Source organism: Corvus cornix, chromosome 8 (assembly GCF_000738735.6).
Source record: "Corvus cornix cornix isolate S_Up_H32 chromosome 8, ASM73873v5, whole genome shotgun sequence".
In the NCBI taxonomy this organism is placed as follows: domain Eukaryota; kingdom Metazoa; phylum Chordata; class Aves; order Passeriformes; family Corvidae; genus Corvus; species Corvus cornix.
In genome coordinates this window covers 5,289,794-5,552,103 of record NC_046338.1, presented here as the reverse complement: position 1 = coordinate 5,552,103, position 262,310 = coordinate 5,289,794, and the positions used below count along the sequence as shown (strand labels likewise).

At 42.3% G+C, this 262,310-nt stretch overlaps 5 protein-coding genes across 12 annotated transcripts; 1 reads left to right on the top strand and 4 right to left on the bottom strand.

Moving 5' to 3' along the window:
- Positions 1-3,437: 3,437 nt before the first annotated feature.
- Positions 3,438-55,070, bottom strand: SLC1A7 (solute carrier family 1 member 7). 3 transcript variants are annotated; one of them, XM_019291845.2, is made up of 11 exons: positions 54,369-55,070; positions 53,229-53,308; positions 37,923-38,138; positions 26,656-26,698; positions 25,670-25,889; positions 22,452-22,551; positions 20,932-21,165; positions 14,132-14,326; positions 10,869-11,003; positions 6,848-6,947; positions 3,438-4,480 (listed from the first exon to the last, which is right to left on the bottom strand). In XM_019291845.2, exons 1-11 carry the CDS (start codon positions 54,507-54,509, stop codon positions 4,322-4,324), a joined length of 1,623 nt encoding a protein of 540 aa, XP_019147390.1. In that variant the 5' UTR covers positions 54,510-55,070; the 3' UTR covers positions 3,438-4,321. The 3 variants fall into 3 exon arrangements, with proteins under 3 accessions (XP_019147390.1, XP_019147389.2, XP_010407119.2); XM_019291844.3 differs by having other exon boundaries at positions 4,390-4,735; positions 54,369-55,069; XM_010408817.4 differs by having other exon boundaries at positions 4,390-4,777; positions 54,369-55,068.
- An 847-nt stretch (positions 55,071-55,917) lies between these two features.
- CPT2 (carnitine palmitoyltransferase 2) lies at positions 55,918-62,603 on the top strand. Its single transcript, XM_039555962.1, has 5 exons — positions 55,918-56,058; positions 56,855-56,935; positions 57,044-57,150; positions 58,741-60,045; positions 60,923-62,603. The coding sequence occupies exons 1-5, from the start codon at positions 55,937-55,939 to the stop codon at positions 61,252-61,254; spliced, it is 1,947 nt and encodes a 648-aa protein (XP_039411896.1). The 5' UTR covers positions 55,918-55,936; the 3' UTR covers positions 61,255-62,603.
- Positions 62,604-63,141: 538 nt separating this feature from the next.
- Positions 63,142-69,340, bottom strand: CZIB (CXXC motif containing zinc binding protein). 4 transcript variants are annotated; one of them, XM_039555964.1, is made up of 8 exons: positions 69,230-69,340; positions 69,060-69,143; positions 68,919-68,975; positions 68,083-68,164; positions 67,598-67,629; positions 67,089-67,166; positions 64,261-64,326; positions 63,142-63,510 (listed from the first exon to the last, which is right to left on the bottom strand). In XM_039555964.1, exons 1-8 carry the CDS (start codon positions 69,233-69,235, stop codon positions 63,433-63,435), a joined length of 483 nt encoding a protein of 160 aa, XP_039411898.1. In that variant the 5' UTR covers positions 69,236-69,340; the 3' UTR covers positions 63,142-63,432. The 4 variants fall into 4 exon arrangements, with proteins under 4 accessions (XP_039411898.1, XP_039411900.1, XP_039411899.1 ...); XM_039555966.1 differs by lacking the exon at positions 64,261-64,326; XM_039555965.1 differs by lacking the exon at positions 68,919-68,975.
- A 674-nt stretch (positions 69,341-70,014) lies between these two features.
- MAGOH (mago homolog, exon junction complex subunit) lies at positions 70,015-71,932 on the bottom strand. The gene is made up of 5 exons (XM_010408815.2): positions 71,797-71,932; positions 71,632-71,690; positions 71,301-71,411; positions 70,912-70,994; positions 70,015-70,301 (listed from the first exon to the last, which is right to left on the bottom strand). Exons 1-5 carry the CDS (start codon positions 71,882-71,884, stop codon positions 70,202-70,204), a joined length of 441 nt encoding a protein of 146 aa, XP_010407117.1. The 5' UTR covers positions 71,885-71,932; the 3' UTR covers positions 70,015-70,201.
- A 13,925-nt stretch (positions 71,933-85,857) lies between these two features.
- On the bottom strand, positions 85,858-260,075 carry LRP8 (LDL receptor related protein 8). 3 transcript variants are annotated; one of them, XM_039556171.1, is made up of 19 exons: positions 259,919-260,074; positions 258,938-259,057; positions 154,025-154,147; positions 124,931-125,059; positions 109,868-110,230; positions 103,486-103,608; positions 103,014-103,136; positions 100,060-100,179; positions 99,805-99,930; positions 98,919-99,090; positions 96,304-96,531; positions 95,626-95,744; positions 94,047-94,186; positions 92,727-92,868; positions 92,151-92,303; positions 91,394-91,594; positions 89,472-89,540; positions 89,061-89,233; positions 85,858-88,174 (listed from the first exon to the last, which is right to left on the bottom strand). In XM_039556171.1, exons 1-19 carry the CDS (start codon positions 259,986-259,988, stop codon positions 88,136-88,138), a joined length of 2,733 nt encoding a protein of 910 aa, XP_039412105.1. In that variant the 5' UTR covers positions 259,989-260,074; the 3' UTR covers positions 85,858-88,135. The 3 variants fall into 3 exon arrangements, with proteins under 3 accessions (XP_039412105.1, XP_039412106.1, XP_010407116.2); XM_039556172.1 differs by lacking the exon at positions 103,014-103,136 and having other exon boundaries at positions 259,919-260,075; XM_010408814.4 differs by lacking the exons at positions 258,938-259,057; positions 259,919-260,074 and adding an exon at positions 250,911-250,967.
- Between the last annotated feature and the right edge of the window lie 2,235 nt (positions 260,076-262,310).

The following is a 262,310-nucleotide window of genomic DNA, read 5'->3' as shown; positions in this document are numbered from 1 at the left end:
GTTCATTGCCTCTGTGTCTGTAGTGACAGAGCTGCTCTTGCTGTAAAAACACACCTGGGTGCTCAGCAGAGACACGGACACGGGAGTGCTTAGCGTTGGGCAAGATCAAAGGCAGCCTGAGCTTTCCGCATTCAGTTCATTTCCCAGGTTACACATTTTGCTTGCACACATCAACCACCTTCTGCTAATAGTTACCTCATTTTTATGGAAAGCACAGAAAGGAGTGAGGTAATTTCCAAGATTATCCATCTGGCTTGAAGATGAAGCTTTCTCTCTGCTTTGAAAATGTTACAAATCAGTTTGCTGTTGTTAAAAATGGACTAAAATTAATGTTTATTGTTGAATTGAAAGCAAGACCTCATCAAATGGGGGTGTTAGAGAGTTCCTGTATTTTCTAAGAGCTTTAGAATTGCTGGTATAGCAGGGTGGGCATCTCCAATTTAATGTTTTGACTATTTAGATCATCTTATTTGTATGTTAGGATTCATATTCAGCTGGCACAAATAAATTTGGCTGCAATTAAATCATTTAAGTGGAATCAGTTAAGACTAGCAGAGCACATGAGTAATTGTATTAGTTCTATAAACTTCTGTATTTGGGTTGGCAGCCTAAAAGCTCTTGGGAGTTGGTGGGATGTGTAAGTGCTCTGGTTGTGTCTCTTTCTCTCAGTTGTAATGGTTGCACAAGGATTTATTATAGCAATTCAACGCTGCTAAACTTCCTTGGCATTGGCAAAATCCTCAAGAACCTGTTTTAATATGTCTTTAATAATGTTTTATGCCACAACAATCTGCAGTGGCTTCTTCCCTCTCAGTAGAATCTTCAGAGCAAAGGAGTTGCAAATTAATGAGCATAAAACAACTGCCTCTGATAAGTATGTGCTAATTTGTTTTGCTTCCCAAATTATTTCTTCTATAGTTATACAATGTTATTTCTTCTATAGTTATACAATGCACCACCCTTCTTAATTATCTTCTTTCCTTCCTCAAGACTCTTCCCCAGTGTGCCTTGAGTATACTTCAATTGGCTACATTCCCTTTCTGATTAGCAGGGGGAGAAATAGGATTGAATGTTGCCAGTTAAGAAATATGTTCTTTCCACATATGCTTGAAATTATACCATGCAAACTGTTGTAATAAGTGATTGACTGGTCGATTGATTGATTTTTTTAATACAAATTCTTTGAGACTATAAAGGTCACATGTTTGTTTTTATGCTCTGAAAGTAGGAGAAACATATTTACCAACACAAAGCTTGCACTTTAACTTGATAATCAACAGCTTTGTTATTTTTGTTGGAAGGAAGTGTGATTATAACTGGAAAATATGAACAGATCCATGCATACAAATATGGAACCTACTGCTAGTCTAATTGCACTGTGCATCAAGATGCTTGACAACACACACCATGAGACACAGAAGATAGTTAAATGGAGGAAAACTTACCATAGAAACTATCATAACTTCAGTGTTCACCTCTCCCCAGCTAACAGTGGTAATTTGTGTTCAGTACCGAATGACTGCTGTAGCAGTCAGGTGCTCCAAACAAGGTCACAATACACTAAGCAAAACATATTTACCAGAACCAAGACACAAAGTGCCTTAGGCCTCTAGTTACCAGGCTTTCATACCACAAATGAAAAAGGCCAGGTGAGAAACAGGACCATTGCCTTCCTCCCAGCTGAATGGGAGGCACATAATGGTGTAAACCCCAAGTTTTAAAGATCCAAACACTACAGTGTAAAAAACATAATGGATTTCTAATTTGCAAAGCAGAACTGGACACTCTCTGAATAGGATTTGAATGCAAAAAGCAGATTTTAAACCAGCCTGTTGATTCCATAAAAATATGGCTCTGCGCATGAGACTCCTGCCTTACCTACTTGCTGGAGCATAATGGGCAAAATTGTGATTTTCATTGTTGTGTAGGACTTGAGCAGCACAACTGACCATGGGTCTTTGGTGCTTTATCTCATTTGAAGTTCTCCTTACAGAAGCTGCTTAAGCACCAGAGTTGACTTAGAGCTCTTGAGCCATGACTCCACTGAAGAGTGTCACACCAAGTAAACTGTCTCAGGCAAGGGGCAAAAGGATTTGCACTTTGTAGTTAGCCAGAGATTGTATGTGGCTGGGGAAGAAGGTGGTGGTAAGGCTAGGAGCACTTTCTGCTTGGCACAGTGGCATGGTGTGTGGGCAGACTCTCCAAAACCACTTAGTCTGGAACTACTTGTTCCAAATCTTGGATCTTCTTGGCCTCTTTCTTCATTATTTTTATCTATGCAAAGTGATTGTAAACTGATAGATGACTGGCAGGATTATACTATCACTTCAGGTAGCTGTAATTGACTGGGTGAAGCTGAAACTTTTCGTAGTGTTTTCTTTCTAGGCAAAGTTGGCATGCAGAGATCCTGCCCTGTCCATGTGCCCTTACCCTTTTTCATCCCTGGCTGCTTGATCTTGTCCCTGTATCACCCCTTCACTTGTGTTGACACAACTGTCTGTTAGGACTATGCTAAAAACATATGTGAACTGGTTTGAATTAAAATTACTTCTCATCTGGTTCTTTGTCTGGCCTCATAAATAACTGGGTCTGTACAGCTGGGAAAGGAGGGGAGGCAGTGCAGGCAGGAATGGGCAGCTGGGGAAGAATGAGGGGGGCCTCCTGGAACTGCCAGTGCTGCTCAGATGAAAAGTATCAGATGTTATGTTTGTCAGTCAGTGTTTCTGCCTGTTCAGAGGCACAGATCAGCTTCAGCTCTCCCCAGTCACTCATTCTAATGACACTCTGCAGAGCAGGTCCTTTACAGGAATTGTTCTGGAGCAAATTGCTCTGAATCATTTCAGTTTTTCCCTATTCTTTGTGTTTTGAGTTTATTGTTTTCACTCTAGAGTCAAATCAGGAAAATAGTTACCAACTGTACATAGTTTCAAATTAATACATAATTTCTGAGGAACTACAGACAAAGAAGACTTATGTGTGTTCTTTCTGGCTTTACTACTTGATAATTAAACTACGTATACAGCAGTGCTCTGAGGCAACTAATTAGTGCATGACATAAGAAATAGTCTGAACAGGAGCCCTCAAAGAAGAGGTGAACATGTACATCTCAGGAAAGCTACTAATAATGAATGAATGATACACTGAATCTGCAATGAACTAATGCATGAAGCACTTCTGCTTCTGGTTAATGCAGAAATTGTCCTTTTTGACTGGGTTATTTTTTCCCTACAGATGAGAAGAGCATATTAAAATACCAGGCACATGGTATCTCAAGCTGCTGTGTCACAAGTAGCTAAATATAATATGTCAAGTGTATTGGTATGAGCTGGTATGTAATCTCTGGATCAAATCCCAGTTTTTCAAAAGGTCTCCTCACTTCCACTCTCTATTTTAGCAGAGACATAAGAAGACACTAAGAGTAGAAGAGCACAGACAGCCTGTTTTTAAATGGCAGGTTTATTAAAAATGTTCTCTATCACAAACACTGGAAACATATGCAGCAGATTTTACTGTAAGTGAAAGATTCAGTGGATAGTGGAAAGGGAGTATCTGTCAACCGAATGATGAGAAATAACGGGGCAGTTACCACAGCAAACTCCTCACAAAATCCCATTATAACTCAGCATCCTCGGGTTCCAGTTCGTGTTCAGTCTGCCCTTAGAACGCAGCACATGGTTCATGAGCTTGAGCTTTGAGTTTATACATATTTACAGTAGAACAACCTATAGGTTACAGGAGAGGACACATTAGCACCAGTGCTTATGGATTAGGGCTCACATTGCCTCTGCCACTGCATGTGCACGGAACTGACTTTACTGAAGGGTTAGGTTAAAAAAAGGTTAATAAATCTGGCACTTGGAAGGCAAACTGTGCTCTGACATGACCTCGGAGTTCTTTGTGTTAGGTATCACACTTGACTGCCTGTCTCTGAAGGCTGCCCATCACAATTACCTTAATGCCCTTTCTTGCACAAATGCACACTTCACTTCCCCTCTGCTTGGATTGTTATTTAGGAATAGATGTAACCCCTTGAGATCAAGAAATCAGTGTGATTTTCTTACTGCTGGTCTAAAACTAAGCACAAACTATATTTAGCGAATATTAGACAAAATTAGTATCTTTAGCAATTTTGGTGAAACATTATCACATAGCAAAAATTCTACAGTGTTTGTAATTACTGAGATTCACAAAAAAAAAGGCTTTGGTTAGAAAATCAAAAAGGGTGAAATAAAAAAAAGCTTTTAAAAAAAAGAAGCCAAAGGAGTGTCAAATACTATATTGAAGTCAGTGAGTGCAGAATAAAACAGTAGTAGTCCATTAGTTAATTTTTCAATAGTAAAATCTTCCACCTAAAGAAGCCCATGTCTCTTGCAAGCTGTGTGTCTTTCTTGACGTTCACAGCTGGTCTCCAGGTTCCAGTACAAGCAGAGTGGGGATAATTCCACATTTTCCTGTTCAAGGCAAAGAGTCCTTCTTCCAGCTGTGAGGTAGAGATTGGGTATCAGGTCACTGGGGTGTGAGATATCTCTGAGTGTAGCAGTCACACATTTGTTTCTAGTTCATTTATTTCAATAGTGCAGTGATCTTTACTGTTGGATTTCTTAGTGTGATTCTCCACTGGACTTTCTTCTTGCTCCACTTGTACGGGTATATGGTGCTGCAACCCTTTCACTGTTTCTGGTCCACGAGATTCATTCATGGTCTTCACACAACCATTTCTCTGGTAAGCCACAATCTGATGGATGTTAATAGGCTTAGTTTCACAGATCAATGGCACCTATGTGAAAAGCATTAAGATCTGGAATACTGCCACTGATTGCTGTATACAACAGGAAGGGAATTTTTACTTGGAAAGCCTCTGGGCTGCTTTACATTCACCAGGATTATCTAGAGCCTCCATAGACTTCCAGAAGCTGTTTCTCATATACTCTAAGGCATCTTTGCACACCATGTGCACGAAGTGAAGGAGTCTGTGTGAAAACGCAAATTCTGTCACAACTCTAATTTGACTTACACTTATGGTAACAGCTGCTTTCCATTGGTAAAGTGTTATAAGTAGGGTAAATAGAGACCAGAATTCCAGGGCTCACTTCAAAAGGTAGACTCTCAATGGCCACTGTGCTGAGCTCTGGGCAGTGCTTGCTCTTGGGTGTAATTAAATAAACCATTTGTTGTTGCCTTATGCCTTTCTTCTAACACAGTAAACCAACACCTGTCTCTTCAGTTTGCACTGCTTTGAAAGAAATAAAGGGGATTTTATTAACTGATTCAAAAGTTAAATATTGAAATGTTCTTTAAATCAAACCAGATTCTGATGGGGAAAGTAAGACGTAAATACTGGCAGAGAAAAGAGGTGGGCTTGCAGCTGAGAAAATACGGCTTTTGGGTATACATTACTAACTGCACAAATTATGCAGCCAAAATGTATGGCAGACTAGCAGTATATTTTAATACCATTACAGAGCATGATTCAAAGAAAAATCTCATCACAGATGACTAAATAATCCCTCAGGAAGGATTTTATATTACTGAGACATCTCTTCTTAAGTTCTGACTGAGTTGTAAATACAGCAGTGAAATGTCAGGAGGCCTGTGTTATGCAGGAACTCAGCCTACACTTCTGGCTTCGTAATGGATGATGTACCTTACCCATAGGTTGTATTTTAGGGGTTTTGTAGGTAGCTGCATGTGTAGCCCATGTAGTCAGGCCTAATCCTGTCATCAGTAATTACTGCAGGTGCTAAGTACCTCAGAGGACACTGCTTGTCTTTCTACATACAACTTGAAAGAGCAGGAATTTTAAGTGAATGTTGCAGGAAGGCATGTGAATGGGATTGACCAGAAAGATTGCAGAATGAGAGAAATAATGATGGAAACAAAACTTTGCTATCTGTGTGGAATACTATAGATGATGCACAGAAATGAAACATGCCTTGTGAAAATTAGTCCTGATGAAGAAATGTTCCTGCCTGAACTATTCTGTTTTTGTGGAAGAAAGATAATGAGAGTCTGCCATGAGCTGAAATGGTTGGAGATTAGCACCTCCAAATCTGATGGGCTCATGGAATTAGGAACCTCCTTTGTCAAGGATTGAAGGAAGGACTGAGGACTTCCTGTTATAAGGAAAGACTTAGTGATGCATGCCAAAGATGAAGGAGAAAATGCATAGGAGTGGAAGGAGGCAGGGGCAGAATACAGAGGTATGTGTGCTGTATGAAATAAGATACAGAGGAGGTAAAACAGAGATGTAAGGAGGGACTTGTATTAAATGTAGAAGGCATGAAGATGTCTGAGAATGAAATCTAGAATGGAGTCATGTGCTTGTGCTAGTCTGGAAAGAAAATTATTGCAAGGGTGGCTTCAGATTATGCTGACTCTGGGGCTTGCAACACCCAGGGTAGTTGCTTTTGTGGTGAGCACATGGATTATGCATGTACACACTCATAGATACCTTTACCTCCCCCTACACACAGGGAGTCAAGGACATTTGTCACTCTGCTCTGTTGCTGGTCACACTTCGAGGACAAATTACTGGCCAGTCAGGACCTGGGTGCTGAGTGTGGCACTCACAGTCCCAGCATCTTGTGCATTGCAGGACAGCGCAGCTGCTTCTGCTCCCATCCCCAGTGTGCCAGACACAGCTGGCTGGCAAGCCCTGAACTCCAGTGGCTTTTCACATGACCTCATGGAAAAACATCCCTCCACCCCATGTGCTAAGAAGCACATTGCCCAATTCTGTCCTCTCTGAAACACCTTTTATACACTGGAGGAACCAAATGTGGGAGCTCACAGGTTCTTTGCCATAATCCAGCACACCCTGGCACACCCTGGCTCACAGTGTGGTTACCTCGTCACCATCCTTGATAAACTCCTTCCGGCAGATGTGGGCCATGATCCCAGCAGCCAGCGCGTCCCCCAGGACATTGATCATTGTTCTAAACCTGTCTCTGGAAAATGAAACAGTCATTGTAAGTTATTGGCTCCTTGGGTACATTCCTGTGCCTCCATCAGCTGTTAATTATGGCTGAAGGACAGTTTTGCTGTTTTTATGAGCTAAAATGTTTAGAAATTTAAAGAAGCTTGGTATCAGGCATCCATTAGTAATTGAGCAGCTCAGTGGGGTTTTCCAGTCTTTTCTGAGCTTGGTGTGCTGTGCTGCCACACACTTTATTGTGTAACAGCTAAGTGGAGCAGCTGTGTCCTCCTAGAGAGGTGAGCTGATTCAGCACTGAAAAGGTGGAACAGCACATCACAGCTGCATCTCTGTCCCAGTTTATCTGTTAAGGTCTGGCAGTATGGCCTGATTTGGAGACTGGTGCTCCAACTGTCTGAATTCAATGAAAGCAGAGGTCAGCCAGCACAACCAGTACCTTGTATTAGTGATCATGGTACCAATCTCAGCAACCAAAGTGCTACTTAAGATCATTGTATTGGTAGAATGGGCAGGATACAACCAAAATAATTCAGAAGATTGCTATGTAACTACACTCACAAACCAAGCAACCACTGACCATATTTAAATAATATTAATTCCTGTAAAACCTGTGGTGACTTTGCCTCTTATGCTGGCTGTGCAGTAGCTCTTAAAGATTCTTCATTTTCAGTTACCTTTTCCAATTTAAATTTGTATGCTTGACAGTAGTTTGTATTTAATATAGTTTATTATAGTTTAACTATTTTTCATTTATTCACTTATGCGATTTCTTCCCTGTTTACACCTTCTGCACACTGTCTAGAAAATAAATCTGTTAAAATACAGACTGTAAATAGAGAAAAGTAACTGGCTGTCAAAGACAAGTGTTACACTTGAATCATCCTGGAACCTATTAGTTAAAATTGATGAGATTTCAAATAGATGATATAGCATCTAAGTCTGAAATAAATTACATATTTTCCAAGAAAAACATATACATCTGAAGACTCTGTCATATTAGTAACTTAATTTATAAAGGTAGGTTATAAAATAGAGGTTCAGGAATCTCCAGATGTTTGGCTTATTAAAGCCAGTGACGGTCCAATATCAACACTGCCCAGATTTCTGATCCTGTGTCTTAATATAGAAAAGAATTGAAACTCTGTGCTGAGGTGTTTTTTTTTCAGATATTTTAGGCAGGTACTCAGTGCATATAAATGTTTATGCAGTTGCCTGCTTAAATATCATGAAAGTTCCTGCATGAAAGCTTGTGTGTGGAGTTACCCAAATTGTACGTGCAACTGCAAGTAACTTCAGCAATAATATTCCACAGCCTACACCTAGACATGGTTGTTGATTCCAGGACCCAGTCCTACACTTGTTTGCTCAATCAATTTTTTAAATTCCTGCTGTTGTGATTTTGGGTTTTGCCTTGAAGAAAATTTCCTTGAAGAACATGTTAAACAGGGGAAAAGAGCAGTTACAGCACATACTGATAAAAGTTCCTGTTACACACTGACTTTTTTCCTTGCTTGATTATCAAATAGTAATTCTTGGAAAGATATTCAGTGTTGTGAATTTTGGATTGTGCAACAACTCAGCTATGGTAGAGAAGAAGCTGTTTGAGCAATGCTGAAGAGCTTGCATTCCCTTTTGAACTCTGATTAGTATAATTTCTAAAGATGGGACTTTTCAGTGCTCCACACTGAAACTCTTAAGAAAAGGGACTGCCTGGCATATTGTTGGACCAGTTGTGTTCCATGTTCTGAGTGTATGGAGCAGTCTGCACTATGCATGGGTCGAACCACAGCACGCACCACTGACATTTCACCACTGAGAGGCCACCCTGCTGCTGGTGGCGTTTGTCTCCATGCAAACTTGTCAGGTATCAGGTGTTGCAGTGGTATTTGAGCTGTAGATGATATTATTAAAGATGCAAAACTTTTACCTCATGTTTAATGAGCTGGGAAACGTTTTGATTTTCTTCTTTATGTCTCTAAGCACTAGCTAAAGGTGTGAAGGTCACATACATGTTATGGCTACCTAAGAGAGTTTTAATACCTGCAGTGCATTGTAATGAGCATTTCAGTCTCGTGAGATCATCTAACCAGCCTTCTTTAAGCGTTCTTCATACTCCAATACTTCCAAAACTAATACTGAAAATATTCATCGTGTCAACCATGTTGACACTTTGCATCTGCAGGCTCTCGAAACCACCAAGTGCCAAAATACAGAAATACACTTTTTGTTTGAAAGGTCATCTGCAAAAGACAGAAAATTGCGTCTATTCCTTACTCACTTTTTAATACCATCTGGAGCTATAGCCTGAAAAGTTTTTTCTCTGTTGTTTTGAAAAGTTGTGTAAGACAAAAAGAAGCATAATTCCTATATACGCTGGAAGGCTTACTGGAAAAACAATGAAATGTTGATGTTGCAAGAGCTGGGCAAAAACTGAGCAATAGAGGGGAAAGGCTTTTGTAATACAGTCTTAAAATATTCATACAACACAAGATTTATGGCTCCTATTAATGCTAATAATAATAATAATATTCTATTACACTGAACAGGAAATACTTTTTCTCACAATTCTTTGTACAAGAAAATAGGTAGCTAAAAGTTGAATAAAATAGGGATATATAACAGAATGGACTAGTAACACATTTTTACCCAGAACCTTGATGTAATGAAACTCCCTGTATTAAAGGAGATATATTTTATATAGCTCAAATAAAAATAATTTGGACATTTCCTTGTGTATGCATATGCTATTAAGCAGTTAATTGACATGCTAATGGGCTAGGGGCCAGTATTTCATGATTCATCTTCCTAGACTATTCAAAATTGATTGATTCATCAGCATTTACATAAAAGTTGAGAGTTCAAATAAACCACTCCTTACAAATTTTTAAAGTGGCTCTTCTCATGGGTGGTACAAATCCCTTTCATCCCAAGTGTGTTAAGTTTCAGCCCCTGCCTATGCTGTTAAATCCCCTGTGATTAGGGATACAGCAAAGTGCCCTCTCTACAGAACGGCTGCACTTGCAAAACTGGGGGCTGCAAGCAGCTGCTCCCTATTTATCACTGAAATCAGAGAGAGCACAGAATTGCATCAGGATCCATGGTGAAAGGAAGGCATTATTAGTGCCAACACTCAGGCTGACTGTATTGGGGTTGCAGTAGCAGTAGCTGTACACAGCACACACCATCACTGGGCTGTCATGGCTCGTGTGGGTGGAGGGATGGCAGTGATACTTGCTGGCTTCAGCAGTGGCTCAGGCCTCCAGCAGAGTGCTTCACTATGCTGAGATGGTGGCTTTGAAATGTCAGTGAACTGATAAGCAGAGTGCAGGCAAACCATGTTTCCTAGGGATGTTGGCCCCTTATCCTTGTCCAAGGCAAGGTGCCAGAGTTGCACCTTAAGCACATTTGTCTGGCCCAACCTTCAAACTTGTCTTGAAGATCATCATCCAACCTAGCTAGGTGCAGCCACTTCCATTGCCTGACTATCCTTCTGGAAAAAAAATGTTTCTTAAGTTTTTTTGGGATCTGACTTGAGGTAGGTACTTTGTTCTACTTCTTCATCCTCCCTCCCTGTGAATGTGAAGATTGATCAATGTCCTCTTCTGGACAATCTTATCTTTGTAAAAAGCTGCTGTGGTGACCTTTTCAGCCTGCTCTGGTTTTAGACTAAAAGGACTCCACTTCTTCAGCCTTTCCATGCCAGATGTATTTGCCAAACTTATCTAGACTCTCTCATTTGTCTGTCTTTTTCAATATAATGTCCACATCAGCAGAATTTTTAATTTGAGGCCACAATAACACCATTTCAAATTACATAATCACTTCCTATGCCTTTTATAGATTTGTATTATATGTACTACTGTACCCCTGGAGACCATTTATCTTTTTAGCAAAGTTGCCACCATGGAAAGCTCAAGAGCTTTGTGTTACTTACAGTGCCCAGTCGACGGCAATAATCAACGTGATGTCGTCTGTCGGGAGCCCCACCGAGGTGAGAACAATGACCATTGTCACCAGACCAGCTTGTGGGATGCCTGCAGCACCTATGCTGGCAGCTGTTGCTGTGATACTTTAACAAAGAAAGAAAGAAAGGAATAAGCTTTACTTTCTGCAAGAAACCATACCATGTTTCTAAACCATTCTCTTTCTTACACAAGCCACTGCACGGAAGTGCCAGTGTTTTGTGGACAGAATGCAGGTGAGATAGCAAGAACAGGCTAAACTGCCCAGGGCTGAATTGTCATCCTGAGCCTTTGCAGCCTTGGCACTGGTGGGGCAGTTTCAGTTCTCTCGCAGTATCAAAGTTGCAGAGCAGAGGGGCCAGCCAGGCTGTGGGCTTCTCTGAGTTAGGCCAGCTTCTCAAGGATCACAGCACCACCCAGCGCTGTGTGCCAGGAGTCTGCCAGCCCCACTCATTGCTGCTTCTCCTTGGCAGCCGAGCTCCCAGCAGCCACCTTTGAGTCACCTCAGGCAGCTCCTGTGCCTGGCAAATACGCAGCTGGCCCTGCCTGGGGCCTTTCCTGTCAATCCATCTCAAGGGCTAGGCCAAGGTTAAAGAGGCTGGGCCAGGGGTGAAGCCCTTGCACAGCACATGGCTTTGCATACTTGGATCTGAATATGAAGCAAGCGTGAATATGACTGTACAGCTTCAGTTTCTGGAAAGTATTTTTACTTGACCTTCATATCATTTTTTTAGCCAGGCAAGCAGAAATGAATGGGAGACAAGGGCAAGAGTAGACCTGGCAGGCTTAACATTTTTTTCATAATGTTATTTTTAAGGGAGGGATGCAATTCCTTTTTCCAGGAGTAAAAGTGACTGGATATATTCATTTCCACCCAACTAGCAACTTGCAAGGGCTAGCCATCTAGCAGAAAGACAAAAAACCAAACGTTGACAGTTTTAAAAGGATGACAGAAAGCATTTACATTGATAATCTTCTGCATTCATCAGTCAAGAATGTCAGAGCTTTTGGCAAGCAGTTAAGTCTCATTAACCTCCTGTGGAAAATGAGGATAACGGTATTCACCCCTATGGAAACTGAAACACAGGGATATCCAGTCCCTTGCTTACAGCTGTACTGTGTACCAGTACAGCAGCAGCAGTATTTCTAACTAGAGCCCTTTTCTGCAATAAAAAAATACATTAGCATGTGGGTGTGTTGGGGAAGGAGAAAGACTTAAAACTACATTTTGCAAAAGTTAACTTGTGTAGCATCCTAATAACATTGTAATAGAGCACAGGTAGGAAAGGACAGAAGCTCAGTAGCTGAGTAACAGATAGGTATAATGAACATTAAAAGGCTCTCCAGTTAGTGCTGGACTGCTTCTGCCTCTTAAATCAGGCCACAAAGTCTCAGGACTTAATTGGGATCAAAACCAGGACTGTTTAACTAAGATTTTACAAGCAAACTCATGTGCTATTCCATTCCATCTTCACCTTAATGTAGATGTTTCTTTCTGTAAGATGCTCAGTTGATGGAAATATGATCTTTACTCTCTTTCTCTGCTACATCAATGTTTGCATTGATAGAAACTGCCAACCTGGATTTTACAAACAGTGAGCAAAGTAGACTGAGTATTTGTCTAACAATTTTTTCCTTCTGGCAAAAATATCCTGGCATTCAGAATTATTTGAATTTTAAATCTCCAGGTCCTAAAGTATCAAGATCTGGGGTAGGTTTGGCCTATAGAATGCAGTTAGAACTTGGATTAAGTCATTGAAGGTACTGAATCCACCATGATTTCCTGTTTAGCTTCCTCATTTGTAAGTGTTTTTACTTTTTTTTCTTTTCTTGGATTTTTTCCAATCTTTACTTGCATTTTTATTCTGCTGTTTTATTTCTGTCTGGTCGTTACGTACTAGCACTTAATATGGGGAGTAAAAATAAAGAGATAAGAGAGGATTCTGCTAAGGAAAAGGTAGAGCTTACATTCTTTCCATTTACTATCACCCTTCTTCTCCTTAATTTTAAAAATTACTATTCTTTACTTCAAAGTGTGTGTAATGTCTGCTCATGCTCTGGGCCATATTTTAGCATCACATGCTAAAAAAATCTCAAAATTCCAAATCACAAAAGACTAAATTTTAGCACAGACTCATTCCAACAGTTTTCAAAGAGAGTGCAAGCCTGAAGCAAGAGCTCATATGGGCACAATTTATTTCTTCTTTTTGTAGTCCAACCAGGTCTTGCCAGAAGCCCATTAGCAAACCTCAGCTGTCATCTGGGGTTTCAGGACTCTCCTCTTCTTGTCATGAAGGTTCTTGGGTCCAGCAGAAGATGGGCAAGGCCCAGCAATGTAAATGGGGCAGTGGTGAGGTCAGTGGGTGGGTAGTTAAGCAGATCTCAAATATATTGCACAAAGCTCTGACTATGAGGAATGTTTTTATAATCATTTGTTCCCTGCTGGAAACCTGCAGGTTTCAGTCCCTGAGGCATTCTTTGGCAGTCACTGGAGTTATTCTGGCAGTAATTGTTCAGCTGGATCTTCTAGTCTTTTGGATCCATTACAGGCCTTTCAAGGATGGAGTACACAGCTATAATAATCTCTACCCACTGAGAGCATGGTTGTTTATGAAGTTTTCTTCTTTATCAAGCAGAAGAGAAGACAATTAAAAAACATCTGAGTGATCTGACATCTTCATGAAAACCTACCCTGATAGTAGCATCTGTCCTCCTTCCCTCTTCCCCTTAATCCTGCAAGAGCTTCCTGGCACACACAATTCCCCGTTACTTGATCTAAGACTTCCAGTTTTGCAACTTTTTAACCTTTTCCTTTCACTTAAAGATGCAAATCAGACTTGAAAACAATTGTGAAGTTTGAAATAGTGTTTTAAACACCAATAATAATAAAATGTTCCAATTCTAGAAGTGATCAATGGGTTGCCTAAATGCAAAAATTACAGTTATCCTCAAACAGAAGCACATTTCCTGGTGTCCACATACATCTATTGAACAGGACCAGGACAATTTCTCTTTGCGCAATCCTGATCTCTGCATTGCTTGGAAACACCCCTTCCATGAGGGATGCATTTTTTGATAACAGCAAACATGAGTTTTGTTCTTAACATTGCTACATACAAGAGTTGTGCCTCAGACTCAACAAGGTGATGATCCTGTTGGGTCCCTTCCAACTCAGCAGATTTTATGATTCTATGCAGACAAGCAAATCCCAGCACATGGAATTTGTGCTTTGTACCTTATGGTAATAATCTGCCCAAAGTCCAGCTCGTAATTGTTCACTTGGGCGATGAAGATGGCGGCCACCGCCTCGTACAGCGCCGTCCCGTCCATGTTGATGGTGGCTCCCACGGGCAGCACGAACCGCGCAATCCTCCTGTCCACGTGGTTGTTCTCCAGCAAGCACTTGAAAGTGATAGGCAAAGTGGCTGAGCTGCAGAACAGCACAGAAGCACACATTGGGTTATTTTTGTTTCTGGGGAATTAATAAATTGTACCAAACCTTGTCTAGGCAGGGGAAATTCTACACAACCATCTGAGCACTGCTTCTCATTCCTTGCTCTGCATGTGACTCACTTACCGGGACCGCGCTCCTCCTGAGGGAGGCTATGGACAGTTACATGTATAAATGTTGGAGTTAGTGCTAATTTTGCTCCCAAAAATTAAAAATATTTTTCTCTCTTTCCCTGTTTCAGAAGAAAAGGGACAGAAATCCCACAGAGGCAGTGTTGTACACTCAAATGCAAGAAAAGGGAACAACACCCTGTGCAGCTTACTACTAAAACCTCTGAAAACTTTTGTACACTCATGGTTTCTAAAAATGTTTCCTTCCAGGCCTACCTCATATGTAAACAATTTTTTATTTCTGCAAGGGGTTAGACAAAGATCTTTTCAACAGCTGCCTGAAAATAAAAATTGCAGACAAAACGTCTGTAGTTAGGAATATAAAATCCCTTTTTCTCCCTGGGACAGATCTACCCACGTCCCTTGTGTGATCATATACCAACCACATAATTGCAGGTCATATAGTAATGTGTACATATGTAAATGAGACATATGTGTGTGGAATATAATGGAATGGTATAAGACCATTTGACAGGTACTTATTTTAAATTGATCCCTTCAAAACTCTAACTCACAATTTCATACCCTAAAAAATATTTCCAAGTTTTGTTTTCCTTGACCAAGACAATTAACGAAATACTATATGGTCAGAAATGTTCTCATTTTCAATAAAAGGCACACATTTTTAAATAGTAACACATTGAAATGTGTTTATTTGTATATTTTATCAGCTTTTTGGTACACATTCTGCATTTTATCAAGTGGTCACATTCACTGATATGTCATGAGTAATGAAACTGCATTCAGGTGAATGAGGGGGATTTTTAATGGCACATCAGTTTGTATGGAAAATAAGTAACACTACTGAAGAAAAAAAACAAATGGCAAAATATTTTCCTTGTTATTATACCAATTTTAATACACTGCTCGGTATCTGAGACTATTTAAATGTAATATAGTAAACTCCTTCAAAATTATTCCAGAGTTACCTCTAAAAAAGATAGTTATAGGGGAAATATTGGTATGGTGACACTGTGGTCTTCAGTGTCCTGTTCTCATGTGATTTACATGCCCTTAGACAGGAAATCCAGGCGTCTTTCCCCTGGTTTGGCAGTCAGATTGCTCTGTCACTGTGTGTTGTGACCCACACATCACAATGTGGCTCCAGTACCTAAACCTTGTAATGATCATTATCTGTTCTTAATTGAAGATAACACATTGGATCTGCAATTTCTTTCTCAGTTGCTGCAAATGTCCTATAAAAGCACAGAGGGATTCAAAAAACTCTAAAATCACAACCCCAAGCTTGCAGGAATACATAAGCAAAATGTTTCCATGAGTAGGAGTTGTCATTTTGTATTTGCAAGCTGTTGTTCGAGGAAAGTGTTTGGAAAGGAAAAGTAGCTTCCTGCCCTGGAAACACAAAACAAAAAAGACAAGGCTATGTTTTCATTATGATATCTCTCTTTTCTATAATTTCATGAAGTCTGACTGCTGAATGATTTACTACAAACTGCCAGTCACTGCCTGAAAATCCAGACAGAAATCTTTCTCTAAGTATCTAAATATGCTGGAAAGGCAAGAGAGCAATGGGAATCTGATTACCTCCCGTAACTGGGGTATATTAAACTTTTAATTCAGGCAGTCCTAGTATTTAATCAATACTTACTTTGAAAAACAAACACAGCAAAGCATAACCCCATAATCCCCAAGCTGCACATGAGATGTCATTTTTCTCTTGGGCATGTCTGTCATTTTTCACACAGTTATTTGTGAATGACTGAAATTCTCTGTGTCGTGTTTACCATAAAATGTTCATAAAAGAAGAGGATAAGGCTGTGGCTCACAAACAATGTAGAACTGAAAGCCCTGGAATAGCTGCAACTAGAAGCAGACTCAGTAGCATTTCTAGATGTTCTGACTAGCAGCTTGGCCAAGAAACAATTATTTAACTTATTATTCATTGTCTCCCTTTTCTGCAGCTACTCAGTTTTGGAGAGTTACTTGTTTTTAAAGACTGTCTTCCCTCAGACATTTGGCTTTTCTGTAACAAATCCCTGCCTAATTTCTCTGGGGGGAAAAGAGGACAAAAAAGGTGATCTTACAAGTCCTTTCCACGTTGCCCACACTCTGACATACCGGAATATTAAACCTAAGTGTCTGCCTGTTCTGAAGGCAGAGAGCTGAGCTGTCAAATATGCAAATTTTAACTGGTTGACATATTCCAATTTGGTTGAGATGTGAAAAAGATAATGCAAAACAATCTCTTAATAACAATGGCACAACCAGCAAAATCCCCATCTATTTCCTTTGTTGTAAATAGATTTTGTGATACTGTTTTTGCAAGAATTCAAGTTTTAAACTTGTGCACTATCTCACAGAGTCAGGTGTGTCTTTCATTTGAATTTTATGCTGACTGAAGTAAAATTTCTAAGGCACATAACAGATTGGATTGGTTGTTTGTTAAATATGTTGTTTGTTAAATATAAAATAAAAAAGAAAACAGGCAGAATGTAAGTGCAATGATGATGAAAAACATGCAAGATATAAAAAGGAAGCAAATTTCCAGGTCTTGGATTCCTCTACTTTCTTAGCACAGGCTACTTTACATCCCTGATTACCCTTTCAGCACCTTTTTCATATAAATGAACTTTTCCTGAATACAGGTGACAGAAGTTATGTGGAGTATCCTAGGAGAGGTTGTCTTGTTTAATGATGGTTCATTTTTACTCATAATTTATCATCTGGCACATACCAGAAAAATATGTCATATTCAAGGCTTTGGCTGTTGGTGACTCTCAGGAGGCAAAGGAAAAAAGCTCCTACTGTAATTTTGGAGTAATATTAATATATAATTTCAATATTATAAAAAACACTATCAAATAAATAATTTGTCTCATTTGTCTTTCAGGTTGAATTAGGTGAAGTTTTTTCTTGAAAGGTACTTTTATCTAGTATTAGACAGTGGAGCAGTAACATTAAAGCCTGACATTTAATATTTATTAGGAGGAAAAAATACTCTAAAGCACTGATTTTAATCTGTTAAGTCTTGTAAAACCTGACCCAAGGCTTTCAGCTGAGAAGTATCTTCTCCCAGCATTAACTCTGACAATTAAAAATACATTTTCAGAGTCTAATCTCAATTTTGGAATAAAATGCTGTAGCTGCAGAGACTGAGCATAAGCTAATGCTGGCCCAGGCCAAGCTTTTACTAGTGAGAGCCACAAAGACAGCCAGTCACTGTGGAAGAACAGCTGTTCAGCCTGCTCTGTTTATCTTATCATTCAAATGCATTTTGATATTTGCTCCAAAAAAATCAGCAAACTGATCTCATCTCCCCTGTCTAAATCTGCCTTTAATTTACACTGTGCAATAGCCAAGATCTTAGTGTTTCATAAGCAGCAAAAACCTTGAAAACCTCATGGTTTATAATTCATCTTCAGAGAAGATGAAAATTGCTTCTTTTGATGGGATGTCCCACTGAAAAGATGCTGCTTTAATTCATTAATGATATGGAAAGATGACCTAGAAAACCAAAATTCCCTCTTGCCATTAGAATGAGGAAAGCTAAAATCATGAAGAATTTTGCCTGCAGGCCAAATTCTGCTTTTTCAGTGTGGTAAGAGGTGACAAGATCAGGGGCAGTGTGGGGGGAAGAAAGCAGAGTCAGGAATCCCCCCAGCTGTGCAGCCTGGACACCCCAGAGCAGGGTGGGCAAAGGCAGCACGTGCCCACCCTCAGTGATGCAGGAAGGAGGACCTGTGCACGTTCATTGTGTCCTAAATGATGCACCAAAGGAAAAAGATCTGCTTATCTGCCCCTGCCTCTCCACTGATGGCTGTGCAAACCAAAATACTGCTTTGATTGGGATTTCTGGAGAAATATAAGGGGACTGGGAATGGGGTGCAGAACCTTTCACAAGAGGGAAACAAGCAGAAATAATGTTGAGATTCAGTAAAATCATTTCCATCAATGGCTGCTTAGTGGCTTTCAGGTTTCCCTGTGTTACATTCTTGGGTTTTGTAAATGGTATTGTTTTTGCCTCTTGTAGTTTGATCTCCAGCTTTACAAACAAGCTTTCCACAGGTGCAGACTATCTGCAATGAGTATCAGCACACTGGCCTGTGATTTTCTTTCTATCTTTAGATGTAGACCTGAACCAACACAGAAAACTCTCCAAGAAACACATCAGTATTCTTAAAATCAACTCTTTATTCTTCTCTAGGATGATCTGAAAATCCAATACCCACATGACAAGTGTTATATAATGCCCCTGTGGCAAATCTTATTTAACCAAATACAGATGTGTTGACTGTCAGGAGAGGCAGCTCTGCTGTCCAGCCCCAATTATTTGTGCATGTTCTTTTGGCAACAGCTCAGTTATGTGCAGTATCCATTCCTTTCAGTGTAACAAAGGTGAAAAGTTCAGCTATTTCTAGACAAGACACTGCTATTTGAGCAGAAAAACATTGGAAACCATGTTGGGCCTGTGTTGGATTTGCAAAATATACATACTCTTAAGGAGGGACAAACAACTAAATCCAAAAATGTCCAAGGCCCAAATCTGTATGTTCAGAGCCTTTCCTCCAGACTCACCTTAAATTTGGTGGTACTTTAGCGTCTCTCAATAAAGATACTAAATCTGGTAGCAAGTCCTGCTGGTGGTTTTGGTGACAGACTGAGCTGCCAGCTGGTGCCAGAGCTCTGTTCCCAAACTACACCCTCTCTGGGCCTATAAATAATTATTCCTTGCACAGCTGAAGGGAGAAAGTTCTGTCTCAAAGCATTTGATATCCCCAGAGGCAGGCTCTTAACTGGGAGTCAGAGCCCAGGAGAGTCAAAGTCAGCACAGGCTTAAGAGAAAGCTGAATTCCGTGTGTATTCCCCACTGTTGGCAGGCACTCCCACATCAGCTTGGGGTAAGGAAATGGGGCTGAAGAAAACCTCAAGTAAGGATTGGTTTCCCTTGAAGAGGCTCAGCAGAGACAGACACCTCTCTCTCATCAGTTTCCAGATCAGTAAAGGACTCTTAAATTGATGATAAACTCAAAATGCAATGCTGAAGAAAATATGAAAAATTAGGAAAAGTAGTATGTTTTGAAATGGTGAAATATGTGCTGGTCTTTTAAGTCTTTATGAAACCTTCCCTGATGAAAGTTCTATAGATGCTAAAGATAAAACAAGGACCAAAATATTTTTCTTTTCCTAAAAAGAGAAATATTCAGATTGGATTTTTAGTAAAAGTTATCTCTTTCTAGAAAAAAAGAGGGAATGAACGGAACGGCACAGATTAAAAAATTGTGTCAGCAATAAAATTCTTCAGAAAGAGAATTCCTAGAGAAGCAGGGCAGATAGTCAAGTGTGTCAAATGTGAGCCTGATGAGCCTTTCCAACACTGACATCTTTGAATGCAAAATTCTCATCTGACTTGAATGTGGGGATGTGCTGACATCTCAAGCTACAAACTTTTTATGTTCTAATGAAAAAGCTTCCCTTAATTATTGAAGCATAATTAGAGTTTAAACACCACCCACCATGTAATTTTTCTTGACTTTGTATTTCTCAGTATGCTGCTCTTTATAGGTCATTTTGGAGCAAACTATTATACATGAAAACACCTTGTAAAATGTAACAGTGGAAATGCAATACCTTCTGTACTGAAATAATAATTCCCTCCTCCCCTTTCTTTTACTCCTCTACATTCCTTCAGCCACAGATGCCATGAAGCTGTGTTGTCATATTGGCTACACAGAAATGTGATTTTAATTGTCATTCTTGTCTTTGCTCCACACAAGGCAATTCCAGCCCTTTCAAGCACAACTCATGCACCATTTTATCCATGTTGGGAGTCATTTTCCTAGCCAGTTCACAAGCTGGTTCCCATTTTCACCGTACCTTTGTTCAGCTATGGTTAAAACTCATTGTACATCTTCCCTAAAAAGGGTGCAAAAAATATTATTCCTTGAGCAGAAGAGTTAAATACTTTCCCAATGCTGGACAATAGCTTGCAACCACAGTCTTTTCTTAATGTACCAAGAGACAAAGACTAAGATGAGTAGAAAGGATAAAATGTTTCCACATGACTGAAATAAGAGGTTCCCCACTAACACCAAAAATGAAGTCTGGACAAACTGCATGTCCCTCATATACATTAACTTTGTAGAAACACAATATTTTTTATATGGAAAAAGAACTTATTCCCTTTCTAGTCCTCTACAAAAAAAAATGGTTTGTCCAATATTTTTTAAACCAAGGGAAAACAATGTGACAAAATCATTGTCCAATGGCTCCCACATAACTTCCAAATGTTGAGACACACATTTTTTAAATTTATACCAGTGAATTGGACAGAGACCATTGTTCAGATACAGAAATATCTGTTCCACTACAGCAATAGTGTGATCTTCCCAAGAGGTAGCTGTAGTAAGGATCTAGCAAATATTTTATTGGATCTGTCTAGAAACTCTGTAATACCTGGAGGATGTGGCCAGAGCAATGAGCAAGGCTTGAAGGATCCCTCTGATGAAGACAATGGGATTCTTCTTGGTGATGAAGAAGTACATCATTGGCAGAATAAACAGCCCGTGCACCACCAGGCCGCACACCACCGTAATGGCGTAGAAACCCAGCTTCTTCCCAATGGCCGAGGGGTCATCCATTTCTAGGATTTTGCCAGCTATTAGGAACACAATTCCAAATGGAAAATACCTGAGAAAAAAGAAAGACAGTCATTATTAGGAGACAGCTCGCTCCCCTCACACAGTAAGAACTGGCAGATCCTTCCAGAGGCAGTGCAGTAACAGCACTGTCTGCGTTTGGCTGTTCTGTTTCCACACGAGAGGAGGGTGCCCAGAGCACTGGGCTGAACAGTTTTTTCTGCAGGGTCCCCCTCAGCATGGCTGAGGTTATGGTGCTGGCAAAGAATGACTTTAAAATGTTTTGGTTCTGAAGGCAGCTCTGACGTTTTAGCTTCAGGCAGGTAAATTACTGGGAAAAAGGGGAATAAATCTTAAACTCCTCTCATGTGTTTGTGCTCATGTAACTGTTCATGGATTTTCATTGGAAGCTCTTAAGTAAACGTTTATATTGCCTTTGGAAGACAGAGGAGAAACACCAACATACATTAGACGTGCTCTTGGACTGCCTGGGGGTTTGATTTGGGGCAGATAAATAGGCAGAAGAATTGTTAGTTTCTGAATCCACTCTGGACAGGTGCTTTATCAAAACAGTTGTGCTTCTGTGCACAGCTACATACAAAGCCATGGATGCCAAAAAGCTTTAGATTTAAAAAAAGTTAGAAAATCTGGGGGTATCCAACCATCTTCCACTTGCAGCTGTGCCATCTCCAGAGACTTTACACAACTTCCTCATTTTTCCAGAAATAAACGACCTCCTTTGGTATCCAACCAAGCAATCATTCCCTGACCCAGCTCAGTCAGATTGGACCACGTAGCTGGAAAGAGAGGCTGGTAGTGGTTCCCTGCCCCACGTCAGGCTGAGCCACAGTGAGGGACATTCTGAAGTGGAGAGAAGGTGCAGAGCTGATGGTTCTTGTTGGCAGCCACCTGCTGTTCCTCTGGGCAGACGTGTTGGCAGGTCTGGCTGGGTCTGCAGCAGTGCTAGAAGTGATGGAAGTACCAGCTAGAGCATCCCATCATGCTTCTCCCTTGTGTGGTATGGGTGGCTCTAATCCCTCTTGGCATGCCCAGGGATTAGTAGTGCCCTTAAGGCATTCAGCACACCCCACCCAGCTATACCATGTTCTGTTATTTGGGAGTAACAACACAGAGGTTGACCCTGTCAACAGGGTAGTACAGACCAGGGACAGATGTGTGTGCATCTTCAAATGCTGAGGCCCTGCAAAACTAAGAGTTGTTCACCCTCGTTTATTTCCCTGGAAATAAATTTGTGAGATTTCTGTGCATTTTCTTCTGTTGAAATGTTCTTACTCTTTTTAAAAAAATATTGATTTTCTTATTGAAACAGTTACTTACCAAACAGCAACTGCCACTATCTTCATGACAGATTCGTTCAAACACTGGCAAAAGCTGACCAAAGGGATGCCACTGTTCCCCATTCTTCCCAACATTATGCCTGCAATCAAAGCATTCAGGTTCAGTTTCTCAGGTCTTCACACACAGCCCCAGTGCTTTCCCTCCCTGCTGTAACTCAAAGTCCCCTGGCAGCAAGCCTGTGTCCTTAACCATCTGTCATAGAGCCCTGGGAGGGATTTACCTGCTCTGAGTGATCCATGGAAGACAAACTGAGAATAATTTTCTAGTGAAGGAAACTGTTTCTGCCTACAACCAGGCAACACCCAGGAGAACTTGGAAGGCAAAGCCAGGTTTTGAGGTTTGTTCTGGTAATGGGGAGTTAGTAATGAAGTCTCTGTCATATTTTTGGTAGCTTCCTGTCTACATGATAATAATTAACCTTTATAATCAGTCAAGCTTTGCAGTTTTGGGGAAGGTAAGGAAATGCAGTTTCATGGGGAGAAAGGCCAAATTGCTATAAAGACTAACCAGTAAAGAAGAAAGCAAATAAAACCCATTTATGTGCCCCCATTGCTCAGAAAGGAAATGAATACAGCTCTGGGATGTGTCACCTAACCAGACAGTGTTAGTTTCCATTAATGCATATGAATAGATGACATTTTCCTATAGCTAATTATCCTCCCTGAAAGGATTGTAAGTGAGTGAGTCAATTGCTCAAGGAAGCACTTCAAAAACCGGCTGTACCCAGGGAGTTTGACTTTGAGGGGAGCTGTCTGGGGAAGCAGGGGCTGGCAGTGGGATATATGCTGCCACTAGCTCTGGATGTGCAGTGTCCTTGCTTTTAGCAGGAGCCTGGGCTCTGTCCCTTGGAGCCCACAGCTCAGAGCCACGTCTCAGGCAGCACCACTTCCAGGGCCAATCCCCTGCTGAGGCAGGGAGGGAGGCTTTTAGCTGCCTTATCCAGGGATTTCACAATAGCAGTGCACTCAAGATGTCAGTTTGTGAGCCTGTTAATACTCATCTAAGCCATAACTTCTAGGTCAGAAGACAGCACTTTCATTAAGCATGTTGCTCATCTTTGGTAATAGGACATTAACTATAGTTCAGCTCTTCTAGCCTGGTCAGTGGCTGTTTCACAAGAGTCTTGTCTTCTAAATCTGCATAATTCCAAAAAGATGAAATGTCTTCTTTTTAATTTTGCAGGAACAACTGCAACTTTCTCCTTAAAACACTGTCCTACCTAGGCATGTGTGTGTTGGTGGGGACAGGCAGGGGAGTGGGCAGGACTGGGGCCTCCGGTCTGCAGCCCTGATGTACCAAGGTCCGTTTTGATGCAAACATTTTCCTTGTAATGAATAAATAATTTGTGCTCCTCTAAGAAAAAAAGGTCCAATGTCTCAAGTTCTTTGCCACTGTTACCATCTCTAGCAGAAACTCCTGCACACTGTGAGGAGAGGCAGTGTAGCTACTCCCAGCTGAGCCAGCACGAAGGCTTTACACTCTGCCTGTCCAATATTGCCCATTCTAATGCATGCCTGGCAAAGAAGTCCAGTCGTTGACACCCAGGATGTATTCCTGGACTGAGCATACTAAGCAACTAGCCTCCTGCTTCATGGAAAGACAATTAGCTCAAATCTAAATTTAATTATTGTTCCTTTATGCCATTATGGTGTTGATGGGCCTTAAGGAACCTGTAATAACTCATACCCACCCTACTGCTGTTTTTCTCTGATGTAGAAAGACCTTTGAGCAAATAAAGCTCAGCAAAACTGTTGCAAAGCACCAACGTCTCTACAATTTTAATAAATAAAAACTTTGGAAGGCTGCTCTTCTTTCATAGGGTTTGAGACCATATGTCTTCTGTTTCAGTGCTTCCATTTTGGGGGCGGCAGGGTGGTACAGAAGGCTGAAGACAGTGATAAATGCTTGGCTGCATCCTTTGTTCAAAACAAAAGCCTGAAATAGTCCCTGGTGATCACAGTTATTTAGGGTTTGGTGTCTCAGGTTTTTTTGTGGCTGATACAGCCATAGGTGACCCAGCAGCCACGCTGTGGGTGACAGTCCTGGTACTGTTTTCTGTACATCAGCCAGGAAGAAATCAGCTCTCAGTTTCCACCTCCTGAGCCCCAGGCCAGCAATTCTGAGGGGCTTGGTAAAAGTCATTCATTCAGTTCTGGGAAGACAATGAATAATCTTCTGTTCTCAGAAGCAGAAAATTGCCCTTGGTCCTAATAAGTACATGTAATTAATTCATTCATATCCAGTACGTTTTGACTGGAATAGTGTTTGCAGTCACATTTTACTTTGGAAATGGACTGTAAAATACTACAAACTGGGAGAGAGCCAGTTTCCAGCAAGGTTGTACATGGAATGCCACTCACTGGAGAAACTAATAAAACAGAGACAAATCCATTAATTCCAGGTTTGAATCTTGACCCCTTGTGCTGGTATGAACCATAATATAATAAATACAGTCAAAGATGTTTTATGGAACTACTTTTGCTGACCAGATTAACTTCCAAGAATAAATTAACATAAGGAAAATTTGATCAGCATTTTCTTATAAAAATCATCAGAACTTTATGATTAACTAGGAAATGTTTGTTTAAATTTCTTCTTTCAAATCCACAAATCCACAAACATAGTATAACACACATGGCACCAATGAGTTCCTCCAGCAAGTTAAACTAAATAAATAAGCCAGACAGAAGCTCTTACTGGGACAAGCTACTAGGTGGTATATAACTATCTTCATTGCAGGATAGAAAAATAAAATTGAGACGTTTCAATCAAAAAAGGAAGATCCACAGATCTAAAGCTCATAAACCAATATGGGTTGGAATACTTGTAGAGGGGCCATGGATCTGATCTGGTGGTGATTCCTCCCTCCTCTGAGCACACTGTGTTAGTGTGTCTAACAGGCAGCAAAAAATGGTTCCTAAATAAAGCTCAAAATAATTGACAAAAAAAATATGAAAAAGATTGCAAGTGAATGCACAGAAAACACAACTCCATGGAAAAAAAGTCATCAAGGATTTTCAAAATTTATCTTCAAAAGGGTGGGAGAACAGCTCTGTAACAGTCTTGCCTTTTCCCCCACAAAGTTTAGATAGAAGCAGTTAAAAAAGCTGAATCAAGAAACCAAGCAACCCAACCCCAATCCTTTTCTCTTAAATGGACACTTGGATTATTACAAACCAAACATGTCTCAAACCTACCCATCGTAGCAGAGAATATCACAATCCCAAGTACATTCATGCCATCACTAGTGCCTGGCTCTGATTTGTAAATCACTTCAGGAGGGGGAGTGATATCCAAGGCAAAATTCTGGACATTAGATCCATTCTCATCCTGGACTCCATATATTATAATGCGACGAGTAGTGCTTTCAGATGATGCTTTGTTAGATTTAATGATGGGAATACTCCTGGTGCGATACTGAAAGAAAACGAAGTAGTTTTTATTACAATCTCCCAGCAGGAATTAATAGTTTAATGAGACCTCCTAAGTGCTCTGTTTCAACAATGCTGCGTGTTGAAGGGAGAGGCATGAAAAAGAGAATGAACACTCCTGTCCCTGTCTGCTAAAATCTGTAAAAACAGTTGAATTTTTTGAAAAGCATAACAAAACCAGAGTTTGGTGCAGCAAACACTTTGCCTCCTCACAGAGCTACTTTCCTGTAAGACATAATTAGGAATGACTCCCTAGAGGTTCTGAGTGCCCTTCTCTTTGTGAGGTTCCCATGAAATATTCCCCCGGGTGAAATAAATACAGCCATGCCTCTTGCTCACTCAGAACTTTTAGGTGAGCTTTTCTTGCCAAATTCCAAAATGAGTAATTAGATTCTTCCCCAATACATTATTTTGTTGCTTTAACTGAAAATAGTATTCTGTTCTTCCTTTGTGTGGTGTTGCAGGGTGCTCTTAAACATATTCCAACTCTCCTCAGGTGGATGTGGAGCTGACACAGGAGTGCATATCTATTCTCTAGTCACACTAGAGAGCACTTTATCTCTGTTTTGTCTTCAGATACCATGGCTGCTGAGGCTAATGGAATGGGACTCATTAATTCCTAAATGCTGAAGGTACTAACAGTGTCTGAAGTCATATGCCATGTCTGTATCTGGGTTGTGTTTTACAAAGAAACATGTTTCACATAATGCTGGCTTATGTCTTTCATCAGTAAAAGGAACATAGCCACTTACCTGCTTGAATGTGGCCTCAACAAGATTGGCTGGAAACATGTTCCTAAAAATGAACAAATAGAAGAATAATTTCTATGGAACTGAAACCAACTTCTTTTTGCTGTGTGTTGGGTCTCCCATGATAAATCGGTTCTATGCCCTCCTGGAGAGCAGGGGGTGGGCAGGTGCAGAGGATGCCACTCTCTCCCACTCTGCCATACAGCTGTGCCTGGCTGAGCACGGCTCAACAGAGAGACAGCTCCTTGGAACTAAAGTTTTGGGACTTGCTTCCAAACACCTGAGGTGAGACCCAGGAGCTCTGGCTGCAGATTTTGGCTCTGCCACAGTCTCCACGTTGTAACTGGGGCGACATAATTGCTGGGATTCCCTTCCCCATCTGTTGACTGAGGGGATGAATGTTCTTTTATTCCATATTTTGTCTTCCCTACTTAGATAATGAGCTGTTCAAGACAGTCAGGGATGTATTCCTGAGACCCCTGGGTGCTGTAATCTACTGTGGGACTTCTAAGTACCCTGTGCTAATTCATAAACTGTAGTACCCCCGATATATTTTCATCACTAAAATTGCAAGTGATGTAGACTTTGCAGTGGTTTGGTCAAGAACAATATGCTTTCCAAAAAGAGGATCTCATTCCTGATTAAAAGAGTTGAGGTTAGAGCTGTACGGTCTGTGCTAAATTTTATTTTGATACAGTTCTGAGGCTTCAGAACAAGAACCTGAATGAAGCCAATGGCTTCATCTTTGCTCACAGCTGAGCTACAGAGGAAGACAATGACCAAACATGGAGATTGCAGGGAAACCAATAGATTTTTAATTCCAAAAGGGACTCTTTTTGTCACCTTTTATGACTTGCTGTGTATCTCAGTCTGTAACATTTCACACAATTATACCTGGAGCTAATTTATAGCTTCAGTTTGAGCTAGATACTGCTTTGCAGAAAGACATTCAATCCTAATTTGAAATGGAGAGCACACCCTCTACAGGCTTCAAAGAGGAATCATAGTATTACTGGGAAAAAATAGCTAAAAAGTCATACATTTCTATGCAGCATTTGGGAATCAAGATTTGTGTGGTGATTCTAATAGGATCATGTTCAGGAGTGATTTATTTTCAACCCTAAGCTTCTGAACCTTGGGGCAGAAGACAGTGAGAGTCTATGACCCAATTATCTCCTTTCATATACATATATCTATGCAAAGAGAAACTCCTGAATTCTCCAACAAAATGACTTTTAATTCAAAGTCCTGCTTAAACCCCAAGACAGGTTAACACTTAAATACATGTGAAAAGCCTATTCTCATTTGAAAGAGAATTTCTGTGTGCATGGACAGTTAAATGCATGCTGAACAGAGACATTGTTCAGAGCTGCTTTCCTCTCTGCAGCAGCATATACTTGCTGCTGAGGGAGTCACTGTGCAGCACTGGCTAAGAAAACACGATTTTTTTTCTATTTTAAGTGATCATAATATGACATGATGGTCACACTTAAAAGTATGAGGTAGATTCTGCATCAGTAGCATCAAGCACAGAGAGCAATTGCTACAAAGAGGTAATTAATTACAGTTTTTAGAGAGAACTGTGTGAGAAAAATTTTAATTAAATGATAGTAGTACTGTGTAATGATTGAAATGGAAGACTGAACATGAGAGGGGTTTGTTGGCCTGCTGCTTGAGAGCAGGCAAGTCTCATAAAGGCATCAGGTTGTCTCTGCAAACTGTCCACAAAGCTGCTGATTCTCTGGTTCAAATATCAAATGTGTAGCCAAAGCAAGACACAGACAAGAGACAGCTGTGCATCCTTCCCCTATCAGGTGCAGGCACAACTTTCTGCCTGAGCCCTGGGGCTTGGCTGACATGGGGAACTAACTGAGGAACAGCTGGATGGAGCTGGGCCTGGGAAGATGGAGAGGATGTTTATAGGAGGGGGAAGCACTGGAGAGTAAAGATGGTTACTGCTTTATTACGCCTCATAAGGTAATTCTGCTTCCAGGTTGTTCAAGGCTTCATTAATATTAAATTGTCTTTGTTTTGTGATTTGAGATGCTGGGCTGAAAGGTGCTACAGGAGTGCTCAGTTGTGCTCTGACCTGCTGTGTGAATGGGAAATATTCTGAAAGCACAGATCCACATGGAGATTCCAGCACAGCTCTGAATATGCACCTCATGTATGAGCTGTGGCTTTACACAGCTTTTTAAATTGCTGATGATTTCCACTTTCTCCCTCATAGTCCTAATTAGTAGAATTAAGAACAATTAAGACTGCTCGAGAAAGGAAATATCATATGGTTAGTAGCTAGATTAAATATTAGACAAATTTGTAGAGGATTAAAGCATTTTGTTTCTTTATCATTCTTTATCCTGCAGGAATTACAACTACCCACTTAATACTAGATGCTGGAATTCTCCCAATATTTTTTAATATATTATGCACTGTGATCCAGTCTTTGAGACTAGCCTTACCAAAGTTACACAATTTATCCGGTGAAAGGCTGACCTGAATGTGTTTGCCAGAGCCTCGGCTTATTTTTTATTTTAAGCTGGTTTACTTGGATTGAGAAAATCCAGTATTAGCCAAAATTAACTTTTGTTAATTAAAAACATTTAAGAGAGCAATTGGTGGATGAGAACTTTAATGGACTAAAAACAAATAATGAGAAGAAAGAATCAAACTGCTAGAGATGGGAGGTGACTGGGAGGGTTTCTGGGTTCTGTCAGGCCTCTTTCAGAAGCACTTCTTGCTTGAGGGGGATGTTCTGCTACACATTGATATTTCCAGCCATGAGCTGGATGTTTATAAAGCAAGGATCTCCTGGGAGTGGTTCAGAACAAGAGACTGAAGTGAGAGGATTTGACTTTTTAGTATGGAACTGGGATGGGGAGGGCTGGCTGGATCCTCACAGGTGCCTTGGGGCAGGCCCCCTTTGGACCTCCTGCCCACCAAGCCTGAGCCCTGGGGAATGCTATGGAGAGGGAGCTTCAGTCTGGCTCAAAATCCAGACATGTGCGTTTGCCCAAATATACAACAAAATTAATGGCAGGGTGTTGTAGCCTGTCCATCTCTGCCCACCTCTGTTCCAAGCACCCAGATTGCCCCCTGTGGATCTCTACGAGCTTTACTGCAGCTGTGGATGAGATCCAGATGTACCCACATGGATCTGGTGCCAGGATCATAAAGCGAGGCTGTGTCTCTACTCAGAACAGGCCCTGTGTTTATCACTGATGTACACTGAATTAAAGACACTGCCAGCACTTACGAAGCAGTGATTCAAACTGAGCTCATCATTGCTGTCAGCACCTATAAATACTGTTGTGTTTGTTCAGTTAAGAGAGCCAAGCAGATAAAATACTTCTCAAGTTCCAGCATTGCTTTCAGATTGCTTGCAAGACACAGGTCACAAAATAATAGTGCAGGAAACTTAACGTGATCTGAGATTCATTTCTCTAGCACAAGCAATATTGTCTCTAACCTCAGTGGTGCAGTTCAGCATTCCTAGCAGAAATAATTTCACAGAAGAGTAGGGAAATAAATCTACTGCATAACAGTGACTGAGTCTGGTTTAAAACATACATAAATTTATGTCTGAGACAAGGATATAGTTGTAAAACAGAAATTGAGACGTAGGCTTTCTTTGTTACATAAAAAATTAACGCTAAATACTGCCTGCCCTGAGGAATAACATTTCCCAGAGCATCGTCTGCCTCAGGAACTCTGCCAGATAGAGCAGGAGTATTCCGCTGAGGCTAAAATGGTGAATGTACACGAAACTTCAATATCAGCTCGATGAACTTTCTAACAGACCTGAGCTACTGAGCCCCAGCTGGCACAGCGGGCCTGGCCTGCATTTGCTGTGACAGCAGCACCTACACACAGGTGACCTACTAATCACCATCTTTGACTATGGCCTGCTGTGATGCACAGGCTGCTGCATTCTACAAGCAAATTTTGGAGCCCTTCCCTAATTCTGCATGGGATAAGAGGATTCAGATGTATGAGTTAGGAACATGTATGTATATGTAATACAAGACAACTACGGCAACATGTGTTCTGTAATTTGGTAGTCATGGATTTTGAGAAAATCCTAAAGATTTGTATCAAGTGCAGGCAGCACCTGGTGTGAGCAGCAGGTGTGAGGGTGCAGCTTCCCCTTAGACACAGGACAAATTAGCATCTTGCCAAAAGTGGAAGGTCCTCTTCCCTTCCCTATTGTCTCCCAGCAACTGACCTATGAATTAACACAGTTGATTGTTTTTTCTCCCCTAATTTCAGCTGCTATAGGAAGCTGAATTGTGTTAGGAAGCCATTCTGCCCCCAGGATGTGGGAGCCCTCTTGTCTCTTCGGAAGGTGGTTGGCTCTGAGAACCACGGTAGTGACACAAAGAGCAGTGCTGTTAAACTGTGTCGCTGTGATGCTGTTAACTGAACTGTCCAGAGAACATGAGCCTGCAGCTACTGGGACAGCTTGTTTGACATCTCCTGGATAACTTCTGTTAGAAATAACAGGCCAGATTCTGGTTTCAGTAAGGCTACTGAATATCTGAAATACTCATCCTGAGTCCTGACTACAGCATCATTAACTCAAACCATTCAGCTTTTGCAGATCCTCTCAGTCAGAAATGAGGCCAGCGGCTCTAGTGCAGGACAGCCACAGGTACAGCAGATGTTGTTTCCTTGACTCAGAACACCCCTTCTCTCTGGCACACTCTGTGCTCTGCAGCCCCAATCTGGTTTTGCTCTCAGACTTTGATGTTATCAGCACCTAATCCCTGCCACACCAGACAGTCTGGCTGCAGTCTCCCACGCTGTGGAATTAAAGCCACCAGACTGGGGGTTTTGCTACATATGTGTCCTCATAATATTTATTGGCCTATATTTGCACTAGGCATAAAGCAGCTTTGGACACTCTGCTCTCAAATTTGAGCTAGCGTAGCTGAGCTTGCAAGAACATTGTTTTAAGGCTGGGAATTTGACAGGATTCTAATATTTAAGTGTTTGAGACCTTACCCTGTCACTCTATATGGCAAGGGTACAGACAGCAAAAACAGAGCCTGAAAAGCTTGACACGAGAACTGTAAAGTTTCCAAGTTTTTCCAAGAATGAACAGCACCATAGCTCCTATTTACTATAGGCTGAGGTAATTCTCAGTGACATTACCTTAATCTCAAGAATCTGTTCACTTTTTATGTCCTCTGCATGAATTCATCATCAGCTGTGTAGGCTCCTCACTACTGTTACATATGAGCAACAAATCCTGTCCTTAGCCATACATTTGAAATATCTTCCTGCTGGTGTCAGGGGGCTCCAGCAGGGTTTGCACAGCTGAAAGCAAAGGCAAAACTTAACCCAGGAAGACCAAATAAACAACCTATAGCAGGGGCCACGTGAGAAACCATCTTGCACATCAGTAGTCACCTCCAGTGCCTCATCTCATTACTCAGTACCAATCATACTACCTCCTGCTAAAACTACCCAAGAAGGCTTTTGCAGAATTAATGAGGCCCTAAAATCCTCATTATTGTGATAAAAAGTACTTAGGGAATGCAAAAATCACTAATCGGGTCTAAGTTATTTTGTCTTGCTTAACATTTTTCAAAGATCAGAGCAGAACCCATACTGTGGAATCATTTTGTCAAATGTGGACTTTTTATCTGTCCTGAGGGCTGCATGGTGTTTCAGTTCCAGTAAGGGATCTGAACTTTCTTACCCTGCTTCCTCTGAGAGAAAAGGTCCTGACACAGCCCTAACAGGGCTATGGCTTTCTGAGAGTGGAAGCACAAGTAAGTACATCACAGCTTTAAGCATCTTGAAAAGGCTGAATTATATCAAAGGTAACATGACAGGCCCAATGTATTTCCACTGTGGTTCCAGCAAGGCAAGTTATTCCATAAAAAGTATATATTTGTAGAAGATGTCCAGACCAATTGTCAGGAGGATGGACAACATATTCCCCTGCAAGTTCGAAGCTTTCCTAGTGCAGTTTTAATTCCTGCCCCTGTGCACCTCCCCCTCTGTGACTGCCTCCTGACCAGAGAGCAAATTTTGCTATGTAGTCCATCTCCTCGGGGTGGTTTTCATCACAGAATTATCTTTTTTCCATGTTGGATTCCTTTTGTGCCAAATAGGGACCACACATTTAGAGGCTTCAGAGTCCTTTGTAAATACTTAAGGTTAGGGCTCCTGTGAAGATTGAACTCTTAAAAAATAACCAGAAGCGAAGACCTGGTCCCAGTGCAGAACAGTTCTGGTACCAAGTTGGTTTTGTGAGATAAAAGAACACTGGCAATCTGAAATGAGTAAAAATGGTACTTTGCCATAGGGGACAGATAAATATTTCCATCATAGTATGCAGTGGCTTTTGGCAAAAGACACATTAATGTACAGCATAGTTATTTTTAAAAGTTCTTTCATAGTTTAGTGCATCATAATGGATCATTTAGTGCACCCTTAAATATCTTACTGTGTCTACATACAATTCAGGCTTCAGTTGTAAACTTTTAAAGATGTGATTTCTGATTCTGCACAGCCTGGACTTTTTCCAAACTACAATAGCTACTGTTTTTTTCCTGCCCTATTTTCAAGAAACACAATTTCAATAATATAGAATGTAGACCTTAGCTTGAAAAAAGGGAAAGGAAGTGATTTTAAAGAGTGCTCAGGATTCCCATGAAAACATAAATCCTCTACAGTGTTTATATCCTCTTCTAACTCTTAATGGTATAAAAATAAAGCCTCTCTTGGTTAAGCCAAATTGGTTTTCAGGGTACCTGCTATTAAATTGGATGCAATCCTGAATAGTCAGTGGTAAAATGCTCTGATTTCTCCTTCCAGTAAACTTCAGAAATGTACAAATTTATTTGTCATGGGTCAAGGTGTAATTTGATCCTGTCTGCATTCACTGAATAGGTTTATTTGGGGCTTTGAGCTGAGTAAGTTTATGATGCCACGCTGTCTTGCTAGGCCTGAGAAAAACTAACAATGTATATGGACCCTGCACCTGCTGGTGCCCAGATCTGCAGTCAGGCTGATATAAAACAGGAGGGGAAACCCAGTTTGGCTGGGACTTGTTTCCTCATGTGAATGTTTATGGTGTTTGCTTGTTTGTTTTATCTCATAAGCCAAATTTCATTTCCCTTGGTGACAAATGCAGGTGGCATGATTTCAGTCGCAGCAGAATTTCCCCTTCTAAATCAAAGGTAACAGATGTAGTGGAAATATTAACTGCTAATGTCAAAAGTGTGGTCCTGGCTCACAAAACTAGTTTTGCAAATGTTTGTCCCCAAATTATAGGCATTTGCTATTCTCCTAGTCAGGTGCTTAGGCTACAAAATTAAACAAACCTAGTATTTTAAACTGAACACTACTCCTGTAAATATGTCCCTTCTGTCCTTTTGAATAAAGCACTCAAAATTTGAATTACTTAAAAAAAATGGTATCTTGCCTTTCTTAATTTCTTAACTCATAATAGGCTACTAAAATGTCAGTCTTATTTTTGGGGACAAAGTATTAAGTTAATTTCAGTAATTCCCACAGGAAGAAGGCGGCGAAGGTGTTCATTGATTCACTGCTCTTGCTGTTAAGGTATTCCAAAGCCACTTTCCTAGAACAAGAACCCTACCAGGTCTTGTATGAGCTGGGAATATGTTTCTGGCCCCACAGAATTTTCTGAACAACCCCCAATGAGGTAATTTCTTTTCCATGTGTTTTGGTTCTCTAGCTGTAAGAAAGAAAAATGATCCTTGCCTACCTCACAGAAGTATTGCACATCATGAGAATGAATCCATAAAAACTCATAAAGCACCAGGTGCTTAAAGACAACATTATCCTTAGCCTGAGGATTATATAGAGCTTTAAATGGAAGAAAATATACTTTCATAGGCCTTGCAGTGCTTGCAGCAGAAACCTTGAGTAAAATGAGGGCATCTTTGTACATTTCTCTCAATGCAGCAATAAAGTGGTGGCTAAAGAGAGAAGCATCTTCAGAACAGCATCTCCTGCACAGCTTCAGACTCACAGCTGCCTCCTGAACTTGTCCTTAGTTCAGATCCAATAGAGAGGGGTAGGTTATGCAAAGGGAGGTTCCTGCACAGGAACCACCTGGTTAAATGGGCATCTTCCACAGGCAGCAGAACATTCTTGTCCCCAATCTCCTGGGGTTCTCTTTAGAAAGGAATTAATTCTTTCAAGTACTGCTGTTTAGAGTGGCAAAAAAAAAAAAAAAAAGGTTTGAACTGTGGATGCAATTTTTGAGGCATGAAATTCAGAATGTTGATGAGATTATGGATTTCCTGGCTGATGTGAGGTTTAGAGCCATTTCAGAATTATGCCGCACAGTGTCACTATTATCTTCTCATCAAGTCATTCCTGTTTGGGGTTTTTTGGTTGGTTGGTTGGTTTTTTCTACATAACAGACAAATATACAGGGGAAACACCATCTAAGAAATAATGCAAAATAATAATAATGGAGTTATTGATTAGCATTGCAAGTGTTTAGAATAACGACAAGGGTCTGCAACAGTTTTTGGTTTCATTTCTTGCTGATCCAGTATGTTCTTTAATTTCTAATTAACACCACTTCTAAAAGCAAAAACCTCACACAAAAATTCAAGACATTCAATTTCTAGCAACATCCTTCCTGTCAAAGATTCTAGACTTGACAATGTCATATATAACATCACAAGAAATAATAATGTTTTTCATCATTTCAAAGTGGCTTCAAATCTGGAATCAATGAGGCTGAATACATGTATCACCATGCCAAAATTTATGCTTTCAAAATAAACCTGACAATAATGTCACATATATCATCTCTCCACTTGTACATTTAGCATTCTTCATTTGCAGAATACCAGATGTTTCCTGTGTAAACTTCTGGGCACATATGCAATTGATAAATGGAGAGGAAATTAATGAATTGAGAAGATAAGCCAATCTGGGCCGTAAAAGATGGTCTCCAGCTGTGAATGGAAGTGATTTATCATTGAGCTAAAGGATCAGCTTTGCTAGCTCAAACCAGCGGGTACATCATTACATTTAATCCAGACTTCCACACAGATATTTAAGAGTCTTGCAACTGACTGCAGCAGAGCCAGAATTTCACCCATAGTGTTTGCCTAGGCTGAAAGCCCATTCCCCACAGTTTTGTTGTTATTATTTATTTATTTATTTAGTAAGTGCAGTTATTTCTGTAGCAGAGGAATAAAAACCATCAATTTGTGCTCTTGGGGTAGAAAGATTGCAGCTGTGCATGCTGCTTAGCACAGCAAAAGAAGACTGAGCTTTATTCTCTCTTTTTAACCTTTGGCAATGACAGGGGCTTGTTGATCTTGTCATTGTTGACACCTGCCCAAACCAGTGAAGAATGTAAGGTTTTGCAGACTAGAAGCACATGGCTGTTTGGAAACTTGAATACCTGAAATGTGCACACAAGCTATTATGACTTGCTCTGGTAAATATTTGTGGAAAGTGAAATTATAGAAGATACTTGCAGATGTTTAGTTCAGGACATGTTTTTTTACCTGCAGTGAGGCTTAGTGGAATAAAGTGTTCCCAAACCTTACCATGACACCCCTGGTGTACAGGGAGTAGCCAGACAGAGGTGAAGAGATGAGATTGTAACTCAGATCTTGGCTTCCAGTCACACATTCTGTCATTTTATGCAAACACAATAGTACAGAACTGAATTTCGATTTTAAACCCCAATTTACTTTCCATCTGACTCATCTCCATGACAAGCTTACTCTGAGCCTCTAAAGGCACCTAGGCTTCTGTAAGAAAAGGGATGGGAACCTGTAGCGAGGGAGACCCTTCCCAGACAGAGCTGTAAGGTCAGTTTGGGTGTAACACTGCATCCCATGTCCCACTGTGCCTTTACTTGTCTAAGACTGAGGCCTTAGAAGCAGCTCAGCATGCTAGAAATGAAACCCTGCCACTATGAAGACAATCATTAAGGTCATATTTTTCTTAGATTCTCTTTTACTTCTTATTCTCTTTACTTCTTACTCTGTCATACTGAGGGATTCAAAGCTCCTGTAATTCACTCTTGGTGTAGGAATTACAGTCCTTTGTGCAGCAGGAACAGAATAATGTGACTTGACCTGATGTCACAAATGGATATGGGAATTCCACTGCACATCCATACATCATGGCAAAGTCACTGGGGAGATACAGATGAGTATCTTCCCAATGCACATGAAGACAGTGGTTTTGTGAAAAGCTACAAAAGAGAGTGTTCTCTGCTGCTGCTCCATGACTAAAATAATTTGGCCCATTCTCACAAACACATTGATGAAATACAAGTGACCTGGCTAAACACAACGTGGAGGAGAAAAAAAAGATTTTTTGTAAGCTTCTCCTCCCAGTTCCTTCTGATTTCAAGTCCAAATAAGTCTAATTGAAGTACTTTGTGTGCTGACATGCTGTCAGGGTCAGGAATTTGGGTTTTTGAAAGACAAACTGTGCAATGTTTTTGATTTCAGTAAGTTGAACTCCAAAGAGAATTCTTTGTGGTACAGATACACATTTGGCCTGAAAGCCCTTGCCTGGTGTAGTATGAGATCAGCAACTTGAGGAACTACCAAACAAAGGCAAAACTTGGTCTTTCTGCTTGAGCAAAATAAATCCGAGGCACAGAATAAGTTCAGTCAAGAAACTAATCCCACTAGCACCTGAAATGCTGGGACAGAGAGGGATTTCAGGCAAGGCTATCAAATTCCAGCAGTGCCCTAATGCTGCTCTAAAAGAACAGCTGTGTCTTTTGCCAAACAAAGTAAAACAAATACGGAAAAGCCATAAAGCAGAATAAAAAATACACAATATTGGTCTTTCTAACCATGTCCTTTATCTGCAAATTGGTATGAACAGTACTAACAGCACTTTTAAGAATTATTTTCTGAAGAATGTGTATTTCATCCCTTTATTAAAGGTTTTGCCTATTGCAACCATATACCCTTATTTAAATTAACATCACATTTTAATACTCCTTTGACCTTAATAATGGATTTGATGGTGAGGTCCACAGGCTACATGGAATTCTGTGGGATATAAAAGACCTGCTCCATTGTTGTTAGTTGGTGGCCATTCATTTAAATTTTACTAGAAACTGTCAGTATAAACATCCGATAACTTGAAAATCATCTTCTGAAATCTACTTTTTTCTCAATTTAAACACAACATATATCCTTAGATTCAGAACTTAGGCTCAGGCCACAGTTCCTCACACAGTTCTGTACAAAATGCTGCATTCAGAAAGCAGAAAGAGTGAATGTCATTACCGGATTAAGTCCAGCAGTGCATCTGCAGAGCTCATGATGGGCTTTCCACCCTCCTCAGTGCTCTCCTTCTGTGCTGCTCCACCAGGGTGGATAATGGAGACCATAATTATTCCCACAATCACAGCTACAAACGTTGTCCACAGGTAGTAAGTGACAGTTATGATTCCCAAGCGACTGGAAGTCTTGGCATCCAGGGCTGCAAGCCCAGACATCAAGCTGGGGGAAGAAAACACAACACAAATTTTATCTTTTGCATTATGTTAAGGCAGCTGTAGGCCTAATTTCTGAATTACTCCAGTCTGCCTGCTTCTCTTACAGCTCGTTCTACATGTCAGTGTTTTTATAAGCTTGCCAGTAACACTAAAGCTATAGTCTCTGTGTCTGAAGAGGTGTTTTCCAATTGCCAGGTCAAATCCTGGTTACTGGAAGGAACTTGCAAGCTCAGGCTGCACATGTGGGGACTGAATCCTACTGAGTCTTCCCTGAAATTCCAGTGACAGTTTAACACAAGTTACACATGTGATGGCTCAGTTCACAGGAGCAGTGGCAATAGTTATTAAAACTCTGTGTATGAAACTCTACACATAATTTACAGAATAGTAGAATAATTCAGGTTTGAATGGGCCTCTGAAGAAAATCTAATCAACCCCCTCACCCCTTCTCATGTGAAATAGGGACACAATTTTGAAATTAAAAACATTAAGGGGCAATTTTGTCATATATTCCTTTCTTTACCTAAAAGAGTAACTTTTTTTCTTTTCTAAATCAATTTAAAGCACAATTTATTTTTGCTTTACCAGGGGGCACATTGGGAGCAGACTGTAATTCAGTGTGCTTCCAGTCTCAGTGAAAACAGTGGATGGGATGCAGAGGAAACACCTCCATGGGAAGTGTGGCTGCCCAGCTGGGAGCAAAGAACATGCTGTGATCACTTCAGCCTTTTCATAGAATCAGAGAATAATGGAGTAATACAATCATAGAATATGCTGAGTTGGAAGGGACCCATCAGGATCTTTCCTCTTCAGCTCCCTGTCCAGCACTGCCAGAGCATGAGCAGTGTCCATCCTCTTGCTTGTACAGTTTCCCAGTGCCAAGCCATACAACTCTCTACCATGAGATCTAGCTCCCACTGACCCTCTTTTACAGCCAAATAAGACAGGGCACTCTTTGGCTCCTGAAGTTGCTTCAGGCTGCTCTGACATAGACCCTGATGCAGTTTCCAAGCAACCCGAGTCTGATATTTGGCTTTCCCCTGACAGCAGTGTTGTTCAGGACTTTAAACTGAGATTTAACTTTGGATAATTCTCTGTGAACTCTCCAAAGCATGCATCTCAGGAAAAGTACCTGTTAAAATACCACATTTACTATTTGGTGTGTCCAGCTTTCTCATCAAAACAGACCTGTTTATCAGGCCTGTTCTCATAAACATTTTCGAAGCTGCACCTCCTTGAAAGAGATATCCTTAACCTCACTCTGCTGAGAGAGGTTGTCTAGAGCCAATGCTAAAGTGCAGCTTAACCTTTATAGTAGATTTAATGAAATCAAATGGGTGGATTTAGTGTTCAGGTTCCTGCTATCCACTAGATTAATTAAGAAAATGTATTGCTTTTCTGCATTGCCAATCTCTCATCTAGCAGGGTTTTGTTAACACTATAGGAGCAAGGCTGTACTGGAGTTTGGATAATTTAGAAAATGAGCATCTGAGTAACTCACTCATATAACCATTGTTCTTTGCTGTTATTTATCATTGGATTTGATAAAAATCCCACCTTTCTGTGTGTCTGCAAAGCACTGTGTACAAACACAGCACTGCATATTGAAAATACAGTAGCAGGAATGCTACTTTGTTTCTTGACATTTCCCTTGGATGAGTCCATGCAGAAGAGTAGATATTCTAAAACATATTTTTTATAAAACAGTTAAGATAAATACTTTTATCTCAAATTAATGTGACAGTTTTCTGTTAAAAAACCCCTATGTTGCTATTAGATTTCTAGGAGTGAACTCTTCTCTCGGGCTGAGGTTCCACAGGGCACTGAGCCAGTTTGACAGCTCATTGCTGCAGAGAGTGGATACCTGTATTGTACTAGACTACAGCACTGTTCCACCCCCACATTCCCAAGGGGGAAGAAAAAAAAGAAAGAAAAATTAAAATCAGGTTGATTTTTAACTAGCTGGACGTTTTTCATGGTAACAATTTTCAGGGTTTTTTATATATGCACGGCAATGATACCAGTGGTGTGAAGGCCTGACTGTTGAGCAGCAGAGCTGTAACCTGTAGGCAGAGCAATTCCTTGGAGAGGGCACTGCAAAGGAGATGGATAAGGCACTACCAAGGAGACAGAGAGTTCACTTCCCTTCCCTCCCTGGTATTGCCCTGGAGCCACTGTCAGCGTGGTGAAGCCACACTGTTCCTGTTGTCCTTGATGCCTCTGTGCCGTGTTTGTTCTACAGAACAACAGAGGGATGAGGACTTGTCTTGACCACTCACCTGAGAAGTATTTCCCGAAGTACTTAGGGAGAAAAATCCTAATTAAATATGTCCAGTGGTTCAAGTGACTTTAGGGTTGTTACCTCAGCCTCAAGATGCAGGGCCTTAGGATTTGGGAGGATGTTGTTCACCTGGAATCTAATCTCACCTTGGCTCATAGGTGACAAATCCTGAGGGGGCTAATAATGAGATTTCTATGTCTTGGGGATATTCATTAACTAAAGATCATCATCTGTAATGAGATTATCCTGTCACCAGATAAAGTCATGCTCAGTTCATGCTGTGATAAGAAAGTCCTCAAAAGTAATTAATTATGAAGGTGCAGTGGGGTAACTGTGATGTGACAGAAGCATGAACAGAGGTCTGGGCTCAGATAAAGCCCTATATTCTCCATGGCCTGCAGTGCTCAGTTTTAGGAAGGGACCACTGGAACCAGTTCTCCAAAGACTGGGGAGTTTCGTTGGTCATGTCATTTTAGGCAATAGCTCAGAATCATTTCAGAAAGAAATGCCTGCAACTAGAACGAGACAGTAATCACTCATTCACTATTTTTTGTTTCACTGCATATGTTTGATGTCAGAAGGAACAGGACAAAAGACACAAAGATTAATAGACATATTGGTTATCACAGTTATTGTGCAAAGCAAGTAATACACAATATATCACAGGAGCTTTTTACTGTTGATCTCTAGAGTTCTAACATTCACACAATGTAGCCAAAGGATGACAAGAAAAAGTACTCTTCTTACTTCCTAGGGAGCAGGAAGGCCAGGAGGAATAAGCTTCCAGCTAATTTAAACTAAGATCACTGTGTTATGCTCAGGGCTTCCCTTTAAGTCTAATTTTCATCAGACATTCTTGGCTACATAAAAACTTCCTTAAGAGTTTCCCAAGATTCTTCTAAGCCAGAACAAAGCTATTCCCATGGCTTCCACTACTAGACTCTCATGAAACACACTGGAATGGAAAACAGTGTACCTTTAATTCTTGTCAAACCTCAGAATCTGGTTGGCCTTGAAATAAGAGGGTAGATATTTGATTCATAGATTAAAATCATTTGAGATACTGTGCAGCTAAGTAGCTCCCACACATATGATTCATGTGTAGTTTCCATAACATGTTTTAATGATTGCCAAATGGATAAAACAGGATTAAGACAATAAAATACAATCTGCAGCTTTTCTAAATAACTACTGTGCATCTCACTCCTTTAATCAGTCTGGGAAAAAAAATCCCTCAAATTGTAATTTAATGTTCAGAGACCATTTCTTAGCTTGTATAGAAAAAGACCTGTCAAGCCTAAAGGGAAGGGGAAGACATCTTCAATTTTAGGAATTATATGTGACTAATTAAAAAGGTAAAGTCAGTTTCTACATTGTTTAAAGTATTTGTAATTGTACAAACCAAAGAATCGAGTACTAAGTTTCATGTCTGCTTTGAAGGAAATCTGTGTAAAACCCCCAAAACTAATACAGAATTTTTGATGTAAAGAAGGGAATTCTTTCCAATATCTTGGAAATCTAATTATGCCCATGCAAACAAATAGCTAAACCCTTTTGAGTACCTCTAGGCTTGTTCTGGCTGTCTCAGATAAACATCAGGTATTTTAGTTACAAATAAAAATAGAACTTTCTATCTTCTCTGCAGTTGTCTAGGTTTTTCTGTTGCTTTCTGGTAAAAGCACACTTTTTTGTCCTGTCTCAAGATCAAGCCCTATATCCCCAGAAAGGGAAAATACAAGAAGCTGCTGCTAAGACCCCATTCTGCATGTTTATTTTGTCTTCCTCTCCACCAGAAGCCATCTGGATGTTGCTTTGAAATAGATGGATATGGATAAAGTTATCAGAAGGGATTAGTGTGATTAGAAAGACATTAATCCTGTCAAGAAGTAATGGTCAAGTATTAACCACAAACAGTTGTTCCTAGAATGATGTTTGTTTTCATTCATCCTGTTCTCTCCCTCCCATTCTCATTTCGTAATTGCATGCCATGGAAAAGACCTTCCTAAGCAAGTTCTCCCAGTGAGGCTGGGAAGTGCCTCTAACAGCTACATTAGAGATGATTATATTACAGCTGAGCATCATGAAAGGGAAGTGCTGGCTTCACTAATGATGTTTGATCATGCAGGCAGGCTGTCGTTCACCTTTTTGTCAAGGTCAGTGCCTTCAAGTCTCAACATGATAATAATGTACATTTCCATAGCACAGGCCATTTAATCATCTCAAAATGCTTTACCAGTGGAACCTCCTCCCATGCAGGAAGGCAGTATCTCCATTTTATAGACAAGGAAACAGAGAAATTAAGGCACTTTTAAATAAAGGCAAACCACTTACAGTGAAAAAAAAAAATATCTGCCTAAGAGATCTCTGTACTGCAGTGAACCATCACACTTCTCATCTGTGCCCAGCTATCTGTGCTTTCAGAAGAGTCTGCTTCTCTTCCATGGAGGCACCATTTTCAGAGTAACGTTTGCAACAGAGAAAATAAAACTCTCTACAGTAATGAAAGAAAGAAAGTAATGAAACTTTCTCTGGCTCTTTTTATAGTTTAATGCTCGATTTGTTCTTAGTCTCTAGTGTAGTTCAAATTATTTCCGCACTGAGAAAGTGGGATGAGAATGACTTTTTCTTTTCAGGATATCCTTTTGCTTTCTTCTAATATGAAAAACACCTACAGAGCAAGACACTGCCATGGCTGCAGCAGAGAAAGGACAGTGGTAGTGCTGGGAAGATCACAGCCCAGCCCTGTCTCTGCTTCACCATAGCACATGGTCTGCCCTTCCTGACAGAGATTGTTACAGTAGTTTTGCAGACTGCTGGTGTACTTCAGGCTTTTGCTGATCTGAACACAACTAAGGGGCCGTCTTGGTCACTGTGGTCAGTGGAATGATCCCCAATGTCATGTATTATTAAAAATTTCATAGTATCCCAGCCTGATTTTCAAATGAGTTGAGACATCTAGAATCTTCGTGAAGGTCCAGGGGGCTACTAAGGTTCATCTCCTGTGCAAATCAAGTAATAGAAAACAGCTTTTTTAAAGTTTAGATATCTTAATAAAAATGAAATCGTGCCTAAGCTCAAAAAAGCCCAAATGCAGAAAGTGGTAGCTGTACTACAAAGAGGACTGCTGCAGCAGTTTCTGTATGGTTGGATTACCAGCTGTAAATAGCACTTGAAATGTGAATTCACTTTTCAGAGCCTCAGTATGTAGCTATTTTACTAAACACAGTGGAAGCCCAAAGGTGTCAGGCATGATGGAAAATCTGGCTCTTGATCTTCAAGCAACAAAAACATGTTAGAAGATCTTGCTGTGTGCAATGCACTGTTTGCAGTGATTGTGTTTAATTCCACAGCTAAGGTGCTAGGAAAGAAACCAATCTACATTTCTAATACATCATAACATGCATAATTTTGAGATTTTGTTTCTTAAATTGCTTTATAAAATAGTAAGATTTTTATTTTTTACCCAAAATGTTGATACCTCCTTTATCATCCAACACTTGTGACTCTTAATGACAAATTAACATACACAGCAAAAATCCTGCCAGGAATTCACACAATGCATTTAATTTTCTCTTTCTTGTGCAGTAGGAAATCTGCTTTTATGGACTAATGTAAACAAGGCAGGACTTTGTACAGCACACTGTGAAGGCTGATGTCCAGTGGCTGCTCTGTCACCTGCGTATGTGAGGTTACTGTGATAACATGAGTGCTGGAAGGGAAGAACAGCAACCTTTGGTCACTGACTGATAAAGGAGATTGCAGTGTAGCTCATGCAGAATTCAGGCTGGCTTGTTGACTTCAGCTGTTGTGATATAAAAAAAGAGTTTCCTAAATTCAAAGGTCAGAATGCAAACAAACCCAAATTATCTATTAAATATGGATGTGCAGCTTCACGTAGTGGAAGGAGCCAAGAACCCTATTAATACTTGGTTTTTTCTTTTCTGTCAGTTCTTTCAAGCATTTTTAGATTAAGGAAAAAGCAAAAGGATTTGAAACACAAATTTGGATTATAAACAAATGTCAGATTTATTCAACTGGTTTTTGTCTAAGGAAACAGAGGGAATCCAGCCAGCCCCTCAAGCTCCACGTCATTCCCATTCCTTTGTGAGACACTAAGTATTTTAGAGCTCTCAGAGGACTACAGAAAAATTCTATCAGGTTGCAAACCGTTCATACCCCATTTGTAATCTCTTCAGTGCTTTCTACACCCATTCACTCTGTGGCCACAGATTCCTCTTGCACATCACTAGATCCCTACTGACACTCACTAAATTATTGGTACTGAGTTGGTCCAGTTTTGTCATTATGATGTGTAATTGCAACATGTCATTTTTCACTGAAACAGTCTGGACCTCTGGGTTGCACAAACAAAACAAAACACTAGAAAACAGTATTGGATCTGACCATTAGACTTACTGTTCCTAAACACAGCTAAGAACTTTGATAATGTTCCAGATGATAATGTGGAGAAACTTCTGAATATGTCTGAGACATGGAGGAGGGATAAAAATTTTCCTCTACAAGCTGAAGCATCTCAAATGAGGACTTTTTGGGGTAATCCGACACCAGTTCTGCAATATAATAGCAATAAGGAGAACTGAAAATAGTATAATGGTGTCAAGTGAGATTGCTTTCTGACTGGTTCTTCTTACCCTTGGGTAATCCTTCTCTTTCAGTTTCATCCAAGTAGTTTTGCTTTTCACTCTGAAAATAAATATATTTATTCCCTCTAGTCATCTCCTTAAAACTCACTTCTCTACACTTTCTCCACAATACAGACTTGAGATGATATATCCTAGGAAAGGGCTAACAGCTTGTTCTCACTGGGGTGAAATGTACTTTTATTATTATTTACATTACAGTGATACACATTACAGGTAGTGCAGAAATGGGGCTCTATACACACTTTATGTTATCATTCAGGTACCCCACAGATTTCCCCATACTAACCCAGCAGAAGGTTTACCCTCCTCTGTTGGGGAAGACCTGTTCCTCAGGCCGATATTTTTCCATCACAGGTGAAACAGAGGGGAAAGGCCAGAGTCCAATAATGTGAAGAAAAAAAGCCCTGTGTTTCCAAAGCAATTTCATTCTATGGGAAGATACATCTGCCTTGGTACTTTATGAAACATTTTTCTGAGCACGCTCTTCAGAGACCCAGAGGCAGCATTTTGCAGCTGCTCAGCACATCACTAGATAATACAGTACATAAATTTGATTGCAGTGGATTACAGAACCATAGAATTGTTTCGGTTGAAAAAGACCTCTAAGGTCATCAAGCCCAACTGTTCCTTATTGCGGCTGGGTTGGGGACTGTGGCTCAGACCCAGGAAGCCGGGACCGACCCCGAGAGGGTGTCCCGCAAGGGAGTCTTCCAGAGGTCTACGGCGTTCCCTCAGCTGCCGGGGTGCCTTCGCAGAAAGGTGCCTGTCTCAGCAGGCTGTCAGCTCTCTAGGCATTTCAGCGAGAGTGATTTTCAGCTCTTGTTCTGTGAGGCAAACCCCAGGCTGGACCGGGAGGAGAGAGACGAGAGGCTCGTTTAGCAGCTCCGCGTGAGGCAGCTTTATTAGTCCGTACCCCGCGAAGGGGAGGCTAGGGATGAGCTCTCCAAACTCAAAGGGGGAGAAGGGTAGATCTTATAGGGATACAAGGGTGGGTGTGAGAGAGTGGAAGCCAATGGGTTGCAAAGAATCTACACAGAGTCTCCCAGAGGATCATGGTTCTTGTTTTCTCTCACCCTCACCAGGAAGTGCTGCCTTTTCCAAGGGGATCTTGCTGGGGGGTTATGCAATCTCCTTATCTCAGCAGGCCTCTCTCCAGGGCAGGGGCTGGGCATGCCCCACAGTTCCTTGCCCCGGCACTGCCAAGTCCCACTAAACCATGTCCCCAAGTGCCACATCTACTTGTCTTTCAAATACAAACCAGTCTGGCAGCAGCACAAGGGTAAGAACAGAGTGGATGGTATTTAGGTGAATGGTTTAATTCATACATAGCAGAAAAGGCCAAGCCAAAACTGACCAGAACCTTATGTTATCCACCCTTTCCCATTTAGTCTTCAGGTAAATTATGTGTCAAGACAACATGGAAAATACCTCTTGGTACCAGGGATGTATTAGAAGAAACAGTACTGCACAAATTCTCATTCACATAAAACCAGCATTATTGAGCTAATTAATTTTGGCTGCCCTCTTTATTTAAATATAATCATAAATAGAAAAAAAAATTTCATAGCCTTTTAGACATCTGTTTTCCTTCCGAATGGATATTATACTGATCAGACAGTGGTTTATAATCATGATAAAAGGTTTAGATTGCCAATTGCAGTACAGGTCTTGGAGATTTTGGGTCAAACTTTTCATCTCTAACAAGTGGTGAGCTTAAGTAGTAAAACACTCAAACAATCTCCAGTGTGTGGTTTATTGCCAGCTTCATCTACAGCTGAGAGCAAACAAAGAGTGCCCAACACAACCTACCCAGGCCAATGGTCTGTCCCACAGCCTTGTTTTAACTCCCAGAGAATAAATATGCTGTTGCTGCGAGGTACTCTGGGGATGTGTGCACAGCCACTGAAGCCATGCATGGCTGTGCCCTTGCTCTGAGCTGCCAGGGCAGGGATGGGAGCCCTGCAGCCACATACGTCCTTCGCAGGAACTTGGGTGCAAAGCTGCGCTAATGCGGTTGTGCTGCTTCCAGCACCAGCCAGCCCGATCTGACACCAGCCAGAACCAGCCAGCACCATCTGACACCAGCCAGCACCATCTGACACCAGCCAGCACCAGCCAGCACCATCTGACACCAGCCAGCCCGATCTGACACCAGCCAGCACCAACCAGCACCATCTGACACCAGCCAGCACCATCCGACACCAACCGGCACCATCCAGCGCCATCCGACAGCAGCCGGCACCATCCAACACCAGCCAGCCCGATCCGACACCATCCAGCACCATCCGACACCATCCAGCACCATCCAACACCAGCCAGCCCGATCCGACACCATCCAGCACCATCCGACACCATCCAGCACCATCCAACACCAGCCAGCCCGATCCGACACCATCCAGCCTCATCCGGCCCAAGGCTGCCCAGCTGGGATGGCAGCATAAGGGACTGCCCAGCTGCCTGCACCCACAGCATCTCCTCTTGCACACCTTACACCACTGCGAACTCTTCAGGGGTAATTAAGGAGTTCTGAAAGGCAACATTTGCTATGGCTCAGTACAGCTGAACAATGACAGAATTCCACTAGGACACAATGAGCAATATTTGTCATTGGTGGGATGTTGAAATGCCAGCATGTTCCCCAAATCAGAGAAAAAAAAATATGGGGAAAAGGGTACTAAAAAGAGTAGTTTCTAATTAAGTACTAGGCTTTAAGAGCACAAGTAAGAATCACCAACTTGGGAATGTGAGCAGAAGGATGAAGGATTACCAGAACTGATGGCATTATGGACAGGAATCCCCTTAAAGAAAGACAATACTATATTTAGAATATTGTATCTAATTCATCAACAAAACCACAATAGTAACTAATATTTATTACTACCCCCCAAATGGGCCTTCAAATAAATAAAAAAAATTTATTAGCATACACTTGTTTGTACCAGGCACAACACACTCTCTGGAACAAGCTTTGTAATTTAAAAAATACAGGTCAAATCAGTTCTTTAGTTTTGCCTATAAAGAGAATAATATTTCTTTAACAAGATCTGCTCATGGAAAAGAATCAAATCTCTGCTACTCAGTATTTCTTAAGCACCTAGAAAATGGTTGGTGGCAAATACAAAATATAATAATCTTCCTAAGCTTAAAAAACGAAACTGTTTTTTCCAAAGGGAATATTCGCTGGGGTAACCAGCCTGTTACAACAGCTGAACCATTCAAGTCTGCCCCCACAATTCTTTCCCAGAAGCACTCTCACTGCTTATTGCTAATCACAGTCTTAGAAAACTCAGCCCTATAGCTCTTTGCTGATAAAAGCTTAATCATATAAACAAGGAGGGTGCTGGAATAAAGGATGCAACTTTATCTTACATATCTAGGTAGACATACAGGACAAAGAGAACTGGGGAGGTTCAGCTGGTACAAACCTGTGTAGCTCTGGCTTTAGCCTGCTTTTCTGAACAACCAAAGCTCATGCAGTCAAACACTGCGTGTGTGAGAGCCCGTACTAATAACACGTTAATTCAGAGAGAGTTATGTTCCTGTAAGGTCTGTAAAACTTTACATATACAGGAGAGAAAGAATGTGTGGGCTTCTAGAATTAACTTGAAAAAGAACCAGGGGCTGCGAGACCTGCCTCTTCTCCAGCCTTCCTCACAGGCCTGCAGCACACACACTTTTGCAGCTCATCTTAGGTGCATGTGGTGGCCCTGCCTGCCCACAGCAAAGCAGTGCTGGGAGCCAGACCTCCTCCTCCCCTGTGGGCTCACCAGCACCTCTGCATTTTGAACAGAAAGGGAGAGTTGCATTTCTGTTCTGTGGAAAATGCCAGTGTGAGTCCTTGGCCTACTGGAAGGAATCCATGCCAAACAGCAGCATTAGAAATGCCTCAGCAGTGGGAAATTTTTCCATATTATTACAGTCCAGTATTATTCTTCAAAACTATGAAATGATGACAGATCAGGTTTCGGTACCAGCCTCCACAAGAAGCTTAACTCAATGCATTCATGCTTACTGAAAATCAAGTTTGGCCCACTGAGAACTGATCAGTACAAAGCTGGTAACATGAGCTGAAGATGTTGGGGCAGGGAATGGGCACAAGGACAAGGATGCTCTGAAGGAAGGTGACAGTGCATGAGTTGTGGCACAGTACCCACCAGCATGGCCTGCGCTGGAGCTGGCACAGACAGGAGCAGGTCAGAGGGTTTATATTGTCTTTAGCAAATGTGAGAAGATATTAAGAGGAAAGTTGTGTTTTTGTTCCTTTCCCAGTCTTTTGTGTCGTGCAGAGCACAAAGACATTGACATCACATTTGATTACTTCAAGCATTTAAGAAGTTGAGAAACTCGAGTGATGCACAGGTATCTCTGCCAATCAATTTGTCATGGAAGCAGGTGAAGGAATCCCGTATGTGTGTGTGTCTGTGGAAGTTTATAATTAACCACAGTGAAAGAAAATGGAAAGTTTATTACTTTCTGGGTAGGTAGTGGCACCGGCAATCCCCGGGATGCAGGAACCCGGGCAGTGGCACCGGCAATCCCCGGGATGCAGGAACCCGGGCAGTGGCACCGGCAATCCCCGGGATGAAGGAACCCGGGCAATGGTACCGGCAATCGCCGGGATGCAGGGTTTCCCGGGCAGTGGTACCGGCAATCGCCGGGATGCGGGGTCCCGGGCAGTGGCACCGGCAATCGCCGGGATGCGGGGTTTCCAGGCAGTGGCACCGGCAGTCGCCGGGATGCGGGGTTTCCAGGCAGTGGCACCAGCAATCGCCGGGATGCGGGTTTCCCGGGCAGTGGCACCGGCAGTCGCCGGGATGCGGGTTTCCCGGGCAGTGGCACCGGCAATCGCCGGGATGCGGGGGAGGATCGGGCGCGGGGAGCGAGGCGCCGTTCCTCGGGATCCCAGCAGAGCCGCCTGGTGGCCGCAGGGTGCATTACAGTTATCACAACCTGAACCTCCGGCCGCGCCGGGAATGCCGGAGGGGCAAGGAAAGGGGGTTTAACAAACCTGAGCAGCGGGATCTGCCTGAAGGGTTTGATAAACAGCACTCTCAGGGCAGGACGCATGGCAAACTGTGTGCGTGCCTGCTGGAAAACCTGAGATGTGCTGAAGGTTGAAACATTTTGCGCATAAGGAAGAAAATACACTATTTGCATTGCCCCTGTCAAATGAGCATCGAAGCCTCTGTCCCAAAGAGAAATCAGGGAACTTCAGATCTTCTGCAGCTGATCTTTCAGGCTTGGTGAGAACATCTCCTTGTCCAGCTGCAGTAAGAGCTTGGCCAGTGTCTAAATGTGTAACTACGAATTCAGATTTGGCTCCTATTCTCTCTGAGCTCTGTTAATATTTTAGTTCCCAGGTTTAACAGCAGTATCCTGTGTTTATACATAAAGTAAGAAGTGAACATCTAGTAACTACAGGGTCTAAAATTTGATCTTCTAAGACTCCAGTATTGAGTATCCCTTAGGCAGACATGAACTGTCAGACTATTTGTCTCAGGTTTTTTTCTTTATCTTGCTAACAGAAGTGTTGTGTGGGTACCTGTTCTCACAGCTGAGAAAAACAAACTCTACACACAGGGGTTACTAATAGGTATGAGCAGGGCTAAGCCTCAGGCAGAGGATGGGTGCAATAAATATATACTTTTTAAAAAGTTGTTTTATGATCCTATGAAGCTTTATGTTTATGTAACCAGATAACTGAAGTAATATCAACCCCCACCCTTAATGAAGGTCCATGCCATAACAAAAACAAAAGCTCATGCAGGGCTCAAACTGACAGACTCGTGGGTGGTGTTTGCCTTTCCAAGATTTTCCTGTCTGTGGGAAAAGAAAAAGTAAGACCACAGGTGACAGGAGACATGGGAAACAGGTACAGGAGCTCTGGGATAGAGCAATTCCAGGAGCAGGACAAAGTACAGGAAAACAAGAAACTGTACATCAAAGAAACAGTCTCCTGTTGTTTGACAGATTTCCTCTGCGTCCAAGGAACTTTTAAAATAAACACCATTCAGGGATACCTGACTATCATAATTTCCTCATTCCCAGTGGATACAATCTACAAAGCTCCTGTTTTAACTCTCTAAAAATAAGGTCAAGAGGGGGAGTAAAAATTTTCAGCCATTTCTGTTTAATGCTGGATTTGTGCTAGTGGTCTGTAAGTGCAAGATTTTCTAGTCCATTGTCAATCTTCTGACCCATGCAGTTGCCACTTTTTCACTTCTGCCACAACCCTTCAAAATAAGCTCTGGACTTGGAAACAGAGTAGTTTGCACTAAGTCCCTCTTTTAATCTTCCTTTCTCACCTTTCGTTTTCTTTACAAGTAATTTCTTTACTTCTGTGTTCAAAGAAAAACTTGTATTAATTTCAACTAGGAGAGCAATATTTAGAATTCTTTTTATGGTGCTGTGCTCCTGGCTTTTGTAAAGAATAATAGAGAGTAATTGAAAAGATAATTTAAATGCCATTGCTCTGGCAGGACAGGCTGAGGATATTCCAAATGCACAAAGAAATGTAGTTTAAATGTGCATGCAGATTGGTAAAAATACAGAGTACTGGTTTACTGATTTTATGAAATGCATGTGTGGAAAATACTGTGCTTGTTATAAAAAACCCCTAAAAGACAACCAGCCAAAAAAGCCCAAACTGTACAAGAATGTCATTATATCTGGAGTGTTTTTTTCTTGCAAACCCTGCCATTTTAGTTTGTAATAGCAGGCACTGCTAGTTTGTTATACAGGGAGATGGACTCACACTGTCTTGCAAGGAGAATTTAACCTCTTTGAAAGTTTGTAAAGTTTCTTCTCTTTCCTCCTCAGAGGACACAGTGCAGCTGCTGTGACAGTGAGGCTCAGAGGTGTCACTTCTCCAGGCAACTTAGAGCCATCACAGCTTGTGCCAGAGCAGTTCTTTCCTACTGTGCTGCTGTGCTTCCTAACATCTCTAAATATACAAGAGGATCTAAAGAACTACACATTTTAGGGAAGGACATGTAAATCTGCTCCAACCCTTTTCTGTCCTCCTTACTATGCCACTTCCTCATGTAAGACTCTTGTTTCCTTTGGAAGACTCTCACCTCTCAAAAAATGTTTTGGCTTGGTGTTTTCTAGATGCATGGGCCAGGACCAAGTGTGAGTCCATGGTCATAAAACCAGTTTCGGTCCCAAAGCACCATGACTCAGCTTTGTTCTGTGAAAAACCATGAGAAGGCAGATATAAGGGTAGGTGATTTAAAAATACAGTTAGTGCTGTTAATCATGTTCATTTTTGGCAACTCTTAGTGATCTGAAGACTAGAAACTTGCTTTTTTCTCAAAGTGGAAGATGAAGTCTTGGTGTATATATTAGGTTCCAGAAGTGGAACGAGATATTGCAGTAATTTTTTCTCAGCTCTGGTAAAGTTAGCTTTGTTACTTTCCATCTCTTTAATAACCTCTCAGCCTTGGGCACATGAGGGAGTTTTTGGCCATCCAACTGGTGTGTTTTTGTGACTGCAGTCAGTGGGAAGACAGTCAAACTTAGAGGAAAGCCTGCCCTAAGTTACATCCTCCCACAGCAAAGGCAGCTACCATGCACCAGTCAGTGCCAGCATAGAGATCATGAATTCTGCTACCAATGAAATGCCACCACCAAATGTCCTACCTTTAATATACTAAGAAATAATTTTCACTTCCAGCTATATATTATTAGCTCACTGGAGACACAGGCTTTTTTCAATATTCATCATACTACAGCACACTCAAAATGCAGGACACTGAATTAACTGTGCTTTTTCATCTTATTTGTATAGTGTATTATTTCAATTGTTTAGATTTAAGGCAGGCTTTTTGATAAGGTGGGTTATTTATTCCATATATTTAACTTCTAAGTAGCTTGAAGGAAAAAGTGCTCCCATTACAAGGGAAAAAGAAAAATAATTCAAAAAACCCAACACATTAATTTTAAAGCAAGTAATACCTGTATGAGGTATGGCAGAAATGATCCTATCAATTAAAAAACATGTTCATGGCTCCACTAAAATTATGAATGTACAGCAGGCAGTGATGCCTCTGGTACTGCCACTTATTTCAGTCACAACTAAACCAGTGTGATGACAAATCTCATTTAAGAAACTTCAAAAGTTATTGGAGAAATCATTGTCTTCACTTACCTTGAGACAACCAGAGGGAGAATCAGCATTTTCAGCATCCTCATCAATAACTCACCAGGAAACTGGAAGTAACTAATTTCCTGGAAATACATGGAGAGATGCTTATTATTTTGAGCTAAAGACAGACTCTCTTCACGAGTGCTGCTAGAGCTGTGGATCAGATAACATTGCTAAAATCTGCACCTTTGGTGCAAAGATAAGGCGGCAAAGATTGCAGGCTTTAAAAGATAATTTTAAAATTAATTAGATTACATAATGCATTCTTATTCAATAAACACACTGCATTGTTCATTCCTTTACAAAGGCAGACAAAACTGAAATGTGCCATCTCTTGGAACTACTGTTAACCAGTTGCCCTGAATAATCTCTCCATTCTGCATTTTGTGTGTTTTCCTGACATGTTTGAAGCTACGGTTTGGTCACAAACAATGTTCAGACAGACAGTGGTTTGCAGTAGCAGAACACAAAATGGGTTTAATTTAGTTGCATTTACTGAATGCCATATTTTTAAACTGAGATTTCTATTTTGTGCTCAACAGTGCATTTATTAATGCATGTTGCTGTCTGATTGATACAGCAGAAATGAGCACCAGCAAAGACCTTAGTTGATGTATGCTGGGAGAGAATTCCCCAAGTGACTTCAGTAACATGTTCTGCTAATTATGGGAAATCTAAAATGTATTAATATGAAACACCATTGGTGTAACATAAACACCTGCACCCCTGTGCATCTGATGCTGAAAAATATTCCTGGTGCTTTCTTTAACTATATGTGTTCCAAAATAGTATAAAATCCTATTTCATTACCAGTTTCTGCAGGCCTATATTAAATGCTACATTTCATGTAGCTTAAATGTCCATTATTATCATCCATACCTCCAACATTCTAATGTGCTCCTGCTACGCTTGCCAGGTGTCTGAGAGACCAGAACCCTTTGCTAATCTATTGTTTGAGAATATGTGAAAAGACCCAAAGAACAATGTAGATTGACAAACAGAGTAAATCAAACAATCTTAGCAAACACATACACACGACTTTTACCTTCAAAAGCGCACCCTGAAGTTCCCCAAGTTACATATGTCTTTTGTTATGTAAGTCTGGCATTTCCTCTGCAGGGACACACTGCGAGCCACTCTTACCTGCTGGGAGAGTCGCCTCGTCCGCAGGAAGAATCCCAGGAGGCAGCCGATGGTGACGGACAACACTGAGAGGATGAGCAAACCATTCCTTTTACAAACATCCTTGATCCGAGCGAGGATTGCATCCAGGGCCACCGCCATGCTGTCCTCCCTGCTCTTTGGAGAAGAATCAGCATCCCATGGGGAGAGAATTCACTCGCTTCTCTTGTTCGGGTGCACAGATCTGGCTCTGTATAGATCAGATCAAAGCACTTCCAGTTCTGCTTAGCTGACCTGCAAGGTCACCCCTCTGCCAATAGCCACCAAGCAAGCAGCTGGCATTATTGTTCCAAATTAATACCAACAATCCTATTATCAACTACATCATTAAGAGCCTGGAAGAAGATTAGGGGGCTCTGGAAAATTAGAACAGAATGCAGTAGTATTTCTAAAACAAGACTAGTTCAAAACAAAGTGACACTCCTGGGGGAAAGGTGATGCATTCTTCAGCCTCCCCAGTTTGGGGTCTGGATACCCAAACCTATAAAGGGAACCCTGCAAGTCAGCATTCAAACAGGGAACAGAGCAATTTTCCCAAAGGGCAGAGCAGGTAACATTTTGAACAGGACTATCACAGCAGGGCAAGCTAGGTGAAACTGGACTTCATTAATTAAAGCAGGCTTGGGTTTTTTGTTTTCATTGCCAAAAAAAAAAAAAAGGCTGAATGAGCAGCATGAGAGACATGCATCAAACAGGAAATAGCCACAGAGTGCAACACGCAGGGACACCTTCTGTCATTTGGCATTTATTATCTTGCAAGTGAAATGATTTCACTTTTCTTCCAACCACTATGTTGATTAGAGTAGGGCCAATTTACTTTCAGAGGATTATCAGACTAAGCCACAGGGATTGCTTTCCTTTCCTTTGCTGTGTTCGCATTCAATCCCAACGCTGATTTTTATGCTAGTGAGTGTCTGATAAAAATACACCACCATAATCATTTGCATGCCATGCATTCTTACAAAAGCATTTCTGTAGTTTCTGGGATATTCTAAAACTATTCAATGTTTTTATGGAAAATATTCCATACAGTACAACAAGGTTGTGTTTTTACACTGTTACATTTTATGCCGTGATAAAGTTACTTGTTGTTACATGCTCACGCATGAGTGGAAAAAAAAACCTCGGGAGAGATTAAACTGTTCTTTTTGGGGGCAGGATCTCAATCCTGTGTAGTCGGTAGAACATACGGATACACCAAAAAAAAAAAAAGAAAGGAAAAAGTAAAAGAAAAAATACGTGGAGTCTGTATGTTGAACATAAAAAGAAGAGGATTGCAGAGAATTTTATTAATGAATCAGAAAGTTTTACTAGTGTGTATGTAAGAAGATTTACATACACACATGATGTTGAACCGTCCCAACACCCTGGTAGCTTTGCTACCTTAGCAGCACGTATCCAATTGATTTTTGGAACGGAATAATAGAAAACGCTGGGCTTTTCCCGTTCGTTCCCGGGGCAGCGCCGGCAGCGGGCGGGCCCCGCGGGCGGCGGGCGGGGCCGGGCTCGGCGCGGGCCTGACGCGCATCATGGCGGCGCGGCAGCTGCTGCGGGCGGCCCCGGGACGGCGCGGCTACAGCGGCGCGGGCGCCGCCGAGTTCCTGCACCGCAGCATCGTGCCCACCATGCACTACCAGAAGAGCCTGCCCAGGTACGGCGGAGCCCGCCGCTCCGGGGGGCGCGGGAAGGGGGCGGCGGCGGCGGCCCGGGGTGTCCGCTGTGAGGAGAGGGCAGTGGGAATGTCCGCCCTGGGCGCCGCGGTGCGCGGCTCTCTCTGTGCGCGCTTCCCGCTGTCTGCAGAGGAACGGGCTCGGCTTTCACAGTGTAGATATGGTTACAAGCCTGCAACTGAAACATCCCCCCGGCGGGCAAAATAACCTCCTGGATGTAACAGGATTGTGCTATAGAAAGCAAAACTTAGGCTCAGAGGAAGTTGACAAAGATACCGAATAGGAAATTTGTGAGAAAGAGATGTCCAGCACGCAGCTGTGAGGGGGAGGCCGAACGGGGCCGGCAACCGAACTATTCCTTCTATAGAACTGCCCCTCCTAGCAGCGGTTTATGGCACTCTGTTCCCTGTAAGGGATTAGCTCCCATCACTGCCATACTTTTGTAACAAGACTGTCAAGTTGGTTTTCTGCCTTTCTTCCCAAGAACATTATGGTGTGCTGACTGATGCCCATCTAGTCCTTCGCTTCTCTTATTCCACAAGAAACTTCTGAGGCATTTGGATAATACGTATACAGAAGCATTATCCAAATACATATATATAGTGTAATAGTATATATAGTATGGTATAGTGTGTGTATATATATCTATATGTATAGTATATATAATAGTATAAGGAAGGATGTGAAAGAAAGGAGGCAAAGAGAGATGACTGTGTAAGAAACACAGGCTTCAGTCATGCCCTTGCTCATCAAGTGAACATCTCTGTGTTCCTTCAGACTGCCAGTTCCCAAGCTAGAAGATACAATTACAAGATACCTGAATGCCCAGAAACCTCTTTTAAATGATGACCAGTTCAGGTATGGACAAACACATATTGCAGTGTCATGTTCTGCTTCAAAGCCAAATGTTACACATAACAAGGGTGACTTGTGACAGCGTTTTGACTCTTTTCTTGATTGCTGTAGGAAAACTGAGGAACTCGCTCATGCCTTTGAAAAGGGAATTGGAAGAGAGCTGCATGAACAACTGGTCGCTCAAGACAATCAGAACAAACATACAAGTTACATCACAGGTATGGTGGCCTGCTGGGTGTAGGATGAGTCTGTAAATCATCATGCTTCATAACAGCTCATAATGCCATAAATATACTAGGCTGAAGCTTTAAGAAATCCAGAAACTTGAAATAACCTGCTGTGAGCACTCTCTTTGGGTATATTTGAGCAATTTCAGAGGCTGGTGGAAAGAAGAATGCTCATTATCTAACTTCATCTATTCTACCAGAATTCTGGGTAGATAGATACTGGAACAATAGCATTTTTTCATGAGTTTATAGGGTTTAGGTTAAAGAGGAGCTTATCTAGCATTTCACTTAAGGAAACTAAAGCAATAATTTCCAAATAATTCCATGTTATTTAGCAAGAAAACTAAACTCTGAGGGAGGGGAGGGGTCACAGAGTATAAGTAAGTTTGGGAGGCAGAAGTGGTCATTACTTGGGACCTAAAAGCCCTTAAAAGTACAAAACTATATTCTTTTAGAGAGCCAAAGAAAAGGAGTGACAGAAATAGGAAAATGAGAATAAATAGAAACAAATCAGGAGAGGGAGACCATGCACGTAGCCTTTTGATTATTCTGCTTTATTATTGCTTCCATGTACAAGTGTCTGCTCATGAAAGTATTAGACAGCAGCAGAGGTGGAAATAGTCAAATACCTATGGAAGTAGAAGATTCCCTGTTGCCTAGTGAATGCACTTCTATGCTTGCTGTCTGTTGAGACTGCCTGTTAGAGTGTTAGCTACCACTCATTCTGTAGAGAATACCACATTATTTCACAAAAACTGCTGTTTGGTTTGTTATATTTTACTTTCCATTTGCTTTGAACAACATCTTGGGTTTTTAGTGGTGGCTTTATGTTGTTCATCAATGCTAATCAGTATGCTGCTTTTTGTCCATGAATGGTGGGGTGTCTGTATTGCTTTTTGTTTAGTTATTTTTCTTCTTTAGGCCTCACAAAAGACCTGTTCCACTTGAAATTGGTTTCTGAAAGTATGTAGAGTTGCCTCCACCCTGGACTTTCAGGTCTGGGGTTAAAAGGCTACGTGATGATGACTGATGTGGTTTTGAAGCTGTAGATGAGTGTTACTTACTCACCTGTGAGAATCCGTAATTAAAATTGTAACTTAGTTCCTGGACCTACACGTTGCCCTTCTTACTGTCCAGGTAGAAGGTTTAACCTCAGTGAGATGCACTCAGTGACAGAGAATTGCAGAAATTAATCGTTCAAGAGTAGGTAAAGGCATCAACCACTCCAAACGTGAGGTGTGCACCAAAATACAAAGCTGGGGAGCTGCACTGTATGTCCTGGGAGTTAAGGTTTATCATTGAACCATATAGAAAACAGGGAGGTGGGCCCTTGTTGCTAATGACATGGACACCCATGATATGGAATATTCCAAACCCAGTATTTTTATGATTAGCCAGCAGTATCCTTCTTCATAATGGGGGTTGGGAGAAGCCTTGGGTGAATTACTGCATATGTTTGTCTTATTAAAAGGCACTTCGGTGTGTGTTCATTCATGATCACTGTTGGATTACACGACCCTCTGGTCTGACTCAGGAAGCTGCTTTTATATTCTGACTTCTTTCTCAACTCTCAATTTTCAGGTCCCTGGTTTGACATGTATCTAAAAGCACGTGAGCCTGTTGTTTTGAATTTTAATGCATTTATGTCTTTTAATCCTGATCCGAAACCGGAATACAACGATCAGCTCATACGAGCTACGAACATGACTGTTTCTGCCATACGTTTTATGAAGACCTTCAGGGCTGGTTACCTTGAACCAGAGGTTTTTCACCTCAATCCAGAAAAAAGTGACACTGAGATCTTTAAAAAAATTATCCGGTTTGTGCCTTCTTCAATTTCTTGGTTTGGTGCCTACATGGTCAATGCTTACCCTCTAGATATGTCCCAGTACTTCAGGCTTTTCAATTCTACACGGCTTCCTAAGCTCAACAAAGATGAGCTTTATACAGATGAAAAGGCAAAACATTTGCTAGTGTTGAGAAATGGAAATTTTTACGTGTTTGATGTTATTGATAGAGATGGAAACATGCTGAAACCTTCAGAAATACAAGCACACTTGAAATACATCCTTAGTGACAACAGTCCAGCCCCGGCCTTCCCTCTTGGCTACCTCTCCAGTGAAAACCGAGATACATGGGCATTGCTGAGGAAGAATCTACTGGAAAACGGCAATGAAGAAGCTCTTCAAAAAGTAGACTCTGCCATGTTTTGTTTAAGTTTAGATGATTTTCCTGTTAAAGACTTTGTGCACGTGTCCCACACTATGTTGCATGGAGATGCTGCAAACCGCTGGTATGACAAATCCTTTAATCTTATCATAACTAAGGATGGCACTGCAGGAATTAATTTTGAACATTCCTGGGGAGATGGTGTGGCTGTGCTCAGGTTCCAGAATGAGGTTTTTAAAGATAGCACCACCACACCAGCCATCAGCCCCCAGTCCCAGCCTGCTTCAGTTGACTCTTCTAGAGCAGTGCAGAAACTTGACTTTAAGCTGAATGATGCCTTAAAAGCAGGGATTACCAAAGCCAAACAGAAGTTTGATGCCACTGTAGAATCACTTTCTCTTAACCTAATTCAGTTCCAAGAAGGGGGCAAGGAGCTTCTAAAGCAGAAGAAGGTGAGCCCAGATGCTGTGGCTCAGCTGGCCTTCCAGATGGCTTTCCTTCGCCAGTACGACCAGACTGTTGCTACGTACGAGTCTTGCAGCACTGCAGCTTTCAAACACGGCCGTACAGAAACCATACGTCCTGCCACTGTCCATACAAAGAAATGCTCAGAAGCCTTTGTCAAGGAACTCTCCAAACACAGCACAGAAGAGCTGCAGAAGTTGATAGTGGAGTGCTCCAAGTACCATGGCCGTTTGACAAAAGAGGCTGCTATGGGTAAATAGCGATTCATCAAACACCCCTGCCTTTGCACTAAAATGTCTGTTAAGGTTGCTGTAAATATTTGCAACTAAATAATTTAATGTTGATGGAGGTCTAATGTAAACTTGACAAAAATAATAGCAGAAGGCTGCAGTTTAAAGTGCATTCTCTAACACTCATTCCTTGATGGAGAGGAATGCCTCTATGCTTCCCACAGCACCTTTCATGTGTTGAGAATTTTTTATACTTTAGTTTTTGTCCTTAGAGCAGTTGCACTGTTTGAGGATTTCATATACTTAGTGCATCTTGAACTCCTCAGGCCAACCAAGAACTTTGGCTTTAAGTCTGAGGAGGTACTGTCTTATCTCTGCAGGGAATAAAGGCTTTAACAAGTTCCAAATCAAACTCATTTTTTGGCTGTTCTACTCCTGGCATTTTTCTAAATGCTTTCTTTTGAACTGTCCTTCCCAGAAGCATTAAAATGGACAGCAGTAAAATTGACTGTTGAATATTATCCCATAGAGTCTAAAATTTGCCTCCTTTTGTTGGTGCAAGATGCTCTTCCTCTTTAGATTCATAAATTTTAGGAAAACCTTTTTCTGCATTAAATAACTTGGCTATGTTCAGATAAATAGTTAATCAAAGAATATAATGTATTATTAAAATTGTCTGTTAACACTGCACCTTTGTGTACTCTCCTGATCCTGGGTGAGGCTTGCAGTAAAACAAGCAGGCCCTGTTTCCCTAGGATATGGGCATGAAAAGTCTGAAAAATATTTCCTACCAGTACAAAAATAAACCCCAGTTCTACAGACCTCTTTTGTGACCGAGGTGAGTTTACTTCCCACAGAAGTCAGCCATCTCTCTCATACCTGTTGTTTTATTTCTCCAGGCCAGGGGTTTGACCGGCATCTCTTCAGCCTGCGCTATTTAGCCTTATCCAAGGGGCTGCCACTGCCGGATTTCTATCAAGACCAAGCCTACGCTCGCCTTAATCACAACATCATTTCTACCAGCACCTTGGTGAGCCCAGCTGTGCAGTTAGGAGGGTTTGGCCCCGTGGTGGCTGATGGCTTTGGAGTAGGGTATCAGGTACATGACGACTGGATAGGTTGTAATGTTTCCTCTTACCCAGCTAGGAATGGTAAAGAATTCCTTCAGTGTATACACAAGTCACTAGAAGATATCTTTAATGTTTTAAAGGGGAAGAAAATTGGTAGTTAGACATAAAGACATTGGAACACTTCACAGTTGCAGAATAAAATGCAGATTATGTCTAATTGACATACTAATCAGTGTTCAGCATGGCTGAAACTGCCCAGCTTAATTGACTTCATGTATCTTCATTGAACTTGAATACTGTTAGATTCACTAGGAAATTTCTATCTATTTTAAAGAAATCAGTTACAGACCTTGAATGTATTTCAGGAAATACAAACATTCACTATGTCAAATTAAGTAACAGATCCATGTGTTCTTGAAACACATAATCTAAAATAAAAAGCATTTTTACTGAGTTAATGAACTTGGAACACCTGTGTTCCATGAGCGTTCAGGCGGACTACAGTACTGTGATGCCACTCTTGAACTGTTTGATTTAAAAAAAAATACATGCAATAATTTTAAACATGGAAGAGTGGTTCCATTTGCACTCTTGCAGTAAGCTTTCTTACTAAGTCGTCACACTTATCTCTTTAAACTTGAATTTTTATCAGAACTGATTGTGCCTCAACTGCTTGTAGCCTTTCCACTATAACAGCTTTTAGAGACACAAAAAATAAAGTGGGAGGCTTTAAGTAACCTGCAATCACCAACTGGGTTGTTAAATTGACTGGAAAAGACTGTATTTTAATAAAGCTGTCTACTAATAACCATAAAGTTCTTTTATTGCCATATCTAAATCATACAGCATGGGTAGACCCTCTATCAATAGATCATGTTTCTTACCAAGGTTGGAAAGAAAACTGTTGCAAGTATTCTGTGCTCTGTCTGGTACGTAGAACTTGAATTCCTGCCTTTTAAAGCCTCTTGATTTCCACTCTTTTTCTTCTGGGAGGACGAGTCTTTCTGTGGAGCTGAATTGCACAGCGGTGTTTGCTTCTGTGATCTGTGTACAAGTAATGCAGCTGATGTCCCACTGGCTTGGACAACCAAATACATCAGCACAACAGAAAAGTCTGAGCATATTGGTTGGATGGGACAGATCAGGTTCAGAGGCTCAGAAACCTACTTCCCTTTGCTCTTCCTTTGGGTATCTCAGCTTCCAGGTTCTCCCAGGGTCTTTTTAATTTAGCACAGTAAGTGTAAGCAATACCCTATCCTGGAAGTATGAAATAAGCTAGCAGGGGAGAGGCATGCTTTTCATATGTAAGCCTGAAGGCTTTGCTCCTGTAATGTGTTGTTCTAGTTTTCAGCTGAAAAGCTGTATTTTAAAACTTACTTTAAAACTTAGCATAATTGTTCTTGCTCATTTAAACAAAGAAAGGAAGGTGATAATTTGGGAAGATGCAGGAAATAATACAACAGGAAACAATAATCACACCAAAAGTCAATAAAATTCACTAAAGATTATATGATTGGGTTTTTTTCCTTTTTGTTTTTTTTTGGTGGGGTTTTTTGTTGTGTTTTTTCTTGTTTTTAAACATGAGAACAGCTGGCAAGATTGTGAGTGCACTCATCAAGGAGTACAAAGTCTGTCTTTAACTAAAAATGAGGTTTACTTAATGACATTCTTTGAAAGATAACTTGCTTTTCAGAGGATTGTAACTGTGTAAATGTCAACAGCAGTCAAGCTTAGTAAGAGTTCTCAGTAAGCTCATCTCAGTCTTTACCTGAAGTGACAGAAAGCTGCTAAAGGTGTACCTGTTCCCTTGAACAGTTAACACAGTGCCTTTACTAATGCTTGTAGCCATTTCCTCATGATAGGAGTGGTGAGTGGGAAGACTTTATTTGCTGTGTTTGAGAATCAAATGGGGCTACTTCCTGGTAACAGACTATTAAAACCTTTAAGGCTGTAAGTTGTCTAAGTAGTTACTGTATCCATTAGCTAAGTTACAGTCCACCACAACCATATATATTCCAAAACCCCACAGCATTAAGGAAATGGCACAGTTCAGTCATTATGTTCTATTTTCAGTTTGTACTGTGGCCATCTGCAAGTGCTCCAAGGAAAATATTTTATTAGGGCATGCAGGGGACAGAAAGTACAACTCAGTGATGTCGGTCAAAGGTTGAACTTGATCTTGGAGATCTTTTCCAACTCTAATAATTCTGTGATTCTGAGAACTTAAGTTGCTATTTCTGAAGTGCAGCCATGTAAAAAAGTAACTCCAAAGAAACTGTGTATCTGATGCTTTACAGCTCCATCAGTAAGCATGTCATAATTTATTACGGGTATGAACTTCAGCATTTTACAAATTTATGGGTAACTTCATAGATTCCAACAGATTCCTTTGTTTTTTCATCATAGTCGTTCCAATCCTGTAGGAAATAAGATTTCACAGTGTTAGTCACAGAGCACACAGACTAGAATTCAAACTGGAACTAAATGTTACTCAAAATTTGGGTCTTAGATATCTGTAGAAAGTTAAATTTTAACAGGTGAGAGTAGCAAGAGCACTAACCTGAAATTAAATGAGCTTCAGTCTCAGTGTTTATATATGTATATTTTGGGGTTTATTTTCTTATGTAGTCCCCAGCCTGTAGTGGACAGCAGCCACGGCAGGTGAAAGGATTATCTATCATTTACAATACCCTAGTCAGGTGGGTAAGCAGACAAGCAGATCTCTGCCAAGTAGGATACCAGGGAACAGATTTGACCTTGAGATTCCTGCTCACAGCCAAGGAAGATTTGCAATGCTGGTGCCATTATCCTGAGCTTTAAAGGACAGTGTCTATATTACTTTTTAATCTCTGTGCACAGGACAATGGGCAGGGATCTTCCTAGAAAAATCAACTCACCACTTTAATAACCCCAGCCATTTAGTATTCCAGGTTCTTGCTCTCTGGAATTCTTGAGTGACTTAAACCTTTGTCAGCTCCTAAGTTAACAGATACATATTTCTAAAATGACACTGTTAGTAATGCTGCTTGTTCATAGCTGATTCAGTTTCTCTCTCCAGCTGTGGCTACAGGAAGAGCAAAACCAGTCTAGGGTGTGTATTTTGGACCAGTGACGTGGGGAAAGCAAGCTAGCTAATTAGTTTTACTAGTGAAACTAAGACAACATACCTTTTCTAACAAGTTTATGTCATTGAAAGGTGTACCAGATTCTGCACCTTCAGCAGCAAACCCTGCCTGCAAACACATTTGCAGAAAGTTTTTAAAATTATGTTGCACTGAGAAAATAATAAATATGATCATTGAAACATATGCAAAGAAAGTAGCTCAGCACAAAAATGTATTGTATTTCTTTTAAATTAGGTAGAAAGAATGGGCAAGCTCTTTCCTGGTTAGGGTCAGTAGAAGGTTGTGACCCTGCTTTTGAATTGGGAAAATTCAATCCAAGCAAGCAGAGTAAAATGAGGGAACACTGCTCCTCTATTTTTCTTAGCAAAAAAAGTATTTCCAACTATTCTAAGTAATGTTAAACCTTAGTTTCTAAGTTTATGTAGCAACATCCAATTACTACTAACAGCTTTGTGTTCAGGACCCATACAGGCATAACAGTTTCATAATACACTGCAAGGAAAGTAATAAGAGAATGTGGAGGAAAGTGTAAGTAGTTTTGGCTTGAATATTGTCAGAATCCAAGACACTCTAGAGAAGGAGCAGCTTGTATTGGATTTAGGTACACAAGTGACGAGCAAGCTTTATGTGTAAGGAGGATGAGCTGGCTGAGTGAGCTTAGTATCCCCAAACAAGCCTTTCACAGGGGAGAGTTCTTCACTGCCATCACTGTTGCTATTTCTAAAGAGTGCAGAAAGGACAGCCCTAGGAAGGTGTTCTGGTTTATCTTCTATAGGAACAGCTCTCTCAGTTCAGGGTTCACAGTTACCAAGCTGTACAGTAAGATTTACTAGTTTTAAAAGCACATTTAAAAATCCCAGCCTAGCATGGGATTCCTTCCCTAGCATGCAGGAAGGGAGCAGCATTACATTACTCTTTCTAACTACAGAATTTTATTAACCAATGGCTAAAAATCAAAGGTAGCTTCTTCCTAGTTTTCTGCAAGGGATCTACACTTCCATTTTTGATAAAGAAATCCCTACTAGTGCTAGTCAGACATTTAGCTGTAAGAATGTGCAAAGTAACATGACTTTAAAATATTTTGGGATTTGAATGGAAGTTAAATACTTGGGAGTTATACCACAGAGTGTGGCAGATCTAATAAATCTAACAACAGTTGAGGGATCTGCAGGACACAGTGGCCTTTCTGTAACTGTCAGAAGCCCACGTCAAGGGAACTGCTGGGCTGGAGAGGAAGATGAGCATCGTGGGTCAAAACTGCAGAGCTGAGTATAGAACAAACACCAGAAAAATGGAAGAAGCCCTGCTTTTGCCACCTGCAGCTATTCACCAGCCATGTGACTGCAATTACAAACTTCTGCACTAGGTCTAAAAAGAGGGTTTATATCAGAGAAACAAAGGATACTTTCTCCTCTTACGCACTCAATTGTTTGGTGGTAGTTGGGGTTTTTTTGATAACTACTATAATTTAAATAAGACATGCAAACATGAAGCCACTTTGAATTGACTCTGGGTGTGGTCGTATTATGTCCACCAAAAATTACAGAGAAAATACAGTGATTCCATGGCCACATGTCATGTTTAGTGCTATCAAAAGTGAGATCTAAGGTCGTGCAAAAGCCAGGCTGGCTTGGATCGTGCCAACTACAAAGCAGTTGACAAAATTTTGTGGACCTGCGGAAGTCACTTAAACATCAGAAAATTTTCATTTACTGATTTAGGCATCCAAAAATTCACTGAAATACCTCTTCAGGGATTCAAGTACTCTCCAGTCAAGTACACCAAACTCAGAACATTAAATTAAAACTTGCTACAGCTGTGAAGTCTTTGTTCTGTAGATAAAATTGACACTAGGATGCAGAGCTATAAACATCTCCTACATTTTGTAATCTTCCCATAGATTTTTCTTGAAGTGCAAGTTCCTAGGGCTGGTTGCAAAGCTTTCAAGCAGGAATAAACTAATAACCATTTTGGAATAATGGAATAACCATTCATCAAAAAGATGGACTTCACTTAAATAAATAAAGAACTCCCCCAGCACACTGCAGTGGGGATTCTATTTGTATCAAATTCGTTGTGGGGTTGACTTTTTTGGGCTGTTTTTTAGCACAGCATCACAGTCTGAGAGAAGGATAAGATAGGTTTATATTTGTCAGTCTATTTACACCTAATCCGACTGGAATAATAGGCTAAATATAGCAGGGAGTTAAGTGGCATAGAGCATGACCATGCACAAGAGATGAGTCACTGCAGACTGGCCCTGAAGAATCCTTAAACTCTGAACCTTGAGGTGTGCTTTGCACCAGCCTGTAACTGCCAGTGATCTTCAGGCTTTGTCTGGTTAAGATGCAAATGGAAAAATGCCAATGTTCATTTCTTGTGGCTCTGGTAATGTCAATCCCAAAGAAAATTAGATTGTTTTTTAGAGGACACACACTGAAGTGTGTTCATAACCTGAGCCTTTGATGTACTCTGTAATGTACCAAGGAGCAAAGTGGTACCATCTAATGCTGCTCTCCCACAATTCCCCTTTGGGAAAGACTCTTTTGCAATAATCTGAGCAGTGAAGACCTCTGAGATGAATTCAGATGAGCAGTGCTGAGTCACCTGTGAGGCAGTTTGAGTACAACTCCAAGGTGTGCTTAGTTTGGATTTTACTGGCACAGAGAATACCAGTTGTTCGTGTTAGCTGACTGCAGCCTTTTGGTTTGGTTTGTTTTTTGATCAAATGAAGTAAATAAAGGAGCTGTGGAAGGATGGGAATCTGGGAAGGTCTATGATGTTCCAGAACCATTTCAAATAGTGTGTATTTTGTTACTCTAGAGGAAGTACTTCTAAAAAACAGAAACTAATCACAAATAAGAACTCACCTGTGGTTGAAAGTCAACTGGTTCCAGACCTCGGCATTCAAACTCCACAATTGTTTTGAACTTCTCGCTGTCTTCAGCCTGTAATTGAGTCAGAAAACCATTAGTTTCCATCTAATAGAGGCAGTGACAAGCATTAGTCTAGGAATGGATTGCTTGAAAGGCAGCACTGTCATCTCTGACGCCCCAAGTGATAGCAAAATCCTATGGCTCATTTCATGAGTGGTCAGTAACTACAATTTCTTAATCTGCCATGAGGAAGCCTTCAAAAGGAAACCAAGAGGGGCATTATATAATCACCTCTAATTTGAATGATACAGTTCTGTGTTGTCTTATGAAATGTATCACATTATTCTACACTTGAGACTGTGCAGGAGTCTACAAGACAATTTCTGTCCGGGGACAGGACCAGCTTTTTGTGTTCTTGAAGGAGGATGATAGAGCAAAAACTCAAAATAGTGTTAATGGTTATTTATCTTTCACTTGTTACATAGAAGAGGAAACAAACTTACATTGTAAGGCTTGATTGTCTGACTTAAAATATCTAAAACAAAAAAAAAGTATACAAGTGAGTGGCACTGTGTTCAGTTGTATTCAGCACAAACCAAGCACCAGGATCTTTCAAAGAAATTTCCTTATACAAAGCAAAAGAAACAAAGTCAGCAAGCATTTCCTGCAGCTGGACTTCAAAAGGTAGAATTCAATTTTTCTCCCTTCTCCTGAGAAGTTTACACTGCACCATTTTTCCCTACCACTGCCAAAAAGATTTGCACACTTTTGTAAAATAACAATACAGATGGGTTTTGCTCATGCAGAAGCCTGGACTCACCAGGAGGCTTTGCTGTCTCCATGAACGTGATGTCCAGAATGTGCGTGTTGGGAACTCAAGCACCAGCGTACAAGGGAAGAAATCCCTGGTGAAAGCTCTTTACAAATGGTGTCAAGCAAAAATGGGGACTAAAGGATAAACTGTAAAATGGAATGTCCAAGCACGTACCGATGGAGTTCTCCCTGGAGCACAGCTTGCACTTCTGCACCATAGTGGCGCTTCCTCGGCCGCCTTTCAGGGGAGCACTGTCCTAAAATCCATGACAAGAGAGACATTTTTAACCACTTCAGCTGAGCCACTGGAAACCTCTGCAAAGGTAAGGTGGTTTTTACAATGACCTTTAACTTTTTAAAAATACTGCAACTGCAACAAGGCAGGTTTTTTTATAACTACAGAGATTAGTAATTCAACAAGCTGTGATTATCAAAGAATTATTCTGTTCTAACCTTTAAATAGGGAATAATGGATATTTATGTCTTATCCATATAGGCATGCTCTACTAATTCCTCAAAATACATTCTTAACCATTCTGCTGTATGCAACAAAAAGGGATGATTATTGCTAAGACCAGACAAGTATCCCTGACAAATTTTATCCCACTTTTTCAGCTTCCAAATGCTGATTTAGCAAGCTTAACTCATCTTGATTTACCTAACCTTCTCCAAAAGGATTCCATCAGCATCAGAGAATATGTTACAGCCACAACCTTATTCTGATACCACTTCAAAATTTCATTTTAAATTAAATTTTTACAGCAAGGTGGTTTTTAAAAGTAGATGTAAATACTTTGTTACCAACGGTCACCATTCAAATGGCATATTTCAATTAACAGTCTCCAAATATTTCCAAATATGGAACATGACAATTTTCTAAATGCATGTAGCTATTGAAAAACGATCTCATCAAGAGGGCAAGTTGTCACATCCCTGATGCGGATACGTGTGTAAGAGGCAAGTTTGTGTTCTCATTTTTGCTCAGAGGCAGGTTACAAGGGGCACACGCACCATCAGCCGCAGGTACTGCCACTTCTCCGAGACTTCACCGCAGTTCCCACATTTCAGCTGGAGAACACAAATCGGAAGGTTGAAAGCTGTCAATAATCAGGGATATGCGCCGCTCCCGGCCCCGGCCCCGCGGCCCCGCACCTTGAGGTACCATCGGAAGTCCTGGCCCTCGGCCCGCAGCCGGGTGATGTTCTCCAGCGTGGCGCGGAGCTGCAGCCCGATCCTCTGCAAGGCAAGCGGCGTCAGCCCCGGCCGGCCCGGCTCCCCCCACCCCCATGGCCCGCGGGGATCCGGCCAAGACTCCCACCTACCCCCATGGCCGTGTGGATCCCGTGGAATTCCCTCTTCTCCGGGCCGTGCCCTCAGCCAAGATGGCGGCCCCGCGCTCCCTGCCCGGCTGAGCCGGCGCGAAGCCGCGTCTGCCCTCAGCCAAGATGGCGGCCGCCAGCGCCCCGCAGCGCGGGAAAGGCAGAAGGTGCCTGTGGGGACGGGAGGGAAAGCGGGAGGCACTGGAGTTTTCAGTATTAAACGTCAATTAACCACTTTTTTTTTTTTTTTTTTTTTTTAAATCGCAGCGGCTTCTTAGACAACACAGACGGGTTAAGAGAAAGCAAAGGCGCGGTTTGGTAGCACTGGGACCACCCTCAGGGCCTGTGGGAGACCCCTTCTAGTCTTTTAACTAATGCTGCACAACAGATCAGCTAGACTAGAACTAAACTAAATACATTTAGGTTGCTTTTCAGCTTCTCTGAAGCTGGGTGGGACGACCAGTGAAGATCCTGGATGGCTCCTGAGTGGCCTGTTGTTTGTCTCTGCTCTGGAGGCAAGCGGGTAAGCCCGGGCTGGGATGAAGGTGATGTGTGTCTGCTATAACCAGTTATCCTGTGCAGTCAGATGTTGTGCTTGTCTGGCCAACAGAACACCCAACTCAGGATAGTAACAGAAGTTTGTCTTGGCAGCTGGCAGAAGTTTCATTTCACAGAGCCAGGCTTCATTCCTTTTTCTGCTTGCATAGACAAGTACAGCGTGTGTCTGATACAAGAGAAGTGCCACACTCTGAAGGCACCATTATAAGTGTTAGAAATCTCACCACAGCTTAGAAATTAAAAAACGCAAATCTCACCCTTTTATTGAGTCATTAACAGTCCGTAACAACAAAAACAACAATTAAAAAAAATAATCTAAAATACACAAAAATTTCAGAAACAGTAAGGAACTGGAACAGGATCCTCCCTTCCCACCCCCACTGCTGACACTGCAATACAAACTTCAGTTTGTCTGATTTATATTGGCTTAATCTTGAAGTGGAGTCCAATAAGACTGAAGACAAGACACTTAAGGTCCTGGACCAGGTAGTAAAACACTCTCAAGCCTTCTGGATCTCTGCAGTGCACAACAGAATGAAGAAAGGGAGGGGAAAAAAGTTTAAGACTGATGCTCTTAAGAGAACAGGTTACAGAACTAATGTATTAAAAAAACCAAAAAAACCTATATGGGGACTCTTTAGATGTCATCTTAGATATTACAGATTTGTTTCATTCTACACTGATAGATTAAATATTCTGTACTCCAACTGTGAACATTTAAAGTCTTTACAAAATATGCATTTTTATCATGAAAGCAAGTATCAACAGCACTTAGGATTAAAAAACCACCAACAAAAACCATGGTAGTCAGTGTTTTCAGCTTAGGTGAAATACAAGTATCTTGATTCTCCCAAAGAAATTGATACAAACAGGCCAATGGCAGCTTGGACTCTGTATGTGTGTAACAGGGTTCCTACAGCAAGGTCTCCTCTCAGTGAGTGAAAACACAGCCTGTAACGCCACAGTTACAGGCATTTGGCACATTGTGCTGCAACACAGAGCACTGGTGCCCCCAGGAGCTGATTCATGCTTTGAAACAATATAAAATACATGTACCCAATAATCAGGAAATCCTAATACAGACTGGTAAATAGAAACAAGGGCAGCATAAAAAGCAGAGTACATACTTGGACTGATTTACATCAATGAGGGAACCGATTTTTGACGTGGTAAAGGAGATGTGCTCATCACCAATTACTATCTCGAGCTCCTGAAAAATAAAAGGTTATAGGAACTCACTGCTTCATGGTACCAGTTACAGAAATACTTCAGTGCTGTGATGGTTTTTATTTTCTATTACAAATTTCTGTAACAAAGATATTGAATGCAGCAGGTCTGTGGATCGTATTAGCTTCCACAACTACACTGCCACTGAGGGACTACTCAGGTTTTAAAGCAGTATTTGTTTCCCTTTTGGCTGGAAACAATACCGGCTTTAATGAAAAGTTTGGTTATGCTTCCAAGGAGCCAACACATGAAAATTAAAGAACAATTAGAAGAGACATTGTGCACCCACCTGTCGGCCCACTCTGTCAGGAGGAGGCCACAGAGCATCATCTTCTTTTGTGATTTCACTGTCGTCGATTATTCTCTTCAGCTCCTCCATCACACTCTTGTGCACGTAAGCCTGGACACTCAGAAAAAGAAATAAATCCAAGCCTGCCCACAACATCCCAGCAACGACATGCAACCCCGAGCCCTGCCCAGCGGTCCCTTTCGCTCGCGGCCCCGCGCAGCGCTTTCCTTTCGCTCGCGGCCTTGCCCAGCGGTCCCTTCTGCTGGCACAAACGCCCTCAGCCGCGCTGTGCGCTCTTTTCCTGACTCGCAGCCCGCGGCGCTGCCCTCACCTCCTTTCGGATCATCACATCGTTCTTGTAGTTGCTGTTGTTGGCATAGCGCAGCTTCCCTGTGGGGAAAGGCCCGGCATTAAACCACGCTGGGGCTATCCGGGGCCCGGCACCCCCCACTCCGGGAGGGCGGCCCACCTCCCCGGCCCCCTGCCCCGCTCTCACCGTCGGGCCGGAACTCGAACTCGAGGAACTCGTGTCCGAACTTCCCCTTGTGCCCCACGTAGTACCGCAGGTAAAAGTCACTCGCCATGGCCACGCCACACCCCGGCACACAAACGTCACCGCGCGGGCCTGGCGCGCGCCTTCCGGGCGCGTACGGAGCGGCGGCGCGCGCGGCCGCCCTCTGGCGGGCGGCGGTGGGAAAGGCCTGTCTGAGGGGGGAGCTCGGTCCCGCTCCCTCAGTGGGACCCCACCGGCACAGAGCCAACATCCAACCGGGAAAGAGCCGCAGTCCAGCCGGGACAGAGCCGAAATCCATCCGTGACACGGTCTAAAGCCAACCGGGCCGATCCCATAGCGACACGAGACGGTGTCAGGTGAGGGATCGCCACACCTCCGCTGCCCCAGGGCAGAATCTCGAGCCCTCGGCGGACCAGTTATTCACTTGTTACTAATAATAGCCTTCTTGTGATATTTAGACATACTGATGAAAGAGGAATGAAGAGTTGGTGGCCATTTGTTTTGCGTCCTGATGGTTGCATTCAGTGTTACTGCAAGTGGCCCACACAAGGATTGAACCCACGACCTTATTATTATCAGCCTTATACTCTACCAGCTAAACTAATCCCAGAAGCATTTTTGTTTCCCCACTGTGCAGTTATGCTTTTAAGCAGAATGAGAAGAACTGCAAGTTTCTGTCTTCTGAAGCAGTTTGGTGCCTCACTGGGACTGGTGTGTTGAGATCCCTCATCCCTGGTGGCCTGAGGTTTGAGAGTAAATGGACTGGGGGGTAAATCCTGCCCTTTTCTGCTTTGGGAACTGCTGGAAGGAGATAACCAGAGACACGTCCTTTTGTAAAACATTCCCTTCTGCAAGAAAAATTCAGAAACAGGGTATCTCTTGTGCTCATCGCTAGACAGGACACTTTTAATTGAGGACACAGAATGGGGGAGGGTGGTTTGTACTGTGGTGGTGTTGGAAATGGGTTTACACTGATGAACGTGATTTCATTTAGATGGTAGTGCCTCACATCCCAGTGCTGGGCTAATGGAACTCACTCTGCTTTCCTTAGAGTTACAGCTAGGCTAAGTCACGCAATATTTGCTGTTATTCGTTGTTTTTCACATCTTCGCGCTTGAATATTCCCAGTTGCATTCTGTATTCTTTAGGAGTTTCCATTCTATAAAATGTCTAAAAGTTGTCCCTTCAGTAGAAGAGTCCTACTGATACAGAAATGGCCAATCAGTTGCTTTATAACATCTGCAGGTACTGCAAAGAAATTAAAACATAACCTTAAAAAATGTAACGTTTGTATTTATACCAGATTGAAGGATTTTTTTGTCAGAATTATTACCCTGCTTATTTTGTGAACTTCGTTGTCCAATCTAAAGGTAATACCGAGTACTGTCTGGTTTGTCTCTGCGTTTGGAGGTTTGGTTTTGTTTGGTTTCAGGTTTTTTTGTGAGAGAATAACTCCACTGTAATTATTTAAATTGTTTATAAGCCCTTTCAGGAATATCAGTACTTAATGTGTATTTATTTAAATTACTGTGTTGGAAGGAAGAGCAAACTGGCTTAGGAGTTATCCTGAGAACCTGCATTTTCATTCCTTCTGGAGGTATCAACTGTCTTTGAGCTCTCTATATTCATTCTAACATATTTTATGATAAATGCATATTATAGCTGAGATAAAAATGTGTTTTTTCTGTGTGTATATTAGTTTTTTTGTCTAAGTAAAATAAATGTCATATTTGATGGCGATACAATGGGTAGAGAATTGCTGCCAATGGTGTTTGGGTTATCTTGACACATTTACAATCCCAAACATGCTATGCTTGAATGCATTGGCTTAAGTATGTGTTTGTGAAAGGCACAAATGTGTGCATTGCAGTTCTTTTCATTCTGCTTAAAAGCATATATAAACAGTGATTGTTCTGTCTCTGAAGAAAATATCTCTATAAACACACATTTTAAGCATTATTTTACACATGCTAGAGGGGCTGTAATGTAACAGTGTGCATATGGAATCTTGATCCTGGTACTGGTTTATAATGGCTTTGGGTTTGGGGTTTTTTTGTTTGTTTTTTAAAAAGAGCAAAATTTACATGATTTTCTCCTCTGACCTAGGGACTTGGAAAAATGGGAGAAATGAGATTACTATTTATTTGGGGTTTTTTCTCATGTCAATAAAAGAGCAGATAGCTTGGATGAATCAACCTACTCTGGATCCATAATTTAACTTAGTTTTAAGATTGCAAGACTTGTGACTGTTTTTTGAAATAGTTGTATTTCTGCTATTTTTTTCTCTTCACTAGAAATGTTGAACACTTTGGAGAACTGGGTGGCAGAATTTTTTCACAGATTGCAAATAAATCAGGTTGTTTTCTGATACTTTCCCATGTCTGTAACTTGTTAAACCATGCTCCAAACACAGAGAATTTTATGCAACTCTTTTTCCTTGTATCTGCAGAGGCTTTAATTCTTACTGATTCCCCTATCAGTAAGATACTGATTTTTCAGTAAGAAAAGACTACTTTTGCTGAGAAAAGTAAGACAATATAATCTCTGAAAGTTAAAAAAATCCCTAAAATGTTTCTTTAACACATGCTCCATAGCATTTTAATGTGCTCCATGGTGAGGATCTTGACTTTGCACGTAGATCCTTGTTACACTTGTGTTACTTCTTCAGTTGCTGGGAAGAGAATTTTGTTCTGGGTTTGAAGAATGTTAATTCCTTTGCCTCTGCATTGTGTGAGAGATAATGAGAATCAAAATACAGCTGAGTCAGCAGTGTGTTGTGGCTGTTAAGAGACGGGCCGGGGGGTGCTGTGTTAACCCTAAGCTGTGCATTTTATTGTGCTATTTAGGAGAGACATCCCCGTTTGTATTTTGAAATTGCAATATGGGTAAGTTTCATCTACTTGGTTAAAAATACAGCTCTGTAAGAAGGAACATTTATTGTTTTGGTGCCAAGTAAAACAACCTTATTACCCTGAGGTGAGGTTTTCCCCACAGGGCTGTGCTGCTGTGGCTGGTTATTGACTGAAAGACTCTGTTTGCTCACAAGGCAGTTCTCACGGGTGATGACTTAGTAAACAAAAATGGGGTGTATTGACTTCTGTGTTAGAAGAACCAAATCCTAAGCCTAGCATACACTCCTGTGTGTAAATGAGTGCCTGAAAAGGAGACAGATTAGTGGAAATTTACAGGACTGGAAGGGTCTGTTCTTGTTGCCGGGTTCACCCCCCTGCCCTCAGACAAGATCAGTTCTCCCATGTGAATATTTGTGTGAGTTTTAATGAAGCTTTTTGGTTTTGATTGATTTTGATTCCCTGCTTTTTCTACAGATCGTTTTTGTGTCAAATGCCAGTTTATAATGTAATTGACTTATTTGATAAGTCAGCCCCCATCTGAATCTGTTTGGTTTGGCAAGGCTGGAAGTTGGGGTGCAGTGGTGTATGAGAACTGAGAAGAGTATCTGGGGTCCAGTACTGATGAATCCACCTCTTTAGAGTTTATTTCCACAAATAATTTAAGAAAACAAATATTACTTAAATGGTTTATTTATTTTCCATGGTAGAACTGTGTCTTGAACTTACACAAAATAGGATTTGCTCTTATTTAAAAAGAGATGTGTGTTAATTCTCACTTCAAAATTTTACAGAGATAGTTATGAGGGCTGACATGGGGGAGCTTGTCTCCAGTAGTTGCTTCTGAGGAAGAATCTGCCCATTTAGACTGAAATTAGAGGACTGAATTGTCCTCTAAGTAGTTCCCCAAAATGTTGGTATGACATAAGAAAGAGGTATTTTATGTCACTGCATGTTTTAGGCTCTTCATTTCAAGATTAGCCAAGTGCTGTATTCTAGTCAGGTGTTTCTGTGTAATCTGATTTTATTTAAACAAATCTGCCAAACTCTTTAAGGGTTTCCCTGGTGGCAGGGAGTGAGCACAGGTATTTATTTAGCCTTCAGCCCATGACCTTCCTATAGAGGTGGGTAATGTCTCTATAAATGTGGAAATAAGCAAAGGAGTGTTGGACATTTTACCTCCTTGATTGGAAGGATATCCTGGTTGTGCTGAGTGCTCAAGGTGATATTTCAGACAAGGGCTACAACGAAACTTTTCTTTGCTTCCATCTGGCCTTGCTTTGTCTTCAATAAGCACTGTTCTATTTTTTTTTTCTTTTATTTGAAATGCTTTGCCAAGTTTGTTTGTTTGTTTGTTTTTTAAATCCAAGGTTCTGACAGAACCTTCTGACACACAAGAATTTCACAAGCTTTACAGAGATGAGAGACCTGGGGCAGTGCATATATAATAGAAACTTCTAGATTTTATCTGTAGGCATGCTGTGCTGCTCTAAGTGGGCCTCATGTTCTCTGTTATACTTTGACAAAAAGTTAAATTGAATGTTATTTATTTCTAACATTTTTACCTGTATACTTTTTAATTGGTTTTGCATTTAATTTTTTTCTCATGCTTGTCATAATGTCTAAACCACCCATTCTTCCAATGTATTTGATTTCAATATTTGAGTCTTTTCTTTTCCCTTATGCTATAAAGAAAGAAACTGGTGTAGTAGGTCAGGAAATCCAAATCTAAGGCTTCATTAGCAAGAAGGGAAACACCTCAGGCATATCTGCCTTCTCACAGAAAACTTCCAGCCTTGCTTGTCCCCCGCATGCATCAGACTCTCCAATCTTCACAGCCATTTGAAAATTTTTGTCAAGAAAAATACATTGCTTTCCTTTTACATAGATAATTATGCCTTCAAGCAGGCTTTGATCTGGTGGATGCAGAAGTCTCATCCATTTCCTGTGCAATCCTTGCTTTTTAAAACCTTGTACAATTTTCAGGGATCCCAAACAAGAAGCTAACCCCCAGCTTTCAAGAGATCCCTTGCAGATAGACTTCATGTGCAGGTGATGTGCTGAATTCATTCAGGGTTACCATGGCAACCCCCTTTATTTAATCCAGAAAAAGATTGCTTTATCAGTAAATGTACTATTCCACAGTACCCCATGGCTTTTGTTCAGGGGTCTCTAGTTCTGAGGAGCAATAGATGGGCAGGCCCTGAAATTAGCAGTGTCATAGATCCTTGTTGCTCACTAATGCTCTTTATTCTTCAGCTCTAAGTATACCAGCATTTAGTCTCTCCACCTCTTCTCTGGGCTTTTTGGCAGAAAACTGTCCCTTCCATATGCATGAAGGCATATAATCTGAGATTCTGGGTTTTCAGCATTATTATTTTACAGCCAGGACATATAATTCTCAGTCTTGGTGTTCTCCTGTCCTTTTCCTCTGATCTCAGAGAGTTCTTGGTCATCTTTTTCAAGATTCTGTTTTGCTGTGCATAACTGCTCTCCTGCCCCTAGGAGCCATCAGATTGGTTCTGTTCCATGTTCATGTCACTGGCAGGTTTTCAGTGATATAAAAGTAAAAAAACTGGAGAATAGAAACAACTAAGATGAAAAGGATGATACTGGCTGTAATACAGTAATCCCCTTCCAGAAGCCAGGGAGTTATTTCTCATAATAAAGTGATCTGTCTCTCTCAAAAAATTATTCTTGATTTCCCGTCAGTCAGGATTACTGTGACTATGAGTCCATATTGTCAAACCATGGGGATGGTGCACCAGCAGTTCCTTATTGACAGCAGTTTAACAGAGGGGTGGATGGCAGCTTCAGGAATTAATGTATATATTTTTATATATTTCCACACAGGCAAATGCACTTGCATATGCTTTCTTCTATGTCAAATAAAAGGCCTTGCCCACAGATGGCTCTTGGCATTAAAAGGATTGGAAATAATAACACATTTCTCTTTTCAATGAATAAACCTATTTTGCTGTTATCCCAGGCAGCAACATCCATCTGTTGAACATTACTTGGGCATTGCCTCCACAAGAGAAATATTACAGGTAAAATTATGTTTAGACTATCATTATATTAATTATGTAATTATCATTCATTTACATTATATTTTTACTTCATGCTGTTTATAAAACAGTTTGTGTCAAGAATCCAGTAAATTATCAGGAACTCATCACAGGGAAGGTTAATTTCAGGTAACGTAGTTTGTGCTTCTGATTCTTTGAGAATAGCGTACAAAATTATGTCAGTGTTCTGTATATAATATCTGGTTGATATACGAGATAAAACATTCCATTAACATATATCACTTTTAATGGTCTTCACTGTGCAGGTCATGAGCTGATGCTTGTGTGTTGCAGGATCCTGTGGAGACACAGGGCTGGTTTGGATGGGCAGTCATATTCCAGCCTAAGTATCCATTCCTATTCCAGTACCTGCCTGTGTGGTCTTTGCCCCTTGTCTTAGGGCCATGTCACAGATCTCTGATGGTACCTACAGAACCTGCCCCTGTATTGGGGTTGGGGAAGATGTGTACAGTTTCCTCTCTGTGGTGGCAGAAACCTCTGATTTAGGAAGAACAAAAGAGCTTAAATGCTTGCCCAGTCACTTTGCATCCTGCAGTGGAATAAGAAAGGTCAGGCAATAACTTTTGTTCAAAAAGAAGACTTCAGTGGAATGGATTTGGTTTATTTAATAGTAAAGAAAAGGTCATGTCTTTTGTTCTTTTATTATCACATAAATTGATTTTGTAAAGTTGAAGTTGGTTTATCAGCATTTGTGTTCTGTGGCTTTGTTATTTCAGTACGGGAGAAAAGGTCATCCTCTTGCTGGGTATCTGATATTCCATGGTCCATTAAAACTGCATTATTTCTGCTGAAGCTGCATTTAGGTTTTGGTAGTTTTTTCTCTCTCTCTTTTTTTTTACCCCCCAAACATCACTTGTCCCAAGTCAACCCAGCTCCAGCTGGGTAGTTTTTCCTGCAGTCTGGTATATCAAAGGTGCCTGCATAGGATTGTATCTGTTTTATTTGGGTTACAGAAACAAGAATGTCCTGGCTGTTCTAGCCTCATAAGCCATTTACGTTCACATAGATTTTTTTCAGGTTTTGTTCACTATTCAAGAGCTTGAAGAGATTCCCACTCTACTGTCTTTTCTTAGGAGAGTGAATTGCATTCTGTCTCAAAATCAAGTGTCAGTAGAAGACAGTGACTGAGTTTTTTGCATAAAGTAAGAAAGAAAAATGAAAATATTTAAAAATATGGAGGTCTGATGGGAAATTTATAATGTGACTCTTCTGCTAAGGAAGTAATATTTTTTTTACAGCCAGCTCATCACTGACTTGTTTGCCTTACTTCAGTCCAGCAGTCTTTGAAATGGTCAAAGAAGAACTAAAAAAGATTTACTTCAATGTGCTCATCAAATCAGAGGTGTTAAGCCAAATGAGTGTCAGTGGGGAAAGGCTTAATTTTAGGGTAGTGGTAGAAAAGAAAGTAATCACCTTTTTCTTCCTGTGTTGTCACAAGAGTGTAAAGAAGGGGCTGGAGGAGTTGCCTTTTTATCAGAAATTACCATGCAGTTCTTTGCATCGTCTTGTTGAATGTAGTGAATGCCAGCATAGTAATTATATGTGAACACAATTTTCAAACTGCCAAATATTTTTGCTTTATACTAAGTACTGGTACTAATGATCAGGTGCCAAAGGCTGACAAGAATTCACATCTAAAAAGTTATCCTCTATTTTTTCTTTATAGTTGTTCTGTTTCTTGTCAGCAGCACCTGTGTGTATGCACTTGGAGGTTAAAATTCCTTGTTAAAGGATTATCAAATCTTCTGAATAAGTCTCAGCTGGTGCCATCACCCCCCCACCCCCCACAGTTCCAGCCCAGCTGCCCTTTGTTTCTTTCTAATTGCCATTGCTTTCAGATCATTCCCATTTCATGTTTCTTCCCTATCAGTTCATCTCACCCTCTCTGGAAGCAAACTTTATACTTTGATCAGCATTTACTTTTTAAAAATGTTGGTGGAGAAGAGGAGATACTGGAGGCCTGCTGCTGCAGAGGTGGGGGTAAGTAGGCAAAACTGATATTGCAGAAGATTAGTGTCAGCCAGCAAAGTTACTGCTTGATTTGGAAAAGATGGATTCCCTGTAGCCCAAAAAACCAAGAGGTACTCTCAAAAGTGCAGTGGTTAATACTTTATGAATATAATTTCACATCTTGTTGGAGATTCATTGGGTCTGATGACATAAATATTCTGATAGCTCTGTGTTGATTTTTCTCAAATGAGGGAATGGTAATCAAAATAATGTATGGCTGTAGACTCCTGATCAGATGCTCCTGATCTGCAGGAGCACCTGAAGGTTATTCCTCTTTGGCCTTGTTCTTGTTGTGCACGTAGAGTGTGCTCTAAAAGGGACACATTAAATCAAAGCTCACCGTGTTCTGAAGCCCTCATAGCACTAATAGCTATTGACACTACAAATTATGTTCGCTTCATTAGGATTTTTGCCTTGAAGTGACTCACTGAAATTAAAAGGTTTCTGTATACCTGCTCGTTAGTTGGTGCTGCTCCACTATTTAGGATTAAATTGAACCCTTTGTAGCCTGCCTGTGTAGGTCACACAGATGGCACACAGGTCCCTGAGGGAAGAGGGAGATAATTCTGCATTACATTAATCTATAAGTACAAATGCTGATGTGTGTTTGTGTTTTGGCCAAGATGTGAGCAGGTGTTTGATGTTGTGCTGTTTGTGCTCCCCCCAGAAAGCTCCAGTTCACTTCCCTGGCCCATCCCTGCCCTGTCCAGTTCTGGGGGGTGGTTTTGCCAAGTGCCCACCTGCTCTGTAAGGTGAGAACTCTCAAAGAGAAGCCATCTCTGCCAAGACACTGTATTATCAGGTCAGGTAGTGGAGGTCTGCTCACAGTCATTTGTGTTACCTGCAGTGCTTTGCTGGGCAGTCACATTTAAAGCATGATCAGTCCAGAGCTGGTCCGTGTGGTCACTGGGCAGGGACAGTGACCGAATGACAGGGACTTCGTAAGCCCAGTTCTGTGCACAGGACTCACTAAATTAATGACAACAGGGCAATCTAGGCACAAGTTTAGTGGGTTTAGTCCATCCTTCTTTGGGTTGACCAGGCTTGTCTGAAGCAGTGTGGGAGTGGTAAAACACCAGCTGCAATGAAAAGGGGTACATTTTGACTAAATTCAAGAAGTATTTCAGATCATATGGAGGAGCTTTGTTTCACTTTCTTGCAAATCAAGGGAATGCCTGGCTTGGCTCACCATGGGAGGTACAGCTCCCATTCAGCTGGGTTTTCCTGAGCAATTTGTCCTGTATATCCTGTTGCTATGGGAAACCATAACTGTAGCTAGTTCCTGGCATAGTGTAGCTGAAAGTCCACAGTAATGTGCTACAAACAACACATCATCATCATCATATGCTCCTGTCACAGCTTCTCAATTAATTTATCTAGGTCTGCAGATGGCCCACGTCTTTGGCTGTGTATAAATAGGGCTTGGGGTGCATCCCTGTGTGTGTTTATTTGTATTGCTTAGAGTCTATTCTAGGCCAGTGATCATATTCTGAATATCATACATTCTCTAGTTTAATCATTTTGGGGCCTTACATATTCATGGAATCATAGAATGGTTTGGGTTGGAAAGGATCTTTAAGATCATCCAGTTCCAACCTCTTGCCATGGCCAAGGATACCTTCCACTTGACTGGGATATTCCAGCTTGGCCTTGATCACTTCCAGGGATGGGGCAGCCACAGCCTCTCTGGGCAGCAAATATTGAAGCTCTATGAGCTTCTGTAAACTGATAACATGACTGAAGAAAATACCAAAATGTTCTTTATTTGGTGGTTGTGCATATAAGTTGTAATGATTAAAGCATCACTGCCTGTTTATGTCCTGGGCAGAGCCATAGCTAAGGCAAAGGAGCAACTGTAACTGTCATTGGGGTCATTGGGGATTGTGAGCCCAAGCCCTTTTTTTTGTCTCTTAGTCTGCAGGAGACAAAGTAGGTTTTTATGACTGGAGTCTGTATGGATAAATCTTAAATCACCTTTTAAAAAAAACTGGAAGAAACAAGGGGAGATGTAGTTTGGAGAGTTCATGCCTCACCACACTGGGATGGAGCTTGTGTCAAATGAACTCCAAAAGGGCAAAAAGGTTTTAATTTGGCCTTTCCTGCAAAAAGACCTCTATAGCAAGAGATTCTGTTAACCTCACCCACTCCTCTACAGGCTGCCAGCCACTGATGTGATTGAATAAGTTTTTATTATTAACTTCTTCATGACTTTTATTGCCACTGATGCCTTTAGTATCAAAGTAATATGAAGTCAGTTCATGAGGTCAGGCTTTTAAATGTGACACTCATTTCAGATATTGCTAACAATAATGTAAATTTCCAATAATTTTGAGTCAGCTTTTCATTATAGGAAGTCTAGAAGTCAACTTTAGCCTTTGTAAGAAAATTCCTGTCAATGAAACTTGGACCTAAATATTACCTTCCAAGTATTGTTTATCTTCTAAGCATCATTTCAAGGTGTTCTCTTTGCTTAGAACTTATTTAGGTCTGTGCCTTATTAGTAAAATATGTAGATTCAGGGATTTTTCTTGAATGTTTTCCATCATCTTTTATGTGTAATGGCTTGAATTAAGTGCTTTTAGCTGAGCCCCAGTGGGGGAATATATGCATGAAAATAAATTACTGCGGTTGGAACTAATTAATTCCTTGATTGGAAGACTCAGCAGATAAAGTCCTGAATAGGGTAATGTGGAATGTCTTTGTTATTTGGCCTCAGTTGTACCTGGCCAAGAACTGCAGGTAAAACCTCTCCTCTTCCACCTGACTTTGTAGCCTTGAGGCAAGGGCTGAAGAGCTGAACTGATGTGAAGACAAAATTATCAGTCCAGCCTTCTGTAACCCTGTGTACACCATCCTTGGAACCAGGCAGGGGCCTATCAAACTATCAGGGAGATTTTCTTGTTTCACTGACATAACTTCAGCTCCCTGCTAAGGCACTGCCTTATCACCACTGACAAGATTACAGTGGTTTCCTTGATAGAGTGGGGAACTTAGCAGGCAGCTGTGGCTAATCCCGTAAGGAAATGTTCTCCCACTGAGGTACATGGAGAGATTTGAATGCTGCAAATAATTTGAAAAAAGAGTATCATTTTTTAAAGCATGTTAATTCTCATTCTGCTTGCTGATGCTTAGGTGCAGATACACATTAGCATTACTGCCCTCCTGTAAGAGCTAAGAACTCAGCTGGAACTGGCGCTCCTTGGCTTCTTCCGGAAGTTGCTATCACTGTTGGGTTGAGAAATCCCTGAGGCATATAGCCCACCTTCTGGGGACACTCTGGGAGGTGATCTACTGTGAAGCTGATCATTTGTGTCACTGTCTCTGCTGCTGTGATAGCAAAAGCCACAAGTTCATCTTTATCTGTGTAAAATTGGACTCTTGATATTTGTGTCTTGGCTGGAGAATTGGTGCTTGAAGCCATAAAAGTAAAACAAGGTGGCTCAGTTCATTCCCTGCTGACCATGCATTCATTCAATTCCCTCAGGTGTAAGGAGCCTGGCAAACTATTGGCCAGGCACATTTCATCTATCTGAGAAGAGCCAGTTTGGTCTCTGTAGAAAGTGAACCCCCCATTTTTCTGTTATGGGTTTGGTGGGTTTACCCTGCCTGGATGCCATTTGCCCACCAAAGCCCTTCTGTCACTCCCATTCTCAGGAGGGGAGAGGAGAGGAAACCCATTGAAAGGCTCATGGGTGGGGATAAGGACAGGGAGAGATCCCTCACCAGTTACTGTCACAGGCAAAACTGACTTGACTTGGGGAAAGATTAATTTCTCTTATTACCAATTAAATAAGAGTAGGATAATGAGAAACAAACCAAAATCTTAAAACACCTCCTCCCCCTGGGTTTAACTTTGCTCCTGATTTTCTCTATCTCCTCCTCCCCCAGCAGATTATTTACTGATGTGCGTGGCTCTGTGTACGTTTTACTCCTGTAACTAGGGATGACCAATGTCCCTTTCCTTCAGCCCACTGGGGCAGGAGAGGGTTCAGGTTCATCCTTTGTATTAAAGAGTTTGGCCAGCCCTGTGCCTGGGACAGACTGGGGGCTCTGGTTCACCCCAGACGTTACACATTTCACCTCATAAATGACACTTGTGGCCAGGCCGTGCTCGCTGCCATTCCCCGGGAATGGTCTCGTGCAGGTTGCTGCAGAACATGCAGCTGCAAAGCTGCAGCTCCAAGTTTTGGCATCGGGACAAGCCATAACAACCCTCAAACTATGACTGGAACAACTCTGTTAAGTCCCCAGCTGGGACTGTAGCAGTGCCTTCATCACCCCGTGTGCCATTTCTGGGCTACCCTTGAGGGGGACAGAGAGCCCCAGGACCTGCAAGGGAAGCAGGAGGGAGTGTGTGGGTGTGGGGGTTTTGTTAATCAGTGTTTGGAGCTGGCCACTGAGCACCCAGCACGGTGATGTGCAAATGGACTGTAGCTTGAATTTAATGGGTGGCTGCTGTATCCCACATCTAAGTTCACCATCTCTGTTGCTTTTTTCTCCTTGAATCCTTCCAGTGTTGACACTGGGCATTTAGGAGACAACTGGAACTAGCACCACTCCATAAACGCTGGCACTGGGGTAGTGCAAGAGCTCACAACAGCCCATGGCTGTAGTCCCCTGCTTCAAGGCAAGGATGTAAATTAGGAAGACAGATTTAAAAGTGTTTCCCAAAGTTGAAGGGCTGATTTGATGGAGAACAAACAGTGTAAGGAAAAGAGCACACATATTCCTGCAGAAGGCAGGTGACTGAATTGCATGTGTTACATAAACACTGAGGGACTTACATTAGTCCCTGTGGTCCATAGAGCATCTTAATGGGAGTAGGCAGAACAGTGTTGGTGTGGATTAGCTCAGACTGTACAGTTACTATGTGTAAAAAGTGAAACAAAAAATAGAATTTTATTGCTAATACAGCATAAATAATTTTAAAAAGGAGTTGTTTTGGGAGGCGTACCTTGATGCCCAGGTATGTTTGTGACTCTCTTATGAGGCTCTTTCAATTTTCTTTTGTGCTGTCCTTGCTTTTTAGATCTGGAAAGAATTTTTTTTGTTGTTTCACTTCTTCTATTTGTTACCATGTTACTTTGCTAAAATACTTAACTGAAAGGGAAAAATGTTTTGAAGTAAGAAAAGCTTATTTTCAGTTAGAAAACTGAACCACTGATATTCACCAGTACATCAGTCTGTATTAGTTTGGTAATAACCCTTTGTGCCTGGAAAGTTTTACCTGCTTGGCTGCTTTCTTTGGGGCCAAGAAGTGACTGAAAGAGAACTTCTATGAATGCACTGCTCCCAAGGGCTTTGTACAACATGTGATGGGGAAAGATATTGTATTGTATTGTATTATCCAGGGTTTCATTTTCTGAAGAGACAGGGAAGAGAGAGTAAGTTAACTGTGTGTTTAGTTCTGAGTCACTTCTGAGCCAAAGCTATTGTTGTACTTCCAGTACAGTGAACCTTTTTCCAGCTTTATTTCCATGGAAGGGACTGTTTGTATGTTTAAAAGAAAAAAAGTTGAGTCTGCCTGTTGATATTCCAAGAACAGCAGTATTTCTGTCTTTTTTTTCAGGGTGGCATAAGTGTGGCTGTAAGGCGTTTTGCAGCTTCTGTAGGTGTTTTACCAAAAGCTCTAAGAAGAAATGCAGTAGTTTGCAATTAGTTGTTGAATAGTCCAACATCTAATAGTTCAGGTTAAAAGCTCCACCAGTTCTGTTCTGGGCACTGTTCACTTTTGGGACATTTTCTCACACTGGGTAAGGATTGGTGTACTTTTACCATGGGAGGTTTTACTAAGTTACATCACTGATGGAATGTTCAGCTCAAAGAAATAATGAACCTGGTGCTGTTTTCCCTGTGATTTGCAAATGACCAAAACCAAAGTGGCAGAAAGAGACAATTCAGAACAAAATGCTCTGTTGAGTCACATGTGGAATATGAACTGTCCCCAATGCTGCTACTGTGATGCTGAAGCTGAATTACCCTGCACTGCTCCCAAATCCCACTCTGGCATTGGGCAGTTAAGAGTTAGAGAAAACTCAGACCAAAATATGATACACCCCCCCCTTTCAGACACCATGAAGTAATTAGTTCAGTAGTCCCAAATAAAAAAATTTAATCTTTCTATAGAAACAGTGCACTGTTTTACAAACGTGTTCATTTGGTTTCCAGTACAGCAAGTGTTACACAGAGTCCCCCCCCCTCGCCCCTCCCTGGGCCTTTTGTCCGGAAGGTAAGAACTGAAACACAAAAGGCACCAAGCAAGAACTTACTCTAACAGAACTTCAGTATGACAAGACAGAGCAGAAATGATTACAATGTTAAATATCACCCTACCAATCTGAACCATTATTTAAAATAATTAATTTCTTTAAAAACAAATTTGGTGTTCTCAGTAGTTATAAATCTGTAAAGGTTGAAATCAGCACTGCACACTGAATTCATGTACAATGGTTTGAAAAAACCTGCAGCCTTTTACACGTGGTTTGTACAGGTTTGTGTGTTCTTAAAAAAGTATCAAAACTGTAGAACTTTCATATATATTTACATTCGTCTGTTAGTTACAGTGTTATCACATACAGCCTTTCTCAGCTTTTTTTCTTCATGCACACAGTGCATGGATTTGTAGAAAGAGAGCTTCATACCTTACAACAATAATGGGATATCTCACTCATTTTGTCACTGCCTTAAAATCTAAAATTTGGAATAGAAGGATGCTTGATTACTTCTGTATTGTTTATGCAGGCCATGAGGCATTTGAGAGTATGAATTATATTTGTAATGCATACCAGGGCTTTGGACACTTCCTTCCTTCTCTTAGTCAAGAATCAGCTTCCCGCTCACATTACACTGTAAATTTATTCTAAAAGAAAGGAAAACAAAAGGAAAAAAACCCCCAAACCTACTCAGGCTGAGTTTCTTCTACTCACTCAAACACAAAAGCTTGGACTGACATAAAAACAGGGGAAGATTTCTCTAGGATTTGGTACAGTTCAGGGAGGTACTAGTCCGTTATGCAGTGGGAGGTAAGTGTATTCTCTTCCCACAGAATTCCCAGGAAATCCCATAGAATGAGATAAGAAAAACCAGGTGTTTCTTCTGCCAGGTGCAGGGTGACCCAGCCAAAGACACTGGTAAGGCTGGGAGTTTTTAACCTGCTCTGGGAGACCTGCCATGGGGCATCTTGTTCCACGGGCCAGACTTTGGAAGGGAATTGCTGCCCTTCAAAGAGTTCTTTGTGTGCCCACAGCAGCTCCTAAAATGGGGTTTTTTAATCAGTATGAGCAGGGAACAAGGGCAAGGAGGGAAGGAAGTGACTTTTATGTTATTCTCCTGATGAACCACAGAGAGCGCTCACTTGGGAGTGTGGAAACACATGGCTAAATCTTTGTTTCTGTTAATTCTGAACTGATTTGAGAGGTGCAAGATTGCCAGTGTGGAAAAGCATTTAGATTTACATTTAGAAACAAACAAGCAAAAACCAAATCAGATTTGTACCAAGCTGTAAAAAAGCAACAATACAACACAAAAACCCTAGGTGCTGTAGGAGTTTCTCCTGACTGAAATGCTGTAGGCAATAGCTCTCCAGTTAAATGCACTGCATGGATTCTTCATGGATAGACTGGAAAATGTAAAAGCAGCCCTTAAGAGCCAGAATGGAAATCAGGAGCTGTTTTTTATGGAGTGCTTCACTGGTCAGCTATCTTACACTACAGCTCTTTCTTACATAGTGTCTTTAGATTTCACAGCAAACTTCTCAAACATCCTGTAAAAATTCAATTATCCCTAATTTTCATAAATGTAGGCTAGTAGTTTTAAAATATATGTATATATTTTTATATATATGTATATATTTATATGTCTATATATCTATCTTGTCCAGATAGATATATACACAGATAATCTATGCACAGCAAGCCAAACATACAAAAAATAAATACTCTCACCCCTCTACTATATTTACAGAACAGATCTTATAATCCAGATTTTGTTAATAAATATTTCTAAACTGCCTGTACAGAATTTATTTTACTTATGTTGATGGATAGCCACAAAGCATATTCAACATATTTACAAAATATCTATAAATATAGTCTTAAAATAAAGCAATAGCTACTGAACCTTCAGCCTGGCTGGTTATGTACATTGAGTTAGTAGCTCAGCTGTTGCTTATTCACTATCACAAATGGGTAGTGCAACAAGTTAAAATGTGTATAAAAGATTATACATACAAAACTCTCACATCCTTTGGATGTTTGCAGTTCATTATAACTTTGTGGTTACCCTTCTGCAACATAAATAACGATCAAAAAGAAGAAGCAGGTTCTGTGATCCAAAGCAGATTTGTTCTGTGTTCAGTTGATTGGAGCAGCATCCTCATGGCAACCCATCATCTTCTAAGCTTAATGCTACACGCTGGGGAGGGAAAAAACACACTTTTGTGAACTCTGATACTGGTGCTAATTTGTATTTCTTGTTAAAACTCTCATGGCTGTCCCTACTGAATTGGTGACAAGTCTATTCTAGATAGCGATTTTTTTCTCCCCAAACGAGGTCACTTGCTCAGGTGTTACTAAAGAGGTGCTGGAAAATTTCCTGCCCTTGTATACTGGGTAAGGCTCCTTGTAAGGGATGGCACTTTCTCCAGTGGGGTCTTGTGTGGGACCTTTAGATGATATAGGACATTATCTGCCCACCTGCCTGCCCAGAGGAGCTGTATTGCCTTCACTCATTACTCTGGATCTTCCTGCTCTCTTCTGAAAATACAATGCAGTTATACCTGCCAATGCTCCTCTCCCCAGGGATGCTGCTCTGAGGGAGGATCCTTTTCCTTAACTTCTTACAGAACCTCACTCACTTCTCCTTGTGAGGAATGTGACTTTTCTTTAGACTGTTACTATGGAGAAAATATTCTCCCCGATTTGTAGAGAAACTCAATTTATCCTTACGATAGTTTAGACACTTGGTAGCAGCCTAAGCAGAGATATAGTGGAATCCAGTAGAGGATGAGTAATCACCTGTCCCATACTGAGGTTGCTCTTGAGGGAGCTTTACATTTGTCAGATTGGTACCTTGATTAGGACAATTACTCTTCCTTTGAACAGAGTATCTGATACAGAGCATTGTATTCTAAGATAACTGCATGGGCTGCATGGATGTTTATGCTTCTGCCTAATCAATGATACTAAAGAAGTTCTGGTTTTTGTCATTATGTGGCAAATAAGCAACACTAATCCAAATTCTGTATTGGAACTCTCAACAGAATTAATCTTCTCCATCAGCCATCTCCTCAGGTACTTACTGCTGGGTACACGTGTCCAATTTGGGCAGTTCGTCCAATATGGATTTCATCTTCATCTTCCTCTTCTGTTGTCTTCCTATAAACTGGATTATCAAAATTCATGCTTTTAGTATTCTTCCGTTTCCAGTTTCTCCAGATGAGGTATCCCCCCATGCACAGCAAGCCAATGACCACTGAGGAGAGGGGAAAGAAAGGGCTGTTAGGAAGGCATGGATCTGCTGGGATGTTCCCATGTTGGCAGCCATCCTCATAACATTTTCTCAAAGCTGGGCTACTTTTCCCCAATCCAACAGTTCCTCTTTCCCACTACACCTCTGAAAACTAGAAAAGTGTATTTACTGTGGTAAATGCACTCTTTTGGTATTGCACTTTGGTGTGATCTCCTTCAAAGGTTAAATCCAATCCGCTTACCCACAGGAATGACAATTCCAATCACAGCTGCTGTCACAGTTGAACCGAAGCCTTCATCATCATTTGCATCTGTAATTACAGAAGTGTTCTGATCATTTAACTCACTTTCTGGTTTTAAAGAATGTTTTCTGTTACTACCCGTGTTGTTCTGCCCATAAGAAAGCTTTTGCAATTAAAGAATTTACAAAAATGTTTCATAATAAAATTATTCAGGAGATGCTGAGCAGTGCACACAGATCTGGGCTGAGCTGAGCTCCTTCTCCTGAGGAATGAGGTCCCTGCAGTGCCGCTGCCTCGCAGGGGGACAGGGGCACCCCAGAGCTCGTGCCCAGTGAAGGGACACACGGGGTACAGGGCTGTCAGAGAAGCTCTGACCAGAAATGGGTGACTGTTGCAAGCACAAAAAAAGGAGGCCAGTTTTAAAAACATGACATTTAATGGAAATGCCATGCACGGATCAGGGCATGGTGAATAGCGCTCTTAAAAATCCACAGCAGAACACTTTCTAGTACTAACACAATTAATGATTTATTGAGCTGTCAGAAAAAGAATGTAGTTCAAAGCCATCTGCACAAATTCTCTGTTTAATTTTTTCCTTTTTTATTATTTACAGCTAAGGAATTAGTGAACACATCTATCCCTCATTGCTGCAGCCTGCCTCAGCATACAAGAATGGTTCCAAAATTCAATAGTGTACTTAGAAAAGAAGCAATTACAGGAAAATATAATTTAAAAAAATTCAATATACCTTTCAAGTTCTATACTTTAAAATGTTTGCTCTGAGATCTTATATAGGGGATCAGTATAGAAAATTTACTCTTGCTAAAATATCAGGAGTTGAGATAGGAGGAACTAACTACTTTTTCTTTTGATACACCAATTCATGCAACTTTTAAATACCTCCTTGTAGCAGGCTGTTGCATTACATAGTTGTTTACTTAATAACAAGCCAGACTGTTTCCAAAGTGGACAATAAAAGCACCTTACTTTCATGGCTTATTAAAAAGGTAATTATTGCATTTGAAAGAAACTTGCAGAAAGAGAACTGAATGCATTTTAGCCATGGGACTGTGCTTTCCCCACACAGCGCAGAGTGCACTGCAACACTGTTCTGCAGACAGAGGTGGTGTATTGCTGCTTTCCAGATGTAATGGAAACAGTGAAACATTTGGGGAAAAGAAACATTTTACTGTTTTTAAACATACATGTCTGTTTGAGGTCCTGCAGAGCAAAATCTTCTCTCTGGACTAGAATTTTTTTTTTGAACAGCAGTTCAGCCTTTCTGCTTTGCCTTGGCAGCAGGACCTGGAGGGATTGCCTGTTAGCTCTGAGATGCAGGCTGGTGTTCCATTGAGGAGAGCCTATTAGTGCTCTCCACTGGGATGCTTTTCTGATAAATAATGCAAAACTTCAAACCTGTGTCATGATGAGGCCACATTAACATGCCAAGCACGGCCACACAAAACAGAGGCAGCTTGTCTTGGGCTGTAGTGATTCCACGTGTCCAGCAGCACTAAAGCTGCACAGGGGGAATTTTTCACCCAGAACTTGTGCTGGATCACATAAATAATTAAACAACTAAAATAGGTGAAGCACCTGCAGAATCATCCATTCTACTGCCTGCAGCACTGAAGCTGGGATGAGCCAGTACTGGGCACAAGGCAAGGGCTGATGTGAACTCTCAGGGCCATTCATGTGCCTTGGATAAAAGTTCATATAAGTTCCTTAACATGCCAAGTGACTGGAATGACAGCGGCCATCATAATCCAGGTGCCTGCAGAGAGACGGGCTGATGTCTCCTGCTGTGCACCAGGATGTGCCTGCACCTGACCCCTCTGGAACTCAGACATTAGGTCAGGTGTCCCACCAGTGCATGAGGAGTTGTGACATAGAAGGAGGAAAGAGGAATCTCATTCTCTTACAGTGCTGTGATAAATTGCTGTTTCCAGTGGTCATCTCAGAATCTATCAGGATGGATGTGGTGGAAGGTAAATGAAGACTTGGGGTGGTGATTGTAGCTTCTGGTACAGCTTTGGGAACAACTTCAGTGGTGTCATTGGCACTGCCAGGTACAGCAGTGATGGTCGTGGTGCCGGCAGTGGTTGTGGAAACCACTACAGGAGCTGCAGTAGTTGAAAGATGTGAAAACCAAGAGCAACAAGGAAATTTGGTTAAAGCAAGTACACAAAGCAAATCACAAACGGTGACATATATCTGGGAAGGACTGTTTAATGAAGAGAAGCAGAAACCAAATTCCAATTCTATTTCCCAGGTAGTCAAACTATTGATAGTTCTCTGCCTAAAGCTACAGAAATGACTTCCTGAAGTCAAGCTTGATTTATTAATACTAACAAAAAAAAGCACTCTGTATTGAAGGTAGCTAAGAAGTTCACAAACTTGTGGTTTTTTTCAGAACTTCAGAAGATTGTGAATTTGTACCAAGAATTAGTGCTGGGCCCTAGTCCTTTTTCCCCCCCCCCCTTCCTGCTGTATCTTTTCCTGATTAAGTGTTCCAAAATAAGCAAGCTTTCAGCAAAGGACACCACAGTGCTGCTTTGCTCAGAGGGCAGCAAGGAGTGGAATACAGAAGCCGGTGTTTGTGTTTTCACCATCAGGAAATACGTTCACTGTAAATATGGTTTTGCTGGAATAGTGAAATGGAGATGTGACTGTATTTACCTTTGTAGCATTTTTTCATGTCAGGACCCAGCCACATATTGTCAGGACAGGCACAGGTGTACTTGGGGGAATGGGGAGAGATCTGAGGTGCAGGAAGACACAAGTAGTCACAGCCTCCATTTGGCTGGGAGCTGAGCTCACAGGAGTCTGGAGCTGTTCAAAGATGGAAGAAAAGACAAGTTTTTTTCCTAATTATTTATTTCTTGCCCTTGGCAAAGAAATATCAGGTCCTCTGAAAATTATCAGGCTGCCTATGCGTCTTTACAGTTTGTATGGTGGAGTGGAACATTACACAGTACTATAAAAACTTCCCAAATACATAATGAATGGGAAGCAACACAGTGACAAGAGTAACTCACTGGTATCAAAGATGCTAATTAAACAGCTATTAGCAAATTGCAGGTTCTTCAATAAATGCTGCTGCTGAATTAATTATGCAGGAACTTCAAACATTAGGCATTGATTTCCCATTATTACCTGTGCTTTCTCTCTCATCAAGAACCATCAGGGAGCATTTCATTTGCCAGCTCAAATAAACCTGATTCAGGGCCATGACATCCTGAGGACACCTCTTACCTTTGGGCTGCTTTAATTCATGAAACACCACGATGTCATGAGGGTTATTGAGATTCTCTGCCAGAATGGAGATGTCCAAGCCATTGAGCCTGTTTGCACTGAAGATCGCTTCATTCTCCAGGTCAGTCCAGAACACTCTGTCCTGCAGGGAATGCACAGATTCCTGACCTGGCCTGCTCAAATCCTGCTCGAGTTGGAGTAAACTCCAGCAGTCACAAAGTTAGTGCCCTGTGTTCCTACGTTGGGGCACCTTCGGTTCATGCTACTGCTGTCTGCAGCTTTTTTCTTTCTATTTTGGACAATGTTCAAAAGCCCAGCTCTCCTACAAGTTTACAAAGTGCTGTGTAATTTTGAGTAGCTCTGAGACTGAGGTGAGGGAGGAGAAATTTGGTAAGGTACAGACAAACTGCATCCATGTTGTTTCTGAACTGCTTTTTCTTTGTAAGCTGGGATAGATCATGAGCAAAGGGCCATACTCCATAGAAGAAACATTTGTTACCTTGCTGATTTTTTCCTCCTTTCCCAAGATAAGACCTGCATTAAACAGGTATCTATGAAGAGGCCAGTGCCTAGAGCACACCTGGAAGCTGAGCACCTTTTTTTTTTTTTTTTTTATTACTATCTTTTGCATGGCATACTATGGTTGAAGATACAAAATTACTGGTGAAAGAGGTACCCTGGAATTGCAATTACCAAACAGTATTTAATTGCTTGGTCATCTGTGTGTGCTGCTGCCTGCTAAACCCATGTGTATTTCCATAAGGAAAGCCACACTGCTGGACAACCAAGGGCAGCTTAGCAAAAGCAAAAAGGTTGTCTGTTATTCTACCCAGCTATTCAGACCAGAGAGGGGAAATAATCTAAGAGATCCTTCCAAATGCTGCTGCTGGGGATAGCACTAAAGAGCAACAATGACTTGGAGAAACCCATGCCCAAAGTTAGATGCCCAGATATTACCCACTTCACATAGGAGGAATAAGGGATTTAAGGATAAGGATTTTCCCGAGCCAAAAGCCAGCTGGACCTTTCTCTGCTTTACCTGACCTACAGAGAGTGCCAAAGTTGAAGCCTTTGTTCCCCGGATCATTTAATACACTGATGCTGCAGTTAGGTAAAAGCATGACATAACACATTGCTCTTGATTAAGGGCTTTAAAAACCAGTTTCCCTGCTGAAGCCACACCAGGTTTATCGGTTTCTATAGCAGCGACCGCCCTCACTGAGCTCTCTGGGCTGTGCAAAAGGCAGAGCTTTTAATCAAGAACAACTCTGGGACCTCTTACAGGCTCCAGTCTGTTCTGCATCCATTTTCCACTCTTACCTCAAACACTGCCAAGCCAAAAGGATGGCTCAGATCATCCACAGAGGAGATCAGAACTTTTCTGTTGCTGCCATTGAAATCAATGCAGGACAGTGAATGCAATTTGGAGTCTACCCAGTAGAGACGCTGATTCAGCAAATCTGGAAAGTAAAACACAATGAAGCAAAATGACACACAGCTCCTGCAACTCTTTTGCTCTTGCCCAGCATGTTTTTCCTGCTGGCAGCATGACTAATCTCTTTATTATTGGGCTTCTCTTTTTTTTTTTTAACACTAGTTCTGATTTTGAATCAGTGCCCAGATATGCTGGGATAAGACCCTATAAATAAGATTAAAAAGGAGGAACATTCTGCTGTGTGTGTGTGGGGGGAATGCCTGACTGACAGCCTTGTACAGTGAGGTTCTTTTGTTACCAGGAGCAGCAGGGCAGCAGTAGTTTGGGCTTCCCAGATTCCCTCCATCAGTGCCTGGGTGAGAAGCTTCATCCCTCCCAAAGTTGTTCAGGCCTTGGCCTCTTGCTGGAAAACAACTACTGAGATTCCAATGAAACAGCTCTCTAAAGGAGCTGTGAGATTCACATGTTTTCAGTGAAAAAGAATCCTGGGCCCAGAAACCCTTCTTGTGCTGCAGGCTGGGGGAATCTGCTGGTGGAGACAGTCCTACCACAGCCAGCCAGGTTTGGGGAGGGTGCAGATAAGGGTGGGAGGAAAGGATCCAATGTTATTTGGAATGCTAAGCACTGCATTTCTCTTTCTGGAGCAAATTCACTCATTTTGGATGGGATTCACTGAACAGAATGCAAGTGGATGAGAGCCAAGAAACAAGTTATATAATTAAACAAGTCATTAATTAATTTCTTAATTACTAAATGAGAACATTATTTATTCACAGCAGTAGCACTTCAGCAGTATGTAATGGCAGCAGCATTTCCTCCTACATCCTTGGCACAGCCAGAATTTTCAAAGCCAAGCAGAGAACCTCACATCTGCATGGTGTTAAACACACACAGCTCCAGAGCAGGATGTTCCCTGCTGCTCCATGAAACCTCCTTTCCACTCTGCTGCTTGGTGTGGCTGTGAGAACCACCACAGCCCTCTGGTGGGTTCCATTTGCCCTGAGCAGCTGGGTAGGCAGGGAATGGTGACAGAGAATGGGTTCTGAAGGCCCTGTCCCTTTCTCTGATATACTGTGCATCATTCATCTGTCCAGTGCAGGATCCTGACACTGCTCCTGAGACAGCCCGAAGTACAGAGACACTTAACACCAAGGATTCTGATGCTTTCTGGACTTCCAAAGGGTTGTCACAGCTCTGCATCCTCCCCCAAAATTTCCCTTTCCCTTAAGGCACAATGACAAACAACTCAAGGCTCCTGCAGTATGAGGTTCTGACTGCAGCAAGACTTCCTGTTTGTGCTACTGAAATAAAAGAACTCATGTTTGCGAGCAGTAGTGACAGACCAGTTTAGGATTTGTGTGTGCAGGTGCCTTTGCATATTTACCATTTTGTTTTCCTATTTAACCATAAAACCAGCTTTCCTTCAGCCCCCGTGGGTGCTGTAGCTCTGACCTGGGCACTTACCAAGTGTGATGCCGTTTGGCCACTCGATGTTGTCTGTGACCAGCACCTGCCGCCCCACGCCGTTCAGACCGGCCTTCTCGATCTTGGCTTTGTCTCCCCAGTCAGACCAATACATGAACCTGAGAGAGGCAGAGGTAAGAAAACACTAACCTGGACTTGGTTAAGAAACCTGCACTGCTGATTGCAGTAGGAGGTGCACTAAGGTTCTCTCCTTATTACAGCAAAGCTCTCAGCCACTTCAGTTAATTCTGCTGGTGGAGCTGCATGCAGTTCTCCCACTGGGTAATCTGCCACAAAACTGGCACCAGAATGCAGAATCTCACCCCAGTTAACTAACCCCTGCAAACTCTCCTGCTGTGTCTGTTAGGTACCTAGCATTCACTCATCCAAATAGCCCAAACACAAGTCAGACAGACTTCATTTCCCAGGACAGCCTCTGTGTGGGGGGCAGCTCAGGCCCATTGAACACATGACCTGGCTATGAATTTCAGAACTGTTTTTAACAACAGGGACCTTGCCAAGGGTTAGTTGAAGCATCTCCACAGTTCCACTGCAGGGTATATCTTAAAGGGCATCTGAAGTCTTGGTGAGATGAAAACTACCCCAAGTTTGTCAGAGGGGCAAAAAGTCAACCGGAATGTCTGTTGGCAAAGGGGTGTTCGTGGTGTTCACACCTACCTCTGTGTGGGATCCACAGCGATGGCTCTGGGCTCACTGAGGTCACTGTTGAAAAGTGTCCTCCTCCTGCTTCCATCTGCAGTGGCCACTGAGATGGTCTTGTTTCCAGAGTCTGTCCAGTAGATGTTCTTATGGACCCAGTCAATGGCCAGTCCCTCAGGGGAGTTGAGCTGGCTGTCGATCAGGATCACCTGCTCGGCTGTGTCGCTCGCTTTGTCGATGTAGGCGCTGCAGGGACAGGGGGTCACAGGGCTCACACACAGCTCCCAGAGGCTGGGCCCCGTGGGCAGCGTGGCTGACACAGGAACCCTTATGGTGCTCCTGCAACCTTCTGCTTTCTCCTGCTGCTGTATGGCAGCAGCAGCATTTCCACAGTAGGGAACTGTCCTTTCATTGTTCTGTTTCCTGCTATAACTGCACAATTCAGGAAAACATTTGACTTCAGGCATGTTAACTTCAACAGCATTGATTTGTGGGATTTATGGACATTAAAAATATAATCTTCAGGGCTCTGCTGAACAGAGTTGAGCTTAGCATGCAATAAATGTACTTAAATGTACTGCAGAATTAGGAGCTGTGTAGCTAATTATGATTCATCAAAGGAATTCATGAAGCTGCATTAATTTGGCAAGTGATTTCACTAGATATAAAGAATATGTTCACTAAATATTAGTGGCAGCCTCAAAATCTTTCAAAACAATAATGAAAGGCAGCAGACTCCACATGGACGTTTCATAAATAACTGAAATGTTGCTCCTACAACCACACAGGCTGATTCTGCTCTCAATATCAATTCTGCTGAGTGAGCTGAAATCCAGTTATTCTGAGTTTGCATGAGTGTTTGTAGAAGCTTAGTCTGGCTCTTAGAATAACTCAGTACATCTTAAAACAGTTATAAAACAGCAGGAAGTTTCTGCCCCCTGCCCCAAACATTTGAAATCATAAGATGCTTTGCATCCTCTGTTCATTGCCCATCCTGCCTTTGCTCATGGAATGAGCTCATGGAATTGTATGGGAGCTGAGCTCTCCAGTATCAGATTAGAACCTTGGAACTGAAGTGTCTAAACCCAGGAGTTCCTGACAGTTTTACAGTCTGCAGTCAGGGCTGGAATGGCCATGCAGAGTCAGCGAGGATGACCAGCATGCTGCTGCATCTTCCCTACAAGAATGGTTTTGGTTTGTCTCTGACCCAGCACTGAAGGAATGGTACATCAGGGCTCTCTGGGAGTCCAGCAGTGCTCCCAAGATTACAGTATTCCAGCTCTAAATGCACAGCTCCAGGCCAGTTAATCCCTTGCCAGTGGGACAATTGTGTTCCATAACATGTGTTCCATAGGTACATAAATTCCCATCTGTGCCTGCACAGGACGGAAAGCCAAGAGGCTCCGGCAGCTTCCACAATGGAAGGGCTCAAGTACAGGTGACATTTCAATTCTCCCAGTAACTAAATATTGTAAAAGATCTTCTGACACCCCAAAGGGGACATCACCTCAACAGGACAGGATCTAGAAAGGCAAGTGAGGTGAGCATTATGAAAGATGGCATCTCTTGCCAGCAATTACCTCCTGTACTACTGTGTTCACCTTGCTATAGCCTGTTGACCACAGACTGCTTGTTCCCAGGGACTCCCAGCATCCCAGGACATTTGCTGTTGGAGAGCTGCAGGAGCGCTGCAGGAGCAGTGTCTTGGATAATTCTCTGTGTACGAACTCAGCCCTTGCCCAGTGAGAGACCCGGTGAGAGCTGACAGCTTTCTTCTGAACCATCCCCCCACTTTCAGAGCCCCACAGGCCCCTCAGGGTACCTGCCCAGCTACTGGTGGTCAATACCCAGCACAGTCTGGGCAGATATCCCTGCCAGTGGTGCAGGAGCTACCAGAGCCTGCAGAAACCCTGGCCTGGCTCCCATGTGCTGATACCAATCAGCCCATGCCTGATCATTAGCTAAAATCCAGAGCAAACCACTGCAGAAGCTGCAATAGCTGTGCAAATCAGAATATACACGGGGGATTTTCAGCACATAAATTAAATGCTTCTTTGGCTAAGCACACTCACAAGCCCCAGCACATAATAACTGTGATGGATGCCATAAAAACAGCTGAAGGAGGAGTGAGAATGAGTTACAGAACATGCACTGTGGTCAGCTGCTCTGAATTTAAATCCAGTCTACCAGAGACTACAGTGGGCAGCAGATTGTGTCTGTATTGCTGCCTCCTTGCTCCCACCATTTGCCTCCTTTGTGCATCCAGATGCCAGGTCCTTTGTGGCTTCCCATATAACACTCACAGTGCAGAAGCAGCCTCGGCCCTGCTTTGCAGTATCCATGGTTCAGTAAACAAGAGCCTACATTTAACTGCAGGAGTGCAGCAGGATCTGGCATTGATGAAAAGTCACCCTGTATTATCAAGGAGATAACTGCATGAGCCCCTGATGTCTTTATCAATTCCTAAAAATGATTACCAAGTCTGGGCCACAACAGGTAATCCCTGTCAGGGCAGAAAAGCCCTCAGGTGCCCTGTACCCTGCACTGTTCTCTGGAATGCTTTAGGGGGTACAGATGGAATGCAGCTTTGGGAAGGGACCAACACACACGTCCTTCTCTTGCCCCTTCCTTACCTGTAGATTTTTCGGTAGAACAAATCACACCAATATATTCTGTTTGTTGACACCTCCACATCCAACGCCACCACGTTCTTCAGCATGGGAATGATGCGGGAGTAGTCCCTTTTCACCAGGTCTATCTTACGGACCTCATGGCGATTGGTGAAGATCAGGTATGGGCTCTTGCCTACCACAGAAAATCAGCACATTTGTCACTTCAGCAGCTGTCCCAAGGGCTGGATTCAACTTCCATTTCTTGAACAACAGTGGAACTATCAGTCACTGATAGCTGTGCTTGTACAGAAGCTTTACACCACACTGGAAGCAAGTGGAAACTTGCTCCAGAGGCAGGGCTGTCACATGCAGGCACCTCTGTGGTCCCTGGACACATGCTGCTTCTTGGACTGCCTGTTCTGCTAAGGCACAAGCAAAACTCCCGGGAATGTACTCATCTTCAATTTCCCATTTCAGTGCAAAATCCTGGGTCAGATTTTGGTGACTTACAGCTGGGAGGGTGGAGGGGTGTCAAAGCTACCCTGTTTTAATCGGGATGTTTTCTTTCTTTCAATACTACTACCACTAAATGTTTTTGCTGCACTGTTTTCAATAACACCTGTCAAGAGACTTTCTTTTCTAGTTTCAGCTTCAAACAGCCAAGCAGTGACTGCAATCTTGCTCTGTACACTGTTAAAATATTCTGATCTGCATGATCAGTAGTTCTTGCCTAGAGACGCATCTGCTATCGCTGCAGCAGCTCTGTGCTGCTCGCAGTGAAATGTCTTTGCTTGCTTTGCGTGTTTCCTTTCGTTTCCGTTCCCCTGCCTCAGCCCTGTGAGTGTGTTTTCTTATCGGAGTGTGCTGTAGAGCAAGCAGAGTTTTAGTGCCTGTGGCGTTGTCTTACCTACAGCTTTGCAGTTCTTGGACAGGGTGTCCATCTCGTATCCTTCGTAGCACTCACATTTGTAGTCTCCCTTGTAATTAATGCAGATCTGGCTACAAGCGTCTGGATTCTCACATTCATCTATGTCTGAAAGGAGTGTTTGAAACCCATCAATAACTTGAAATCAAACCATCTGTGATGGAGCAATGCTCAAGTGAATATAATCACGTCTCTCTATGGTGAAACACAAGGGACTGCTGTTTGCATGTCAATTACCTCCACACGTTTTTTTATCCAGAAGCTTGTATCCAGGCGGGCATTCGCACTCGTAACCGATCTTCAAGTCTTTGCATATGTGTGAGCAGCCACCGTTGTTCATCGAGCATTCATTAACACCTGCAGGGGATACACAGATCACCTATGACAAACAGGGGCTTCTAGCTGTGAGATTGAATAAAATGAAGAGATTTCCTCAGAAATTTTCCTATTTCTATCAGTTTTGGTACTGGCCCTATAGAGCACAAGTGCCTTAACAGATAAGAAGCCTCCACTGCATCACTTTCTTGCTCTTTATTATTCCAAACCAACTCTGTGGGATCATTTGGACTCAAAGCTAGTGGCTGAATGAATGGGGAGCCCTGGGGATACAGCGTATGTGAGTCTCTGCATCTCATCCCATCAGAGAGCTGCTGCTTTGAGCTGTTCTGCCACATGTGAGAAACTTCCAAGGGACTGGAGGGCTCTCTCCAGGATACTCCTTCTTCCCCATGCGCTGGTTCATGTTGACTTTTCTGAACAGTCTCTCTGCACTTTAATAATTCATGCTGGGGGACTCTCATCTCCCAGGGGCCAGCTGTTTTGAAATACTGTACTATTTTCCCATCTAGCTTCAAGGAATGATCTATGTGAAAAATTCCAGAAAACACCGAAGTGCAGTCTGTCAGAGATACTCCATTAGCACTGAGATACAGTCCTCCCACAAACACGTCCCCCACAACAGTCTTTGCTGGCAGCCCCCAGTGAGCAATTTATGAAGCAACAGCCCCCATCCTCTCCTGGGGCCTTTTCTAATCCAAGGCCACCTCTCTGATCCTGCTCTCAAGTGCAGAAAGGAAGAACAGAATAAATGGATCCTTGTAAGTAGAACTGAATGAGAGGTTGGGGAAAGCTGGTTTCCTGTCAGAAAAAAACATTTCTTCTTGTTGTAATTGACTTACAAAAGGTAAAGAGAAAGTTCTCTCCTTAAGGAAGACTGCTGAACAGGAGCTGCGGGATTTCAGGGATAGTGGACTCACCAGAACAAGGAAAACAGATTTGCTCCAATCTATAATGCAATTTAAAGGCAAATTTTTCATTTATCTTTTACTTCTTGCTTCCTTGCACACTGCAGGTGAGCAGCACAGCAGAGCCATTAAACCGTTGCTCTTGGAAGAAAATGGAAACAACCACAACCCAATTAAGTCAGTAAGACTGGGAAAATACCATGCCAGAAGGAATCCATCTCAGCTCTGGGATGCTTTCACCTTCCTAGCAGGTACATATAGAGATAGCAATACGTAATTAATAGAGCAAGTTCACCAGGCTCCGAGAAGGTGTCCACAGCCCCACTGTGTATTGTCAGGGTTCAGTGACATTTATGGACAGAAATCTCCTATTCCTACACTTGCATGGGTCTGTAGCAAATGACTTCTAAACATGCACAACTGCTCTCTGCAAAATACTACAAAGGCTGTTTTGATTAACAAGCAAACTCTCACTAAGATGATTCCCATGGTTTCACGGGTGCTTTGTGGAATGGATTTAGGGGCTATAAATCAAGTGCTGGTTCACTTGCTGCACTTCTCAAGAAGAGCTGAGGAGGAGCCAGGCAGGAGGAGCCTGGGCAGCTGCTGCTCTTCACCCAAACTTCAGCAGTATATTCCCTGCCTGACTAAAATAGCCAAGTGTTATCCTGCCTTCTGCAGTGCTTTTTTTGGGGACTCTCAGAGGGCACTGCAGAGTTTAGCCAGGCTAGACAGACACACTGAGCTGGTGAGTGTGTCCTGCATCTCTGCCTCCTGTGGAGATAACCTGTGTGAAGGCATTACAGTCACAGCAACCCCCAGCACTGCGCCCTTCAAGAAACACCTTCCCCTAGGGGCTCTTCTCTGCTTCCCAACTCAGACAACACCTCATTGCCAGCCCAGGGCTGCACCAGTCATGGCACCACAACCACTGGGTTGAGCACCAGCCCCGATGTGCTGTGCCACTGCCCAGTCTCCTATGAGAAACCAGGCTGCCAGCTTTGTTGGGAGACCTCCATGGACAGACAACTGCAACACCCACTCAGAGAAACAGGGAGATGTAGATTAGTGGAAAAAAGCAAGGGCACACTGGAAGCATGAGGTAAGAGCATCCTCACTAGGCATGCAAAACACTTTCTTGTCTAAAACAGGGAGAGACTGATGGTTCTTCCTGAACAGGAGTTATTTAAGGGGCAGCCACTGAGCTCCATGATGTCATGGGAAGAGATGCCTGTTGGAGACATCTCTGCACTGGGGATTGTGTAATTGAGTAATGCTGCAGATCGGGGCTGGTGCCTACAATGTCTGGTGGGAAAGGCAAGAAAGGGCTGCCCTATGGAGAGGGGCACAGTTCTGTGGCCTGGGCTCTGTTCCCCTGGCTCTGTCAGCCCTGACTCTCCTGGCATTCCCACAGCCCAGAGCTGGTAGGACGCTGCAGAGAGCAGCCTGCTGTCGATGCTGGGGGAAGCAGCAACAACATGTACAACCCAGAAACCGCTGAAGTCATCTCTCAGGGGTTGCTGCCACTCTACATGTTTTCACCTTCAAAGCCTGTTCCCAATGCTATATTTTTATGGTGTTATCATCACCTTAGAATTCAAAGATAACTTAGGCAATGAGGCTAAATAAACTGGTCTGTGCTGTGGAGGACACTAGTATTTGGGGAGAGGGGGAATTCCTCATTCCTAGTCCTGTGCTCAGTTCATACATCCCTCCAAGAATAAAAACTGAGTGGAGAAGGGCACAGTTCAAACTTACAGATGATCAGATTAAGCTACTAATTATATTCATATGAAGGGTGATGAGAGAATAAAGGCAAGGAAAGAGGAGCAGAGTGAGAAATAGCATTAGCAGCTACATGTGGTTACACTCAAAGCTGTGAGCACCAGATGGAGGAGAGGGGAAGCAGTTACAACAGGAGCAACACGTAGAAGGCAAGTACTGTACCACATTCTTTCAGAGGCTCGTCAGACCAGTCCCTGCAGTCTCTATGTGAATCGCACACTTTGCCTCCGTCAATGCACTCTCCACTCTTACACTGAAACTTGCTGGGACTTTCACAAGCTGACTCTGTCATGTTGGGCAAGAGAGGAAAGCAACTAAGTTAGATGAGGCTCATGACAACAAACAGGCTGACATAAGGCTCAGGAGGGCATCATTAGCAGAAATGGAATAGGATTAAGCAAATGAACATTGAGCCTGAACATCATGCAAAGAACTTTTCAAGTCATGCAGTCTGCCTGGTCGGCACAATCATCTCTCCCAAGCAATCCCACTGCCAGAATGGCTTAAAACTGTAAAAGAAGCAGCTTGGCATGGCCCAGAGGAGCAGCACAGGCCTCTTCCCTTTCCAGAGGCCACGCAGCCCTGGCAGATTTACCCCACAGAGCATGAGGAGCAAAGAGCCATCTGTACCTACCTTGGACACAGCCAGCCTCGTCACTGTTGTCAGGACAGTCGTGCACCTTGTCACACTGCTTTGCTCCATGGATACAGGTCCCATCACCACACTGGAATTCATCTGGCTGGCAGGTCACCAGAGCTTTAAGACAACACATTCAAGCATCAGCCACACAGAACTCAGTCATTTGTGTGGTACCTTTTAGCCATGTCCCTCTGACACTGCCGGGGTTGCACCCTCTGTCAGCAAATGTCAGAGTATTGGCTGCTTCCACCAAAGCAACAGAGGCAGCAGCTGCCTCAGCCACTGTTCTCCTGTGCCCCTCTGCTATCCTACATCACCCTCTACATCCTTGGGAAAACAGCATCAAAGCCCATATGAGCACACCCTGTCAAAACAGACTCAGTTCCAGCAGTGAAGCTTCTCTGGTGAGACAGAACAAAGCAAGCAGGCAGCAAAACTCCCAGCAGTGGAGCAGCTCTGGGGGCTGCAGTCTGTGTGAGGCCAGACTGCTTTCCAGCTGGGAGTGTACAGTGACGCTGGGTAGGCAAAGGCAACTGCTCCTCAGTTCTCCTTCCTTCACAAAAAATTACATTTAAGATACATTTCAAAACATGTTCAGGCTAAGGCCTGGGCAAGAGACCTGTAGTGACTGCCAAAGCCAGTGTGGTCACAGTAGGGATGAAGGCAGCAACAAGACACGATCATCAGGTTACCGAATGCCCATGAGCCAACAGCCCACTGGAAGGCAGAAGAGCTCCACTGCATGGTGTTGTGTTGTTTCTTGGGGTTTCCAGCCCTAAACACCTCCACAATATCTGCCCAGGTTTCAAGCCTGAACTTCGTTTGTCCAGGTCAGATTATAATGGACTCAAACCAGATCTGATGAAACAGCAAAGCTGGGGAAAAATATAAACCAGACACCTGCACTGACGATACTAAAAGCAGTCGTATTTCCCTCCCCAAGTTACAATAAATGAGAGACCTCCCTAGCTGGGACCAGCCCTGTGCCGACACAGGGTACAAGGCAGCCTGTAGTTCACTGGCAAACAGGCTCCTCGTTCCTGGGACATGTTTTGCAGCTTCCTTCTGAGGGGCCCATTGGATGTATTCTTAAAATCCTATTAAGGCAGTGCACCCTGGAGAGCTTCTGATTCCAGCCTTTCCATCATGTGATTGTGTCCTGGTGAGGTCTGACAGAAAATCACTGCTTCCGAGTAGTGAGGGGAGGCCAGCACTGGTGTTACTACATGGGAGGTGAGAGCTGTCTGCAGACTTCCCTGGACAATTTGACAAACTGGTTCTAATACAAAAATGACTACTTTCAGATAACCCAGGAAGAGCTGCAGACATGAAGTGAGCTAGCATCAATACCATGAAGTATCAGTTACACAAAGACTCCACATTATTGGTGATTGCATCCCGATGGATGCAGGATCCAAGTTCATGACTGTTTCACTGGACTTAGTTCTAGTGCATCTTCAGCCAGCAAAAGGCACCAGAGACAGGAAAAGCCACAACTGCAGGGCTGGTGGGGGAAGGGAGAAATCCTGTCATTAGAAATACACAGTATTCACATGAGGAAAGTTTGGAAATAGCACTGCTCCTTGGAGAGGAAAGCCATATGCACTATATTCATAAAAAGCTGCAAAGTAACAAAAAAACCTTAAGCAATAAGCACAGTTATGGGACCAGCTGTGCTGCCACGTTTCAGCTAATAAACCCAGGCACAGGAATGGGAAACCTCAGTGGGACATCTGGGACAGCAGCTCCAAACTAAGCATGTGGGATCTGCTGCTCTACCAAATGGAGAAAAATGAAGGAGGTAAAGAAACAAAGCTGTGGTCTGGGAGAGTCACAGACCACAGGTCTGGAAGTGGCACCGAGAACTCCTACAGGGAGGCAGAGTCACTTCTGCTTAGACTGTTCCTGGCATGTACAACCACCTGCCTGTGGAAGCCCTGATCATGGAGACACCACCTTCCTCCCCAGGAAACCCTGACTTCTGCCAAGCTAAACCTTGGCCACTGCAAGGCTTTTCCTGTTGTCTCACTGAAAAGTCCTTTGCCACAATTATTTCTTGTCTTCACCCCTAACTTGAAAACCAGTTTGCTTCACCATTTCTGTAGCAACTTCTATGTGTGGAGGTAGGATAGGATGGTCCTCCATTTCTGACTATAAATATTAACCCCTCACAAAAGTGTAATGTAATTAAAGCCAATGGGGGTTTTGTCTTTTCTAGAGCAGAAACAGGTCTCCAGTTCACCAAGTAAATCTGCATGACAACAGCTACAGATTTGGAAGTCAGCTGTTATAAAACATACAATTGTCCTCAATTGTAATCTTCAAAGCTCTTCTAAAAAGCATAGCTAAATGCTAAGAACAGAAAGATTTCTAGTCCTAAAATGAATTAAAATTAAGGAGAATTTTGTAGGAATTGCAAAGACAATGTTGCACAAGTACCACAAGGCTGAGAGAAAAATGACAGCACAATTCTTAGCTCAGTTGCTACAGAGACTGCAAAACACAGATGTGGGGCTGTACAGCTCCACTGCACAAGGCTTTGCTTCAAGAAGAGAAAGAAGTTTGGAGACCAGGCTGGGTTTCCTGGCTCATTTCTCACTCCACCAGAGCTGTGGAAGTTCAGACCTTTGAGCAACAGCCTCTGAAGCTCTTAACAGACATCTAGAAAAGGCAGATACAATAATGGCTCTTACAGATCACAAAAGCATTAAAATGCATGTATGACATTTCTATTTTTTGCTGCATTTTTCAGGAGAATTCCATGTTATCTTTAAGTTGAGACACTAACCCATCTCAGCCCCACTGGCAGAGTTGACAGCAGCTTCCCATTAAGGCCATTCCCAAGGCAAAGCCATAACCCAAGAAGAGGGAAGAGCTGTGCTGTTTATTTGCACAAGATGTTCAGAAAATTGCTGTGGTAATTTGGAAGGTTTGAATCCGTGAAATCTCAGTAGTTTTACAGCCATCTCCTCTGCAAATCAAATACAAAACAAATTACCAAAGCCCTGCTAAATTAACAGGTGCCCTCAAAGAGACACACTTCCCATTTACAAATCCTGGGCACAAAGCTGCATCACTCAAACTCAGCAGATATATTCCAGATTCCAGATCTGAGCCTTAGTTTCTGCTGGTTTCTGGTTTTTTTTCCCTTCCTCCCCAAAAAAGAAAATCCCAACATTTGGAAAAAGCATCAATCCATTTTATAGATGGGGAGACAGAGGCAGGAAAGTGTGAGGTCAGGTCTCAAGAGGTCTGTTTCTTGCTGTCAGTTGTTAGCATTATTTATTCTCCCTCCTGGATGCCCTAATGCAACTTGCAAAGGACATTTTAAAATATAACCATTCCAGATTTGGAGACTAATAAATCTAACCTAATGTTAATTTATAAATATACATATATACATATTTGAATATATATGCTATGGAAAAAACCCCAGCCACCCAATGTTCTCACACAGCTTTCCTGAAATGACTCATTCCCTCCTATTTATTTGCTGTCTTGCTGCCAAAACCTGTTCACCAATTGTCACCCTTCATTTCTGCTCTACTCATTTAGCAATCCAAAATGTTTATAACAAATGACAGGTGATGGCCTCATAACTTTTTTTTAAAAGCATTAGCTCCCATCCCTCTGTTTATACTGCACAAACCCCATATGATCCCCATTGCAAGAGAAGATGTAGCGGGATCTGCAGCTTTAATGAAGTCCAGCTGAGGGGCCCATGTGCCATCCCTGTTGCTAAGGGGACAGAGCAGCGTCACACACCTGTGACTCCCTGCATGCCACATGATACTGATCTCAAACAGAGAATTTCTGGAGAGGAAAAGAATCATAAAGGTTCCTAAATTCTTCAGTCCAGCAGATGGGCAGTGACACTGAGCTTCCAGAGCTCCCAAATGTCCCTTTCTTACTGCAGGTAGGGGCACCCCAGCAACAGCTGCATTTAGGATGGGGAAGCAACGTTAATTTTGGCTCTGACCCAGTGAACGCATCAGCTACACGAGCACTCAGTGCTGCAAGGCCTCTCGCGGTTGCTACCTCAACCATGCACTGCGAATGGCTGTGGGCTCACACACCACTGTGGCACTGGGGTGCAAGCAGAACCAGGCACTCTGTGCAGAGCAGCACTGGGGTAGCTAAAACGTTGGGCTTTGAATCTCCCTGTTCCCCAGTCCATAGGACTGAAGGCAGCAGAACCAGCTCACATGCTTGTTTCTCCCGGGTAGATAACCCACATTGTGCTGGACTGAGACTTTATGGGAAGAGACCCTCGTGTGCTAAATCTCCACTACTCAGAATTGTCTCGTCGCTTCTGCCACATTTCCCCCTTTCTCCACTGGTTGTCAGCACCGTGCTGTGCTGCAGCGGTATCCAGCTGCGTCCTCTGCCCTGGGAGCTGCCTCTGGTGCCTGTGGAAGTGCTGCTGGCTGAGGCTGCTCTGCAGCTCAGGGAGGCTGGTGGAGCCGTGCTCCTTTCGGGCCTCATGGCTCGGCACTTTGAGCTCAGCTGGACACGGCTGGTGCCCATCAGACCAAGGAAAGAAGCTGGGGAACAGTGGGCCCCCTGCAGGAAGGTACATGGGCACAGTCCCACTCCTCTAACCCAGCAGAATGTCAAAATAAATGGGATCTGTGAAAGACTTAAAACATTTCAAGTTGAACAACAGGGATTGAAATTTAAGAGGCATTTCATCGGAAAACACCATCAGTGAGCTGCTCCCCTCTTTCTCCACTTGGCAATAGAAGGGAGCTCACCTTCCCCTCTCCTGAGCTGTCCAAACTCAGCCATCCTGTGAAGTTGCTGTTACTGCAGGGAATGCATCCCGTGGGACAGCGATCAGTTCTGCTGGAGTCCGCTGTACCAGACAACAGTTCTTCAGCTGTGTTTGTAACATGGCCCTTGCCACTGTCTCCTGATTCAGAGGGGACACAGGTACAGGACTGCCCACAGGAGGTCTCAGAATGAAAACAGGCACCAACCACCAAGGCTGCCCCAGCCAGAAGTGCCCATCTCCACCAGATGTGCTTCTGCATGGCTTTCTTGAAACAGCCAGGAACCAACTTTATCTCCTGACTCCACAGTCCCTGTGACCCTTCAGACCCTGGCAGGGGTACCTGCAGCCCAAGAACTCTGTCAGCAACTTCATCACCTTCTTGGAGATGAAGGAAAAGACAGCCTACCTAATCCACCCCTCCTTGGGTTGACAGCCTTATATCCAGCAGCCAAAGCTGCTCTCTTCCTGACAAAACATTTTGGCTCCCCCTATTCAGCTCTTGCCTCTCTTTAAAGAGTCCTTGGCTATTTGAAAGGCACGGCAGCTCCAAGGTAACCTGTGGCTTGTCCCCCTGCTCTCCTGCAGTGCAAACAGTGGTGTCCAGGATGCACTACATCCTCCTCTTATTAAAGAAGACAATAAATTTACACCTGCTTCTCTCTCTCTGGAAGAGAGTCTGACCCCCAGCTCTTTGAAGAGCTCTCCCATACAGCTGTTCTGAGCTCACCAGCCTGGACTTGGTGTTGTCATGGGTATGAAAAGATGGTGCTGGCAAAAGTGGTAAATTTTCTTAGATACCTTGCAATAATACCTGGGTTTGCAGCTGGTTGATGCCTTCGTCCCCAGAGGGGGCCCAATGTCAGAGATGCTAAATATAAACAGCTATGTAAATATTTAATTTCAATCTTGTCATTATGAATATTCTAGCAAAACATTTTGCTCTTGTTTTCTTCTCTCTCCCTCCTCAGGTAAGTGACCAGCTTGAACAGTTTAGTGGCTAAAAATGGATGAAACATTCAAAATACCACACATACCAACAACAGCATGTTAAATGCATAAAGCCAGCTGAAAAGAAATCCATTATTTATTAGCTCTGTGCCTTTATCAAGCCAAGCTCAAAGTGCACTTCAAACTGGATTCTTCAGAGGTACTTCTCTTGACTGCCTTGTTCAGTATACTCCAATTTCAGAGGCAGAAAATGAATTTTTTTTTTTTCTGCTGATCATATATTCCCTTTAGCATAGCAGCTCCTAACCTCCAGGCTGTGACCCCACCATGCAGCCTGAGGGCTTTGAACGTTTTTCCCATTTTTCACTCCCTGTCTTTCTAGTGAAACAGATCTCTTCTGAGGCACGGTACCATCCAACAGCTCTTACACCTCCTCTCCGGATTCTCAAGGAAAAAGCACAAAAGGAGTATGGAATACACCTGACCCTGCTGGGCTGGGCACCCAGCCACGCCGTGTGGGACACAAGCGCTCCTTGTCTGGCACAGCTGCTGCTCAGACATCAAAGCCTTGCTTCAAACACGGCCCACAGCAGCCTCCTGGCCCTTCCAACCCCAGCCCAGAGAGCCCTGGGCCCTGCCCCTGCAGACACTCACGGCAGTCCTGCTCATCAGACTTGTCCTTGCAGTCCTCATCCCCGTCACACTTCCAGTTGAGGTGGATGCATTCGCCATTCCCGCACTGGAACTCATGGGCTGCGCATGTGTTGAGGGCCTTGGCGTCGTATCCACACTTCTCCATGGACTCGTCCGACTGATCCTCGCAGTCGGGCTGGTTGTCGCACACCCACAGCTCCGGGATGCACACACTGTTGTTGCACTGGAACTCGTTGGGGTTGCAGGTCAGAGGGGAGCACTTCCTTTCATCGCTGCCATCCCCGCAGTCATTGTCACCGTCACACACGAAGATGATGGAGATGCACGACTTGTTACTGCACTGGAACTCATTGGGAGAACAGGCTTGGGAATAAAAACAAACAGGTGAGCTGGGAGGTCTCCAACCCAGCCCTCACCACTGCACCAGCTTTAGCACATTAGGGATGTCTGAGGAGAAAGGCACAAAGGCATTACTTTGGCTGTCCTACCCCAAAACATTTCTCCCAGTGATAACCATGTGGTAAGGAGCAGTGCTCCCCTCCCCAGATGGGCCTCAGGATGCATCCTCTAGGGACCATGGGCAACCCTGGAGAAGCAGGGGCAGCAGGGCTGTGGGAACTGCGGGTGGGAGAAGCGGGGGCAGTGCTGCCCTGGCATTGAGGAGCAGCCAGGTGAGCCCCGGGGCAGGAGCAGCAGCACGGAATGGGAATGGGCAGGAGGTTGCAGGGAGAGGCTGGGGCTGTGCTGGCAGCGCCGGGGCTCTGCTTGGCACCAAGCTGACATTACCAGCTTCCTGACTTTCATAAGCACAGAATCAGGTTTCAGGATTTCACAGTATGCCTGGTTTTGGACATATTAAGTGGGATGTGTAGGGTAAATATTTAGTGAGTCGAGCATCAATTTAGCTGCAATCTGCCAGTAAGGCCCTTTACAACACGCTGAATGCCTTCCCTGGAAATCACAACTCAACATTAACATACAAATGAGGTGCTTGTCAGATAAAAGCTGAGTAGAGCACTCTCCTCTGCAAGCCTAATGGACAGCTGAAGCAGAGATGCTTGCTCAAATTAAACTCTCAGGTACTCCAACAAAGTGCACTTCGAAGTCACTTTATTCTGTCAAGGTGTGGGGGAACCAAAACCCTGGAAGAAATTCTCCCTAAGTACTTTGAGGTAGTTACTTAAAAAAGAATTCTGCTTCCACAGTTTCAGTCCTCTACAGGGAAGTTATGGCTTTGATAAATTAAAAGTACAATAAATATATGCATATAAATTTACAATAAGACTTTTTTTTTTTTTTTTTACATTGCACTTGGGAATCTTTTTGTCTTCAGGAGCAGAAGTATTTACTGCCGTATCTGCAGAGCCCCTACACTAAACCACACAGTTTAGATGGTACCCATCACTGCAATGGCAATTGCACCTGGAAAGCAGCAGAAACCCTATAAAGGATCAGTCATATCCCAGCTTTCAGCCAGTGACAGGAACCCAGTAGGATTCTATTGCAATATTATGTCTGGTTTATACCTAGGAATAAAGCTGTATTTATCTAGCAGTTAAGAACATATCCACTTGCACAGATGTTTATTTACATTCTGGCTGGAAAACTTGCTGGGCTCTGTCTGATAAACTAAGCAGCCTCTCATTTTACATCAGAGCATGAATATATATATATATATATACACACACATATATGTATATGCACCTCTCCCCTCCTGCCCTGTGCTCTGTCCCATTTAGTCCCAGGCTTTCCAGATATTACAGCATAGCAATCCACCTAAGCAGAAGAGAAAGAGGATTGCTTTCCCTGCTGCACAGCTACCATGCACTGGCCAGGACCCAGGCTCCCTCCAGCAGGGAGGAGCGTTAAAGAGAATCTCAGCTGCCCCACTTGACACCAATCATGAAATGCAACAGAGCGAGGTCAAAGGAGCTGCTCAGGCTCCTTCTGCACTTGGTAAAATATTTTAGATACTGAGATGCCCTCACCAGGCATCTGTCCCTTGGAGCAGCCACAATTTTTCCTCTCCAAACAGAAGGAACTGAGATCAGAGAACTAATATTAGGAGGTGAATTCTTCTCATAAGGACCTGAAATACAAACACAGTCTGGTGGAGAAGCATCTAAAAACCTTCTTCTTTTGCATGGCAGAATTAAGACCATTAAAATGCTCTGATTTTCACCCAAATTCTGATTTTTTCCTCCATTCAGCAGATTTTTCTACCCTTACCCCATAACTAGAAATAATCTATTGACCCTACTGATCAGTACACAGCTATATAACTTAACACTGTCTTCAGCAGGGCCATAATATGGAACTGCATATAGAACATTCCTCCATAAAGTGGCAATTTAAGGTAAGAGTTATAATCTTACCAATCTATTTTAAAATGGTAGGGGGAAAACAGCAATTTTTCTAAGGCTACGTACAGCTTCTGTAACAGATAAAAGGCTGAGAAGAAACTGGTTTTCTGGCATTATTTTGATGAATCTCAGATCAGAGAGAAAAATCTTGCATAGCCTTTTGATCCCTAATGTTTGGGCAAGATTGTAATGATTTGCACACTCCAAATGTGCATAAATTTCCTTTCCACCAACTGTAATGAGCCCCTCTTTCCCCCCTTGTTGTTTTCCTGGTCCCACCTCCACCCCTCCTCCTGTTTGTACGTATTTCCCTTCAGAAATCTGCTGTATTGGCAAATTAGAGACTGATAAACATAGGAGTGGGATACAGACAATGGAAGTTTGCACAAAGCTCCTCCTCTGCACCTACAAATCCCAGTACAGATATAAAGTTACTGATAATCACAGCCAGAAAGTAGAAGCAGTTCAACTTTTGTTACCTCTCATGAGGACTTTCTCAGTGAAGCCTGAGAATTGCTAGCTAGAAAAATTGTATGGTCATGATTATTTTATTTCTTTTTAAACATTAAGTTCAGTGTGATGTCAGCACTAGAGACTACAAGCTCTCTCTCCATGAAACAAGCACAGCAGTTTGGCTGTTGGTAACTCCCCTCTCCACCCCCACAGTCCTTAGGGGGGGATCAAGCAGTTCCTTCTGGGTCACACCTGCCTGCAGCAGAGAGCTCCATCCCTCCCTCCCGTGTGCCCTGCTGCCGCCGTGGGAAGGCAGATAACGTGCCAACACCTCTCACCCTTCCCTCATCCTGCCTGACAGCTGAAATCCTCAGGGCACGCCAGGGTAAGGCAGAGGCTGCAGCTCGCAGCGCTGGGGGGATGCTCTGGCACACACAGGCACGGGGAGCAGAGCTGTCCCCGGCTGCCTGGGCAGGAGCCGCTGCCGGGACCCTGCGGCACCGCCTGGCGCCGGAGCCAAGAACACAAGAAATAAAGCACTGCAATGATCTTACACAGCACCTGGAGAGATGGACATGGGGCAGCAAAGTCCCAGGGACCGTTTACTTCACATCCCCTTTCATAAATCTGTCAGGGTACCTCGCAGCCCCATCACTACAGTATTTCACTGCCCCCAGACCATTTCAGTAGAAAACGTGCCAATAGCAGTTAAATGATCACTGGGGTATTTTTTGACTTGAGCAATTTGTTTGCATTCTCCAAATTTGCTACCTGTCCTCTTGTAGGCTGATTCACTCAAGACCAAGGAATCAAATATTAATTTGCTTTCTTTAGCACAGAAGAAATTAATAAATGTTGTACTCTAAGGTGCAAAACCTACTTCAAACATGAGTGATCCCAATAGAAATCTTGGAAATGTTTGTCAAGAACTTTTCAATCAACAGTCTTCAATGCATAACTATAACAACAGTTTAGTGTAGAGCGCTGTAATGTGTAAAGGTTCTTCACAATTTTAGGGAGTAAAATACCACACATAAATGATAGTGTAGATGTGATTTTGCCTATAGACAAAATATACCAGAGTTATTCTGCATTAATTTCTACCCTTTGCTATGTGCCAATCTGTAAAGCACAACTGTCACAGTTTTTGCCTCACATCCTGCAGCTGCAGTCTTGTCACATCTCTTGAGGAGAGTGGAGCAGAAGCAGCCTTGGGATAGAGGAAGTTAAAAATAATAAAATAACAGAAGATCAGAGAGATCGCAGTTGTGGAGTTAGTGTTTCACTACTGGCTGGTTCTCTTTTGCCCAGAGCCAGGATTTAACCAGAGGCTTTAGTTAAAGTCTGGCACAGCAGGAACAATCTTAGCTCAGGCATGGCACCAAAAATTCAGATAATTCTGCCACATGCTTTTTAAGGGCTTTTAGAAAAAAGCAGAATGCTCTCAAGATGCAGAATTCTCTAACAATACCGGGCACTCATTAAAAACTGTCATTTCAAAAAATATATGTTTGTACATAACATTTCTACAATAGACAACTCTACCAAGCATGGATCCTCAAATCTGGGTAAAATTGAAAAAATTTAATAAATGGTATATCCATTATTCACAGGAGCTGGGAATTATGTACAAGGGACTGTAACTGCTGTCATTGCTAATCTCTAATTAAAGATTTTATAGCTTTTCAGTAAGAGTCAGGTATTTAATTCATCTCCTCCAAAAGAGCAATTTCCACTTGAAATTACATGAATGGCTTAAAGAAAGATAATTATTTGGTAAAATTTGTGGCAAAGTGGACAGCAGCAATTATCTACTGATGGTGAAGACAAGAAGATGAATTATTACACCGTATTTTTCTGATACTGTCCCCAAAGCAACTTAAAAAAAAACAAAGTGTCTCAAAATTTATGTTTGTTTAAATCTGATAATGGATATTCTAAAGCAGGCAAAGGATGATTTGTGCATACCAACATTTGCATCACGGAGGGAGAGATCTGCTGTTGATTCATGGCTGCTTCAACGCTGGCAGGAGAGGCTGGTGGACTTGAGGAACTCTCCCAAGCTCTCAGGTTTAGGATTTGAGCTCTGCAGGGCTGAGGGGTGGAAGTCCTGAGCTCCACCTGTGCAGGTTTTCTGCCCCAAGTGCAAGCCCAGCTCCCCCAGCCCACAGGAACCAATCTCTGAGCTGGGCCATGGATAAGGAGGTCACAGAGTGCAGACAGGGTAGATTATGTTGGAACTCCCAGCTACCAGCATTGTCAGCATGTTAGGTTTGCTTAATTAGTATTTATTTTCAGGCTTAATTCTGTCTAAATTATTTATTTTGCCTGCCATCAACTGCTTACCAAATACCTGAATATTTCATACAGATCTTCCATCAAATGCCAGTCTTTAAAGTGTGGATTTGTGCCTGGAAGGACAAGTTTCCCATGGAAAGCTGCCCTCCAGGAAGGACAGCAAAAGAGATGGAGGTAAATGAAGATGACCTTGAAGCTCATTGCTCTGAAAAAATGACAGGCCTCCCATGGAGGGAATAATGCAGTGGAATTGCAGCCTCACTCCCAACAGTGGTTGTTGCTATGGTGATTGATACCGAAAAGCCCATCTAGATGGAGCCTGCAGAAGGAATAGTAATTCCTGATATTGTTCAAATCACTAATGGAGCTAAGGAGCCATCTCACGCACTCCTGCAAATTAATATTTGCATGTGCCCGCTGCCTTTGTCACACACTGCCCTCAAACACAAATCAGTCATTTTCCCATTCTCTGCAGCAGTATTTGCATAGTATTAGTTAATTATAACCCAGCAACCAGATGCCAAAGTCCCTGCTGACAAATAATAGTTGATTCAAAAATGTATGTGCTGATTTACAATGTATTTCCTGAGATTCATATATTCATTCCAAGTGGTTTAATTATCTGAAAACAGAATTAATTATGACCCCCAATTTACAGAGAGAAGCAGTCCATGTACAAAGGTATGTACACTCTGCACTGTCTTTAATTTTACGTATGTGCAATAAGGTTGCAACTCATACCTGCGGTCTCCTCAATTTTCCTTCAAGCCAGGAAAGGGTTAGGAAGTTTATCAGAGGTTCTTCTGGCTAAATGACTGTAAATGACCTCAAAATAAGAACAAGTGAATTCAGTGTAGAGGGTTAAAGGGTAAAATAAAGCATCTTGAAAGACAAAAATGGATGGTCAAAATACCAGAGGTAAATACTGTCCTGCTTTTGTGACAATCCAAGACACCCCATGGGGATCTCATGAGGATGAAGACATTATTATTACTCTTTTATATTCTAACTGGAATAGAATCAGCTGAATCAGATTGGAGATGTTTGGTACTAGCCAAAATTTAACTGGAAGAAAAAATAATGCTGTGATGTGTCTAGTGAGTATTTTTCCTGACTTTGAAAATTGGAGCCTGTACAGGACAAGCTCACTCCCATTCCCTTAGACATGACTTGCTTATTAAAATGGCAATTTTACAAATTATACCAGTTTAGCAAATCCCTCAGAAACATCTGATAATAGCCATTAAACTAACAGCTGCTCTCATCACACAAAATTCTGTATTTCTGAGGAATATATGAACGTTCAGCAAGCAGAACAGGGCATTACTGAGCTGGACTTCATCCTGGGACAGTGCACACAAATCCCACATTACTGCACACACTGAAACCTCTTGGATTCAGCAGGACTCTCTGTGGTTATCCATTTTCTGCACAGGATTCCTGTGCACAGCATTTTCTGCATGACCAGGATTTAATTTTGCCATTTCAGAGTTAAAATAAATCACAGACACTTTGCCAGGAAAAGCCAATCCATGGATGCCACCTTCCACCCATTGGGCAGATTCCCACTCTGTGCTCATCTGCTGTCACAGAGACACGACCTGCCTGTTTTCCCCCTTGTTTTCTGGTTCCTTATGTCCCACTCAGGAGAGAGGCTTCATCAGAATCCTAAAAGCTACACTCCAATCACACTGGCAAATGACAGCACAATTGGGTTTATTTTTAGAAAACGTGGGAAAGGCAAGGAATCCCAGCCCATGGCTCTACAGCCATGTCACTGGCCTGCCACTTTCTCTTTACCCTTACCTGTTCCTAAGCACAGGTATGGTACCAGTTTAACCAGTTGGAAAGCTAAGCCATTTCCCCATAATCAATCAAGTCATTTATAAGTTACTGCCATAACTAAGCAGGGCATCCTGGAGGTTGCTAACTCACAGGTTTGAACTCACCTGAGCAGTGAGGGACAAAGCAGAGCTCACACTGCAAGCAGTGAGCTCAGTACCCCATAAAACTTCCACTTCCACTAATTTACTTCGCTTGATGGGAACTGTCTGTAAGAGGAGCTATTGCTTCTAATTGCAGTTTGCTTCACTATTAAACATTCACTGCATTTGGAACATGCACTGTTAACTCTTCTGGAGCACAGGCAAAACAAGGCAAGGCTGAGAGCTTTGCGTTCTCAACCCCCCAGTTTACCCAACCATGTCTCACATTTCTCTAGGAACAGTGATCCAAAGTGAGCTTGAATGTAGGCTCAGTAACAATTAAAAAGGTGCTTTTGAAATAAAATGGTTTGCAAGACAACTGATCTGAAGGGAGAAGTACCTCAAAAAAGAAGCATTGGGGATGCAATGAGGCAATTGGCAGAATTTGGTGTAGCCCCATTCAAGGTTATGAACATAAGCACATCCTATAATGACCAAGTCCATAAACACAAGACCCCTGTGGTGATTTTGGGAGGGGAAGAAACTGACAGACTGCTCAGGAAACAACCAGACCCTGACTGTTTTCAGTTATGTGATAATTAGGGGGCACAGCTATTACATGATATAGACAACGTACCTATGTACCCACAATTCCAGAAAAGAATGGCAAGTGTTTCTGAAAAAACAGTATTAGATTTTCTACTCAAATGGAAAATTTAATCACTGAGTGGCACTCACTGCACTTAAACCTGTAAGGGTCGTGTGCTGACTGTGCTCACATTAACAGCAATGAGATTTCCATGGCATTAGGATTTGCCTTGCAGTTTCTGTGACTTGGGAATAGAAAGAAACACTTCCCTGGATTTGGCCTGAGATGAAGATTCACATGTTCAACATGAGCAATTATTTTAAAGTTATTGGAACAAGAAGAGTAATGAAGTGGTGTTTATTGTGAGCTAAACCTTTCTCAATACATTTATCAAACAAATTTCTTTGCAAAGTAAAAGCGAAGTTAATCCAACCATTATATCATCCTCTGTAGGAAAAGAGTGTATTTCAGCCACTAAGATGACTTTCAGATGTTGTTTTATCTGTTAATATGACTCATAAACCAACTCTTTTTTTTTTTTCTCTTGCATCAAACATGACATGGTCCTCTCCTGCGTAGGACTGTGCTGAGTTCAGGCTACTGATTTTGATTTAGCCTTCAGATCATATGCTCAGGAAGCAGAACTGTTAATTAGTGTAACACATATGTACTGGTGGCCACTGCAGGATGCAACTCCTACCCACATATCTGCCATCATAGCATCATCACCGGCACTGTCAGATACAGAAGATTTCCCTGAATAAAACTAAACAGATTCTTGCTTTTTGGATGAATAGGCTCAAAATTATAGCTGCGTTCTTATGAAGAAAGCACTTCAGGGACATGAAATACAATTGTATTTGGCAATAAGAGATGTAATTCCTTGACTATTCCAACTCTAGGAGCTCTAACTGTTGAAAGACAGACTACCCAAAAGATAAACATAATTACACGCCAATTTTTGCTCCTCTGTCAGTATGATGTGAGATTGGAAAGAAGAATCAGAGCCAGTGTCTCCAGCTGAAGTGCAGAAAGCGTGGCAGGACAAAGCTCGTGTGGGTGTGACAGGTTTCCTGCAGTCCAGCACTATTAAGCTTTAGTTTGAATTATCCACAAATCTTTGTATAAAAGCAGCTCTTTCACAGCCCTTTTCCAGAACCCTGTGAACAACGCCCCTTTGGGGTGTGAAGGATGTGTCTGTGTGAGGGGTGTGAGTGTGCTCGTGCTGTTCTTTGCATCTCCCCTTTTTCCCTCGCGCTCCTTCAGAGCTGCAGAAGTACCACTGCTGCATTGTCTTGTTTTCAGATTGTGTTTTCATCTACTCTGCTTTAGAGAATAAATTATTCATGAAACACTGATAAGAGAAGTGAGAAGAATCAGCACAGGGCCACCCCCAAAGCCCCACTCCATGCTGGAAGCTCCATCTGCAGATGTGCCAAATCTTCCTTCATAAAGCTAAGCTCAAGAGACAGCAGCAGGGAAAGCGAGGCCATTTTGCCCTCACCTTCTGCAGGTAGAGCCCTGGCACAGCTTGGGCCATGGCTTTAGGGTTTAATTCTGGATTGACACAATGACTGTCTTACCTCTAACTTAAGTTCACACGCTGTTTAATTATGTTTAATTACAACGAGCATCCAATATTAAACAAGCAAGTACCTTCACTTTTACTGTCAGCATACAGTTAAAAGTAACTCCCAATCTCTCTTTTTTCTTGCCATTTTGTTCTGAAGGAACTCAGGACAAATATGATTATGGGCTGAGATTTTTCCTAAATAACAATGGGGATTTTTCTGCAAATTACTACTGCTTTTGAAGGAGCTCTAATACTTTAAGCAGTGATAAAGTGGCAGCTGTACATGTTCAATTTCTGAGAGCCAGGGCATAATGCACAAGCATTAATCCCTCCAGCTGTCCAGTAATTAAACATCATGTAAAGCCCAGAGGATATCATTGCTGTGCTACCTTATCTTATTTATGAAGGACTTGCATTTGTTAAATCTAGCAATTCTTTTTCCCTTCTTGGAAATAATTGTAAATTCTTCCAGCATGGCAAGTGCAGTGAAGCTACAGCTACCCTCAGTAAAATGCCAGGAATTTCAGACCAGCCATGTTTCTTTTCATCACATACTAAAATAATAATGAATAATGATAGTGGATAAATATTTCCTTTACAGGCATGACCGTGATACTATGGGCTTTAACCCTGTTAAAATTGGTGGGTTTCTCAGGGAGAACACATGACAAAATCTGATCCTTTGGGTTTGATGTCCCTCTGAGCTGACTGAGGGACAGCACATCACTGTGCACTTGGCCTTTAATGAAGGCAGTGAACAGAACTAACTTTGACAAAAGCACACATTCATCAAACTGCAATGAAAGATAAAATCAGTGCTGCATTATCACCAAGTTAAAAGGTCTCAGTAGGATCAGTGGAGATCTGGAATGGACTGGATCAGTATGGTCAAATCCCAATAGGGAGCACTGGAAGTGTGACTCAGATGCAAAACACAGGTACCTTTTACTGCACAAAGAAGAAAACAGTGCTGAGACAACTGATGCTCTTTGTAGTTATAGGACAATGATAAAAGATGATAAAACACTTTTAACTGTCGACAGAAAGGTCACTTCATGTGTGTGTAGGTGCAGGAGCAGAGTGGGGGAAGGTGGCTTTAAATCAGGTTTGCAATTTCCCCCCTTCAGCTGGTTCAGCACCAGGTGGATCTGCTGGAGGGATGAACAGCTTTAGCCTGCTTTAAATTCTGCCTTCAGCCAGTGGTTCTCAGGTGACCTGAGGGCTGTTGAGCAGGCACTGGAAGGAGTTAACTCAAAGTTTTCTGCACTTGGACCTTCCAAGAAAAGGACCCATCATTTGGAGGGACTGCTGCTTTTTTATGGAGAATAACACATGAGCCTGGAGCTTTGCCAGGAGAAGTGGGAAGTTGCCACCTGAAGATCTTGTAAATGATCTATGTACACCATGGAAACGTGAAGGCTGTGAGCTGCCATGGCAGGGACACATGGTTACAGCTGAGCACACCTGTGCTTACTGTGGTTTCCCTTATGAATTTAAAAATCCTTTATCCAGTTTGTTCACTTTTAATCTGGCATATCATCATATAATAAGGCTCAAAATCTAGAACTAATTGGGAGATATGTGGTCAGCAATGAAAAGCCTGAAGACCAGGGTCCAAAAGAAGATACTCTGGGTAACAAGGCTATCACTGTCATGAGACTCCTGCAGGAATTCCTGGCTCTCTCCTCAGCCAACTGCACAAGGTCATGGTATGTCCATTGCCTGCAAAAGTTCCCATGGATCACTGTCTCTGTGCTGTAGTTTTGCAGAATAAACCATGGTATGGGTAAATAGCTTATTCTGCTATCAATATATTAATGAATACATCATTTCACTGCATCTGACTGTTGGGAAAGGGAAAAATTGTGCACTTCCACCTCCTCATCTGAAAGACACAATTTCCATGTTGAGTGTAAGCAGTGGTTCAGGTGAGAACCAGTGGCACAGACAGAAGAGATGGGGCCAGAGCCTTGAGCATCTCTTTTGAGTATCCCAGTGCCCTGTCAGAGGGAACATTAAAGGGGTTCAGTGCCATTTCAGCTGGTACAGGATCACAGCTCTTCTGTTCTAAAGCCATTCTCAAGTGCTCTCTGCATTCCTGAGCAGCTGACAAAACACTGTTACTGTCTCTCTGAGCAGAGATTTAACGACTTCTGCAGTAGTTAGCCAAGTCCAGACTGACCCCAAGTTGTGTTGCTTTAATTACAGCCTCTCATATTTAGTTTCTCTTTTAGTCTCAGTAAACACATTCCTAAGCTTGTCCAATCCATTGTGACAAAGTTTGGGTGCAATGGGAGCAGAAAACCTTCACCAGGGAAATAAGGAGGCTGCCAGCACCTCCAAGCCAGCAAATTCAAGACTGCTAACCCTGACCTATGACTACAACACACCTGGTATTGCAAAGAATCAAATTACTTCTGCTCCAAAAACTGAAAAATAAGATTTTTCTTTTTATATAGTTTTATTTTTTAAAGGCAGATATTTGCATTTTCAAAAATTGTTTGTGCACTGGAAGTCAGTAGTGTTCCTAAAGCCTGTCTGCTGGAAGTCAATTATTCAGGCAGATGGGCACTTAACTACCCACGTGCAAGGATTACTACCTGCAATTAATCCCTGGTACAACTACAGCCTGTGCAGACACAAATCTGCATCCCTAATCACTGGTGCTTTATCCACTGCAGGTGGAAGAATTTTCAATTTCCGTGGCTTCCTTGACAAGTTCTTCCACAGGGTGAAAATCACACCATTTTGTTTCCTTGTTCAGATTCTCTACTTTTGTCCCTGAGTCTCTGAACAGCTGCTTTCTCCCCCCAGCTGGCTGTGCCAATGTCTGCACTGGATACATTTCACATGGATTCAAAAAGCAATGATATCATTCTGAGAGGAAAAATCCAGCAATATATGGTCCTATATATAAGGTCCAGAGCAGTAGCTGGAAAGCAAACTGCTGGAGGAGGAAGCACCATAATACATGTACACTATTCCTACAGATTTGGATGATTCTATACCATAACCATTACTGTCCTCTCCTGCAGGAGATCCTCCCTTAACTTGGGCTGTGACCATTCTGACACAGGGACAGGTCCTTGCACAGCCTCAGCACAACCAAACTTTGCTCCTGGATACCAGCACAATCTTGTTACTGGTACAAATTACCAATGCAGAAATGCAGGCATAAATAAGGTTCATAAACTCTGTATTAAATCCTCTTGAAGAATTATAAATCTAAGAGCCAGTTATTCCTATCAAAAAATAAGAATATACACAGCTAAAATATTTTTGAAGTGTCACATGAGGTTGCAGTAATAGCTTTGTTAACATGGATTTAGAAAGAGCTTAGGGGTTTTTCTTCTGGATGCCCTCACTCACACCATCTTCAAGTCATCATCCATTTGTTTATTGCACATGCAGGCTCCCACCACAGAAATTATTCTGAGCACAAATAAATCCCCTTCCAAACATCTATCCAGCAAGATGTGTTATTTATAGACAAGTTGGTCAGCTCTGTGAGAAGTGATGCTCTGCTCCAAGGGGCTGTGGCTGACAGGCAGTGCTGAAGCTTCGCAATGAGAATAAAAACATGAGTGCAGAGATAAAATTAACAAAACAAAGAGAAGAAGGGGTCTGAAGTGGTCAGGATACTGTGTGCTGCTGAGATAAGAGGAAACAGAGAAAGGAGGATCCTAAACAGAGAAGAAATGGGAATGTTAACAGAGTATCAGTGGATAGGTTTAGTGAGGTTTATCAGATTTGGATAAGAGAGAGGATAGCTATCAATCCCCCACAAGCTCCCAGCTGAAACAGCTCACACAATTGTTCTCATCCATGAGGAAAAGACCTTCATTTGACAGGCAACCTCCCTGAAAGTGCTCCCACTACAGCCATTCAGCAGTGCCTCCTGTTTCCCTCTCAAAGTGAGTTTTGACCTCTGAAAGATGCTGAGTTGAGATCTTAGGACTGAAAGCTTTTGATGTTTGCACCCACCCAGGATGCTCCGAGTTTGCCTGTCAGTGCCTTTTCCCGTGGTCCTTGTGCCAGGGAATGGCCCATCCCACATCCAGACTCAGCAGAGATTTCCAGTGTGGGGGGAAAGCAGTCATTAGGAACTGGTTGAAAGCTACTAATTCATTTCTCACAAGTTACCCAACAACCATCAGAATGGTAATTTGTCCTTGGATTAAATCTCCATTTTTAAGAACCTGCACATGCACTAAAACTGGAAGATCAGTAAGAGTAGAGATGCTGAAACCTCCAGAAGAGAAACACTCAGCTATTTCCAAACTCATTAATAGCATCATTATGCTGAAATTATGTGGCATTCAGAACATATTTACACTCATTTTGGGGGTTAGTAAAAAAAAGTTCAGAGCAATTTCAAGTAGATTTTTATTGTAACTAAAAGACTCTGTGAGACCACTCCCACTGGTGTGAGCAGCAGCAGCAGCATTAAATCAAGGGAGGCAGCCACCAGTGTAAAAATTGTTCTAATTTCACTCACTCATATCAGGAAAACAGCAATTACAATTATCTCCTGAATTTGTCTCTGATTCAAGCCTCTCATTCCAAAAAAAAAAAAAAAGCTGAAGAGAAAAGACTTAAGAGTTTCACACAGAAAATAAATAAAAGGAAAAAGAAAAAAAGGACTAAGAAAAAATACTTTTAAAAAGAGAGCTAAATAGTGGAACAAGTTGCTCACAAAGTAAAAGCTTTGATAATGTTTTGTTTGATAAAGCTGACTGCAAAGAAATAAACTTATCCAAAGCATTCTACTCAGAACCACAAAATGTTCATGTAAAACGTATTTTGCCATACAACTTCAAAGAAAATATACAATGTGGATTATGAACTGGGTAGGTATTAGAGCCCAAAATCCAATTTTCAAATGAAAAAACTTCAATTTGTACTTGAATGTAATCATTCAACCCTTTCACCAGTAATTTGGAAGTAAAAATAACATTGCTGATATCACATCCAACACTAGAAATATTCAGGGTTGAGTGAATACATAGAACTCAGAGAGCTTCTTAACAGCCTGGGATCATTTGTACACAAAGAACTTAATAAGAACAGTATTAGATATTAGAAAGGTGGTTTTACTTCTGCACAGACTGGCAAGACTGACATTCCCTAAATTCTGGTGGTCTGTATAAAAACAAAGTTGGAAAACCAACTGGAATACTAAAGGGAGTCACAAGAATGAGTCAAGCATTCATTCAAAAGAAAATATTTGACAACAAGAAGCATAAAGAGCTAAGATGTTTGGTCTATCAAAAAGGCAGCCTGAGAAATGGCTTGATCACACAGTGTAGGAGTTTTCACAGACTGAAAACACTGTTAAAGAGCTCTTTCATTCAGCACAGAAAGGCCTAATAAAAGGCAATGGCCATTTAGGGACTGAATTTAGAACAGTTATGGGTACAGAGTATATAATTCTCTCTGTGTCCAGTGAAACCAACAAGCTATCAATGTCCAGACCTATCTACTCTACCTCAGCAGAAGCCAGCCTGAGTGTGTCCACACTCTGCAGGGACAAGGACACAGCAGGGACCTGCTGAGCTACCACAGAGGAAGGTTTGAACCTTATTTAAGTCCTTTTCACATCACCTGGGTGTTAACCCTAATAATAATACTTAATTCTCCATATAAAGAATACTTAATTCTTCATAGAGTTCACTCATTCTCCAGCCAGACCCAACTGGAGAATCCTTCTTTCCTCTCTGTTTTCAAAGTCACCACTCAGCACTGCAAATTGAGTGAATAAGTTTGTTGGCAGGAAAAGTCATCCCTTTCCATGCAATTTGTAACAGTCACTCTAGGACTTTTATAATCCTAAATGGAGATGTTGCATACGTATTAACTCACCAGGAGTGCAACCAGCCTCATCAATACCACTTTCACAATCCTTCTGCCCATCACATCTCCAGGATGACGGGATGCATTTGTTGCTTAAGTCTCCACAGCTAATTTTTTCAGATGGACACACTTGTTTGGCTGGAAGAAAAAAACCAAAGAAATAAACAGAAGTTAAACATATTTCTAAACACTTCTAACATTGTTTACACTATTAAAGTTACTTTTACTTTGAATGGCTCAATCCTCAGACATATTGGAATGAAATTCCAAATCAATCTGCTGCCTCTTAAATCAGGTCTCCCTGCACAGGCTGCCCTGCGAACAAGGCCCTTCCTGTCCCTGCAGCCTGTGCCTGCCCAGCTAACCCCTTTCAGGAACATGCAAATAAATCAAATACCACCCCTCACTCTTAGTTTCAAGCCTAACTCAACTGATGTGAACTGAGAAAGTTGTTTCAACAGACCACCAGGGATTCCAGCTAAGAACTTGGGGCTGGTTGTTACGGGAAGGGATGGCACTACTCGGAGTGAGGGATGCTCAGTGCGGCACCAGCACTGCCTGCTCTGCCTCCCTGCCCAACACACTGACCTGGAGCTGTTCAATCACTGCCCCCCTGCACACAGCACAGCAGCTCTGCACAAACCACCTCCAACTAAGCCAGCAAAAACTATTTCCCTGATTTTAGTACAAGGGTGTACTTCTATGTTTGGTAATGCAAGGCAATTTCTAAATGTAATGATCTAGGCAGATTGTGGTCAGCAAAGCTGAGGAAAAAGCAGCAAGGACAAGCAGGAACTTGCACATATTTAACAAATTGAGCTGTAACAGCGCAAATTGAAGGCAACTGTGATGTCAGACACGGAGACACAGGAGGACCTGCAGAAGCAAAAACCCCAGTACAGGCAAGAACACAGCTATGAAAAAGAATGTGCCAGATTTATCTGGAACCAAGTAAGCTGTGAAGCTCATTCTCTCATAACTAGTTTGCATTGCTAAAATTCCTAATTTTTTTTTCCTTCATACTAGCGTAAAGAGCAACAGATCTACATTTATTGTGACAAGGCTGCTGAAATGCAAAATGTTCCACAGTTTAAACAATTGTTTAGCATTCTGGAATCATCATCCAGTTTGGCAGGATTTGCTTATTAAACAGACCAATCACTCTCTTCAAAAAATTATGTGTTTTCAAATAGTTCTTCCATTGGTATTAATGAGAATAATGCTGTGTATGGCTGCAGGGCTACTGAACAGGAAGGAACCCAGATTCTGAATTAAAACTTTCACATTACCCTGCGCTGCTAAAGGTATTTACACAAAGTCCATCAGCTTCCCAAGTGCTGAGTGAGAGAGGATGAAAATTATACCTCCCTTTCCAGCTACACAAGGAGGCTGCAAAAGGGCATCTTACAGCCCCAAAGCATCAATCAGCCACTTGGAGAGCAGTGCCATTTAATCCCTGGATTTCTCTGTCTTAGCGCCTTGAAGTGTTATACGAAGCAGTTTCGAGAAGCTGTGGGCAACCAATACATCAAGAAAAATTAGGTCCTGCCACAGACAGACAGTTAATAACAGATGTAATGAAGTTTTATAACCCTGAGGCATGACAGCATTTCTGTTGAAATTTGCTCGCTGCATACCTAAATAACATTTATGAATGTTGCCTGATTAAAGGGGGGAGGAAGAAAGGGATCCTTACTTAGGCTTCTGGATTATTTTTCCAGCAAATCAGTAATAAAAAACATGGGAAAGGCTCCCCAACAAGACTCCACCAGGATCAGTGTATCTGCCAACTCAGGCCAGGTCCTGGGTCCCAGTCCCTCTAAGCTGCAGGTTTTGTACTGCACAACTGCAGAACAAATATACAAAACTGCAGTACAAATGGCTTACTGGGAAAACTGGGTTACCAAAAATGTCATGGAGACATTTGTTAACCAGGTTATTGGTCCACATCCCCCAAAAATTGCTCTAGTTCTTGCTCTGGTTATGGTGATGGGAAGGAGAATTTGTTTCAATGCCAAGTAGGACCAGGTCTTCCATCCCCATTGTAAATCTCCATTGAAAACCAAGTGGGTCAAGACAGGTGGGAACATGTTCCATACACCTGATTTTGAAGAAGGTGAAATGTAATCATAAAATGGTATCATCACACAGTGGGATCATTAACCAGCAAAAAGGTTACTTATTGGTCACAGTTTTAAGTATGGGCATTACTTTTGCTTGGCTGCTGCGGGCAGACGCTTAATAGCTTTGGGAAGCTGAAAGGTTTGGAAAAGTATGAACAGAAGGCTCCTATTTATGGAAAGCAATCTCTGTGTTAATCATCTCCCTGACAGAATAATTACAGGCATTTAAAATATGTAAATCAAAGCTTGAACTTTCAGGGATACAGCAAGAGAAGCTGCTGTTGGTCACAGTTCATCAAATCTCTGTGTTCCAGTGGTTTCTGCACCTAAGCAATGGTTACATGGAAGCCAATGACTTGTAAGCACTGGCAGGTAACAGAGAGGGGATCTTGCACAAAACTCAAAGCAACACTTTGGTGAAAACACACCTGCATTTCCAGCAAGTTGGGTGTTTTCCTCCCCTCTCCCCCCAGGAGGCTGCAGATGCAAGTGGAGTCTGTGTTGTTGTCCACACTATGACAGGCTTTCAGCAACTGCAGTCCAGGCTAACATTTGCTTCTGTGCACGGCTTACACACACCCAGGCCTCTTGCGCTGACGTGACCAAAATGTTTTACTTCCTCCTTCCCTCTTTGTGCAGCCAGAAAGGAAAGGGTTAGTGCTGTGTGTGATGGTGAGTGCTCCTGCCCTGGATGCATTCTGGACCAATGCAAGTTATAGCAAGATCTGCCTTTTTAGAAAAGCACCATTAAACAACTTGGTTGAAATGTCAGACACATCAAGACCAATTTATCACAATGAACTGCAAATGCCAAGGATGGACAACAATGGTTTATTTATAAGGAGACAAGAGCAAAGAAGACAAGAAGGTTCCATTTACTCACTACTGCCAATGGTACATTCTTCTTTCTCTTTATGGGAGGCTACAAAGTCTTTCAGAGAACCATAGAGCCTAACTGGCGCCCCACTGTTTGCTTCCTCTTGTGCCACTGCTGTGCTTTTCAGGCTCCGGACATCATGTATATTCAAGAAAGCCCAAGAAAACAAAATTGATTTACTTTCAGAAGACCATTTGTCAGGTTCTCACCAAACAGGTACTCTAAGAGCATACACAAAATGCAATTAAGCAGCTTCTACTGGTGGGAAACCCACAAGACTTTTCATCAGCAGATTGAAAAGAACGCCCTTTGTGGAAATACATCATCTTACAGGTCTGAACAGCTCCTCTATCTCTGCTGAAATAACTTCCCATCCTCTCCAGACTGCCCCTTGTGTTTTTTCCAGGTTCTTCAGAAGAAAAACTTCAACCCAAATATTTTCTTTCTACAACAGAGAAAATGCAAAACTAAAATGGTTTAATTATTTTCTGCCATGCCAATAAACTGCTCCTGCAAATATTTCCACTCCTTTTAGTATGGAACTTAAAATTCCTACCTTCCTCCAGCAATGGTTTAGTTGCCAGCTTTTTTTTTTAAAGAATGCTTTTTAACAAGGACCTCCCCTCCTCAAACACTGCCCTTAAATCTTCTTTTGTCACAGCTGGCAGAACTGCCTCAGAGATGCCTCAAAACCAAAATAAGTGTTCATACCTGCCCAAGTACAGGACTAGAATTCAGTTTGTTTCCAGACAAAACAAGCCACACTGGTAAATGAGCAACTGTTCTGTAGAGAGGAAGGGAGCTGACAGGCAGAGATTGCTCAGGGAAATTCAGAAGTTCTCAGTCACTGAAGATTCATGATTCAGAAAAACATCTCAGTCACAAGTTTGCATATACAGTTCTTTATATATATGTGTGTGTGTGTGTATGAATGTATATCCCAGTCTACACTCACTACTGGCTTACAACTTAAACTTTCCCATTGAATTATTTAAGGTGCATAAGAAACACAGTTTGAAATCCCTCTTCTGACTTTAAATATTGTCACAGCTGAAGGTGTGTCTGACTGGTACTTTCCTTCCCTTGCCTCTTCTCTCAGCTGAGGGTGGGTGTGAGAAACACTGGCCCCTACCCCATTCACCACCAGTTCACTGTAGCTCAGGACAGGTTGCTGTTTCTTTAGTTTACTTCACTTAACCCTTCAAGTTTACTTCACAACCCTTTAACACATCAGACTCTAGGTGTGATTTTATAAGGTGTGTTATTTCATATTTGTTATACTTTATTTCCCTGATGCCTTCCTTGTGCCAAATTACGATCAGAAGTGTTTGTGTGGGGACAGCAACAACCATGGTGGATGATTCCTATGTCCTGGGAATTTCTTTGGCCCTGGTACACAGAGCACAGGGACTTGAGTCCCTGAACCCACAGCTTTCGCTGGGTGCCTGAGTTTGGATCTGTGCATCAGCAATACACAAAGACAGAACACATTATGGGGAATGCTAATCAAAGTATTGCTCCCACTAAGGTTAGGAGCTGCACTGAACTCCCCTTCTGTCATGTAAAGCAACACAGTACAAGCATCAGCCTGCTGGGATGGCAAGACTTACACAAACTTGTAACTCCTACAAAAGCTGATGCAACTCATCCAGTAGCAGCACTTGGGTTGCTCCCCATATCTGCAGTACACATACACTTGAGATCTCTGAGAAAATACAGGCAACTCTACCATTTCAGCTGAAACCAGCCCAGTCCAAAACAAATGTCATGATTAGTGGCTTAAGTGAATTAAGATTACAGCAGTGAGACTTGGAATGAGACCAGCCCACCACCAATGACGCCTTTGTTGACAGAAGCAGCCGCCCCATCCATCTGCTCTCACAGAAAGGTCTGTTCTGGTCAAACTGGGGCATGCTGGCAACACCGATTCCCAGGGCCTGGGAGCTCGAACTGTTGCTACCTGACTACATTTGTGAGTGTGTAAATGCCATAACCTTTGTGGCAGCATGCAGAAGCACAGAAATAGTGAAAAAACTATTCCTCCTGCACAAAAAGATAATTAACTTATGGGCGCTGCCTTTAATCTTCTAACATAAATGAAGCAACTCAAAAAAGGCAGATTAGGAAAGGCTACTAAGGAACTATACTGTAAAATGTCAGGAACAGTATTAGCAACTGATACACCTGATAAATAGATTCAATGGAGTGATTTGTTTGATGGTGACTTATGTTTAGAAGTTCCCAGGGGAACAGAAGAGGATTTGCACAGATTTCCCTCCATTGCACTGCATAGTACAGCCCTTATTAACTCCATTCTTGTGTGCTTGTAAGAAGGGCTCCTTTACAACACCATATATTAGGAGTCTTTGATGAGTCTCCAACTCCTCTACCTTGAAACTGGAGGGAGAAAATAAGCTTAGCACACAAAGGGTTCAGCTTGTCTAAAATAATAGATAGCAGGTACCTCACTTTTGTGCAGATTATCACATTAGTGATTACCACCTCTGACATCAGAGTGAAATAATCAGGAATTCAAAATCCCAGGATTAATCCTAATTACTGAAATAGAGACTCACTGTCAGAGTAACAGCAAGGTAATTTCCACAGGAAAAGTGTGTTCCAAAAGCACAGACACTACGAACAACCTCAAGTAAGAAAATGATTCTCTGGTACTGTGCCAATTTTAACAGGTAATATAAACTGTATTTGAGCACAGTACAAGGAGGTAAGAGATCTCTAGCAGGCTGGAAAGACAAATGACATCAGGTTTTAGGTAAGCTCTGTGTCTCACAACATGAGTCACCAGCATGGGTCAGGAGGGGTTTCTTTACCCAGGTGTTCAGAGCTATCCTGGCACACTTGGAATACTGAATACTGTCAGCCCAGGACAGCAAGCTGGACAGAAAGGACTGCTACTCTTGGGCTTCCAGTGCACCATTTTGTCTCCAATTACTGTTTGCTATGTCTTACTCATCCAGTTCAAAAACCAAAACCACCATCAAACTTGGCTACAAAAAGCATTTCCTTCCCTCAGTCTGACTGGCAGGACTTCAGCTGATTTTATATTCCTGTAAACAGAGCAAATGCTCTTTTGCTGCGATCATCTGAGCACATCTCACCTAATTCATCTCACAGCTTCTCCAGATACTGTTTCCATGGCACGTCTGTTCTCTACCTGATGTGCCCAACAGGCCCTGCTGCTGAGAAATAAAGTCCTTAAACTTGAGTCAGCTTGCTTGTTTTGGGTAAATCCAAGTCTAGGTCAATGGCCCATGGTAAAGAGGAGGTCAAGCTGGATGATTACATGATCCTCCTTGGTCTCAAACGGCAGGAAAATTGATACTTTCAGTAGGAATCAGGAAGTTTTCTAATTGCCTTTAAACTATCCCTCATGGTCATACTTCTGAAATTTCAGAATTTACAAAGTAAGATCAGATGTTTAACAGCAGTGAGGATATAGGCTGCTGAGCCTCATTAAATTCTATTTTTTTAACCATCTAATGCCTGTAAAACACTGGGTTTTTTACATGGTGACATTCCCCCACTCTCAAGTCTGGTGCAGAGACAAACCATTTTTTAGGAGGCCATGACAAGTTATTAGGCATGAGAGAGATGCACATGATACAGTGAGGGCTTTCTGCTCCCAAACAAACTACATTTCCTTACCTGCCATTGCACACATGAGAATTCATTGAAAAGGTTCATCCCCTAACCTTGAGACAAAAGTTGCTTTCCCAGGGGAAACTTAACAGTTCCCCAGATACTGTCAGCAATTCCTCAAGGCCAGTCCTTGGCTTGCCGTGGCCTTTCTGCTCCACCCAGCCCACTCTGAATGATCAGCAGTGCTCTGATGTTAAATGCCTCGAGGCACTGCTTGGTCAGCAATGCACGAATCCTTTAACAAACTTGAATGAGACATAGGACAGCCTGGGATTCCAGCCCTTGTTACCATTTTCCATAGATTCTGGACAACACTAACATACACAATAACCCTGACCACACCACACTTGTGGTCTGACCTGTTGCAGAGCTGAGCATGACTCCACAGGGCAAGGCAGGAACGTGAACAATAGAGCAAGGCTGGTGCAGTCCCAACCCCATCTGAGTAAAGCATTATTACACAGTGTGCAGCAGAGCCCATCAGCCACGTGCCACCTCTGAACACCAGTTTCCCATCTTTCCTGACACCACGGCCATATGGTCACGAGAAACATTTACCCAGATTAATCCAGAGAAGAAATGAATACAGCCCTGTAGTGACAGCCCTGCTTAATGACAGTGAAGCACAGCCCTCACTGTTTAGAGGAACAAAAAGGGGATTTTGATAAACTCAAGTCTGAGGCCATCTGCCAACTTTTCCCACTATTTCTACCACTTTGGCTCTTCCATCTTGTTGATGGAAGAGGAAAATTCATAATTCGCCCCAGACTTAAAATGGAGAGCTGTTCAAAACCCTAACATGGTCCCTCCTTGTGAAAGCACCAGACCTTCTTGCCTTTCTCTCTACTCCTCCTCTAAACCAGAGCAGAACTTGCTTTCAAGAAGAGTTGTGTCTCTAAGACATTATTCTGGCCACTGAAAACCTCAGTTTCCATATCAGATTTCTTCAGATCACTTTGTACTACTTAAAATTTTATTTTCTCTTCACTGGTGGGTTTCTCTCATCTTAAGGATCAGTTGGTCATGCCCTTAGCTTGGCACAGAGGAAGGAAGATACTAAAAAAAACCACAGCGAAAATCCTAGACATCAAAGTAAGAAACCAGAACAGCTGAAGAAGAACCTGTTCTTGGCATAAGTAAAGCAGCAGTGTGCACTGCTGATCCCAAACAGTTTCATAATAAACTGACAGTTGACTTTGGTAGTTAGCAAACACCCAGGCCTGCCAGCAAAACCCAGGACTCAAAATTTTCTTTAGAGAGAGTTTTCTAATAGAAAAGCTATTAAATATTCCCTTTTGTGAGAGGTATTTTTCATGCTCAATCAAAAGCAAAGGTTAAAAAAAAAAATGCAACGACATGACTTTGTTTAAGAAGGTCAGAAAAAATACTCTGCTTTTTTCTACCCAGAACAGAACCTCTTCTTTAAACTCTACTGTTTCTAGAGCTAGTTTGAAAGAGAGTGATGTACAAACATTGTCCTGTCAAACCTCCCATCCCACCACTGCCTACATCAGTAATTACCCTGTCAATCTGTATACATATTGCCAGTTGTAATGCAGTTCAGCCTTCCCTTCCCTTCTGCATTAATAGTAATGGAGGAGGTCGGGGGAGAAAAGGGGGGAAAAAAAGGAAAAAAGAAAATTATTTTGCCTTTCGTAGAGCCCAGAAATCAAATGGAACTCCAGTCTTTGACATGGTTGAGAGCTGAGCTCTGTTTCTCAACACAGATCCTCTACCTCTGCTTTTATCCAGGGATGCCTACTGTGAAAAACTAAGTCTGGCTATAAACAACCTTTAAAAATCTATCATGATCCACTGTGTTTTCCCTTGATTAGTGATGCGTGATGCTTTCAAGGCAGTTCTGATTCAGGCAAGCCTTAGGAGAATAAAACACCCGAGGGTAACAGCTGACCCAGCACAGACTGGTAGCAAAGTAGCTGGGAATCAGCAAAGTTCAAACACAGACATGCTCTGGGAAGAAAGAAGAGTGTCAAGGAAGAAATGAGAGTCGGGAGGTTACGGCGGCACAAGCTGGGCATGAATGGAAGTCAGCTAATTAACTCCAAGAAATGCAACTTCTGAAAGGGAAATTTGTTCCCTGCCCTAGATCAGTGATTCCGGAGCCTTGTGGGCAAACAGAGTTTTGAACAACTTTGAAACTTTCTCATTCAGCCACAGAGCTGACAAATGGATGTGTTGAGCTGCTGAACAGAGCCCTCGGGGCCGGGATGTGGCAGAGGTGGGGAACAGCCTCAGCCTTCCCCCACCCAAACGGGACTCATTACAAGTCTTTTGTCACCTATTTAGGTGTCAGCCGTGTGCCTAATTCCCATTACCTAGTTCTCATGACCTGGGCATCCCATGGGCACACCAGAGCCCACCCTTGATACAAAACCCATCCCTTCCTGGTCTGACTTGGAGGAGACCACACCGAGAGCTGCCCTCCACGGAAACGCAGGTAATAACCACACTCTCCTGATCTGTACCGATCCAATAATGCTTCCTGGTTTATTCCTAGGCTTTGGGTCTAAATACATTGCAGCTTTAACAACATCAACTTTCTTCACTAAAGATTCAGTGATAAAATACTCCAGATTGCAGCGCACAATAAATCAATCATCCCTCCCTGTGTGGATTTGTAACTCAGCAGTTTGAAAGCATCTTGGAACAATTTCTGCACAGATACTTTTAGATATGGGACAAATTTACTTTTTATTGAATCAAATGTTATTTGACTGGCTTTGGTTTATAGATAAAAGTGACAGAGTTTTCTAGGCTGCCTTCAAATTGTTGGCACTGTGACCCTGAACTGTTTAAAAAATTAGTTTCTAAAAATAATTCATTCTCTCCTCTGCAGTATCTCACTTTGTCCAAGCCTACCCGACATAATCACCTTGGTCACCTGTCAAATTCTTATACAAGCAGCTAAGCACAGCACCAGGACAGATTTATCTATTTTTCTTCCTATATATTAATTTCTAGAATGCCCCAAAATATGCATCCCAGAGTGCTCCATTTCTATTACAGCAAATCCAGAAACAAATTCCAGATGGCAGCTTATTTCATACATATTCTAGCCTATTTAGGCACTTGACTTATCCAATTCTTTGGAAGCAAATTAATGCTCAACCCAAAATTAGGTTTTAAAGTACAGTTTAAAAAGTTCACCTGATTGTATCACACAATTAGCAAAAATCAATTACCAGATGCTAGTCTGAACTTGAAGACAGAAAAATTATTCTATTTTGTTAGTACTGAAATAATGACAAAAATCCCTTAAGCTGGAGAAATTCCCCTGCAAAGGTGAGTCTGTTTCACAGGACCAGTGCACAGACAGGTCAAAGCAAACATCCAGGATGATACTGGATGGCCCCAGGGGACAGCTACTCTGGTAAGAGGGGTTTTGTGGGAACAAAAGAGAGCAAAAGCCCTGTAATGATCCGCACAATGCCCATACACTGTACTTGTTTAGCAGCCAAGAAATATGCGGGGCCATCTTCCACCTCCAGTTCTTTCCAGCAAGGCAGCAAGAAAGTACTTGGCCTGTAAGTTGAGATGTAAAATAATATGTAGATGCATATATATAAAACTAGCAGATAACAGATATGTAAACTGTATTATATAAATTTCACTGGCAGTAAAATTTATATAATCGGGAAATTTATAAAAATTTATATATCAGGAACTCTCAGTTCCTGTCTCTTGCTCTTCCTTATCACTTAGGCAGTAACTAGGAAATTGTCAGATATTCCAGAACCATCCTGAAGATAAGCATAGCTTGCTATCTGATGAACTCCTAATGAATATACTGTTAATTGCATAACCTTCCTTCAGCACAGGAACTTTTCTGTTCATCAAGGGCATGGATAAAACAGCTTCTTTGCTTTGGAGCATCCTTGTAATTAATAATATATTCTTTGCACTTCTAAATATAGCCCATAATGAGATGCTTTAAAGGATCCAAGCTGCACCTTTCACCAAGGGTTTTTGATCAGAAGGGAAGGAGCCAGAGCTTGTTCAGACAACAGAGGCTGCTGGAACAGCGACTGTCGCTTCCCCAGCCGGAAAGGCTTCAAACGACTTCAAACAGGGCTTGGCAGCAAAACATGCCAAAACACCTTCCTCCACCTAAAACACTGAGTCTTGTTATCTCTGGGCATATTCTGTGCACATCAGAGATGAAAAGAAGTATAGGTATATTAGATATAGATAGCATATATGATGTAGTCTACATAGGTGTATATTAGATAACTTCTACTCCTTAACATTCTACTCATTAACTCCATGAAAACTCTGCCATCAATCACGTATCAGGTGATGAGCTACTCCAATGTGCAAAACCTCCCCAATTATGTTTGCCACCCATGTGACCTGGCACCTCTCAGAGATTTGTCCTGGTTTCCATGTGTTGAGAAAGACAAATCTCCAAGGATCACAGAACAGAAAAAAAGTTTCTTGATACCTATGACTTTCTCTGAAGACATTTTGAAGAACTTTGTGCTGAGGGTGGCAGAGCACAGCTGCCCAGGGAGGTTATGGAGTCTCCCTCTCTGGAGACATTCCCAACCCACCTGGACATGTTCCTGTGTCACCTGCCCCAGGTGACCCTGCTTTGGCAGGGGCATTGGACTGGATGATCTCCAACCCTGACAAATCTGTGATTCTGTGACCTTCAAATAATGATCCGTGGTTGGGGAGAAGAAAGGAGAGTGGTTCTCCCCCACCTGTGGAGTTCCCTTAGTCGAACAACCCAATTTTTGCCCTGAAAATTCCTTCCCAGTGAGCTGGATGGAGTATTCCATGATTCCCAGACGGAGTTCCCTCCAGTGTCAGAGCTTACTGTGCCTTGCAGCAGCTGGGCCAAATACCTTTGATGCCTTTTGGGACTACCTAAAACCAGAGGCCAGACAAAATTAAGAGAATAAAAAGCAGTCATATTTATTGAAGAGCCTTCAGGTACATTTAGGGCAGATGAAGCACCACCCCAGGGCCTACACCCAAAAATGGACGACAGGTTATGGGTTTTCATACTTTTATATGTTTGGTCCATTTGCATATCAGGGGTTAATCTTCCAATTAAAGCTTCAGGTAATGAAGTCATTCTCCCCAAGTTTGCTCCCCCCCCAACTCACTGTTGTTTCCGTTTCTCGGGGCCTGAGACAGTCAGGTGTCCTTGATTCCCAGGCCTAGAGAGGAATTGTTTTTTCTGACCAAAATGGGAGAACAGTAGCTAACATTGTGTATGGAGTTTAGTGTTATATACTAAAGAATTGCAGGATTACCAATATATGAAAAATATAAAATCTAAAATCCTAAGGCATCACCTTCACCTATAAACTGTGAGTGTCACTGCTGTCTGTGTGCAGTAGCTGAGAGAACCTCCCATGTTTAAAAGCCTCAGGACCATTAAATGCTTGCACAGCAATGGCTGACTTTTTACATCAACACCTCATTTAAACGACAGCATATCTTTGAGACAGGTACCTATTTTGATTTAAAGACTTCAGTCAGTAAGGATTTCTGTACAAGTGAGTCCACTTTACTTGCCACTACTGTTAAGAGCTGTATCTTATCTGTGTTTCTCTTATCTAGTTTCCTGAATCAGGCTGATCCTTGCTAAGCTAAAGAAACAACTGTGTGATGAAACCTCTTCTCTAAGGAGACAAGTGTAAATTGATAAAGGCAACTCTCAACCCTCTCTTCAATAAATCAAATACCAAATACCCTTCTAATATTTTTCAACTCTCTAATCATGTGAGCCTTGTAAGATTGTTCCCAGCCCCTTGTCTAATAACCTTTCCACTTTATAGCAGCTGCCCACGTCTTTTACCACCTCTCAGCCACCTGCTCTTCAACTTGCTTAACATGGCTTCTAATTATGTTGTAAACTACATTTTTCCAACCTTTATGTTTAAGTTAAATCACTAATCACAAAATACACACAACAGCAGTTTATTAACACACACAGTATCTTATTAACAAGGTCATGATTCAATCAAGGACCACTGAGAAGTGACACAACTCTTGTTATCACTCACATGCTGACACAGATTTTTTTTTTTTTAAATCTTGATGTATTATGTTCCATTATCAGGCTCTCTGTGGCTTTGTCCAAAACTAACAACAGCCTGTTCAGCACACACAGCTTTGGAGCTGAATTGTTATCGTTGTAGCAGTCAGGAACTCCAGGCTTGGGCTGCAGACCTTCTGCAGCAGGCTCTGTACTGTGATCTGTTTAACCTTTTAAACCACCATAAAAATATAGCTTTTACTGACTTACTTTTACTAACTTCCACCAGTGTTCCAACATCTCTAAAAAACAGTAATGCAAGTTCTAAAAAAAATAAAAATACAGATCAGAAAACTGACTGGCTGTGTCCTTCAATGAGAGTTTGTCAGTACTTCTGCTTTAAAAGCCAAACCTTTAATAGCTGCTGTTGAGTAGCAGGCATGTTATTAAATGTGCAAATGAAACTTCTTCCCCTTCCTTCTGAACAGAAATTAGAAATACTTTAGTATTTACTCAATTTCTGCCACTGCAGCTTATAATTTCACTCCCATTGACCAGTATTGTACTATATGGATTTGGTTTTCATACAGCTAAAGAATTCCTTACAATCCTTCATATACCCAGCCACAAAATTCCCATGCTTGCTTCTGGCTTTCCTTATTCAATGAATTTATTATCTAACTCCCCCTTGTACCTAGACTGTAAATCATTTCAACTCTCAATATTATGGATTCTTACACTAATTTCCTACAGAAACAAAGTTTCCATATACAATTAATGCCTCCCCGCAACAATCTGCTTCTCTGCCCTCATAAATACCAAATGCAGAGGCCAAATAACAAAAAGATATGATATCTTGAGGAGAATTCTTATGTATTCAGCAAAAATACATGGCAGGGTAGAATGCTCTGACAGAAAAAAAGGCTGCATCAAAAGCCCAGCCTGTACTGGATGTCCATCCATGCATGAAGAAACTGGGGAAACTTTGAATTGGAATGCTTACTCTCTGATGCATCAAAAGGCCAGTCAAGCCCAGGACATAAACGAAAGGGAGTTAGGGATGGAAGAGAAATCAAGTTGACAAGTTCTGGTGCTCCTGAAGCATTGGCTAACTCAGTGATTGAACTTACTTTGCAGGGATCCCACTCACAGAGCCAGCAGGTGAAAAGCTCAGAGGAATACAGTGTAATGTGGTTCTTAAGGGCTGGTACATGATTTTTTAATGCTTTCAGCAGGAAGATGTTCTTTCCAACCTAACATAACTAAAAGAAGCAGAATAGATCTCTGAGACCAAGTTCTGTCACCTGCATAGTAGGTAAGATTGCACTTGGTCTAGATAAAGTAATTTTTATGACATTCAGGTTGAAAGGACACCTCATTTCCTATGCAGGTTACCTGTAATTTCCTACACAGCCACCTAAGACTTGAGGGACTCTGATGTCAGAACTTTAAATAACTGCACTCAGAGTGCCCAACCTTTCCAAAACCTCCTCTGACAATGAGACAGAGCTGTCTTTATGTAGGTCTTTCCCACCAGCCAACTGCAGGAGTGAAGACATGCAGAGCTCAAGGGGAAAGGGTCTGGCAGATTGAAGAGCTTTGCCTCAAGACCCAAAGCACCAGCCCAGCCCTGCATCACACCAAAGCCAAGAGTAACCAGCAGCCACCAGCCCTGCCTGCCAACATCAGGGACATGGCACAACTGGCAACCACAGGCACTTCCACAAAAGGCAGCTGTGAGGCAGCTCCTCTGCTCTCTGGGCATCTCTGCCATCTTCCCCAAAGAAAACAGATGCCAGGCTGCTAATCTGCTTTAGGAGAGGGAAAGAACAGCCTGGCAGAGATTTTGATCCATGTCACAATTACAGTTCAGTCCTGGAGCAACACACATTTCTCATGATCCCAGGCTGGAATTAATACAAAGGCTGAGCTGAACCAATATAACCTTCAGAATGTGAAGGAAATATTCTCTTGCATTCTCCCTAAAAAGCAACCAGAAGTATGAAAAATGTCTGCATACCTAAGGAGTGCTTCTTTCTGTTAGGTTAAAAAAATCAAACCCAACAAAAACCACAAACAAAAACTAGAGTAGCCATGTAAAATCATCAAAATAAAATACTCCTTTCCTGATGTTTGAAATAGCACCAATATCCTGATTGACTGCCTGCAGAAGTGTGCTTGTAACAGTGTTCAAATGTATTGATTACTTTAGCATTTTCAACAAAGATAACACTGGGAGGCCACACAAAATACTAAAACCAGCCTACCAGCCACCCTGGCATCCAGATTCCAGCATATCTTTGAAATAGTGCCCGCTCTCAATGACTCAGGTTATACAGAAAAGCAAACACAGATTCTGTGAGCCTGTTCCAGAGGAAGACATGATGTCCTCTTGCTGACTTTCAATCAATAGAACAACATGACTTGGTCAGCCCAGTCTCTCTGCTGACCAAGTCAGTCTCTCCAGATCATAAACTGGTTTTAGCTGACAACCACTGCACTCTACACAATGTGCTGGAGCTCCACATGTAGTAATTGTTTCTTTGAAGACAGATTTGTGCATCCATTGTTGTGTGCACTGGCATGTGTCATCCATGGCTGCCATAACCATGCATTGAAACACCCCTCTTGAGGCTACTGTTCCTCCTCCCCCTCTCAAACCTCTCCACTCTCTCCATCCAGCCAGTTTTGATCTCTGAAGATCTCTAGAGTTTGGCAAAGTGGTTAAGTAATTACAGTACAGAGGAAGTAAGTCAGCACATGTGTGGGTTTGAACTATGAAAATTTTTCATTTGGCTTAGGAGGAGACAAAATGTGTCTTGAAAGCCAGAAACATCAGCCCTTGTTCTCAAAATATTTGATGAGCAGATAGGGACACATTCACTCCTTCTGGAACATACGCTACACAACAGCTTCCAGTGGCAGCTGCTTTACACTCTGGAAAAAAACACAGCTTTTTCCAAACCAGAACCATAGGATGAATGAAAAAAATCCAAGTGAAGGAGAAGAATATGCAAAATTGTTGTTAGGCTATATAAAATTAAGAATTGACCCCACAGTTCTTAAGTTCCTCCCTGATTTTACATAGTCATTGAATACACTTTTTGCAGGAACCTGAATCCCAGACATGTTTTTCTTTTAATTATTTTACACAATTTTAGAGATTTCTTCTTCATTTATTATGTATAGCAGGGATTACATTTTTATTTAGTTTAAATTGGCCCTTTCTAAACATCATTCTATAGCTTCAAGCTTCTTCCCTTTGAAATGCTTTCACAGTGGTCGTCTCCCTGGTATTTAGAACTCACCATGACTAACTCCTCATAGCTTCTTAAATATATGCAAAAAGAAAAGGACTCTCATTTATGTTACTAAATGCAGTCACATCACAGACTGTCTCCTAAAACCAACCTTTAAAAACAATAATAAATATTTCATACCATATGCTGAGAATATCATGGGCTCCAATCTCATAAAGAAAACAGAAACACATGGAAATTCCTTGCTCAGTAGTTTGTGGAAAGAAACTGTAATACAGAACTCAGGGGGGTGGATAGAGTTGTTATGCACAAGCACAGTGCAACGGCTGCTATTAAATAAACAGAAAATCTTGTGCATTAGGACTCAAACTGTGCTCAGAATTCAGGCCACCACCAATCTGAGGCCACCAGCAGTTTAGATCTGTTACTTCTTCTGGTTTTCATTCCAAATACCATTTCAAAGGACAATTCCGCATTTCAAATAAAACAAGGTATAATGTTTACACCAGCACAGTGTAACAATGAAAGGAAGGAAAAAGAAGAACAATGAAAATTCTCCATTTTCTCCAAAATTCTGATACACACTTCTGCTTAAATACTTCTCTTTAAACCTTCTCAATCAAGATTACCAGCTCACAAAACATAACAAGGAATGGCTCAAGACACACTAAGCAATGGAGCATGACCGGTACTGAGACAACATCATTCTGCAATGATGGGCTGACTTCTCGACAACCCAAAAATCCATGCTCCCAGTCCAACAGCAGCTGGAAGTAACAACAGTGACCTTTAAATTTCAGGACAATAAAATCCAGCTACAGCAGGCAGTAGAACAGCAAGAGGCAAAATCTGAGAGCACATATGGGAAAATGATCTGTGCCTAAAGGCTACACAGATTAAAAACTCCCACTTTTTTTTTTTTAAACTTTCACACAGATGGTTTTGAAGAGGTTGCTTAAGCTCAGTTTTTCTCAGAGCCTGTGCACCTCACTGCTTTCACTGAATGAAATCTGATATTTCACAATCTGATACTGATGCATGTACACGTTATCAAAGCACAGGCATGGCCAGATGCCCCCCTTCCAGCTACCACTACAGAAGGAAAGTGTGCAAAAGGAATTGCTTCCTAGAATCCATTAATTTAGAGCATTCAGCTTAGAAGCTGCTGCCTACATTGAAGCATCCAAAGGGGTGCATTTAAACACCGACAATATCTTTCAGAAGTCTCAGTCTGGATCCTACAGATATTTCCTGGTGTACTTGTGAACATCTAGGCTTTACTCTTTACCTTCACTTCTTGGAAAACAGCGACTTAAGAAAATATCTTACTAAAGAGTTGTGGATGAAAAATTTAAGTAAGGGATTGTGAAAGAGAAACCGTTAACTTAAAATATCCCATGTGTTCAATTCTTACTCAGTTAATATAAAAACCTGGCAAGAAATTAGAACAACAAGAGTACCACAGTTAAGAGCTTTTAATCCAATGGAAAAATCCAATCACAGTTTATAGCCCTATTATTAGCTGGTATCTGTCAAAGAGGAATATAATCAGACATACTCCAATCACCCAGTTAGGACACAGCAGCACCTCTGTGAGCAGTCTTGACAAAATGACACCTCTTCTTTTGCAGATGGTGACATTTTTAACTTCAGTCACCCATGGCCCCATAACAAGGCAGCAGCAGAGCCAAAACAAACCCAGGGTTCTTGACTGCCAGACCTGCAGCTCCAGGACTTTATGGCAAGATGTCCTGCAAGTCCCCTGAGAACCACACACCGATATCTTAATTTTCTACCGCTGCCTCAGCATGGAGGGCAGAACCAGGTGTGCTGCACCACTGGCACCAGACTCCTGCTTCTCCTACCCCTTCCCCTCGCCCTCCTACCTGAAGTGCTGCTGACTACCCCAAGTGCTGCTCACCCTGCCCTTTGCACAGGGCATCCTCCCATATTTCTTGGTCATGCTCTTCCTTCAAACCCACCTTCAGAGGCTGCCTTTGCCAAACAAACCTTACCTATGTTAATACAATCATCTCTGTGTATGAAGGGTAACACTGAAGCCATGCCTGGCATCAGATGAGGGACCCCTCTGACCTCACTGTAATCTCTGTTCCCCTCCTCCTGCTACTCCTCAGTTTCACTGGTCTTCTTGCTTCTCTCGAGACTGTTCTGATACCAAATCCCTCTGCCAGCCCCCTGTAACCTCAGCACAGCCATAAGCTCTGCGCCAGAAGGCAGCTGCACAGCCTGGGCAGAACCCCACTGGCTTCAGCAATGCCCTGCTGCAAACACAATTACTTAATTACATTGCAAACACAATCACTTAATTACAAAGGAAACTAGGACTGCTATTACAGGACCCGTGTTGGATCTGCTTTTCTGAAGCACCTCTTGGTGCTGAAATCACAAATCATGATTAAAATTGGTGGTTTAAGTGCTTGGTGGTTATTGGACAGAAGAACAATTTACAATGGGCTTGTAGTAGAGAAGTTATGTGCAAAAAGGAACTTAAAAATGTGATTTTAAGGGTGACAGTGTTTCTTTGATCCCTTAAAAGCCATTTAGTTCACTGTCTGGCTTGAATATAATGAATCAGGAACCATTTCTCCAGGTTTCACATCAGATAACAGGTAATTATGGAAACAGAATAGAACTTTAATTATGAGAAAAAACATAGATTGTTCTATTGTGATCTTCCACAGCATTGCTGTTTCTTAGAAGTAAACATATTGTGCAAGCTGGAAAGAAACCATTGATTAAAATAATCAAAAGCCCTACTAGAAGCTTGGACATGCTTTTCCTTTGTAGAAACCAAAACATTGTATCTAACTAGAGATACAATAGTTGAGGTATTTGACTTACCTCTTCCAAAGCCCACTTTAATTTTTCCTCACAGATTCACTTAATTAAATCTACTATTACAGGGTGGATTTTTTCATTTTGCATACACTATACAAAAGCTTGGTGCACTCTGGGAAATCAAGAGATTAGAAAAATCTTACCAATAGCTTGTTATCTTGATTTCTTCCCAGTCATTTTCAGCTGAAGCAACCTGTCCCTGAAGCATGCCAGCAATCAAATATTTTTAAAAATTAAACAGCAGTAGTTGTACTTACAGGTACCTGATAAGCAGAACAACTTTTCAGTTCCTCCTCTGAAAAGCTGGAATATCATTAAAACAAGGTCAAAGGTTTCAGAGTCATAGGGAAAAGTCCAGAATTGGAATTACCAAGCATGCCAGGCTATTAATGGAATAGTCACCACCTTTTCCCTGGTTTTTTGTCAGCACAGCGGGTGCTCTGCTGTCCATGCCAGCCCGGGACAGGCACATAAGCACCAATAAACACTTCAGGGGAGATCAGGCCCTGTGAAGGCAGCTCCACTCCTGGAGATGCTCAAGTACAAATGAGACCGGGGGTTCCTGTGGCTCCTTCCCTTTCACTCCCTGGCTAACCCTGGCACTGGGAAGAGGGAATGCTCACAGACCACCCGCCAGGCTCCATCAGGAGCAGCTGGTTCCACACAGCCACGAACACACAGCCCCTTCTCGAGGCTCTTGGCTGTGGCTGTGAGTCCAGCATCCCCCGAGGGGGTCTCCGAGCCTCCGTATCAGCAGCTGCTCTTTCATTTTCCTTCCTCCCAGGCTCACTTTCTTTCTCTTGTTCACAGAGATTATTCCAATTCTAATCAAAACAGGGAGGAAAAAGCCCCACAGAACGCTAGGGGGACAAAACTGTACAAAGGATAAAGGAGCTGAGCAGCATTGAGACAAGACCCATTTGTAAAAGAGATTATGGTCGCAAAAGTGCTCCTTGTCACAAGGGAAAATAAAGGCACAAAAGGTCCCTCGATGAGCAAACATAATGAAACCTGCCAAGATGAGTGATAAAATCACAGAAAGAAAAATTATACAAGTTTCCAGGACACTGCCAGAATTAACTGTAAAACACTTTTTCCGCTTCCTGATGTCTGTACTTTTAAAAGTAAAATTAAAAGCTTGCCTGAGTACGGTGCAACATTGGTATTTCACCTTGTATCTGCCAGGACAGTGTCTCCTCTCTGTTCTGCCAAAGGACTGACTATAACAAACAGCATTCAGGACTTCCCAAAACTTCCTATCATAAAGGAAAAATGGAGTGCAGTGTCCCAGCCCACGTCAGGCCACCTCCAGCAGCCACAGGAGCTGCAGGGAGGCCATCCCACACCATTCCTGGCAGCACCTGCATGGCCACAGTGAGGAGATCACTGCACCAAGATCCAGGCTCGTACCAAAGAGAGATATTTTTTTTCCATACTAAAGTGACAACTCTGAGGTGTTAAAGGTGTTGAGAAGTGAAATGCTGCTCAATGGAACCTACAGCACATGAAGACTTCAGAGCAAAAAAAAGGATTCAGTAGACAAATCCAGATTTAATAAATTCTAGTATGTCCTCATCCTCTTATGTGCAAAAGAAAGTAAGTCTGAAAAGGCTCTGCTACTATTAAATAATTGTGTTTCTTATCTCAGAATGACCATTCCATCTTTTATATACACGTACAAAGAAACCCCCACCTGTTTTTTTTAGAGGATAAAACAGGCAGCTTAGATGGCAATTTTAATTGAGTGTGTTCAGGCTGTTGCACAAGAACACTGGTGTGTAGACCTGTGGCTGGAAAGAAAAGACTTTCCCTTACTACCTACACCTTGACTTCATTACAAATATCCCTGCTGGTTCTCACAACTCAGCTCCAAGTTTGACACTTGCCAACATGTCTAGAGGCAGGAATTGTGAAGCAGCAGCATAAATTCCAGTGGAATTCAGTATGTTAATTGCTATTTCTCAGTCACAATCCACACGGGGCTGATATACCTGGTGAAATACTTGAATGACCTCTTGTTCTTTTCTGTGTGTGTATATGTGCATTTCTCAATACACATGTATCATTTTACACACATGAAAGCACACACAGTGGCTAGAAATGAAATCACTGATGGTCAAACACGCTACCTTTGTTAATAATCCCTGTACAGGAAAAAAAAAAAGAGACAAGTGTGGTTATGTTTGCAGCCTCTGCCATAACAGAGAATTCACAGTCTCACACAAGTTACAGAGCTCCAGTGACAGGGTAAGATGATGACCTTGCAGCATAGGCCAGAAAAAGGGTGCAACAATTGGCATGAGCCCAACGTGTGCTCTAATGAAGCTACTCAGTTCTCTGCATTTTAATGCAAAGGATTTGTAATGTGCTTTAGTATGTCAGAACATAAGTCAAAAAGGGTCACTTCAAATACAGTCACGAATATAGTGTCCCTAGAAAGGAGGCTGTAGCTACTGCTAAAACCAAGCCTTGGTTAAGGCTCTCACTGCATCCCACAAAGGCACAGGGAGGATCCACACCACCCTCACACAAGCAGGCAGTGCTGGCTGTGACCCTCACCCCAGAGCACAATCTCACTGAAAGCATTGCAGGCATTAAAAATCTCCAGTGCAAGGCTTAAATGACAGAAATTATCTACCAAAGCATTCAGAGACTGCATATTAAACCAGTCTTAATCATGATCCTAATCCTAAAGGAAGCAGGATGGAGTGTCATGAGACCCTTATTAAAACCACAAAAGATTTCAGTGGGAGTTTGTCCTGAATGAAAACAGGATCCTACAACTGTAGGAATGGAGAAAGAGAGGAAAAACACCCATAAAAGAAAATGTGGTAGAACAAGGAAACACAACTTCAACATACAATTCATGATAATACTAAAATGCAGAAGGTATTTTAATGTCAATAACGTTAAGATAAAGACATTTGATATTCACTTATTTTCCTCACACCATAATTCACCCATTTAAAAAAGGAGAAAAGGTTTGCTGCCTGTGCTCTTGTACTGCCATACTACTTCATTCAGTTAAAACATTTCAATTTTCAAATTATGTTTTGCCTTTGATTCCCAGAAATTATTTCCTTTCCACATCAGCCATAACAGTTAAACAACTGTGATTCCTGGATCCTTCCCTCAATAAACAAACAAAAATATAAATATAAAAATTAGGTAATCTGAATTTCAGAAAGCAAGTAGCAAGAAAATGGGGAAAAAAAAGCACTAAGCAATGAAAAGCTACTTGAGATTTCTGAAAACCTTTAAAGTTTTTAGTAGTTCAATATTTATAGCCTGTTAAATAATTACACATACAAGAGCTTCTCACACTGAACTTTCATTATCCTGTTATTCTCTCCTATTGAAATAACTGCAAGATTAATTGTAGCCATAAAAAGGCAGTATCCAACTCTTTTATGACCACTCCTGTCTATGAACTGCATGAACACATTAGACCAATAGGGAAAATGTTTAAATGCTGGTGTTTAAACTTTGTAGCCATCAACAAGCAAAAGCTCAAAATCCATCTGGGGGATGGAAACACTGCAAATGTCCAAGCAGACAATGCTACATGAAAAAGTGACTCCCCCACAAGATAACACTGCTCAAGAATGGAACAGTACAAACATCAGAACAGACCTAGAAGGTTTTTTCGATTGGTTTTCCTACAGAACTTGGTCAGCCCTCTGCAAAGGTCACTGCTGAGACTTAAGCTCTAAACACATTCCCTTAAAGAAAAAACATATTTTGTATAGGTATTACTTAAAACTTTTCAGCACTGTTAGAATTGGAGCACAATCATTACAAATCCTAAATTCATTTACATCTTTAGGTAAGTAAAATGCTGAGATCACCACAGCCATGTAATCATCAAAAAGGAGATGTAATTCACTGTCCACGAGTCACAGACAAAGTTATCCCACTACTGGGGATAAACTGCTCAGCTTTGAGTTCGCTGAATTTCCTTTGATGTAAGAAGAATAATTTCACACTTCAAGAAAAGGAACAGGATGCCAGAAAAACTGGATTTGATTCCTTACTTTGTCAAAGACTTCTCATGTTAGTCCCCGCAGTTTTGTGTCCTTTGGGATATTGAGGTTGACTTGGGGTTGCTCAGTCAGGACACACCTGGAGGCATTCCAGGCAGGTGCAGTGGTTATGGATCCAGAGGCACTTGGGAAGCACTGGGCTGAGATGGGATGGTTCAGTCAGGGGTAAAGGCACATTTGTGAGAATTAGAAGAATCATACACACTTCGAATAAAAGGGACTGTAAGCCACTATGCCCAGGCAACTACTGGTCTGCTGACTGACCTCAAAAAGTCTTGTTCATCTCTACTGTTAAACATTCCCATGGAAAAGGAGTTCTCAGGAGCATGGAACCCTCTGCAAAGCAGACCTGGAAGCCAAGTGGCATCGTAAAACCAGTGAAATGAATTAATGTTTAAGTTTCATTTTGGATGTGATAAAGGTTTAACAGAGGTGAGTGAACAAAGCAAAAACTGTATCCTGATTACAGAATTGCATCATTGCCAATTATCTGACAAAATAATCTGAAATGAGAGACTACAAACAAGGAGAGGTTGAGGGACCAGCACTTGTTTGGCCAACAGAAGAGAAAGCTAAAGGAAGATATCATTGCTGCCTTCAACTACAGAATGGGAGGGAATAGTGAAGATGGAGCCAGACTGCTCTCAGAGGTGCAGAGTGACAGGATGGGAGGTGACAGACATGTGCTGTAACAAAGGAGTCTGTCAAGATGAAGGGATTTTTTTCATTAATAAGGGTGGTCAAACATGAGGACAGGGGTCCACTTTAAGCAGGATATTGGACTAGATGACCCCCAGAGATCACAAATTATGAACCTCTGTCTTAAATTATTCCATGACTTCATGGAGAGATGATCATGGCTGTTTTCATTTTATTCTGTCTCAATAAATTTGATCACATTGACAAATCAAAGCTTTCATCACTAGCCCTACAAACCAGTCTGGGCACCTGGAAAATGAGACTGCCACTTTCGCACCTTGTCTCTGGGAGGATCCTGTGGCTCTAGAAGTGTTTCCACACCCAGTGCCTTGTCCTATATTTGCTTTACAGATGGGGTCCTCAGCTGCTGCAAGTCAGCAGTGCTCCCAAAGGCCCAGCAGGGACAGTGACAGGGCGACAGTGCTGTATTTTATGCTGGCTGTAGCCAGTTAGTGCAGTGGGAGTGTTGTTAAAATGCACACCTGTACATCTGGCATTAACATCACCGTATTCAATTCCCTGAATGATCTCTAACAGATTATTCCAACAGAACAGTCCTTAATTTACATGTTCCACTGCATTTGCAACCCCCCAGCATCTTATCACATTTATACCCACAGATCTGCTCTTAACCTTGGGGGAAAAAAAGTAAAAAAAAAAAAGCTTTATGTTACTGCCCCAGGTCCTCAAACTGGGTATGTGGCTGTGCCTGGCTGATCTGGCCTAGTTTTTTCTTTTGCTACTTGAATTCAATGGCCCAGTGTATGTGATGCCGTGAAAGAGACACTCCACCCCTTCTCCAGGAAAAATTCTCCAAGGGCAGGGAACAGTTTATTAAGTCTTTTTCCACAAAAGCACAGTAATGTCACCAAACCCCCTCAGTCATGCAGGAGATCTGCATCAAAGAAGAATAATAGAGACGTAATATCCTTCGGGCTGAACGGAGAGCTGGGAGAGGATTGTGCATTTGGGGGTGAACGATACCATCAATGCTACCAACAACAGGACTTTACATCTGGGCAACTTAATAGGAAATGAGGGCAGAACTGACCAGCACTGTAAGAGATCAGCACACACAGCAGCAGCACACAGAGCGCCTGGGACCATGGAAAATACCCCTTAAAAATATAACTGTCAAGTTTGGATACATCTCCCTGAACAACTCATGACATGTACTTCAAAATACGAAAGAACTGCATGAACTGGTGCTGTACTTCGAACCAACATTCAGGGTTTGATTTTATATTCCACTTCTATTTTAAAACCTATTTCCAGAACTGCTGCTTATTAAACCTGCCCTACTAAATCATTCCCCTATTAAATGCAATATGAATTAAGGTTTCCCAGTCTCTTTTTCTTCCTCTTAACACCCTACACTCTAACACCCTGTACCTTTCTGTACAATAATTTCTGCTCTTAACCAGGAGAATGTCACATATCTGAAAAAGAAGTAAGTGGTGAGTTTATGCTCGCATTCCTCAATCTCATTACATATACAATGTCCTAAGGCAAGAGTTTGCCAGCTTAGATTTTCACTTGCTCTATCCCTTTAATTTGTGTTCCCATCAGTGCTGTTACTGATTGTTAGCATTTGCTTTTGGTTTTCTCTAGAGATTTTTTTTTTGCTTAAGTCACTGATTAAATAATCTAAATCCTTCAGAGGGAAATTTAAAATTTCCTTTTTGTATAAAAAGCAGAATGATTCAGTACCTGTGCTGGAACAGCATTAGGTAGATAACATTCATTTTGCTGGAGGTCTCTGTTAGCTCAGTCAGAAAAATGACTTCCCTTCCCCCTCTCTCAGCTGCAACAAACTGGGTAAGGAAAAGGTGAGGAATCTTTCCATACACATAAGCAGAGCCTGTGTATATCAGCAGTGGCTGCACCACAGCCCCAGGGCATCACCAAGCCACGCTGGGCTGCTTTTAGTGAGAGTAATGAAAAATAGGGCCAAGGCTCTGGATACGGTGGGCTCTCCAATGTAGAGTACTGTAAGCTACCAAAAATCTCCTGCAGGTGCCAGAGACCTGTCTTGAAGAAAAATGAAGAAATTTAAGCAGTTTCTTTTTCACAATGACCCATTTCAAAACATTTGAAAACAAAAGCCTGGATAACCATCTCCTCTAAAATCAGTCCATGCTAGAAACAAATCAACCTCCAACTAGCACCAAAACCCACAACAGGGAGAAGTCCTAGAGTTTTCACCAGCTGAGGATTCAGTGGGACTCAGGAGATACCCTTAAAGCCACCACTCCCAGACACATTCAGTGGCTTGAAGAAAACAGTTAGAAAAATAATAATTGCATGAATAGCAGAAAAGGTGCAGACATCACAGGTCCAGCAGAAATCAGGCCAGCTGTGATGCCATCTCACCTATCCAACACAGGTCATGCTGTCCTGAACACCTGGAAATGTGTAAGATCCCTGGAGAGGATATTGTTAGGTACAAAGCTGAGCAACTTCAATGATTAGGGAAACAGTAAAAGTAAAGTACAATTTTGGTTCTGTAAAAAAAAAAAAAACAAAACCAAAACAACCAAACCAAACTCCACAAACTGTTACCTTTAATCAAGTATAAGAGATGGGGACACGACATCCCTAACTACCAATAAGAGAGCACAAATTGTATTTAAAAACACACCACAAAAGCATTCAGAAAATAAAAAGCCATTTAGCAGGTGGCTAGATGCTGAAAGGAACAGCCTTGTTTTCACCACATTCTAAGCTGGAAGTACTCCTAAAATGCAACAGTCAGCATTGTCAATGCTCTTAAATTCCCTGGCTAGAGTGGACTATGGACAATGTCCCAGTGTTGCATTAACTGAAGAATAACCCCGGATCCTGGCAGAGGTGCTGGCTGGTAGTTATGTGGCCTGTCTAAAAGCCATTGATTTTATAAAGCAGTTTGATCTTAACAGAGGTGAGAAATCTCTTACTTCCCAACCTGCCCCTTCCCTAGGGAAGCTCTGCAGGGCAGGCCCCTCCACAGGTTGTGCTGCATTTCTAAGCAGGAAAATGAGTGCAGCCTTGACTTCATCAGGGAGAAAGAAGATGGGACTGGAGGGAAGGACCATACAGGAATGTCTATCTATACATTTTGCCCATCACTACATTTTCTGTCTGTCATTACAGCCTCATCTTAAATAACATGTACACAGATGAAGAGTCAGGCCTTTTACAGTAATGGGCCAAACTACAAGGAAAGCCCAACACTCTTTAATAGTCTTTAATAGTTTCTTTAATAGTTTCTGTAATAGTCTGCTGGGTTTGTAGCTCACTGCATTCTTGGCCAGCAGTGGCAGGAAGAGCTGCAAACGTGTGTGAAGTTATTCCCTGACTAGCACTGGGTGACATGTTACCAGGCTGAATCTGTGTCCTCACAAAGCAGATTGGATCAGCCCTTGAGATGACAAATACTTTGACAAGGATACAAAACATCTGGAAAGAATGTCCCTACAAATTAAAGAAAATTAAAGCCTATATATACCAACAGACATAAGATTAAAACTACTTGATCTTTGATTAAGTGTGAACTTCAGATCTGAATAATCCTAGAAAAGTCAAGTTCCAAAATTCTAGCTGCAGATATTTTTAAGATTCAAAGGCAAGCTTTTAACTGGTATGGACAGAAACACTGATTTCTCTTGTGAGATAGCCACAAGTCAGACATAGGCTTCTATCAAATACCCTGTGAATGTCAAGACCCAGATCCATGTATCCACCACACAAAAATTGGTCTGTTTTGGCTAAAACCCATAAGAAAACCTAAATATCTTATTTTGAGGCAAAGCACAGTAAATCTGCCTGATAGAGATATAAACCAGTAAAGTATGGTAGAGTTATATGCTATAGTCTTTGGGCTGGCCTCAAAGCACTTGTATCTAAAAAAACAAATGAAGAATCGATCCATACAGGTGCTGCCACTTTCACTAGGAATTGCTGATTCATCTGTTACTCAGAGACCAGAGAACAGAACAAACTTCTTCCTGTGTTGCAGGAAGATGTTTCATGGGCCGTCTATTTTTCTGAACTGAAGAACCACCAGAGAAAGGCAGACTTTGATCTCTTAGAAAGTTTCAAGTAGGGGGAAAAAAAAGATTAAAAAATGAAGAAAAAAAATCACAAAAATCTGAACAAATTACTTTCCTCTGAGGACAGCAGTCCCGTATGGTAACAATCTGAGGCTCAGGTCAAGCTTCTTTTGTGATATTTAAGATTTAAGGCTGATTTCCCCAGAGGATGAAATAAGTGGTGGAAAAAATGAAAGGTGAAATGGGTAAAAAAAGGAATGGAAGATGATTAACAGAAATCATCAGGGATCTCAGTGCTGCATGGCCTATCCACAGCTTGTGCTACGGCCTCTGACGTGAGATTTGCAGGCAGAGACTGCAGCAAACGAAGCTGCTTAGTTATTCAGTCCCCCTCCAGACAATCAGGTGGTAGAAGTAGCATTAATGAGACAGCTTTTAACTAAGGAGGATGCAGGGTGAAAGACCAACAAATACAGTGCACAAATGTTAATGTATTTATTGAGGTAATTTTTTCTGTAGCCTGTATGCGGCTGCAAAAATGATTCAATTCATTTTATGCAAGAGAAGCGCATTCATCTCCCTTAATTAGGGAGAAAGTAGGACTGGTACTAGGATTAAAAATAAAAAGTATGGTTGATTTTGAAGTCCTCTGTGTAGCCCATTCTGGTGAGATCTGATAAAATACTTCCTCCAACACTGCTTCTGACTCATGGGAATATTTGTGAAGTACATGCCTGGAAATTCAATAGAATGGCCTGTACTAGTTTCTTGCTCTGGCAAGAACAAACCTGCAGATGTAAGTAAGCACACAAATAAAAGTCTACATATTAGTATTCTCATTAAAATATCCCTGGTATTCCCTTCAACTCAACATCAGACAACCCTTCACAGTTCTAGAACAATGGAGCACAAATGGGCCGCCTCAAAAGTACGTGATAAAACACACTACATGAAACCCAAGAATGTTCTTTTTACTTACCGGGTTTTTAAAGGGTGTTACCTGCAGTAACATCTGTCATGCTTACTCTCTGCTTTAGTTATTTTACATTGCTCATCTTTCATTTGCTGCTTTTTTCATTTGTTCTCAGAGGAAAAATAAAAAATGAAGATTGAGCAATGCTATAACATTGCAAAGCTCCTCTGTAATAACAGAAGTGCTGTCTACAGAGATGATAAATCCCAATATGTTACCATGCAAAACACCAAATCTTGAGTTTCCAAAAAGCCTGATCCCAGGTGAGTATGACACTTCTCACACTGCTGCTGATCATGAGCCTGACAAACAGCTCAAGATGTTTACAATTCCCCTGCAGACAGAAATTCAGACTAGACAGCACTGCCTGTATCGTAGTCTGGAAAACTGGTACATTTGAAAGTTTGTAAACCGTGTGATTTGAATGACCTGAATCTTTTGTGTTTGTAATTTTTGTTCTAACAGAAGCATAAATTGACAGATCATCCTGCAAGTGCTGGGAATAACAGCTTCAGTTTCTCTGTGCTTTGATAAGAGAATGTGTCTGAGAAACACCACTGCTACTCACTGCATGCTGCTTCTGATTCATCTGACCCGTCAGGACATTCTTCTTCGCCATCACATTTCCACCTGGCTGGGATGCAGTGCCCATTGTCACAAGTGAAATCTGACTCAGCACAAGTTTTCTTTGCTGCAAGAAAAGAAGAAAGTACTTGGCATGAATATAAACAGTGCAGAAGATCTCCATTGCACCCAACCCCACCAAGGAAGATATGGATTGCCCTGTACTAACAGGATTTGTTTCACATTCAACATAGCTTCTTCATGATGGAATCCCACATATATCATAGATGGGTGTTTCTTCTCACTAGAACTCTTACCCCTCCATTATTTGACAAAGATTCACCCTTCTATGTCTTTTTCCAGCCACTCAAAAAACAGGGATGATATTTTTCAAAATAATTTTCTAAGGCTTTTACTAAAAAAAGCTGCTGCCTTCATGGAACTGAAAGCATGCTGCATGATTTACAGACAGGCAAGACAAACAAGTATCACCTTTCGAGTACTATGATCTAAATAATAATGTTTCTATCTATGCCATCTATTCATGGCTTGTTAGTACATCTGTCACCACAGTAGATGATCATGAAGCACTCCTTCAAACACTAACATTAATTTCATTAAATGTCAACCACTCCACGCTCTTTGCTTTGCTTGCATTAATCTAGGGCTTGAAAAAGATGCAAGACATGAACTCAAGCAGTTAATTGGTCTGTTCCTCTGTGCCAGTGGTGCAGCACCACATGCTCTGCAATTCTAGTCAGCATCTTCCCACTGCGGCAGAAAGAGAAAATTCTACATATATTTGGTCCCTTCAGGCTGAGGCCTCAATGTTGATGTGACCACCACTCGCTGCTTTTGCAGTGGTGACTTCAGTGGTTTTTCTGCTGACTCCTGAGCAAGGGCTGGGGCTCAGTGTCACCACCTTGAAGTGAAATGCTCTCTGGCTAACTGTTATTTACCTTTGTTAGCCATCAACTGACAGAGGAAGTGCTGGCAGGGAGATTTGTCTCTTCCCCCTGCAAAGCTGCTCAACAACCTAATAGGATCACAGGAAAATTTAGGTAATGAAGGACCTCAGGAAGTCACCACGTCCAACCTCCTGCTCAAGACAGGCTCAGCTCTAAGGTCAGACCAGGCTGTTCTGTGTTTTATCCAGTCTGGTAGGAAAAAAACCCCAAGATGGAGCCAGCACAACCTCCCTGGGCAACCTGTTCCGTGGCTTAGCTGCCCCCACAGTGAGACCTGGGCTTGACAAGCCATTCCCTCTTACAAGTCTTATGCACACATATTGCTACATCAATACTTCTTCCAGCAAACATTTTCAAAGCATTAAACACAACAAATAAGCCTCCGGGGTTTGATCTTTTACTTTCCTTTCTTGTTTTCCTACATGAGCTGCTGTCAAGAAGGGAGTCATGTTAAATATCACTCACGTGCCCACACAGGAAACAAGGAGCATTGCTGTGTAAGGTAGTGGAGAGACCTACATGGCTGAAATAAAGCATTCATTTTCTAGCACACAAAACATGCAGCTTCCCTGAGCAGACATCCAGCAGGAAAACACTGCAAAGCACCACTAAGCAGCTGTACAATCTCTCAGGATGCACTTTATAAAGAGAACATACATTTACTCCCCTTCTGTTGCTAAATGAACCAGATTCTGGTAAATGAAAAAAAAAAAAAAAAAAAAAGAACTATTCTCAATTTTCTCTTCAGCCATTCAAAAACATATTATGAACTAATATAGGATAAAAAAAATCCATATAAACCAACAGTTTTCCAAGAGACCAGTCATACTAAGGATCGTCCAAAGACTTTGCACATCTGTTATCAGAGGGAAAAGACTTTCTCCCGAATATCTCCTTTTAGAAATCCAAAGCTTGTGAAACTGGCTGTTGCACATCACTTCTGGGGTATTTGATGCAAGTTTTAATGATTCTGATGTATTTAATGGCCAGAAATGCTGATACTGATAGGACACCCATGCACAGCTGACGTGAGAGCACTCTCCTGCTCGCTAGGAAGCTCACTGGGTAAAATGTTGCTTTCTGCTCTTAGGGGAAGGTTGTGGCATCTACAAATGAAACAATCACAGTTTCATCCAGAAAGGAGAGACCAGTGTAATGCTGGAGACATTAGAAACCTAGTTTTTAAAACGTATTTTGTTTTGTACTCGCTCTCTCAATGCCCTAATACCTTGCTTTCCACAGCAAAACTGTCTTTTAACTTACTCTCTAGAGATCCAAATAGTAACAAAACTACTACTGTGCCTCAAAACAAACCTCGCCTTTTGCCATCAGTCTCACACTATTTTTGGGACATGGGGGCTCAGGAGCGAGGGGCCAGCTCCAGGGAGGAGTGGCACAGGCACTCCCTTCGCACGGCCAACCTGCTCCCAGCAGATGGTGGCACCGAGGGCTTTGTTCCTTCCCTGCCACTGCTCCGTCTCATGCACCACAATCAGTTCCTTGCCAGGGCTCACAAAAGGGGCAGCAGAGCGCTACTGCCAGTCCCAGGGTGTCCCTTGGAAGGTGTCCATGTGCTCCCTCCCTTCGGCAAAATGAAGCTGGGCACAACCACTCACCAGCAGTGGCTGAATCCAGAAGTGTCATCATGTCCCCAAACCCTCCTGAAGGTCCAACAGTCTCATGATATAAACCCACAGGATACAAAAGTGCTTGGTCCTTTGTTTGAATCTAAGTTGTCTAATCTCTTCAAGGAACAGGATTAAGAGAGGAGGAGCTCAAACCTTTTCGTGATTCTTATATTTATTTTGGCTATTTTAATTTTTTTTTCTTTTTGTTTTTTATATTTTAAATAATATCTTTTATTTGCTATTATTTTTTATTACTATTACCCTCCAGCACAGGGTCAGAGCTCTGCAGACTGTCTCAATTCCAATAACTCCACTTTCTGTTGCAAACAGCAACTCAGATTATTCACACTGCGAGAATACTGAAGCACTGTCTCATTTCTCACCTCTAATACCAGACTGGAATCACTTTATTTCCAACCAGATTTACCTTCTGGCACTCAATCCTTATGTCTCTGGGATCACAATGCAGGCAGGGAGCAGTTAATTAAAATATCAGCTCTCTCTCTCTTCCTTCCTTTTTCTTTTTGAAGTCTGATAACTCTTTTTATTAATCTCCCATGTTATACACCTTCCTTCTATCAATAATTCATTGAGGCTTACACCATAATTTGCCAGTGGTGCATGAAAATGTAAAATAAATAAACACATCCCTTTTAGACAATGGGGAGGACACAGGCTCATTTTACGGTCTCACCTGGCTCAGAAATAGTCAAGCAAAATTAATTGTCCCCCTGAGATCCATTTCCTTTGCCGTAAGCAGCCCAGGCAGCTCTACTCACATGTCTCTTCCAAATGAACATAAACAAACAAGAGTGAGTAGTCACAGCACCCCCGAGCCTCTGTTCCTCAGGGTGCAAACCGATACCTGGAACGAGAAGAGAGACGGCTCCCGAAGCCTGCGCAGAGCCTTTCATCTCCTCCCCTGCTCGGATGCACCAGTGACACCAAAGAGGCTGCCTCTCTTTTGACTCTTGCTTCTCATTTGCCTTTAGTTCCTGCTTTTCCTTTCCCACATGTGCATGTGGACAGATCTGTCAGAAACTCTACCAGTGCCTGTGCGACCACGGGATCAGCTCCCACAGGGAACGAGCCCTGGCTTGGGCAGCTCTCCAAAGGAGGCCTTAGTTAAATGCAGTCATTCCTGCTTCTCTTCTCCCAGAAAGAAAGGCAAGGGAAGAGAGAAAGAAGATTTCAACATTACCCAGCAGTGACTGAAAAATACCCTAACATGCTGAGTTTTAAATAAAACTGCATCAAATCCAACATGGACTCTCATTTTCCAAAATGTCCTTTTCCGTTCCATTACTCACATCTCTTATCCTGAACGGCAAGTAAGGATTATGGGGTCATCCCTGCAGCAAATTAAAAGCAGAGAACCCAGGGAGAGTGGTTTAGAACATGAACATTTATAGAGTGAATTCATAAAAAAGCAGTGACTGGGGACATGTTTAATTAGACTTCAGGGAATAAATATACACTGAAAGGAACAAGCCTTGTACTGGCTAGGAGCAGGGACTGGATGATATAAATGTGACTTCCAACTTCTAAAAATACCTGCTTCTGAAAGATCAATTTCCTGACCATAACCCAAACAAGATATCTGAATCTAACAGAAAAGTCCAGGACTTATTCTTTCTTCCTTTTTCTAATAAACCCCAACATCCTCCCACTGCCCTCAGTCACTTCATTTAAGCTCACTTAAGTTTTGCCTCAGTTTTAGAGGCTTTTCAAGGCAGGTACATCTTTTCAGTTACTCCTTGTAAGACACCAGGCCCCTTGTGATTAAACTTCCAATTCATGACTTGTTTATTCCTATTTTACACATCTGTAATATTAAGCAATACCCAACTCTAAAATAGTTTCATTTCTTGCTACTCCCGATTTCCCCAAACCAACAGCTGAAAAGCAGAATGAACATATTTCCTCTCTTATCATCAACAGTTCTATGTAGCTGTTCAACAGCAGCAGTAATGTAAAAGCACATAAAAAAAGCATATTTTCTTATTACAACTTGCCTGTAAAGGACACTTGAAAATAAGGGCTTGTATTTTTCCCCGTAAGAGAATGAACCCTATATAGTAATAATGCTCTGAACACAGGACTTTAAGACAAAGGGTTTTGTTCAAACTCTGGGTTGCGTATCCAGACAGAAAACCAGGCCAATGAGATCATCCCTGAGTGTTAACCCACAGAGATCCTGCAAACTGTGCCCCCTCCCCATTTTCTCCCCTCAGCAACTGTTGGCCAACTTCCACCAATTCCAAAAGATGGGAAAGATGTGGAAAATAAGTCTAATCCCACGAGTTGCATAAAACTGGGAGCTGAATAGAGAACAATCAAAATCACAGCTCCACAGAGGGAGATAAGGGCAGAAAGCGGCCACAGGGCTGATCTGCTCCATGTGCTGCCAGTCAGACAGGACTGCCCAGACTCTGCATCTCATCCCAAGGTGGCTTTATGGCAGAGGGAAGGTGGCAATTAGGGATTAAAAACCCCAGACACTGAACTCATTGAAAAGTGGTTTAATTTGTTCCACTACCCCCATTCCTTTATGCAGATCCTGTTCCTATTTTAACTTCTGAATCAACACCAGACTTCCCAGCAAACTGTGTATCTGCTCTCATTTGCAGCCAATATTCAGTCTTCTTGCAGAAAACAGTTTCACCCAAGCTGCTGTAAAAATGTAACAAAATAAAGTAAAAAAGCTTACAATGGAAGTTTTGCTGTGATCCTTCTGCAGCAATAAAACAGCACACCCTGTAGGACATGATAATGGAGAGATGATGGTGGGCCAGAAACACTGAAATTCATAAAACAGGGTATCATTTCATGCTGGGAAGCTTCAATGGCAACTTTGATCAGTGGCTTATCAGAGCCACTGACAAGGCTCCATACGAGGAGAAGCAGCATTGCACAAGTTCAGGAGCTTAAACACAGCCCATCAGCACCAGTCTGCCCTGAGAGGTGCCAACCACAGCTCAGTGGGTAATGGAACACCAGCCAGCTCCTCCCAGAACAAAATACATCATTATTATGGGTCACTCTGCACCTCCTAAGGACCTCTATCAATCCAGTCTCACAGTGAGCAAAACATATCCCAGCTCCATCACTGCCTTGGCCCAACGAGGTTTTCTGCTTCCCAGAGAAAGGTAAGGGCTGTGCTCCTGATTCAGCTCAAGAGAGTTTACACAAAACTCGACAGATAACCTCAGTCAGCTCCTGAATCACAAACACAGCCACCAGGACATTGCAAATGCCACTCCTAAACAGAAATTCCCAGTAACAGAAGAAAACAATTAAAAAAAAAATTTAATTCAAAGTTATGTTCACCACAAACTCGACATATACTCCCTAACTCAGAAAACACTTGGAGCAGGAGACTGAGCCCTAACCACATACTTTGACAGCATCCCTGCCCTTCAAAAAGAATCTGTGCTATTGATCCCCAATCCTTTGATCAGGTTTTATACCCAAGAATGTCTTAGTTGTCTTAAGGAGATCTGAAAATCCTAACCTACATCTGCGGCCCGAGTCCTCTCAGTTCCTGCTGTTGATTTTGCAAAGGAGGAAGTGTCACAGGGAGTGTGGGACAACCCGCCCCCGGAGAGGTTTCCTGCTCCCAGCAGGTGGGCACACAGCGCTGAATTCTCTGCTTCAGGCATCCAAACACCGTGTGCTGGGAGCCTGACCCCTCACAGCACCTCTGCCACAGCCATTGCTGCCAAATCCTCAGCATGGGAATCCCAGGAACGTGCTGGTTTGCAGCTACAAAATGGCAACAGAGATCCAAGAGTCGAAATATCAGAAAATCCTAGTGGATGTGGATCATCAGATCCTTTTAATTTTCAGACAACTAAGGACACCTTGAAGTAATGAAAGGGAATATTTAACAATTCTCTGAATCTGGCCACTTTTTTTTGACGCTGCCATCTCAACAGGCAATTACTTTTATAAAGCAAGATTAATCAGATCTCCTCAAAGAGCCAGTGCTCAGGCACAGACCATGGTCCCTTTGATACTCCACATGAAACACATTCTAAAGAAACTTCTCCCCAAGACCCCCTGAAACAGCCCCAGAAAACAATGCCCCATTGACAGAAGCCCAGTCAGAGGCTCTGGGGCTGCCTGAAGCTGCTGCTCAAGCAACCAAAACATGCACCTGCAGAGCCTGAAGCCCCTCAGATCAATCAAATCAAACCAATGACCTTAAAAGAAGAAAAAGAGATGTCACCTGTGATTTTTCATTAGTATCAAAGGTATCAACTTTTGTGCATTTTAAATGGTAATATTATATTACCATTTACCAAAATAAACCTCCTATTTAGAATTAAATACATTTTCATGTTTAATATTGAATTCAATGTAAGGAAAATGGCAGAACCTAATTGAAACCTATGAAAAGGAGAACAATGAAACAACGTTCTGTTTTCATGTATGAAATTAAAGTGACTTCAGCTAACAAATGCAGGCCTTCCTTCCTAAATTTACTCACATAAATCAAGGTAAAACTGAGCAGTATTTTTCCCCAGCCTGTCCTGAGGTTGCTGTTGTCATTTCAGTCTTTAAGAAGGGCTGTATGCTCAAAGGTTGCTCTGTTTTTTACCAAATTTACAAGCTGATTTAATGAATGCAGTATTTGTCCCTACAAACCATGTTTCACCAACAGGAAAAGCAGAATTTCTCTTCTTCCCAGAAGAGAAATCAAGGACAAAAACATCCACTTGGACTGGCATGCTCCTTCAAGGGCATCAGAGGTCTGTCAAACTTACTGCTTGGTATTCAGGACAACTTCTCCTTGCAAGTTTGAAGGCTTAGTCAGGGCTCTGGGGCTTTGTCTTAGGGAGCTTCGCAGCTGGGAACAGCCCAGGCAGAAAGCTCAAGTGCTGCCTCACTCACTTCAGAGGAACGTGCCCCACACACCTTCAGGCAAGGCTCCCTCCAACATCTGCTCCCTCCATTCTTCCCTCAGCTTTCTGCATTTTTTAAAATCCACTCATAAGGCATCAGTCATCTTTTAAGCTGTACAAACCCAGGTTTTGTGACAATTTCCTCATTTTTATTCTCCAGGAACCCCCATCACCTCAATGTTCAAGTCTCTGGAATTTAAAAAACAACAAACAAACCCACAAGACAACCAACCAGCTTCCCCCACACTGTACTTGTACATTGGAAAATCACGTCCTTCTGCAGAGGAAGGGAGAGGAAGGGACAGATTTTCCTACCAGCATCTGAAATACACTCCATCTTTGCTCAGAAATAGGCTGGCAGCCCTGTCCAGCCTGCAGTCACCTCTGGATGCTACCCATCAGCCTCATTGTTGTGTGACACCGCACAGCAGGTGTGAAAAACCACCCACCACCCAGTGTCAAAACATGCCACTGACAAAATCTCACCACGGCTCTTCCTCATCCAGCAGCAGCAGTGACAAGAAGGCTGCCAAGTGCATAGACAAGGTTTACCTTCAGTAAATGGAATTTTTCTTACAACAAAGGTTATACAAGGTAGCACTGAATGAACGGGCTATCAGAAAACTTGCTCCCCCTTTAAGAGATCTGAGAACTTAGAAGTGCACAAGGCATGTCCTCCCTTGCAGGTCCATGGACACAGAGACATTGAATGACATGCCAGAACTCATGCAGCAGATCTGTGGCACAGCCAAGGGCCTGCCCACGTCTTTCTGCCACACTTGATGGTGCGGTCGCCGTATCTTACGCTCAAGTCAAGATTTCCTCTGTGTGGAAAAGAGCAGCCATCGTTCTGCTGTGGAAGCTGAACGTGTTTCCAGAACTCCATATTGCTGCAGTCATGACCTTTTCAAAGGATTTGGTATGCTCCGACTTTCCAGTTTGTTTCTAAATATTTCTTTGACTGAAGCTCATCCACACTGACTTTTGCTGACAGAATTGCCAGCTTTGTCTGTCTCTTTGGGTTTTGTTTTGCCTTCTTTTAACAAGCAAGACATTGTTGCAAGACAGAAGCTCTTGGGGTGGCAACAACATGTATGTTATTTCACAATGAAGGACGTCCACAAATTCCTCAAGAGGCACTTAATATTATTCTGTCTTTCTATTTCTGGGAATCAAACACTAGGGGCCATATTCTACCCTGATGAAACATCACCGAAGTCCATGAATAATCACTGGTCTCAGTGGTCTCTGTGCAAAATTGGTCTCAGATGTTTTTATGACACCCTATGATGTCTATTTTCAGTACAGGTTTTATAACCCTCAGCCTAAGAGTCAAAACCCCTGATGACAAAAGTTCCTGGTGCCCTGCGTCAAACCCCCGATGACAAATGCCAGGTTTCCTGAGGACAAAACAGACTGAGAGCAAATATAGTAAGACAGAAAAGCAGAAGTGGTTGAGTTGATGGAGCAATTTTGGTTCCCACCTACACATATGCCCATAGCTTAGCACACAGGTACCAGGGAAAGAGAACAGCCATAATTGATGGATAAAATTGCCTTCAGTTATTCAGAAAATGAGAGAAACGAGACTAAGGCACGTGAGCACAGATAGAGAAAAGAGACAAAGACATGTGAACGCAGATTCTTTTACCGAGTGAGATATAAGGAAAATGAAGGCCTCCCTATATAGTCAGTGCTCTCTGCTCTACTTGATGTTTTTAACTATGATTCCTTTTTCATAGATGGCGGTAAGAAAATCTCAAAGACCAGTGGAGAGGATAGCAAAGAATACCTCTGAAGCCTGAAGCACCACTTTTTCTTACCTGGCCCATGCTGTCACATTGAAACATAACAACACTGGGGTTTACAGGTGCAGAATTTGCCTTTCACAGCTTGGACACAGCATTTAAGTTCTTGCTGTTTGAATTTAGTGTACACACTGTGAGGTTAAAGTGCACCACAGCAAAACATGGCACCTCCAGCAGAACTTCACACCAAGTTTGCACGCAGGAGGTAAACCCAGGGGCCCTAAATCCTGTGCAGAGCCAGGTATGATGAACTCCCTGTCATGCTTTCACTGGAGCTGCATGATCTGGGTTTCAAATCAGCATCAGGCATTTCTGGCAAGCCTCAGCCCCTGGCTGCACATTTGTCACTGCTCTGGTAGGGTCTGCCCTGGCACAGCTGTGTGAGCTTTGTGGCTCTGGTCACTTGGCTGACATGGGCTGTGGGAGCACAAAAATCTGCGGGGAAGCAGCAGCAATTTCAGCAGCCACCTTTGCCACTGAGAGCAGAGCAGCACCACTACACACTGGGGGTCCCCAGAACTGCAGGCAAAGTCACTTCCTCTACAAATCAGCTTTAAAAACAGCCAAAGAGAAACAGACACCGTTTAAGCCCAGTTTTGCGGAACTTGGCCTGGGTCCAGGCTGCATACTGTTCCTTACAACTGTGTGGGAAACCAGTAACCTAATATTTACACCTGCAGGCTCTGTGTTTGCAAGCACGGTGAAACACACGTGCAGGACATTCCTATGCACGAGCATTATGTTTCCAAAAATGTGGTAATTACTAACAGCACGGGTATCTCTGACCTGTCATAAAAATTACCCAAATCTAAGGACACGCTGGAAACGTGACAGAAGTCATTGCAAAGCTCCCAATTCTAGGAAAACATAGCGGGGAAAAAAGGAAAAAAGCAAAGGCTTGTCAAGAGTCAGGATCAACGGCTTAAATCAGAGACTTGAAGACTCAATCCATGCAGTGGCAAAAGGATGCCTTGTGTAGGTAGGAAATAGGGAGAAGGGACACATGAAGTGTAACAGACCTGAGATGCCTGAGGAGGGAGGTATGCTGGTTCAATGCACAAATCCATGTGGGTGGACAGGAGGGAAAGGCGACGAGGGTTTGTGCTCCCAATTAGGAATTAGGGAATTACATGTGCAACAACACACCTGAGCATTCTGTTTGGCAGCCAACAGCAAGAGGAATGAAGCTGTTATTTTGCTTGGTTCTGCTGCATTTATGCATTTTTTATTAGAAGCAGCACTGCATTTTATGTCAATTTACACATGGTCCAGTTGCTTAATGTTGGATCGATGTTTCCTCTTTCTCTTCTGTTCCTACTTTAATCAATAAGTTGCAGAGTAAAGCATGCAAGAAACGCTCTTAGAGTTAAGAAAAAACCCCCATGTGCCATGGTTTATTTTCTGGGAGGCTAAAATACTACAATTAAAATACCCACTGAAGTGTCTTGGAAGAATGAAGAGTCAATAACCATAAAAGGGACAGATTTTTCTAAAGACTTAAATCTAGTGTTTTCAGCTTTGTTCCCTTTTTCCACTTACTTTGTTATTAACAAAATGATGGCACTTTAGAAGTAAAAATTTTTTCCTAGGGTTATTTTAGAAAGTTCCCCTTTCTGGACCTACATTCATAGTCTTGAAGTATGGAACTCATTCAGACACCAAAAATAGAAATGGAAAATGGAAAGTAACAACTGGATTGCCACAAAAACAAAACACCAGAAATCCCTTATGCTGTAACAAACACTACTGAAAGCATTCTTACATCACACCAATAGCTATGGTAAAAGAACTTAAAAGTGAATTAACTGGGCAGCAACACATTGGGAATGTCCAAGGTAATTTAAAAAAACAATAGACCCTGGTTGTTAATGATCTTCAGACAGACCAGTGCCACAGATGTCCCTGTGTGTGCACCTGTGAAGACACCTTTTCTACAGCTCTGTTAGCTGCTCCATAAAGAAGACATTAATTGCATCCAATGACTAATTTGCCAGGAATCTTGCTTTTTAAGACACTGAATCAGAGCCCTGGGAATTGTAAGGGATCACACACAAAAGCATTTTCAAGCCTGTCTCCAAAGCCAGCATCGTTTCAGACTGAACAGCAGGTTCATCCTCTGATCCAAGTCTGTTGCGGCGGAACAGCGCCAAACAAATGTCTGTTAATATTCTGCCAGGAAGCACGAGCGGATGGGCTCCTGCATTGCATTAAGGCAAGTGCTCAGGTTAAGAGTTGGCCATCGGTCACGCAGCACCCCCATTCAAGCGTGAACCTCTTCACCCATCACCGTGTGTTGTCAAATGCTTTTGTGCATTGCAATATTAAATACTTGTACCCTGGGGATGGGAATTGAATAGGCACAACACGGAAATTATGATGCCTGCAACCATAGCCTTTAACCTATTAACAAGTATGACCAAGATCACTTATTCGGAGCTCTCTAATCATCAAGGCAAGAAGACATCAACAGCTACTGTGTCACGCTGACAGGGCCTTCAATGGGAAGTGTGGTTCAAAGGTCCACAGGAAACACAAAGAAGCTTTGTTTTTAGATGTAAAGAACAAAGCTACCATGTGGCACAGCATCACACATGCAATTAGTCAGGAAAGTTAATACAGTAGAAGCAGATGGTGGAACCATGTCAACATTTTTAGTGGGCACATTTCCCCTTACTCTCCAGTTGCTGTGATCCAAGGTCGGGGGAGCAGCAGGCAGATTGTTGGTAAGCTGGACCCCACCAGGGATTGACAATCCTCTTTTATCTATCCATCTGAGGTACCCCTGTGCTCCCACTTCTACTGGCATAGCTCCATCTGTGACACCTCCTCTCCACCACATCCCCACGCCGCAGGGTAGCACCATTAACCTCAGTGCACACTGAGAGAAAATGAGGCAGAGACAGTCAGTCCCTGACCCTGGTTGTGCTGGGAGATACCGACAGGAAAAGGCATTAAAAACTCCCCTTCAGTGGCCCTTACACTGCTCGTTCTGCTCCTTTCTGCAGCTCAGTGTGTTACCAAATGCTACATGAATCACATGTACAGCACACATCACTCCGCAGGACTTTACACGTTTGCAAAGAGCAACTGCTCCTTTCTCGCTGCCAGCCCTAAAGCTCAGCTAACACAGGGTAGAAATGAGAGGCTTCTTGGTCACCACCAATCACACTGGACACACAGAAAATGTAAAACCCAAACCACAAGGATCACACAAAGAAACACAATACAGGAAATGCTGTGGTTTGCATGACTTTGAAGTTAACAGCCCTGCACAGTCTTCAGACAAAATCTCTCTGCTGCTGTTGGCAACCAGTTCTGCCCAGTTCCCCAGCTCCATACCTCATGGATTTCAACAGCACCCAGGTGAGGATGGCAGGAGCTTTCAGCTCTGCAAGTCATTTAATTAAAATAAAATGAACAACCAGCAGTTAGTCAAACCGTTAGAACGCTCCGGCCACCACAGCTGCTGAAATCTGCAGCCCTCGGTCCAATCTGATTTCCTTTAAAGCTCTTGGCAACCCATTAATTAAAACACATTATTTACAGCTTCCAGGGCCTTGAAACCATGGGATGCACTTGATGGAATTTATGCAATTACGTACAGCCAGTCCTAGTGACAGGCTCCATTCTTGCTCCTGCTCTCCTGTGCTCCCACACTCGGCCGTTTCCTTTCCTGCGGCTCATCCACGCGGTGCTGTTTGGCCTGGGCCTGCCACGCCGGGATCGGCTGCCATGGAAATGAGCAGGAGGCAACAAAGGACCTGTGAGTCTCTTGCTGGAGATGGAGGAGTAGCAAGGCAATAGCACAGGAAGGCCAAGACAAAGAGAAACCAATTTGCCTGCTGCCTTTAAACACAAACAACCCTCCCCCTTTGTGCAAGGAGATGTTGATGAATTGAGTTTCCCCCTGATTGAAGAAACCAAGCCCCTTCCAGCCAAATGCAACAAAGCCATGTAGATGGAGCATCCTGCCTTTGGTCCTATGCAGCATTCCACCCGTTAGTGCTCTATGCGGAAATGATCCCAAAGCAAACCCAGAGAAAGTGTAGTTTAATAAGCAATCCCTATGTCACTGGTACCACAGCATCAGCTGCAGACAGATTTCTCTGCTTCCAGAAGGAGTTTCTCTTTTTACTCCATTATTAAGCAGTCACGCTCATCAGCAATTCTGTGACTTTACAAGAAAAAAGCATCTTAAAACATAACCTTACAAAGTATGATTGACAAGCATAATTAAGTCTCCTGTGTCTTTGAACTGATTTCCAAGAGAAGGATTGAGAGCAGCCCTATCAGGGACTTGGGGGTACTAGTGGATGAGAGGCTGGACACGATCTGGAGATGCACACTCACAGCCCAGAAACCAAATATGCGTCGTGGGCTGCATCCAAAGGAGCGTGCACTTAGACACAAGTCTAAAAAATAAGAAATTTTTATATAGCATGTAAAATATAAGGAATACAGAAGGATATAAAGAAGATATTTTTTACATCACTGCAAAACACTGGCACACATTGCCCAGAGAGGTGGTGAATGCCCCATACCTGGAAACATTCTAAGTCTGGTTGGACAGGACATGCCTGCCCATGGCAGCAGGTTGGACGAGATGACCCTTAAAGGTCTCTTTCAACCCAAACTGTTCTGTGATTACTTGTGTTTTATGAGAATAAAGGGAACATAAATTTTTATGGAACCGTGAACTTTTTACTGTTTATGGAGTCCCACATGAACGCTACTGAAAGATCAAGTACCCTAAGTCCAACATATCCATAGATATAATGCTCCCAATGGTTATTACTTCCCCCCCCAGCCCCATGTGTTTTTTACCTTTTTTTTTTTTCCATGAGGCCAAGCAACTAATCTATGCAAAACTTATGGAAACCATCCAGAGATATAAAAAGGAGAAGACTCTATGAAAAGGAACCACTATTGAAGCCTAATAGCTTTTCTCCAGCAATATAAAAGTGGATTTTAGCTTTATTCTCCTGTGGTTCATTCACAAAAGGAAGGAAAGCAAGAAGTGCAGAAAGCATTTCTTGCATGATGCAGAAACAGCTCCACAGATTTCAGTCTGTAATTCCAAATACCCAATGTGCACCCTGCCCTCAGCTGGTGTGAGAAATTGCTTGCCTGCTCTGAAGTCACTGTAGCTACACCAATTCAGATTAGCTCTAAAAGCCTCTTTCATCAAGATGTATTGCAGTATTGCACTGGTATTATTTAAGTCCAGATTTAAATGTACTACAGAAGAGGTATTTTTTGCTGCAGAAAACCCAGAAACTCAGGACATTGCATCAACATTTGTCTCCTGATTAAGTCTTTTGTCATTGTGATTTTCATAAGAAGAGCTATGAATGGATTTATAGGAGATAGTGACCATGAAAACGTCTCTGAGATCACTGTTTTATTATGCTTTCTTGCTTTTCTGTACTGGGTCCCTGTAGGTGATAAAAACACCAATGCTTTCCCTCCAGGGCAGCCAGAATTAAACACCAGACACCTTTCAGCCATTAAAAAAAAAAAAAAAAAAAAAAAAAAAAAAAAAAAAAAAAAAATCAGCAATATGCTTCAGACCATTCAAAACAGGAGTCTGTAAAGGCCTGGCCACTAGCGTATGGAGCCCTAAACCTGCAATAGTTCAGTAATTTACTGGGTCCCCAGCATCAATGTCCACTAAAAACATTAATCTGTATGTAAAATTTTAAGTCAACAGGGTTTGGGGTTTTTTTTAATTATCTTTTTTATCTTTTGAATCTGTTACATCATAGATATTGGCAGTGCAGTAAGTGACCTGTAGCCCCTGCTAATCAGTACCCTCCAGAAATTAAAAAGTAGCATTGGAACCGAAAACTGAGTTTCAGAGATAAGAATTCTGCCTCCAGCAGAAGGAACAGCATCCTCCATCTCAGTATGTCAGAAATGAAGGTACAAGTAGAGGAAGCATTTTCAGATGTTCCTCCAAAGTCTTCTCTAAATAGCAGCACAGGTAAGACCCTATGAAGACCCCGGCCACAAGGTAAAGTTAGAAGGTTTTGTCACCACCAAACACCATCCAGCCTGGATTGGATCCCCAGGACTGGGACCGGTGAGCAGTATCAGAATCAAACTTCCCCTCTGCAAATGGTTTCCAGTCACCTCAGTGTTACCAAGACAACTCCAGCACCCAGAATACAAATTACCTTTGGGGTAGCACCGTAAACTCTGAGCACTTACCAACGCTGCATGCAAATTTAAATCACAACAATTTAAGTGACAACTGTGTAAACAGCAGAAACTATTAAACTATCACAGGAGTCAATAGTACTATAGTCAGGAAAAATGTTACTGGAGGCAGCAACAAAACCGAGCAAAAGGAGGAGGAGAGACACATTAAAAAGTTCAGCCTTGTAATTCATGAGTGCCAGGCGAGGGCTTCTCATTCCCTAGGAAACATCACTTTTTCTTTGACTTCTCCTTGTCCTGGATATCAACTATAAATTAGGCCCGATGTTGGGGCAAAACTTTACATGTAAGAAAGCCAGGCAGCTTTGGGTGCCAAGAGACACTGGTTATAAACAACCCTGGAGCTGTGCATTGCAATTTCTTTATTTCCAACAGCTGCATAAAAAAAAGGAAAAAGAAGGAAGAAAAGAAAGAAATATACCTTCTTTTGCCTTTGGCATTGATGTGTGAGGCAGTTTTAAAACTCAGTGTTAAAGAAACACTCTGGATGCACAAATTGTTTTGAAAAAAACGCTGATAAACCAAGCACAGCAGCAGCTACATTACTGCCCTGGAAAGTTACATTAGCAAATAGCTTCAGCAAGAGTAACTATAAGGACTTGGGCAACAGAAATAAGAATTTTAAGACCCATGACAAACTCAGAGACTGAAACCTGAGAACGAGGGAGGGGTGGGAAAGACCAAAAGCTGCAGTCCCTATTACAGCTGAGTAACACACAGTAGTTTTTTTATCCTTTCAGAACATTTTTAGTGGAAAGTCCCAAACACTTTACAACCAGGACACTCAGAGCCAGTTCTTCAGGAGGAGACCTTCAGGGTGCCCTTGATTTTATGCTTCCATCAGGAGGTAACTTCACCTGGCAAGAGCCAGGAGTGTTCCAGCCAAACTCTTTCCTCTCCAGCTGTCCTATCTTCATGCACACTGTAACAAAAAAAACCCCCAAAGCCCTGCATTTTGGGGGGAGCACCCTAAACCAGATCCCTCAAGAGCAAGCAGTGGGGCAATGAGAACGACAGCAAGTGAAATAAGTCACTCAGCTACCACAGCATTAACAGCCACTTAAGCTGTTATTTGTTAAAAATTATTTATTAGGATCCATATTCCTCCAGCAAGACTCTCGAAAGATCCCTGGCAGGAGGTCTGGACCCTCAGGCAGCTTTGCAGATCTCCCCCACAAATGAAAGCCAGCAGGGAAGTCCTGCTGTCCATAACTCACATGGCTGCTTGGAAGTTGCTGAAATGTTCACACCCCTTTATTTTCCCCTCTTACAGTGACACTTTATCAAGTGCTTGGCTACAAGAGGATTTACTGATTAAGGTATCAAGTGCAACAGCTCAACTGCACAGAGCCAAAAGCAAGGCAACATGACCCTGACCACTTTATTCCGTCTTTTCTTTTGCTACAGTAAAGTCCATCCTACCAGCTTGTAAATAAAAAATCTCTTTCTCCTGCCAGGTAGAATTAACTGTTGGAAAGTCTCTATGGCCAGGCAGGAGCCTCTGTCAGAGTATGAGAATTTGCCCAGTGGGACTCTCTGTGCAGCCACAATCACTTCAGACATTGATCATTCCACAGAAGATGATGTGGGATACAACCTCCTGTTATTAGACCTTTCCTTGCCCAGCTGGAAGCAACTGATGAAATCCCAGAAGAGCTTATTTACAAAAATCAAGAGAGCTCTCTTCATGCCTGTGCATTAAAAACCCTCCCTGCTCACCAGCCATTCCCTAAAGGCCACATCCTGCTCTGATAGTTTTGAGATGGGAGAAGGCAGGATTTTTCCAGGACATCCTGCTTCACACCTTGGGAGGAAGACGCTGCACATGCACAAACCAAAGGCACTTTTAACCCCCTGGAAGTGGGATAGAGAGTTGGGATTGCCCCTGCTTGTACGCCAGTGGCAAGAACATGATCAACTTCAGTACTGATCAGAATTGATGTACAAACCCATCAAACTGGCAAATAATGGTGAGACTTAACAGAATCAATTAAAATCTTCATTCTGAAAAGAAAAATAAGAAGGGCATAAAAAGTTCTTCACTATCCCTTACCATGTGACAGCTACAGTGAACAGGCCTTAAGGAGAAGTTGTGAGATCTGGTTCACCTCATCCATCACCAACTGTTTGTCTTTCCAAAAGCAGAAGATAGGAATAAAAAGACCCCAAGCCCTCAGGAAGCCTAAAGAAGCAAAGAACCTCAAATTACTACTGTTAGAAATGATGTTGTTCTAATGACTCTGTCCTACAGTCCTTGGCATAGGGAACTTCAATCCCAGTATCTTCTCTCAATGGTATCATTTTTCCATTTGCTGTGTGTGCATTTTTTTTCCATTAGTTGCCTCTAGGAAATGAAAGGGAACTGGTGAAGGAACACAGAAGGAACAGTCCACCTGCACTGGGGAGGGATGGGGGAATAACTGCACACTGGCTTTGATGTTGTTCACTTTTCTTTAGCTGTTATAGGCAAAAGAATAAGCAAAACAGTGAATATGAAGTTAAACCCATTCCCAAGTCAATAGCATCCAGTCCCAGGACAGATAATCACCTAACAGGTATCACCCTGGACATGCATGTGGAAATTAACATGAAATGAATTATTAATAAGTACAAATGTCTAAAAACAACCACCAGCATCCCAAAAAGCAAACAAAAAAACCCAACCAACATTAAACATGGGAAAAATGCAGCCATGGAATTTAGAAGGCAGATGTTTCTCCAAACAGCTATATATTTAACAGTCCTGATCTTTAGAATGACAGCCACTGGCCAGCATTTCCCTTCTGATGGACAGAATCATTCCTGTGTCCTGCAGAAGCAAGTAACACACAAACTGACCACCCTCTGCCCTTGGCTCTCTGTTGGGAGAGGGGTGGAAGGGAGGAGTGGGCTGGCAGAATAATCATTAGAGAAGGGAAGGGGCCTATGCACAGAAAACACCCACTTGCAAAGTTCCTTTTTTGTGAAAGAATAAATGATTCAAGGATGAGAAGCTGCTAACAGATAATAGAGCAAAGCCATTTACAATATTTTAGTAAGAAAGCTCCTATTCCCTGCCTTGTGAAAAAAAGTTTTGTTTCTAATAGAGCTGACTCTATTTTTTCCCTTTTTTCTTCTCAGCTCTCAGTCTGTGGCAGTTCATTATAAGATATGAACGTTTCCCTTTGTTCCTGGGTCAGCCAGGTCCTGTCATACAATTCAATTGGCAGGTGAATTTTAAATGGGTCAGAACTGATAGTAAGCTCTTAAAATGATAATAGGTCCCTGGAAATAGAAAAGAACAGAGGGGACTTTCTGAGTATCTGTGTCTCCAGATAACCTTTGTTATGTAATGGAGCTGCCTTACACTGATTTTTTTTTTTTTTCCCCTGCCATGGAAGTAACTATGTCAAGGCCTGCTAACATTGGAATAGCTGTTTATCAAGGAGAAACTTGACAAATGCACATAAAGCCTGGGAACACTGCAGAGAATCACAGCCTCCAGGTCCTGCACCCAAGTCAGACCCTCTCAGGGGTTGTCCTCCTTGCATTTGCAGCACAAGGGCTTCTCAGTCCCTACCAGGCTGCTGCATGGTAGGCAAGGGCAAGGCACAGGTCTAAGGCTACAACACTCAAAAGTGCCCAAATCCAAATGAAGGACTGCCAACAGTGACCTGTCCTGTAGAGCAAAGATGAACTGGTTTGTTGGCAGTCTCCTAAAGACTAAATCTGATTCTCCCCTAAAGCCAGATGCGCTATGTACAAGGGTACAAAGTTACTGTGGAGACAGATGAATTTATAAATAGTTGCTAAGAAGCTCTGAGGCTTATACAAGTTTTCTGTGAAAACATCAAGTCCTCTGCTAACTCAGTTCAATCACAGGCTCACGACTGAGATCAAACCCTCACTGTCCTCTCCTCAATTCCTCCAAGGCCAAATGAAGACCAGTCGCTAATATTCAAAACATAACTTATGATGGCTACTGGCTGCTTGGAGCCCACTGTTCAAAATTTTATCCTCTCAGGAAATCCTCACTGATAAAAGCCAAGCCAGAAGCAAAAAACCTCCTGCTTCCCCAAGTCATGCTGTGCCTCCAAACACAGCCTGAAGAGCTTTCCTAAGGGGTTAATCTGAATTTATGTAAGCTCAAATGGAGAAAAAAACATGGTCTCTTCTGTGTTTTAGCTGCAATGAAACAAGAAGGAAAGTTGAGAGCCACAGACCTCTGGTGTGATTCTCGTAGTCCCAGCCCAGTCCATTTTTCTCTGGACCAGCATTTCCACTTTGATATCAAAATGGTTAACAAGTTTTTAAATAGCAGAGCAAGAGAAAATCTACAATTATTCCAGCTTCAGGCCTGTCCTTAGAGATTTGATATTATCTAAAAACTAATAAAACCATTCACAAGAAACAGATGCAACAAAATTACAATTTGGAATAGTTTTTCCATAGTCAGCAATCGGAGACTACTTAAATTTGATTTATGTGAACACAAAATTATAAGCCTGCAGTATTTCCACCCCTTTCCAATCACCTCCTTGAAAATTATGTATTGTTTTCTGCTCTATTTGAATTAATTCTTAAAACTGGAGGTTTATATCAGTTTTTATTAGTTGTTTTCCCTGCTATTTCTTAGTGTGATTTTACTGTACAACTTGCCACACTGCAGAATCTTTATTCATGCAGCAAAGAAGCTGCCAGGATGAAGCTTTAGTTTGTAGCTTAGTCCTTTTATTAGCCCAAATTTTTGTGATCATCTTTTATAAAATCAATAAAATATTTTATAACCATGAAAGAAAAAAAAAAAAAGGGGGGGGGGGGGAAGAAAAAAAAAAAAGAAACCAAAACTGAAAACCACCCTTTAACCTTCCAAGGGCACAGCAGAGCCCTAAATCAGTGACAGCTGGGATGCATCCCATTCATCCAAACCCTCATTCTGCGGCTGCACTGCCTCACCATTTTCTTCCTTCTCTGGATCCCAGGTGTCCCCAGGAAGAAATCCCAGCAGAACATAGGACAAGCCTGTGAGCACACACACACCAGCCCACAACCTCCTCCTTCTGGAGCAATGTGCTCCCAGCTCCAAATCAAGCTGGGAGAGGTGGAAAAGAAAGGGAGTCAAGCCAGTCTCCCCGTTCTCCCCCCACCATCCCTTGCCAGGGTTCATGTGTAACCTGCAGGATATAAAATCTGCCCTCTGCAGGGACAAACCTCTGGAGCAGCTACATCCCAGAGGTCTCCAAGCTGCTCCCTCTGCCAACAGCCACAGCGGGCAGCCCCCACATCCCAACTAAAGGCTCTGGACAGGAGCACAAGAGCTGTCATTCCCACACCGTGGGGCTTTCCAGGCTGTACTGTGACAAGGCAGTAAGTCAAGAGCATCGGAACATCACACCCACACAGTGACAGTGCTCTCTCCCTGCCCCCAGGGCACCTATATATCACACCCCCTCTCCCAGAATGCCTCTGTAACTTCACAGATTCAAAAGGTCAAAATTTTACCTACATTTAGTTTAATTCCATTCATACATTATTAAAACCTTTTAGGGATCACCTGCTTGCTCCAGGCTCTCCCACAGAGCTGGGCAGCAAGGGCATGCTAGCTAGGGAATTGTTATATATTCCATGTCAAGGACAACAATTCAAAGTCAGGCACAGAACAGAAAGATGCTAAATAAGGTAATGTCTTAATATTTCTAATTTAGTTCTAAAATAACTGGTGTTGTTTAAATATGTGTACATTACACAACACTGGAATGTCTTGTTTGAACACACACAGCCCTTTATCCAAAAGTAGTAAGATGTTCTACAAACCTTTCCACATGAATTGTAAGGAGCAAGCAAAAAAAAAAAAAAATGAAATAAAAGGAAGTCAATCTACCCTGCACAAGAAATTCAGCTGCTTCTCATCTACTTATGAGAGGACAAAGCACCAAACAACCTATGGATAGAGAATAATGCCACATTCCTCTGAAAATCTGAGAAAAGATCAATCCCAAATAGTCAGTCCTCTTTCCTTCTTCATCTGTATGTACTGGAGAGCCAACACCTGCTGTAGCTTTACATCCTCTTACCAGTAGGAAGAAATATTGATTTTTGTCCAGGGGAAAAGATGAGAAAAACAGAGACACATAAACAATGTTTAACAGCATATCCTAAAGCAATTTCTTTTTTTGTAAGACTCCCTTTGAAGATTAGCAACTAGTTCATTCCTGGTAAGCTTGAAAGATTTGATCCAAAACACAGCAGAAGGCAGCATGGCAAATCAGATGTTGAGTTTAACCAAAACAAACAGAAAAGATGACGACTTTCCAAACAATGTCTTGTCCAAACGTGGTCACTGTTTATAATACTCAAGTACCTGTTATTGCTTATTGATTCAAAGACTGAGTGGACGGAAGTGCAATCTTATGACCAAAGGATGCACATGTAGTGCTATGTGGGAACCTCCCTGTTATCCCACAGCTCCCACACCTTGGAATACCTTCCCAGCCACTTCTACAGTGCTCCACTTGGAGTTTTCCAAACTCACTCAAGCAGCTGCACAAAAAACAAGCCCGGACTGAGCAGGCAGGAACACTCAGTCTTCCTTACACCCCATTAGAAGCCTTGCTGAGGTCTCAAAGGCAGAGAACAGCCTGGTTTGAACAGCACAGCTGAACTCAAGTGACACATGACTTCTTGAAAGCTCACTTTCCCACAGAGCTGCCCTGAACCCCAGCCTACTGCAAATGGCAGCAGGTATTCCAGTGCCAAATAAATCAGATTTCTCTGGAAACTTGTGGAATCCAGGGAGACTCAGGGCAGTGCTTTGTCTTCCCTTGCTCCTGTCAGTGGATGTCCGCAGTACAGCTCTGAGGGCAGTGATTGCCAAGCCCAGCTGCTGCCGTCGGCAGTGCTTTATAAAAACAAGGAATGTCTGAAGCCAGTTTCAGACCACAGGTTGCATTTTGAACCCCCTGCCATCCATTTGAAGTTGCAGATGGAAATCCTGCTCCATAGTAAGTAAAGTCTTTCTGACAATAAAACAGGATCTGGGAAGCATCTGGCTGCCTTCCCCTATCCTGATCTCATGGGAACAGTAGCTACCACTCAATAATAACCTGACCTTTCAACTGGGTTGTGCTTGAATTACTCTGGTAGGCTCACTCTTTCATCCCATCTCCTGCTTTCAGTTCATCTTAATTTATTGCCAATTTCCATAATGTGCTCCTTTGGTGACCTGTGTATAAACAACAGTTGCTTCTATAAATCAACTTTTTTTTTTTTTCATTTGGTTTAAATGTACTTGCCCAGCATCTGCATAGCATTTTAGACTAAAAATCTCTCACTTCAGATATCCCAGATCTTATCCTGATTTTCTATTTCCTTCTTATTTGCCTTGTAACATTTGCAAGAATGAGTCAGGAAATAAATTAAATTGTTAAGTTACAATGCTGCTTGTGTTACCATGCTTGGAATAAACAGACCTTATCATCACAACATGCTGAGCCACCCTAACAGCTGCCAGGACACCATAAACTCACCACGCTGCAATATCCCACATCCATTCCTAAAGATACTGCTTAGATTTCTCCAGAGCCTGAAAACTCCAAATACACTTTATTTTTTGACACCCTTCAGAGGTTCTTGTCCTAGAAAAACTTCCTGTGAACAGTTAATACCAATGGCAAATCCGAACAGGTTTAATCCACTCCTCTAAGAACATTGTCAGCTGTTTAACGCATTCATTAAAAACATTTTCTGAACTGCTCCTGCTGACTCACAGGGCATTGGGAGCAACGGATGGACACTGCCAGCAGTGGCTGCTGGGACTGAAATGAGGGATGTTTAGACTTCCATCTTCTGCCAAGTACTAATATCAATTACGAGTTCTTGTACACTTAAAACAGATCACATTCACTGGTCTCTGCTTGTAAATCAGAAGATTGGCCATTAGTGCAGCACCAAGGCTACATTCATATCTCTGCTGTAGAAAAGGACAGCACAGCATCTCATACCAAAGTAATAAGAGATTCCCCAGTGAAATAAAAAAAAAGAGAAAAAGCTCACAATGAAATTCTGTGTCAGGGTGACGGGGCAGGCTGTCCTGGGTTGCAGCATGAAGCACACTGGAAACTTTGTGTTTCACTTTCTTTACAATAGGTAGAAAGTTTCTCATCTTAATTATTCAAAAGTAGGTATTCAATGAGGACAATTTGTTCAACAGTGCTGCTCCTTGGCACTTAAATAAGGCTGAACAAATTTATTCCTAGTGAATCTCTACCAGCTTTAGTAAGTTTTATTACATCTAGATAATTTCTACAGCTTCCTCATGAGGGAAGTTGGGGGGCAGACACTGATCTTTCCTCTCTGGTGCCCAGGGGCAGGACCTGAGGGAATGGCCTGAGGTTGTGTCAGGAGAGGTTTAGGTGGGACATTAGGAAAGGGTTCTTCCCCCAGAGGGTGCTGGGGCACTGAACAGGCTCCCCAGGGAATGGGCACGGCCCCAAGGTTGCCAGAGCTCCGGGGGCATTTGGACACCACTTTCAGGGATGCACAGGGTGGGGTTGTTGGGGTGTCTGTGCAGAGCTGGACTGATGAGCCTTGTGAGTCCCTCCTAACTTAGGATATTCTATGATTGTGGACTGGCAGAAGGGTGAATAAGCATGAATCTCATATTCTATAGGTCCAAGCAGCCCAGTGAGTATACAAAGCTGGCTCTGATCCCAGCAACTTTAACTTAACCTCTCTTCTTGGTTCCCATCTTTCATCTGGAACATTAATACATACTTCACAGACCTGATTAAAAAAAAAAAAAATCCATTATTTAAAGTTTGCACAAGGCTTTGAAGATGAAAAGGGCTATGTTTTCTCACTAGCACAGCTTCAACCCAGAGATGTGGTTTATTTTCGCTCAGGAAATTTCAGCCATTAAGTTCTGTTTGAAGAATGTATTTATCGGGAGAAAAAAATCTACTTTATATGAATAAAAAGTATTGTATTTAATAACATGTCTGAAAAAAAGGGAAAAAATAAAGAGGGAACATGGCACAACAGGAAAAGATCTTGGACATTATATACTGGCATGATCAGAAAGGTGCATTGTCTCTCAAAGCACCCTGGAGATTCAGGAGATCCCTGGAGTGACCCTACGTGTCCATGACACAAAGCAAAGCAAGCAACTGTACTGCATCAAAACTCTGAGGGTCCTAAGCTTCAAAACCAGCCTTTTGCTGAGTTCCCCCCACTTCATACTTAAGACAATAACATAGTAGAGACCATTCCCTGTGAATTCAGCACCTCACCTATGGGTGCAAACGGAGATTTTCTGTCTGCACGAGCAGTTCTCGCTCCATTTCACCAAGCTGTGTCAGGATGTACTGCCACAATAAAGTGCATGTTGCAGAACGTGACCAAAACGAAAATCATCTGTGCTTCCTTGAGTTCTTGCTGGTCAGAGGCATATGAAAACTGGGACCTGAAGCAAGGAGCCTACATGGATCTAGACTTGCCTCTTGTTTCCCAATCCTGCTGCATAAACTGCCATGTTTATGCTACTTTCACAAAATATCAAATCATGTGATTTCCCCCTCTCTTGTTTCTTTCGAAGAGGAGGGTTGTTGCTTTTGTTTTGTTTAGTTTGTTGTAGCTGCTGGCATGTGCGAGGAGAGCAGCATCCCAGTTACAATAGTTTTGGAAGCTGGATTCATTGTGTTGTGACGGGTTGCTCAGGGCTCTCTCCACATTTTTCCATTTCCCTGGCAGAGCTGCAGGCAGTACAGTGTCAGAAGACAAATTACAGAGGCATTTACCCAGTTCTGGGGCTTGTCGGTTGCTATTCAGCCTTGACCGAACTGGCAATGATGGACTGAGTGCGCTCCACTGCTTGTGGGACAATTTTCTTGGCACTGCAAAGAGACTTTCCATCATATTTTTGGACAAATGCACTGTGTTAAACATACCCAAGTATTTTAGGCCACAACCCTCATTGATGTGAACCAGTGTAGCTTTACAGAAATCTGCACACCTGTTTACATCCAGTCCTTTAACGTCAGATCAGTTTGAGAATAGGGACTTTAAAACACACAGCACTGCAGAATTTCTGTTTATTGCTGTACAAGCTTTAAAATTGTAATCACAGAAGCTTCCAACATAATCAACCAACACCATTCATGCAAAAGCAGTATGTGAACTTCAGCAGATCATAAATAATGAACACATGTATTACATGTGCTGTTACCAGGTGTATTTGTAAAACCTCCACAGCTCAGCAATGGTAGGAAGTCACACCAGGGCAAGTTTACCAGAGAAGCCGATTTCATATCCAGTAACCTGACCTGCTCTCACATCCCTCAGGGAGATAAGTCTCCTTCAGTGGTCTTCTTGCCCCTAACACTCCTTCCTTTTTCCCCCCAATATATTTTTCCTCTATCACAGCAGCCGTTTCAGCCTCTGATTTCAACTGGGTTACTTGTACTTTTCATGCACCAGTTCCTGGGCACCTGAGGTACAGACAGGTACCTGCACATCTCATGGACACCAGCCTGGGCACCCTTCCCTGACAGTTCTCGGGTCTTGTGTTCCATCTCAAGTCCCAGAAAGTTCACTGATACATCAGCCAAAGTGCTCGAGCTTGTTCATGGACTTACAGCTTTGCAGGAGGTCCTTTAAAGCAAGAAGGAATCTATTTTTCATGTTCAAATCGAATATGTGAGAAATGAGACAGTAAAAAAGAAAGCCTTGAATTCCTCCCCCTTCAAGGTATCTCTGGTTTGAGCTTCCCTGCACTATCAAGGCAGTGCAACATCCAAGGCTGCAACAAGATACCAAGCATCAGCACAAGGATTTAACCCACTCTCAAAATCTCATGGAGCTGTGGAATATCTCCCAGCAGATAATGTCATTTTAGGATTCAGCTCTTTTATCCGTAAAACCATTCAGGAGGAAAGAACATAAATCACAGTTCTTCTCTCAGTGAAGAGTGGCTTCCTACTTTTCTGCTGCTATGGAGTCTCCCCTAACCCAGGACATCCTGCTTGGGCTGGTTGAAAAAAAGGAAAATTCCAAGCAAAACCCATTATTCTTCAGAATAAAAGAGCAAGCAAGTGAATGCCACTCAAGAAGAGTCTGGGTGAGAAACAAAATGAAAAGCACATCTGTTGAGATGTAATAGATCAAATCCCCTGTGGCAGGTGCACTTCTACAAATATAAGTTGAGCTGTGCTCCCCTGTAGCAGTCCTGTGCTCATGCCCATGTCAAGAAATCCCATCAGGCATGCAGCCCTGATGCAAGGAAAGTACATTCTCTCAAATATGCAGCACTCTATCATCACTTCAAAGCCCTTCCTAATATGCTACAAGGTTCTGGAAAACACTCCTTGAACAGGTTAATTATTCATTATTATTCATTAAATATTGGGAATAGTTTACCCTGTGGTGTTGCTTTAATGATTATTGGAGAAGGTATGACATTGACTAGCAATACACAATTTAAGGAAAAAATACACTGTCTAAATCTATGTTAAACTAGGTTTCTGCACCAAACATGGAAACGTAAGATAATTCTGCTTCCTTTCACCACCACTTTGATGAATGGTAATATTACAGATATTACATAATAGGGATACTATGGAGAAGGAGAAACCTTGCATTAGCATAATACAGCAGTGCCTACAGGCTCCCAAAAGCAGCTGCACTGCTGCATCTGGGAGTGAAGAGGAAGAGCTGGTCTTGGAAGCAACAGCCAGGACAGGTTACATGAGGGAACCATCCAGCTGGGGATTCCAAGCAAGGATAATGGCCACTGGATGCATCTTCCCAACTGCCCCCTTTACACAGAAGGCTGAAAATTAGCAAAGTCTGCATTATCTTTAAAGCCCTCAGCAACAGCAACATAAAAATTACTCTGGTAGGCTCATGGCAATTATTGATCACCAACAAATCTATTAGGCTCCTAGATCCCAGGGGTATTGGCACATACACGCACACATATATCAGAAAGAAGGACTAAGGAAAACATTTCCTGATTTTGTTCTTTGCAGAGACATTTCTGTTCCTCTGGGCAGTACTAAGACAAAAGATCAGGTAATGCAAACATGCCAACTCTTCTTTCCTCCATTCTTTCTTCTAATAATATATAGTGTCACTTTGCACCTAAGTGAACCCTAGCAATGTCATGGAGTCTTTCTTGCAGAAAATGTTAAAATAAACTCTAAGCCATAGAATTTAGGGAAGAAGTGACAAAGATCAGAAGCTAGAGAATGGCACTTCTGACTCAGAGCTGAGAAAATGGTCCCTGAGACTTCAGCAAGCCTAGGGGGACCTCAACAGAGTAACATTTAAGGGACGCTTTCTGAGTTATTTGAAGGAAAACAATTACAGCAGCACCGAGTCTTTATCTGAGCAAGTCTAACATCTGGGGTATCGTCGCATCCCATGAAGGAAGCAGGATGAAAAAATTATCCTAGGAACATACATATTTCTAGGAGTGACAGCTAGAAAGTGCCATAGGAATTATGCTGTATTCTGCCTCAAACATCTCGTTTTCACACAGAAGATTTTGCTTCTGCACAAACTTTTTTCTATGCCAGAGATCTCCCAGTCTTTCAGGCAGGGACCATCTACATTGTCTCTGTCATGAGCCAGAGACCATCATTTCTGTGTCACACTAATAATATCTACAGCCAGCCAGCCTCACCCCTGAGACTGTGTGCACATAACCCGGGTTTCAAAGTCTCCTTTTCTTAGCAGAGTCTATTTTCCTTCAGGCTAAATCCTTCAGTGTCTTGTCTCTGACTCCTGCCATACGCAAATGTCAAAGGGTCACACACAGAACAGTGAAATGAAAAGGAATGGGGACAGAAACATCTCCTAGCCAGAGTAATGCTGCCTGAAGACTCAGTCCCAAACCAAAGAGGTTTTCCTACTTGCTGTCCTTCAGCATAGAGAAATAAGCAGCGTGCAAACACACAATGATAAAAGAGATCCTGGGATGCAAAAGGTTGTTCATGACTGGCTTTCTGTTAATGACTGTTAATCACTGGGAATCTGATGAGGCTTTGCCTGCAGTGCTCATCTTGTTTGGAATAATGTTGGAATACATTCCTGATAAAGAGAAAGAAGAGATTCACTCCATCTCAGAAAATGCAGATTGTTCACTTCCAATTCAAAGAGGTGGCAGTGACAAATATTATAGGAGCTATTCAGGGACTTAAAAGAGCAGCTAAGCTTCCATACACGAATATATCCCTCTCTCTAAAAAGATTTTGTAGGGTGCCATACCATTTGTGTATTTATTTTTCACACTTTTGAACTGATACAAAAGGAGATATAAATAATGTGCGTAAAAGGGCCCAGGAATATTTCCTTTAGCAATCAGATTCAAGAGTTTTGAGGACTAATTCCAAAAGTACTAAAGAAGCCATGATGCTACTGCTGTTTGTGCTGGGTCATAACAGATCCAGTTCAGACATCCTCTAAGAGACTGAACTTCCCAACTTCAAAACTTAGGATTGCTTTTCCTCCCCATCACCAAGACTCTTGTTTGAAATAAAGCTGGGTGAAGAAACACAACTTCAGGAAAACATTCCAAGATCCACATGAAAATAACACCTCATGTTGCTTCAGCTGGCAGACACAGCAGCTGCCCTAATGTACCAACATTTGGTGCGAGTGCTCAGGGCTCCTTCACTGACATTTTAGCCCATGTTTTATTTCATATTTGTTGCACAGCAGGCATTCCCATGCTAGGAGTCATCCCACAGCACTGACACATGGATTTGCAGTACCAGTGACACACTTGCACCCTTGAATCCTGGAAGTCTCCAAAAAGACACAAATGTGGCCAGTGTCTGGTATTTGCACCTTGCTGGAATAACAAGGAAACCTCTCCACCCTCAAAACCCTCCTGGGAATCACAGGCATGGAAAAGCAGCAGCACTCCCAAACGGAGGGAGGACATGGAAGTGTCTACCCAGGATGACTTTACCCCCCATGCTGCTGGCTCTGGATAACGTGACCAGGTCTCTGAAAGAGTCTGCACAAGTTTAAGAGCAAGTCAGGCTGAGAGCAGCTGTAGAGAAGAATAGAGCAAGGTCTATTTCTCAGGAAGATCAGCCTCCTGGACAGGAAAGACAGAATGCCCAGCGTGCCAGACGTGTTCCTTGCCAAAACCCCAAAAAGAAGCAATAGAAAGCTTTAAGTCAATCTGGCAGTTCCACAAGCACAAACTGACTCAGAGCTAACACTGGATTACAAAGAATTACTTCTCTGCTTGGGTTAAGCAACCCTCCCCAACAACACTACAAAGCTCACTCTTCAAGAAGCAAGTTTTGAGACCACCTGACAATCATCAGCAGAGACGACAACAGTTAAAATAAAAACTAAGTATAATTAGGAAGAGGCAAGCATTTTGTTTATAAGTTCTGCATTTCTCCCCCAGAAACAGTATGTTTTCTACACAGAGAAAATAAGTGTTCTGGTTATAGCATGCATTAAGCAACCTGGGTGGGGAAAAAAAAATAATCAGAGCATGGAAATCACAAAGCAAGTTAAACAAAAGCAAAGAATTCTCAACATCCTGACACAAGAGGAAATATTTAGAAGTTTCATTAGCACTGACCACTGTACATTAGGCCTGCTATTTCCCAAGGGCCCTGACATTTTGAATGCTGCGAGAACACTGAGAAATATCAGCTCTTGCAGAAAGAGCTGTTGTTAAAATCTAAAACCCACTTTGAAATACAAAGACTATTTGCACAGCATTAAAGTAATTGCTGTAACTGTCTGTCTAGGCTCACTGAGAGCACAGGTACTCAGAGGCAGCACGTGAACCTTCCCAGTGACACTGCAGAGATTTTTGCAAACGTTGCCTCATGTCCTTGTATCTACAGCTGAGAGCACTTACAGGAGCTGACTTGTACCAACTCAAGGGCAGTCACTGCCCACGGATCTGTGTTTCTGCACCTGCCTTCAGAAAGTCACCTCTGCAACACAGTTGGCTACTTTTGATCAACGAAAACATCTCCCGCAAATCCCATGCACAATGATTCCTTCCAGTCATCTTCCATAAGGTCTCCTACAGAGTCGTCTCTGCAGGGTAAACAAAGCACCCTGCAAGGCACAGCAAGTCATGGCTGGTCTACAGGCAGGCCAGGAACTCAAAGCTGCTGCTTCCAGACTTGCAGAAGAAACACCTCAATGTCTTTTTTGCTACAGAAAGAAATAATTGCCCCCAGTTGTGCTAGTGCAAGCGCAAGGTCATAGGGGAATTTTTCTGGGCCATACAGCTCTCCATCGTCATGGGGGGTCCAGTCATTACTCCTGTGAATCTTTAGGATCCAGAGATCATGAACCAGCTTTATCATGACACTCTTTGATGAGCTTAGGTATGGTGGCCCCTGGAAGTAATGACAACCATCTGTGTCCAGAGATCACTGGAAAGGTTCACTGACTTCAGAGTTTGTGTCAACACACGCCAGGTGAGAATTTGACTCTGCCTAATGGTGAAACAAAGCGCAGAGCTTCTGCTCCTGAGCCTGTGAGACAGAGATTTATGCACCTTGCCTCTCCTGACTTTGCCAGTGGACCCAATGAGCTTAATTTGTACTTGAAAACAACTACTGTCTCCCTGAAAACCAATGTGTCACATTTTTCATAGAGCAAAGGGATGAGTTACAAACACACACTTCTGTCCGGACAGCACCAGTGTCAGCTGTAGAACCACATGTGTTTAACTCAATACAAAATGCATCAGGCAAATTTTGTACAAAATTCACATCTGGGCCAAATGAAGACCAAAAATAGGTGGACAAAACACGCATGGAACTGATACTGCTTTGCAACTTTAAACGTTTTCTGGAAGCAGTATGTGTCAGTATAAATCCAACCTGCACTTAGCGATCAGTCACGGAGCCCTCTTAAACTTTGAGATATTTGGGGTTGTTCCCCTCAGAGGCATTTCAGCTATCTCCTGTCCCTTTTGACTTGAGAATAAGTGTGAAATTGGAAATTCTATCACCAAACCCACAAGCTTCACCAGATCCATTGCTGCTGGTAGCGTGCTCTGTTTCCTCATACTTATTAAACTAAGATAATGTGCAATACCTACTTACTGCTAAGCATTATGGAGTATATACACTACAAAATAAATTCCTGTATGTTTTCAATTATGTATTGAATTCAAGCAAAGAAATGCAAAGTCCTTCTGGTCCTTCATTAAAATAGAACACCTTTTTCTCCCCAAGTAAAGCAGCTGTACTGCAGTGGCAACCACACCTGTTAAAATATAGAATGCTTATTTATAGAGCTCATTTAGGCAAATAATCATAATTTTTCAGACAGAATTCATAAGGACACCAGGTTCAGAAGTTTATCACAGCTAGAAAGGGACAGTGTTTATGTCCATTAGAGCACCCCAGGGATTTACAATTTTCTCCCAGAGAATTAGAATCATTAGAAACCACCACCATGGAGCCTCTCCCTCTTGATTGTGTGTTACTGGAAGGGAGGGAAGAAACAAGCCTGTCACAAGCAACAGCAAGTACTAAAGATATACCCAATCTGATGTGCAAAAGTATTTAAATGGCTGGTCAGAGAGGTTGGTGGTTTTTAGCCCCACTGACTGCCAGCAAGTCTTCATAAGACATTCTGAAACCAAAGAAAGTTTTTTCTGGTCCAGAAATCACTTTGCCCATGATTACAAATGAACATTCCCCATCTCTCTGTCCTTAAGATCAAATCAATTTATACCTGCTACAAAGAAATCAACACAATTCAAATCTGTATTTCAGCTTTTAAATCACTTGGATCCAAACTAAACCGCAAGGTATACTCAATCAAAGGGTTAAAACACATGCCTAGGTTTTGTCCCTGTAAATTCAGTACTGTAATTTTGATTTTTTTTTGAGTGTTATTTATAAAAACAACTAAAAATGCTATAAACTGATAATTTTGCTTTCTTATTCACCCTGTAGTAAAAACATAAAAGCATCTTTTTTTTCCATCTTAGCATATTAATGCCTTACAATGGTCATTACATTAAGGCCAAGAGACTTAATTAAAAGGCAATAGCATACCTGTGTCAAAAGCTAATATACAAATCTGCATGTCCTAAGTGCTGTTTTATTTATGTGGTCCTCACAAGAAGAGCCAAATCTCCTTTATACACAGTACAACCCTTGTTTGCACATCTGCTCAGAGCAGCGTGATTAACTTGACCAGGCTTGATAACAGCAGCACCCTTTAAGCCCAGAGAGTGAGATACGATATAATCACTCCCTCAGGACAAGGCTGGAAGCAAACCTCAGAGCTGACCTTCACAGACACTCATATACAATTGTGTCTTAATATTTAATTACTCTGAACTGACCTGAAAACATTTGCGACCACAGAAGTCACAGCCAAAAGTGGCAGCGACTTAAAGCAAACCAACCTACCACTATAAAACATTCAGAATTAAAAATAAAATATATAATCAGTGTTTCAGTGGCTTTTAAAATCACAAAGCGTTGTCAAATACTAATTTCTGACAAGTATCAACAGCACTGAGCAGAAGATGTTGAACTTCCTCTGGGTCCTACCAACTGCAGAAGAGCTCATTAAAAATGCATTCAAGAAAAAATCATCTCATGCTACAAGTCAACTTTTATTTAAACAAACTAAAAGACAGACAACTAAGAAAGTACAGGGAACCAGGCAGCACATGCATCTCAGAATCTCCCAGGCTTTGTGCTGGAGAGCAATCCTTCAGCCCTGAAAGCCCAGGCTGGACTCTGCAGAGAATATAAAGAGCTTTCCACTTCCCCACCCCGAATCCTTAATTCCTCAGTCTGGAAAATGCTGTTGGGAGCTTACAAGATGAACCTATAGTGCCATATATCACCCAGGATGCATTAAGTCCTGAAGTTTCTCAGCTTCTCAGATTTTTCTCCATCTGTTGACTGTACTCACATTCTAAGATTCATCTTAAAAGCTAAACAACCCCAACTTCAAATTCCCTGATCTCGTTCTTCATCCCCCTGGGTTTGCTCCTCACCATGGAGCTTTGTGGAGTTTATTTTGCAGGTCATGGGGCACCTGTGTCACAGTCCACACATCCTGAGACCTGGACTGAAGGCTGAATAGTGAGTAAATATAGCAGGAAATAGAGCAAGGGAGGCATGCATGGGGAGGGAGGAATTGAGAATCTTCCTATGACGAAGGATCGGTCTGTTTCTTGGTTCCTTGCAAACGTTCAGGTTCTCATCACTGAGTCTGTATGTCTAAAACAAAATTCTGATCTCTCCTCCCAACTGCCCACAACCTCTGTTCTCAATCAGTCACTCACCAAATACAGGTGAGCTTGTGATGGGCTTCTTCTAGCAGTTACTACACTGACATCAGCACAGCAGCACCTTCTGTTCCCCCACACATGGAGAGCAACATCTCTCAAGACCAAAAATGGTCTTTTTCCCTGTGATAACAATGGCAAATACACAACACAGTCCCAATCATGCTGACAATAAAAACCCAGATGACATTATGTTACTGTAGTCAGGCTAGCCCTTACACTTCTCACCCAACTTGCTGGCCCATTTACCAACCCACCTCTATTTCTATTCCAAAAATTGCAAACAGTATCTTTTTGACAAGCTAGAATAAATATGCTCATCAATCCTACTGTGTTTGTATCTGTTTAACCACTGTAAGGTCAAAGAATTTCCAGAAGCAAGAGATAAAGCTAGGACTGACTGAAGAGCACAGCAGGGCACAAAGGGCCAGGTAAGCTTCGCTCTCCTTTCACTTTTGCATCCTCACTTTGGTAGGACGAGCCCCAGAGACATCTATTCATATGCAACGTGAGGTCTCCTTTTCCTTCCCCATGCCAAAAATAATGCATTACCATCTGTTCACAGCTAACAGACATGAACTGCTTCCACAATGATCCTGTGTAAGAGCTGAACAACTCAAGCCAGTCTCTGTCCCAAGCAAACACACCCCGAGACAAAACCCATGAAAAGAGCACAATGCCATCCCCTTAGCCATGCATGTCCATCCCTGCCTCATGTCACCAGCAAGAAGATGAGCATTAATAAGAAAGCCGCTTCCCAAGAGCTTTGCTGAACTGCACTGTCTCGTTCTGTTTAATTATTTATAACACCCCAAATCTCTCTCGTAACCAGCCAGTGCAAAGGCAGTGACAAGAAGGGAATGTGAATGGAAAGCTCCGTAAACATACAAGAAATAATGTCAAAAAACCACAACAAATTTCTAAGAAATGAGAACTCAGAACTTCAAAGTCAAGTCAACCAAAAAGCAACCTGTCAGGGCAGGAACAAAGGGAGCTGGTGCCATGTGCACGGCAATTACTCCATCTGCAAATTCTGCTGAAGAGCAGAACTGACTATACAAAGAATCCAGCAATGCAAGCCATCCCTGCTAGTCAAATGAAGGATGTACAGCCTTCCAAAGACAATATAAGCAAATGAGGGGAGAAAGCCAAGGGAACAAAAGGAACATCCCAAAATACTTCTTACAGTCAAGCTCCTGATTTTATGGGTATAATTGAGAGCTACTAGAACTGCAGAGTCACTCTTGCTGCATGGTCATCATTAGCTGAGAATGTTTCTTGAAGTTATTTGGCTCAGAGGAAGAAAGAGAAGATCAAGGACACGAAGTTGTGCTGCTGGCATCAAAACACTGAAATAAAAGTAGTGTATAATGAGAATTTCTCTTGGTGTATACAACACCGCCGCAAGTAGAAATGAAAATAAAAATAATTTTGCCTGGAGTTAGAATTGTCTATTAATTTTAAGGCCTATACCAAATAATGACAATTGCTTTGAATGACTTACACAGAAATAGATGCTCCAGCATAAACTTAAACCCATGTTAATATGACAAAATGCAGGTTTTTTTCCCTAAGATCTAAAAATATATTGCAATTCCCATGCACAGTCATTGGATTCAGGCACTATAATAGGTTCCTTAGGGAAGTGGTGCAAGCACCATCCCTGGAAGTATTCAAAAAGTGGGTGAATGTGGCACTTGGGGATGTGGTTTAGCAGCAGTGGTGGGTTAAAAGTTGGACCAGTGATCTTAGAGTCCTTTTCCAACCTTAATGATGCTATGACTGTCCAGTAAGACTTATGGTTCAGAGCACCCATGATCTACCTCCTCCCTATGCCCCCAAATTAAAAAAAGGTCGAGCTAACACGATTTCCTACTATGCCAGAAACAGGAGGGTGCTTATAACACTTGTGTGGCTGCCAGCTGGCCTCGGCAGGTTCCCACTGCACACAGCCTGCAAGTTCAAGGAGCTCTCTGGCATTCTCTTGTGAAAAGACTACAGAGAGCACTATAGGGCTTCAGTTCCCACCCTACACACCCTTCTTACACTCACACAGGCCGATCAAGCAAGCGCCAGAGCCTGTTTGTAGTGCTTAAGTCAGTGCCCATTCCAGGCTGAACTTCCAAATACATCTCAAAACGGCAAAGAGCGAGCATCACTTCTGCAGCTCCCACTGCCACTCCTGGGGCACATGAGGCAGACTCTTGAAGAGCAGCTGTGATTTACTACACTGCTGCTCATCATATTTACCCCAGTGTTCAAAACAGCTCTTACTCAGGGGTCTGCCTTCCTTGGGATGCTGGGATTGGAAGGTTTTCCTTTGTCTCCTGTCCTGGATAATCACACACAAACACCAATCAATCAGTTCATGGACCAGAGATGCATGACAGCATCTCTGTTTCTAAACTATCTCATGGGGAAATTTTCTAAGATCAGCTGATTCACAGGGAAGACCAACTGTTTCTCAGCTGCCATTATGTCTAAAAGCAACGAGGCTTTTTTTCCAGATGAAACTGATACATTCATATTACTGATGAGGCAAGTCAAATCATTTCTGTCTACTTCAGCCTCTCAAGTCTTCCCTTAATATATTCACACCTCCATCATCACTTGAGCTTAACAAGCATGACTTCAACTAGGAAATTTACTTTTTGGGAAGGCAATGGAGGGGAGATTTCAGTTTAATCCTGTATATACTGTGGTAGAAATTAGTTCTTTTGTTCCATTAAAATGAAGCCTCAAAATACTAAAGCAGTATTTTTTTTCCTTAATTATTCCTGTTGTTGCAGAACTACCAGCACATATGTCACTAGAATAGAAAGATCAGTCTTGTAGGTAATAAGTTTTATTGAGTTCTCAGAACCATATCATCCGTCCACCAGACTTTTTAATTTGCCACATGACTGGTTCACTGTAACATCAGCTCTTGGAGTACTTGGGTAGGAGGGAATTCATGCTGAGTGCTTTCCTGAGCCAATCAAAAGTATTCTTCAGTGTGTATATAGATTAGAGAACACTATTTTTTTTCCTCCTGGCTGTATTGAGATCACTTTTTATCACCTTAGAAGCAGATGACTAATTTAAATATAGTTATTTTCATGCAAACTGTACTCACATCTTGTTTAAAAAAATAAAAGCAAACTCTCCAGAGCCGACATTCCAAGCATGGGGTGTGTGTGGAGAGGAATCTTCCATATTGGAGAGACCAATTACTGAGAGGTTCACATCACAGTCCTGTAAAAACCACACTCCACTTGCATGGACAGTACTCAGGGCTGAGGGCCAAGTCTTGTACTTAGGGAACTCAAAACAAAAAGGCAAACACAGACAAAATGAAAACAGAAGGAATCCCAGAAACCTGCAGAGTTTAACAGACGTGGGTTCTTGCAAAAACTTTCAGCATTTTCCTTTTTACCTGCTTGTATGGATCAATACTACATAATCAGGACCAATTCCTGCTTAGTGCTCCATGTGTCTCTCAGGGCCTGGAGAGGTCCTGAGGTGAGACAGTACAGCTGGTAATGGCATAAAGGGACAACAATCAGTGGCAGTTCTGACAAGCTGTGATACCTTTGAAAGTGATAAATCCAGGGACTTCTATACATATCCTGTATTATTAAGAAAAGCCAAGCATCCTCAGACTTGAGTGACATTTGCAATCCTATCTGATTTTAATTGCCACTGCTTAGCTTTACTTTCCTTATCAGCCCATTCCTCATAAAATATAGCCAAACACAAAGTTTGGGGGAGAAAAAGAAAAAAAATCGTACAGTCGACCTGTCCTTCCCACCATCAGCAAAGTCAGTCCACTCAAAACCCCAAAGTATTCAAACAGGACCTGGTATTCAAAACCAAGACAGGACAGTCTTTCTTTGCATAAGTAAAATCCTGGTCCTTCCTCCCACCATCTTGAGTTTCACTGAAGATTGTCTCACTCTTTCACTGTCCTAACACATTTAAAATGTTTAAATATATCTAGTACCAGTATTCCAGTATAAAACTCATGGAGGGGGGAAACTCCAACCACTCAACTGAACATCTGTAATCTTCATTTTGAAATAGTAACTATGTTAAGTGATGAAATTATTTAAACTCCATCAATGTAAGTCACATTTAAATTAAGGACATGAACACAATTCTGTAACAATAGGCAAGAGGGATTTAATTGAAATTGATGTAACTTCTGCCTACTCACAAGCCTATGGTAAGTAGAATACCTGTGTACTAAGTGGAATATTTATCTGGAAAAATGGATACATTTAATAGTATTAATCCTAAATAGATGACAGAATTGTAATTGGTTTTGTGGAGGAAAGAAAAAAGGCAATTAATTTCAACTTACATTGAACAAGATACATCAGGGTAAAATATTTACAAAGCAGATGATTCTGTTCCCCTATGCAGAATGCCAACTGGCACCCACTTTCAAAATGCCAGTGTAAAAAACAAACCAAAATAAGAATAAAGAAATCAACCACTTAAAAGACTACATTGCACATTACTGGATCACAAGCAAATAACTTTCTCTGCAGAAATAGAAGAGGAACACCAATAAATTTAGTGCTGGGATTTTTCTGCTCAGCAGGTATGATCAAGGAGCACATGATGGGTCCTTTTCCAACAGCCAGAGACCCAAACACACCCTGCTGGCATCACACACTGGCCTCCAGCACAACTCAGACTCCTTTGGTAGCAAGATCAGCATCTTGTGAGAGCAGTTCTTGTGTGAGCTGAATGTATCTCACAGTTCTGCTTGCAGGTTCCCCCTGAAGCAAGTATATTACACACTTCTTTAGAAAACACACAGTAGTTTAGAAACCACTGCTCTAAAAGAGCATTAAGTTTATAAAATCACACATTCAAAGCAAACTGTCAAGTAAGATTTCCTGAACAACCTTAATTGAGCTCCCTTGTGTATTTACAGCATAATATAGACTTATATATTCCTGGGCTATTTTCTTTCCCTACCATCTGAGCCTCATTTGTAGAGCAGGGAGTTACTGAATATTGCCCTTCATCTTGATACTACACCTGGTTATTAGATCTTCAGCAAACATTATCCAGTCTCTCCACCGAATGCAACGCTGGCAATTCCCTTTTGACATTTTATAGTGCTCTCCCAACAGCCCCTAACTCATTTTCAGCAAAAATGTGCATGTAGTAAATAAGCAATAAAATAACCCCCATCAACTGCACACAGAAAAGGTCAGATGAAAAGGTCACAGACTGGCGAATGTTAAAACAGGGGAAACCCTGTCAGGTAAATCTGAAGTGTCAGATGAGCCCCTGCTATACAATTACTACCAACTATGTGTCATTTTTAGAAATTATAAACTGTGAGAATCAAGCTAGTACTCATTCAAGGCAGAGACAATTTCAGCTTCTGCTGCAGGTGTGCCCTGGGCAGCCCTGGCCTGGCTGGGGCAGCTGTGCCCCCCCAGCCCACAGAGAAGATCCACTCCAACCCAGGGGCTTCTCTGTGCCACACAACAGCCCAATCCCAAAACACACCAAACATGTTGTTTCCAGGCAATTCGGTGTCAGCAGTCCCTACAATCACTTGGGATTTGTTCTTCTCTTGCTGCCTGGGTTGCAAATAAATTTCTTTCTGTGCTCTCTAATTTTTTCTGAAGTCAGCAGTATGGTAATCCTTGGAGAGTTCCCAAGCTGCTCTTTAGGGAAGTAGTTAAAAACAAGAGTGTTTGGCAAACATTATTCTTGGTATAGGTCTTAAAAAAAAGAAAGCAAATTTCTGATATTAATTTTGAAGAAAACTATACTGTTGTGAAAATATAATCACGTTACTGTGTATAAATTTGCAAGTATTTTTCATGCATTCTGCTCTAAGACGAGCTGTAAAAAGAAGAAAATTTATTACTGCACCCTTTTTCTCCCCCTTCTTGGTTTTATGAACTGCAAGGGAAGTTTTCCCACACAAATCCCATTTTTTTTCCTGCTTTTCTTTTTAAAATTAAACATTCAGGTCTCATCTCCCTCAACATGTCAGAACTAGCAAGCTTATGTTATCACAGGGAGCAAACAAAATCTGATTAACTGAAATGGAGGGGATTTCTTTTTAATAGTATTTAAACCTATTAGATGGCAACAAGAAACTTCTGTTTCATTAAAAACACTTGAGAGAAAAAGCTTGTTGCTAAGTTCAGCAACATCACACTGTCAGTAATGCACTGAAAGCTCTTAATCCATAGACATGGATCACACAAAGAAACTCTGCCACAAAGAACAGATGAACCAGCAACAGCCCTGCTGGTTCAGGTGACGTGAGTGGGGAAAGCTGCATGAAATCAGACAGCCAAAAAAAACCCCAAAAGCAAACAAAAAAAAAAAAAAAAAAAAAAAAAAAAAAAAAAAAAAAAGAAAGAAAGAAAAAGAAAAAAGATACAAAATATTTAAAAGGTTGGTTGGTTTAGCAGAACTAAACTAATTTCTATTCTCTAATGTGCTTTCCTTTACCAAATGTATTCAAACTTTATCTGTTTTCAACAGAAGTGCCAACAGGCTGCATACAGAGTGGAAGTGCCCATGTAATTCAGATATAATTTAGCAGCTAAATTATCTTTGCAGTGAAGGTCCATTACTAAATCACTTCCCTGGAAAATGAATAATAATGGAACAGTTACTAGCATTCCTTGGACATATATGCCCTCCTTCGCATGTTTTTGATATTAAAGTGCTTCTTCAGCCTGTGCCAGCTAAGTCAGTAAATTCATATTAACTTGCTTCCAAATACACAGGACACTCTGCTTGAAAACAACTTAGAAATCAAAGACGAACTGAAATCTTGGCCTCACACTTGCAGGCTCAAACACTCCACCTGAAGTTCATTCCATAGCCAATAAAAATGCAGTCTCATTTTTAAAATGAAAAACCGCCTACAAAGAAGAGAGGAAAGTCAAAAAGCAAATTAATGTGAACAATGCAGGGCAGGAATACTTGAAAGCAGCATTCAAGCAAGGTGATACAAGAAGACGTTTCTCCAGGCAGCAAAATTAAAGACTAAAGACATTTTTTAAAACACTAAAAGTGACAGTAAAAATGTAGAAAGTGCTCAAAAATAGCTTCCATTCCACAACAGAAGGTAACAAAATACTTCAATTTTACTGAGTAACACAAGGCTGTTACACAGCACTTATTAAATTTAGACATTTTAATACAAGTAACCAGCACTCAAGAGTTTAAAAGAGCTGGCTAAGGGGATGCAATAAAAAATACTGGTTATTTTCATTAAATCTTAGAGTACCTATGTCATTCCAGGAGGCTCAAAGAAAGCTAATGTTACGTCAGAATTTAAATACAATGAATGAGTGCTTATTGACCTGTCAACCTAATACCAGTTCTAGCTAAGCTAAGGCAGTGAATTACACTGGTCTTTAATTTTAAGACAACCAACATCAGTTTATAAAATGAGATTCTGTCAGGCTAACCAGCTGTTTTTCTTGGTGTGCTACGAGCCTTGTAGAAATAACAGGGTTTGTAGCTTATCAAAGCAGATGGGAAGAGTAATTTCATTACTGGCTGAGAGCAACTACCTGGCAAACAAAAACGGGGCATTAGAAGGCTCATTTAGTTGAGCTGCCAACTCTACTGTGCTCCAGTGACTTTAGGTTGAAGGTAAGTTCAGACTGGAAGTGTAACATCATTTCCAGGAGCCAGTAAATCTCAGGACAGTACTGCAGAGTCCACTGCTGGTTCTACAGCAATAAGCTGCTAAATGAAATTTGGGTCTTTGAAGGGACGAAAGGAAAAAGAAAAAGGGGGATTACCTGTCTGCGAAGCAAAGAGCAAATCCTGGGCAATCACACAGATGACAGCTCTGCTCTCGTCTGCGTCCAAGCCCATTTCGAAACAAGCGAATAAACGTTCAAGAAAGATTTATACTTCCACATGTGCCTCCTCCATGGGCCACTCAGCCACGGACTCAGGTCAGGACCAGGCCCCCACAGACAGAAGGGCATGTGCTTCAAAGAGAAACAGATGCTAATGCACCACCAGTGCTGCCAAACTACTGGTACTACCCTTCCAGAACAGCTATTAAAGCAATAAAATGAAAACGAACAGTTATCTAAGTACTGCAAAATTGATATTATGAAAATGAGTCCTGAAGTTATTACATAATTTCATGTGCTTCATAAACCATTAAATACTGAGATGTAATGAGGTAGCTCTTAAAATAGTCAGGAAAAGATCACTGGAAAATAAACTAACCAACAGTTTAGCCTAGGCCTCGGTTATGTGGAGCAGTGACCAGCTGGTTCTGTCAAGCAAAAGTCACCGTCTGTCACATCAAAAGGAAACATGAGCTGGGAAATAACGAGGTGACAACGCATCTCCACAGGCACTGCAGGCAGCAGCCAACAGCGGCACCCCTCCAGCAGAGCAGCACTGATACACCCGGCCGTGCTCGGCAGGGCAGGAGCACCCAAGTCAGGCCAGGCTGGGCAGGAGACAGAGAGCCCTGCAGACCATGAACCATAAAACCAATGGTGTGAGTCGCGTTCCAAAGGCATCTTGAGTGGAATGAAATCTCCTGAGATGCTTGCAGGCCAGCACAAAGACAGCAACGCAGCAGGGGCGACACACTGAGAGGGAGCGGGCAGGGACTTTTGGGAAAACAGGTGGAAGATGCTGTTAACATAAAGAAAATATTCAAATGGTAGCATCTGACAGTAATTCAAGAGATGCTGCAATTAGTTGGGTTATGCTTCCAGAATTACCCTTAAAGAACACAAGTTTCCAGAGGACTGGCCCATTTTTGCTTCCACTGCAGTCACCAGAGTATTTGCTACGGATCTCAAGGGGAAAGGCTCCCAATGACCATGAGTGAGCATTATTTGACTTCAGCCTACATACAAACACAACAGCAAGCACATCTTTGGGTTGGGCACAAGCAAAGGTATCACCTTTATAAAACCTCCCAGCTGCTTCACTACCCCTCTTCCAGCTTCAAACGACTCAAATCCCTCCTGAATGCACCTGCCTATGTACCCAGTCTGTTGCAAAACATCCTCAAGCACTAATCCTAGTAGAAATCAGAGGTTTTTTAGTAGAACCAGGCCACACAACTCCAGAACAGAGACCTTTACAGCCTTTGTAAACTACAGCCAGGTAACACTGAAGAATTTCTGGAGAAAGATTAAATGGATCTATAGGTATCATTAGTGCCCAGATACAGCCAAAGACATGTTTGAAGCTTTGTGCTACATTTCGCCTCATTTTTCAATGTGTTTGGAACATTAAGGCAGTTTGTAACGTATATAAAACCTGTGAACACAAGTGGGTATCTTACAGTATGGGGCTATTTTTACTTGAACTTGATTGAAATGGCCTACATAGCTTATGGCTAATGTAGCTTTCCCAAATTACAGCTTTCCCAAAGACATATTGATACATCCTTGATGTTTCATCAGGTGCAGTGCAGGTATCATGGTTTAGGCTTTCCATCATTAACTACTTTTGCCAAACAAATAGTTTCAACTGCAGTGTCCTACATATGGTCTGTAGCATAGGCTGTACATTTTGTTCCGTCACCCTGAAGTTAGACAACATAAATATACCAGTCTCATGTCAGAGGAAGCGTGGTTCTCCCAATTTAAAAAGATGTTTTTAATGTTAACATTTAGCATTCAATTTTAACAAGTGTTTTATGAGTTTTTACAACTACTTAGGAACCAACATAATTAAGGCAACCAGATTTTCTAGCTTTCACTCCTCTCCTTGCAATAGTAAGGAGCTGATTCAGGAGACGTTACACTAGTACACAATTAGGGTCACAAATATATGCATAATCTAAAAGGGCAGAGTTCACTGTGCAATAGTCATTCATGTTCCATTATTCATAAATGCTCTGATAGCTTTTCCACAAACACCCAGTGCTTAATGAATCTTGAAAGCTTTTAGTTCAAACAATTATTCCTCATGAAAATGTGTACTAAAGCATATTATTTGTTACTCTATTTGCTTCTCCCCATTTAAATTTCAATTGCTGAGCAGGAAGCAGAAACAAAACCTTCACTGTTGGGCAACAGCCACAGTAAAACAAATTATAAAGGTGAAGCAGCTGATAAGCATACACAAAATAAAAGTTAAGTCCTTCAAAGTACATAATTGTGAAGACCACATTTTTGTATAAAATAAGGCTCAGCACATGAATTAATTACAAACTGAAAGGGGGATCTGACTGATGAATATTAGTGGGTATTTCCAGTTCGGAACAGCTGCAATTAACTCTGCCTTTGCTGTTCTCTCAAGAGTCAGTCCCCACAGTACTGACATGAGGGGAACAATGCAGCAATGCCCATTTCCAACTGATAACATGGGAATTGCCTTTCACCAGTCTCTAACCCCGTTTCTTACTGGAAAGGGCTCTTTACTGGGAATGCTGCAGCTCAGGGCTCACAGCAGCCATGAACCACACAGCCTCCACACAGAGATGCTCAGGAATGCTGAAGGCAGATGCTCTACATCCTCCCAACTTCTCACAGGGAAAGAAAGTCATGGTTTGGTAAGAAACATGTTTTGTGCACAAAACTTGGGTTGAAAGAAGAGTGGAAAGGGACAAGTCAGGCTGACCAGCTTTGAAGTCCAACCTGCCACGCCAAAAAACTTGTCTGGGCTCCCGCAGGAGCTGGGCCAACCTTCAGGCATCACAGGGGAGAAAAATCTGCTCGTCGCGCTTGCAGCCCCCTCCTCACCCTGGGTGAAAGGTGCATCCAGAGATGTTACAATCTGTTTCCATCTGAATTGCTTGAGCTGATAAGCTTTTTCAAGTGCCTGAGTTTCGCCTCCCAGGGAGGCTGGATCTGGGAGCTGCCCCATTATATCTGCATGTTCTCTTACACAAATACATCCTCTCTCTATGGAGGAAACATTTGTTGTAAGCATATGGAGAAGGCCCTGCTGGAGGCCAGCATTTAATGCTCTAGTTAATAACATTTTCGAAGGGAAAAAAAAAAGGGGGGGGGGGGGGGGAAGAGAAAAAGCTAAATTCAGTAGGATGTGAACACAAATAAAGCTCTCAGGTGTAACAACATTTGCCAAGGTTTGAGCAAGCAAGCTTAAAGACATCCTAGGGCTCTAATAAATGAGGGACATGGCCCCCACACAATACATAGATAATTGCCTGTCTCTATATACACACACAGGAAAGGGGGTTCAGCCTGTGTGTGGTCATTTTGAGGTGTGCTGAGAGCAATTTGCATTGGGCTGGGGTTTCTTAACAACGTTCTCAAATACAACAGAACAGTTGTTTTTAAATGTCAGACAACATTTATCCAACTTGTCCTGCACAGTCCTCCTCTTCTGTCCAGGGAGTAGCAGCCGTCTGGCTGATGCTCTGGGTTGTTTTCCTCCTGGCTGGATTCTTCCATTTAGCTGCCAGCATTTTTGTTCTTTGATGACTGGGTTTGTAAGCTGGTACCCACTGCTAATGATAATGGCTACTGAGGTCTATTACAGAGCAGTGTAACACTGACAGTTTACATCCCAGAATGGGGAAAAAACCATGAGGGTTGGAGCACAGAGAGGCAGAATGTGTGGGTATAGATTTCGCTCCAGGATCAGCTGTGCCTTCCTTGACTAATTAATCTGCAAGATTTGAACAGTCGGTAGAATGAAAAAAATGGGTCAACTTGGCAGCATGGGACTTAAATAAATAAAAATGAGGCAATAGCTTAGACTATGTCTGTGCTTTGTCCAGATTTGAAGCCAACACACTATAAAATATAGTCTTATAAAATGAGATGAACTGATGACAAATTAGATGAGGGTGAACCCTGTGAGGCAACTTGTTCTGTGCCCTGGAAAGAAGGTGTCAGTACCTTTACTGATGGCCAGACCACGACACCATTAGGATGCAGAGATGGACAATGCACCAAATGCACGAAAATTAAACAGGTTTCTCACAGGAAACAGTAACACAAAAAGATAAAGGCAGCTCCAGGCTATATAGTCATAATTTTACTTTGATTTAAAATTTACATTGTATGTATGGGGGTTTTTCCAAAGTTTTGGAAGCTCAGGCAATCCCAAAGGAAGCTGAGCATCCCATACTGTGCGTTAGTACCTGTTCTTTCAGTTTGTGGAGGCAGAGTTGAAGGACTGACCACCATGGTGAATCTTGTCATTCCTTACTGCAAAAAGAGCTGGTGTCTGACTTGGGGTAAAGCCAACTGCCCACCACTGGGACATGGATCAGTGCTCATTCAGGGGAAGCAAATTAATTTTGTGCACGTCTAAGCTCAGTTTTCAGTGGATTTGGTGTAAAAGATGTTAAAAGAGATTAAGTGGTTTTGAGACCAGAACATGACTGCTCTGTGCAAATTCAGTGGTGTCTTATCCACTTACATAAAGACCAACTTCTCCAATCCCATAAAAAGCAAGAAACTTGAAAGATAGGAGGCAGGAAACCTCCTTCCTTATAGCTTTGAGACCCCTATCCTTCATTAAAATGCCATTAAAATCAGTTCACAAGTAAAAGAAGCCAGACACCTATATGCCAGGAGCAAGTGTATGCAAGTCTTGTTTTTGAAGGAACATGAGGGTAGGCAGCCAAACACACACCTTGTGACAAACTGGACCTAATTCTATCCAGATTCAGAGTAGGCAGCAGGCCACTTCTCCCACAAAGGGAAGCTGCAGAGTCAGTCAGGGGATGCCAGTCATGTTCCCCCTCTAGGCACCAAGTTCTTCTATCTCTCTCAAATGCAGCACTGATTTAATCTAAGGAGATTTACAGAAAATAACTTGTTCTCTCCTTTCTTCACAGAGTGCCTCTTTCCCACTTGCTCTGCCCACTCCCATCCTACCCTTGGATCACGAGCAGACTTAAGTCGCTCCATTACCAATTCTCATCTGGGAGAAATCTTGCTTTGTACAAGGTACCAAGGAGTAAGAACATTTTAAAAGGATGACTGAGCAGGACAACATTGCAACACAAATTCTGGCCCCCAGTCATGCACACAAACAACTGAGCCACCTGCCAACATTTAAAGCAAATGTGTAGAACAAATTTCTTTGTTAATTTACTGACCAATTTCCCTCCTCCTTCACAAAGGGAACACTGTGCTCCACCCCTCCCCTCTCTGGGCAGCTCGATCCCATCCTCTGCCCAGCATTTTATTTTGGTCTTGTAATTGTTGTCTGCTACAGAAGCTACTTACAGCTACAGAAGACAAATGACAGGCAAAAAGCAGCTAAGAACCACTGAATTTGTCCAAAAGCATTACATGGTGTATATTTCATTCTGTAACTTAACCAGGCAGCCACAATAAAAGCCCCAGACATCTCTCCTTGTCCAGAAGCAATTCAGGCCCTGGGGAATGATCTTGAATAGTGGCTAATGTGGGTGATGCCATCTCTAACGCAACAAGGTCAAAATATGTAATTAGCATTTTTAAAAGGGCTTCTCTCTTGCTGTGGTGCTCACTCTGCCGGCTCTCCCGGCTGTGGGCCAGCCTCCCTCGCTGCAGGGGAAATCAGGAACAAGCTCCACTGAAGACAATTGCAACAGCCCAGCAGCAGTTTCCAGGGGTAGTCAGCACTCACTGGTACCAACCTAAATGTTACAATGAAAGCTCAACTCAGCCATCCAAGAGGTCAGTCTTCCCTTCATACCGGATTTTATCAGATCACTTACAGCAAGAAGCAAAAGCAGAAGCTAAGAGTGGAACATGTGAACTGGGTGAAGGGGACCTCAAGAGAGCTGTTGGCATTCCAGGATCACAACAATAAACTTTCACTGGGATCTTGGCACTTTCAGTGGAATCTTGAAGACATTCAAAAGGTAATGAGTTGCTACGACAAGGAGAGCATTTGCTGCAGGTTCTGCGGGACAATGCCTGGAGTAAAACCTCCACCCTCCTCTCTGCACATAGCACTGGTAACCATCACTTATTTATGTATTCCATGGGCATGTCCAAAGGATGAACTCCAAACAGAAGGTGCTGGGGAGGCAACAAAACTTCATGGCATAGTGTAGATTTGTTCTTCATACGGAGACTTGCTATTATCTGTATCAGGCTCGTGTCCCCCTCTCCCAGCATGTCCCTTGTGTCTGCCCTTCCATCTCACCTGCATCCTTCTCCCTGGGATCAGCCTGCTGGGTGCTGCTGTTGTCCCTTCCAAGGCAGGAGGGGGGCAGCTGGGAGGAAGAAGAGGTCACTGCCTGTGGCACAAGAGCCTGTAATAAATCAATCCCAATCTCCCACATTGTAGCCCAAAGCAAAGAGCACATCTTTAATTCTGTCTCACAGCAAACACCACAACCTGTGGTGTCTCCTTGATTCATATATCTCTCCCCCATTTCCCTCCCTGGCAGTTTTCTTCTCTTTATCTCAACCTGAAAACCATAGCACACTTGAAATCTGTCAAATGGTTTCCATTTGTATCCAGAAATCTCAGTATTAATAATACATTTTTACCCTATTATTTCTAGTTTCAGTGAAACTTCACAGCAAGCTGACAGTTTCTGCCTTATAAACACTTCCATGACACGATTTCATGAAGTCTGGATGATACCTAAAGCAGCAACAGAACTGCCACTCAGTCCCGTGAGTCTCTGCTTTGAGAAGGGATGTTCATATCCCTTCTTGTGGTACCTGGGGTTTGCTGTCATCAAGTCATTTCAAGTAAATGAAAGGTGCACATTTCCAATCCCAGCTGTGGAGTAAGTCCAGCTGTCCTCTCCTCTGAGAGATAAGGAAAGGAAAGCAAAAATCAGCTATTCTCCATATAACGAGACAATAAACCAGGATAATCTGAAGAGCCATGCAGGAAATTCCAATGTTCACTGTTCAAAAGATTATCATTCCTTTTAAAGTTGTTTTTTACTTCTTGCTCTTTCACAAAGCCCCTCAACTTCCACAGTCTGTGCCTCTCTCTTCTGCAAATCACAGTGATCCAATTTCACCCCACGTCCCCATCTTTCCTATTGCTCTCCTCCAGCTCTCTAAGGCCTCTACAGTCCTGCTCAATGGGGACACAGAAACCTCAACCCTATCTCTCCTCCTCACCTTCCAGAGAATTATCTTTGATAATACTGCTTGGGTTATGTGATCTGCATTTACTCTGTTTGTTCCTGGCCAGGTTTCCTTGGCTGGTCCTGCACTGACAGAGTTGCTCACTTCCACTTGCATACACTGCGTTCTCCTTTCCTGGAGTTCACCTGTGTCTCTCCCATACCACACTCCCAGCAGCTCAAATGCACCCCAGCCCCACAGACGTGTGATCCATGACTCACAGTGCAAGTCAGCACTTAAGCTGCTTTCCCAAACCCAAACCCAAATCCAAATCATCTGACCAAGCACGCTGCAGCGCACAAACACAATCCACCTCAAAAAATCAAGTTGTGTAACCAGGCATCATTTGCTGAAGGAAATTTCTCCCTTGCTACTTCAGAACACAGCAGAATTTCTGGACAATCTCAGTGCTAAAAAAATGCCTCCACAGTCTGAGTTGGTCCTACTGCCTTAATTCAACTGCTGTAGAAATGTTTCTCTTAATAACATTTATTACTTCTAGTATCCCAGGTAAAAATTAAATGTAGTGTGGAACAAATCAATAATAATAATAGTAGATGTGATATACAAATTAAGCTGGTGCTGACATTAGAACTGAAAAAGTCAAAGCCAATAGTTGTTGGCAGTCACATCTGGCATTTCAGTCTACATCAAACACAGCTGGAGTAATTTAATAAGAATTTAAGAATTTTGCTCATTTAATAAGAATTTAACATGAGTTGAGAAATCATCATCATGTGACAGAGATGTGCAGCCAGGGTGGATGCAGCTGCAAAATGGATTTTGGTGCAGTCCAGTCCCACAGCACAGCAACAACAGGGGATGCACAGAAACACAGGCTAGAGCAATGGGGATTCCAAAACAACTGGAATATGGGTAAGTGTGGGGATACCAGCAGAGCTAGAAAGCTGTATTCTGGAACTATTATTTCATCAGTAAACATAGGGGGCCTAATTTTTTTCTCAACTACTGTGATATAAAAAGTTACAGTGGAATCAGAGTAATCCCACTACAAGAAAAAAGCGTTAATAACAGAATCAAATTTGTACTACCTGTGAATCAATGGAACAGCATCTGCTGTGCTGCTCTGACTTATTTTGCTTCAGGATTTGTGGCAGCCCCTCCACTTACAATGGGAGGTACAGCAGTTGCTTCCACTGGTAGTAAATGATACCCTCGAGCAGGTGCTGCAGAAAATCTTATGAATAGCTGTCTCAGGGTTGCTCAAACAGAAGACAGATATTGCATTCTAAAAAGAAGAAAAATAAGAAAGGCACACAGTAGCCTTGTTTAGACATCTCAACAATAACAGTAGCCTTGTTTTGACATTGACAATTACCAAACAAAATTTTTTGAAGGTGATACTCCTTGTTTTGTCTAGTTGAGGTTTTAAACAATATCACCCATTATTAAAAAAGCAAAAATGTTTACTGAATTGCTCAAGTTTCTTTGCAGCTTGGACCCACTGACAAAATTTTGAACTCTGAACTTATTAACAGGCTAGAAGCATGAGGTCCTTGCTTGTTCCCACCATGTGCTACCAGAAGATAGAGATGCTTCCTTTTACAGGGTAGTCTTTTAAGTAAATGTCACCAAAAATTTCTAACTGCCTGTCTATTTTTTCTCCCCTAAATCATCTGTCATAATTTCTCTATTCTAGCAAAGTACAATTCCTTTTAAGGAGCCAGAAACTGTGGGACTCTGTCTCCAGGTTCAAATCACATTTATCATATTTAATGTGTAGATAAAGAGTTAGATTAAAATAGTATTAGAGGTTACAAAAAACAGCTCCCATTGTCAATTCTGACAATATCAAATTTACGAGTGCTTGACTATGCCTTCAATGTTCTTTTAATAGAAATCCTTGAAGATTATTCTCAGGTTTTGGAAAGAAAGAAAAAATTGGAGAGAAAAATTACAGTGCCAGAATGGAAGCTAAACATGAATCTACAGAGATTTGCACAAAGCTTCATGCCCAGCCGAATTTTAATGGGGCTTTTAAAAGCACATCCTCAACACAAAGGCAAAGCCATGACAGATTTCAAGCTTTTAATGGCTCAAGATCTTCAGCGAAGACCAAACATACACACACAAGTGAGACCATTTTCCTTATGCCTCTCTGATAAATAGCTTATCTTTTGCTTTATCAACAAAACCTGCCTGAAGCAAATGCAGAGTATATTTGGGTTCAGATAGTTAAATTAGGACAACAGAAAGCAGGGTCTTAAAAATGGAAGTTTTGAACAGTGCTCATCTCATGCAGCTTTGCTACCTCCATTTTACTGCCAACACAGTTCCTGTGGCAGTGGTACACAGACTCCAACCCCCCAAAAGGCAAGGAAAAGACATGTCTTTGTTAAGCAGTCTACAAGGTAAACTGTAGCTATATCTTCTGTGAAGTACAGCAGCAAAATGCTGTGAATAAGAATAGAATATCCAGCTACCCTCATTCCCCACTCATGTCCATCATTCCCTTCCATGAGGGCACGCAGGAGGGCTGGAGGCAGACTGCATGTAAAAAACTCCAACCTACACAGCCAGTTGTGTACTTCAGGAGCTTCTGGAAATATCCAGCAGGATAACTCCACACACAGCACCTGGATGAGGAACATGCACCACTGAGGAAAAGCCACTGTTCCTTGGAAGACAGGGGTATCACTATTGCCAATGCTTGCACTCCTTTATTCTCAGACTCCAAAGCATCACTCCTGAACACCACCTCTCCTCTCACCTTAACCTCCTCAATCAGCATGTTCTGTGCATTACTGGATGATTGCTTCATTTTCACAACCTACAGTCCCCCAAATAATATTATCAGAGATCCCGTGTGAACTTATGCAGAGAAGGGTACAGCCTGGCATTGCACAATTATATTTTCTCTAGTGCTGTTTCTTTAAAAATAAAAAATATCCAAAAATCCCCAAAACACACTGATGACAGTGATGACCCACTTGTAACAGTGCCACAGAGGACCTGCAGCAGCCCCTGGGAGGGTGCTGGGGGCTGAGGTGTGGGGTTACCACCATGGGTGGGAACCTGCCAGGACAGGAACTCCTGAAAGTAACTTTTAAGTAATGTGAAAATGTAACATTTAATTTGTCCATAAATCAATTTGCCTCCAGTGTATTTCATACATAGAGACCATCCATTACCTCAAGTCCTAAACAACATCTTCTGAATGAGGGGAAATGAACCCCCACAACCACATCTAAATCAATCAAAACTAAAAACCATTAGCACCATGTCTTTCCACCCTCCCCCTTCCAATTTAGTTAGTGTCAAAAGAGTAATGAGTAATCAGGAAAATTCCTGTTAGGCTTATCTCTCAGTCCAGTGGGATCTCTAAATCCTTTATCAGCATTCAAAATGAAAAATAAGGTAACACCCACTCTTGTTTAGTCCAGACTAGACACTGCCTGATACACGTTTGCAGAGTGACTGGAATTTACATCGGGCAGGAATCCAGTTTTCCAGATCTTCCTGCACCCTCACTGTGCCCAAATCTGCATGTAAGCATCTGAAGAAGAAACAGCATCTCACAATTTCCAGAGCCCTTCAGTGACCCTTTTCATAAACTGGATTTCAACCACTGGTGTATGATCCCTGCTCTCCTCAAGATAAATGTGTTATCAGTTTATAGCTTGAGAAAGGAACTGCCAGGGCCATGGGGACTTTATATTTGTATTCTGGAAAAACCCTTGTGCCACTTAAACTCCAGTAATTCTGTAACTTTTGCAGGCATCACTGATTTCTCTGGGAGGGATATTGGAAAGCACTGCAGCAAGGATGCTCTGCTGCTGACACAGCTGCCTCTGTACCAAAGGCTCAGCTGAGTCATCCCCACTCTGCAAAGCCTTGGTCTGAGGCTCCCAGGTGGCCATGGATCAAAATTTATTACACAGCCTGGAATTCCCACACTCAGTGACCTCAGTGGATGAAATCTTGTGACCTCCTGACTGTCAGGGAGCAACTTTACCATTATTGCTGCCACCAACACAGCTGAGTGTGCAAAGCCCTCCATACAGCAGGAGACAGACTTGGAAAAGATCAAAATTCACTGGGCTGGGATCCTCCAACATCACATGGCAAGAACTGCTTCACATCTTTTTTTCCTCTAGAACAGGAAGGTAGGATGGTCACAATGCTAAAGGATCAGCAACTTTCCCCATCACACCCCATCCACATGGTGGACCATCCCATGTGGATATTGCCACCAGAAGCAATTGCTTGGCTGTCTTCATCCTTTTCATACTCAACCAATCCAGAAGAGAGACCACACAGCACATCCCAAGTTAACCAAAATACAACTTTAGTTTACTATTTTATGCATCTCTAGATCAGAACTGCATAATTAGCTGCCAGAAATCAATGCATAATCAAATAAGAGAGTGAAAGTAATAAAGAAAAAACCAACAAGATAAACCAACCCCAAATTATTAACCCAAATGGCAAGACTGATTTCCATGAGAAATATTCACAACTAAAGGTGAATACCAGAAACAAATACTTTGGAAGCTCATTACTTGGTCACCGAGAAGAATTTCCACTAGACACAAGAAAGTACTGGAAAATCTGGAGAAACCACAGACTTCAGGAAATTCTGCGAAGACAATCTCCTGTCAGAGCCAGTGCTCATAAAAGAGCTCATTCATCTTACATATTTTGCCTAGAACACATAAATCCCTGGGCTAACCTGAACCACAGCAGAGTGAAAGGGTTCACAGAGGAGGAATTCTCTTCTGGACACAAACTGGCTTCAAAAAAGCAAGATGAAAATTTTTTCTGTAGCAGCCTGTGCATATTACTCCAAGGGCAAAAAGAAATATGCTATGCACAAATATATCCAGCACTGGCTACTGCTGGAGGCAGAATGTCAGCCACAAAGGGCCAATAGACTGATCCCACATGACAATCCTATATTTCTGTGTATTTAACCATATAATTAAAACCTGCTGCTGCTACACATACTAATTAGATGGACAGCATTTCATTTCAGGAGTCAGCACCCCCTTGACTGACAGCGTGGCAGCACCAGGTGCCTGCAGCAGCCACGCAAAAGCTTTGCTGTTCAGAGATGTCAGTGCTGGCTCATCAGAGGACACCCTGGGAGGGCTGGATGGGGGATTAACAGGAATTTCCCCTCCACTGCATGAATTTCATTGAAGTCACCAAAGGTTGGACTGCTCCAAGCATAAGAGACAGCGCCTGTAACCACCTGGCAAAGAACCAGGGGCAAAGCCAGGTTCTGGGAACATCCACTGGGGCCTCAGCAGAGGATGCTCCACACAGTAAGTCTGAGAAGCTGTAACTCAGGACTTCAGGTAATTAAAGCTTCACATGCTGTTTCCAGGGTCAGTACAGTGTCCAGTTCTGATCATAGCTGTAGCTGCTGGCATTTGCAGCTTGGCACAACATTCTAAAGCAGATGAATCATTTCATAGGAAAATCTGCACTGAAGGAGAACAAGACTTACACTGATCTAATTTATCCCCCTCTACTGATGACACTCAACACCACAGGTGCATGTCTGCAATCACAGAAAAAAAAAAAATTCAATCCTGGCTCCAGGTGCACCTTATTGAACACGTCCCTTATCCCCACAGAACAGCCTCAGCACCAAGTACAAGACTCCTGCAGACCTTCAGCTGGTCTTCAGACGTCTCATAGCCACTCATGTTTATCAACAGCCCTCCCAGCTCCCAAGAAAAGACAGAAGACACTTCCACATAGGAAACAGCAGCCACAAACCATACAAGAACAGAGTTCTGTGGATTCAGAGCAACACAAGCATCAAAGGCTCAGTGAAACTTCACCACTCTTGCACACATCAAAGCTCATAAAGCATCAGTAGTTACACTGACCACACACATTCATTTACACATCAGCCTGGGCTTTAACCTAATTGCTTTCTGCCGACATAAACTCAAAGGAAAAATAGTTTTGTCTCAGACCTCAACCGATCACAACAACACAAGCCCAGTGGGCTCAGGCCAGAGCTGGGCTGGCTGTTCCCAGGTGGGGCGGCTCCACACGCAGCACAACCTTTGGTCATTGGATGTAGCACAGTTCACTCGCTCTCCTAATCGCTGTCACTCAGCTGCCTTCAGGAAACCAAGGGCTGTAATCACCACATTGCCTTTTAACTGAAAAGACAGCGTTAGATTTCATCAGCCATTTCACTGTCACACTGCATTGTCCACACAGGATAATGAGCCCGAAGGCTCTGCTACTCCCAGCACTGCAGCTTGATAGGGAACATATTCCTGCATGGCACACAGTGGCAGGAACCTGCCCTGGAGCACAGGGAGACTCTGCAGACACTTGTAGGGACAAGGCACACCTGGGTCTCTGCTCGGGTGTTTCTGCCTGGAGATCTGAACTGAGGCTTGGGGTTGAGTCTTCCCGGTTCTCACAGCAGAAACTTGCGACCGTCACGGAAACAAAGACACTGAACCCTTCTTTAAGGGTTTCTCTGGCTAAAAAAATAAAATAAGTCAATAATGATAAAAGTATCACTTGAGGAAAAAAAATGGTTGTGTTTCATCGAAACTGCTGAGTATCTGTAAGGGAAATGATTTTAGGTTGTAACTTACCTGACTACATCTTAAGGTTTTTGCTTCTTTTTGGTTTGTCCTGGATATTACAAAATTGGGTTGTTCATAATCATCACTCATTTTCACATTCCTAAGACATACTAATAGCTGAGCTACAGCACTGCAGTGAAGTGTTAACTGAATTTTTCCAGCACTTCTCTTCACCTTTCCACTCTCCACTGACAAAAAAATCTTTTCCAGCTGAGTTCAGCAAACCTGCATATCTGAGTGAAGGCAGCAAGGCCTCACACTGAGTCACAGCCAGTTTAGATACAAACAGTTCCAAAGCAAAATTAAAAACAAACAAATAAAGCCAACAGCAAAAAATCTGGGATGCTTATTTAAAGCTACAAACTGTTGATCTAAAAAGTTGGTGCTGACTAGGGAGAAAATAGTCAGAACATTTTTAATTTGTGAAATGTTAGCAAAATTTACCAATGGGGAATACCAAACTAAGCCATGCATAATTAAGGTGCTAATAAATACCAGTACAAGCCAGGCTCCAAGATCAGTGACACTGAGATAAATCCAGTCTAAATTTACAGAGGCATGACTAGGACAGCTCTGTCCTTACAAATCTATCCAACTGCCAGCAGGAAGAATTTCAGTTGCAGAGAACACAGGTCAAGGAGGACTCATCCACCTGCACCCTGTACCCCTCCTGCCTGTTCTGCCTGCCTGCAGTTTAACTGGACAGCATCACTCACCAACAGCAGTCTCCCCCTTTGTGCACTGCAACTTAATATTGCAATTATTTAATCCTACCTTATGTCACCCTGAGCTCCCTGCCTACACCAAGCTTCCAGAAAGCAACTCCCATGTAAACCATACAGCAACTATTAGTCCATACATTATGTAAGCAATAATCTGGAGAGCAGGGGGGAGTGGGGGAAAAAAAAAAAAAGGAACAAATCCATAGCATTAGTAGGCTGGCTAAATGCCCCATTTCCAACAAATGTCAATTTGCTGGTTACCTGAACAGCAGAGGGATTACAGATTTCACTCATGCTGACAGATGGCATTTTGCAGTTTTGATCCATGACACATTTAAAGGAATACATTCATGAAGCAAGACACACGAGGAAGAGTAAAGGGCCTGAGACAGGAAAACACGGACTGCATTAAGCATGCAAGATTCAAGCATGCAAGGTTTTGCTCTGCTGTCACACCAGGATTGATCCCATTAACTTCCATGGGGACAGGCCTGATTTACTCAATTGTAAACAATCAAAATGAGGCCTGTGGCTCAAATCCAACAGAGCAATTCATTTTCAGCACTGCAGGCTCCCTGGGCTCCATCAGAGCCAGGCACGCTCGGGAATTTGCCTGAATGAGCCATGGTGCACTCGGAGAGGGGGCAGCTCCCGGATGCACCTGGCTTATCCTGCTTTCACTTTATCCAGGTGCTCAGCAGAAGTACTGTAGGATGAATAAGGTACCTTTATTTATGATGTGGAAGCAATTAACCAGTACTGGGTCCAAACTGTCCCCTGCACTGGTTAAACAAATATAAGCCCCCTTGAGGAGCAGCATAAATGTGACACAGTCTTTTTACTGTTCCCCAGGCAGGCAAGTATCACCCTTAGAGCCGTCCCTGTGCAGAGGTGAGTGTGCAAGGGCAGACAGGAGATACAGCATCACTAAGGGTGGAATAAAATACATTAAAGTGTGCTACTGAACACCATATCCTTACATGGCAAAGAAAATTTCCACAGTTCCTGTTTGAAATCTAAACAAAACACACCTTTATTTGCTCTTGATTTCACTTTCTCTCCTTTCTCTGTATTCTCAAAGACTGTAAGAAAGCTATGGGCTACCTCTCTGCTCTCATGCCCACATTTCACTTACTGGCTTTTACCATAGTTTAAAATTTTGTCAATTTTACTGGTTTCATATAAGCCCCGATGATCAATCATGAAGTAAAGGATATGAAGTAAAAATGCAATAAACATTATTGCTTGACAGCTGCCTGGTGGCCCATGTGGGACCAGCTGATGGCATTACTCCAGGACCTAACAGAGAAACTTATACCTTCAGATTAACATTAATTGGCATCCTTAGGGCAGCAGAAGCAAAGAGGCCAAGGACCAAATGGGCCACAAAAATTCAGCAAACCACTTCTCCCTCAGCTGAGGGGAGGCAGACAGGCAGCCTGCAACAGAGAAACTTCTTTGTTATTCCCAAGGAGAGGCAAACACACAGACAGTGCCCTGACAGGTCTCTGCAGAGGGTGACAGATGATTTCATAGACAATGAAGTTTTAAACAAAAAAAGTAATAAAACAAAAGACAGAGAGAGCAGATTGCCTCTGATGTGACCAGAGACATCCTTTGAGGATGCTAATGGAGTAGAGAATTGATTATAAAGCTTGCCTTTTTTGCAGCACACACAGTAAAGAACAAGTGCTTGAATCAAACATGAGCATGCATAAAGATGCCCTTCCCTGGAAGGCAGCTTTAGACTCTGAATTTTTGGCAACAAAATGTGCAAAACACTAAAATATTTATCAAACAGCTTTGGTCCAAAGACCCATGCACAGGCTGTGGACTGTTTTGATGTGGGCAAGCCAGGGAGCTCTTGGTACATTAGAAAGTATCAGCTCCTCAGACTGGACTCTTTGTTAAAACTGGAGATTTTAGTTCTTTTCACTGACAGGATTGATTATAAATGCAGCTCTTAGGAAGCTAACAACACTGGTGACTTCTCCTTCCCTGTTTATTTGAAGTTACGAGGAGGTTTTTGTTTGGTTTCGTCTCAGAAAATCCTGGCAACTTCCTCCTCTGGGCAGGAGGCAGCACGGTAATAGGTGGTCTTGTGCCTCAACACCTGGGCATCACATTCTCAAACAGATTCCATGTGAAAATCAGCCCCTCTCCCACATAAACCAACAACAGATTTCTCATTAATATATCAGCTTGTTTAAAAAAAGAAAAGTTTCAGACTTCCTTAAGCTCTCAGGATCCAGGTCACAGGAAAACTGCCTGTCACACACTTCCCAGCTTCTGACATGTCAGCATTTAAATGCTCCCAGCAGGAGCCTGCTTGCACCTGCTGCTTCCTCCTTTCCCCTTTGCCCCCCTCGCCATCCCAGAGACAGTGATGGGTTTGGCACTGTGACACAGAAGCAAAAGGCACCTTTTCCTTGGGGCCAGTGCTGTGTGTCAGCAATGTATTCACTGAGAGGGTTCACACTTCCCAAACTGAGCTGGAACTATGAATTCTAACACAGGACTGACCATGTTTTAGATTGGACATGCTTACACAGAGCAGGGCAGAGGTGGATGGAAGGCACCCTCCCCTCCACACCTTCCCATGGCCAGCTCACTCCTGACACAGACAACACACAAGGAAACAGCTGGCACCAAAACAAGGTGTTGAACACAGAGCAAGTTCATCACAAGGCTTGCCACTGATTCACAGGACATTCCGATGGTCCATGATGTTTTCAGGCTGGTAAAGGCAGATGGGATATCTTAAAGAGAGTTTTGGGCTCAATGAAGGTAAGTTGCCTCAACCAGCAGCTTCTAAGTGTGATAAACATTCTGGGGAAAAAGGCCTCAGCAATCATTGAGCTGCACAAGAAACACCATCTCAGCCACCACCTCACTGCATCTTGATCTTGTTGGGACCCCACTATGTGGGTATAAAGCTCCCACACAGGCACTAAAAGCCCAAAACATGGAGCAGTGTTAAAGTGACCCTCATTACCCAAGAAGCCAGGCTATGCAAGTCAATTCAGTAAATAAAAACAAAACGCTGGCCAAGAATCATTCTCCAAAAACAACTTTGCATGCAACTGTGTACCAGCAGCCAATTAATTTAGGAGATGGAGTACACTTTGCAAAGACACCAGTCCCATGGTAATGATGCCTGTACCGAGAGATCAGCAGGGGACGTGGGGGAAGGAAAGGCATTAGGGAGAGTTGCCAGGCTGCTGTTCAAGGAAGATGCTTTGATCTAACACAGAAGGAAAAAAAAAAAAAATTAAGCATCCTTTAGACTATCTCAGCATGGTTTATTTATCAAGCTAGAACCTATTACAACTGTACTGATTGCTTTGAAGTTCCCTGGCCTATGTCAACTGTTTATTTATGATTCCATAATGGAGTTATGTCAGAAGTGCCAGCCCGGGAATTAGACTGCTTCCTAAGGGACAGCGAACATGAGTCTGTTTTAACTCCATGGTGCTTCAATGTGTGCTGTCAGGATGCACCGGCTTCTGTTCCAGACCGGGCTGCTCTTCCCTAAGGGCTGAAAGATGTTGAGTGCTCCATGACAATGACACTAATAACTTGATTGAAAGAGGAAAAGGCTGCCACTGAACAAACCAGCATCTGCCAGCTGCGTTGCGTCGGGAATGCCCATTTCACGCGTGGGATCAGGAACATATGGAGCTGATGCTGCTGGTCAGGGGTGGGAACTGAGCTCCACCAGAGTCATGATACTAAGCAGGGGCAGTCAGAAGTGAAATATTACTGATTTTTTCTTTTTTTTAATTGCCACGATTTTTCCCTTCCCATACTCCAGCCATCCAGCCGCAGGGAAAACAAACCAACCCCAACCCATAGAACAAAACCTCCCTCACACTCCATGAACAGCAAAACCCAACGGAACTGAACCCACAAACATTTTCTGTGGGTGATCTGTCTCCACCAGTGCCATGCAGCTCCCTACAACACATCCTAAGTCTTTTTACATTCCAGCTTCTGGTTGAATACTTTTGAAGAATACTGCTTTTCTTACTGATTTTATTTCCCAACTTCTGTTAGCTTTCTTCTTGGCAATACATCATCAGCTATAACGCAGTCATTAACAATCTAATGCTCTTTCCCACTTAGGGAGTAGTCTTTCACAGCACTACACCCACTTCCCCATACCTCACACATAGGTGAACATGTGCAGTTCTATTCCTCCTAATCTTCCTCTTCCTTCCCCCAGTTTTCATGCTGCAGTCTGCCTCCACTGCTTCCTTTTCTTCCATTGGACCAAAAATCCAGGTACAGAAAACAAATATTTCACTGTACAAAGCCATCATTATCCCCTTCTCCTTTCTCTCTTCATTAGTCTCTGGAAATGCTATTACCAAGAGGCCCTTTTGTTCTGGTTTTTTTTTAACTACTCTCTCACTTCTCCCTTTCCAGCAAGTTTTGCACTCCTTGAAGTATAGTATCCCCTGAATTTTATAAGCCTACTTACGTTTATTAGAGATCATTACCAACAAGGGATTCACAAACACCAGTGCTTGTGCCCCACAGTGCTTCTGTGATGTCAAGGCACAGTACATTTAATTTCTCAATGAGGAACTGGGGCTCAGGGAACAAGGTACCTGATCAGCATCTCTCACACACAGGAGGAAGCCCAAGTCTGCAGTCTGAACATTTAAAAAGAACATGTAAAACAAAACAAAACAAACAAAAAGCACACAAAAAACCCAAACAAAAGTGCAAACAAATGAAAAAAAAACCCCACACAGTAATTTTTTCTCAAGCACTTGGAGCTGACTAATGAGACATCAGTTAAAATACCTGAACTTTGACTAAATCCCCAACATTTACTAATTTTAACCAGTTTCCTCTTCAAATGAGGAGATGGTTTCTGCTCCACCTGAGCCCTGTTTCCAAGGTACAGGGTGACTAGGGGATTCAGAGTCCCTGACCATTCATGGTCTCACCAGTGTGGGTACCAGTGAGGGAACCTGAACATGTTACATGCAGCTCTTTTAACTGTGTCTCATTCAGTCTTCAAAGTCCACATGAGCTGCAAAATTCAATTTCTTCTGGGCTTTGAAGTACTTATATCCTAACTTCAAAAATTTCTCTGGCACAGTCCCTCCTTGTCAAATCATGGCTCACCAGCAACAAATGTCATTGACCTGGTGCTCCCTCCTCTGCTCCTGCAGGTGGCATGCTTGACACCATGGTGTCACCTATGCCAAATAAAATCTCATATTGTAGATTTTAAATTATTTCAAATTCTTTTAGTTCATGTTTTTTCCCAACATACACCTTTCATAACTAACCAACATTTCGGTACACTGGCACTTTTCTAATTCATCCTTCATTAAAAAAGAACTCCATCTTCAGCCTATCTGTACAGGAGGAAGCTGACAGAATTTAAAAGCCCTCAGTCCTCTCAGCCAGTTGAAGAGTATATTTGATGAGCACTGGCATGTTCAAACCCAGTGTAACACTTTGAGAGCTTGAGACATTCTAATATTCCAGAGTGTAACCTTGAGTCCCACAGCCCTGGGCATCCTAAACCTTATGGGTTTTGTGCTCCACCATTCATCACCTCCTTTCTTCATTTATCTTTGGCACTAGAAACGTGTCTGAGAAAACTGCCTTTATCACCTGGATGACATTCCAATGTTTATTTCCACAGGCAATCAAGAAAAGTCCCACCAAATCACCTCTTCCTTTTCCAGACACATCTGAGTACTGAGAATGGTTCTTCTGTTTGTGATAAAGAGTGCTCAGAAATGGCTCTGCTCTCTGGGGCAGTCTTGCAGAGTAGAAATGGTGATGAACCAGAATTCAATTATGTAATGAGAAATTACTTTAATTAGCCAGTTAATTGACTCCTCGATTGCAATAACTAAAATCACTTGTTTTTACAAGGCACACTATTTTTTTCCTAAGGGCTCCCAGGAACCATCTCTGCCTATCACTTCCCTCCACATCAACTAAAACTAAAAAGGATTCAAGAGTTCTGGCATGCTGGAGGATCACACATTTGATTACTGCTTCAGAGCAGCCCCAAAAGAAATTCAGAAGAGGGGAGCAGAGGTGCAGAGTAGCACCACGGTAATGAACCAGTCTTCCTTTGGTGGAAAGAAGCCTGAACTTGAAGCCGGTGAAATGCAAATGAATTGAGCTGCCTTAATCCTGACTTCTTTTTACTTTTGTTCAAAGTGTCCCAACTCAAAGTTGTAGATTTTTCAACACAAGCAAGATCCAAGATCTATGCACATGATTGACAGAGCTGCTCAGGTATCAAAGAAGGGGTACACAGTGGTTTGGAATGTCCTTAAGACACAGTTCAGGGCCAGCTACACAAAGGAGCGGTTCTAGATGTCTCAAAGATGAGCATGAAGGACAATCCAGGTCACTTCTGCAGCACACTGAACCCAGTGCCTAGTCCAGGAATAGGACATTGCACATAGACCTAAGACAGATGACAGAATTCAGCCAGAAAGATGCCTCCATTTAGTGCAAGTTTAGATTTGGCAACTCATTTCATAGGGATGTAAAATTCTACTCAGAAAAAGAGAACATGACTCATGAGTCAAGCAGTGAATTAGCACAAGGGAATTCCCTGATCTGGAACAGGAATGCAAACAGTCACCAGACTTAACACAGCAATGACAACTAAGAAGAGAAGAAGGGTCAGACTGGAATGAACCATCAATCTCTCTGTCCCAGGACTCTGCACGCTGGTTATCCCCTAGAGAGCTGCAAGGGTTTATGAAGAATATTTCTTGTAGCACAGAATCATCACCACTCTGGTAGTTCCTAAGATCTTCCACCTTTTCCCTCCTCTTATCCTGTCCCATAAAGCTGCTGTGACAAGGTTCCTTGGTGTCTCACAATATACACCTCCACCTGGATGTCTTACCCAACACAGGATAAGCCTCTGTCCCTGGGGTCAGTCTGCCTCGAGGGACAGCCTCCCCTTTACAGACAGAGCTGCAGACAAGCCTGCACTCCACAGGCTTCTCTCACTGCTCTTGCTGTGACAGTCACCTTCCAGCTGGGAGGTAACCTCAGGTCTCATGCAATTCAACCACTTTCCCTCCTCTCCTGTCTTGCAGCAGGTCATCACCAGGAGGCAAATATAATCATAAATAAACTGTGCAAAAGGGAGGCTGGTGAGTTCTGTGACATTTTAAACATCTGTTTGATAGCAAGGGATGGAAACCTGGATGAATGCAAAATAACAGGGAACACTGCCTGGATAGAGGGCTGAGTCTGACAGCACCTTTTAAACACCAGAGAAAACATCTTACCTTAGTGAAAAGGGAAGGAAAAAGAATCAGTGGTGTTGTGCCTTCACTGGAGATCACACAGGACTTGAACAGAAATTGCAATTATTTACATACAAACTCTTCTTGGAGGAATCCTTAGACATAATCAACAGGGAACACGTGTATGTTTGATTAGGGTTGATATTTTAATCTAAAGACAAACACTCTGTAATAACAATAAAATCAACACCAGTGTGGTAAGTAGGTCACTTTTTTTGATGCAAGTATATCAGGAATTACTTTGGCCCAGCATTTTACACCTAAAGCAAGTGAAAGCATCACCAGAAGAATGCCCTTTGGGATCTGAGCAGCAGCTACTTCTACTGGAGCCTGCAGAAAGGAGTGCACTGTCTGGGCAAGTGGCAAACAGGGCCGAGAATCCCAGATGGGATCACAAGTCAGATGAAATTCAGCTACAGTGGAAGAGTTTGCACCAGAGAATGGGGACACAAGCAGAGAAGTTTGAGACCCACTTTTTCACAAAACTTCCACTGAAAAAACTAACACCGTAGCTCAATTTAAAAAGCAAAATCCATCAGCTCTTGAAACATAATTCACTACAAAAAGCCTGAAGAACTGGCTTCCCAACAAAGCATTGCCTTTTAAATGAACCAGTCAGCTTAGGGAAGCACAAGTTGAAATGGGTGGCATACCAAATACCAGATACTTGCAGGTCCTGCACAGACAGAGCAGACTCTGGATAATACAGAAGTTTCCAGAGCCTGCCCCATTCCATCCCTCAGACCTGTCTCTGAAGGTCCCTAATACATCTGGCTAACCCCAAAGAGCAAGAACCACCTTCATCCTGAGAGACAATCACCAAACGCACAAAATACATACATAGCACTAAACTGACCCAAACAGGCTCAATTAGAAATTACTATTAAAATATGTGGCAGGCCTTAGATATTTTTTCTTTTAGCCCAGTGACATTCCTTTGTTTAAAAAGAACACCATTTCCATGACAAAAAAACCAGCCATTACAGTTTTATTTCAATCCAGAATATACTGTCAGGATTGATTCTGCACTAACTCAGTCCTTAAACCTTTATAACACCAGATACTCCAGGATGGACTGCACAGCCTTTAAAAAAAAGTACAGACAGTGCCATAGATGAGTTAAAGACTAGAATAAATGTCATGTCTAAGGTGGTTACGTGGAAATTTAAAATAGGCGAAATTAAACTACCCATGAGAAATACAGCCTGAAACTCTGACCTGAATTTGGTCAGAAAGTTTGCTTTGTCTAACTCACTCAAATCAGGAGTGCAAGACAGAAAGGTAGAAAGGCTGGGATGATACAAACTATGAAGAAAGCAGGGTAATACACAGAAAGCTCTGTGCCAAAATGCAGAAGGTGAAATACTGCATATGCTGAGATCTAGAAGCAAGAGAAGGGTGTTTCTAAGAATCCCTACAACAGCCTCAGAGACCAAAGCATCCAAAAAACCAGAGATTCAGTGACCAGCAAGGGATTAACAAAACTCTTGCAATTTTACAGAAGTAATAAAGAATGGGAAAATTATCTGCAAATCTCAAATATAATAAAATTTCTTCATTAAGAAGTGTATGTAGGTATCAAACCAAGCCATAAGGTACAACAAAACAGCAGAGGCACTTTTCTGAGAGAAAACCTATTAGATTATAAGAGCCTGAGAAATTGATAACTAGCTCTGTGTGGCCAGCATGTGAAACAGGTCAGTCCTCACCACCTTACCTAATAAAGCAGAGGTCCATCAGTTATGGGACACGCCCGGTGTCTGAATATCCATGGCCACAGGACTCTGTCCTCCCCTGGTGTAACCCTTCAATGCCATTTGTAGGAGCACAAGGCTCTCCCCATGCCTGCCCTTCCCTGTGCCTTTGTTCATCCCCATGCCTGGGGCGGCTCCTCCTGGCAGGCCCTGGGGCTCAGCCATCCCTCCTGTCCCTGCCCCTGGGGCACACAGAGGCAGCAGAGAGGAACCGGCTATGGAGGAAGAGGAAGGAGCGCGTGTCCAGCTTCCAAGGAGCGCTTCTAAAGGAGCAGCGACGCTGGAGCACAGACGGCCCTTTACAGCACAGCAAAGCCCTCCTGTGGGAAGGGAAGGCTGGCAGACAGCATTGTATGTGCTGCACGGGCCACATTCATGGAAACAAGGAAAGAGAGGCAAGCGACCCCTCCAGAGCCAGCAGAGCCGTCTGTTCATTTCCCTGTTTGTTTGCTCTTTCAGACTTAAACGCTTGAGCAGATTTACACAAGTAAGTGCACTCAAGAAGTGGGCAAACTGAGTATGAACACAAGGCCAACTGGCTGCAGTGTCCAAGAAACAGAAAATAGTATTAATCCCCTGAATTGGAGACCAAAGCACCGCCCGTGCCCCATGGAGCTTCCCAGTGGGGTCCCCGCCCGTCCTTCTGCGGGGCTGCACAGTGGGGAGGCTGTGGGGCACAGCAGTGGGGGCTGGCTGAGATATGGACCAGGTCTGGCCCCCCTGCCCAAAGCTGTCCTTCCATATGCAAGCGATGGGCAGCTGTTGGCACAAGCCTAAGGCAATTAGTAGAGAAGGAAAATAAGGCACTGGGAAGTACTTGAAGCACTTGAAAGTTTACCAAAATAGCTCTCCCCAAACACAAGAACTCTGGGTTACCACAAAAAGTGCCTCTTCTAGATCCAGCAGTCAAAAGCCCTCCCTCTGGGAATGCTGCTGCTTAGGGTACCCCTATGCTACTGCAAATCCAACATAGTCTGAAGTGCAAACAGCACAGTTTTAGACATCTAACCCATCAAAGTCAGGAACTAGTTTGCAATGAGAACACTGCCTTCATGGGCATTTGTGCATGTGCACATAAAAGAAGACAGAGTCCAGAAATGAAAATGAGATTTCAAAAATGCTGAAATCCTACAGCTTGCATGTCCTCCCCTGTCTGTCAAACCCAGTTTCTTAGGAATATATTTACAATTCCTAGACAACTGCTCGTCAAACCCTGCGCATGTTTTTGTGATTTTTGACAGTTAGAAGAGCATATATTTGTTCAAGTTTATTTTTATAGCATTCAACACCACACACCAAAAACTCTGTAATATGGAAACCAACAGCATTTTTCTTCTACCCAGCTGTAACTTTTACCATGCGACAGGAGAATGGAGGAAGAGATACCTACTCATATCTTCACATCCTCAGCCTTCTTTATGCAGTTTTCACAACAGCCAGAGAATAGTAGTGAAAGACGAGCTGTTCTCCAGAATTAACTATCTATAGCTTTCTCTTGGAGTAATGACGTTACATGATAGATCCTCATCACTGACAGAAGCAGTTGCCTGATGTTCAATAATTAATTTACGTAAAGCTGAGTTGAACTGGAAGATAAAGTGCCTGTACCTGTTACTCAGCTCTAAGCACAGGCTTCCTCACAACCCACCAGCATCTTCTGGATCTGTCAGTGGAGATTTTTGCCCATTTTGTTGCTTCAGTGATCTTTTCCTTTTTGCACATGATGCTGCCCAGTGCCAATTTCAAGGGATACCAGGGTCCACTCTGACCTTGTTCCTATCATTTTCAGCAATCTCTGTCAGCAGTGAGCCTTTCCCTCAGTGTAATAAATGTGTATGTTCTACCTTTGCATACTACAATCTGCAAATTCTTATAACTCTCCCTGCTGTCATTGCTCCAGGCATGATCTTGAATTATTTGTGTTGCCATAAACAGTACACATTGCATTATCTGGACAATATATGTTTTTAAAAGTATGTTGCAGTGTCAAGCACACAAAGAGTTGTACAACCTTAGTTCTGCCCTCTTAGGTGTCCGCATTCACCAGTGAACACAAGAATTTTCTGAGGGAGATCAAGACACACCAAATAATTGACAAACATACTCCCAGAACAGAACATACAATTTCAAGCAGCATTCATGAGCACACAGACCTTCTTGCATATGTTTTTGTTCCTTTGGCAGTAATATAGGCCAGCATTTTAGAAACATCCTGCTAGTCTTATGAAACAATCCGACAAAAGGGAAATACAATTTTAATCTCAACAAAACCTGAAAAGAATTTTAGTTGGACTTTCTTGGTCTGCAGGCTTTCTTCCTGTTGGATTTCAAATGCCTACCACAAACAGAGGAAGAGGGAAAGGTCACTTGCACCCTTTTCACAAACCATGGGAATCCTTTAAACTGGAAAAACATTAGGCATTCAGAGCAGCAACTACTGCTGGGTTTGCCCACAGCAGATCTGCCATGTTCTGCAGCCTTTTTGTGCAGCTGCCATGAGAGATTCTCCTCCTCTGCTCTCAGTTCAGTACCAGACAGCTCTCTGTAGGCCACTGCTTGAGACAGGTGACACCAGGCAATCCAAAATCATCAGGTGTTTGATGCTGTCACTTCTACTGCCTTCGCACCTGTCTGGATTGTCCTGGAATAAACTTCCAGAAAATCCTATGGCTGGACTGCAGTCCAACAGTGAGCAATAACTCAGCCCCAGAAATGCAGCAGCAAGCATATCCTTTAATAGCAAAGGATATTTCCAAGGGTTCTTTCAAACTCTGGTCAAGAGCTGTACCAAATGCACAGTACCACAAATGCAATTTTTCTAATACTCAAGGAACTCAGTAAGAAAGTGGAACATCACAATACATAACTCAAGCTGCAGACACCATGTCCCTGCTTTTCAACATGGAACACCCTCTGCCCTTTCCCCAGCTCCCATCTCTCTGTCTCTGCCTCCTCAGATTTCTTTTTGGCTGCAGTCAACACAGGCAACTTCCATTCCCTCCATCTGTCCCCAGTGCAACGTGATGGACCCCATGAACTGAAACCAAGGGTGTCCTCTTAGTGCAGCTCAGTGAGAAGTTTTCTGTCTTCTCATGCTGCTCCTCTAAAATCATCCTTATCTCATTCCACTCAGCTCAGCTCAGCTCAGCCAAAACAGTCAAACATCAGGCTGCATCCTAGGGATGCCCAGAAAGCTGCTGGTATTTCCAGAGGCAGGAGCTGGTGAACAAGGACATGACATTCCCTCAGTATTTCCCATGGCTCTGATTACCATGACAGATAGGAGTTTACCCTCCCTGAAGGGTCAACAGAGTAAGACAGCCAAGGGAAGAATATGTAATAGAGACCAGCAGTCCTGCAAACAGGTCATAAATACAGGCTGCAACATAGACTGTGAAACTCTGCCCGCCCTAAAGCAACATCCCAGATGAGTTATGCCAACTCACTCCGGCACTGGGTTTAGTTTGGAGATACAAGATTGTCTCACAGTCTGAAGGTTCCTAACTTGCACCCCCGTGTCTCTGTGCAGCTGCAAACACCCACGGCTGCTTGCAGAGCAGCAAGGCTTTCATGCCCTTCAGCCAACTACATTTAAACCAGCAGATTTGAAACTCCATGGCTTGTTTTCCTCAACAAACACAACCTCTTGGCTTGACTAAACTCTTGGCAATACACATCAAAAAAGACTCAACAGAATTAAACATGTTTCAGAGGAGCTCAGGAGATAAAATATAAGTATGAAGAGCTGGCCAAAGAATGCATGATAGAAAATGAAAGGGAATAAAATAACAATAATTAAAGAAAATCAGGCACCTTTAAATAATTATTTTGGAGTAAAATTCAGTAGTTACTGGCATATTTTAAAGCTTTCTTATAAAAGGCAATGAGATCCCAAAGCAAAGGACACTGCTTCCAAGACCTACAAACCCTCCAAATTCACACAGCAGAATTAGTAGAAATATGTCTGAGACTGAGGGGTGGTGGGAAGCCTGAAACTGAAAAGCCATTCTGCTGAATATGCAAAAATACTTGAGAAGCTGTATAAAATCTAGCAGCATTCAAGAGTCTTAGTAAAAGCTATTCATTTTTTCTAGTAGTTTCTCGTATTAAAAGCTTTTTAGAGCAGGAGTGTGTTTTGCAGTGCCCACAGCAATGCATCATGCAATATATTCCTGGAACTGCAGAAAAAAGTTCCTCTGCCTAATGGACTGCCAGGAAATCATCAAGTTGGTAAAAGTAGTCCTGGTTAAGAGACAGGAGCAGCACACACAAAAGACAGGCCATAGATACACTGTGCAGTGGGGTCCAAGAAGGGACTTTCCTCCCAGGATCTCATTCACCAGCGATTCCATACAAGTTACAAGTAAGTCTGGGAGGCACCCTTACCCTCTCGTGATTCAAGGTGGGCTTTCCTAGAAACATTCATGATTTATTGCACAGAAAGAAAAAATAAAACCTGTTTGGGGATCCCTGCAGTGCCCCAATCACAAGGCATTCCCCTAGTAAGCTACAAACTCAGGCTGCTGTGTTCAGAAGCACCATCTTTAGATGTCTATGAGGTAAGATTCAACTGTTCTTACAAACAAAAAGTAAATAAAGAGCCCAACTGAAAACAACAAAAACAACTTTAAACATAGTGAGCCTACAGGCAGTAGCAAGGACTCCTGGTAGAAGAACCCCAGTTACAGTGTTTTGCCTCAGAAAGCTGCTGAAAACAATCTTTCAACCCACCCTGCTTTTATTGTTACTTAAGAGATTGAGGGGGGAAAAAAAAGCACAACAAACTAAACCCATCCAAGATGAACAGACTGGTGTCTTTTAAACATAATAACCCATCAGAAGAGGCTCCTAACTGTTCACACCTCACTGTCTTTTAACAAAGATGTACACCCACAAGCGTTCTCCTTTTCAGGAATTACCAAAATTGTGGGTTTGTTTCTTACTGATCTGATTTTCACATATATCTATTGTGAAAGCCACAGTTCCACCTTCAAATAAAAAGTCAATCACAGTTTGATCCCACAGGGGCACAGACCATCAGGGGGCTGTACATTTTAGAGCCATCTGTTCCCACTCCCTCTTCTCCTTTTGCTCATAACCAGGGAGAAGCCAGCCCCCTCACCTTAGTTCCATTTGGCTTTTCTGTTCCTCTCCTTTACCTGACTTCCCAGCTTCTCAGGCTCCACTATGAGCTGCCTGTGCCTGTGGGCTTTTTCTCCCCTCTCCACCCCCTCCTGCTGATTAGTGTTATTAAACACACCTGTCTGCCCCTTCATCCAACTGTTATTCCATTTGTATTCACCCCATACCCAGGCACACATGCTGTTAGATAACGCTAACTGTATTAAACCACTGCTGGCAGGTGCACTCATGAGCAGGGAAAGAAAATGACATTGTCTTGCTGGGATGTGCTAACCAAGGACTGTGAAAGCAGAGCAGCAGCATGGCATTCCTGGGGCACCCCTGGGAATCTGGGTCACCCTGTCACCACATACTGAAAGCGGAGCCTCAAATGAGACAGGAGGAGCAAAATGGGCTTCAGCTCCTCACCAGCACCAGAGCTGGAGCTTGAAGTGAAGCAAGCAAGAGGCATAAATTATAAAGGCAACTGCAGAGCGATGCATCCACAGAAGTTTTTGTTTTCTGTGTGTTTTCAAGTGAGAATCCATTCTCTCTGCATGATGCATTGGCAGCTTGTGCCCTAAGGTAAAGAAATCTGAGCCTGACACAGAACCTGGTGAGTCACTTGTTCAGAGATTTTGCAGACCCTCCAATCTTCTCTTTACTGCAAAGTGCATAAGAAAATCTTATCTAAAAGAGTTGATTTCTCTCCAACATGTATTTGCCTTTATGTCCTGTTATTTTAAACACACTCCCCTTCACGGTCTTATCTAAAACTGGGAAAACTCTGCAGTGTTCTCTGTGCTGTCAACAACTGTTCAAAATTCCACACTAGTAATGTGGAGAGCCTGAGTACAACAGCTCCCTCTTAATATTTTAAGCACAGAACAAAATTAAGTATAATACAAACAACAGTGTGCATCAAATTCCCAGTTCTGCTGGAGAAACTGATGGAGCTGACATGGTTTTAAAAACTAGAAAAATCTGCAAAACAAACTTAATGAGGAAATGTTCATTTGTTTGTCTATCTTCACAACTCTTTTTTTAAAAGGTATTTCAATGATCAATGTGCTGGTGCCATTTTCTTTATAAGCATTCTTAGGAACATCAAAATAGTGATAACAATAAAGACATACCTAGGAAAAAACCCACAAACTAAATGAAGATTGAATAAGAAAAAGGCACATGTTCAGAATCATTCTGAAAATACACTGTTTAGATAATTACTATGTATGTGTGTGTGTGTATGTATGTGTACATATACGGATAGTCTTCTTCCTCTTAAAGGGAGGAAAGACCAAACTTTGGTATCAGTACTTGAAGTGACACAACCTTTTATTTTAGTGAAGGAGTAGAACCCAAAGCTAAGCTTAAATGGGAATTTAATCCACATCATAAATACAATAAAGAATCAATAAAGAATCTGAAGTAACAGTGAGATAGTTGAAGTATTTTTTCCTTGCAAAGAAGGATGGTTAGTAAGTGCCATGTTTCATTGTAAAATTTCGAAGGGCTTGGTTTTCCCATGAGCTAGATTCATCCAGTGCATGCATAAAGCCTGCCTCCCTATAAAAATGAATCATGCTGCGTTGCATTGAAAAAACCCAAACCCATCTGTGATGCAGCTATGGAGTAAAAGAGTACAGAATTGTAAACTGCCTCAGAGGAAGCTCAGGGAGGCTGCTTGGGCAGGCTGCTTATAAGAAGTGAGCTAACAGCAGGCTTTAGTTCATCCAACAAAGCAGCAGGATGCTGCTAAAAACAGGGAATACTGGAAGTATATAAACCTCTAGCTACACTACATCCAAGAACTGGGTCTAAAGACTGTAAATTAAATTCTACATTGTTGAGTTCCCTCAAATTTGTATCTTGCTATAGTTAGAGTTTGAGATTTATTTTGTTAAATAAAATCTTCTTAAAATTTCTTTAACATACTTTCCTGAACATTTGCAACATAAACTTTATACAATTTTTCCAAAGATGTTTTTAGTATTTATTTGATGCTTAGTGATTCAAATACATATTGCTGGTTTGAAGGATTAAGAGTGTTTACTCCCATTACATTTTTAATGGTATAATCCACTGCAGAATGCATTAAGGATTTCAAAGGTATGAGGCATGAGAGACATGGGGTGGTTCCTGGCTGTCCATTCCTCCGAGCCCCAATCCTCCCTGGTAGCTTCTTCCACGGTGACAGGCTACCTGAAGTTAGTCACACAGCAACAGATACAAGAACAGCAAGAGGAATCATCTGCCTATAAATGATGAATTACACAACCTTCCAGGTGTGGAGAAATAAAGTTCAAAATTAACATGTACAATGTGTCTCAACATCCTTGGCTAAGTCACATTAACTGCGTGTAGCACACCAGGTAACCACCCTGCCTCTTGTTTGCCTACATTTTGAGTTACCTTTCACTTAGTATTTAATCCCCTTTTTATATTTATATAACAAAAGAGGCTTTCAAAAATTCCAATCTAATCTATCATCAGTAGGTTAAAACTTTGATATATTACTTATAATAAAAATGCTATCATACCTGGAATTTATTCCATATATTTTGGCAGATTTTGTTCAGCTCTTTCTACTACCAGCAGTAAAGGCATTTGCACATTTTTGAATGTACAAGAGATTTTGTATGGATGCATCTCATTTGTCCACAAACTCCCATGTGATGTTGTATGTGTAAATACAGCTGAGGGACACTTGCCAGTCAAAACAGATGCTCAATTCCTATACCAGGGAATGGAGCACAAATACAGGATTTGCTTTAATGCATTCACAGTGCATCCAGCCCCAGCTACTTCCAGGACTTTTCAGTATAAATTGCAGCAGAAACTGGCTTAGAAATCAAGTTCCCATTTGGAAACAAAAAAATCTGTCCACTTAAACACAAACCAAGTTTTGTACTAGAAGGAATATCCAGGTAGGCATTGCAGTTTCCCATAGTGACAGTTTTCTCTGCCAAATTTCACAGACTAAACTAGAACAAGTCACAGAAAATAAGTGTTACATCTCAAAACTGGTTATGTCCAAGTATAATAATAATTTTGGGGCTGACGTGTACTATGGCAGTGGTTGCGGAGTCCCTCGGGAGCGGGGGATGAGCTGGGGAAGGAAGGAAGGAAGGAAAGGGGAAGACCAAGGACATCCTGGATGTGCAAGGACAACACTAGATCACACTGCGGTGGTTTCTGGCCAGCACACTGACATCCCTGCATGGCACAGAGCAGGGCAGCCCTCACTTGAAGGGATCCTGGAGCCACCCAGGCTCTGGAGACACTGGAGGATCAGTGGAACATGAAGGCCAAGCCCTCCCTTCCCAGAGCCTGACCAAAAGTGCTCTAAGTCAAACCACACCCTATGCTGAAGGCACTCAATGGAACCCCCTGCGAGGTTAGAATTCAAAACCAAGTCCCGTTATAATTTCTAATAAATATCTTTTGCTCATCCATGAGCTGCACCACCCCAAGCACAACTATTTCAAAACCGGCATTTCTAGAAGAAAGGATCGTTATCCTTTTCAGACAATAATATTGTTTCCCTCGGAATTTATGGCACATTCCTTAGATTTAGCTATTATTTTTATCATTCTGTGCTTTGTCTTCAGACTGCTGTCTACCATACAAACTCCTGTGCTAAGCTAATACTACTATTCCTGAGGGGGAAAGTGGACAGGTTGTTCTTCTGGACAAAGATAGGATAAACCCTTTTCCAGTCATATTCACAGCTTTGGGATATAAACCTTTGCTTTGTCTCCAAGCTCAACTTTACAAGGAGCTTTATCTTACAAAGCACAGCAGCCGCTGATGAGCTGATGCTTTATGCAAACCTGGTGTCATTAACATTTGAGAGCCCTACTGACAATGCCAGCCAAGGCATAAGAAAAAAAAGAGAAAATCCTTTGATTCTAGAAAAAACCTTGCAATGAAAAACAAACACTTGATTCACAAGTGCTATAGTTGCAGAGGGAGCAAGTCAAGAGCTAATGTACCATAGTAATTGGATTGAAAGATTCTGAGTTGGTGGAATTTAGTGGCTGTATTAAAAAGCCATCTCCTCTTCAAGGCAAGGAGCCAACATAATGAAGAAAAGACAGGAAACAAGTTAGGGAGTGCCATGCAAGGTTAAAAGAAAACCCTGTTATCTTTACAATGGAAGGACAGCCTATTTCCACAAAACTGAGTTTCTCTCTCTTCTGCAATCTGGGGCTGGTTTTTATTACCATAGTCAGCAACTGGAAAATACATTTACCAAAGCATTATCCCCATCATTATAATAATAAAAAGGTCAATTAAAACTCAGTTAAGTGGTAAATCTGTTGTATAGTGGACTTTAAAAGAGAATTTCAGTTACTTCAAGAAAAAATAAGTAATACTGGGTGCAGCATTGGTTACTTTTCAAATTCTGAATCTCTACTGCTTAAGAAAGCCAAACCCTTTTTTACTAACTTTGTTCCACCCCCCACAGAATGACCAAGCGATTCTGAACCATTTCTCAGTCAAGCAGTGGTCTAAGTTTGCAGAAAAGAACAGAACTTAAAAATGCAATTTTCATGTTTACAGCAGGAAATAACCTAACTTGTCTCTGATTACCAAAAGAGAAGAAATAATGCAGATTTGATGAATTTGTGTTTATATTACATCTATTAAATGGGAATCAACAGTTTTAAGAATCTATTGCATGGCAAAAATAGCAGTGAGGGTCTAATTTTTGCATAAACAGTTTGCATTAGAAGATGCTGGTCACTGCTGCAATGTGCAAAGAAATCCTGAACTCACACTACATCTGAGCTGCATCTGGAGCTCAGCTTTGTACACTCAGCCATAACTCCAACAATCACTGGACACTCAACTGCCTAAGTGAAATCAAACGAAAATCTGTGCATTACTTACAAGGACTCATCCCTTCAGCTGCTCCAACACAACATGACTTCCACAGACAGGGTTATGTACATACTTTTCAGTATATTTTTTTCATTCCTATTCTACTAAAAAAAGGACAAGAGAATAAGCTTCGCAGGGTTAGAGAAGGATAGATAACATTTTAGCTCCTTACCAGAAGGATAATGACCCAGCGAGTATTAAGAACAGTGACAGAAATAACTTCGAACACTTAAGACTAAAAGGTTAATAATCATGTATTTCACATCTTACCAGAAAGTTCTTCTAAAATTCTTACCAGGAAGAGTCTGCAATACCATTTTATGCTCAAGACTTCCCATGTAAGAATTAAAATTTCTTTCAAGTTTTATTTCACCACTTTTCTTTCTTCTCCCTCCCAACACTAGAACTGCTCATTGGCCAAAACCCAAGAGCTCAATACTGCCCGTTTCAGGAGGACTTTTAAAATACAGACACACAAAACACCATCTCAACCCAGGCCTGCATTCTGCAAAGTGGGTCCACTTTTAATTAAAAGCAGAATCTCAGATTATCCCACCCAACCACTAAGCAGTGTAACGAGTTTTCTCAGTGCCACTTTAATAGCCTGCTTTTTTAAGAAGCTTTTAATTCTGCATTCAGCTCCGAGACACCAAATGCTGCCAGGACTGTCTGATCTCAGCATGACAGGGAGAAGTACCACTAGGTGTCTGCTCCAGTATTTCTAACAAACATGGCTGAAGGAAATTATTTGCCTGGATTATGAGGCTAACAAGTATTCCCCAAATTAACGATGAACTGCATGAGTTTTATTTTTCACTCTTGCTCTTGCTGGTAAGAAACCACCACAGCTTTCTTCTAAAAACTCCGCTTCAACCGCAGCAGGGATGACTAATTATAAGCACCCTGTCTGGAGTAGAAAGAAAAAGAAAGAAATAGTTTGTGTAAGCTTATGGAAATGTGGCTCTGTGCTTCACTTTCTACCTTTTCTCCTTGTCAAGCAAACAAAGCGGAAGGGTGGGAGGGGGAACGGCAGCACAATGAAACAGCCTCGGAAATTCAAAGCTGAAAAGATGTTCTGAATGATGAAAGGCAACGAAAGAAGGTTGCTCAGTTCTTACTCTGCTGCACCAGATAAGAGAGCTTGGGACAGGCAAAATCTGTTCCCTAAGCATGGTTCACCAGGGCATATCAAGGCTTCAGAAACATTATTGCATTTTTAATAATTCAGGGATCCGCCTGTGTCCCTCTTGATTAACATCTATGTAGCAATTGTCCAAGCTTCACTGAGGTTGTCATTTTGCTGTCTGGAAATATCTGTAATTGCTTATACCAGCTGAAATGGTTATTTCAGCTTTTCAGTGTCTTTTAAAGTTGCCATCTTAATGAAGGGGCAAATTTTTTGACAGCAGATAGCAAAAATGTGCCTGAAAAAATAATCAGGAGGGGAGAAAGAACAAGGAGAAAGCAGAAAAATTCATCTGCATGCAAGGAAATGTACATTGTACAGAAGCCTTTGAGAGTATATATACTCACTCCTTAAGACCTGTAATCACCTTCTTGAGGAGCATATCCATGAGCAAGAATTTGCAGAGCGGTTTTAGCTGCTTCAGCAGTACCCAGCATATGCATGTGCAGCTTCCACTAAAACCATAGGAGAGGGAGCAAATGCCCTAGAACCAGGACTTGTTCCAGATTTTTTAATGGCTGCAAAGTGGTAAAGATTATTATATCCTCAAATTAGCAGGAGAAAGGAACACATTCATTTTACTAATAACATCAGCTGGTCTAAGCCACCTATGTTAGATCTATTTCAGAACTATTTCTATTTATGTATGTCTCAGTATGCCAGGACACTCTTTCCTACATCATAGCTCACTGCTGAGCTATTTTTGAACCAGATTATTGTGCTAACTGACCTAACAGTGGTCCAAATCCAGAACAAGTAACTCGAGCCCATTTCTGACACTCTCTAGAGGAAGAACCTTAAATATAATGATCTAGAGATCCTACAGGATCTCTACTAGATCTTATATTCAGAGCAGGTGATCATGTTCTCATGCTCACTGCATTAAAATTGTTTAGTTCACACTTAACTTAGACTATAGAGCAACTCAGTTACTCTAAATAATATCTTTTCCTAGGACTGAGAGATAATCAGTGCTTTTTTTTCAGGGCAGCCCAAACAAAGCCAAGACTTGGACAAAGACATTAGACACACAGAGATGGTTGATAAGAGCCTCCAGACCAGGAAGGAGGAGAGACAGCATCTATCTTTAGCAGTCTGGAAAATATATATATTCATATATATATATGCATTCTTTTGTGCTGGCTGTAGCAGTCAGCTGCCCTGCACCACGAGGGATGTGACAGGGTCCCTTGCATTCTTACCAAGTGGCCTAGGAGGTCTTGGTGTCTCCCAGGAAAAGAGGATTCATGTTCAGTTGCAAACTGCACAAAGAGCACAATAGGAGCAAGACTTGTGGTAAGCAAGTTCCCCACAATACTAGTCCTTTGCATTCTCCTGAATCCTTGTGATTACCAAGGGGGAGACCATGACAACAGCAGAAAAGCCATTCAGTGCTGACACTGGAGACACAATGGCCAACTAGTACTTTGGGTGAAATAAATCACCCACTAGCTGTTTTATTAATGACCCAGCCAGAAAGCACATACTTCATTGCAGAAGATGAAAGAGACAAGTAAACCAAGCTGCTGGTCGACAGAAAAGCATTAATATTCATTTAGCTTCTTATAGACTGCCAGTCAGACCAGCAGAAGAGCTGGGCATTGCTGCTATGTCAGCACTTAGCAGGGTTTAGGCCTTGATTATATATGGAATTTCCATTTAAATTCAAGAGAAGTGGGTGAAGGCAGAAAGACTGACGCTGCCAACCATACACAGCCCAGACTGACAGGTGCCTGCTAATGAACACAGGGGTCAGCACGGAGGCATCCTGACACTCTGCTGTCTGCTCTGGGTGTCAGCAGTAATGGGAAGCTGATACTTCCGACAGGAAGCCCTACCAACAGTGAGTGTGTAAATGAGCTTTTCTCTAGGAAGCAAACTCCTGGAGAAAGCATTCACATCCTCATGTGTTTTTGTACACACACAAAAAGATTTTTCCCTCCTTGGGGATTTACTTCTGCAGTTGTTCACCCCTAACCCAATTCTCATTTCATTTCTCTGCAGTATGAATGCAAAATGGGGGACAGGGAAGAAAAATGGAGCAAAAATATCACCAAGACATTATGGCTTTATTATTTTTCTCCACTTTCATGCTTTCCTAGCAATGTTTTCACAGTTATTCTACAAACAGTCTTCAGACCATATGCATTATTTTTCTCTCCCAATGTATAAATCAATGAAGTCAGCATCAGAAATTCACCAAATCTAAAATTAAACCAGTACCAAAATGACTTAGGACAGTATCAAACCTATCATGTTCCCCACCTATAATTCCAGGACTTAAAATATCAGTGGCTCAGACATCACCAGGTCTGTCAATGATGAAGAAAATCAATATTGCAGTAACACATAACATTAATTAGCTGTCATAGAAGGCACACACACACACCTAATTCTGTTCTTCACTTCTGAGTATATGTACATGCTTAAAGAAAGAGTACCACCTTTCATTTCCAGTTCTTCAGGCCAGAAGCTTCCTAGGAAGTCAGAAAGCTTTGCACAGGGCAAGGTTACACATGCAGATTTGCAAGTCGTGATTACAACACAACACTACAGGGGTGTAGGTTTATTTCATTTCTATTAGAAGGCCATTCCTGTTTATAAAAAAAAATAATAATATCAAAATTCCCATGTTCATGCAATATTCTGCATGTTCAGATGAGCGTCCCCCTCTTTTTTTAAAAGGAAATAGAATACTGAGACCTATATGAGATTTTTCTGAGAAATAGCATACAAGACTCAAAATTTGCATGTGAAGAGGAGAAACCTTTTTCCTGTACCCACCCTTCTTTAAGTGAATGCATCACTCATTAAATGTATCAGAGCAAAGGCTTTGAAAATTTAAGTTCATAGGCTGAGTATGCCACAGACAACAGCGATTCCTTTATATTCCTATTTCCTCCAGTGAGTCGGAACTGTTTAACATACAGAGGAGGTAGAGAGAAAGCATGGGAAAATATTTTGATATAGTAAATGGCACAGGAAAAAAATGAAATTAGGAATTCTGCATGTTCTTACAATAGATAGATCCTGCCAGACTAGGAAGCTGAAAAGTCACAAATAAATCAGTGAAAAATTGTACACATCAAATGGATTTCCAATGGAAAACATTTCCAAGATTTGGGGTGGAGGAAGGAGGTTTCTGAAGAAAGGGAGAAAAGAAATTAGGCCACTGTTTTGACTATAAGTACATTCAGAGGTTTTTATTAAATGGGAACTGTAGTTTTAATGGGATATAATGTCTTCTGTTTCAGAGCCCAAGATAAGCACTGAAGGAGATTAGGTAGCAACTTTCACTGATGATTTTCTATCTAGCTTCTGGCCCCATCCCTTTAAGCCCACCATATCAGGTTCTTCACAGTGTTGCAAATGTGGAATACATAAAATTTTCTTTAAAAAGGATTTTCTTTAATGTTTGATCTTTGTATACTTTCAAGCCTCATCAACAAGAGGGAGATTTAACTGTGAAACTGAGAGCAGCTAACAAGCTCTAAGTGATGTCCAGGTGTTGAAAAAAAAAATCACTTGTTGGTAGAATTGCCTTGTTAAGGTTTAGGGCTAGACATGTTTCAGTTATTGGAGACCTATGGGAGGTTAACCAAGCTTGGAGAGAAGGCGGTACCTCAGCATGGACACAAAGAATGCAGAATTTATGGGCCACAAGGACATTTTGCAGAACTCCTGAGATAAGGAGAAACTAATAAAGCAAACTCAGCACTTGTGCTGAAATCAGCTCCAACTGGGTAAAAAATAATTCTGGCAGGGGCAGATCATGACCACTGACCCAAGAAACCCAGTGACTCAAAAGGAGAGAGAGACTGAGCATGCGGCCTAATTAGCATGAGAAGCGAGAGAATTATTAACCAATAGAAGATAGAATTTAATTAATAAAAGAACTGTGTCACTTGTAGCCAATGAACACTAATTCCTTTGTTTGCTGAAATGTATAAATAGTAAAAGTTTTGATAGTTGGTGTGCTTGATTTGTGGAATACCACCGAGCACCCGGGTTTGTGCAGCTCTGAAATAAATAATCAATGTCTCTCTAGTGTGTAATTATTGGCCTGTTGCACACCAAGTAACAAATCTGATTTTTGAGAGCAACAGAACAGAATAATGTGGATGGGCCACACATCAGACCTGTGAACTTTTCCACCAGTAAGAAAAATTGTTCATGATTAGAAAGCAAGGTTATCAAGCATTCATTATATCAGTATGTTTTGTTTTCAGTTTAAAAATAATTTCTAGGCATTTCAAAGTAAAAAAAGCTCGCTGTGAAAGAGGCCTGTTTGATTTGTCTTCCCTGTAGTTCTCACCACTCTATTTAAAACCACTCATCCAAACACAAGGTATTCTCAGAGGCACTATTGATAAAAGACTGCACAGAAGCCAAGCGCCACGAGCAGCTATTTTTAATTATCCAAACCGTGCATGGAAAACATGCACAGCTTTACAAGTGAACTTAAGGTCAGAGAGAGAAGCAGGGGTTAAAAAAAAAAAAATCACAGCAACAAGCTACACGCTAAGAAAAACCTCCCTATGGAACCTCCCTATCTGGTCTAGGACCCTGTGTCAGTCCAGGTGAAACATTTTGGGTTATTGCAAATGAAGATAAAACATACTGGCATCTGTGTGACAGACATGGCCACAAATAAATCAAGCAATAAACAGCACAGCATGCTATTTCTGGCCTTGTGCCTCCTTTTTGTCACATTAGGGTAAAAAGTTGAATTCAAAGACCACAAGTGCCTCTGAAACAAGAAGCCTCCCAACACCCCCCACCAGGTAGGCAGAAATGCAGACAAATTCAAGTGTCTGACGGGATTGTGGGATAACAGGGAAGCCTGCTAACAAAAGCAGACAGCCATTGTGGCTTAAGGAATCAAAATGAACACCCCAACGTCCTCCTCCCAGCTGAGTGCCAGGGGTTTGTGATGACAGTGCTTGGCCTATGACAACACTGCTGGCTACTGATTCTTTCCTGCCCTAAACCTTCCCTGTTGTTCTTCTCTGAGTCCTAAACAAATCCCAACAAGGTTTTTAGCTACCATCTCAGGCAGTTGTTGCCAGTCTCAGCTTGAGTCACACCACATTTGCCACGTGAAGTTTTTCCAGCACTGAGAAAGAAAACACGATTCTACCAACACATCCAAGAGACCTGAAGAAAAAATAGCAAAGGTCACACCCGACAAGGAGATGGACTGATACTCACAGACATTTGTTCTGCCCTTATTGTACCCTACTCCTACAAGAGACTGTCTTTGTGCTTCTCCCCAGCTGTCAGCATCTAGCAGAGAATTAAAACTCGCAGAGCCAGGTCTTTGCTGTGTTTGTAGAGTGCCAAACCCCAGGATGCCCTGGTCCAATACAGAAACACCAAGTGGCACTGGACAAGCCAGATTTTCCACATGTGTTGCCCCAGTTTATGCTCTCCCACTGGCCCCTTATTTCCATTGGCTGTTTTGGCTGGGAACGGCTTTGTCTCTCCAGTGTAACTGTCCCTAAGAACAATGCTGCAAGATTTCCAAATCACTCTGGAATAGTGACTGTGATCCAGGAGGATGTGTCTGTATAGCACAGCAAACAACCATGTCAACACAAAATCCACAGACATGTGACAGCCTGGCAGCAAAACTTACCACTTTCATAACTATCCGAAGGCTGAACATCAGCTCAGGGATTGAAGCAGCACAGCTGTAAAGAGGAGGATGGGATGATGATTCCCCAACAGAAAAGCAATAGTTACATACCAGAAAAACAGGGTTTGGGACAAGCCTTAGGGACAAGCCAGTTCAGTGGACAAGGCTCAGTGTGGACTGATAATTCTAAGCATTGAGAGAGATGTAACTTTTTGTATCTAGACTCTTTTTCTCAGTACAAACAGTTAAGATACTATACTTACTGTCATTTTATATATTATCATTAAAATGGCAATGCACAGGAATAGTTTGCTTAAAAATAGGAGGCTAAGGATCCAAGGAATTAAAAAAATAAAGTGGATGTGTTATCTGGAAGTATCACGATGTATTTTCTTTTCTTCTGCCTACCCAGGTTTGGTCCTGGAGGTTGTCAGTGTCTATGCTGTCATCCTCGTAAGCAATTTTTGAAAGTGTGGAGCTCAGAGAGTCCATTAGAGAAAGTGAAGTTCTGCGCTACAAACACTAAATAAACCCTATTTAAAATATGAACCAATCTGAAGACTTTATAGGTGAAGTTAGTTTTGGAGGTATCTTGGCTCACACAAATATGGTAGGTTCCCTCGCACACTTTTGGCAGTTGTGACAGTTCAAGGTAGCCCAGCTGCAAGTAAACAAGATTAAATACATCATACATGATACTCACTCTTTATGCAGCAATTTTTATCCATTAATCCAGTGATAGCTCACAAAGGTTGGCAAAAATATTGACATTTCCATTTTAAGCAACAATGCCCAGAGAGGTTAAGCCATTTGTCCAATGTCACATAAAAATACAGCTGAAGCCAAGGACAGACCAATTTCTGAAAAGCAGTGAAGCACAGACACCTCACCTCAATTCACTGAGAGCTCTACCATCACGTCACAGCCATTCCCATTTGACTGGAGTGACACTTTTCCCAAAAGTCAGTAGACAGAGACACAGCAAATGATTTACACCTCTACATCTCACTGCCGTACTGCTGCTTATCACCTTCCCTGATATGCAGACCTGTCCCAGGCCAGTGAGTTACACAGCCATCAGTCCTGTCCACTTGTGTACATACACGGGCTCCTGTTGATTTTTCTCATTGATTACATGGACACATCACAATTTTGTGAAGAGCCCAGTCCAGCAGAGCTTCAACTGCCTGACAGCTCACACCAAGCCATGGGCTACTATGGATTGCATATCCTAAATACCACTGTTTCATTGTACCTGGAGTAGTCATAGCCAGCACAAGGCTACAGTCACACAATGACCTCCTAAATCCTACCTGAATGTGAGAGAGGTTGCACTTGGGGTGATTTGGGGAATTAGCTTTGGGCTAAGAGAACATGTACAACACTGGACAGAGTCACATATTGGATTGGCTCACCAGAAGCTCACGAACAGATTTGTTTCCTCTAAGGCCACAGACTGACTGCAAACTCCTCAGAAGCCAGTTGTCTTCAGCTATTTTTAGGGCAGGATGTCCAGATTTTCCTCAGGAAACGCATGCCAATCTTCAGCAAGAAGTCAATAAAAGAACTCATCTTTGCAGAAAAACCAGAATGTGACAACCCTGCATGTGGATGTCTGACACCAGCATCATCTCCTTTAATGAACACTTCTCAGCACTGACAGACACCAGAAAATCCCCCAGCACAGAGTGAGCAGCCCCTCAGACAGAGCCTGGCAGCAGGCAGGCACAGCCCCAAGCTTCCAAACAACTGCTCTCTAGCCGGCCTTTGCTCCAAACTAAATTAAGGCCCACAGCCTTTAGCTGCCAGGGCCTCCCTCTCAGATTCAAATACAACTGGAATTTCGGTTCAATGAGCAGACTGGACTTGTACATTCTTACTGCTTTGGATCCTCTGGAATTTACTTACTGGAATTTTACCATCCTCGCATTTTTCTCCCTTTTGCCTTGCTGAATAGGTATTCCCCATATCACAGAATCCAAGGGTCCTTTTACTGCAGGAGACACAGACTCGTCCTTCAGATTCCTGGAGAAGAAAAGGCTCCTTCAGGAGACCTTATTGCAGCCTTTCAATATATAACAGGGCTTACAACAAAGATGTAGAGAGACTTTTTATCAGGGCCTGTAGTGATAGGACAAGGAGAAATGGTTTTAAACTGAAAGAGTACAGCCAACTGCACCTATGAAGCAGGTCCAACTTTTCATTATTCTGGAGCTGTGAGCATTGATAGGTCTCCTGTTTTGGAAGTATCTTTCCTGTATGGCATTCACATGGAGCCAGGATCCATCAGTTCACAGTAGAACTCAGCACTATCACATATTTGTAACTTAGCCCTGCTCCTGGCAGAGTCAGAGCTGGAACTCCAGTTAAGTCAAGTCTGTTTGTAGATTGTCATCTTAAAGTCATGATGATTACCTTGCTTTTCTGTCAGACCTCTTGTTAATATCTACTAATCAAACCAGCTGATTAATTTCAATCAAGTTGGAAAATTAAGCATAGATCTCAAAGACTATCATCTTTATAGGGACTTTATTAATAGATTCAGAAGATGACAGCTTGTGTGAGAGAGCTCTGAATTAGCATCCTCACTGAAGGAAAGCAAATTCTGTGCACAGATCCTGTTTGCTGGTGGTCAGAGATGCACTGACAGCCCAATCAGAGTATCTATAGCTTCAAGCACAAACCTGAAACACTGTTAGGCTGAGTCTGGATTCACTTGTGAGAATGCTTTAAAACACACTCATTAGTCGCAATTAGTGGCGTTAGTGTCATGGATTGGTTGTGCTTTTCAGGTTCTCATCTCAGAAGAGTACTAAATGGAAGGTAGTCAGATGAGGCACCAGACCAAAGATTTGTGTAATACTAAAGTCAAATGGAAGAGAAAAGTTAGAAATCCTAAAACCTTGCTGTGACGACTTGGACTGGAAAGATGGAGATCCTATTGAAGACTTTATCAAACACCCAAAAGGTATAGCTAGATAGCTCTGGTTTGAAAACTGCCTGTGAAATATTTTGCACTTAAAATACTGCTTTATCGCTAGTCAATATAAGCAATCACCAAAAAGTGTCACTCCTACTTGGGAAGGAAGTGGTCAGAGGCTGAACTCACCCAATGGCTTTTTCTTTTGCAAGCTCTGCCCCCATGTCCTGCTCCCTTTCTGCAGGAGGATTTCAAAGGCAAAGAAAACAAACCACATTTCCCCTCTAGTTTTGGTGCTGCCAGATCAAGTCTGTAGCGGAGATTCTGTCACCACTCTGTCTGCAGACATAAAGGCAAAGATGGCCAGATGATCCTAAATATAAGGACTGAACAGGGAACAGGAACACAGATGTCCCTCTTTGGGCCACACTTTATCTTCTGGTCTCTATACCTGGGACTACCAGCACCAATCACCCTGGGCCACTTGACCTGAATTCCAGGCAGCTGCTGAGTCACCACCAGACCAGAGGGTAAGAGGAAAGTCTCCTTTTGTCATTCCTACAAAATATGGAAAGCATTTTAAAGAAATTCAGATCAAATATTCAACAAAACCACCAAGTAGTAACCACCATGAGGAAAAGCCAAATTTAAAATGTCCCATGAGATTAGGAAAGTCATGAGCCCAAGAGCAGTGACTTGATAGGAATGCAGTACCGTGCCAAAAACCTTGGGGGGAAGAGAGAGAGAGGAGCATGAGCAATTGCCACATGTTAATGGAAAAACTAATGTCCTCCCAGCTCCTGCATAAACCCACACCAGAGGATCCCAGAGGAGAGCAGAGATGACTTTGAAATGTGAAAGTCACAGAAGTTCAAATTCTTACTGAGGATTAAATTAGACTTTTTATACTGACCAATAACAGAGCACCACAAGAGACACTGTAGAGGGCCCAGAGGTTAAACCAAGGTCTATTCTGCTCTGAAGATTAATGATCTTCTATCTGGAAGCATCCCAATATAAAATGTGTATTAGCCTCAGACACCTTTGGCTGCATCAGATTCAAAGTTCAGCTCTTGGTGCTGATGATCAACAGCTGAGTTTCCAAATTTTAAGTCCTTTACAGCTTTGTGAGACCAAAAGAAAATAAACTGTCCCAGCAGGTACTAAGATATTACAGTGCCCCTTGCAAGATCTCCCTGCTGTTGCCCGCAGGAGGAACAGGGCACTGCTCCCACTCCGCCTTGCAGAGCTGCTGTTGCATTCAGGAAGGTCTGGAGCACTTTGGGTTCCAACAGTTCATCCAGTATCCTTGGAACACAGCCCTGACTAGATAATAGAACCTTTTGGAGGGATTCTTTGGAAAGATCAAGTGAAAACTGAAACAGACTTTGAGCTTTGCCAGCAACAGAAACTGTATATTCATAGCAACCCTCTGCCATATTTATTTGCTTCTCTCCTCTCTCTCAGCAGCTGAGAGATAACTGCAGTAACTACTGAAAGTAAATGAGAGGAAGTAATTGAATGTTCCTGTGCAGCAGGCACAAGGAGGATTCACCCTCCTTGGAAGATGAGAGGAAAGTTACTCAGATGACTCAGTTGTCAGGATGACTTCCAAATTATTGCAGTATTTAAAGAGGAGAAACGTGCAGCTCTCAAACCTGATTCTGCCAAAAGTGGTATGAAAAATAAAATCCTCAGAGCAGAAGAGTGCCATGACAATACAACCTCTGGAGAAAGAAAAAAAATTCTCCAACCAGGACTTTGTAGAGATTTAGATTTCAGGTGACTCTTAAAATCGTGACTGTTTTTGCAAGATCAGCATTAATTGTGAAAACTAACTAGCTCTTCTGTGATTTTATTCTATATGTGCTAAGAGAGGAATAAAATATTGATTGAGTGAGCTTCAGGTTTTATTTATATAAGGATCTGATTGCCAGGTTCATTCTTATGCAAAGCAGGGAGAGAAAGCTCTTTCAGCAGGCATTTTAAAGAATCAGATCTAAAAATAACTTTATGCTTTGGCTTTCCTTGTAAAATGCCTGGGAGTGCTTGCCCATGCTTCTTCCTTCAGTAGTCACTAAGAAAGCAAGAACCAGATCGAGGAAATCCCCGACACTTCCAGTAACTTCAAACTGGAGATGAGTTTGCTCCAAATTGGAACATAACTGACCTGAGTCGGCACCAGCAAGACAGAAACATGAAAGTCGTGCCCATTTCTGATTCTCAGTTGAAAGCATACCCCAAAACAACTCCCACTGTATTGCTTTGAGCGTGTAGTATTTTTCCACATACATGAATTCCTGTGAAGATTTGAAAGCTTTTATTTTGTTAGTGCTGTGTCTCCAGGTCCTTCCTTGAAGCTGTTGTTTCTCATACCACGTCTTTCTGAAGCTGTCAAAACAAACCCGTGTGCTGTATAGGAGTAAAGCCAGGAGGAATGACCCAGCAAAGTCATTTTTGAAAAAGCCTCGACCCCCCCTGGAATGAAAGCGAATGCGTGGCCTTTGCAAGGCAGAAGATCAGCTCCCTAAGCCCTTGTCTGTGACAAGCAGGCACGCCTGATGAAATGATGAAGGAAAGCACATCTGCATATACTATTGTCAGGTCATTAAAAAGTCAGATGTAACTTTTTGATGAAAAAGGCAACCTCCATTTAATAGCTTTTTACATGTAATGCTTTTCAAAATCAAAATATTGGTTTTTTCATTGATAGCTGCACTGGGAGAAGCACACAACCTTGTGTGATGTGGTAAAACTGAGCAAAACCACATCCCCAGATCAAAAAGTGTCAGGATGAACATTTTGTACTGTATAAAGCCACTCCTAGGTCACTCTCAGCATATATCCACACTTACTGTTCATAGCCTTGTTCCTATCTGGCTAGTTATAAAATCCCTTTTCTCCCTTCAGCAAGCAGCACAGCACAAGGTAGTACACAACAGAATGCAATTCTGGGATAATGGTATCATTCTGTTTTCCATGAAGACTTTTTTTGTTCAAATTGTTGTCTCAGGAGAACAGAGTGAAAAATCTCACCATCAGTGCTTCCTTGCAAACACCTCTGCTCTTTTCGAAAAAGCCACAACACATTTCCGTGCAGAGTAAAAACTCAGTACCTAAGCAGCTGAAATAAATTCTTGAAAGTAAAACCATTCATTTCTAAAGCTATTAGTGAAGCATTTACTGCTTAAATCTGGTATGAGATCTTGAAGTTCTTACTGCATACAGAAGACTGGGAATTTGCCATTCTCCTACATAAAAAGAAAGCAAGTGCACCCAGGAGTAAATCTTTGTGGCCAGAAACAGCCAGGCATGCTGCAGTGCAGGCTTCCACAACATCTGCTCTACAAACCTAATTATCCCTCACTGAACAGATGCAAAAGACATCTGAAATGTTGGCACCTGAGACACAGAGATAATTTTAAGTCCCTTTTAAATTAACTTTTTTTTAAAAGGAAAAGCCATACAGAAGTATTTCTGTTACTGATGCACAAACTTGAAGTCAACAAAAACTGGTCCCAGCTAATTCTAATATCAGATAATCACATCTGTCCCATATGAGTGTTTAATCTCACTGCTCCTTAGACTCAGTCCTCAGTGGGATGATCTGAAACTGTGCTACTACAATCTATTACAATGCAGCCAGTTCTTCAGGATTTGGCAGCTCTTTTTGAGTCCAGCATACAACAACCTCATTTAGTCTTAGCAGATATATAGAAGTCCTAAAATCTAGGTAAGAACATAATTTCTAGAGGGAAATGTTAAATTAAGCTCACCTTCTGGTAGTTACAAGGGCATTGGTGGGCACTGGTCCAACTACTGGTGGCCCTTTAATTTGCAGATTCCTTCATGAGAAGAAATTACATGTGAAATTTGAGAGAAGTTTTAAATGGGTTTACATACACAAATTCAGCAAAGAAACATATATAAGCGAGGCGGAGATATGTGGCTGTACAAAAAGCAGACAGCTTAAATCATTTACGAAACAGTATACACAAATCTCCTTTCTCAAATGAAGACATCTTTCTCTTTGTCTCTCAGGAACTCTATTTCATCTCATTGCTCTTGAATTTTCACTAGCAGTCAAGTGGCAAGCTGCCAAATAACTCACAGTTGGCTAGAAGCATGGTCACCTACAAGCTAATTGATGCTACAGAACTTCCCTCCAGGACGCCATCTGGGTTGCATTCAATATTCTTACTGGATTCAGAAGTCCGTCCCTCTAAACTTGAAAGCTGCTTCTCTTGACCAAATGCCAACTTGCTGATTTTGTTTGCAAGCACACACATTTAACTAAACAGCAATACCAAGCTCCTCTTCCACTCTTTTGACCATTTATCAACTGCACTATTCTACAAAAATAAAGACAGACCACTTCCCCATCTCACAAGTGGGCAAATTGGGAAAATGAGAGCTGAAGGAGGCTGTCAATCAAAACTTAGAAAGGGATTTTATACCAAGTCCCTGCTCCTGCCAGATCAGGCACATTTTAATACACCTAGGTACCCTGCTCTCGATGCATACCCTCGATGGCTATAATGAGACTTCTTGTTTTCATTTTTAGAAGTAGGGCATTTACAGGATAACCTTAGAATTACTTTTGGGGCCTATCTGCCCCACTAACAATCAGACAGGTAGAGTAGGCATTTTTACTTTCCTATTTCTACTCACTGCAGCAGAAAAATACCTTCCTGATATGCAGTTGTACCCTTCCATTTCTCTGCATTGACAGCAATAGTTTTCTGCATGCAAAGTCAATTTCATGGAAAATAGCAACAATAAATCAATGCAAAGGTGTCCTGCTTTGCTGCTGGGCATCTGCTGCTTGGCAAATTCCAGTAAGTGTGCCATCAGCCCATCAGGCTCAGCCCTGAGGTGGGAAAAGCCCCTCACCTTTACAGTGGCACAGCTGGGATCAAACCAGCACCGTGTGAGGCTGGGAGGGAGTGAGGAGCCAGTGAGGTCTGTGTGGTACAGAAAACACCCTCACCATCATTGTCAGCAGTTTGAGGCTACAGAACGAGCAGGCCCAAGCACAAACATTGCCAGATAAGTGCTTCCTCTGATGACATTTGAGGTTGAGTTTGCACAGTTGCTTTGGGTGAGGAGGGGAGAGTCCACCACAGAGCCTGATGAAACAGGGACATGTTCTGTCAAAACTCTCAGCCTGCCTTTCCCATCACATCCTCATTCTGCCCTTTATGATTTCTCTGCATTGGGCCTATTTTCTCAACAAGCCTTATTTATTAAAACCACAAAGTTCAGTAATGGCTGAGTTTCCAGCTGCCTCACCAGACCTTGCACAGGAGTTTCATCCTCAGCCCTGGTGATACTTTATTTCTCTTTAGGCTTCTTTTGTCTTCCAGCATGGGAGCCCAACCAAGCAGGCTGCCACTACAAGCTCTCTGCACAGGAGGCACTTGGAGACCTGAGGACAGAACTGCCTAAAGCACCCAAATGACCCTTCAGCAGGCCTGGCTCTTGCCTGCCTGTGCCCCCTGAAAACTGTCCCTGGAATGGCTGTGTGAAGCCTTTGTGAGCAAAGATCCTTACAAGAGCAGTACAGATTTACTCTACAGTCACCTGCCTAGAAATACTTTGTAATAGAATAGATTTGGCAGGACTGAGTCACAATTACCTGCTCTTCATCTGGAGGAGAGACAGCATGCTGGAAAACTCCAAGGCAGTTTATTTGACTCACTCACTCAGACATAATGCTGTTGGAACAAAAGGCCAACCTGGCAAAAGCTCATCAAAACAAATCTCCATCAAGTTCATACACTTACAAAGAAGTGCACAGCAGTGATAGAGATGAAGAGTGCCTACTCACATTTGGCAATTCTTCTTGCTCATTTTTTGCAGTCAAACAAAAAATCTAATATCCTGGAAGTGTTTTAGTACCTACATATTACAGGCAAATCCTATTACTGTTACCTGAGAAAGGGTACTGAAAAAGCAGGATGAAAGTTGCATTACTGACGTAACAGAATTAAAGAGGTTTACACTGACTCACTAAATACCTACACAGCAACAATAAACTCACTTTGAGCTCACCAAGAGTTCTGCTGTGCAATCTAATAGCCTGCAGCTTAGCAGGCAAAACCACCTCTCCAAATGGCTCAGGGTTGGGGTTTTCTTGCTTTGCTTATTTTTTTGTCAGTTGCATATATTGCACAATATCTAAACCAGAACATGAACTTCAAGTTTTTTCGTAAGCAAGTGGATTAAAGCAATAATATTGAGGCTTTCCAAGCCACATTCAGGCAGGATACAATATTGTCCAGCAGGGCAAGGAGCTTTGATTGGGAATACTCAACCCAGGCAGTGGTTCTGTTTTGTGGGACAGAGGAATTTTCCTTGGGTCTATTCCTGCCCTGACAGATAATACTGAAAATTATAAGGCAAGCCTGGAGAACTTTTAGTTGCTGTGCTGTTCAAGGCAGGGTGAACACCAGAGGCACTGGCAAAGTCAAAGCCACAGTGATGATTTTACTGCCACAAGCAGGCTCTCAATAAGATTTAAATATCATGTCAACCTTGTGATCTCCTGCACTTCTAGACTTCCTGTGTCAAAGTTCAGACCTACACACTGCAGCTGTACCACACTGAGAGCTCTGGGTCTTTCTGCTCCAGAAAGCAGAGACACCTGAAGTTTAGCACAGGAAGAACTTGCTTTAGCTATAGAATAACACAACATCCATCACTGGAGTGAGCTTGGCCCTTTCCACCAAAGAGCAGAGCTGTAAATGCAGACTAAGCAGCCTAAAAGGGCAATTTTAAAATACCCAAATTGCAAGCAAGATCATTATAAAACTAGGGATATCACAGACTAAACTATGCCTGTGGTTGATCTTTCCTTCAGCAGGACACCAGGAAACAGAGGCAAAACAAGTACTGGATACAGACTGAATGGTCAATAACATATGGATGGTTTCTATTTTCATGGCTTGCCAATGTCAAGTCCTCACACAACATTGTAGCTGGTGGATGCATGAGATCAGGAATGGAATGAAAGTGTACTTTCACCCCTAAAATAGAATTAGAGAGCAGTTAATCCTCACTTGGAACAAAACAGTGGTCCAAGGCTAGAACTTGTTTTGTAGCTCTACAATGATGCTCTATGCACTTCTGGAAGCTGAAAGAAAGACAGGGTAATACCCTGGTGAAAACTGCTGCAGAAAACATTTTGTGAACACCACAGGCCTGAAGCCATTGATTTTGAGTTTGGAAAGGTTTCTTATTGTCAGTTGTGTCTGTCACTGTGAAGGAACAAAGATCCCTTGAAATATCACTTAAAACTCATGTTTTATCCAGCATATTCCGCTGCCAACAGTGCTCCCCTTACCATTATTCCACAGGCTCACCTCAGGGATAAAACGTACTCGAGGTGAAGCTCTGCCCGGCTGGTGAGGGTGGCCCTGTGGAGAAACCCTGGCCAGCACATGGCAGGGTACATGGGCATGTACATGGGCACAGCCCTGTGCTCAGTGAGGCCAGCCAGGGCTCTTCTCTCAGCAGGACCTCATGGACCACATAAATCCATCTCCTTTCAGCCTCTCTGGGCCCACAGCAGCAGCTTTTCCAGCTAAGAGACGTCAATCTCAACAGAATTACGCCAGCAGGGAGAGGGTCAGGTCTGTGCTCTGAAGCTACAGGGCCAAGTTTTAGTCAGCAATCTAAAATAACCAATCAGCATTTCCTCAGAGACTTGTGCAGCAGCAAGATCAGGCTGAGCCCTCACACAGACAAGATGTTTTCTTTCTTCAACTTTCAACATCAGGGAATGGTGCTGTCCGCAGATTAAAGTAAGGAACCCCCACCAAACATCGCAATTAATTAGAGCGGAACACACAGCAAATATCTCCCCCAAATCCCGAGACACTCATCGTTTAACATTTTGAATTCTAGCAGTTCAGAGTGAAATGAGATCCTCCATCTTCCAGTTTATATCCAATAAGAAATACAACTCTCTCATACACAGAGTCCTAATAGGTATGAATCATCTCCTTCCCATCTACTGACGAGAATTTATCCAACGTAAGAGAGTGAAACCTCCATCATTCTTACATGTCAAACTGCTGTAAAAATCTCTGCTATTATAAAAGCAGAGGAAAAAACCCAACACAGTGGCAGATAATCCCAACTGATTACTGTAGAAAAGTGACATTTACATATGCCCTTTTTCTATGTAAAAGGTCAAGCTGATGCACCAAAACGCTTCATCTACAGGGAATTCACCCCCAATCATCTCTAGAAAAGGTGATACCAGCTCTCAGGTGCACCATGGTCACCAAAAGTGGCCATAAATTAAATTAAGGGAATTCTAGTTTGTTGTTCTAGATCTCATCAGGTTTGTTTTTTCCTCCAAGGAAACCTAATCCCATATGACTTCAGTAGAAACAAGTAGCAGGGAGAGAACCCTTTTCAAAAACAGCACAGCAAGATTCTGCCCTAAACCCCTCATTGAATATGTTTCTAATGCCACATTCAAACTCGCACTCCCCCACAGGAAGAAAGAAACAGTTTTGTGGGAAGGGGGAAAATTAGGTCCTGTACTTGGCTGCCTTCCTCCCCCTCGGTGGTTTTCACTGTCAGAGAAGCATCTTTTTTGCATTCTAAAATTAACCCTGTGATATGATGATGAAGCCTGAACAACACAGCTCAGAAAAGGAACTAGTAAGCAACAAAGATCACTGCTCAACCCTTATTATTATGGACAACTCACTGACAGCTATCCAGCTTGCTTGGAGAACAAAGGAAAGAAAACAGTCTCCTAAAAGGATATTTTGGTTTCAGGTTTTCTTGAAACACTCCTCCAGTGTGCTGAGCAGGCAGGGATGAAGCTGCCAGGATGAGAGCCCTGTAAGACAAGGACTCGTAATCCCCAGCACTACCCTGACTCTTGCTGCAGGAATGCAGCATTTCCCATGGTGCTGAATATCTCAGTCCTGACCTTGAAAGCTGGAGGATCAGAACTGCTCAGTGACAGCGATGGCTTTTGTTCTGTGAACACGCATCTCCCGGGGTGTTGTTTGCCAATGCACTTCACTGTGTGCCCAACAATCTGATGCACAACTGCCCTGAACTGGAATCAACAGTTGGCAGATGCGGAGCACCACATCAGCTCTGAAATCTCCAATACTTGTCACCCTGGCAGCCTCAACCTGCATTTCAGTCTCAAAATTTAAAAATACCGTAAATTAACTAAATAGATCTGGGCAGGGTGAACTTAGCAGCTTCTTGCCAGCTGAAGTACAGCATTTGTGCAGGAATTATGAATCCTTTCTACAAGCATTAGCACAAATAGAGCCTTGCAATATTCACGTGATTGCGTGCATAATCAAATGTGAAGAAATGCCTGCTGCTCTCAGCCAAGCTTTGCAGAGTCCCTGGCTATGCCTGAGCAACGGAAGGTGTTAACAAAGGCTTTGTGCATTGCTGTTGAGAACAGGCACTCTGAAACAGGGACATGAGAATTAATGGCCAAACTCATGGGGAATGACTGGAAGGAAGAGCAAGGCAATGAGATGCTGTGTGCAAACTTGGGAAAGGTTCCATATTGCTCAGGCACACCTTCGTCCACGACCAAGGAGAAAAATTAAGTCCATTATTTATCATTTCCCTCCAGAAAGGGGCCCCCAGGATTTCTCTCCTGTTCTGCACTCACTCTCTTTGAAGTGCCATGCCACAGTCAGAGACCCTGCAGTCAAGAACTGGACAGATACAGTTCTTTTCAGCACCTGTCAATGCAGCTCGTTAATCCCAATTTAACTTCAGGGATCAACATGCACTGGCACCTTGGGCAAACACACATAACACATTATTTTATAAAAATTAGGACAGATTTCTGTGTTAAAAGAGCTCCTGTGAAAAGGGGGAACAGAAATCACCCAGCAAAGAGCTTGAAGTAAAGCAGTTTCAACACACCAATGTGATCCTGGCAGAGACTAGTCCAGAGGCTCCCTTTGAAACCCCTTATTTATCACCTGCCAAAGAACAGTGCACATTATAGGTTACCCCTCCTAGATCATGTACCGAGCCCACCTTGTGCAAACTTCAGAGTTGCACAATCTAAACTGTATCTTTGTTGTTTTACACGAGGAAGGAAGAAGGAAAAGAGTAGCAGCAATAAAATAAACAATAGCAAATTAAACTCCCTCAGTTATCTTGGTTTCTTCCAGAAAATGATACATAACAAATAATTTATGGAGGAACGGGTGCACAAGTGATAAATTACTTCAGTAGTTCGTGCTCAGATAACAGCAAGGTGTGGGTGGGAGGTGAAGGAGGCTTGGAGACAAATACACAGAATGGAAAGAGCCTCTTTAGCAAAAGAAAAGTCTGTCACGTGCAGTCTCACAACAGGCACTTCTGGCCAGCTGAAGAAGTGGCTGCAGTGATGCCTGTCTGTACATAGGCTATGCTTCAGGATATGTTGGAATGTACAAAAACAAAGTCCATTTTGAAACACAAAAATATTATGCTCCTCTTCAAACACCTGTATTTTCTGTGTCTCAGATACTAAATACAAGTGAGCCATTTGAAGCATTTCTTGCACTTGACCCCACACTAAAATTTTGAAACAGTGAGTTATCTCAACACTGGGACTTTTCTAAATATTTTACAATCTTTATATGACAAAGGCAAAGGCAAAGTCCTTGAGCAGTCGTTTAATCCAAGGAACATGATTATCTGTGTAAAACAATGTGATAATGAACCAGAAAAAAGGAAACTGGGGACTTTCTTCATGAGCCACTAATGTCCACAATGAGTTGCTGAATCACTCTACAGCCTTGGGCAGAGGGTAACTTCCCCAAGCATCGATTTTCACATCCCTGAAATAATATTTAGTCCATTTGTATGGGGAAGATTCATAGAAAGCTGAACTGCTAAGCAGCCACGGGATGACAAATGTGTAATGAGCGTAACACAACTACACAAACAAGAATAGAAGCTCTGAGTTACAGAGGCAGGAGGTGTATTTCTTGGCCTGCATCAGTCAGCACTGACATTTGCTATCAAAGAAACTGGGCCATTTCTCTGTTTATGAGTAGCTCTATAGACGCAACCATGATTCAGGATGAAAAGTCTCCAGGAACGGTTGTACGTTTACACCCGAAATTCTTATTCACAGTGCAAATATATTCACTACTCCTGCTGTTTATGATTTTTTATGCTCTTAACTACTCCCCGGATCTCACAGAATAGCGTCATATCTCAATGGAACACGTCCAGCAAATCCAGCAAGGTTTACTGATATACAATCACTGTTCAAACAGCAAGCCAAGCAGCTGGTATCTATTGTAGGAAATCCATGCAACACATTTGGAAAGATGCCTACAACCTTCCTTACCTAGAACAACAAAAATAGAAAAAGCCTGAAAAGCCACCGAAGAAATTAATCACATTAAGTTTATACATGGAAAGCAAAGACAGACACAAGATCTCAACTAGGTAATGCACAGCAGGACAAAGACTTGGGATCAAAAGAAAATTTTAATTCACCCCTTGAAATAAAGCAAAGTATCACAAAGTGTACATCATACTACACATTATATGTCAAGGAAAGAAGCATGAAAAAAGTATGAAACAAGGCCAGCTAAAATAAAACACAAAGTTAAAACCTGGAACTGGAGCAGTTATCTAAATGAGGGGCATAGTACAGTTAAGAGTTTACTATCAGTTGTACACACCAGTTTCTTCAACAATTATTTTAATTGATAAATCTATGCTATAGGCTACCTGTAAAGAGAAAGAAGTCTACAACAATGTAATATTTCAAATTTCCATCTATTACCATGAACTGTAAACACACTCTTTTACCCCCTTCCAGTATTTTGCAAGTAAAAGAAATCACACCCACAGAAGCTACAGAAACAAAGCTAGAACTCCAAAAAAAGATAAAGAAACTTACAGCAGGCAAAATTCTCAGTCAGCATGGACAAGATTCTGCAGCACTAATGAATTAGATTTTAAATTATATATCTATCTTTAAAAAGAAAAAGTAATCACAGCACAGAGAGCAGTTGCCAAAAAAGAGTCCTTCTGGTTCTGCAAGTACAGGACTGTGCTCCTGCTGCCATGGAAACTGAGTCCCTCACTGCTTTGGTCCTGGTATGGTGCCACACATGCTCTCAAGCATTTAATAAATATTAATAATGCATTTAATAATATTGAAGTATCAGAAAGAGAACATCTAAGAAAAAAATTGGCAATAAAACTCACTTTACATGGCTGCAGCCCAAAGGCTTGTAAGCCTTGCTCTAAGCCAGCTACAAATCCTGTTCTCTCCTAGTTTCTAACACTTGCTCTTGGCATTAAGTGTGAGGTTAGATTGACTGCCAGGCCCTAGCTTCAGCTGAAAATAACCAGGAAACCTGGAGGAAAAAGTGAAACCCTTCCACTTGTCCAACAGGTACCTCAGCAAGGAGCAGTTGTGTGTGTTGAGCACTGGACTGGTAGGTTGGAGGCCTCACTTCTGTTCTTGGCTCTGCTGCTGACTCTTGTACAACTGAGTCACTCTGGTGCAGAAGAGCTCTAACACCATTTTTTCACCTCCTCATGAGGAGAAAGGCACAGGTCTGCCAGATCTGCCTCAGCTCTGGGAAGAAAAGTCATGGTCTTTGCCAGCAACAAAAGCACAGTCTACCGGGGCATCACTACTATGGCAAGAAAAAGGATATCTCCCCCTGAAAGACCATCAGTGACAGAGCTCACAACCCTGCTTTAAAAATCTTCTGGCTTCTTGTAGGTTAAAATCTGGCTCTCGAAACTATTTCAGTTTGGAAGAGTTTAGTTTTATTTTTCAACTAGCTTACAGTATTATTGTAACTATTAAAGTCTAATCAGGTTTTTATCACTTGCATTTCAGACAGAATTTTTCACAGAGCAGAAAATCTGCATTAATTTTATCACAGGGCCTTTTACCCTTTCCCCCTCCCTTGTGGATATCTAAATATTAATTTTTAATGCAAAATAGGGAGTTGGAAAAACTGCACTCAGCTTTTCCAACACTTCCCGCACATGCACCATAAAATAGTGAGGATTTCCCTTTGGCTGGAAGCAGCTGTCTGCACTGAAAGCGGAGCGCACCAGAGCAGGCAGACTCCTTCTCTGCTGAGGACATGCTACTGCATAAGACAACAAGCAGCAATCCAAATCTTCATCTCCATCACCCAAACTCAACTCACTGATTTGTTTTCCTGGGCAAAGGAAAAAAAAGAAAGAAAAATTGACATCTTACAGCATTTTTTAAGGCAGACACAAAAAAGTGTAGTGACACAGAAAAGCAGAACTGAACAGCAACATGCTTTGGGACCATCTTTGAAATTACTAGGGAAAAGTCATAGGAAAATGGGAAAGATGTAGAGAAAGTCACCAGTAAAAGGACCAGGAGAACCTCACACCAAATCAATTCTACCACAAATACATCCCTAACACATCAGTCTCTGAGGCACACCAAAGACATGGTAGATTTGTCAGTGAATTAAAAGAGCTGATGACATTGAAAAAGCCAGCAGAAACAAAAGCTGGGTGTCTGCTGTATTAGAAACAGCTGAGGGAATCAATAGTAGTTAGACATTTTCAGGTGTAACAGAGTGTTTAATGGTCCTTTAGGTGGACAATGGAGTCAAGAAAAATTATTTCTAGCACTGGCAATCTCTTAGTGTAGGTGTATTGGATAAATTCACCCACACATTACACTTGGTTTCTCTGGTCTCGTAATTGCAATTTGAATTAACTTCTGAATATTTTCTGATTAATATTAAATTATCTTCCACTCTTAACATCAACTAGTCAGAAATCACATCTCTAACCTATGCTAAGCCTGGGTCCAGAACACTGCAGACACAAGAGCACTGGTCTACATTGACTTTTCATAGAATCACAGAATGGTTTGGCTTGGAAGGAACTTTAAAGACCATTTGTTCCAAACCCCCTGTTAAGGACCTTTCATTAGACCAGGTTGCTCAGAGCCCCATCCAGCCTGGCACTGAACACTGCCAGGGATGGGGCAGCCACAGCTTCTTTGTTTTATCTTTATACATTAAAATGATCTGGATGAAGTTTACCTACTTTGGCTCAAAACATAGAATACGTTTGTATCCTCTGAAATGACAGCTCTGAGCTCTTTGATAAAAAAACCAAGTCATACTGGTTTTGACTGAACTTTCATAATTTCCATCTTGAACTTAATAATTATATTCACTCTTGCCATTCTCCTTGACCTCAGGAAAACTTTTCAGCTCACAGCTTGTTCCTGTGACTCTATCTAGAGCAACCCTTGTGCTTTCTTGCTATAGCACAGCAGCACTCCATAAAACCAAGTTCACTTCCCTCTGTAACTATCATGTCCCCAGTGGCTCTCCCACATACCCCAGTTCTCTCTTCTGCCTTTTCAGTGCTCCCATTCCAGTTCTCTTTGTTTCCCAGACCATGAGCAGGAGTCTGATAGAAATCACCACCTTCTGGAAAGCAGTCTGCATCTAGACTGCTTAATAGATAAAACTCTTCAAGAAAATGCACCAGGAAATAGGGAAATGGAGAAGGGCATGTGCTTAAAACTTGATTCTCTACATAAAGGTTGCAGCAGGTTGCAATAACAGGGAAGATAATCCAGCCCCCAAAAACATGCAAGTTAGCTTCTTCAGAGCAGAAAACAGTAAAATGAAAAATGAAGATAAATGAGTAATAACATTCACTGTGGAACACAAGAAATCAGTAAACTGGTTTTGAGCCTAAGGTGGACATGAACCCAGAACAGACTAAGACAGGCAGGCGGCAGCCACACAAGCAAGCAAACAAGCCCTGCCTCTCAACACCACTCTTCCCAGTGCTTCCAGTTTTGGGATAAGCATGCAGGCTGGCCACACAACGCAATTAAACATCACTGACATAATCAAGAGCATATGACCATGCATTTGTCAAGGAAACCTAAAACTCCACGTGGTGACGGGCACAGGCATCTCCAGAGTGGCAGGCAGCAATCACTCAGCATGCAGGATACTGGCTCAACATGGAACATAAAGAAAAATTGGAGCAATGCATAAGAGAGGACAAAAAGTCATAGAATACATGTAGCAGTTGTGAGTGCCTACTGTGTCACTTGGTCATGCCCCAAAACCTGCAAGCGTGGCACACTGTTACACTCCTGCATTTCAAAGCCACCCAGACCATACTTAACTCTGCACAGGATCCAGAATTTAGTTTTCAAACAGGTTTTTTTTATATATTTTTACTCCCAAATTCCAGCTCTAGTGAAATCTAAACTGAAAAGCATAGTGACCACAAGGCTCTCTCCTGGGCTTTCAAAACACAGGCAGCAGGAGTCAAACTCCACAGACTCTCTCTACAAAGCCAGTGGAAGAACAGGAGTGCTTCCTCCCAATTGCAAAGGAAATGTGTCTCAGCTACAGAGTCACCTGTGGCCACAAGGCAGGCAAGGGCTGAGGTCTGGGAGGTTTGCTGATGCCACATGTTTACCCTGCATTCTGGACACATGGGAACAGTTTTCAAAACAGTAACTCCCTTCAGACTGCATCTCATACCTGAGGCAGCCTTGATTCTCTCTATAAAATGTCCCTATGAACCGTTCTCACCAGCAAGCAACACCACAGAAAGGATACCAGTGCAAAGGTGGAAAATGGAGCTTTAAACAAGAAACAGTAATTCTGCATTTGGCTGTGTCCCCCTGCAGGCAGGTATTACAAAGCTGAAGTGATCTTACAGCTTGTGTTTCATTTTAGGAAACTGGCTAAGCTACTGATTGCTTTTTGCAACTCTACTCTTTGCCACATTTAGTGTTTATTCAACAATGAAACATTTAAGCAGAGGTCTTGCAGTCTCCACCCACATTCAGGTCTGGGTTAAGATAATGTAAACTCTACTTACATGAGAAAAATAAAATCAAACATAACTATCAAAGTAAAAGCTCCTATTTTGCATCAAATATATTGTGTGTGGCTGCAGTTTGCAAGGTCTTCCTTGTTTTCTGCTGGCTACAATGGCAAGCAGGAAGAAACTTGTAAAACTGGGGGAAAAGCCTCCAAGAGCCACTCCCCCCTTGAAGCAGCTCTCTAGGATTTTCCATTCTGGGTGATGTGTCACACAGCAGCAGCGCCCTGGACACACAGCGCACGGATCCCTAGCCTGACCTGGCTCTGCAGCCTCTACCTTTCCTGAGGGAGACATAGAAAAAAAGTCAGTATCCCACATTCTGAGTACCTCAGCAAACAGTGCTTTTGGTAAAACACTGTGCCTCAGAAAATGGACATTTTTCCCACTACAAAAGTAGCTTTGATGTTTTATAAAGTTGCTGCTATACCATTACAAAAAAAGTCTTGATGACTGTGCATCTGCAAGCATTTTCTGAAATAGGTTACAAGAGTCAGTCTTGCCTTTCCAGAGTTTCGAAAGAGGAAAACGCATCACAGGGAAGGACTAAAATGCATCTATAGAAATCATGTTCAGAACTGTCCTGGAGCCCTGTCCTCATTGTATGGACCACATTTAGTGCAGATCATGGCACTGCAAGCTGTAAGTTGTGACCGCGATTTTGTCTTTCCAGGCCTACACAGACTGGACTGAGCTCAAGCAAATACTTCTGCATAGAGCAGAGCAAATGGTTTTAAGACAGGTTTAAACTCTGCAATAGCAACCCAAGATTTCTTATTCTAGAGTTTACACCTTTATTTCCCCAGCAATACAAACAATGTAACTTCCACTGTTTTTCTCTAAGGAGTTTAGTTTCCTCTTTGTAGATACATTTTAAGGAACCTCTCTACTCCCATTTTATTTTCCCTTCCTCAAAATGGTATAACTTTCTGCAAACATGACAGCAAAAGGCATCTTCATATTTAAGCAATCTGTTTACTGCTTTATTTTTATATATTTCTACAATGCACACAAATTAGTGTCTCCTCCTTCTCTCCTGTTAACACTTCACAAGTCACGTGCCTACACACAAACGAGCACCGTCTCCTTCCTGGCAAGCTCCTTGGCTACCATTCTTTTGCTAGCCGAGAAACCCTGTCCTGGATAAACTTAATACACCTTAAAAACTAGTATTGACCAATCTGATTTGTCCAAGACTGGAAATCATCACTTTTTCATGCTTCAGGTCTAATGTTTGCTGTATTAACTCACATGGTCCTATGGTAAGTAAGTTGAACTACCAGCCACAACAGAAAAGGATTACTCAGTGGGAAGCAAATGCCAAGGATGCAATACAGTTTGATTACTGAAAACATTCTCCTTAGAATCCAAAACTCTCTTTAAAAAGCCAACATTATGCCAGCAAATCTTGGGGACAGGGAGGACAGGGGGGAGGAAATGAGGACAGACATGGGACACACAACACAACGGGGGAACACAAACAAAAACAAACAAACAAAAATTCAGTCTTGTGCAAACACAGTTTCTAGTAGGAAGCCAGAGAGTCCTGCCAAAAAATAAAATCAACTCCTTCAAGAACTATTTAAGATCCTCTTGGTTACAAAATCTTCCAGTGTATTAGACCATCTCCCATAAGGAATTGGTTTGATAAACCAATTCTTCACACAGAAAAAGACCCTCCTGTCTCCTCAACAAGGGAGGATATACACAAGCAGCAATGAGCTATTACAAATACATTATCAGCTCTGGGAAAAAGAATCATCAAGTAATTACAGAGGTTATCAGGGTCCTTATCAGTACTCACTGCCAGCAGGCTACCTGCATATTCATTTCCCTCTCCATCACCACTCTGGCATGCTGAGTTTTCCAGAACAGTTTCTTCCACTGCATATGTTCATAAAATAGTTTTAAAATAAATATCTGTTTATTACAGCAGTGATAACAGAGGCGGTATCTATAAGCAAAAACACACGGAATGTATTTTTTCACCCAGTGAATAGAACTCCAAACATTCCATATGCTGAAAAGCAGTATGCATTTTCAAAATAAAACAGTGTTCAGAACAATTTAAGTGAGAAAAATATGAATGACAAATGCATTTTTTATCTTTCAGCCTGCTTGAAGAAGCAACTGCAAAGCTTGAACTAAATTAACAGTCCATGAGCAATTTCTGTAGTCTGATCCCCAATCAATAATAAATGCCAAATTCAGATTAAAGTGAGGAACATATTTTCACCACCCCCAAACCCAACAACTATAAAAACCCTCTGAAATAAACCTAAATCAGATGCAGTAAGCATTCTAACACAGCACAGTTCAGACTGAGATGATGTTCAACAGCCTGTTGTTCTACACTCTCTCTTCTGACACAATGCTCAGAGGGTTGATCACAAGGAAAAGGAGAAAATGAAAAAGCAGCCCAGATACTGACCCACTCATTCATGCAGGGCAAGAGCTCAGGACACAAACTTACTCTTCAATGTTGAATGCAGGGTGCAGAATCTGTTCAAGATGCTCCTCGAGCCATGATCCCAACCTCTGAAAAGCAGTTCCGAAAGCACTGCCCACAGGTCACCTGCAGTTCACCAAGTCTCTGTACAACAGCGCACAGAGGTTTTAAATAGAAGGCTTCACAAACACCATTATGTACCTTCTCAGAGATTCCCAGTGCTTCCACAGATTAGTGTCTCTCTCAGGAAACACAGGCACTTCTGAGAAAACATACTCAGTTATGGCTACACAAGAGTCCAAGGTCGTTCTCAGTCACCCCTGGTTTCCCTGAGCCTTATGCAATTTGACACATTCCAAATCTAAGTTGATTCTCAATACTGCCATTATAATTCCTGTAAAAGCCGTATCTATATATCAATTAACTAGTGCTGCTAACTCCCTGGATCATAAAACTATGTATATATAAAGCCTATCAAGTCCTCTGAATAAAAACAGCACCAGAAATAAGTGTTAACGTTTTGTTCACGGGGAACATGTTGTTATAATTTAAGAGTTTGGGAATCCCAGCTCTCCTTAAAGTAATCTACTTAGATTTCACTCCGAATATCACCTGAAACAGACTTATAGGTGAAGCTGTTAACTGGACTTTTTCTTGATATATTTGCTGTGCCTTTGAGGTTTGAAGAGTTCATTCACCTGATGCACATTCAACACCTATTATTCTACAGAGATAATTCAAGAGATGTGGTACTTGCTACAACATTAGCAACTTTAAGCTCCAAATTAAAGATACTTCTCTTCAAGACTTAGACTCTGTAATTTCTTTTACAGATGCTTCTTAACACTCCACAGCTGAGACAAATTCTCCCAGGCTGTCAGAAGCTGTATGCAAAGTAACAGCCAAGTTATAACAGCACAACCCTACAAACTACCCAGAGTTTATGGGCTTCCATTGATACGCACCAGGGCCACACCACAGGAGAAGGAAAGAGTACCATCTTCTCAAGGTTGAAAGTATAGATCTTGCTCTCCCCTTACACTATGAAGGAATCAGTGTTACATGGCTGACACTGCCAAGCCAAGTAGTGGTACATGTTCATCTCCCTTCTCACCCTGACTGCAAACATATTTAAACACAAAACTCACACCCACCCCACATCTTGTAGGATGATTACGAGTAAGTAACGTTCCACAGAAGAACCTGTCACTGGCCCTGAGCACGGGCTCTTCCGGGGTTTAACATCTGCCCGGGGGCACAAACTGCGCTGTTTCTTTTAGGCGCTCTGAGCAGAGACACTGCTGGAGGCGAGGGGACTGGCAGGGAGAGGGCAGGGAGCTGCCAGGTGCCGGCTGCCGCCGGACTCGCGCTGCCGCGCCGCGCTCCGGGTACTCCGGCCGGGCGGCCCGGCCGAGCCGGCAGCGAGGAGCCGCTGCCCCGCGGCGCCGCGTCACGGATCTGCTGCTCCCGGCAGCCAATCGGCGCCGCGGCCGGGGACGGCGCGACTTCATTCATTCATTCATAAAAAGAGGCGCAGCGCAGCTGGGAAGCGCGCCCTTCCCGGCCCCCCGCCCCGCTTACGGGGCACGGACACTCACGGCAATCCGCCTCGTCGCTGTTATCCGAGCAGTCGTCGTCCTCGTCGCATTTCCAGATGGCGGGGATGCACCGCTCGTTCCGGCACTGGAACTGGTTCTCCTCGCACTCCTTGACGGCGCCTGCGAGACACGAGGCCGCGCCTGGGTCAGCGGGGCGCGCTCCCACGGCCGGGCAGCGGGGGCATCCCGGGGCCGCCTCGCCGCCCGCGGACAACCCGGGCAAGGCGCCGGGAGCCGCAGCCGGGCCGAGGGTGGTGGCTGCGGCTGGGCTCGCCAGGGCACAGCGGTTCGGTGCGGGGATGGGCTCGCCGGGGCATAGCGGCTCGGTGAGGGGCTGGGGGAGACGCGCCTCCGCGGGAGCACGGCGGCGATCCCGAAGCTGCTTTGTGCAGGGATAAAAGGGGCCATTCCCGTGCTTCCCCGCATTGTTTTAAAGGCGGAGGGAAGAGGAGCCTGGGAATAGAAGATGGTTAAACCCGAAATACAACAGACAAAGAAAAATTATAAAGCGCAGCGATGCTGGGACCTCCTGCGCATCCGTTACCGGGGCAAATCGCACCGACACCTGGGGACGCGGGGCGGAACAGGCATCGGCGCCATCCCGGGAAAAGGGACCCGACTCAACTAAAGTTGAGGGCGGGGGGAGAACGGAGCAAATCTGCTTTGCAGACTCGGTGCCGCGCTGCTCTGATGAGGCACAAATCCCCTCTGAAAGGGATTAAAGGTGGCAGCTCCTGTCACCAGCGCTTGGGCTGCATTCGCCCGCTGAAGAGCGTGCCCAGCTCCCGCAGGTCGCAACCCCCGAGCGTGCCCGGCCCTCCGCAGGTCCCAAACCCCGCGCAGGGCACCGGGGCGAGCGGGCGCCCGCGGCCGCACATCCCGGGGTGCCCGTGCCGGCAGGACGCTCGCCCCCTCCCCGGCAGCGCTGAGGCCGGGGGACCACGGCGCTGAGGGAGAGCGGCCGTGGCGCGCCGGACCCACCTTTGCCGAGATGCAGTTTGAGCAGCAGCAGCTGGAGGAGCAGCAGCCGGGTGAGCGCTGGCCGGCACATGGTGCTCCCTCGCTCCCTCCCTCCCTCGGTGGCAGCGCGCCGTGTGCGGGGTGCGCGCAGCCGGCGCGCCGCTCGCTGCCCGCCCCGTGCCGACTGCGGCCGGCGCCGCCCCCGCCCCGCCGCGCCGCCGCCGCGCCGTGACGCGCCCCGCTGGGCGGGCCCCGCTCGGCTCGGCTCCGGAGAACCCGGCCACCGCTGGCATTCCGCCTCCCGGAGGTGCGCCGGAGGGGCAGCAGCCGCAGGGACACCTGCGGGACACATCCTCCGGCAGCCCGCGGCCACCGAAAGGAAGCCCCGCAGATGGCACGGCCGCGCTCGGACGCGCGCTCCCAGGCCGGGCTGGGCACCCCGGAGCTCTCGCTGGGGCAGGCGGGCCTGGGCCCTGCTGGACCACTGGGTCGGGCCCTCAGGTCCTGAGCCTGCCTCGGCGGACCCTGGACAGCCTCATTCATGATCTTAATTTTATTAAGCCAATTAAACACACAGACTCCTTTAAATGGCCTCGAGTCACAAATTGTGTGCTCTCCACTTAATTGTATTAAAATTAGTGAAACAAGTACCAAGTATGCTCAAGGTGGGCACCTCCCTTCGTAGGGACCGCTTACCCTTTGTACTGCCTAAGCACATGCGGTCTGATGAGTAATAAGGAATGCTTTCCAAGCTATCAGGGGCCTTATTTATCACTCCATTTGCACGGTGCTGATGAGAAAGCACTTCACCGTCTTTGATTAGCACCGCAGCCTTGTTCATACAGTCAGGATTAACAGTATTCCAGTAATCGTATTACGAGAAGATACTTTTCAAGAGTAACTTGTATCTAACATCACAACAGAATTAACATGATTATATGTGGAGTGTCATTTTAAAAACGTTTTAAATCAAGCACTAATTTTACATAAACCAATGTAACAAAGCTTTTCAGTTACAAAGCCTGAAATGCCATTGACTTAAGAACTGGGCTGCCATTTAAAAATGCACCTGTGTCTTTAACAAAAATTTTGCAAGTCATTAGTCAGCAGTGTCACTAATGCGTTTGAATCATGTGAAGAGAAGAGCTAATCATTGAGCTATTCCACTAGCAGCTTATAGAGTATTAACAATTTATTCAAGCCTGTTTGAACAATTTTTAGCGTGAGAAATGTAACGCGTGTTTGTGTTGGCTGCATCAATGTGATAGATTACAATAATTGCTTAAAGCAAATGAGGTATTTGTAATACATTAGGTCAAATTTCTCTTTTTTAAATGTGTCAAAACACAGATTCATAAAGCTGCTGTAATTCATGGCCTCCTTCTTCTCTTTCCTAAATCAGTTTATTAGTTTAAATTGGAAGTGGCTCCAAAGGCAATAATGAAGCTATCTGGAAACAGGTGTGAGTGTGAAGAGCATCAGTCATAGCAATGCTCTGCTCTGATTCCTACTGGAATTTTTTTTCATTAAAAAACCCAAACAAACAGGTATTTTGGCTTGAATGCCTCTCACAGGTAACAACACTAATGAGATTTTTTTTTGGACTGAACTTTTATGGTGACACCTGAGCAGCAGCAATTTCAAGAGCCTTCACTGAGCAGCCATTGTAGGGGCTGCTGGTAGCCTAGTACCATCTTGTGGACATATGTGTCTCCAAGGAATTGCAGAGGCAAGAAGGAAACTGGAGGTGCTATAGGAGAAGTAGATTGGGCAAAGTATGCCAATTGGTATGAAAGAGAAATGAAATCTAATTTCATCAATCATTAAGGTTGTTAATTTACCTTTTAAATTACCTTTGTGGTTTATTGTTTCTACTTGGTCACACACCACTGCGTATTAAACAAAACAAACTAACACAGATGACACCCACTGACAGAGCAAGGGGGTGCATCAAAACAGTGAAATGTTATTTCTGTAGAGTTTCACCAGCCAGCTCTCTGTTGTTTGTCATCCATACCATTCCTTTGATCTATTTCACAAACGATTTTTCCAGCTTGATTGTTTTCTTAACACAGAACCCAGATATTTTTCCAACCTTACTTTTTTCAACAATTGGTCCCTTAGATCCATATATTTCTCATGCTAACTACAGCTTATACATCAGAGAAGTTTCTTCAGAGTCAGAATGAATAGCTGACCCTCTGCACCCTGGATTTTCTGCAGTCTTGTATTCATATACCAGGTTCTTTACTCACCCAGGTGTGCATATATGCACCCTCCCAATCACAGAGTGGGAATTGAATTGGAAAAATCATTCAGAAGCATGTGAAAAATGATGCACCAGAATTATTTTAGTGGAAGTTCCTCTGGTGTTTCCAGCTTTTGCCCATTTTATGTACACGTTTCCTTATTT

Bases quoted from the DNA above. Each gene is read 5' to 3' on its own strand.
- CPT2 (XM_039555962.1), top strand. From the start codon at position 55,937: ATGGCGGCGCGGCAGCTGCTGCGGGCGGCCCCGGGACGGCGCGGCTAC. The intron at 56,059-56,854 runs GTACGGCGGAGC...GTGTTCCTTCAG, and splicing joins TACCAGAAGAGCCTGCCCAG to ACTGCCAGTTCCCAAGCTAG. The intron at 60,046-60,922 runs GTAAATAGCGAT...TTATTTCTCCAG, and splicing joins GACAAAAGAGGCTGCTATGG to GCCAGGGGTTTGACCGGCAT.
- LRP8 (XM_039556171.1), bottom strand. From the start codon at position 259,988: ATGTGCCGGCCAGCGCTCACCCGGCTGCTGCTCCTCCAGCTGCTGCTG. The intron at 100,180-103,013 runs GTACAGTACTTG...TATCCCCTGCAG, and splicing joins CGAGCCTCTGAAAGAATGTG to GTGTTAATGAATGCTCGATG. The intron at 95,745-96,303 runs GTAGGTGTGAAC...TGCCTCTCTCAG, and splicing joins GCTGTGGATCCCACACAGAG to GTTCATGTATTGGTCTGACT.
- SLC1A7 (XM_010408817.4), bottom strand. From the start codon at position 54,509: ATGGCGGTGGCCCTGGATGCAATCCTCGCTCGGATCAAGGATGTTTGT. The intron at 6,948-10,868 runs GTAAGTAACACA...TTCATTTTCCAG, and splicing joins ATTGCCGTCGACTGGGCACT to AGACAGGTTTAGAACAATGA. The intron at 4,778-6,847 runs GTAACCACACTG...CTTTTCACATAG, and splicing joins TTATCAAGGATGGTGACGAG to GTGCCATTGATCTGTGAAAC.
- CZIB (XM_039555964.1), bottom strand. The intron at 67,167-67,597 runs GTAAGTTTGTTT...ACTCAATTACAG, and splicing joins AGACAATCAAGCCTTACAAT to GCTGAAGACAGCGAGAAGTT. The intron at 64,327-67,088 runs GTGAGTTCTTAT...ATGTGTTTGCAG, and splicing joins CAGTTGACTTTCAACCACAG to GCAGGGTTTGCTGCTGAAGG.
- MAGOH (XM_010408815.2), bottom strand. From the start codon at position 71,884: ATGGCGAGTGACTTTTACCTGCGGTACTACGTGGGGCACAAGGGGAAG. The intron at 71,691-71,796 runs GTGAGAGCGGGG...CTTTCCCCACAG, and splicing joins GTTCGAGTTCCGGCCCGACG to GGAAGCTGCGCTATGCCAAC. The intron at 70,302-70,911 runs GTATGTACTCTG...TGTGCACTGCAG, and splicing joins ATTGATGTAAATCAGTCCAA to AGATCCAGAAGGCTTGAGAG.